The sequence below is a fragment of the Notechis scutatus genome, chromosome 4, assembly GCF_049901735.1.
Source record: "Notechis scutatus isolate UNSWTSFEM ecotype Mainland chromosome 4, rNotScu1.2, whole genome shotgun sequence".
Classification (NCBI taxonomy): domain Eukaryota; kingdom Metazoa; phylum Chordata; class Lepidosauria; order Squamata; family Elapidae; genus Notechis; species Notechis scutatus.
The window spans coordinates 49828647-50071053 of record NC_142012.1 but is presented as its reverse complement, the minus strand read 5'-3'; the positions used below and the strand labels follow the sequence as shown (position 1 = coordinate 50071053).

The 242407-nt window shown below is 40.4% G+C and overlaps 1 protein-coding gene across 21 annotated transcripts; it reads right to left on the bottom strand.

The window, feature by feature from the left end:
* Window positions 1-3994: 3994 nt before the first annotated feature.
* On the bottom strand, window positions 3995-237867 carry SLIT2 (slit guidance ligand 2). 21 transcript variants are annotated; one of them, XM_087963384.1, is made up of 39 exons: window positions 191848-192117; window positions 189578-189649; window positions 188342-188413; window positions 167539-167610; window positions 84758-84829; window positions 76478-76549; window positions 71120-71191; window positions 70040-70203; window positions 68018-68156; window positions 65895-65966; window positions 65642-65713; window positions 62268-62339; window positions 59766-59909; window positions 59483-59646; window positions 58718-58741; window positions 55557-55707; window positions 51313-51387; window positions 47428-47571; window positions 45159-45302; window positions 42197-42363; window positions 39844-39976; window positions 39426-39494; window positions 37925-37996; window positions 36836-36907; window positions 35372-35443; window positions 32012-32175; window positions 30750-30874; window positions 29969-30066; window positions 28485-28624; window positions 21311-21337; window positions 20262-20355; window positions 17754-17891; window positions 17316-17556; window positions 15514-15644; window positions 12092-12246; window positions 10548-10830; window positions 7132-7282; window positions 6601-6689; window positions 3995-5886 (listed from the first exon to the last, which is right to left on the bottom strand). In XM_087963384.1, exons 1-39 carry the CDS (start codon window positions 192009-192011, stop codon window positions 5721-5723), a joined length of 4548 nt encoding a protein of 1515 aa, XP_087819510.1. In that variant the 5' UTR covers window positions 192012-192117; the 3' UTR covers window positions 3995-5720. The 21 variants fall into 21 exon arrangements, with proteins under 21 accessions (XP_087819510.1, XP_087819506.1, XP_087819509.1 ...); XM_087963386.1 differs by having other exon boundaries at window positions 4948-5886; window positions 7132-7343; XM_087963380.1 differs by lacking the exon at window positions 6601-6689 and having other exon boundaries at window positions 7132-7343.
* Between the last annotated feature and the right edge of the window lie 4540 nt (window positions 237868-242407).

Below are 242407 nucleotides of genomic sequence, written 5' to 3'. Positions count from 1 at the left end.
GATTTCAACTCCCAGAATTCCCCAGCCAGCTGGGAGTTGAAGACCTCCAGACTTAAAGCGGCCAAGGTTGGAAACCCCTGCCATAGAGAGAACTTTCCAACGGCTATTTCATAGAACAGAGGCCTCCAAGCTTGACAAACTTTTAAGACTTGTGGACTTCAACTCCCAGAATCCCTGGGGATTCCAACTCTGGAGCTCCCAGAATTCCCATGGCTGGCTCAGGAATTCTGGGAGTTGAAGTCCATAGGTCTTAAAGGGGCCACAGTTAGAAGAGATGTGCAAAATCAAAATAGAATATGGACCCGGATTTTTCTTATTAGGAATTAATGTGGGAAAATACAATAGAGATATCATATTTAATAATCCAGGTAATCATGGCTGCACGATTAGTTTATGCCCAAAAATGGAAATGCAAGGAAGCTCCAGGCGAAATAGAAATAATTAGGAACATTTGGATGTAAGCAGAAATGGATAAACTGACACAAGAACTAAAAAATAAGGATAAATCTAATTATTACAAAATATGGGAGAAGTTTTATCACTGGTTGGAAAAAAGGAAGCATCCAGAATGTAAGAAATGATTAAGGTTTATGAATATATACTATGCAAATAAAATGTAAATATGTACAATTTTTATATGAATTAGCGATGTTAAGACAAGTGTGTTAGGATGATTGCACCACATTCATTGTTTTTAAATGTCTTTCTTTTTTCTGTGTATATGTTCAATAAAAAAATTTAAAAAATAAAAATAAATAAAAAATAAAAAGGGGCCATGGTTTTCTACACACACACACACACACACATACACACACCACTCTGAAAGAATTATCCATCCACCCCTCTGTGTTTTCTGTTGTGTGATGACTTTATCAATGCCTCCTGAACGCCCTGCTCCAAATCATGTTGAAAAATAAGCAACAGAACCCCGAGCGATCACAAGTACTTTATCTAAAACGGGTGGTATAAATATGTGACATTGTGAGTGACATTGTGAGTATTGGGAGAATCACTATTGGGGGGGTAAGGTGGCATCCTGTGGCGCTTACATTACTTTCTTTAGTAAACTGCTTGTCTCTCCAACTTGCAAAGGTGCCTTCAACGTCACCCAGAATTCATCGCTGCATACTGCAAATGTTATATTCATATATAGTAGCTTGTTTATTTGTGTCAGAAGCACAAATTAAAACAATTAAAATAAGGCATGTTACATAAAATTTAAAAAAATAAAAGTATTATGTTAAAAAAAAAAACCTCACACTTAATGCAACAGCTGTCATTTCCTCCATGAATTCTTGTTTCTTATACAATATTTTTTTGTTGAACTTATGTGGATTGCTCCTCTCCATCTTGGAATGGATGCAAACTGTGTTTTGAAGGAAATAATAATAAAGTAACCCCTCATTAATGTCTTTATTACGATTTTTAAATATTTTTTTTGGTTTCTTGGTTGTCAAGTCTGTTTTTTTATGGCAAATCTCTCAGCCCCTTTGCCATCTGCACATGTGTGTCTATAATGTGTCGGGCGCAGTAAAAATAGTTGTATGGACTACTGTAAAGAGGGAGAAGCTGAGAAACTTCATGGATAATTGATTTAAAGTTTCTGGAGAAAGGTGTAAGATCAAAGAGTGGCTTAATGTGTTTATATCAGGGGTCTCCAACCTTGGCCCTTTTAAGACTTTAAGTCCACAAGTCTTAAAGGGGACAAGGTTGGCTGAGGAACTCTGGGAGTTGAAGCCCACAAGTCTTAAAGGGGCCAAGGTTGGAGACCCCTGGTTTATATTGCCCTGGAGAGCAGTAAACCAAGGCATGGAAGAGATTTTGGTCAATTCATTAAGAGGAGATGGTTTCCATGAAGTCCTTCTTTCTCCAGGTTTTGTCTTAGAGAAGTATCTTACATTTCGGAATTGATGGCTTGAAGTAACCCACACTAAGCTCTGGGTTGCTTCTCAGGTGTAACTCAGGCTACAGGTAGTCCTCCACTTATGACTACAATTGAGCCCAGCATTAGTGTTGCTACCATTTCTTTTGTCAAGTGACTGTTACGATTTCCCTTGCTATTGTTGTTAAGTGAATCCCGTCAGCCCTTAAATTAGTCACACGGTTGTTAAGTGAAATCTGTCTTCTCCGTTGACCTTGCTGGTCAGAAAAGTCACAAAAGGGGATTATACGACCCACCCAGGGATGCAAAATATGGTCAGCCAATATGGAAGGCTCAATTGGCAAAGGACCAATGCTGTTGTAACTTTGGTCATTAAACAAACTTAACAAGTGATATACTCTTCCTCAATTATATCATTGCACCCTTCACTCGTCGTGTCATTTGCCTTATAATCCAGTCACTTCCACAGAGTAGTTTCTGACCTGCACAGAATTATCCTGGCCTAGAAACAATAGAATTATTCGATCGGAAACTTCAGATAATTTGACATCTTAACGTTCCAACTTCTAACGTTCAATCTGTTGGCATGATGAATGCTTGCGAATACGAACTCTGCTTTTATAGCAGCCATCAAAGAGATCTCATTTCTTCACATCCCGTCCCCAAAGGATAGAGGGATGTGCTATTATTTTTTAACACACATAAATATGGACTATGAAATCAGGCAGAATTTATTCTCTGGTGAAGCTCCAGCGTGCCTGAGCAGGCAATGCAATCCGGATGAAAAAGAACAGAAAGCTACAGGGTTATTTTCATGTTAGGTTATAAAAAGCAGAGGCCTGATCCTTCTGTTCTTCAAGCTATCAAACTGGCACCAAAGCAGAATTAATCAGAAGTTTGTAGAACTAATGCAGGGCCTTGAAAGGGATTGAATTCTCTCCGCACGGATATTTTGATATCTCATTCTTCATCTTATTTATTGTATCCTTTCTGTTTTGTTCAATTCCACCCTTTGGATCCTTTTGAAAACCTCTCCATTCCACCACACATTTTAATTGTCCAATATTTCTCAAAAAGACTGAAAATGCTGTCCCGCTCAGTATGAGCAGTAGCAATAGCACTTATATTCCGCTTTATATTGCTTTCCAGCCCCCTCTAAGCGGTTTTACAGAGTCAGCCTCTTGCCCCCAACAATCTAGGTCCCCATTTTACCCACCTCAGAAGGACGGAAGGCTGAGTCAATCTCAAACTGGTCAGGATCGAACTGCTGATAGTGGGCAGTTTCCATGCAATGCTCATTCTAACTACTGCGCTCAATATTAAAAAGAGCTAAGATATCTGGGATCACTTCTTAGGAAGCTGAAAATGGGATGTTTCACTCCCAAGTTCCTCAGACTTCTTCTTCTTGCCCATGAGTCTTCCCGGCACCTTGTCCCTTTTACTTACTTACTTACTTACTTCTCCCTCAGCTTATTCTTTCTTGAATGTTTCCATGATGGAGATTCTCCATCATCCGGGCCGTGGCTGTCCCAAAGGTGTTTTTTTGTTCAAGAGGCAACTGGACTTTCTCTGTTTTTCCTTGAAGACGTTTCACTTCTCATCCAAGAAGCTTCTTCAGTTCTGACTGAATGGTGGGGAATAGAAGGTTAACGCTCAGATGACTAACCCCAAACATATGCAGTCCAAACTGAAGAGGCTTCTTGGATGAGAAGCGAAACATCTTCGAGGAAAAACAAAGAAAGTCCAGTTCCTCATGAAAAATGCACTTTTGAGTCCTTCCTTTCTGCTTTTCTTCTATCGGAGCATCTCCACTCTTTACCTCATTAAGCCAGCTACCTACATGGCAACTTTAAGAGATGCAGACTTCAATAAGCTGGCTGGGGAATTCTGGGAGCTGAAGTTGCCAAATCTGAGAAACAAGTTGTGTTTTCTACACACAAAAACTTAAAATATAACAGATTGCAATATGCTATAACAACTGATTGTTGTACATTTGGTATTAGAATATAGCTTTTGCAGTTCTCTCCCAAGAGAAACTCAACTTAATATCCGAAATAAAAGTTGATCTGCCAAAGGACGTTAAACTCCTTTGAGAAATACAAGAAGTGGAACTGAGGTAAAGATCTGTTTAATTTACAAACATCAGTAAAGATACTGATACCGGTCCAAATTAGACAAAGCAACACCATATTACACATGTACAACTATCTTTTCCTTGTATAAAAGAAATTAAACCCCCCTTTTTTACAGGGTACCCCATGATTTACTAAAAAAAGAAGAACAACCCATTATAAAGAATTATTCCAATTCTATATTAAACTTAGCAGCAACATGTTAACAAAGGAAAATATTTGGGCATTTAAAGTAGTTTTAATAATGGGGGAAATGGTAATACAGCCTCTTTTATTCGTTTTAAAGGTATGAAACTCCAAGGGAACATTAGTTTGAAAATATCTATCCTCTAGTGTCATTTTCAACACATAATTTCATTTTCTGAAAAGTAGCGTATACTTGGTGGGAGAGAAGGGGAGAATCACACCTATAACATTTGCCACCTATTTGTAAAGACAATTTCCTCATATATTACAAAGACTCGAGAGATGTCATCTTTCCTTGCTATAATGAAAATAATAATCAGATTGTTTGCAGCTTCTGGTCCTAGGATGGACACCAGCTGGCAGGTGCTACCATAAAAAATATTAACCCAGATCAAATCTATTTATCCCGTGAGAATCTGCTATATTAGTCCTATTGCAAATATCCTGATTTTAAGTTTTCCTCTCTCTCTTTAAAAAAACAACTGAAAATACAAAAATATCAGGACAAATATAAATTAATATATATTAAAGCATTGGGAAATAAAGTAAAAAGATTGGCCTAGATGTTAAGTACAGTGTACTTTGATACAATAAATATTTCTCAATAAACAGAATACTGTATAGAGCTGTTCAAGATTCATAGAAACAAAACTCCGTATTATATCTAATTTTCTCAACAATAATCTATTTTATCAATCTTATCATTTATATTACAAAAAAAATTAATACTGTAAAAGGGTGGGTAAATTCTTTCTTTCTTTCTTTCTTTCTTTCTTTCTTTCTTTCTTTCTTTCTTTCTTTCTTTCTTTCTTTCTTTGTAACTTGATAACATTAAAAAAACGTGTTAGAAGATCTTAGGATAATTGTGAATTAGCAAAAGCTCTCGTTTTCTCAACTTTTTTTTTACACTGTACAAAATGCATCCTTACCCCACCCCCCAGGCCCCATCTTGTAAAAATTGGACTTCTTCCGTCTGACGGTCTCGTGAAGAAAATGAAACCAACCCAAAGTAAAGCACGTTCCCCAGCTATAGTTAAAGTACATAAAAAGAAAAACTTTATATTTCTCTCTTATCATCGATACAAGGATCAAACTGAAAGATAATTGAGCAAAGGGCTTCTTTATCTTCAGAGAGTGTTGAAAAAGGTTGGGCGTTAAAAGTCGTGAATCTTTCCTATCCTGGATGAAATTTTAATCAGGTCTTTTTTTTTTACATATACATATTTCTTTCTTTAAGTCCTTGGGGTTTTTCAAGAGGTCTCTTTGAGCACTCGATTTTGTTTTCTTGTAGTTAAAAGAAACAGGTTCTTTGTTCTCGTAATAAAAATAAGCTTGTTCTATATTTTACAATATATATCCACTACGAAGCCTGACTTTAGTCCGAGAAGTGGCTGATACAGGATTTTCCAGAAAGAAATGAGGGTGGGGGAGAAAAGTGCCTGGTTTAAGAGGGGCATTGGGTGCAGCCGCATCGGACAACTTTTTCAACCTCGCCTATGAAGGAGGAGCCGTCGGTGCATTCAAAAAGGTATTTCCTCTTTTTGCTTCTCAGTGGCCTGCAACACTGCCCGTTCACACAGCCCCCTTGACACGCGAGTCTCAAAACCTTCTCGGTCGTTTGGCACGCGGCGTAACCTTGCTGCTTTTGGAAGTAATCGCGGATGCGTTCCTCTCGGCAAGAGATTTCTGCAAAGGGAAGAAGAAGGAGAGGTGCTGAAGGGGCTTCCACGCAGAGCAGCCCCTCAAGATATCCCTTCCGGTTTGGCTTTCCTTTCAGCTTAGAAAGCAAACAAGCAAACAAAGAAACAAATAATAATGGTGATGATAATAATAATAATAATAAACCAAGGATTCCCCTCTACAGGATTAAAGCCAACATGCACACCCAGAGCAGCCCTCTTTTTGGTGCTGATTTATATCCAAACTCAAAATGCACTGCAATTACTACGACAAGAAAATTGGGAACTTAAATCTTTTTTCTTTATTACAAAAATACATATCCTCTGTTTTTTATTTTATTTTTTAACAACCATCTGGTTTCTTTGACTGTTCGGAAACGTTTGAGACCGCATGCAATCTCATTTATTAGACCTAGAGTTAAATACTCTTCAATCTGTGTTTTTAACAGAGGCTCCAGTCCCCTAGCTCCGTAAATTTTCGAGGCATAAAACCAGTTTTAAGTGGGAGAGCTATTGTATTGTATCCTATTGTAACCCCATGGATGCAAAAGGACAGAATGAATAAATAGCAGCTCTAGAAATGGGAGAGAGAGAGAGAGAGAGAGAGAGAGAGAGAGAGAGAGAGAGAGAGAGAGAGAGAGAGAGAGAGAGAAAGACAGGAGACACAGCACAGAAGTGGAAAGGGGAGAGTTTCACGTCAGCCTGTTTTTATCCATCTCACCTGAATAATTTGATGTGATAAATCAGTCGAAGATGAGAGGTCAAAAGTAGAATTTGGGATAAAACTAGCAGCAGAATCATTGGTTTTGGCTTCAGAGTTGCGGTAGGTAGAGAAACAATAAATACAGAAAGATACAGCAGGTATAAGGTGGCAGTTTAAACAGAGCAAAAGGTCGCTTCTGAAGAAAGAGAAAAGTTTTTATAGCAAAATTTGGAAAGGAGGAGATAAGAAAAACCTTCCTGGTTTTAGGATATATATCTATACCCACTCTCATTATGTTAATCATCAAGCAAAAAGCCGAAAAGGTATTGAAATTGTTGGTCAGGGATGGAGATAAAGAAGAAAATTTAAAAAATAAAAAATAAAGTTTCGGAAAGAAAATGTCACCCTGTGCATGCAGAACGGGGTTGCTTTAAAAAAAAAACAACCTCTCTTTTGTTGCTATTTCCGATCAAAGGAGGGCTTTTCTCTCCCATCCACCCCCACTTTTCTCCTAGGAAACCGAGTCCCGGCGGCCGATCGGAGGCTCACCTTTACTGCAGCCGTCCCCGGAATACCCGCTGTGGCACTCGCAATATGGTTTTCCAAGGCTTGAAAACCTGCATTGACCATGTTTGCATCGGAGGGGCTGGCAGGGGTTAAGCACCTGTCCGTCTTCGTCGCAGAGGACGCCTCCGTATCCCTGCAGACATTCACAACTGTATGAAAAGGCATTGATTGGCAAGCAGGTACCATGTACACATCTACAGGAGAGACAAGCCCAAGAGAAGACGGACACACATTATTCATCCAACCTCCGGCTGAGTGACACGATGAACGGTAAGCGTCTCGGACTGGGGTCCAAAGGGAAAGGGGTCCCAGCATGCTTGGCTTTAGGACACAGCTGGAAGGAACCTTGGAGGCATTCTAGTCCAGCCCCCCTCCTCAAGCAGGAGACCCTATGCTATTCCAGACAAACGGTTGCCCAACCTCTTCTTCAAAACCTCCAGGGATGAAGTGCCTACAAGTTCTGAATGCTCTCCCACTGGTTGATTGTCCTCACAATAGGAAGTTCCTTCTTCATTCCAGGTTGCTTCTCTCCTTGATTGGGGTCCATCCATTGTTTCTTGCCTTCAGGTGCTTTGGAGAATAGCTTGACTGCCTCTTCTTTTGTGGCGGCCCCTCAAATACTAGGATCCTACTATCTTGTCCCAACTAGTCTTTCTTTTCTCTAGACTGACCAAACCCAATTCCTGCAACTGTTCTTCCTAGGTTTTCATCTTTAATCACCCTAGTTGCTCTTCTCTAAACTTTTTACAAAGTCTCAGCATCCTTTTTTGTAATGTGGTGACCAAAACTGGACACAGGTTTCCAGGTGTAGCCTTACTAAGGCTTGATAAAGTGTGCTGGACTGTGCTCCAAAGGGAAATTGCTCAGAGTTTCATTTTAGAACACAGCAATAGATTGGAAGGGACCTTGGAGGTCTTCTAGTCCAACCCCCCACCCAAGCAGGAGATCCTACACTATTTCTGACAGATGGCAGTCCAGTCTCTTCTTGAAAGCCTCCAGTGACGGAGCTCCCACAACTTCTGAAGGCAACTTTTGTTCCACTGGTTGATTGTTCTCCCTGTCAGAAAATTTCTCCTTATTTCCAGGTTGAATCTCTCCTTGTTCAGTTTCCATCCATTATTCCTTGTCTGGCATTCAGGGACTTTGAAAAATAGCTTGACCCCTTCCTCCTCTCTGTGGCAGACCCTCAAATATTGGAAGACTGGTCTCCTGTCTCCCCATGTCCTTCTCTTGACTAGACTAGCCAGGCCCACTTCCTGCAACTGTTCATCGTATGTTTTAGCTTCCAGTCCCCTAATCATCCTGGTTGCTCTTCTCTGCACTCTTTCTAGAGTCTCAACATCTTTTTTATAGTGTGGTGACCAAAACTAGATGCAGTACTCTAGGTGTGGCCTTACTAAGAGGATTTTATAGAGTGGTGTTAGACCCTCCCTTGAACTCAATTGTATCCCCCTGTTAATGCAACGTAGGACTGCATTGGCTTTTTGGCTGCTGCTGCACATGGTTGGCTCCTATTTAAATGGTTGTCCACTAAGACTCCAAGATCCCTTGATGGACTCTTGGAATGAAGATGGAATGAATCACCTTTGGAGCGTCTAACTGATGGGCAAGGATGCAGAAACCCCTGGGGCATGGGGGAAAGAGCCACTGTAGATGTGTAATGGAAGTAGGATATCCTGAGTAGGATATCACAGATCGTAAATTCTGCTTTTCTCAACAACCAGCGACACAGAATCCACAATCACCACAACTGCTGCATGCGTGAGATCACTTGAATTCATATAAATACAGGTAAGCCTTTGACTCACAACATTTTTATGTTGTGTGACCCCCAAAAGTTACAACAGCACTGGAAAAAGTGACTTATGACTGTTTTTCACATTTATGACCAGTTATGACCCATCTGCCATCCTCTTCATAGCTTCTTTCAGCAGCTGTTTCCAAGGATGCATTTCAATCTAATCTGGGTCTAATCCAGAATCACCACACCATGATGATGCTTGTTTAACAAGTTTGTTCAACAAGTTTTAGGATCGTAACATTCGAGGGAATTTTAACCATTTACACCAAGGGTCTTCCAACTTGGCAAGTTTAAGACTTGTGAACTTCAACTCCCAGAATTCCTGAGCTAACATGACTGGAGGAGGAATTCTGGGAGTTGAAGTCCACAAGTCTTCCAGCTGTCAAGTTACACGTTTCCTAATCTTCCTAATTACTGGAAGTGGATGAGTTATAGATTGCTAATGAGAACTTTGAAAATGGGGCTCCTAAAATTAGTCTTGTTTCTTTCAGGGATATCTGGTATGGTTCAGTAGTTTGCCTAGGTACGTGATTTAATCTGTGGCATCCCCTTCTAGGGAATTTGGGCTGGGAAAGTTTTCTTCCTGATTTGAGAAGAATTCCTGGGACAGAATCTCCTAATTCATCAAATATTCTGAAGCCTCCAAAAATAGGGATTAAATTTACATATCCTGATAGTTGATTAGATGTTTATAGGCCACCCCACCCTCCAAAAAAGCCCACCAATATTTGGAACAAAATCATTGTGATAAATTAAACAGCCTGTGAAACATGGGGGCTGCATAATGACCATCAACAGCATATAACCAGGTGTATCTATATTGTTGAGAAGGGTTTGGCCATCCATTCCCTCAACAAAATTCTATCACGAAATATTTTCCTGCTAGGCAGGAACCAGATGAGTTCTGCTCTGAAACTCTCTACATTACAACTTAACCCAATAGGATTAAAAGAAATGACTCTGTCATGTCCCCGTCAGGGTCTGAATCAGAGGAGGAAGACGAATAGCTGACAGGGAGTGGGAGAGTGGCTCCGTTGGCTGTGGAGGAAACTGGGGAAGGGCAAAGTCCAGCTGGGCAGAACAGGGGAGAGGTAGAACAAGGGAGAGAGAGTTCGGAGGAAGACCCAGGCCCATCCTCTCTTCATCCTAGGGCACACAGGGAGGAACGGAGAAGGGAGCAATGTGGGTTGCATGCTTATGGGGAAGGAAAGGGCCCTGATTCCCTTCATTAGCCACACCTGGGAATAAGAGTTTAAAAGAAATGCAAGCTGCATGTGGTGTCTGCTGGGAACAAACATGAGTTTAAATTTGTGTTGATTTGGGTTGTCTGCATTCCAACCATGTTGAATTACTGCCATTCCTTCACATCTGGAATTCCTTCTCTTTAAAGGGACTCCTACTGATTATCTGACCATGTGGCCTTTGGGCCACGCCCCTTTGGGTCATCACAGACTCAGAACAAATGTATAAAGTTGAGTTGTGCCATCAACTTTCTAGGCCGTGAATGCAGGTAGTCTTAAAGGGGTCAAGGTTGGAGACCTCTGCCTTAGGCCAAAGTGTTTCACCATAAAAATAGAGATATGGGTCCCGGACTCACTTGTTCCCCAGACAAGGGCTGTTGGATTCCTGATCGCAGAGGGAGCCGCTCCACCCCTCCTCACACTCGCAGGTAAAGCTGGAGGGGCTCGTCATGTGGCAAGTGCCATGGACGCACACCTTCTTCAGACACGGTTCACAGCCAGGCAAGATCCCCACTTGCAACGGGACGTTCCTGAAATCTTGCAGCTCGCTGTTGATGAAGAGGCTTCGGAGGCAGCCATGGAAACTGGTGGCATTCTGGCCGGGAGGCAACGCAGCCACATTTTCCTTCACCGGCACACCTGAGTGGGGATGGATGGCACAGGTGAGCAGAATGAACGCCTCTGACAGATGGGCTCACTGAGAGGAACTGACTCGCTACAGAAAAGTGTCCCCATTCCCTCATTTCATTTATATATTTAATTTAACACAGGTGAAACCCAGCTCACCAAGAGGTGACTCGAGGCGGCTTGCAATCAGTTTTCTAGATAAATGTTCCGACCACCCAAAGGCGCTATTTTTTTTCTCAAGAGGCAACTGGACTTTCTGGTTTTTTTTTGGTGGTTTTTTCTTTTAGTTTGGGTGGGTGGGGGGTGGGGTCCCTTTTTGTTTGGGGGGGGGTCCCCCCCTTTTGTCTTTTTTTGGTTACCGGGGGTGGTATTCAGCCAGTTTGGACAGGTTCTCATAGAACCGGTAGGGAAAAAATGTGGAATCCCACCACTGCATGTGACTCTGAGGTCACAGACAAAGCTCCAAGTGGCCTCAATGACCTCTAAAAGTATGCAAATGACCAGCTTGTCTGCAAGAAGAATAAATCCTTCCATTCTCCACCATCCAGTTAGAGCTGAAGAAGCTTCTTGGGCGGGAAGTGAAACGTCTTCAAAGAAAAACCAGAAAAATCCAGTTGCCTCTTGAAAAAACCACCTTTGGGACAGCCATGACTTGGATGACTGAGCATCTCCAGAGACATTCAGATCTCCCGTTTGTTCCCACCTTTTCCTCCAACTTATAAAACATTCCTGATTTCCTTAAAGGATTTTTACAGACCGGGTGGACAATGGTGGAGAAATTTAATGATGATATATCACTTCAAAAGATATTGATCATTTATTCGACCAGTGGATGAATTAGATCACTCCACAATAGACTCATAAAAGCTATATTGACAAGGCAAAAAAATAATAATAAAAAAGGATTCCAGACCTTGAGGAATCTACTTTAGTTAATTTTTAGTTTAAAACATTAACTAAATACAAAAAAAAAAACAACCCAAAAGAAACACAAAATTATAAAAAAAAGAAAAACTAAAAAAAAGATCAGAAAAAAAATACGGTATATTTAACAGACTCCATTCTTCATACAGTGCAAGGTATAGCAAATAATTCCACCACCCCCCCATCCAAAAAAAGAAACCTGTCTGGGTTTAGAAAGGTTTAGCCGTTGAGCTGCTGTGACACTTTTAGTTAGTTTGAAAAGTGAGAATTACCATCCTTCTTCCCTTTTGCCCAACTGTGTTTTCCAAGAGACCCGAAGCACTCTGCCCCTGTGGCAGGAAGAACTTACCTCCGACGTAAAACGGGGAGTCAAAATTCAGAGTAGATTGTTTAGACAGGTTGGTGATGGTTTTGGGGTTTCCTCCATCAATAGATAATGACAAAATCTGGTCCATGACTAAGAGTTCCACCATGTGGAATTTCCCATCATTGATGGTCTCGACACTGGAGGAGGGAAAGTGATTTAATTCCATAAATATTAGTCATGGCACCCAGAGTTTAAGAGTATCCCACATGTCCCAACTGCTTATATGAAGCTATCATAGATCTGCCCTAAACCGGGGAGGGGGGGAGGGTCTTCAAACTTGACAGCTTGAAGACTTGTAGGCTTCAACTCCCAGAATTCCTCCTCCTCCAGTTGTTGAAGTCCACAAGTCTCAAACCTGCCAAGTTTGAAGACCCTTGGGATGGATGGATGGATGGATAGAGATGGATGGATGGATGGATAGAGATGGATGGATGGATGGATGGAGATGGATGGATGGATGGATGGACAGAGATGGATGGATGGATGGATAGATAGATAGATATGGATGGATGGATGGATGGATGGATGGATGGATGGATGGATGGATGGGGAGACGATAGACAGACAGATAGATAGATGGTAGAATTCAGAGGTCTTCAAACTCAACAGCTTTAAGACTTGTGGACTTCAGCTCCCAGAATTCCTCTTCCTCCAGTCATGTTAGCTCAGGAATTCTGGGAATTGAAGTCCACAAGTCTTAAACTTGCCAAGTTTGAAGACCCCTGCCCCAAAGTTTAGGCCCTCAGCATGCAAAAAAAAATGGTGAGAAGCAGTGATTTCCTAACTGTGCATAAGAAAAATTTTACCCAAATAACTTCAAACTGCCACCTATTTTTTCCAGGACGGTGCTCCTTTTGTGACTTTGGGAAATCCATATTTAGAGAATTGAAAATTCCCTCACGGATATTCAGGTACAGGTATTCCTCGGCTTATGAGCACAATTGAGCCCAATATTTACGCTGCTAAGTGAAACATTTGTGAAGTGAGCTTTGCCCCCATTTTTACCACTTTTCTTGCAACAGTCGTTAAGTTGTTACATTAGTATCCTGGTCATTAAGTGAATCTGGCTTTTCCCATGGACTTTGCTTGTCAGAACTTTGCTAAATGAATGTTGTAAGGCAAGGATTACCTGTACCAGGTGCTCTATCACCTTGATTGAGAGAAGTTTCCTGGTTTCAATAACCATGGAGAGATCAGCGTGCAAACACCGAAGCATAACAACTATACCTCCTACGACAGGGGTGTCCAACCTTGACAACTTTAAGACTTGTGGACTTCAACTCCCAGAATTCCTCAGCCAGCTGGCTGAGGAATTCTGGGAGTTGAAGTCCACAAGTCTTAAAGTTGCCAAGGTTGGACACCCCTGTCCTACGATTTACATATGACAACCACAGTTTGAGCAATAGATCTCTTCTCTCCTGCCAAACACACTCAGATCATAGATAGCACTTACATCTCACTCTGAAAGTGCTGGGACATAATTACGCATTAATAGTAAATTAATGCTTCACATGAATGGGACAGTCTTAACGTTCCATAATTCCTGTAACCATGTTTCTTTTTCCAGGGACCAAGGGATAAGTACCTCCGCAGAGGGCAATCTTCTCATCCTTCCACCTGTCCCAACTCCACAATTTTGGCAAAAATATAAACGTTTTCATTTTCTTATGAATCAGATTCCTTGATGGGCGTTCAAAAGGTTGCATCTCATTTTTTAAAATACAAAAGATGAAGGGATATTGGTATATGGCCTTGGGACATGTCTACAAGCGATTCCATATTGGGTAGTTTGCTATGTGGCCATCCAGATTCTTCGAAGGAAATTAAAGCAGAAGGTAACAGAATCAGAGAGTTGGAAGGGGCCTTGGAGGTCTTCTAGTCCAGCCCCTTGCTCAAGCAGGAGACCCTATCCCATTCCAGACAAGTGGCTGTCCAGTCTCACCTTAAACATCTCCAGTGATGAAGAACCCACAACTTCTGGAGGCAACTTCTGTCCCATTGGTTAATTGTTTCTCACTGTCAGCAAATTCCTCCTTAGTTCCGGGTTGCTTCTCTCCATGATTAGTTTCCATCCGTTGCTTCTTGTTTTGACTTCAAGTGCTTTGGAAAATAGCTTGACCCCCCCCCCTTCTTTGTGGCACCCCTTGAATATTGGAAGATTACTATCATGTCTCCCTTCTTTTCATTAAACTAGATACGCCCAATTCCTGCAACCGTTCATCGTATGTTTTAGCCTCCAGTCCCCTAATAATCTTTGTGGCTCTTCTCTGCACTCTTTCTGGAGTCGCATAATCCTTTTTATACCATGGCAACCAAAACTACAATATTCCAAGTGTGGCCTTACCAAAGCACTGCCAAGGTGGCAGAGGAAACATGGAAAACAGAAACTTGATTGTGACCCACTGGATTCCCTCATATCATAGTTCAAACCTTCCCGACATTGAAGAGGAAGTCGGAATTATGCTCTCTGTGTTATCTCCTAAACCATGCAGCTGGCGTGGAAGGGAAACTTCCTTCTTCAGAAAATATTTCAAAACATAATTTTAAAAAAATGACACTGGAAAAAATTTTTTTTTTCCAAAAGGCAACTGGACTTTCTTGGGTTTTTTTCTCCCTTTTGGAAATATTTCCTTTCTCATCGAAGTAATTTTTTTGGTTCAGGAATGAACCAAGGAAAGTCCTGATTCCCTTTGAAAAGGCAGCTTTGGAAGAATCATGACCGAGTATATGTGAAAATTTACCTTATACACCTAAGACTATAAAGAACCAGACAGACTCCATATTTGTTCTTAATCTGACTGTCTAGAGATCAGAACATTTATATAGCTTGTTATTTTGCTAAAGTTCTGCAAAGTTGCAAAATTTTATGTCCTTGGCTTGATTTGAGATTCATGCTAGGTTGCCCTACATTAGAAGTTTATTAATGATCTCTTGTGCAATCTTTTAAGTGAAAAACGGGAAATCTGATGATAATGATGAAGATGAGGAGAGTTGGAGGATTTCCATGGAAGGAGTCTGGGAGGAGTTATGGAAAAACACCCAGGACTACTACCCATTTCCTTCTTATGAGAATCTCTACAACTTCTATGTGTGAAAAACAGGAAGTATTATGTAATCTTTTAAATGTGATAATCCTATATAAGGCTGTGATTACTGGAAGGGGGTGTCTCCTTCTCCTAAACTGTTATTGGGAGTTGGGGGCCGGTATTTGCAAATATCCTGAAATAAAGCCTTCTACGGATATTGATTGTCACAGTCTGTTATTTTTATTTTTATCATATTCTCTCATTGAGAGTCTCCAGGGAGGAAGTTTCAGAAGTGGAAGCTGCCACGTCTGAAACACACCTGGGTGAGAAACAAGGCCTATCTTCCCCAAAGCCTGGTTTTCTTATTTATGAGCCCACCTGTAAATGGCAGATACTGGATAGGATCCTGTGTCATAGCTGACTCTGACCCGGCCTCGGTGAAGCTCCATGGCGATGTGGTCATTGTCTCCCTTGTACAGCAGGATTCCACTGTCTTCATCTGTGGAAATCTGACAGCAAACCAGTTTGAATTAGAAATAAAGACACCAAAGTTCTTTTGTTTAAAGGATATTGACAACAACCAATTCTCCCTTAAGTGAACATGATTTTAATAATACGAAGGAGGAGGAGGAGGAGGAGGAGGAGGAGGAGGAGGAGGAGGAGGAGGAGGAGGAGGAGGAGGAGGAGGAAGAAGAGGAATGAAAAAGTCAAGATCTTGTGGGACTTCAGAATTCAGACTGACAGGCATTTGGCCCATAACACACCTGACATAACAATAGTTGAGAAGAAAAAGGTTTGGTTCATTGACATTGCAATACCTGGTGATGCACGAATTGAAGACACGCAGCAAGAAAAAAATCACAAAGTATCAGGACTTACAAATTGAAGTTGAGCAACTTTGGAAAAAGAAATCGTATGTTATCCCAATTGTAATTGGAGCCCTTGGAGCAATACCTAAAGGTCTACCTGGCTATTTGGAAATCCTGAATTTATCGGACTTGGATACCCTGATTCTACAAAAGGCCACCCTACTTGGAACAGCTTATATCCTCCAACGCTACCTGAACTGTTCCTAGGTCCTTGGTTAGGACTCGAGCTGTTGAGCTATCAACCAAAGGCTGTGAATCTCACCAAAGATTAAATAATAATAATAATAATAATAATAATAATAATAATAATAATAATAATAATAATAATAATAATAATAATAATAATATCATTAGTATGATGCTAGTCTTATGCTCTGCTTTAGGGAAATGGGGACAGCTGAAAACTCAAGGTGGCTGGGGGTGGTTTTTTTTGGAATGGCTTCCCCACAGAATCCCAGTTAAGGTGCTTTTTCAAGAAGCAGCTGGACTTTCTGGTTTTTCCTTGAAGACGTTTTGCTCCTCCAGGGCTGAAGAAGCTTCTTGGATGAGAAGTGAAACGTCTTCAAAGAAAACAACAACCGGAAACTCCAGGTGCCTCTTGGAAAAAACACCTTTGGGACAGCTGTGACCTGGAGGATGGGGAATCTCCACAGACTTCCTTCCCCCTAGGGATGCAGTGGGCTCCCATCCTGTGTCCCTCATGGGAGCTGCTCAAAACAGAGCTCTTCCAGGAGGCCTTCAGGTCTTGAGCCCAGTGGTGGGATTCAAACTGGTTTTGCCACCGGTTCGATGGGCGTGGCTTGGTGGGCGTGATTTGCGCATGCGCAGAGAGGCTTTCCTACCAACCGTCTCCTGCAACCCTGCACTCTCCCTGTGTCTTCCACAGCTGACGCGTGGCAATCGGCTCTGTCACAGGATGAAGCTGAGCTTCAAAAGCTGGGAGCTCCACTCCCGCTCCCTGTCAGCTGCTCGTCTTCCTCCTCGGATTCAGACTCCGACAGGGGGCACGACAGCGGGTTTTTCATTCTCTCCTACCAAAAAGATGCCCCTCTTCTCCCAAGAGCATGCCAAACCAACACCACGTTTCCCACACACGTTTGGCGAGAAGCGTTTCCATTTCCCAGGTATGTGGCTTTCCTTTGAGGCCTTCATGTGTGTCAGTCCCTCCTTCACTGACTCTGAATGCTGCTTGTGGTCAGTGGCCTTGAGCAAAAGCTCTGAGTGGCATCAGAGGCCTCAAAGGGCTCAATGAAAGATTCTATTAATTGATATGAATGACTCCCACAACCTCACACTTCAGAGCTAACTTACCTGGAGGGTGATGTTGGTGTGCGAGTGAATCTCTGTGGACGGGATTTGCAGGTACGTTTCTTTGTTGACAAAGTTGATGCTGACCAACTTTTCGCATTTCTCCCCCTGGTAGCCTGGCAGGCACTGGCAGTTGGGCTCGTTGGCCCTCAGGATGCACTGGGCTCCGTTCTGGCACTCGTAGTGGTCGCACGGGCTTGTGCGTGGCAAGACCATGGGGGGTGAAAACTCGCAGAAGAGTCCGCTAGATAACAAGCGAAGACATAGCTTGGGTTGGGTTAACAGAAAAGAGTTGAAAGGGACCTCGGGGGTCCACAGGAAAACAACCAGCTCAGAGGACTTCAAGAACCAAACAATTAACTCTTATATTCTCCACTACTGAGAAGCTTCTTCACACATTCTAACACCCATGTTGGTGTGCTACTTCTTCACAGTCCTTACCTGTACCCTTCAGGGCATACACACGTATAACCATTCACGGCATCTGTGCACTGAGCTCCATTTCTACACTTGTTATCTAGGCAGTCATCGTAGTCAATATCACAATGTTCCCCAACATATCCAGGTGTGCAGCTGCACCTAGAGACAGGGGGGGAAATGGAATAAATGAACAAATGCAATTCATAGTTTTGGGAGCAGGGATGGGGTGTCCATGGAAATTGTTAACATAGGCAGGATTATTATTATTATTGCTAATATTTAGGGTGGGTGGGGGAAACCAAGTTGAAATTTCAAGATGAATCATGGTGCAATTGAAGCAAAATGTTTTAGCATTTGCTTAAGGCCAGTCTATTAACTGCACACCTTGTTTTGCAATTCATTATTTGTACGTTTTGCTGTTGCTCGTCATTCTGTCTTGGTGGATGTGACATTCTATCAGAAGTTCCTATGGGAGATTTTTAGTTATATCATGAATCATTCTGACAGGTCTCTTTGCTGTGGGAGGGGTGTGCATGGTTGTTCAAAAAATGAGCAGACTCGTGAACTTCAGTTGGGGAATGCTACATATATCTTTCAATTTACTACAGAGCTCTCCAAACTTGGCAATTTTAAGACTTGTGGATTTCAAGTCCCAGAATTCTCCAGCCAGAATTTCCAGTTGAAGACTTGTGGACTTCAACTCCAAATTCTGGAAGTTTAAATCCACAAGTCTTAAAGTTGCCAATTTTGGGGACCCCTGGTCTACACCTTTAAAAATAAAGCCAAGAAAAAGCGAAAGGGTTTTCCTCAATATCTTCCCAAGGCTCAAGACAATTTACAGCCATTTCTTCCTGGCTTTTCTCTGTAGAAAAAAAAATCAGCTAGTTTGGGTCCAAAATATCTCCACGATTCTTTTCATTAAGTAGAATTTAATTGCAATTAAGTGCAATTAAGTTAGGTAGGAAAGCTGTTTTGGGGCTCCCTCTGCTGTGATGTCCCAACCAAGGAACAATGATATAACTTCTCATTTTTGGCTTTTAAGAAGACAAATATGGCTCCTTAGGCATTCTCAGGAGCCTAAGATTAATAATATATTTTATATTCATTATATATTCACATCTATGGGTTCTTATGGTTAATTTTCATTGCATTGTGTTTTACGGAACTACTGCCAACTATTTGGAGTTAACTGGGGGGAAAATGATATTTATTTGTAATCATCTCATCAACATAATACCCAAAGAGCCCCAGGGAATTTAAAGGAGAAACTGATGTTTAAATGAAGCAGAAACAATCCACAAATCTAAGTTTGGCCTGAGAGGAGGAAAAAAGTGCTGATCGGACCACCAGGTTTCCAAATCTACTTATCTAAAGCCCATTAAAAGTTGCTTTGCAAATGTGCATGCTAATGAATGATAATGATAATATCACTTAATTAAAGATTACCCTTCCTTGGACCTCCTCCCTGTGTAATCATTTCCAACCTGTCACCCTAATAAACCATTTTGTAATTGCAGCTTCATAATCCAGCCGTTACCTTCATGAATCACACCCTACCATATCGCTGATGTTCCTGAACTGTTGCTGAAGATTAAAAGCTCCCCTTACATCCATCTCAGGGCTTAATTAAGAGCACAGATAGTCCTCAACTTATAACAGTTCTATTAGTGATTGTTCGAAGTTACAACAGCACTGACACAAGTGACTTGTTATGACCAACAACTGTATCTCTTAACAACATAAAACAGAGGTCCCCAAACTTGGCAACTTTAAGTCCTGTGGACTTCAACTCCCAGAATTCCCCAGCCAGCTGGCTGGAGAATTCTGGGAGTTGAAGTCCACAGGTCTTAAAGTTGCCAAGTTTGGGGACCTCTGACATAAATTCTGGTCATTCATTCGAGGACTGACTACACCGTGCTCTACTGTACCCTAATAAGAGTATTTTCAGTTAAGCTCTGTCAAAACCAATGGAAAGGAAAGAGAAGGAAGGAAGGAAGGATTAAATCTGGACTGCAAGATTACTTCTCAACACAACCCCATCAGGGGTGGCCTTCAAAAATTTTAGCAACTGGTTCTGTCCCCAGTTGCTGGGTGGGCGTGGCCTAGTCGGCCTCCTGCACCATGGCAGGAGGCCCGTTTTTTGCCCTCCCCGGACTCCGGAGGCTTTTCTCGAGCCTCTGGGAGGGTGAAAATGCCTTCTCCGGGCTCTGGAGGCTCTCTGGAGGCTGGAGATGGGCCCATTTTTTGCCCTCCCCGAGCCTCCACGCATGCCCTGCATTTACCTGGGATCCAAATTGGGCCGTGTGGGGACTCCTGGGAGGGGTTGGGGTGGGTGGGGCGGGGCGGGGCCAGCCAGGGGTGGGATTTGCCAGTTCACTGAATCGGCCATAAAACGGCCATTGGATTAGCTACTGGTTCGCCGAAACCGTGGCGAACCAGTAGCAGCCCAGCCTGAACCGCATCGATTCAACTCCGCTATTTGAAAGACCGAACCGGGAAGAACAAACATTCAATAAAGGAAAGGCTTACTTGTATCCTTTGGGGGTCAGAATGCACTTTGAATTGTGCTGGCAAGGATTCAGGTCCTGAGCACAGAAATCCGGCTTCTCGTCACACAGTTCCCCTGAAAGAAAGCGCAGAGAGTTAGCCCGGCTGGAACGGCGCAAAACGGAGCAGAAGAATTTCCCTTCCAAATGCCCTATTTCCCCTTCTCAACACCTGGGACAAACAACACTCCCTTTTAATTCATACTTTAAGGACCTTCTCATGTTGGTAACCCACACACAGGTAGTCCTCAACTTACCACAGTTCTCTTAGTGACCATTCAAAGTTACAACGGACCGAAAAACTGTGACTTCCAACCATTTCTCACACTTACAACCATTGCAGCATCCCCAATGGTGACGTGACTTACATTCAGACGCTTGACCATGGAGTCGCGTGGTCCAAATTGGGAAGCTTGGCCACTGGTTCATACTTACGATGTTTGCAAGTCTCCCGGGGTCAAGCAAACTCCATAAGGAAGCCATATTCACTTAACAATTACCAATTTAACAACCACAGCGATTCACTGAACCAAGGCGGCGAGAAAGGTACTAAAATGGGATGAATTTCGCTTAATCCATTTCTCACTTAGCGACGGAAGTTCCAGGCTCAACTGTGGTCACAAGAGGAGAGCTACCTGTACTGTAGCAATGGCATTTCTTTTCAAGAGTGCTTGTTTCCAGGATATACAGGATGTCCCCAAAAGAGTTTTAGGAGACTCTGTAAATTTAAGACCCATCCAAATATCTGATGGTAGATGTGAACATCATAGATCAAAAAGCGCTGAAATCAGGTTTGGCGAGTGGCCTAAATGTCATCCTTTGGATCAGGGGTCTCCAGCCTTGGCCCCTTTAAGACTTGTGGACTTCAACTCCCAGAATTCCTCAGCCAACCTTGGCCACTGGGTGAGCTTCACTGGCTGAGGAATTCTGGGAGTTGAAGTCCACGGGGCCAAGGTTGGAGACCCCTGTTTTGAAAGATGGACCCAAGAGGGAACTGAAACAACAGGGACAAGAGAAACCAGATCCACTGACCTTTCTCCACCTCATTCAGGTTAGCAGCTGGCAGGAACAAAAGGCAGAAAAGAGACATTTACGTTCAACCGAAACAACACAGCGGGAACAAAGCAAGGCACACTTTAATGGCAGCAGAGAGCAATTAAGTCACTGCAGAGAAAGTGACAGTGCATTTCTGTTTTGTTTTTTGTTCTTTTAATTTTCTAGCACGGCAAACACACAAGATGCCCATGTCAGCGCTGGCACAGGAAGAAGGGGTGGAGGCTAAGCAGAAGGCAGGAGGGGACAGAGGATAATGAGTAAGACAAACCATCTAGAAGAGGCACCGAATGATCTTGCCATTCAAATTGGGAGTCGCAATGGCGAATAAAGCAGAGTTTAAACTGCAGGGAATAACATGAGGGGCTTTAGAAACATTTCACTAGAACAACAAAGCAAAGAACGGTTGCAGGAATTGAGACGGTTTAATCTAGAGGAAAGAAAGACCAGGGGTGACATGAGAACACTCTTTCAGTATTTTGGGGTGGTGGGGGTCAACCTGTTATCCAAAGCACCAGAAGGCAAGATGAGAAACAGGGTTGGAAAACCAACCAAGGAGAGAAGCAACCTGGAATGAAGGAGAAACTTTCTAACAGTGAGAGCAATCAACCAATGGAACAGCTTGCCCTCGGAAGTTGTGGGGGCTCCATCACTGGAGGTTTTTAAGAAAAGATTGTGTCAGCGTTCCAGAAAACCTCCACTCCAACCAATAACTCCGAGACAGGCATCTTCTCAAAAGTTCTTTTTATTTTGGAGAGTAAACTGGCACAACTGGGGAATCCCAAATCTGAAAGTTCTGGGCTTCCTTGCAGCAAGTAAAAACTACAAAATCCACCCCCTGCACCCATCATCTCATCACATGCCCCAATCACCATCTGTCCCAACTTGGGACTTCCCTTCACTTATGCGCAACACAACCTGACCTTGAATTAGAAAAAGAATGTTATTATGTCTAACTACATACACTCCAAGGAATTCCCTCCACCCACTTTCCCAGGCTCAAAATGTGGCAGCGTGGGAGCATCTGGTATCAATATGGCTTCCAAAGCTGACAGATTGGACAACTATTTGTATAGGGTCTCCTGCTTGAGCAGAGGATTGGACTAGAAGACCTCACGGGCCCCTTCCAACTCTCTCCTTCTATGTTCTAAAAGTTTCAGCTCTTCTGATTCAATACATTTTTCGCAGCCGAGAACTCACAGAGCTGAAATGCTCTGTTGATATTGTTAATTAAATACTGAATATTTTACGAGTTGGTTATATTTCTATCTTGAAGCAAAGGTTCCTGCTGTTAAAAATGATTTTCTTATCTTCTTTTTAGCCCTATGGTAAGCAGCTTGCAACTAAAAACAACAAGTCATGTAGGAAAAATGTCTATTTAATTATGTGAATTGGAAATTTTAATACTGCTTTACTGCATGTACATCCTATGGCTGTTGGGCTTTCTATCCAATGTATTGACTCAATCATTCACTAAACCTCAAAAGACACTCTCTATATACTAGTTTTATTAGCCTGTGGAGCAAAAACACCTCCAAATAAAACCAAACCAAAGAGTTCTTGTTCTTACCTGTTTTTTCCAAGCTAAAACCAATCAAGCAAGAAATCCAGTATGTATAACCTATGATCATCAACCCTGCCTGTCCTTCAGATGTCCCATATGTTGCTTAAAGACAACCATCCATGTCACCATCAATGCCAGGTTGTACCACAGTAAACTAAACCCTAATTTCAAGCCCTATTGACTCATACTGGTTGCGACCTCACACTATTAGCAATAGCCCTTAGACTTATATACCGCTTCACAATGCTCACAACCCTCTCTAAGCAGATTGCAGAGTCAGCCTCTCACCCCCCAACAGTCTGGGTCCTCATTTTATCCACCTCGGAAGGACGGGAGGCTGAGACAACCTCGAATCCCATCAGGATCGAGCTCCTGGCTTTGGGTAGTTTGCCTGCAATACTGCATTCTAACCACTAGGCTGCCACAACTCTATATAGGACTTCGTATGCCATTACTAACAAATGTTCATACATCTGACCATTTTCTAATGGGGCAATAAGCCATTTATCAGCATCCATTGCTACACTGTACATTAAAGAAGCAGATGCATCTCTATAAAAAGAGAGAGGATCCAAACTAGACTCCAGAAATGGCAATATTCAGAAACTAGAATTTATAGGAAATAGCTAATTTCCCCAGAATTTTTTTCTATTGACTCAAGATGGTCTGACCCTCGAGCTGAAGAATTGCAAAGATTGAATCTTTAAACAGCTCAGTTGAAACAGAATGGGGGATGTGACGCCCTTTGTCACAGCTTACAACAGAGACAAAGATACAAGCATGTGCATTAGGGCAGGCAGCCAATGCAAAGGGTAGCTGTTCTGTGCCCATATCCTACTTGTAGGTGAGGGGGAAATTGGTTTTCAGAGAAACAGGGATGTTTAAATAAATGGAGACAAAAGCAATGTGTCCTTGTAGCTCAGAGTGGCCTGTTTTATCAGAATATTCCCATAGCAACCCCTGCATCTCAAGAGGGAGATGTTTCTTTCAACTAAGACCATTGTTCTCTCTAGATAACAGGAGGGCAGGAAGGAACCTGATATCTATTGTGTTATTATTTATGTATATGCATGCATTATTTCCCCTTAATTTCTATAATATATAAATATGGATGCATTTCTCAGTCTGGAGGGAGGGCTATGTCTCCCACTATTATTTTGGAGGAGGCACTGGTAACAATAAATACTGCAGTGAGCCTTGAATATTTGCTTCGTATTCTGCATTTTGATTTTACGTAGGTGATCACAGATCAACGTCTAGTAATATACATTACTCAGTTCTTAAGTGCCACAAGATTCTGTGTTTATAAACTATTGGTATTCAAGCCAAGTCATCTTACCCAAGATTAGGAAACACTAGAGAGCCTACTAACCAGAACAAAATACAGGGATCAAAAGAATAAATGAATTTTTTCCCTTGCATTTTTAAAATTCAGCTCCAGATGAAGTAGTAACTAATCGGAATGTGTATGTAGATTTTATGATATTCTAAGGATGAGACAGGAAAAATGGATGCATAATGCGGATGAAACAGGACTGGAGAGTGCAGAGAAGAGCAAAAAGACGATTATGGAGGCTGAAACATATGAAGAACAGTTGCTGGGATTGGGTATGCCTAGTCTAGTACAAAGAAGGACTAGGGGTGATATGAGAGCAGTCTTCCAATATTTGAGAGGATGCCCCAAAGAAGAGGGGGTCAAGCTATTCTCCAAAGCCCCAGAAGGCAGGACAAGAAGCAACGGATGGAAACTAATCAAGGAGAGAAGCAACCTAGAAATAAAGAGAAATTTCCAGACATTGAGAACAATTAATCAGTGAAACAGTTTGCCTCCAGAAGTTGTTGGTGCTCCAATTCTGGAGGGCTTTTTTTTTTAGAAGAGATTGGACAGCCACTTGTCTGAAACAGTATAGGGTTTTCTGCTTGAATAGGGGTTGGACTAGAAGACCTCCAACACCCCTTCCAACTCTGTTATTCTTTCTGTTATTCTGAAGACAGTGGGTAGGAATGATTGCTTACCTGGGAATATGCTAAATTGAGGGTGAGATTATTCTCTCCCAAGAAAGGCCTAGATTTTAGATTAGGAATATTACTGGTTTTAACATGGCTCCTTTTGACTGATACCTTTTGGTACCTGTAAGATAGAAATCTGGTTGCTGATTTAATCCGGATAAAAATATGCCATTGACGGCTATCATAAATACGGCCAGAGACTTCAGCTGGTGTAAAATGTAGTATTTAAGCTGCTAACCAGCATGAACATTTGTTATGTAAGAATGTGTTGATTCCTAGAGAAGTGCTTCTCAACTATGGCCACTTGAAGATGGGCGGACTTCAAGTTGGAAGTCCACTCATCTTCAAGCAGCCAAGGTTCAGAAGCACTGTTCTGAGAATTCCTATCCCTAGGTTAATTTCATATTTTGTTACTCCATGATCATTTCTTATTTTTCCTTGAGAGCTTCAGGTGGCATATGCAGGGATCCTCCTCAGTTTATCTCCACAACCTCCTCTGTGTGGAGAGCAGCTACTCAAAGTCCCCCTATGTACTCCATGGCCCTATTAGGCACTTGATCATAGTCTCCTCAAGCTTACATTTACTCACCTTAAATGAAGACTAGATTACTTTACACAAGGCCCAAAGCATCATCAATGGCCACCTTAAATTTTGGAATAACCTCGGCTCCATCACTGTATAAGTTAAAAAAGGATTGCGCCAACTTTTTGACTTTGTATTTGAAACATGTGATTAGGTCACTGTTAAAAAGTTGCCTTTCCTTTAAGAATATGTTTGGAATTATGCAGGCTGCTAAAATTTACAACAGAGATGTGCATTAAGTATTTCAAATAAATAAATAAAATCCATAGTCCTTGTTGTTTTATTAAAAATTCCAAAAGCACCTCAACTATTTTCCTGATTGCTTTTATTCATCTGCAGAAATCTCTGATCAGAAAAGGCTAATCCAGATGCAAAGTGTATCTCAGTGAGTTTATTTTTCCTACTCTTTTCTCTCTCTTTATCTCTGTTGTTTCATTCGTCTCAGTGCAAAATGATATAATAAGAATAATGAAACAAGAAATATTTTCGACATACCACAATGTCACAGCAAGATGGAGAGTTTAATATCAGGTAATTTAGCTTCAGAACCAAGCCTTCATTATAAAACAAATTACTGCTCTCCTTTCATTTTTTTTTTCATTTCCAACCTTAAATTTAATTTTGATAAGTGAAATAATCATAAAGTGTGCAACATCAATATCCAAATCTGTAATTAGTAGTGAGAGAATATCCATTTTACCTTATCTACATTCAACGCTCTAAGGCACCATAATATGTAAAATTGAAGTATTTTACATAAATATCATTGCAGTGAAGTAACACAGTGTACCAAACCTAGATTGAGCAGTAGATTGTCCATATAACCAATAATATGTGAAAGGTGAGTTAATTATACATTAACCCTTGATGGATATAGTTTTACTTTCTACAAATGTTACTCACTGTTCTGTCTATTCTTTTCCAATTTTGTTAGCGTTGTTCTATCTTTGGTTCAATGGTGGTATTCAGCAGGTTCGCAACGGTTCAGGCGATCCGGTAGCAAAGATTTGGTGTCGGTCGCCAAACCGGTAGTAACTTCTGGCTGGTCACGCTCCTGACCCGGTCACCCGGTCGCTGCTCACTCGCTTGCCCCACCTGCCCACCTGATGCTCGCCTACCTAGTCACTCCTTAAAGTATTTCTTTTCCCCTGTCCCGACGATCAGCTGTTCCTATGATCAGCTGTGTCAGAATTCCCCTCACTGTCTTACTGCTTTGCCCAGGAGGCTTCCCTGAGGCCCAGGAAGGCAAAAAATATAGGGGGGCACAGTCCCCCCACCCCCTCCATTTTTTGCCTTTCTGGGCCCCAGGGAGCCCCCAAAATGAAGTGTGGGGGTACTGCATGCCCCTCCTATCTGCCTGACTGAGCCCAAGGGAAGCCTTCTGGGAGCAAAAATGCCTCCCCCCAGGAGGCTTCTCTGAGGCCCAGAAGGCCCAAAAAATGAGAAGGGGGTGTGTGCTGCAAAAAACCCACACCCACCCAGTTACATGGCCAAATCCCCTAGTCACACCCACAGAACCGGTAGTAAAAAAAATATTGAATGCCACCACTGCTTTGGTTGTACTTCATCATCTCTTCTTGTTGTTGTATTCACCCTCCATTTATATTTACGTGAACCCATCTGACATGACTAGAAATTGCAATGCTTAAAACCTATTTTTAGTATAAAATATATATATAGCAAGGTTGGTCCAACCTCTCCTGCTGGAAATGTTGCTCGAGCCGTAGCTGCTTTGAAATGATCATTGCTGGTGGGATCAAGGGAAAATAATCTGGATTCGGTTTTCAATCGCGGTGGATGGGTTTAAAGTGGCTTTTACAACGGCAATGACTTCATAAGGCCAAAAGAGAGCTTTTAAGAGCCTCCAATAAGCAGAAGGGTAAGAGGGGACTAGCGGACTTGCTGCGCTTGGATTTTTGAAATACTTTTGGCAAACAACCTCAGTAGAGAATCCTGAACCCATTTTGGGGCAGGCAGCGGATGAGCGGATTTTAAGAGGCTCAGTTGCTGTCCAAACAACAGGAAATGGACAGCAGGAGCCTTCTATGGGCAGAAAGGTCAGAGGTCAAGCACCAAAGGTGTTTTTCCAAAAGGTACCTGGGCTCTGTTATTCCTTGAAGGCGTTTCGCTTCTCATCCAAGAAGCTTCTTCAGTACTTTATATCTCAGGTGAGATAAAGTCCATACTCATCAAGGAAGAAACAGGTGCCTCTCACATCCCCCCCCAATCTTTTATTAGATCTGCTATTTTACAAATGGCCCAGAATTAGGTGTGAATGTAAAAGGAGGTGAGGTTTGCAGAAGATATAAAAAAAAAATGTATGGTGCATTATTCAGCAACATGATAATTCGGGTCTGATGACATCACCATGCAAAATTTGAAACTATATCTATACAACATCCCCCCTCCCCAAGAAAAAGTCCTATTTAAGTAAGCTATTTAGAATATAGAACAGGGGTCCCCAAACTTGGCAACTTTAAGCAGAGCTGGCTGGAGACTTCTGGGAGTAGAAGTCCACAAATCTTGAAGTTGCCAAGTTTGGAGACCTCTGATATAGAATAACAGAATTGGAAGGGACCTTGGAGGTCTTCTAGTCCAACCCCCCCTGCTCAAGCAGTAGCCCATTCCAAACAAATGGTTGTCCAGTCTTTTCTTTAAAACTTCCAGTGATGGAGCACCTACAACTTCTGTTCCACTGATTAATTGTTCTCACTGTCAGGATAGTCCTCCTTAGTTCTAGATTGCTTCTCTCCTTGAGTTAAGCTGAGGTCTTCAAATTCCACCTTTTTTTCTTTTATAAGGCCTGAGCTTTCTTATCACACAATTTATGTTGCACAGGTATAAAGCTGAGTTCAATGAAATAGCAGAAGAAGGTATGATAAAGGAACACTTTGAAAGCTGAACCAGAAGAAACAGGGATCAAATTTATTAACATACAAGCTGATCATACCAGATTATGGAGCTTGTGATACATTCAAGTAAGACCGTCTTCATACCTGTGTATTCTGGAGGACAAAGGCAAGTGTAGTTGTTTATTCCATCTATACAAGTGGCATTGTTTTCACAATCGTTATCTTCACAATCATCAATGTTCACTTCACAGTTTTCACCTTCAAATCCATCGGCACAGGCACACCTGTAAAAGAAAACACACCAACTCTTCCAACAAACAAAAGAATAGGCCATATGATGTTTGGAATGTGCATGTGCCTAACCATTTTTTTGATGCGATACGCTACAAAATTAAGAGAATTTCAGGTCAGCTAATAGAAAAAGGGAGGAGAGTTGGAACCAAAAGAAAAGTGTTAAAAGTGCTTCAAACAAGCAAGGAAATTCTCTTGTGGAGAAAGAGGGATTATAAGTGCCGTTTTGCTATTTTTATTTTGGGGAATTTCTTTAAGCAATCTTTCCACTATAAAGTATGCTCAAATGAAACTACGCTACAAGTTAATTTCTGAATTACTGAAATTTGTAAGGCAAATAGGGGCATTTTGAGTGCTATGGGTGGAAAGTATTTTGCAAATGTTTGACTCATTTATGAATTTCAAGGGTTTTTGCCTGCTATGAAATAAATGCATGCAGAAGCATGTGTATTACTTAACAAATTTAGTTTCTCTGGGACATAATTTACTGTATTAATTATTGCACAGTAATAATTACTTATTCATGCTTGCTTCAATTGGAAATCAGTGACTATGCATTTATGGCAATCACTATAACTGTTGTTCAGAATATATGTCTTAATTCATCTTGTGGGAGCCTCTCCACCACAAGTATTCTGGAGTGCCACTTATTCATTTTTCCCCTATAAAGTTGTGGTTCAAACAGCCATTTATCATATTAAGTTGTTTCAAATTAATTTCAGAGAGAAATCAATCCAGCCGTTGCTTGTAATTTGTGTGTAAAAAAGAAAGCTAATTGCTTATTAAATAGGGGGAAATCAAAATCGTTTCTAACAAGCCAGCAGAATTTTTATTATGGAATTATGGGACCCATTTATTACCATTCTTAGCTCCATAATTTAAGAGCTACATCTGGAGGGCCTGCATTCTGTGATTAAAAAACCTGTAGATTAAAAATGCTCACAGCATGTTTCACCCAGTAGGGTGCTGGACTGGAAATGCACCGTTAATTTTGTGTTTCCCTGGGATTTGCATCTGATCATTTACAAGCTGCTTGATAGGAGGCAAAGCAAAACCTTGGAACTGTCAGACTTTCAAGAGGAATTTAGCCGGCTGTTAGTTAGGATAACAAGAGGCAAAAATCACGTTATCTTTCCCCATTATCCCCTGACTAAAAATGACATATTGACAGCAAGAAAAGTTTTCTAAGTGCATTAAGCTCATTTATCTGAATGAAAGACTTGGAAATCAATATACAGCACCTACTTTGTTACCGGGAGAAGGAAAGAGTGGGCACAGATTCTGTACTAGGGGTAGATGACTTCCTTTTTGTATGTTATTATTTTTTTCTAACTCACCAAAAACCATTCTTTTCGTCTTCTTTTAAGTGGCAAGTCCCCCCTTCTTTACATGGGCTGCTGATACAGCCGTGGATTGGAACCTCACAGTCTCGACCCTACAAGTAAACAAACGAACATGGTACAGAAAAATAAGGGTGGGGGAATGAGTTTTCTTTTCAGATAACGCACAATCAGAGTTGGAAGGGACCTTGTAGGTCATCTAGTCCAACCCCCTACCCAAGTGGGAGACCCTACATTTCTGACGGATGGGAGTCCAATCTCTTCTTGAAAGCTTCCAGGGATGAAGCTCCCACAACTTCTGAAGGCACCTTCTGTTCTGTTCTCCCTGTCAGAAAATTTCTCCTTATTTCTAGGTTGAATCTCTCCTTGATCAGTTTTCATCCATTATTCCTTGTCTGGCCTTCGGGTGCTTTAGAAAATAGCTTGACCCCCTTTCTCCTCTCTCTGGCAGCCCCTCAAATATTGGAAGGTTGCTCTCTTGTCTCCCCTGGTCCTTCTCTTCCCTAGACTAGCCAGGCCCAGTTCCTGCAACCCTTTTCAAATGGAAACACACTGTAGATTCCACATCCACAACCCATCAGTCCTGCCAATGTATCTTTCTATCTAATGAAACCAGAGCACCTGAAGCCCAGAAGGAGGAACCTGAAGTAAGACTGCACCCCGAAACGAAACCGAACCAGGAGTTAGGAATGAACGGAGTGACTCGCTCGTATAAAAGATACAACTAGCGCATTAATTAAAGGACACAGATTTTTCTTTAAAAGAATATCTTCTATACCTTGAAGCCGTAAGGACAGGAACAACTGTAGAAATCTACGGGGTCATTGTTGCAACTCCCACCGTTTTTGCAAGGGTTAGATAAGCAGGGGCTGCATTTGGCGAGGACAATGACATCCATCGGACCTTCAAAGAAGCACAAAAGAGTTCTTTGCGTTACAAAAACCAGCCCTGTCCTCACTGATCATCATCTCAGCAGGCCTTCTGGTCTTCTTACCAGCTTCTGGGGCCCTCCTGGTGAACCCCAATGCCAGGTGAGCTCTTCTAATGGCCAGACTTACGATGGGATTCAGGCTTGTCTCACAGGGTGAGCTGAGCAGCGTTTCAAGGGGAGGGAGAAAGTTCTGTGGATGGCATAGGGAGTCAAAAGGGTTGAACTAATAAGGTTGCCCCTCGGGTGAATTGCTTAGGGCTGTTAAAAAGTAACCATTTCCCAGATCAATTTCCTTTTCACATCTCTATTTTGGAATTTTACTTTACTCAATTTTACTTTAACGGGTTTCTTTTCCCCCCTATTTATCCCTCATATTGAAATAATGTTCCTTGTAGATCCTTTCATGACAATTGTCACTTAGACTGTAGGAGACGACCAGGCTGAGCCTGAAGGAGGGGTCAAATGTGCTACAAGTCATGAGTCCCTTCACCTCCACAAGAGATCGAAGTCCCACCCTGTCAAGCCCGAAACTGACTTAAGTGTAGCCATTTTAGTTTGTCTTACTATATATTCTTTTTCTTACTTATTCTGTGGAAGTCATGGGGGGAAGGGTTTTGGGCTTGACACACTCCTAAGGGGGGGAGGAGTGGAGAAAAAGATAGTGTTATGACTAGGTGATCTTCTTTCCCGTGGGAAATGAGCTGTCCTTGCTTGGGCCCCTGGAGGTGGAGATTTATGACATCAAGCAACATTGAATTACTTCTATTGGAGAATGTGACTTTTGGGGGGTGTTTTTAACTTCTAATATTGTGGGGTAATTCTGGGTTTGGTCAGATCCGGAATTACCATGGACTTTGCCAATTTGATGCTTTCTTAAATAAAAGAAATCTTTTTGAAAATGGACTTCGTTATTTTTCTTTTAAAATGGATTTCATTACTTGGAAACCTGACATCCCAGCATGAATGCCTTCCTTATCTCCCGCTCATTTCCCTTGGCAGTTAGTTGGCCAGATTCTTGTAGAGAGCTTAAGCTTGCAATGAATCTTTTCACTCCTTTGAACTGCCTGAATAGCACTTGCACTCAGATTATGGAATTGTTTATTCCGTACCTTGACAGGTGAACTTTTTGGAGGGAGTGGTGAGAAGGAGTTTGTCTGCCATTTCTCCTGGGCCGGCACATCGGGCAATGCCCGGCTCCTTGTATTCGGACTTCACCCAGTCCGAGAGCCACTGCATGTGACAGTCACAGTGGAGGGGATTGGCTCCAATCGCTCTGTGGGGAGAAACAGAAGCCAAATATACACCTTGAATTCCAAGCGGGTGAAATGAAAATACAGGTAGTCCTTGACTTACGGCAGTTTGTTTAGTGACCATTCAAAGTTACTGAAAAAAAGGTGACCCATGGCTATTTTTCACACTTACAACCATTACAACACCCCCATGGTCACGTGATCAAGATTCAGAGGCTTGGAAACCGACTCATATTTACTACGGTCACCTGATTCCCCTTTTGCGACCTTCCAACCAGCAAAGTCAATGGGGAAGCCAGATTCGCTGAACAACTGTGTTACTAAATGAACAGCCACAGTGATTCACTTAACAACGGTGGCAAAGAAAGGTTGTCCAATGGGACAAAACTCACTTAACCCATGTCTCACTTAGCAACAGAAATGTTGGGCTCAATTGAGATTATAAGTGGAGGGCCAGCTGCAAAGGAGACACAAAGAATGCCGCTGTCAGGATTCCAGCGATCGCCCTAATTAAACCATGAGGCTCGAGCCAAACTTCAAAAAACTTCAAAAGGTTTATTAGGAGCGACATGCCAGCATGACCTGTATGAAGCCGACTCTGAGACACGTGATTTCCAATCACCTCTGACCCTGTTTTCCCCCCACCCCCTAGGTGTATCATAATTCAGATTGTCCAATGAAACACGTTCGTGGACTGGGTGTCATCAATCACGCTCTCCAATAGAGGATTTTCACGTCCAGAAAACCCAGTTGCCTCAGTTACAATCTTTGTGAGATAAGCTTGGAATGTGCTAAAGATACCGTAGTGACTGATCAGATAGATTCCCAAGGGATGCTTATAATCCAACAGCTTTTTAAATTGGTTTAAATTGTTTAGTTAGGATAGCGTAGCAACAAAGGTTTGGACCATGGAGACCCAGCTTCCTTCTCCAGAACTTTGCTTTCAGCTACAGAAGCTCACATGATGTCTGTGAGCCTCTCCCTGCCTTGTCTACCTTACACAGCTAGTACTGTTGAATATACAGAATGACAGAATTGAATGGGACCCTGAAGGTCTTCTAGTCCAGCCCTCTGCTCAACCAGGGGAACCTATATTCCATTTCAGGCAGGTGACTGCCCAGTCTCTTCTTGAAAACCTCCAGCGATGGGGCACGCACAACCTCTGGAGGGAAACAATTCCACAAAATAGTTATAAGTTTTTAAAAACAACTATCAGGATATTTTCCTTAATTCTTGATTCAATCTCTCTTTGATAAGTTTCCGTCCAACCTTGTAATTATTATTTGATAATCCAACCTATGAATCAAACTATAAATACATGGGCAGAAAGTTGAATTCCTTCAAAAGCTATGGCGGTCTACTGGCGAAGGAATTGGAACCTGGGGAGCTGCAGGTTCTAGTCCAGCCTCAACCTACAGAAGCTTCCAGAGATTTTGGACCTGTCAATCACCCAGTCTTAGCTAAGCCTGCCTCTTGAGATTGCCGATGATAGGAGAGAGCTAGTGGTGGGATTCAATTTTTTTTTTTGCTACCGGTTCTGTGGGCGTGGCTGGCTGGGTATGGCCAGGTGGTCATGTGACTGGGTAGGTGTGGCTATGTGGTCATGTGACGGGGGTCAAAAGTCTTCTTTTCTTTTTTCTTTCACAGCACACACCCCCTCCCCGCAGCCCATTTTTGGCCTACTAGGCCTCAGGTGCTGAGAAAAAAAAACATTTTTGAAGCCTTCCAAGATAAGTGCAACAGCGAGGGAGGGGGAATCAGCTACGTCACGCAATTTAGATTAGCTAGAAAGCAAGAAATTCGATGATTTCCTGTTTTCCAGCTAATCTAAATTGTGCGACACAGTTAATCGTCACCCAGCTGATCATCGGAAATACCGGATCAGCCAAACCGGTAGCATCTTTTTTTTTACTACCGGTTCAGGTGAACCAGTCTGAACTGGCAGCATTTCACCTCTGGTGCTATGTAGATTGCCTTCACCTCTCAGAGAAGAAACTGGAGGGAGGCCTTACAAATGAATCCATGGGCACTGAGGGCAGAAGCACAAATCATCAACAAATGTTTCTGATTTCCTGCACATGCCTGTCTCCCTTTCATGGGTGTTTGCTAATGTGTTGAAGGGTTCAGACATGCTTCCTCTTAGCTAGAAGGCACGACTGGGTGGGTGTCTCTCACTACATAGGTAGTCGAGGTTACCTCGGGTCAGGTCCAAACAGAGTTGCCCTGTTAAAAATTATATTTGGACAGATAAATCCTTATCTGCCTGCTTTCACCAAGGACAAAAGACAACCAGGTAGCTCTCCATGGTCCATTACCCATTAGAACTTTATTATCTCCAGAATGAATCTCTTCCATTTAATGGAGTGTGAATGCTTTGCTCACTGTATTATTTGGGTGTTCAGCTGCAGCCGATTAAATCACTAAATAATTCTCAGGGCAGAGAAATCCATCTCCTGCACAATCACACCGCTAAAAGCATCTTTTATGCATGGTGTTAAGGACACAGCAACCCCCATTTTGCCTGAGCAGTATTTGAGGTTATGGTGGGAATCTCAGTCAATGGTCCAATCTTCTGTATATATAAAAGTAAAATGCCCCTCATGCATCATCACAAAATCTCTAGAACCATCAAGCCTACAAACTTGAAATTGGGCACGTATGTTCCTCTTGGCTTCTAGGGGCTCCCTAAGGAAGGATTTTTCAAAATGACCATCAGAGCATTTAGAGTATTTCCATTATTATTATTATTATTATTATTATTATTATTATTATTATTATTATTATTATTATTATTATTATTATCTGATGCTAAGGAGATCTACTCCCCCTCCCCACCTGAAAAGAAATCTCTTCCAAAGGCAAAACACAAGCAGAGGAATTTCAGTTTCAGTTTTAGTTTCAGAGCACCAAGCAGCTTTAGGACAGAACAGTTGAGCTAAGCCATGCCCAGGCTCCTTGCTGTCTCCTTCTTGCTCACACAGCAAATACTGTTTCAATTTCTAAACAGCCCTCAATTCTCTCACAAACTCACAGGATGCTAGCCAGATGAATACTGATGGAGGCTGGTAGGCAGAGGCAGAATTCCCCCCCCCTTAATTTTCCTCCCCAAAAACTAAGCCCGACCACATAGTTTTGTAGCGAAGCACAGGTATCCAGCTGGTAGCTAATATATGATATTCTAATTCAGAACCTTATTGTAAACAGGAACCAAATACTCACAGATGAGATAATGCGGAAAGATCATTAAAAGCACCTTCAGGAAGAAGAGAGATGTCATTCCCATGTAACGACCTAAACAAGAAATAAATAGGGAAGCAGATTAGAAGAAAGTCCTCCTTCTCTCTATCCAGCAATTCAAAAGAGACTCTCGTTCAAAGAGCTGAAGTCTTCTCAGTTTATTGCGTGCTACTTTCTCCCTTTGTGCGCTATTTGTAGAGACTCCAGAACCCAATTTATTTGTGTTGAATCATATGGATTCTTTTAGTAGGTATTTATGTTTTAATTTTTTGCATTTTAGAATGACTGATCTGAAGCTGCAAAAAAAAAAAAGAAACCCAGATGATGACCATGATAAAGTCCTTGAAGTTTACTGAACTTAGAGTATGCAGCTTCTTCAGAAATGCAGCTGCAAGACTGTAATTTTATTTTGAGCGTACGCATTGTTCCTGACAGAACAATTAACCAATGGAACAACTTGCCTCCAGAAGTTGTGAATTCTCCAACACTTGGAGTTTTTAAAAAGATGTTGGATAACCACTTGTCTGGAGAGGTTTAGGGTTTCCTGCCTAGGCAGGGGGTTGGACTAGAAGACCTCCAAGGTCCCTTCCAACTATCCTATCCTATCCCTATCCTATCCTGTTTTGTTCTATGCAGAGCAATGTGATTCAAAGTGATTCAACTTTAAGAAGTTGTGTTGTAGCATTGTTTAATTTTTTTTTCAAGCATGCCCTCTCCAACTCATCACCCAAAGGCACCACAAGCATTATCCGAATACAGATGGTGGGGCATTCATGACACAATCATGGTTTCTTGTAAGCACACATAAAGTACAAAATAGGAAATGAGTCCAGGGGTTACTAAGCAGTTTTTGTGCAAAGTGAAAGTAAACCTGTTGACTTCATGAACACATCCATGTTGGAAACAACATACAAGTATCTACCCCTGCATTTCTCTGGATATTTTTGACTCTCAGTTGGTCCACCAACCCAGGGACATCCCATCTAAATACTCACAAGGGCCAACGATGCTTAGTTTTTGGAGATCTGCCTGGATGAGCTAGGCTACTACCTATTGTAAGCAGCTACAATGGCAGTAGAAAATAAATACAAATACACATTACCCCAGATTTTGCCATTTATGTTACAAGAGTCTATGGCAGAGGTCTCCAAACTTGGCAACTTTAAGACATGTGGACTTCAATGCCCAGAATTCCTCAGGCAGCCATGCTGGCTGGAGAATTCTGGGAGTACAAGTCCACACGTCTTAAAGTTGCCAAGTTTGGAGACCCCTGGCCTATGGGATAAAAACCAAATTGGAAATTACATCCCAAAGTCACAGAAAGGTTGAGCTTGAAGCAAATTGTACACTAACCAGAGTCCTCCTTTGAGGGAGCTGGGAAGTTCAGACATGTGAAAAAATAAATAAGCTACTACACAGAAAAGCAAGGGCAGGAATATTACTTACAGCAGCCTAAGTGATTTCAAGCCATCAAAAGTCCGTGTTGGAATACATCTGAGCCGATTGTAACTGAGAATTCTGAAAGTATAGAAAATATTGATTTCTAAACAATGTAAGGCAATCAGGCGTTACACAGAATCACACAGAATCCTTGCAAGGGACACTTGGAGGTCTTCTAGTCTAACCCCACTTATCTTGCCTTTGGAAAATAAGTTGACCCCCACCCTTTCTTGTGGCAGCCCCTCAAATACTGGAAGCCTGTGATCATATCCCTCCTAGTCCTTCTTTTCTCTAGGCTGGCCCTAGAGATGGTCAAATCTGTCAAAATCCTTCTGAATCTAAGTTCTAAGTGAGGTCTAAATAGACCCCTCCTCTCAGGACCATTCTTTAGCAGATTAACAAGTTGGGAGGGACCTTGGAGGTCATCTAGTCCAAACCCCCTCCCCCGGTCCAAGCAGGAGACCCTGCCTAGCCCATTTCTGACAGATGGCTCTCCAGTCTCTTCTTGAAAGCTTCCAGGGATGAAGCTCTTCTTCTTCTTTTTAAATACTTTAATCAATTTTCAAAATTTAGAAACATAAAATAAAACTTTATCCATCATTATACCAACATTAAGACATCTTTTACATTCCCTTATCATCTATATGTGTGTGTGTGTGTGTGTGTGTGTGTGTGTGTGTGTACATACTTTACAACTCCATTACCATTACACATTTCTTTCATTATTCAATTTCAAATTGATATACAGATAAATATAAATAGATATGGATATAGGTATAGGTATTTACATAGTTTCTTATTCTTTACCTAATTAACATTTTGATTTCTTTTTATTCTTAAACCATTCATACTAGGTATCCCAGACATTATAATATATCGACTCTTCTTTATCTCTTAATTTCATTGTTAGCCTGTCCATCTCTGCACAGTCTAAGATTTCTTTTTATGACAACACCCTCTGATGGTACATTTTATTGGATGAAGCTCTTCTTTAACTTCTTTTCTCTTTCAGTTGCAATGATAACATAATAAAATCTAAGGAGTAAATTAGTAAAGCTTATTGCTTTATTGAAAGGAGAAAAAAAAACCACTTACACAGTGAGTAGCTGCGTCATGTTGCTGAAACTCTGGTTTGAAAGAGTACTGATTCTGTTGTTGCTTAAATCTCTACAAAAAAGCAACACATCAGATTTAGAAATCTTCTGTGTTATAACATGGATATAAAAAAACCTGAACCGTAACGTTTTTATCGATAAAGGCAAATTATTAGAACCTTATTTTAAATGCCATTTGGTTTACCGTATTGTCTGTAGCAGAAGACCCCATAAGTTTTCGATTTGCAATTATAAACAAGATCATACAAACTGAACAAGAGCACCAATGGAACATAAGAACAAAAATAATTGGAACTTATGTATAATCACATTAAATGAAAAGCGTTTATTTGAATACATACCGCATTCTCTCTATATATTTAAATAAATTCCTGGCTGTGTCTTTGTATTAAAGAAGATATGCAACGTGTGCTTTTTAAAATCGAAACAAGTCATTGCCGTCTTTTAAAGGATGCATACATTCAACTTTATTATTTTTTTTACAAAAATGCAAAGATATACCAATACTTTATGCATACATACTGCCTTGTGAGAGATCTCTTATCAACACAGATTGGCCCTTGCCTTTTTCAATGCAAGCATAGCTATCATGTTGAAACAAACACGCTTAATGTTTAAATCTACTGACTTAAAAAAATATGTTTTAATAATCCTTTGATTTTTCACTACATCACCATCTACTGCTGCAAAAAATCCCATACCAAAGAAACTAAACCAATTTCTTTTCATATCCTTCATTTATGCTACACCTCATCTCACCAATGGCAAACAGGTCTTTTTTGGAGTTACAAGAGATTCTGCTTCTACATTTCCTAAAAAAAAAACCTCAGACATGATGGTTAGATCAAAAAGCAGACCTGTTCCAAAACCCCTCTATATAAAAGTGAAATGCCCCTCACGCTTCATCACAAAATCTCCAGAACCGTAAAGCCTACAAACTTGACATTTGGCACATATGTTCCTCTTGGCTTCTAGGGGCTCACTAAGAAAGGATTTTTCCAAATGACCATCAGAGCATTTAGAGTATTTCCTATATTATTATTATTAACATGCTCTGATGCTAAGGAGTTCTACTCCCCCTCCCCACCTGGAAAGAAATCTCTTCCAAATGAAAAACACAAGCAGAGGAGAGGAGTTTCAGTTTCAGTTCCAGTTTCAGAGCACCAAGCAGCTTTAGTACAGAACAGTTGCGCTAAGCCACGCCCAGGCTCCTTGCTGTCTCCTTCTTGCTCACACAGCAAATACTGCTTCGGTTTCCAAACAGCCCTCAACTCTCTCACACACTCACAGGATGCTAGCCAGATGAATACCCATGGATGCTGGTAGGCAGAGGCACAATTTTTTTTTCCGTATTTTCCTCCCCCCAAACTAAGCCCGAATCACATAGTTTCGTAGCGAAGCACGGGTACAGAGTTAGTACAGCACAAAATGAAAGTTCAGAAATGATACCAGCGTAGAGAAATGCTCTCAAAATTACTTACATCAGAGTTAAGTGCTTGTAGTTTGACAATTCTTTGGGAACGAGGGTGAACTGGTTTCCATCTAAATAGCTATGAAAAGAAAGATGTGTATTATTTAGCTGAAATCATGAAGAGTTTATTTCACCATTCTAAAATCCAAGGGTGAAGCCCAAAGGAGAACCATAATAGGCCAACTGCAGAATACAGTGGCGACAGCAAAGTTTAACCTCTACTTTGCAAGCAATGCTACTCCAGTTCCCTACAGTATTGACCTTGTCAACTCTCAGGGTTCCTCCTTCCACAATGTATTCAAGAGGGATTAATATTTATATGTATTTATATATCAGGGTGTGGTGATGCGATTCACCCGGTGTAACAACCGGTTCAGTGAGCGCACGCTTCGCACAAAACAAGAGGTTGTTTTAAAGGTGTTACTTACAGTTCGCTCACTTCTTTTGGAATGCCTTTAGGTAAGGCTTTCAGGCCCTTATTACTGCAACGAACCACAGTATCTAGGCACGTGCATTCGGCAGGACAGCGGGACAGGGGAGAGCAACTGTTGTCATCATTCCCTAATTAAAATATAAAATAAAATAAGAGTTACCCTGCGGTCAGATGGGCAGCCAATAGAATAATTTAAAAAATGCAATGCAATGCAATGCAACAAGGGGTGACATGATAGCAGTGTTCCATTATCTCAGGGGCTGCCACAAAGAAGAGGGAGTTGAGATTCGCCAAAGTATTTGAAGGCAAGACAAGAAGCAATTGGTGGAAACTAATCATGGAGAGAAGCAACCTGGAATTAAGGAGAAATTCCCAACAGGGAGGACAATTAACCAATGGAGGAGCTTACCTCCAGAAGTTGTGGCTGCTCCATCACTGGAAGTTTTCAAGAAGAGATTGAATAACTATTTGTCTTACTCAAAATAAAACAGCAGCATTCAACCAGAACAGATTTCTTAATGTTTAATATCGGTGTGAATGATACTGTATATTTGTCATCTGTTACTTTTTATTTGTTCACTTTTATATTTTTATCATTAGAGTTTTATGGTTTGTTTCTCCTTTTTTCCTTTACTTTGTATTTCATTTTTGGAAATGAAATTTTTAAAAAACTGTAAAAATAAAATAAATAAGCTTTATTCGACTAAGGGCACCTAATATAGAGGATGAGATGTCTGTTAGTGTGCCACTCCAAAGACATTTTGAAGCCATTATACCTCCGATTGTATCTTCAAGGACATGTTTCTATTATACCTTCAAGAATACATTTCCATTATCCATCTAATAGTTTCTTAGGAAGTGGAAGATGACAACATTTCTGTTGCTAGAGTAACTGGAGTACTGCATAAACATTATAAGCATAATAATCATTCTGTGTTATTACAATAACTCTCTCTCTAAAATGAAACACAGCAGAAGAAGGAAAAGCGCATAAAAAGGGGAAAAAAGGCAGAAAGAAAATACAGTCTGGCCAAAGAGAGTAGAAGTACAAGACCACTGGATCTAAAATTATTATTTTTTCCTGGTTTTTGAATAGCTTGCAGTTCCATTTCTATATCACAAATTGCTCTTGTTCATTTTTGGATCAGGACATCATGCAATATAGCAACAGAAGGGTAACAGCTGAAGAAAAATAAATCTACTTGTAGTTAATTATTCATAGAAAAGGAAACTGTTGTTTTGAGCATTTTTGCTACAAGTGTCATTGTACCACTGCAATTATACAACAAATGTCATGGACAAATCCACATATAAATGCAACACAAGATAGTTGCATTTTTCTATCCTTGATTCTTATCTTCTGAAGGGCTGAAAAAACCAGATTCCTGGGGGGGAAATACTTATGTTAGAAAATGATAAGAAACAAGAGAAATCTCTCTGAAGTCCTAATTAAGTCCACAGGTCATAATTGAGCCGGAGTTGCTTACTTCTGGCCTATATCATGAAGAATTTCTTTACAACTACTAGTAGGAACTTAAGGGTTGTGACAAAATAAAATGGGAACCACCATGATTCACCAATATTTAGTGGCTCTTCTTTTGTATCTGAAGATCTCAAAACAGTTCCATACAGGTAGATTCAGCAGAGTGATCCTAAGTTCCAGGAGGATTTTTGCATTACTTGAGAAAATCAGAGTCCACCTCTGATGGTCTCCTTAATCTGGATGGAAACCAGGTTAGAACTGATTCAAGTCTTGGCATCTCCTGACACATATATCCATTTTACGCTCCGCATGAAATGAAGAAAATTCACCTTTCTTATTTCAGAAGGATCCCTGAAGTACTTTCTCTTGTCTCCCCCTCCCTCTGAATTTAATGGGTTTATATGCAATTAACAGAGAAAACAGGACTGCAGCTGGAGCCCAACATATTGTAAAACAATCTATGGTTATTCGTGACCCAATTTTCCCAGGAAGAAGCCAATTAGTAGAAACTGGAAAAGGGCCAGTTGTTCAGCCTACAGATCTTGTTACTGCCCATTGCTCAACTCGAGGTTAAAGTCATCCAAATGAATGGAGGAAATCCTCAACTTACAACAGTTTGTTTAGTGCAGAAGTCCCCAAACTTGGCAACTTTAAGACTTGGGGACTTCAACTCCCAGAATTCTGTTCTATGACCTGGATGACTGAGAATCTCCGCAGACTTTCACTGAAGTTATTTAGAGTGGAGTAGTAACTCCTTGGAGGAGGCAGCAGGTGGCAGAGCTGCTCACGGATTTTAAGAGACTCTGTAGTAACGGAGGGATGGGATGCCCAGACTTGGCTGAGCCCAGGGAACCGCCTGCCTTACCATCTTCACAGGTGAAATCCTGGATGGCGACATCCTGGATGGGGATCTCCTTGAGGAAGTACGGCTTCTGGCAGCGAGGGTTGCCCGTCACGATGCGTTTCTTCCGCAACCACTCCCCCAACCACGCTAAATGGCAGTTGCAATTGAAGGGGTTGGCCAGGAGGTTTCTGCACGGGCAACACACAACCACACCCAGAGTTAGTTGCCAAGAAAGGAAACCATTAAGACATCCACAACAATGGAAGTTCTTTCATTTTTTTTTTTTTAATGTGGCTGATAGTCTTTGTTTATTTTCGGTAAGAGAAATAAAAATATGATTGCTTTGCTTCTTTGTCCTTTGTACAATTTGGAAAGCTTTCCTCCCCCATCTCCTTTTTTAATATTTATTTATTTATTTAACAAATTGCATATCTTTATTTACACTGGTAACAGAATTGTGTCATTAATAATACATATATTTACATTTATTCCTACACATTAATTCTTATTTCTGTGTTCTACCCATTTATACCATCAATCCCAAACCGCGTAATATTCCGATTCGTCTTTGCCTTTTAATTCCGCTCTGTGAGTTTATCCATCTCCACACAGTCCAGTATTTTTTGTATCAGGTTCTCTTCGGATGGTATCTTTTCTGTTTTCCAGCCCTGTGCAAAAACTATCCTTGACACCATTATTATGTGTAGAATGATGTATTGGATTTGTTTGCTAAATTTTCCCTTAATTATTCCTAATAAATATATTTCAGGTTTAAATTCTATTTGGTGTTCTGTAATTTCTTGTAACCATCTTTATATCTTCATCCAAGATTTTCTAGCTTTTGGGCATTGCCACCACATGTGAAAAAATGTTCCCTCCTTTTGTTTACATTTCCAACATTCTGATTTTGTAATCGGATATATTTTGGCCAATCTCGCTGGGGCTAAAATGCCATCTGTAGAACATTTTGTACTGATTTTCTTTGTATGCTGTTGACAATGTTAATTTGCAGTTTTTGGTCCATGTCCTTTCCCAGTCCTCTGAATTTATATTATGACCTATGTTCCTTGCCCAGGTTCTCATTGGTCCCTTCACTATCTCTTCTTACAATTTGGAAAGTTTTCCATCTATCCAATCAAACTCAAACTTACTCCAAAACGACCACCTCAAAACCTGGGTTGAGGCCTTCTCACTAACAACAGAAAACACCTTCACTCTGGCATCAAAACACCTGTGTCTACCCCAATTCCCCCTTCTCCAAACATTCTGCCCAGGATAGCCAGTTCTGCCTCAGAGCTTAGAAATTATTTAAATACAATTTAAAGATGTCACAGATTGGACTTGCTGTCAGACTGTCTATGCCTGATAATATAGTAATTTAACATAGAGATGAAGGCCGATTGCCTTGTATTATTAAACTTAACCTGACAATTGTTCTTTCATTAATTTGTCTCTTCAAGATTTCCATCCTTTATTTGCGCCAGAGAATGGCTTTCCCATCTAAACTGACAGCTGAGTTGATTACATGTCACTTATAAAATGAATTTGCCTGCAGAAATCTCGGGGCTTCTGGCATGTCCATGTTTCAGGAGAGACCTTTGACAATTTCATTATTTATAAACATGCCATCTTAAATAGGCACGAATTAAGTCTTCAGGTATAACATGTCACGTTTCAAGAGAATTAAATACGTTGGCAATTACGTGTCTCAGGAATTCCTACCCCAGAAACTTGCATTTTTAAATATAGCATTTTCTCCTTCTTCCCCATTTCCCATTAATTTGGCTTTTCTTCCAGTACAAATAAAACAATTTCAAGACCAGGTGCTTCTGGAAAAAGGACATTTCAAATATATCCATATAGAATCCAACCTTTTTTTAAAAAAAACCAGGAGTAAGTTTGACTCATGGTTTAGACCTGCACAGGCTTGGTTATTGAATATGTTTAAAAGACAATAATGATGATTATGGGGGCCTGGAGGCTAAAATATATGAAGAACGGTTGCAGGAATTGGGTATGTCTAGTTTAACAAAAGGAAGAACTAGGGTGACATGATAGCATTCTTACAATATTTGAAGGGCTGCCCCAAAGTGAAGGGGGTCAAGCTATTCTCCAAAGTACCAGAAGGAGGACAAGAAGCAATGGATGGAAGCTCATCAAGGAGAGAAGCAACCTGGAATTAAGGAGAAACTTCCTAATGGTGAGGACAATCAACCAGTGGAACAGAAGTTGCTTCCAGAAGTTGTGGGTGCCCCTGTGGTGGGATTCAAATTTTTTTACTACCAGTTCTGTAAGCATGGCTTGGTGGGCGTGGCTTGGTGGGCGTGGCAGGGGAAGGATACTGCAAAATCTCCATTCTCTCCCCACTCCACTAACCTGCTTTCCAACTCCGTTCTCCTGTGCAGGGCAACCAAAGAAGACCCAGCCGATCAGCTGGGACTCAATGGGAGGCAGAGACTAGATGGGGTTGGCGGGGCCAGTCAGAGGTGGGATTGGCTGGTTTTCTGAACTACTCCAAATTTCTACTACCGGTTCTCTAGAACCGGTCTGAACCGGCTGAATCCCACCTCTGGTGCCCCATCACTGGAGTTTTTTAAGAAGAGATTGGACAACCATTTATCTGAAATGGTATAGAGTTTCCTGCCTGAGCAGCGGGTTAGATTAGATGACCTTCAAGCTCCCTTCCAATTCTGTTCTTATGTTATTCCGCTTCTCTTCTTAAACCAAATAAGATTGATTTTCAGTTGTCCTGTTCTTCATAGACTGCAGGCTGGTTTGTGACTGTTACAGTAGAATTGTTGCAGCTTCCAGCCCCAAAATTCAGCCCTTAAGAGCAACTTTTCAAGTGAAACCCACTGCGACCCTCTCTATGTTCCTATCAGCTATCAATGTTCTGAATGTCATGCTTTCTAATGTGTTATCAATAGGTCCGATTAACTGTAACTTATTGAGCGAATCTTTCTATTAACAGAAACCAACTTACAGCGTGGAGAGAGAATGAAGGGTGTCAAAGGCACCAGGAGCTACGGTGGTGATCTGATTGTCGTATAAGGAGAGCAGTCGGACGGAACTCAAACCGGTAAAGCTGTCATTGCTCACACAGCTAATTTGGTTGCTCCTGAGCATTCTGAAGAAGAGGAAGAAGAAGAAGAAGAAGAAATAGGAATCCTTTACTTCACCCACACAATTCCTTAGATGTTGCTAAATAGACTGAATGTGCAAAACACCATCGTAGAATGCCTTGAAACATTGCATGGGCCAACTCCTAAAACATTTCTATGCTTGTTTTAGGGTTGACACAAACAGAAGGGTATGGGGGGGGGGGGGGAGAAATTTGAAAGAGCATTGCAGCAGTTTGGAACCGAAAATGTATTCCATTCATATCTTGCAAAGATTGCAACTAAGCTACCAGAGTTTCTGCACTGCAAATCTCTAACTGGAGAACGTGATTGATGACTCTTGGCTGTGGATGTGTTTCGTTGGAGAATATGAATTATGATGCACCCAGACGGGTGGGGGGAAACCAGGGCCAAGAGTGACAGTGAATTACATGTCTCAGAATCGGCTTCATACCGATCATGCCGACATGTTCCCTCCTAATAAATTCTTTGAAGTTTTTGAAGCTTGGCTCGAGGCTCATGATTTCATTAGGGCAACTCCCGGAATCCTGACACCATCTCTACTTTGGGCCATACCGATATGGCTGTTCTGGGGAGGGGAGGGGATGGTTTCTGCTAGGTTTCCAGACGCTTTGAACCAGAAATGGCCCATGGTGTTTGGCATGGGGTCCAGACCCAACTGGAAGGATATTTTTGGACCGTCATGGCTTCAAGTCTAGAGAAGACCTTCTCAATAGCCATTGGAATGGCCCGGTCAGTATGCCTCAGAAAAGAAACATTCTGGTCCTGGGACAGGGTATTTCATACTTCCTTAGTAAATGTTTTCCATAACGAAGGCAATAAGAAAGATGGAGAAATGTGAAAGGAGAAATAGGAGGAGGAAAAACAATTGCGGGGAGACATGGAGGCATCTTAAATGAAGAGGGATGGAGGCAGGCTCCTTAAATAATTACATTATTAAACTACCTCCTATTCCATTAGATCAGGGGTGTCAAACTGGATTTCTTCGAGGGCTGGATTAGCATTGTAGTTCTCCTCTGCAGGCCAGGCCGGGGGGCGGGGAGGAGATGGGACGGATGCCTCCTGCAGCACTCTGCCAGGCCCCAGGCCTCGTTTTGGCTGCCAGAGGCACCGTGGGCCGGTCCTTTGCTATCTTCAGGCCAACCCCACAGGCCAAATTTAAGCACTCCAAGGTCCAGCCCCTGGGCCTCGAGTTTGACACCCCTGCATTAGATTATTTCTTTCCTAGCCAACAGTTCAGCTCAAAGAACACCTCCCTCCATCTATGGAGAATGGATGGATTTGATTCTCCCCACCATCCAGTCAGAGCTGAAGAAGCTTCTTGGATCAGAAGCGAAACATCTTCAAATGAAAACAAAGAAAGTTCAGTTGCCTTTTTGAAAAAGCACCTTTGGGACAACCCTGGCCTGGATGATGGAGAATCTCCACTGTCATGCCCCTGTCAGAGTCTGAATCTGAGGAGGAAGATGAACAGCTGACAGGGAGCGGGACTGTGGCTCTGTTGGCTGTGGAGGAAAACCCAGCTGGGCAAAGTCCAGCTGGGCAGAGTATGGGAGAGGGAGAACAAGGGAGAGGGAGTTCAGAGGTAGACCCAGGCCCATCCCCTCTTCATCCTGCAGCATGCAGGGAGGAATGGAGAAGAGAGCAACGTGAGTTGCGTGGCTTATGAGGGAGGAAAGGGCCCTGATTCCCTTCATTAGTCACAGCTGGGAATGAGAGTTTAAAGGAGATGCAAGCTGAGTGTGCCAGCTCCTGGGAGCAAACGTGAGTTTATCCTGTGTTGTCTTTGCTTATCTGGGTTCCTGACGCCCTCCCAACCGTGTTGAGGTATTGCCATGCCTTCATGTCTGGAATTCCTTCTCTTGCCCTGCCGGACTAATGACCTCATTTTGCCTTGATTGGATTTATAGTTACAGTTTGTGTTGACCACGTTTTGGACTTGATTCTCTGCAGCCAAAGGCTGTTCCTGGGAGAGTTTTTCTCCAGCCCAGAAGGTAACCAGGACATTGGGGGCAAAGTTGGTGCTGATTATCTGACTGTGTGGCCTTTGGGTCATCACACTCCACAGACATTTAAGTGCAAAAAATAAGGAGGAAGAGATTGCAGACTTACAAAGTCTTCAGACTTTCCAGGCCTTTCAACATTTTGTGCCGCACATTCTCCAGCCTGTTGCTGGTGAGCAAAAGCTCATTGACCCCAGCAGCTCCTTCAAATACGCCTTCTTCAATATCTGTAATCTTGTTATTGCTCAGATTTCTATTGCGTGTTCATAATGAAGAAAATACAAATATCCTTTAGATCAATCACTTCTAGAACTGATTTTTTTTTTTTTTTTTAAAAAAGACATTGATTTCAAGAGAGCAATAAGGAAGGCTTGGCATTCACATCAACCAGAGGCAGTGATTCCAGAAAAGGGGAAGGAAAAATAATTTCCAAAATACTATCACAGTCTAAATGGCAAGAAACATTTCAAGAACTTTGAAAATGTTAATTTTCAACGCTGGCATCGCGTCTCAAAAGTATCTGACTTACAATAAATCCCATTTTCTGCATGCTTGATTATACTCTAAATTTTTATCGTGCTAAAATAAGGCCAACTAAATACGTGTTGCATTTTTACACAATATTATAAATTTGGTTTCCATGTTCATAACTAGAATGCTTTTTCAGCCTGCTAAAAAATGTAGTTAGCCACCCCAATTTCTATCGCAAGAGAACCACGTAGAAGCAAGCAGGATGGTAGGAAGTTTCTAAAAATACGGCTGTAGGATTTTTAAAAGCTGACCATCATCTGAGTGTATTAAAGTTTGAATATTGGCTTTCGAGATTGATGTCAGTCTTTTGAGGTAGGCCATGTCAGGAAAACAGGCCCCTCAGCAATTCCACTTTATTGTCATGGGGTATGATAACAGAATCTTAAAATCCTGTCCAGGATTTCCTCTGTCCCATCTTAAGCTAAACAAAATCAAAGTTGAATTACCTTGAGCTTATTTCTGACCCTTCCTTCAGTCTTGGAACTGTGTAAATCTTTTTTTTAAAATAATTTTTATTGAAAAAACATTAAAAACAATTGAACATAGTGCGACTTTCTTGGCCATCATTTTGGCCATACAAGCTATAGTATAGAGATACACATAACAGTTAATTTCCTTTTTCCCTTATGTTATTAGTGTAGTACTAGCTGCATATTATTTCTATTTACATCTATATACAATTATATACATATTTACAACCGTCTTTTATACTCATGCATTCGTTTCATCTTGTATTTGTCCATTATATTCCATTCTCTTCGGTTTACAAAACTTTAACTTTCATTCCTATAAAGCGTCAACCCTTCCTTTCCTTTTCCTTGACTCTAAGCCATCGATACATTTTACTCCAGACTTCATAATACTCTGTCTCACTCTTTGATTTCTAAAGTTAGTCTGTCTATCTCTGCACTGACTAATATTTTCCTTATTATTTCACTTTCTGTAGGGAAACTGGAAGAAACTTTCTGTAGGGATATCTTCATTCTTCCAGTTTTGGGCATTCACCAGTCTCGCAGCTGTTCTTATATGTATCATTAAATACACTGCTCAAAAAAATAAAGGGAACACTTAAACAACACAATGTAACTCCAAGTCAATCACACTCCTGTGAAATCAAACTGTCCACTTAGGTAGCAACACTGATTGACAATCAATTTCACATGCTGTTGTGCAAATGGAATAGACAACCGGTGGAAAGCATAGGCAGTTAGCAAGACATCCCCAATAAAGGAGTGGTTCTGCAGATGGTGACCACAGACCACTTCTCAGTTCCTATGCTTTCTGGCTGATGGTTTGGTCACTTTGGAATGCTGGCGGTGCTTTCACTCTAGTGGTAGCATGAGATGGAGTCTACAACCCACACAAGTGGCTCAGGTAGTGCAGTTCATCCAGGATGGCACATCAATACGAGCTGTGGCAAGAAGGTTTGCTGTGTCTGTCAGCGTAGTGTCCAAAGCATTGAGGCGCTACCGGGAGACAGGCCAGTACATCAGGAGATGTGGAGAAGGCCGTAGGAGGGCAACAACCCAGCATCAGGACCGCTACCTCTGCCTTTGTGCAAGGAGGGACAGCAGGAACACTGCCAGAGCCCTGCAAAATGACCTCCAGCGGGCCACAAATGTGCATGTGGCTGCTCAAACGGTCAGAAACAGACTCCATGAGGGTATTATGGGGGCCTGACATCCACAGGTGGGGGTTGTGCTTACAGCCCAACACCATGTAGGACATTTGGCATTTGCCAGAGAACACCAAGACTGGCAAATTCGCCACTGGCGCCCTGTGCTCTTCACAGATGAAAGCAGGTTCACACTGAACACATGTGACAGATGTGACAGGGTCTGGAGACACCATGGAGAATGTTCTGCTGCCTGCAACATCCTCCAGCATGACCAGTTTGGCAGTGGGTCAGTAATGGTATGGGGTGGCATTTCTTTAGGGGGCCACACAGCCCTCCATGTGCTCGCCAGAGGTAGCCTGACTGCCATTAGGTACCGAGATGAGATCCTCAGACCTCTTGTGAGACCATGTGCTGGTGCGGTTGGCCCTGGGTTCCTCCTAATGCAAGACAATGCTAGACCTCATGTGGCTGGAGTGTGCCAGCAGTTCCTGCAAGACAAAGGCATTGATGCTGTGGACTGGCCCGCCCATTCTCCAGGCCTGAATCCAATTGAGCACATCTGGGACACATGTCTTGCTCCATCCACCAATGCCACGTTGCACCACAGACTGTCCAGGAGTTGGGGGATGCTTTAGTCCAGGTATGGGAAGAGATCCCTCAGGAGACCATCCGCCACATCAACTGGAGCATGCCCAGGCATTGTAGGGAGGTCATACAGGCATGTGGAGGCCACACACACTACTGAGCCTCATTTTGACTTGTTTTAAGGACATTACATCAAAGTTGGATCAGCCTATAGTGTTTTTTTTCCACTTTAATTTTGAGTGTAACTCCAAATCCAGACCTCCATGGGTTGCTAAATTTGATTTCCATTGACAATTTTTGTGTGATTTTGTTGTCAGCACATTCAACTATGTAATGAACAACATATTTAATAAGAATATTTCATTCATTCAGATCTAGGATGTCTTATTTTTGTGTTCCCTTTATTTTTTTGAGCAGTGTATATTGTTCCTTTACTGTATTTCTCATTAATAATTCCCAGTAAGAACATTTCTGGTCTGAACTCTACTTTCTGGTTAACTTCTATCTTCTTCTATCCAAACCTTTATTTTCCACCAGCATTTTTAGGGACTGTTCTCCAAATTCAATCCCTTCCTCATTCATAACTTCTCCAAGGTCAACTGTGTCAGAGTATATTCATTAACTGGCAGAGACATGGTTAACAAAGTCAGCAAGAGAGTAAGCATGGCAGCAAACCAGCCAATGGGAGCTGACAGCCTGGGTGTGGTTTGGCTCTGTGTGCTTTGCTGAGAATTGAAACTGAAACTAACTTGCTTGCTTACTGAAACTAATATCTGCTTTGAGCTGCTGCTGCTTGTTTTTGCTTCTGTTACGTTGAAAAAATCTACAAATGGTATTGTAAACTTTACTCATGTTACTATGTTCATAAAGAAGTTATTCAATCCTGCTGAATCAGTCATCTCTATGTTTTCTGGACTTGAATTTATGCTGCAAACTCTAACAAACTGTGTTCCTTTAGAATGAGACACTGAGACTTCTAAACAACATGTATGAACCTTTCGTAGCCTCTTATCCATCAACTTCGATAAGACGCTCTCTCCCATTTCTGCATAGGACCACAATACACTATCTGGAATTTCCATGTATTTGGAGGCATCCAGATGATGATGAATTGATCTTTGAAGATGTTCTGTGATAAATATCACTGGTGGGTCATCTCAACACCCTCACTTTCCCGCTAGGCTGTGTTTTTTTTTACAAAAAGTTAATGATTGCACTTGAGACTGCTTACACCAGGACAGGCTGACAAATTTTACTCACATTTTCCGCAGCTGGGGAAGCTTCTTAAAGATCCCCGTGGCTTCCAGCACTGTAAATTCATTGTTATTGAGCCTCCTGTAAATGGAAACCATAATAAATATGTATGTCTGAGTTCATGTCTTTAGTAAATCTATGCAAAAACAGCAATTAATAGCATGCTGTCAAATTCTGGGACCAAGAAGAAAAAAAAATAAAAGCCTGACCACCTCTTGAAAATAAGCAGACATCGACTGACTGCATATTTTCATATAGCAGCTGGGAGTAATAAGCAACACATTTTTATCTGAAAAGTGAATAGCGTATAAAAATGGCAAACAATAAGATACGCATTCAATATGAGGGATGCAGGAATTGGACACTAAGCAAGTTATATTTATAGTTATTTATGGATTTACTTATCTGGGTTTACATTTGTGCAATAAGCAAAACTTATTGGCCGGATTACAAAAATTCGTAATTTAAACAGACTACAGATGTTACTGAAAAAATCCTGCTCAATTAATCTACCAAATGCAAACAGCCTCCATATGATTTTAATAAGTAGACTGGTATGTATATTCCACCAACCAAACAATATATCTGTTATCAGATCACTAGTTGTTATTAATTTTTCCCAAAATAATTGACCAATCAATTCAATCTGATGTCACACAGAGTTTCTCCTCAAAGTTTTTATGAATATGCATTTTTAAATATATTTTCCAATGCTTCATAAATGATTTCACACCTTCACCACAATTGGTTTCAGAATATAGAATGAAAGCTATGGCGATTGTGTAGTGGCCTTAAAAAGTTGTCTCACATGTAGGTAGCCTATCTGCAGAGATAGTCCTTGACTTATGACAATTAAGCCTAACATTTCTGCTGTTGAGACATTTATTAAGTGAGTGTTGCCCCATTTTACGACCTTTCTTGCCACCGTTGTTAAGTGAATAATTGCAGTTGTTAAATTAGTAACATGGTTGTTGAGTGAATCTGGTTTCCCCATTGCCTTTGTTCGTCAGAAAGTCGCAAAAATAGAGTAGAGTAGAGTAAAGTAGAATACTTTATTGGCCAAGTGTGACCCCAGGACGCTGCAACCATCAAAAATATGAGTCAGTTGCCAAGCATCTGAATTTTGATCACGTGGCCGGGGGGATGCTGCAAAGGTTGCGTGAAAAATGATCGTAAGTCACCTTTTTCACTGCTGTTGTGACTTTGAATGATCACTAAATGAACTGTTGTAATTCGAGGACCAACTGTATTTCACCTGTGGCAAAACTTATTAATTGCAATAAATTTCCCGGAAACAAAATGTGCCTTAATGTCACGCCCCTTGTGGAGACTGACTCTGTGGGAGAGGAGGAACAACAGGGAGTGGAAGTGTAGCTCCAGAGGTTGTGGAGGAAGCTGGGGAAGGGCAGAGGCCGGCTGAGCAGCCAGAGAAAGAACCAGGCCCATCCTCTTTCCATCCTAGGGCATGCAGGGAGGAGAGGATAAGGGAGAGATGTGAATGGTGTGTTCTAGAGGGGAGGAAAGGGCCTTGATCCTCTTCATGGGCTGCAGCTGTGACAACTGGATAAGAGGACGGACATGCGTATGGGCCAGTGCTGGAAACAAAGCGTGGAAATATCTCTAGTCTGTCGTTCCACTCTGAGTTTGGCATCCTTCCCAGTGTGTGTTCTGTTATCTGTGGACGTCCTCTAGCCCTTATCTTGCCTGGTTTGTGTTGCTTTTTTTCCTTCTTCTTGTAACTGTTTGTGTGGAAGTTTTTTTGTCTTCCATCAAGGATATTCAGAGCTTGGAAGCAAAGTGAAGGAATAAAAGGGGCTTCACCTGTTTTCTGTGACTGTGTTTGTTTTGTATCCCAACCCTGGATCATCATACTTAATTTCAAAAGTAATTGTAATAAAGGCAGAGGCAGAAAGCAAATGGGCACAATGGGATTCAGTTCCTGCTTTCTTTTTAAGGACTCTGCTGGGTGAAGTTCTTAATGTGAAAGTCTTGAAGCGGATCATATCCTCAGGGCTTTCCTCTCTGGAAAAACTTCCCTTTTGACCCATGGATTTTGCTATTTGTTTCCCACCTGAAAGCATTGGATGAATTGATGGATGAAAAAATGAATGAATGAACGGATGGATGGATGAATGAATGAATACATTTTATTCTTGCATCCACAAGTCACTAATATAAGGCTTATAACTGGTGCATCCAAATTGTACTTCAACATAGTCTGAGTCTTTCTTATTATTTGACATTTATATTTTTATTATATAAATTACAGGCCAAGAGATGATGTTGCTGGCCTGACAGCTCTGCCCTCCCATTTCCCTTTCAATAACCTGGTTTTGAATCTTATCTGCTACAGCTTGCATCATCCCTAACGCAGTTCAGTACAGATTTTGGCAGCAAACCACGAGCACATGGGTTGAATTAACAAGCAAATACTTAAAGGAAGCCTCCTGAAAAGCCAGTGTCATTATGCCTGTTGCTAAATCAGTTCTCCTCCTCGCTTAGAAAAACCTCCTCTGTTTGCAAGCATTCCCCAGAGTTGTTTCTGTTCTCCGCTCCCTTCCAGCTGTGAAACACAGCAAAGGATATAATTGGAAAGGCTTGGCTTTGTCATTTGTGTCGTAACAAGCACGGTGAACTGCAGCTCACAGATTGATATCGCCCGAAGCACCAAGCTGCTTGCTTCTGACGCAAATGTTAACAATATTGTCCACCATAAAAATGGGGGGGTAGGTCTCATAATAATATTAAAGCATTAATGGATCAAATAATTATAATGATGATGAAGTGCCAAAGGTACTAATAATATACTTGTAATTCTCAGTTAGACAACCCCGTGGCCTGTTGGGTCTTCAGTTCATATTTTTAAATTTCTAGAAACTCATATTTCCAACACCTTACTTGGTCGGTCCACACTATGGCCACTGCAAAGAAGGCCCAACAGCACCTGCACTTTCTGAGGCTGCTGCAAAAGAGTGGTCTGGGTGAGAAGTTGTTGGTTACTTTTTACTGTTCTACCATCGAGAGCATTTTGGCATACTGTGTAACGGTGTGGTATGCTGGATGCTCTGTAATGGATAAGAAGATGCTCCAGAGAGTTATAAACACAGCACAAAAAAATCATCAGTTGTTCTCTTTCTTCTTTGGAAGAGATTGCGAAGACCAGACTCCTCTCTAGAGCACTAAAAATCTCCACAGACCGTTCTCATCCTGGACATTCATATTTTGAACTGTTACCAACAGAGAGGCATTATAGGTGTCGTAAAATGAGGACTAATAGACTGAGAAACAGTTTCTTTTCCAAGGCAATAATTGTCTTGAATCAAACGATGCATATGTGATTTAGCCCTATGTATATAGTGGCATTTTTAAACTATCTAACTTACTATATGTTTTAGATAGGTTTTAGACTAAGTTTTTAATTATTATTTTAATTATTTTAATTTTTAAATACTCTGTAGTGTGATTGTGGTGTGGTGTTTGGGGCACTGTGCTGGAGTAGCTTTCAAATTTCATTGTATTTGTATAATGCAATGACAATAAAGGTATTCTATTCTATTCTATTCTATTCTATTCTATTCTATTCTATTCTATTCTATTCTATTCTATTCTATTCTATTCTATTCTATTATTTCAGAGATAGTGTCTTAATGAAGCAGAGAAAGAGTGGTCCAAAGCAAAAACCAGTGGGACTAGGAATGGCTTCCCAGTTGCTGATGGTTTGACTAGGGCTGGATGCTCTCAGGCAGCTGTCTGGTCAACCCAGATGTTAGAAGCAGTGGTTGCCTGCTGCCAGTTTGGACCGGTTTGGGTGAACTGGTAGTTCTGACCATCAGCTGGCCCCCGTCCTACCCTATCCTTTATTTCCTGCTGATTATCCCACACACACACTGTTCTACTTACCATTGCTGACTTGGAAGGTAAGCAGTTGAGCTTCTAAATGCTCCGTTTTCAGTGCAAATTCTGGTAGATCCCGCCCATCATGGCTCCACCCACCCAGCAACTGGACAGCGAACCGGTTGCTGGGATTTTTGAATCCCACCTCTGGAGAAGCCACAACCATGTGACTAATTTAACCATTTAACAACTGTGATAATTCACTAAACCAACGTGGTGAGAAAAGTCATAAAATGGGGCAAAGCCCACTCAACAAATTTCTCACCTCGCAAGATAAATTCTGGGCTCAGTTGTGGCCGTGCTAACTCAAGGACTGCCTGTCTATTCTCTGCTGATCAGTGCAAGGTGGGACTTACAGTTCTGCCGTGTACTGCGGAAGATGCTCGGGGATTTTGCTGAGCTTCTGATTGGAACAATCCACCGTCGTGCCTTCACAGCGGCATTTTTCAGGGCAAGCTAAGTCCGCAAAGCAATCGCCACTGAGTTTGGATCGGTAATCTTCTGTGCCTAGGGGTGAAACAAAACATAAAACACGTCCTTGAAACCGGTTTTCCAAAATTTGCCAGAAGAAGGAGAAGAAGAAGAAGAAGAAGAAGAAGAGAAAATAAGTCGATCTCGCAACCAAGATGAAAAGGGTTTTGTGATCTTGAAGAAGAGTCAGGCTTAAGCGAGGGTTAAATTTGAGAAAGCTTGAAATTTGCTGGAGGGGGGAACCCCGCACATGGGTTAACATGAACTGGAGCTTTTCACAGCCGCCGTTTCTGCTGATTAAGCTGTCAGCCAATCTATTCCATTTTACAGTGGGAAAAACAGAGAACAACGTCCCTTTTGGCTCAATAGGCTTTTATAAAACCCCAGTTTTAGGGTTAAGTAGATCGTTGCCCCCGTTTTTTTTTTCCACTCCCTGTTTAGACTTCCATTTTGCTGAAGCCTTTTTATGTCATCTCTCAACAATGCAGTTTACAGCGCTGCCTGGCCTCTTCGTTTGATTTGGTTTTTTTTTATTTTAGTTTTTTGGAATATAGAATTCAGATTTAAGCCTCAGCAGCTTGCCATGCTGTAGAAAGCTGCGTGACGTTCCATGGTGCTTGACAAAACCATGTTTAACGCATACCTCACAACCACATGGTTAGATCAAGCACAACAGAAAATCTCGCCCACTTAATCAAACTTCATCCCACCGGGACAAGGAGAGGAAACAAAGGGGAGGGTTGGGAGAAGAGGAAAAGGAACAGGACAGGGTGGCAGGGAGAAACTTCAGAGGGTGGCCGTGGCATTCTTTGGAGCGAGACTTTCCTCCATGACGGTCACATCATTGAATCTGAAAGGAGAGCAACACAGGCGTGCAGGAGGAGATTTCTTTCCCATTCGTCGTATAAGTAAGACACGTACATGTCAAACAGACATCTAGAAAAGATCTGAGGGTTGGTTGGTGGGAGGAGAGAAAACAAAGGAGGGTCGTGAACTCTTCTTGGATCAAAGGTGAGGAGACCGAGACTCAAAAGGGGAAGTGCCTCTGATCTGAGGAGCACGATCCACACACTCCCTTCTGTGCTTACAGCCCCAGTGGTGAACTCCTGGAAAGAGGGAGAAGAAGAAAACACAGACAAAGAGGAAAGAGAGACAGAGTGGTCTCCAATGGAAGCCTCCCAGAAGACAGAGAGTTGATATGCAATGGTGGGATTCAGCCGGTTCACACCGGTTCAGAAGAACTGGTTGTTAACTTTCTGAGCAGTTTGGTGAACTAGTTGTTGGAAGAAATCCTTAGGGCAGAGAACTGGTGGTTAAATGATTTGAATCCCACCACTGCTGATAGGCTTGATCTCACCTAGGGTTTGAGGAACAAGTGGGCTTCAATTTGGGGCTTCCAAATCCAAGAGTTGGGTTTTTGTTTTGACACGTACCTTTAACATAAATTTCTTTGGTTGTGTGGCTTAGCCCAAAAGAGAGCAGACCAATGTTTGTTTGTTTTTGGAAGCAGAGAGGACAGCAAAAACACTGAGCAACAGTGACTTCACCCAACAATTTAATTCCAAGTCAGGGACGTGGTTTGCCCAAGCAAAGTCACCAATGGCCATCATAGAACTAATGGGAAAGGGACACAGCTACAGTAGAACCCCATGGCACTCTGGTCATACATGTTCAAACATGCCATTGGCTGGCTCTTGGAGCTTTCTGGATGTGTTTGAAAGAAGTAGAAGAAAAAGAGCTTGGTCCATAGCTTTAGGGCATATAGCTGGCTAAGCTCCCATCCCAAAACAGGTTGTCATTCTGAAGTTCAAAATAATAAACTCATTTGTACTAAATAAATACTCATTCACAAGTTGGATTCTCCTAACTTTTAGCTTTTTATATATTTATTAATTTTTCTACGGAGCCCATCTCTCCTTAAGATGACCCTGGGTGACTTTTGCAAGACTAAAGTATGGATTTCATAGATCAGCATTTTGTAACCTTAGCAATTCTAAGCTGCATGGACTTCAGCTGCTAGAATTCCCCAGCCAGCTGTGCCAGGTGTTTGATATGATTTTAAAATGAAATAGTAATTTCACTTTTCTGATTTTTTTTTATCAGAAGTCTCGACAATAATCAAAAAGGCCTTTTTCTTTTTGTAGAAGCTTTTCACTCCATCAAAGCAACCAACAGACCTTCTTCAAAGAAAGCAGTTGGTCAGACTTTATTCCTAACAAAGAGGGAGGTTATCATATCAAATAATTCTATTTATTTTTTTGCTGGCAGGTCATGCATTTGTATTTGAGTCAAAAGATTAGTTAAACTTGGAAACCCTCCTGCCAGTCAATTATTTTGTCACCTATCAGGATCCTGCAATGTAAATGAGCAATCCTATAGTTCCTCCCTCAAACCATCAAGAAAATACTGGAATAAAGATCCTCCATACAAAATAAATCATTAAAATGGAAGCATGTGTCAAAGAGGAACAGCCAATGCGTTTGGTGTGGCATGTGCAAAGAGAATTAAAGTGGTATAAAATAGTGGCGATGTTTTAATTATTTTTGATTTTATCAGAGCAATGGTACCCATGGATCCTTATGCAAAGAAAAGAAAAAAAAAACCCACCAATTTTGACCTGGCACTCTGTGATTTTGCAAGCACAGGGAACAAAAGAAAGGAATAGAGCAAGACAAGCAGAAAATCGAGTTCAGGGCATAAAACAGCAAAGAGGGAAAGGGTTCTTTGGGTTTTCTCAGCCCTTTGATCCGAGCAGGATTCTTTCATTTTAAAGCAGCTCAGCAGCTACATTTAAAGAAAAAGGATGTTAAGCAAGACAAAATATCCCAGCAAGTTCCCCCTTCAAGAAACTATGAGCTGGATACCAAGAGCTGCATGCAAAGCTCATGGGTTATGAAAACAAATCTAGGCGACTAGCACTATTCTAAAAGGTGTTTACTAGGGTTAGAAGGCATGCATCACTGTGCTTAGAAGTTAAAACAAAATTGCTTTGTGTGATAGCACAAACTCAAGTCTGCAGCTACTTGCACTGCACAGCCAAACCTACCTGGAATGAAATACTGTTCTTTAGCTACATTAAAAAAGAGACAGAGAGAGAGAGAAAGAGAGAAAATAGGAACCTGAATGTCAGCAAGCAAAGAATTAATTTATTAGACTAAGTAAGGATGACAGATAGGCTAAAGTGACTACCAGGGGGAAAATGTATATTTGCATCCATTGATTTACACACTGTGCCTGGATATAAATTTATTTGCATAAAGGTTAGTTGCGTTATTCTTGAATTTGCCATTAAAAAAACAGAATTAACTGCAGAATAGATGGACACCAGATGCTACAAGTTAGATTTTAGAAGAAAGAAAGGAGGAAATAGAGTAAGATTAGAAAAAAACAAGCATCACAATTTATCATGATAGAACATAAGCTTTTCCTTGAAATATGAAGGACATGCGTTTCAATTTTCTATTGCTGCTGGTTTTCTAAAAAAAGGATTTTGCTAGTACTCCAGGACTGAAAAAGAAACGCTGTGAGGAATATAGCCCAATGGTCTGACTTAGTTCACAATTGAAAAGCATTATGTAGTCGATTTCTGTCTCTATTTTTTGTGTTTAACCAAGGTTGAGATGTGGGCTACTAACCTACATGGATATTACAGATCCAAGTCCAGACTTCCTTTGATTGCTAAATAATTCAGCTAAGAACCAGACAGGATTTCTGTTAAGGATGTCTGCAATTTTCTTTCCCCTCTTTAGAGAGGCTGGGCAAGTTTTCTTTGGAAGGGAAGAAAAAGTAGCAGGCGAGCAAAAGAAATTACCTGAACAACGAAATTTCTTGCTTTTGATCTGCCCAATCCTTTTGTTGGCCAAACGGCGGGGGCTGGAGCAGCGAGCACCGCTGGTCTCAATGGGGTTTACATGGAGATAATCTGCCAGCCACTTCAGATGACAGTCACAAATAAATGGGTTCTGAGCCAAGTGCCTTTGACAAACAGAAAGAAAAGAACATTTAAAAAGGGGGGGGAGAACGATGTCGCGGTAGGTTTTCCGCCAAAGTTTCCTGCTCTACTCAGGGAGTTCACTCGAAATGCTCATACGTACAGTGTTTGAATTGCTCGTAGAGGAGAGAAAGTGCCCTTTGCAATAGTCTGAAGTTTGTTGTCATACAAAGAGAGAAGGTTCAAATTATGTAAGTCTTGGAAAGCGTCCACTCGCAGGCAGTTGATCTTGTTCGCATTCAATAATCTGTAAAGCCAAAGAGAATGGCAACATATAAGGTGTTTAATTAAGCTTCGCTGCTGTAGCTCTTGGACTTATATGCCCCTTCACGGTGCTTTCCAGCCCTCTCTATCTAAGAGGTTTACAGAGTCAGCCTCTGGCCCACAACAATCTGGGTCCTCGTTTTACGCACCTTGGAAGGATAGATGTCTCCAGTCAGGATCGAACTTCTGTTTGTGGAATACTGCATCGTAGTCCCAGTTAGCCTGAAATACTGCATTCTAACCACCGGGAAGGAAGAGAGGGAGGAAGCGAGGGAAGGAAGGAAGGAAGGAAGGAAGGAAGGAAGGAAGGAAGGAAGGAAGGAAGGAAGGAAGGAAGGAAGGAAGGAAGGAAACAAACTTTTCCAGCCCTCTCTAAGCGGTTTACAGAGTCAGCCTCTTGCTCCCAACCATGGGGGCTCTCATTTGACCCACCTCAGAAGCAGTTTTCTTAGAATCCACTTTGAGTTTTCTCAATGTGTAGTGAAGGAGCAGTATGGCATTCCCAAGTTCTAGTTGACTTTCTTCCTCCAGTTCTTAGTTTTATCGTAAACATTAGGCCCTCTTGAGGATTTTCACACAAATATTCTACTAGGGCAGAGGTGTGGAACTGTGGCCATTTGATAACTTATGGACTCCAACTCCCAGAATCCCTGAGCCAGGTGGCACCACTTGAAGTCCACAAGTCATCAAAAGGCCCCAGTCCCCCACTTCTGTGTTAGGATATTGCCTGTCCAGATTTCGCAAGGAGCTGCCCTTGGCTTCGAACAAACTAGAACAATGCAAGCTGAAAAGCGGCACTATTGTTTACTCCAAGGAAATTTACTTCTGCAGGGTACCTGTGTGCATATTTATTTGTGTTTGCCCTGCACTGCACACATGCAGATACATGCATTATACACATATATGCCTATTTTTTTTACAAACCCAAACAATATTTCTTATTTCCTAATCATATATATTTTAAAGTTCACCTCTCAGGTGCAAGTAATTTTAATATGTGTATATAATTATGATTCAATCATTCAACCTTTTCTCCCCCAGATCTGTGGGACCTAGCTAGTTCCCAAAGTAGTATTTAAAAGCATGGAAATACAAAATAAATCAGACATTTCTGTTATTTTTTCCAGCTTATTTTTTTTATATTCTTGGATCTATTCTTTCCTTCCTCCCTCCCTCCCTCCCTTTTCATACATGCAAAGGCTGTTTAGTCTTCTCATTCATGTTTCCTTTGAAATTAGTGTATCTTATGCAGATAAAGAGAATACCACTCATCTATCAGTGTTATTGGAGGTTGTTTGTTGCCCACAAGCAATTCTGCTGCTGTACCCTCAGGATATCGAGTTGTTGGCCCTCACAGTTTTACCCTGTCTTGGGATTAATCAGATGTGGCGAACCACAGAGAAATAAAACTCTCTACTGTGAATTGCATGGGCCATTTTGTGACTATATAGAGGACATTCACTTTAGTGGAGTTGAGTAGATCCCAGCACTCAGCAAAAAAGACATACAGAATCTTTCAGAATGGTATATACAATCCCTCTTACTTTAAGTTCTTAGACTAGAAAGATATGGATGTTACATATCTCATACCCTGTACATGAGGTGTCACATCCCTCATCTTTCTCCCACTTCCTTCAAACTGGTAAAATTCCAAATAAATTATTTAACTTCAATGTCATTATCAAACTTCATGACATCTAGTATAGTATTGGCTGAAAATGTCCATGTCCATGTCTTGGAATGCCAGGAAAAAGAGACAATCAGCAAGGAAACAAAGGCAAGTTTGTATAAAAAGTGGAAAATTGCATTTCTAGGCACAGGAATATTCTCTGCCACTCATCCTCCAAGCAAATAAAAGTTGTATCTACCAGTCGTGGCTGCCTCTTCCCAACTGTCTCCCTTCATATGTAACCATGATTTTAAAATGCAACGTTCATACTAATTTTTAAAAATAATAAATATGAATAAATAACCTTGCTTAAAGAAGAGATAAGACTGACAGACAGGGGGACTAATAGAGATAACTCCAAGAAAACAGCATAAAATGAATGAAAGTGTTCCCTTAAAATCGGTATTCTCAAACCATGTGTTCCAGTGCTTAAAAAGCAAAACAAAAAGGACTGTAGAAAATTAATTGAAGGGGGAAAAATGTTTTATCTTGATGAAGAGTAGGAATAGGAGAGGAGAGCTTGAAAGGATTAGAAGAAGAAAAAACCCTTCAACTTCAAAAGATGGAGATTTCTCCCCTCAAAGCAGGCTTGCTGGTTCAACCCACTTCAACCCCAACCTCCCTTCTCAATAAAGACAAATAAAACTGTGTTTTAATAAAAGAAATACTCACAGTAACTGAAGAGCAAAAAGCCCTTCAAAAAGGCCCTTGGGAAGTTCGGTGATTTTGTTTCCATAGAGAACCCTACAACAACAACCACCACAACAAAAATGGTTAATTAATGCATCTAGACATTTTCGACCACCATATTCCCCCAGCAATAGTAGAACAAAGTTCTCATGAAAATACTTTTGAATAACACAATTTTATCTGCCAAAGTTCCACTATCAGGCTCTTAATAAGGAGTTGGCGTTGGTCTGGTTAGTTTTTCTAAAAGTATTCTAATTATTTTCACAGATGTCTTCTGACCTAAATCACATTATTAGCACAGAGTGTTCTGAGAGTGATGCTTTACAGGAAGAAAATTGGTTTGAATTGTTGTTGTTTTTGTTGTTGTTTTTAAATCTCACCTATTTTTATAAGTAACTCAAGGCGGCAAACATACCTACTACCCCTTCCTTCACCCTATTTTCTCCACAATAATTGCCTTGTGAAGGGAATTGGGCTGAGAGAGAGAGAGTGACTGGCTCAAAATCACCCAACTGGCTTTCATGGCAGGACTAGAAATCAAAGTCTCATGGTGATTAGCCCAAAGTCACCCAGCTCGCTTTAATGCCCAGCTAAAATAAAGCCATCTAAATCAGGATTGCACAACTTGACTAGTGGCATCACATCAAGTGCATATCACACCAGGGATAACAATGTGTGTTGACTTCCTGCAGAGTTTCTGTGCAAATTACACCATTGGCACACAGGAACAGTTGCAGGATTTGGGTTTGGCCAGTCTAGAGAAAAGAAGGACTAGGGGAGACATGATAGCAGTCTTCCAGTATTCAAGGGGCTACCCCAAAGAAGAAGCAGGGGTCAACTTCATTTCCAAAGCACCAGAAGGCAAGACAAGAAACAAAGGATGGAAACTCATCAAGGAGAGAAGCAACCTGGATTAAGGAGAAACTTCCTAACAGTTGGGACAATCAACCAGTGGAAAGTTGTGGGTACTTCATCATTGGAAGAGCCTGGACAACCACTTGTCTGAAATGGCAGAGGGGTCTCCTGCTTGAGCAGGGGGCTGGACTAGAAGACCTCCAAGGTCCCTTCCAACTCTATTCTGATTGGAATGAAGGAATGGACAACAGCTGTATAGTTTCATTTTGTCATGGAATGAATATTTGTGTGGAGCAAACAACCTCTCTACATTTCAGACATGAGGTACAGCTAGAATTTTCAGTAGCTTGAAAACTCCCTAAACATTTCAGGTCTAATCGAGCTTAAGCAGGCAGCATATGGAAGGGTAACTGCGACAGAAGTTGAGACGCATAAAATTTGGGGGAACCAGCTAGCAGAACTACAACAGTGCAATTTTATTTCCTTTTCTAGCCCTCTGGTGAGTACAATGGAGTTTGATAAATAGCTTCTACTATGGTACATTTGCGAAGGGATTCAGAATATGGAGAAGAAGGAAAACATAAGAAGGTGCTTATTTTTATTTAACTCAGGAAAGCAACCGAAGAAGCAGTTAGACATCAGAAAAAGAAAAAAGAAAAGAAAACCCACAGGGAATGAATTTGCAAGTCTTGTTCCCACCAGACTTCCGAGCTGTATTTAGCAGCATAGCCTAAAATCTATAAGCATTTGTCTGCGCACATACCTACCGTCTGGAAAACAAATATGCTATTGAAAATTGAGTGCAAATGGCCTTAGAAATAGTTTTTAAAAGAACTTGCATCAGGGACATGCACTTTAAAAACCTGTTTCGGGATAATGTACATGTCAAGGAGTGAAAACAGCTGATCTGCATTAAAAATAATGCAGACAATTTAGGGTAAGAGTAACATAAAAGAAAGAAAATTCTGCACGTTAAAGAACATTGCAGACTCCAAAGACTAAAGCTGACTACACATATTTCTAAAACATCTGTAGAAAAAAAATATTGAATCCATATATCTTTACATAGCACAGCAGGATTTTTTATATATATAATTTGCCCAAGATGGGGTGAATTCTACCATTACATTACATGAAACCAGTGTATTAATTAAACTAGCTGGATTAAATAGTGAAGCTGAACTTTAAATTAAAGGTCCAACTATCCTTACTTATTAAGTTTACAGTTTCCTAGGAACAGATTTGAAACTGTCTTCACCTCAGACTAGGATTATTTTCACTACATAGGATTATTTTTTAAAACAAATTTACAGTCATTAAAACTTCATATGCAAAATCTGCAGTCAAGATGAGTTAATGTTTCCAAAAAAATCTAGTTGTATTAATATATGATAATATCATTTGAAGCCCAAGTTCAATGGCTTAACTGGTTTAAAGACAAGTTACTGGTAAATTAGGATGACAATACCGTAAGTGTAATAATAGCACAAATGCTGGAAATGAAATATTTTTAGCCCTGACATGCTCCATGGGCATTCTTCAAAACTTAAAAAAAAATGCATGGATAGTTAAACGCTTCCTTAAATATTTGCTCCTCTCACCAGCTGTCTGAGTATGCATATATGCATTGTAGCACATCCTCATTAAGCAGTTGGTTTTAAAAAGTCAAATGCTATCTTGAGTATATTAAGAGGCCCCAGACTCCAAAAGCAACTGTTCCATTCTTCTCTCTCCAAATGGCCAGGCTTCGTTTGGAGAATGGTGTCCAGTTTTCAGCACATAATTGAAAAAGAACAGTGCTGAATAAATTGAGAATTCGGAGCAGAAATACCATGATGGTGAAACATGAGGAAATCAAACCTTATTAACAGTTAAAGGATTTGGTATGTTTAGCTTATGGAAGCTGAGGGAAATCCTCCAATTACACAAAAAGAAGAACTTGCTAATTTTCTATGGCTCCAGAGGGTAGAACCAGACCCCATGGTTGAAGAAGGAGCTTCAGACTAGACACTGGAACTTCTTAACCCTACAAGCTGCTAAAGACTGGAACAAAATTCCATAGGAAGGGATGACTTCTCCTTCACTGAAGACCTCCCAAGAGAGGTCATCTATCTAGATATCTTCTAGCAGATCCAGTATTCAGCAGGGAACTGGACTTCTAAAGACCTTCCAAGGCAACGAGATAACTCAAGACCTCCTAAAAGTTGGACTTCTGATTTCCCATAGGTAGTGCTTACCTATGGGAAATCAGTGCCCGCCTACTCCCAGGAGCGGGCATGTGATGTTTGATAGTATTATGCCCCACTTTGTAAGTGTTGACTTAGCAAGTACCGATACATCTAATGTTTCCAGAAGAAGTTTCCTTAATGGAGAGTTTATGTCAGTGACTGGCCTTCACAATGTCTGGGCCAAGGAAAGCATCCAATGCCATCATCAAAAGCACCTCTCTCAATGTACATGGGATGAACATCGCCTGTATGAGAGGCGGCTGGGATACTTACAGGGAATTAAGTGAGCGGAGTCCCTGGAAAGCATCTGGGGCTACCTCAGAGATTTGATTGTTGCTCAGATCACTAAAACGAGAAAAGATGTCCCAGTAACACAAGCACAGCCTTTAGGACAGCGTCTCTCAGCCTTGGCCACGGTAAGATTTCTTGCTGGCTAGGGAACGCTGGGAGTCGAACAGCAAACCTCTTAAAGTGAGCAAGATAATCACAACTTTCTTATGTAAATTCCAAAGTATTTATCACTTACATTCGCCTGAGCTTTTTATAGGGTGAGAAAGCTCCAGGTGGAATGACCTTGATTGAATTTTGCTCCAGTCGTCTAACAAAAAGAGACAAAAAAAAAACTGGATAGAAAAAAAACACTTCACAGGGAAATAAGATATTATAATTGACACCCACATCCACGAGAAAGAACATGGTATAAAAACATGGGCAAGTTACAGCACAAGAACAGAGAGGGTTCAGTGATTTTTAATTTTAAATGCTGAAAAAAATATTCTGTCAATTTGATATAGATTTAATGATAATGCTAATTTTATTTTGCATTTGTGGCATACTAAGATATCTTATGTTTCATCTGGAACAAGAAAATACAAGGAAATATATTAGATAAATGTTGTTCGATGTTTTGTTAACATAGGATTCATGTTCTCTTCTCCCCATGTAAAATTAGTCAGTAATAGTCAGTCGATGAGAACTAGGGAGGCGGAAAAGATTTTAAAATGCATAGATAAATGTGTTTATAATACAGGTAACCTTCAACTTACACAAGTCCACTCAGCAACCATTCAAAATTACACCCAGTTGATAAAAGGATAGACTTTGGACAGTTTCTATGGTTTTTCCCATAATCATAATAATACTTTTCCCTGCACTGGGAACTAACAAAAGTTTACTGGAAAAGTGAATGGAAAAACAGAAAAACGAAAGGCTGAAAATCTTGCCAGAGACTTGGAAAAACAAAGGCTGGAGTGACCCATTCACAGGAAGAAGCAAATCTTAACTTTCATTGCATTGCAATGCAATGCAGAAAGAGCAGTTCACTAAGGATAGAAGGAAGGCTGCCAGAAATAAATAATTTGTAAATCAGCAGAGCAATTATAAATTATGGTGCTGTTTAATACCGGAATATTTTCTTGATAGACTATTACCGTTAATAGCCACCACTGTTTCTGAGAAGCCTCTTAGGTTCAAATAATAGGGGTCTCTGGATGTACGGGGGACTGACAGTCAAAGAAATTGAGGTGATTGTAGCCAGTGACCTGCATTATGCCTCTCTAAACATTAATATTTTCTGTGCAATGAAACAGTGTAACACAATCATGGTTCCCCCCCCCTCAATATGGAATTATTTGCAAGAATAATGGAATTGGCCATCTTCTACGCTCCACAGATAAGCAAACGTTTCTGCAACATGTCATATGTCAAAGTTGAATAACCATTTGAGATTGGATAACCATTTTTCTGAAATGGTATAGGGCTTCCTGTCTAAGCAGGGGGTTGGACTAGAAGACCTCCAAGGTCCCTTCCAACTCTGCTGTTCTATTCTAAAGTCACTTGGGTACCCTTCTACGTCTGATATAATTAATGAATTAATTGTTCAACAAACCAGCCATTATTTTCATTGGGAATCCCATTGATAGGGTTAAAGTCACAAAATCCTGAGCTGTCAATATCTAACGATCAATATATTGAACTCCTGGAGTTTACCAATTATGTCAATCTGGAATTGCTACTTAAATGTATTTGTCAACTCATAAAATATTTCTATGGTCTTTTTAGAGTTGCCAACCGAAAGGGAGGGGGGAGCAGTGCAGCAGCTTGGAAATTGAAAGTGCATTCCATAAATAGTTTTCAAAGATAGTCACTAGGTGAGTGAAGTTTCTGCCGTGCAAAATTCTAACTGGAGAACATAATTGATGACTCTTGGCTATGGAGGTGTCCCATTGGAGAATATGAATTACGATACACCCAGGGGGTGGAGAGAAAACCAGGGTCAAGGGTGACAATGAATTATGTGTCTCAGAGTCGGCTACACACAGGCAGTGCCGGCATGTTCACTCCCAACGAATCGTTTTGAAGTTCTGAAAGTTTGGCTCAAGACTCATGATTTAATTGGGGTAACTGCCGGAATCCTGACAGTATTTGTGGCAGGGATGAACAGTGCCACCCTCCCCCACCCATTCCCCAACATTGTGTGGGGAGGGACCTAACAGGAATCCACCTCTCTTTATGGACGGAAAGCTTTTGCAAGCAACAATTCAAGTGAGGCAACTACCCAGACGCAAATACAAAGTTGTATCAAACCCACTTTGGTTCATTCACAGGGAAGATAAGTTGCTAGGAAGATATACCTCATTTCTGACTTACATTTCTGTAATGGCTTCCGGAAGATTGGTGGGGATTTCAGTCAGGCCTTTCCCTCGGCAATCCACAATGTTGTTACTACAGGTACACGTAGCGGGGCAGTGCAACACACTACAGGAGGGAGCCATAAAAGACTGGTGACCTGAAAACAGCAACAAATGGCCACTTCTAGAGCTGCAAGACAGGCTACTCAAGAAAAGTGCAACGAAGTCATGGCTGGATCCTGCTTGTTTGATATGCACCCCACTGACCCCCAATCATTACTGTAACAAGTTTTTGTCTGGGGAATTATGGGAGTCAGTCAAGACATCTGGAAGGAATCCAGTTTGGGAAAGATTAGCAAGGTTGCAATATTTCCTTTGCATCCATTTAGACATTATCTGCAGAGCTTCTCATCAAGCATAACCATCAAAAACATTTAGGGGAAGAATAAAAAAAGAACGGTCCACGTGCACAGTTTTATACATCAGCCTTGGACAGCTGGGATGTATTAAGAGTGTCTGACAACTAACCGATGACACAATTGATTTTTTAAATTATTATTATTATTATTACTTAAAGTGAACTTGCCTTCTTCCTCATCTGGAGGTTATGAACAGAGAAAAAGAAACAATGTTAGCAACCTATCACTTGACATTTCATTATTCTTTCATGACAAGCAAACAAGAAACCCACAGATGGTAAAATATGTCATGCGCCCACTGTTTATAGTTCCCATTCAGTCTTTTATTTATTTTTTGTGCAAAAGTAAGTTATTAATTTTGGATGGGGATGTGGAACTCTGCAGAGCCATAATTTCACCTCTTGCACTGAGTTGTTACTATGAAAAAGCAAGAGTTTGTGGCAATTAAATACGTAGCATCTAGTCTTCCTTCTTCTTCTTCTGGCAGATATTGTTGTAGACGTAGGAGTCGATATAACTTCTATCAGGCATAAGCGCACCAACGTGCCTACCGTCCCTGTCCTATTGTTTCTTTTTATTTTTCTTATATGTATCCATTTCATGTACTCATAACTATGTCTATACTTATACCTGTAATCTTATAATCATTTGACAAAATAAATAAACAAACAAACAAACAAACAAATAATTATTGTATGAAGGAACAAGAGACGTAAATAAGGGCCAGAATATCGGTTCCTTTCCCCCCCCTGCCAATTTTTCTAGTTATGCTGACTGCATTTCGACAAGCAAAAAGAGGATGTAACCAAGACCCTTGATCTCTAAGTCCATCTTCTAAGTCAGCTTTTTGAAGTGGATGGGCTTCACTGTACCACTCAGAATCCTGGAAAAGCGGACTCTCAGCGGACTTCCATGCACCATTTATTAGTGAAACTAGCATGGCAAATGTGGTTTTTCAATCTTGTCTTGCATCTAATTAAAGGTTGATTGAAAAATCAGGCTTGTCAGATGCTCCATCTTTTCTACCCTCTCTACGGAGTGGAGAGTTGGTCTCAGAAAGAAAGCTACGTGGAAGAGACCAGAAGAATTTGAAATGTGGATTTACAGGCGGCCATTACATATAAGTTGGGTTGACAAAATCAGAAATGAGGAGGGGATAAGCCACCTGGGAAAGCCAAGGGGAATCATCCAAACCATACAAAAAAAGCAAAAGTTGGAAAATTTTGGACATGTGAGGCGACACCTGGAAAAATACGGCATGCTTTGCTTAATCCTCCAGGGAAAGATGGAAGGCAAATGAGGTCCAAGCGGAAGAAGAACATCATGGCAGTTTGGACAAAACCCAGGAGCACTTTTTCATGCGGCAGTTGATAAAAATAGGATCGCCAATATGATCGCCAACGTTTGATGACGGATAGGGAAGGAGAAGGAGGGAAGAGGAAGAGGAAGAGGAAGAGGAAGAGGAAGAGGAAGAGGAAGAGGAAGAGGAAGAGGAAGAAGAAGAAGAAGAAGAAGAAGAAGAAGAAGAAGAAGAAGAAGAAGAAGAAGAAGAAGAAGAAGAAGAAGAAGAAGAAGAAGAAGAATCTATTAAAGAGATGATGGAAGAACCCGGCTGTTCTTACCGCTGCAGATGAATTCTCGTTTCTGAACCTCAGCTATGTTATGTCCTCGTAAGTGTAGTGGGGACATACACTGAGTGTAAAGGCCGACTCGGGGTCGTTGACGTAGCCAGTCAGATAACCAAGCCAAGTGACAATCACACTGCAGATTGTTGGAGTGAAGGCGGCTGGGGGAAAAAACAAACACACACACACAGAGTTTCAAAAGTCAGTGCACAAGATGGAAAAGTGAACAAAAGAGTACAAGATAAATAAAATGGTTTTATTTATGCCTGCAATGCTGACTCAGATTGAAGGTTAAAATATGACAGTTTCCTGCTCTCCTCATTTGGGAAGCAAAGGCTGTTGCTTAATATTGAAATCCAGGTTGCGGGAGCATCAGCCTTGCCTACTGCATTAAATTAACACGGGTCAGAATTTATTCAAATATATTTAGGCGTATTTCACATTCAAGTTTCAGCTTCAGGAGTGGAAGGCAAATGCTGACGAGATTCAGTTAAAAAACTGTTGAGAGGCCTTATATTTTTTATATTAGGGAGAATCTGGAAAAAATATTTTAATTTAATTAAGCACTGCTGAGGCTTAATTTTTTTTTTTTAAAAAAAAAGTTCAAATATTTCTCATTTCTCACACCTGACAACCAGTCACAGATGGAATTGTGAAATTAAATGAAACACAGCTGATTTATTTCCACAAGATACCACTAATTCTATCAAATATATCTATATTACTTTAAATATCAATCCATCATAGATTCTTCTGGGTGTTATCAAAGAAAGGATTTTTCTATTGGTCTGAATGTCATTAACATGCTACCTCTAAGCATTCTAGAGTGCGAATTTCTTCCGTCTTCAATGAAACCTTATTTCCCTTCAGAGTTCCTAAAATTATACATTTTTTTGACGGTGGCTCTTCTTAAAATCCGTTCTTATCTGCTGATGGGAGCAGGTTTAGAATATCCCAAAACTCTAATCTGGTGCTTCTAAAAAGGAAAACCTCAACCAGATGAGTCCTTTTGAAAAGTCTCTCAAAAGGACTCATCAGACTTCAACACTTTTCCAGGAGGAAATTGTAAATACTTACAAAGTTCTGAGTTTCGGCATATGGTTGAAACTTGCCACTGAGAGTCGTGTGATGTTGTTATTGTTGAGAGTACTGCAAAATATCAACAATATGTGTTTATTTATTTATTTAGGTACAAATTTCTCCAGTTACTCTTATATCTATGAACAATATTGCCTTCCATCATTAAGAAGGAAAGAGAAAAATGAAGAAAAGCAGAATACCTGGCGCCTTTTTTGAAAACCAGAAATGAAGAGCTTATTTCTATCTTTATTTTTTTTATTAAGACCCCTGTGCCTCAACCTTTTCACCTGGTAAACAGAGTACTACTAACGTAAAATAAATGTAAACAAATAAAGTCAAAAAAATACCTGGAACTAGAAATAGCAGCACCTCGAAATTCAGAATGAGAATTTAACAATGTTGAGGTAATCACAAACACTTTGCTGAAGTATTGTTGTAGCATCGTGGTAGCTATAACATTTTTTTGTCATGCAGTAAAAAGTAACACATTTTAATATTTTTATCAATACCTGGCTTAGAAAGAGGCTACCAAAGTTGTGAAATAACCCAACTGAATAAATATTACCAAAAACATAGTATGTATTTACCTGGGGCTGAATTATAACAACCACAGTAGCAATTAAAAATATTTCTTTTTTTTAAAAAAAGTTTTTATTGGTTTTTAAAAACAAACATAAACAAACAAAACATAAAAACATCAAGCAATTAAAAATATTTCTGCTGGACTTCAAAGTAGAAACTTACTATGTGCCAAGCAAATCTTACAGCCGCAATGCCACTGTGATTTTACTCTAATAGTGGATGAGACGGAGAATAGGGAGTGACATTTGGGAAAATAAACAGAAACTGTTTATTTTAAAGCCACTTACTATGTGCAGATATGTGCAGATACCAGGGTTTTAACTTTGTAAATAATATTAAATTTTTGAGATAGATAGATAGATGATAGATAGATAGATAGATAGATAGATAGATAGATAGATAGAGGTAGATAGAGATAGATAGATGATAGCGATAGAGAGAGAGAGAGAGAGAGAGAGAGAGAGAGAGAGAGAGAGAGACAGAGAGAGAGAGAGAGAGAGAGAGAGAGAGATACAAACATGACCAAGAAAATAGGGCTTTATTTGACAACAAGAAACCTACTCATGTCACCCATATACCTAGGTCAGTTAGGGAACTAGCAGGTTTCAGTGGTTTTGTGCATTTAATTTGGGGAAGGTTGTTCTGAGAGAAGCAGTTACTTTAGCAACCAAAGGGGGAAAAATGTTTGCCAACAGCAGCAACCAGCCCTGCAGTAGGCATACTGCAGCTGTGAAGCCCAACAGGCAAATCAAACAGCACAGCTTGACCACTTCAAGGCAGAAAGCACAACTTTTGATGTGGAAGCAGAAAATATGAAAATATATGCAAATGATATGAAAATATAATTTGTGGTATCCTCGAGGTGAGCAGGGGATGATGTCTTCCATCCAACCTGAGTTGGAACAGGTCACTGCGATCCATGTGAATCTGTCTTAAATCTTTCCTTGCTACAAGCATTAAGAAATAATTTTTGAAAGACATTTAACCCTTAATAGCGTGCTGTTTATCAAGACCCTTGAAGTAACCCTTAATAGCGTATTGTTCCAATATTTAAGGGGCTGCCCCAAAGAAGAGGGAGTCAAGCTATTCTCCAAAGCTCTTGAAGGCAGGACAAGAAGCAAAGGATGGAAACTCATCAAGGAGAGAAGCAACCTGGAATGAAGGAGAAATTTCCTGACAGGGAGGACAATCAACCAGTGGTTGTCCAATCTCTAGAAGTTTTTAAGAAGAGATCAGACAACCATTTTTCTGCCACAAGGTTTCCTGCCTGGGCAGGGGGTTGGATTAGAAGACCTCCAAGGTCCCTTCCAACTCTATTATTCTAAGGTGATCTCTGTTATGCTAAAGAGATCAATGAAGAGATGTAAGAATATCCAGTTATGTCAAACATAATTGTAATCCTGTATCAGGACAGAGGAATGGTTCTGATTAGGAATTACTGGTCACTGAGGGTTTTTTTAATCAATACATAAGCTGTGTTAAATATAAAAAAAAAGAATGGCAGTTTTCCTGATACAATTAAGAAGTTCCTCATCGTAAAACCATCCACATAGATCACTTTTGTATACACAGTCACAAATTATGAGACCTGGTTCATAACTGGAAACACTTCTTGAGGTGTTTTTTTTCTAATGCACACTCAACTGAGAATGTGGTAGAAGAGTCTTATTTCAAATGAGTTACCCTTTACAAAGAACAAGTCCACACTTCTCATAGTCAAATATTAATTACTTAAGCAATGTTATCACTAAATCAATCCCAAAGGTGCTTTTTCAAGAGGCAACTGGACTTTCTGGTTTTTCACTGAAGACATTTTGCTTCTCATCCAAGAACTTCACTTCTGAAGAACTGAACAGCTGAAGAAGCTTTTTGGATGAGAAGCGAAATGTCTTCAATGAAAAACCAGAAAGTCCAATTGCCTCTTGAAAAAGCACCTTTGGGACAACACTACCTGCATGATTGAGAATCTCAATCGTCACTAAATCAATGTTTACCAACTTTGACAGCTTTAAAATGTGTGGACTTCAACTACCAGAATTCCCCAGCCAGCACTGAAAAGTTGAAGTTCACACATCTTAATGCAGCCAAAGTTGAAAAACACTGCATTAAATTAAGGGCTGTTTTTTGTAAATTCTCCTTGAAACAAACAATTGCTTTCAGATTAAATGATGAATCTTTATAGGATCTTTAGCAGTGAGGAAGCGGATGTCAAATAATAATAATCACAACATTTACATCACAAACTTCTGCAATGGTGGAATTACCGGAATCAAAAGTTAGTGGCAAAGTAAGAAGCAGGTCACACTGATTTCATAACTGGATGTTTTATAGATATACCAGCATATAGAGATGGTTTCAATAGTTAAATGATTGTTATGATAATAAGCTGTTGGTGAAAAACACAGACCTCTGGAAGAAAGTCTCAAGTTTTGTAAAAGAAACATCACATATTTCTTTACAGATAATGCAAGGGGAATTTCTCTTTCCTATAACTTGTAGATAGGTTGCCCACCATAATGAAGCAGATGCCCAGCCCTTTCTAAAGAGGCTACTAATGGCCAAATTCAAACCATGTACCTGAATACAGGTATATTTCTCTGTCATGAGATATGCTAATATCAGCAGAAATGTCTTAAATTTAATGTTAAAAAATCATTTTTAAAATATACAGAATATTTAAAGTAATACAAAAAGTAGAACGTGTACTTTAAAATGATTTGGATCAGGTGTTTCAGAACAGGTTGAAATTGGAACCCAGAAACTTTTTAAGAGAGAGACATGGCTGCTTTAAAAAGCTGTTGGGCTCATGGTCTCACTTCACTTTTAGAAAGTGGGCCACAGCTCTAGTGAAAAAAAACCTGTAAACTATTTTCATTTTATTTGATTAATCTTATGGTGAAGGACCAAAGCATTCAGGCCAAAAGGAATAGAGAAGGAAACTCCTTGTACAAAGCCAACAAAAGATGATTGAATTCAAAACAATGAAGCCTATTTTCAAAATTTAAAAACAATGAAGTATTGTAGCAATTGCTGAAGTCAACTCACGGCTCTAGCAATTAATTGCAACCATTAACATGGAGATCTATTCTATAATCTCCATGCTAAGAGTAGCCAACTAGCCCTTTCTTCTTAGTTAGCCCAACAATTTATGGAGCAACATTAATATCACTTGAAGTGAAATGGGTTTACCCTCCCAAAGTTAAACAAAAAGCAAGGATTTCCATCTTGCCTTTTCCATGATAAGAATCAAACATCACATCTCAAAAATGCAAGGATGCTATGATTTTAAGAGACAGGTAGAGGAACAATGGTATGGAATAAGGGGGAAATTCTTATGAATTTTTTCATAAGTAAAAATGAAGAATTGTTGGGAAAATTTGGTTTCATGTATTCCAAATGAAAGCTGAAAGAACCAAATTTGTCCCATAAAAGAAGAAAGATTGAATTCTTCCAAAGGCTCGCCCTGAATTACAGTTCCTCCCAATCTTTTGTATCTGTTCATTATTACTAAATTCAAGTTAAAAAGGAGAAGTGAGGAAGAAGAAAACCCAAATTCACCAACTGGGAGAAAAATATCCACCAATTAATTGTTCTGCAGTATTTTCCATACTTTCTGTATTCTTTTTAAACACTTTCCAAATCTTCTGCTTTTTTTTTCAGCACAAAAAAAGCCAAAAGTACTTTTTTCAAGAGGCAACTGGACCTTATTTGTTTTTCCTTGAAGATGTTTTGCTTCTCATCCCAGAAGCTTCTTCAGTTCTTGGGTGGGAAGCAAAATGCCTTCAAGGAAAGACAAAGAAAATCCAGTTGCCTTTTGACAAAAGCCCTTTTGGGACAACCATGATCTTCATCTGACTTCTGGTGCTTTCTATACTTTATTTTTTTTTAATATTTTTTTAAAAGTCTATTTTGAAACGTAATCCTGAAAGATGAAATAAGGTAAGATAAAAACATCTCACCTGGCTTAAGAAAAATCTTGATATCCTAACCAGTTTTTAAGACCTTTTTCTTAAAAAGAACATATACATAGGTTTGTACATATGGCATGGTTTTGTAGTGAAATTTCATATTTAATAAGGAATCGGTAAGCCCTATATTCTTTATCCAAAGAGCATGCAAATCAGACTGGTGGGTTGTTTTATGAACAGCATGCAAATTATTTCACTTTGATGAAAATTAATCAGCTGCTATCATTCATCCTCAATAGTTGGAAAGAAGTTTGCGGGATTAAAAAGTTTATTTGTTCACTGCAGAAAGGTTCTACCATCCTGGCAGGTTTTCCAAGAAATACTTTGGGGTTATCTCCTTAATATCTGATGAAAAAGTCCTACTGACTTCTGTTAAGCTACTCCAGGTCTAGCAGCTTGGGGAAGGATCTTACTCGAGATCCTTCGCCAATAAATAAACACCCATCCTTAATAGGCGGGGAAGCACATCTGTCGGAAAGGAAACACCACTTACCGGGACCAGCTAATAATATCTTGCTGGGACCTGAAGCTGCTTAAGTCCATTCGAGGCTTCCCTTTGCTCAATGCAAAACAATGATATGGATAAAGAACCGGGCGGTGTTGGATCTGAGCAAGGGGGAATGCACTGACTGAAATAAACCTGAGCTATCAAACCCTTTAATCTGCTTTTCAAAGGTGTTTGCTTTGCCTCGCAGAACTGCCCTTTGGACTTAAGCTTTCTGTGACCCTCAGCTGCTCCAGCTACCCAGCAAGCGTCTATAATCTGACTTTCCCGTCTGAGATAAGGAGAGAGGATGCTACTCACAGCACTTCCAGGTCCCGCAGAGCTCGGAACGCCCCATCTTCGATGCAGCTGATCTGGTTGAAATCCAGTTGCCTATTGAAGAGAGGAGGAGACGACAGGTGAAGCAGGGGGAAGGCTGCTGGGTGAAAGGAAAAGGAAGGGCTCCTTAAGGAATGAGGCTGCCCAAACGGAGCTTCATAAAATCTCCCTCTGGCCTCCCAGATGGGATGCGATCACACCACCACCACCCCCCAAAAAAATTCCCTTTTTGTTTTGCATGCCGTGCGCAAAAGAAACCACCCCAGCACTGGGAAAGCTCCAGTAAATAATAACTGCACCTTATATTAAATGCCAAAGGAATGCAATTTCATTACATCAAGCAAAGCTATCCATTAAAAGCTCTCCGCGTCATCCTGCTGAAACAATTTCATTAAGGGAAAGGGCTGTAAATCACTTAATGTCGTGCATCCCCTCGGTGACCCAACAGAATCCATTTATCAGGGAAGCACAGCTGCATGTTAATTTCAGCTTCCTTGGCAGGAGCAGCAGAGGCCGACCTTGCTCGACTCAGGCAGCCCCTTCCCAACATCCTCAGGCACAGACCCTGCCCGGGTGGCCCTCTGAATCCCACCCACCCCCCAAATGTTCATGGAAAGAAACCCCAGGCCAAGGAGGAAGCTGGCATGGGCCACGGGGCCTCTCTAGGCGGATCACGGCAGGTGGGAATCCATGCGCTATTAAATGAAAACATGATGGTAGAAACACCTCAGAACCAGCTTTTTAATTCAAAACATGGACGATGATATTTTTTACGATAGAATCAACAGAGTTGGAAGGGGCATTGGAGGTCTTCTAGTGCAACCCCCTGCTAAGGCAGGAAACCCTACACCCCTTCAGACAAATGGTTTTCCTTTTTAAAAAAAAACAAAAATATTGTATTGATTAAATTATTAAAACATTGGACATGGTGTGATCGTCCTGGCATTCCTTTTTGTGATACATAATATAACATGTGATACATATCATATGTACATGTATACACGTTTGCTCAGTTAATTTATATCCATTGTCTTACCTGTCATATTCCAAATGGTTTTAGAATTGAGAATAGAACAGAATTCTTTTATTGGCCAAGTGTGACTGGACACACAAGGAATTTGTCTTGGTGCAAATGCTCTCAGTGTACATAAAAGAAAAGATACATTCATCAAGAGTCAAGAATCATCAGGTACAACACTTAATAATAGTCATAGGGTACAATAAGCAATCAAATCATACTAGGAAATAGTCAATATAAATCGTAAGGATACAAGTGACAAAGTTACAGTCATACAGTCACAAGTGGGAAGGGATGGGTGATAAGGGGTGATGAGAAGATTAATAGTCATAGTAGTGCAGACTTTGTAATAGTTGAACAGTGTTGAGGGAATTATTTGTTTAGCAGAGTGATGACTTTCGGGAAAAAACTGTTTTTGTGTCTAGTTGTTCTGGTGTGCAGGGCTCTATAGCATCGTTTTGAAGGAAGGCGTTGAAACAGTTTATGTCCGGGATGTGAGGGGTCTGTAGATATTTTCACAGCCCTCTTTTTGACTTGTGCAGTATAAAAGGTCTTCCACGGAAGGCAGGTTGGTAGCCATTGTTTTTTCTGCAATCCTAATTGCTCTCTGGAGTCTGTGTCTGTCCTGTTGGGTTGGGTTGAATTTTCCAATCTCTTCTGAAAAACATCTAGTGTTGGATGCATGTTGCAAAAAAGCAAGCAAACCTCCCTCTTGTTTCTAAGGGGCTCCTTGATTCACCACCACAATTGAGCCCAACGTTGTGAGTTAAGCGAGACAAGGGCTAAGGGAGTTCTGTCCCATTTTACAACTTTGCTTGCCATGCTTGTTAAGTGAGTCGTTGCTGCTGTTAGGTAAGTAAGACAGCTGCAAAGTGAATCTGGTTTTCCCCGTTGACTTTGCTAGTCAGAAGGACGCAAAAAGGGATTGCGCTGTGACCATCATAAGTATGAACCAATGGCCAAGCATCTGAATTTTGATCACATGACCAATGACCCTGGGGATGCGGCAAATGGTCGTAAGTGTGAAAAATGGTCCTAAGTCACTTTTGTCAGTGCCATTGTATAACATGAAACGGTCACTAAATAAACTGTTTTAAGTCAAGGACTATTTGTATCATCCAAAATTTGGATTAATAATCTATCTATCTATCTATCTATCTATCTATCTATCTATCTATCTATCTATCTATCTACCTCTATTTCTATCTATATATCTATCTTTATCTCTCTATCTCTATCATCTCTCTACCTATCTATCTCTATCGCAATCTCTATTTATCTCTATCTCATCTATCTTTATCTCTATCTCTCTATCTATACCTCTATCTCCATCTCTCTATCATCTATCTATCTACCTACCTACCTATCTCTATCTCCATCTCTCTATCTCTATCATGTCTCTATCTCTCGATCTCCATCTCTCGATCTCTATCATCTATCTACCTATCTACCTACCTATCTATCTATCAATCTATCTCCATCTATCTATATCATCTATCTATCTATCTATCTATCTACCTACCTACCTACCTACCTACCTACCTATTTATCTCTATCTCAATCTCTATCTATCTCTAACTCTATCTATCTATATTTGTGTTTATGTGTGCATATGGGTGTATTTGTTATCTCGATCCACACTGTTATTATCTTTGATGAATATATAGACAACCTATACCTAATTTTCATTCTCTACACTATGCTAACAAACTAGATTTTAGTGAGAAGTAAATGTATACAATCTATTTAAATGGTAACTCTGCCAAAAGTTGATGTCTATAAAGCTTGATCTCCAAGTGTGTTTTGACAGGAGCTGGAGTGATTAATCTTTTGCATTTATATCATTAATAAGTAGGGGTACCACCAATGTATGCTTTAGCGATCGAAAAGTTTGGATCTACAACGTTACTAAGGAGCTATGTTTATTTTGCAGAGTTCTTCACTCTAAACCCAAATACACCATCAAGATAAAGTTTTCACTAAGAAAATGAGAAAAGGGTTGGGCCATTGTCACACTAATGGAATACTACTCAAGTCACCCTAAGCATGTTGGAGTGCCTGTGTCATAGTTCAGAACATTTGCTTAGCAAAATGTTTCCTCTGGTGGCGCCTTAGGAATGAATTACAAGCCCATTTAATTCCAAGAATTCCACGAGGCTTGGAGTGTCTGTAATTCTATGTTTAAGCCAGCAATTCCAAGGTCCTGAGCCTTGGACTCTAACCTAAGCAGTCAGGTAGTACACTGGCCTTCAGACACAGATACAGATTAACAGAGTTGGAAGGTACCTTGTAGGTCATCTAGTCCAACTCCCTGCTCAAAACCAGTCTTTTAGTTTTCACAGAATCTAATGGCTATAAGACAAGAAGAAGAAGAAGAAGAAGAAGAAAGAAGAGAAAGAAGAAGAAGAAGAAGAAGAAGAAGAGAAGAAGAAGAAGAAGAAGAAGAGAAGAAGAAGAAGAAGAAGAAGAAGAAGAAGAAGAAGAAGAAGGAAAGAAGAAGAAGAAGAAGAAGAAGAAGAAGAAGAAGAAGAAGAAGAAGAAGAAGAAGAAGAAGAAGAAGAAGAAGAAGAAGAAGAAGAAGAAGAAGAGAAAGAGAAGAAGAAGGAGGAGGGGAGGAAGGAGAGAGAAGAAGAAGAAGAAGAAGAAGAAGAAGAAAGAAGAAGAAGAAGAAGAAGAAGAAGAAGAAGAAGAAGAAGAAGAAGAAGAAGAAGAAGAGAGAAGAAGAAGAACTACTTTATTGTCATTGTACAAGTACAGTGAAACTATGGATGCACCCCAGCAACTGTTCACAATACAGAGACCTTAGAGCTCTTCTAGTCCAACCCCCTGTCCATGACACATGACCTTATATTACCCCAGACAAATAGTGGTCCAATCTTTTCTAGAAAACCTTCAGAAATGGAGCACAAACAACTTCGGGTGACAAGTTGTTCCACTGATCCACTGTTGTCCCTGTCAGGAAATTCCAGATAGGATCACTCTTTAATGAGCTTCTACCCATTGCTTTTTGCCCTGCCTTCAGGTGCTTTGGAGAAGAAGCCTCTACTCTGCGGCAAAATAAAAGAATTGAAAGGGAGCTTGGAGGTCTTCTAGTCCAGCCCCCTGCTCAAGGAGGACACCCTCTACCATTTCAGACAGATGACTGTCCAATCTCTTCTTAAACACCTCAAGCACCCACAAATTCTGGAGGCAAGTAGTTCCACTGGTTGATTGTTCTCACTGTTAGGTTCTAGGTTACTTCTCTCCTTGATGAGTTTCCATCCGTTGCTTCTTGTCCTGCCTTCAGGGGCTTTGGAGAAGAGCTTGACTCCCTCTTCTTTGGGGCATCCCCTGAGATGTTGGAAGATGCTATCATGTTCCCCACCTAGTCCTTCTACTCTCTAGACTGGCCTTACCCAATTCTTGCAACCATCCTTTGTATGTTTTTGTCTCCAGGCCTTTAATCCTCTTAGTTGCTCTTCTCTACCTTTTTTTTCCAAAGTCTCAACATCTTTTTTGTAATGTGGGGACCAAAACTGGGTGCAGTATTCCAGGTATGGCCTTATTAAGGCTTTATAAAGTGGTACTAATACTTCACGTGATTTTGATTCTATGTTTATACAACCAAGGATTGTATTAGTCTTTTGGCTGCCGCTCCACAAGGCTGGCTCCTGTTTAAGTCATCGTCCCCTAGGACTCCAAGGTCCCTCTCGCAGTTCCTGTTGTTGAGCCAGGTTGAAGCAACTTGTTACTAATTCCAATTGTGGAAGAGAAATTATATTTAAATTACGTGGCTTTTCCTTTCCTACATTGTTCCTTCAACATAATACTTATATAACCAAAAATATATAATTTTCCAGACATTGCAGTTAATAATTTTAGTGCAATAATTGTGTTGGAGTTCATTTTAACACACACACACACACACACACACTCAAGAGCTTGCAATTTTCAATAATTAAGAACATTTAACAATTAAGCTAATAGGCCTTTTATTTTAAAGGGCCAAAATAATATAACCAGTCTAGTTCTTTAACCTCTAGAGCCATTTATCAAAGCCATTAAATTAGAATGATGGCACGGAATGTTATCACTTGACACAACACAAAAGAAAAATTGTTATGAGACAAATTGATAAAATCTTTTAATGCTGTCAAATTTGCCTAATGCAGCCTTCAGGTTCATCTATAAAAGGGTAAGCTGAACGTTGGCTCATTTCTTATTATCCTGAGCTATCAATATATAAATCAGCTCTGACACGATTCCTCCTAAATCATCTGTATTATACACAAAGGAAAAGGGTTTAACAGCATAGAGTGCACTCAAGCTAATCTTGTTCTAAAAGAATCGAAAGGCTGGTTTTTTTTTCTTCCCAAACTGGCAGGAATTCAGGTGCATTAGGAAAAAAAAAATATGAGGGAATATTTCTTTTCATGATGCCTTCTAAATGCCACTGTGGAAAAGTTGAAAAATAAGTTTCAAACTTCCTATTTCCTTGCAAAAAGTTATTTTTCTCTTCACTTGGCATCAAGCCCTGGAATAAAACTTGGCACAGTCCATTTTCTTAGCAACAAGACGGTGATTTAAATGTAATGTTTCCTCTTTGTTTTGCATTACTCGAGGGGCAGGGAATAATAGCAAAAGATGGTAAAAAGGCCGTTGAAAATATGTAAGTTAAATCCGGTTGGATCTATCCCAAATTACAAAACAAAACAATTATTTTTGCTTAACTTCATTTAAGAATCAAACTGTTTTCCTCTGACGTAAAACCGATGCCTCTTTTGGAGTATTTTATGTGGTAATGTCCTCCTGTTTTAAATCATCTGAATGACCAAAACATTTCTTAATTTTTTTAAAAAGTGCTAATAGTGCAATGGCTACTAAGGTTTGCTTGCAATGTGCACATAATAAAACAGTCATTTCAGCCTTTCAAAACCTAGAGAGAAGCCAGATTCCCACAGGAAAAAGAGCTCCTTCCAGATTGAAGAAGGCTGCCTGTTCTATTAACCTGAATGGAAACAGAAGGAGAAAAGTGGATTCCAATGGGAAAAGCCATTGGACTGTGAGCCAGGGAGACACATAAAGGGAATAATCAGGAAAAATTACCACCCACTGTTTCTACAATGTGCTGGCCAGCCTATTTTATTGAGGAAATTTCTTCTCCATGAATTGCAATCAGGACGGGAGCAATTTTGTATTTCTTTACTACCCAAAAACCTAAGAAAGCAATCCAAAGGAGCCAAAATACATAGGATGCTTTCAATGTCTGGAATACTCTACCCGACTGTAGTTTCTTCCCCAAACCCCCAAAAACTTTAACCTTAGACTGTCTACTATTGACCTCACCCTTTCCTAAGAGGTCTGTAGGGGGCGTGCATAAGCGCACCAACGTGCCTACCGTCCCTGTCCTATTGTTTCTCTTATTCTTTATTTTTCTTATATGTACCCATTTCATGTATTCACAACTATGTATACATTTATACTTATTATCTTGTAAACAATTGGCAAATCAAATAAATAAATAAATAAATAAATAAATAAATAAATAAATAAATTTCGTATTTACAACAAGAGTTTCTCAACTTACATTTCCTGCTGGCCCTAAACAGGAAATATACAGTATTCCACCCGATCTACACAACTCAGAAATAATATACAGTGCCAACTTATAATTTAAAATGCCGTTTGTTTTGTAGTGAGTTGTTTTAGAATACTATTAAGCTTTTGGTGGCTTTAGTTTAATTTCACATCTTAGCATTATATGGATTCAAGGCTACTCAGGAACTATAATTAACTGCACGTCTATGGAGATTCTCCGTCATCCAAGTCATGGTTGTCCCAAAACAGAGCTTTCTGAGTTTTTTCCCTTAAAACTTCTTGATGAGGAGCAAAATGTTTTCAAAAAAACCCAAGAAAGTTCAGTTGCCTTTTGAAAAATCATATTTGGGGTAACTAACTGCAGTTCATTGGTTTATCAGATGAATTTTCAACTTCCACATAGGAAGAAGATCATAGTAGCTCATTCCTAAATGAAGGTTTAGTAAACTGTCAAAAATATCTGTCTATCTATCTATCTATCTATCTATCTATCTATCTATCTATCTATCTATCTATCTATCTATCTATCTATCTATCTATCTATCTATCTATCTATCTATACAGCTATCTATACAGCTATCTATACAGCTATCTATATATGTTTTCTTAATATATGTTTTCTTATATATGTTTTCTTTCTATCTATATATCCATCCACGCCATCCATTAATACATCTGTCTGTCTGTCTGTCTGTCTGTCTGTCTGTCTGTCTATCTATCTATCTATCTATCTATCTATCTATCTATCTATCTATCTATCTATCTATCTATCTATCTATCTATCTATCTATCTATCTATCTATCTATCTATCTATCTATCTATCTATCTATCTATCTGTTTCTCACAAAATAAGGCCGGGCCTTATTTTTTTTTTGACCCCCGAAAAAACAGCTAGGCTGTCTTTTTGGGGGTGACTTAATTTCCTCCCCCACCTAGAGCACCCCATGCGCACGTACCTTTCCACGAGGCCGTTTCTATCAGCCGACGAAAGCTCCCCAAAGGCAGAGTCACCAGCCGCTTCAGGGCGAGGCGTGGCTGCCCGCGTCCCCTCGCCATGAGGCAGTGTCTTTCGGGCGATGGAAGCTCCCCAAGGGCAGTCACCAGCCACTTCGATCGGCCGGTAGAAGCGGCCTCGCGGTGAGGGGAATATGTGTGCGCCCGGCTGAGGCTGCTGGCCGGGGCTGCTGGACTCGGGAGCCTGATGTTCTATCGGTAGTAGATTGGGGTATTCTAGCCTAGGCTACCTGCAGGGTGTTCCCAAAGGCAAGTTTTCTTCCCACCCCCGCCCTTCCCCCCCTTTCTCTTCACCTCATGTAGTTCTAACGAATGATGTGAGAAATGGCGGGGAAACGCATGGTTTAAATAGGCCTAAATTTTGGGGACAGGGCTTAATTTCACCTCATGCCTAGAAATCATGCTGGAACTTCCTATTGGTGGAGGCTGTATTGTTGGAGAAACATGGTATCTATCTATCTATCTATCTATCTATCTATCTATCTATCTATCATCTACCTACCTACCTACCTACCTATGACCCCAACCCTCATAGCACTACAGGCATGTCTGTTCCCCCATGAATTTGGGTGTTTATTTTACTCTTGTAAGCCACCCAGAGTCTGAGATAGGTGGCTATATAAGATAAATAAAAGAATATATAAATACTTACAGATTTTTAATGTCAACAGCTCCACGGAAAGCCTTCCTTGGGATGGCGTGTATCTGGTTTTCACTGAGGTCCCTAAAAAAAAAGATAATAAATAGCTTCCAAGGATCTTTTTGCTTAAGAACAGTTGTATCAAATCAACCCAAATTTTATCACACACACACACACACACACACACACACAAAATCTACTTAGTGATACCCAATTGTAAGCATAAGGGACATTTTAAAGACTCTTAAATGTTTGTGTTCAACATAAAAGGAAGAAGAAAGCAGCAAATAGTCAGCAATTAGCATTACATAATTTCCCAATGCTTATATTAGAACATAAGGTGGCTCAGTGGCTAAGGACGCTGAGCTTGTTGATCGGAAAGGTCAGCAGTTCGGCGGTTTGAATCCCCGTAATGAAGTGAGTTCCCGTTCTTTGTCCCAGCTTCTGCCAACCTAGCAGAGTTTAAAAGGACGTAGAAAATGCAAGTAGAAAAATAGGGGCCTCTTTGGTGGGAGGGGAACAACGTTCCATGTGCCTTTGAAGGCGTTGAGTCCTGCCAGCCACATGACCACAGAGACATCTTCGGACAGCGCTGGCTCTTCTTTGGCTTTGTAATGGAGATGAGCAACGCCCCCTAGAGCCGGAAACGACTAGCATGGACGTGCAAGGAGTGGAACTTTTACCATTACCTTAAAAAGTATACATACAGGTAGTCTGCTATATGAAACATTTGTTAAGTGAATTTTGCCCCATTTTACTATCTTTCTTGCCACAGCTGTTAAATGAATCACTGCAGTTGTTAAGTTAGTAACGTGGCCATTAAGTGAATCTGGCTTTCTCATTGACTCTTCCTATGTTTTAGCCTCCAGCCCCCTCATCATCTTTGTGGCTCTTCTCTGCAATCTTTAATATGAATATGGCACATTCCTATATGAGTCCTTCCAATTCTCCCAGGTGCAATGAAATGAACGTGTAAGAAAATACTTCTTTGCTTCTTTCCAGTGTTTTCATCATGGGAGTGAATAAATTGCTGCAAATGTACAGTTTGCAGTGGAATTTACGTCACGTTTTTGATTAATTATTGAACCTGCAGCTACACAGACTGCAAAATGTATTTATGAAAGTGTGCATTTACATTTGCACATCAGAGAAATAACTGGAGGATAAACTAGAACAAACAATGGTTTGTACGCACGTTTTAGAAACCTTGGCAAATTTAGAGACTATTTTCAAACAGCAAACTGTATCCAATTCAAAATAGAGGAAGCTAAATTTTGAATTCAATTTTGAATAAAAAGTTCTAAGTGAATAGTCATAATAGATGTTATTGTCCATTTACTGAACAAATCGGGGGCTCTACTAGGGATACCTCTTTGCAAGGAAGTCAGCTCTGCACTGCAGCTATTTTATTGCTCACCATCCAATATCTGAGTTGAATATGCTATTTACTTTACAAAGCACAGGACGCTATTATTTTAATTGTGCTAATGGAAACTGCTGTGTGCAGTGGTGAAATCATGCTCTTCCAAAGTTGGGATAAGGGACCTTTCCTTCCCTGCATAGTTAAATCAACATTACTTTAAGGCAATAAATTTTCTGTAGTAGGCACACCTGCTTCTAAATTTAATTACTGGTAATTCTATTTTCCCTTTATGGCTTAACCTCTCTTAAGAGACTGATCACTAGTACCATAAATCTACAAAAGCATTCAATACTTTGCAGAAACTACCCGGTTGCAGTGGAAGGAGTAAAAGGTACTTATTTTCTGCGGTCACAGTAGTAAGCAAGAAGCACAACTGAGCACCTAAAATCGAGTCCTCCGACAGAACAGGCAATCCTTCACTTATGACCACCACTGAGCCCCCAAATTTAAAACAATTGCAGGCAGCCCCAAATTTCCCACGCTAAGTGAGGCCTTCGCTATGTGAGTTTTGCCCCATTTTGTGATCTTTCTTGCCATCGTTGTTAAGTGAATCACTGCAGTTGTTAAGTTAGTCACACGGTCGTTAAGTGAATCTGGCTTCCCCATAGACTTTGCTGGTCACAGAAGGGGATCATGTGACCCCTGGGAAACACCGCAACCATCGTAAATACAAGTCAGTTGCCAAGCCTGCAAATTTGGATCATGGGACCTTGGGGAGGCTGAAACGGTCGTAAGTCCCTTTTTTCAGTGCCATTTTAAATTTCGAACGGTCACTAAATGAACAGTTGTAAGTCAAGGACTACCAGTGCTATCCTGATAATAGAAATTCTAAATCTAAAAAGAGGACCACAATGAAGTAGGGAGTTTCTCAGCTGAGTATTGTTCCAGTTCAGTGATGGCGAACCTTTTTGTTGTGGTGTGGCAAAAGCGCGCGTGCACGTGCCAGCACCCACAATGCAATGCGCTTTGCCCCCCCTGTGCATGCGCACATACCACAACCCCTCCCCCTTACCTGCACTGAGCATGCGCGCGCCTCTCAGCTGATTTTCGGCCTGTTTGAGGCTGTTTTTGCCCTCCCGGAGGCTCGAGGGAAGCCTCTGCAGCCTCAGGAGGCCGAAAAATGGGCCCGTTTTGGCACTTCCGGTATTTCCAGAAGGACCATTTTTCAGCAGGGCAGGTAAGTTTGGCTGGGGTTCATGTGCCCTCACAAATGGCTCTGTGTGCCACCTGTGGCATGCGTGCCATAGGTATGCCATCACGGTTCTACTTGGTCTATCTATTGAGAAATTAACTAACCACATTTCCCCATTATATAGACCGGTAATGAAATGTCTGCATGAAGGAAACCAAGTTAACAGAATAACAAAGCCCAAGCAGGAGACCCTAGACCAGACTTCAAGAGTTGAAGTCCACAAGTCTTAAAGTTGCCAAGTTTGGAGACCTCTGGCACAGACCATTTCAGGCTAATGGTTGTCCAATCTCTTCTTAAAAACTTCCAGGGTTGGAGAACGTACAACTTCTGGAGGGAAAGGTTTTGGAGAAGAGTTTGAACCCCCCACCCTCTTAATTGCAGCAGCCTCTGAGATATTCGAAGAGTATTAGATATAATAGGAAGAACAAAAATTCGAAAGAAACTTTAGGATCTAAAAATTCAACCCTGTGTCACGTTTATTCTCCACTGGTGGTTCTGTTTTCTGAAGATGTGCTGTTCTACTTAATACTCTAATATCTGAAGGGGTGTGACTTTATTTCATTGCCTCTATCTACAACATTTTTGATACCTAAATTGTAGAGTTACATCTGGTGTTAACTTGGAATTATATCTCTACTTCCACTGTCGAAAGAGAGGCTTATGATATGGCGAGGTGCATATAACATTTTCTCGTAATATATTTTCACAACTTGGGTGAAATAATAGAATTAGTTTGGGAACTAAAATAATTCTAGCATAGACCAGAGCCTTTCTTAACAACTTTGCTGAGATTTAATGCTCTAATTTACTCTAATTCAGAGTTTAAGTTACTGAACTCCAAACCCTTTTCTTAAATTTTGGAGTTTAAATTTTTATTTTGTAGTCCCTGTAATATAACACTGGTGAAATACAAATTCTTTTAAAATCTCCCATTTATTCCTGGAATAAACTGTAGCAGCATACTAGTAATTCTTGAAGTAGATCAATTCCATTCTCTGATGACTCCAGAAATGCACTTAGACTAATTTGCCAAGAATACACAGCATAACCCTGTTTTAAGAAGGCCGTAAATAGTATTCATTATAGAAAATTAAATTCCTAAGCAGATTTATTGTACATATTACAAAAAAGTTGCAATGGTTCAGGAAACCAAATAGTGATTATGATAACAAGAGAAACAAAGCAGTAAACATGATTTTCAGAAAATCACAGTGTGATAAAGACACTGTACTTTATGATGTATTAACCATCCCGTCGGAAAGACTGGTCCTGTGTTCTTTTCTTTTTTAAAAAAAATACAACTATTTAAATATGCTTTCCTTATATATCTTTATCAAGATTCTACCCCGTTGCTTACTTATTACTACATCGTGAACAAATTTCTGTAATGCTAATATATGGAAAATTTTATATATATGTAAGTTTCCCATAAAAAAATGCCGATTAAAAAAAGAGAGAGCCCAGAAGAGCCTTTCACAACTGAAGATCTGCAAGAGGTCATGATTGAAGAGGGGGGAGGAATATTTTTTAAACTTTTTACATGGTGTTTCTCAGCTGCTAGCCTGCTGATTTTCTGTTGTTGGGAATACTGACAAACATGAATGGTGTAAGTTATTTCACTGCATTGTGCAATTTCCACATTTTTTGCTATGTCTATGCAAGACTTCCGTGACACCTGAGTATGACAGGGGGGGGGAAAGGCTTTAACAGATTAACAGAGTTGGAAGGGACCTTGGAGGTCATCTAGTCTAACCCCTCTGCCCAAGCAGGAGACCTAGCCCATTTCTGACAAATGGCAGTCCAGTCTCTTGAAAGCTTCCAGTGATGAAGCTCCCACAACTTCTGAAGGCAACTTCTGTTCCATGGGAAAGTTTCTCCTTATTTCTAGATTGAATTTCTGTCCTTGATCAGTTTCCATCCATTATTCCTTGTCTGGCCTTCAGGTGCCTTGGAGAATAGCTTGACCCCCCCTTCCTCTCTGTGGCAGCCCTCAAATATTGGAAGGCTGCTCTCATGTCTCCCCTGGTTCTTCTCTTCCCTGGACCAGCCAGACCCAGTTCCTGTAACCCTTCTTCATAAGGTCGACAAAAGAATTCATAACTCTGAACCTCCAAAAGTTCCTGCTTTTTTTCCCAGGAACTCCCATCTCTCACTGTGTACACAATTGCTCCAGAGTTGGAACTGCTCTGAATTCAGGGTAGGCTTTTCCTTGCAGGAAGCGATCCAATATCATTCTCACCGCCTGAGAAGTTCTTGCTTCAGCTCCTGCCCACCTAGTAAATGCATGTAGATAAACAGGCAGGGGTGGGATTCTACCAGTTCGGGCGAATCAGTAGCTCCGAGGATCAGCTGTGAGCGAACCAGTTCGCTCCGATGATCAGCTGTTGGAGCCACCCGCCTGCTCTACTCTGTGTTTTATATCCTGGATTCCAAGCTCAAGCTGATTTTCACGTCACAGCGGATTTCCGCGCACCAGCTGTTTAACACACAGAGATTGCTGGAGAAGGTTGGTAACAAATGCTCTGCACGTACGCTCACAGAACCGGTTGTTACACTGGATGAATCGTACCCCTGTAAATAGGAGCCACTTCAGTGGGAAGGTAACAACATTTGTGGGCCTTTGGCAAATAGCCATGATAGCCACATGACCATGGACATCGTCTTCGGACAACGCAAGCACCTTTGGCCAAGAAACAAAGGTCAGTCCTGCCCCCAAGGGGTAGGCACAACTGGACTGGGGAAACCTTTACTTTTTTATACTACAACATGATATATAGAAGGATGTAGTTCCCACATATTTTAGTGTTTGGGGGCGTATTAGTATTGCCATATTGTGCCAAGATCTGATTAAACTTTTGGAGAAAAGATAACTGCAAAGTTACTCTCTGGGAGACAGGATTCAACAATGGGGGGAGTCCAATTGCAGTTGGTATGGAAATGAAGTTGTTCCGAAGAAGTTATAGTTCTGTATCTTCCTACACACGTGTCTTAAGGAATATTAGGCATTGCAAAGCTTACGACAAGTATGCGGGAAAATTTAATTATATAGAAAGCTGGAGCAAACTACTTTCTGACAGACAACTTCTGCCGGTTGGAACGTTTTCAGACTTAATTGATTTTATGGCAAAGCTCAAAGAAAATTAAATTATATATTGGAACATTTTCATTAGAAATGGGGTTGGAAAAAATAAAGCGGGAAAAGATGGAAAGCTTTCTACAATGAGAAGTGACAGCTGCACTGCTTTCCCCGAGCTTTTAAATCACGTCAATAAGTAGGACCTGTCCAAAGAATGAGCAAAATGCATTTGTTAAAACTCTTCTCCATTTATTCAGCCTTCGTGGCACAAGCTACGATCGTATTAGTACATTCATAAAAGTTGCGCCATAAAGCATGCGCCTCCAACGGCATCCTTCCCTAAAGAGCTGAATAAGCAACGTGCCTCAGAAAATGTATGGCTTGTGATAGTTGCGTTCCATCTTTTCACACTTCATTTGTCAGCATAACTTCCTGCTAATGTTTTAACCAGTGCTGCATTTATAAAAATGTTACTTAGGCAGCTGTTTTGTAATGCATCATTTTAAGTAAACACCAGTCATGCCTTAATGCCTATATATTTGTATTTTGGATGAAGATACCAAACACAGCTTTTCCTGAAATTTCAGCAGAAAGTTGACATATTAGGAGTTTACAAGAGTCCATTGAACACAGAATAATAGAGTTGGAAGAGACTCTGCAGGTCTTCTAAGTCCACCCTATACCATTTCAAACAAATGGCTGTCCGTTTTTTGAAAGCCTCCCATAACTTCTGAAGGCAACTTCTGTTCCATTGGTTGATTGCTTCTCCTTAGTTCTCTCCTGGGTTAGTTTCCATCCATTGTTTCTCATCTTGCCTTGTCTTGGCTCCATAATCTTGTAGAGTTTTTCATTACCAGGAAGTGCCACTGTCACGGATGGGAGGGCTTCCATTTTGGAACTCCATAGCCCTGCTGCTGCTGTTAATTGGCTCTTCTCCCCTGCAGATGTCTATCTAAGTTTTAATTTAATTTTATTTCTATTTCATTTGTCACAACAAGTGTCCGTCATAGGCTCTGCCACTATGTGAGGGCTCCGTGGTGCTCTCTGATTTTTCTTGCAGATGTTTCATTGCCCAAACTAGGTGACATCATTAGTGCTAGTCCTGATGACATCACCTAGTTTGGGTTGTAAAACATCTGCAAGAAAACCACCAAGCTCAGAGGACACCAAGGACCCCCTCATGTCAGCCCTGAGCTACAAATATTCTCCTTTATTGGTAATCTGTCACTATGTGTTGGATATCACAAAGGTGCTTTGGGTCCCCCCCCCCCCAAAAAAAATCCAGAAAATCCAGTTGCCTCCTAAAAAAGCACCTTTTGGACAACCATGACTTGGATGATGGAGAATCTCCACAAACACTTATGTGTTGGATAGTCATGATTTGGGGGTGGGTTTTTTGCCCCACTTATAGAGGGCATCTGTGCATCTACCATGTCTGTTCCCACCTGTGACATTCCTTGAGTCCCACGTGGCTCCTGGGTGGTGTTAAAGAGTGGTCAATTTGAGGCAAACCCCTGAAGACTTGAAGACAAGGAAGACAAGTCAACCTTAGTCATCCTAGCAATCTTCTGGCTATATCACATCATACCAACCGATGCTTTCTTTTTGATGACAGCCAACACTTCCAGTTGAGATACCAACTACTATTATTACCTGGGAGTCATGGGGAGTAGAGCTTCATTCCATCTGCCCATAAACTCCTCCTGCCTCGAATTTGCTTCCTTAGAAGCAGATTATAGCAATCATCTTATTTTTTCCCCACACTGTGTGTAACCTTATATGAGCAAGTATAGCTAGGTCTATATTTTTCTAGAAACCAAAAGGCTGAAGACGTTTCACCCTCTCTTCTCCTCCCTGAAGAATGATAATTCTTGACTTGGTAATTTAAATGAAGATTTTCCGTACTTTTGACACCTCTAGAATATTTGTTTTTTAGGTGCAGCCACTGCAATAGCTTATTTATTGTCTCTTAGATCAGACTTTATTTAGAAAAGAAGATTCAACAGAAAAACAATGGAAGAAAAGGTACATAAATACAAAATATCTATGGGATAAAACCTTCTGGAAATACAGCTTAAATTTACCAGTCCAAAAATATCTCTTTTAAGCATTGCTCCAAAAACATCACCACGCACGTTTTCCCTCTCAAAGACTCAGACAGAGCACTTAAATCTGAGCCTTTTTTGTTAGCCTTTAGTTCTCTCTTGCAATTTAATATAAATTAACTTAATTAATGTATATTAATGAATTAAATTAAATTAATAAATTCATATCAATTTTATTTAATTTAGATTTGCCCCGAAGACATTTAGTAACTAAAACTTCTTTTGCTGATTGGAAATAACAAAAAATATTTTGCAATAAAAAACCTCAATTGTAATGCGTACTCTAAACGAAAACAATAGTTATGCGCTACATATGTAACCTATCCTCATACTAAATATTCATTGAATAACTAAAATAGATTTGAATCAATAGAAGATCCAGCCTGGGAGTGGACTTCTCATTTCAGCCCCGGGCTACAAATGTTCTCCTTTATTGAATTGTGAAAATAAAAGAGTAGAAGAAATTGGGCAAGACTTTCTGTTCCACAGGCCATTCTCATTGTGGAATACTTCCCAGGTGAGACGACCGATTATAACAATGTGAAATAATAATACCATTCATGTCATTCATATATAAGTTCTTAATGCAAGGTTTTTTTCCTCCAAGAAATGGGGGTGTTTAATGATGATGCTTGGCTTGTACTAGGGATGGGATCCGACCGATATAAATACCGGTTCTGTTGCTCTGCTTCGCGTGCACATGTGTGAGTCAGACAGAGTCACGCGAGTCACGTGAGTGCAATTTACGACCTGCTGAGCTGCCCGGACAGCTGAGCAGTGCTGCGTGCAAGTGTGCAGCAGTTGGAAAAGCCCTTTTTTCCTGCTTTTTCCACCGCAGCTGTGCCGCGCAAAGCAGCTTCGCTTGAAAAAGCAGGAAATAAAGGACAGGTAAGAGCCCGGGCAGGCAGGTGGGCCAAAACAGCAGCAGACACAGAACCGGTTCTGTGTCTGCTGCTCTTCAGAGCTACCGATTCTGTAGAGCTGGACAGAACCGATAGAATCCCACCCTGGCTTGTACTTCCAGAGTTATTCAAATACAGGCAGCCCTCGACTTACAACCGTTTGCTTAGTGGCCATTCAAAGTTACAATGTCACTGAGAAAAGGGACTTAGTGAAGGAGACAATGATAGCATGGGGGGAGAAATTTGGGTGATGGGATAGAGTTGGATAAATGGCAGAAACTATGGGATGGAAACTATGAACTACAATGTCAACAGCTTACGAAGAAAATTTGTATAAGATGTTTTACAGGTGGCATCTCGTCCTGGCAAGACTGGCAAAGATGTTTAAAGACAAATCAGCAAAATGTTGGAAATGTCACCAGACACCGGGAACATACTGCCATATGTGGTGGACATGCACAGAAGCTAAAAGATATTGGAGTAAAATACATACATGGTTGGAAAAGATGACAAAACAACATACAGATTTAAAACCTGAGATATTTTTATTGGGGATTTTACCCGAAAATTATAGTAAAGAAAAACATATTAAATTATACACATATTAACAGCAGATAGAATTGTATTTGCACAAAACTGGAAAAATGAAAAGATTCCGACAGAGGAAGAAGTGATGATGAAAATATTGGAATGTGCAGAAATGAGTAGATTAACACTGGCAATCAAAGATGTTACTAATTTAACAAATGCACTGATTCACTTAACAACGGTGGCAAGGAAGGTCATACAATGGGGCAAAACTCACCCCACAAATGTCTCACTTAGCAATTGAAGTTGTTTTGGCTCAATTATGGTCGTAAGTTGAGAAGGGGGGGTTGGACTAGATGACCTACAAGGTCCCTTCCAACTCTGTTAATCTGTAATCTGAAACTACCATAGTTCATAAAGATTGGGTGAAATGTGTGCCCTTGACTTAAATTTCACTCCATCTGGATATCAATATAATCGGTAAAGATTATAGAGTACAGAATGCCATCTTTATAAAGACTACTTTCTGGCTTTTTAAACTCCTTTCGTGTTGATCGTGATTTCTTTTTTTAACCCCCATGCTAAAGTTAAGGTTTCCAGACTATCAAATAAAATTAACTACATTATAATTAAATTTCTTCTCTCCAAAGAAAAGTTTGTAGTAGTTTTCAATGCCCAAATAAAATTGAAACAAACAATTTTTGAAATGAAATGCCACAGGTGTGCCAAGCCCATTATTAAGCAGAGCAGGGGTCTCCAACCTTGGCCACTTTAAGCCTGGAGAAATTCAAATAGCAGAAGTCCTCTAGGCTTAAAATGGCCAAGGTTGGAGACCCCTGAAGTAGAAGAATGTTCAGAAAAGCAAATGTCTTTGGTCAAAATGCAGTTTGATTAAGAAAATTCCCATCCTTCCTAGAACTTAATAAATAGATATGACCAAACTTGTGTTTCCATGCCATGGTGCATCCCAGATAAGCAACGGCCAAATTTTGGGTGGATTGCTGTTGGACTTGGATTTGACTGTATATATTTAAAAAGGAAATGGCTCCAGCCTGATTGTCTGCATGTTTCTTCCTTCTATTTCTGCCAAGAATTAGAATGTTGGATTTTTCAGGGGAGTTCAGGCTTGCCAGGTTTTATATAAATAGTTTCATGCAAGGTTTTCATGCAAGGAGACCTGGAGTAATGTTTTTGTGAACAATTGTGTGGGATAGTTGCTACAGCTCAGGAGAAGCATCCTGCAGGGTTTCAAAACAGAAAGAAAGAGGTGTTTTTATGGAGAGAATGGAAGCTTTAACTTTTGAGGAGATAGCCATTTGCACTTTCTTTTTTAAAAAAAAGTTGGGTTTCTTTGTAGGAAAATGGAAATGGCATTTTGCAAAAGAGGCACCTTGCCAAAAGACTTGCAAAATGTCATGACAATGCAGGGAATGATGCTTCTTCTTGAAACAAAAGTCAATTATGAAAGTGTACTGTAGTCAGTTCTTTACATTCTTCGAGCTGATAGGAAAGAATAAAGACTATAGGTGATCTTCGACTTACAAAAATTCATTTAGTGATGGTTTGAAGTTACAATGGGCCATGAACAATGTGACTTACAGTCATTTTTTCACACTTAGGATCATTGCAGCCACCCTGTAGTCATGTGATTAAAACCCAGGTGCAACTGACCCATACTTATGACAGTGGCAGCGTTCTGGGGTCGTGTGTGATCCCATTTTGCAACCTCCTGGCCAGCAAAGTCCGCAGGGAAGCAGATTAGTTTAATCCCCGTGATAGCAATGTAACAACTTACATGAAGGCGAAGAACAATAAAGAGGATCTTTATCAACAGTAGAGACCTTCAAATTTCTAGGTTCCATCATATCACAAGACCTAAAATGGATACCTAACACCAAAAATGTCATCCAAAAAGCACCACAAAGAATGTTCTTTCTGCGCCAACTCAGGAAGCTCAAACTGCCCAAGGAGCTGCTGATCCAGTTCTACAGAGGAATGATTGAGTCTATCACCTGCACCTCTATAACTGTCTGGTTTGGTACTGCAACCCAACAGGACAGACACAGACTTCAAAGGATAATTAGGACTACAGAAAAAAAAATTACTACCCACCTGCCTTCAATTTAGGACCTGTATACTGCACAAGTCAAAAAGAGGGCTGTGGAAATATCTACAGACCCCTCACATCCTGGACATAAACTGTTTCAACTCCTTCCCTCAAAACGATGCTATAGGGCACTGCACACCAGAACAACTAGACACAAAAACAGTTTTTTTCCCGAAAGCCATCACTCTGCTAAACAAATAATTCCCTCAACACTGTTCAACTATTACAAAGTCTGCAATACTATTACTATTAATCTTCTCCTTATCACCCATCCCCTCCCACTTGTGACTGTATGGCAGTAACTTTGTCGCTTGTATCCTTACGATTTATATTGACTGTTTCCTAGTATGATTTGATTGCTTATTGTACCCTATGACTATTATTAAGTGTTGCACCTGACAATTCTTGACTCTTGATGAATGTATCTTTTCTTTTTATGTACACTGAGAGCATTTGCACCAAGACAAATTCCTTGTGTGTCCAATCACACTTGGCCAGTAACGAATTCTACTCTATTCTATTCTATCTATTCCGAAGTCTAGTTTAATGAAATGAAAATAGAATTTGAAAATAGAAGAGTTGAGAGTAATATTCCAGTATCTGTAAGAACAGGGGTCTCCAACCTTGGCAACTTTAGACTTGTGGACTTCAACTCCCAGAGGCTGAGGAATTCTGGGAGTTGGCTGGCTGAGGAATTCTAGGACTTGAAGTCCACAAGTCTTCAAGTTGCCAAGGTTGGACACCCCGTGTTAGAAGGAGTGACTTTATCTCCACAACACCAAGGATAAGACAAGACCCAAAAAAGCTTTTATACTGTGAAGAGCATCTCCCAACTTTGTCCACGTTAAGATATGTAGACTTCAACTACCAGAATTCCCAAACCTGGGGAATGGCTGGGGAATTCTGGGAATTAAAGTTCCTCTATCTTCAAAATTGACAAAATTGAAAAACACAACTGTAGAGGGAGAGTCCCAAACATTAGATTAGATGAAAGTTCACAACTGTGTGATGCATTAAGCAACAGGACAGCTTTCCCCTTGGAGTTGTGGGGAGTCTCATCCCTACTGATTTCCAAGCAAAGGTTGGACCAAGCAAAGGTTAGTATGGGATGCTCATAGGATTTCCTCCAAGCTCCATTCCCAACCCATCATTCTAAGAGGCAACGGTAAATCAGTGTAATTTCACCAAAAGAAATCAAATGAAATGAAACTGTACCAGGGTGAGCTTCCAGGGCTTAACCCAACGCAAAGCAACTCAATGTAACAGTTCAAAGAAGCATCAGACAATCTGCACTTCCAATTTCTATTCTTAAAACCCCGATAAAAATGCTGTGGGGTTTTCACCCGGTCATTTACACATCGGATGAGAGATTGGAAATTGTGTCTAAGTGCCCGATGAGGAGTCTTCATTGGAGCTGCTGCTAAACACTGAAGGGAGTTCTCACTTTCCAGAAACACTTCCCACCTGTTCAATTAAGACACCTTCCTTTATACCTCCAGTTGCCAGGCAAAAATAGGGAAGCATCTGAAATAATGCAACATACTCCAAGATCTTTTCAAAATACTATTGCCAACCGAGGCCAGCTTAAGCAGTTTTATGTAATTCCCACGCATTTTCTGACTTATTTTCCTACGGCTTTTCATTGAACAATTTTGCAGCATTAGGGGGACAAGAGTAAACTAATTATATTGCTTAAATCCCTTTGCAATGCTTCTAATCCTATTAGTTTTAAGAATGTATGAATGGTGATATATAGATATATGCATATGCACTCACATGAAAGGAAATCTCTTATTAACTTGAAGGACTGTTAGTTCCATAAAAATGTAAGATTACCTTCAACCAAACCACCATAAAAAGGTCTGTGTTATTAGTTTTTAAACATTCCCATGCTACCTGAAAATGTATGAGCCAAAAAAACATGTTCTTGGGCTTTGTTACTGATTTAATCTGAATTTCCTTCGCTCCCCATTTTAATGAAGGGGTGATTATAGTACAGTGTTACAGAAAATATGTCCTAAATAGAGGTAATGAAATAATGTTGCGACAGAAATTCCACAGTGTTCTCTCTTTTCAAAAATCCTCACAAGATTTATGAAAATCCCTTCATTGGAGTATCATCCATTGAAACTTCTGGCCAGGACTCCTGCTGACCAAGGCTCAGTGAACTTTAATTCCCTTTTTCTATTTTATTCACATTTTAGTTAGTAATAGTGTGGGGGGGGGGGAAGAGAAGTGCAGTAGTTACAGTTAATGATCAAGAAGGAAAACTTTAATAGGTTTGTCTCTTTAAAACTGCAGCTTTTCTAACGCCACCCGCTCAGGATATCACATCACAGAACTCAGGAGGTTACACCACAAAACCTCAGGATGTTGCAACACAGCCAATGACCCAGGAGATTACAGCACAAGACTCAGGATGTCACAACAATAGAACTCAGAAGGTCATCACACAGCCCATGACCCAGGTCGTTACAACACAGGAGGCTGATAGACACACAGCCCATACCTCAGCCACACATGTTCTTACGAAAAAGCCAGCCAATCTGCAAACATCAACTCCATCAACCAGTCAAGAAATGACAACACAGCCAACCTCCCCACCGGTATATATAGGGAGACAGCAGCTCCGATCACGCTTTGCTCACACAAGCACGAAGCCAAAAGCAACGTTTCAGCAGAATCTCATCTGCCATCATCAGGCTTCTGTATTGTGTTCGTCTGTGAGTCAGACTTTCACAGCCGTTTCAGTTTTAAATTTGGGTTTAGCCTACTGCTGTGCCAGAATGGTTTTTTCTTCATCCTGATTGGTTGGGAGTCTTGGTCTGTGTTTATTGGTCTTGGAGTTTGCTGTGTTCTTCTTGATTGGTGTTTCTCATATCTTCTGTCTGTTTTGTGGCTTTTTTTGTCTTGATTGGCTGGCAACATTGTGTTCCTGTATTGGAGGCTTTTAGTGCAGCTTGGCTCCAAGTAAATGGATGGCTATCATTTATTAGGAAGCTAGGTTTCATCTGGGTGCCTGGTTGGAGTGTGTTTGAGCTGGAGGTATCAGGGGGGATCTGTTTGTGCCCAGGTGTTTGCCTGGCTTGTGGTGTGGATATTTTTTTGTTTGTGAGTGCAGGCTTCCAAATAATTGACAGTCTGGTGGAATCATCTCTTCTGTTCATGCTTTCAGGTCTTTTTTCAATCTCTATGGCTTCTCTGATAATTCTGTGGCTGGGGTTTTCTATAGTGGCTAGGGTTTTGGTGCCATTGAAGTCGATGCTATGACCTGTGGCTTTCATGTGTTAGACTAGTGAGGAAGTGTGTTCCAGCTTTTTTACTGCATTTTTGTGTTCATCCAGGCGGGTACTTATTCTTCTATTGGTCTGTCCAATGTATGTGGCCGGGCATGATGCACAGGGGACTTCATATATGCCTTGGTTTTCCAGGTCAATTTTATCTTTGGGGTTTCTTAGTATGGCTGCTATTTTTCTGTCTGTTTTGAAGGCAGTCTTGATGTGATGCCTCTGTAGTATCTTACTGATTTTGTCTGTAGTACCTCTTATGTAGGGTATATATTTGCGTCAAGTTGTGTCAAGTTGTCTAAAAGAGAATACAGGTAAGCCTCGACCTACAATTCATTTAGTGACCGTTCAAAGTTACGATGACACTGAAAAGAAGAGACTTATGACCGTTTTTCACACTTACGACTACTGTGGCATCCCCAGGGTCATGTGATCAAAATTCAGGTGCTTGGCAACTGGTTCATACTTATGACCATTGCTGCATCCTGTTTTGCAACCTTCCGTCAAGCAAAGTCAGTGGGGAAGCCAGATTCACTCAACCACAGTGTGACTAATTTAATACCTGCAATGGTTCACTTAACAACGGTGGCAAAAAAGTCATAAAATGAGGCAAAACTCAACAAATTCCTCACTTAACAACATAAATTTTGGGCCTCGTTGTGGTCATACGTTGAGGGCTACCTGCACTCCCAAGATGGAAGAAGAGATGAGGCCTTTTAAGCCCCAAAAGCTTAAATTGGATGGGAAAGAAGTAGCAACAATTGTTATTCACCTATTTGGTCTGTGCCAGATGAATAAAACCTGTACGTGGCTGGCAAGGACCTTCTGGTCGCCTTTCTACAGCTGACGTTGATTATTTCAGGGATAATGAGTGCCATTATGTGCCCTCAAGTCACTGTTGACTCTTAGTAACCATCTAGAGAGGGTTTTCTCCCCCCCCCATATCGAGGTAGGATTAATAGATTAACTTTATTCTGCAAGAGCTGAAGTGGGCAGCAGGTGGCTGAAATAATTGAGGTTCTTGCTTGAGGTTCAAGATTAGATATTTGGTTGTTGTTCTTGAAGAGGGAAGGACTGTGAACAACACCTTTGACTTTGCAAATAATTGCAAGAAATTTTGAAGCAATTAAATGTAGAAATTCTTCCTACTGAACTCCAAGAAAACACATTTCTTTATTTTTCAGGACTTATAAAGCCCAGGAACTTTGTTCAGAATACCGTATCAAACAAAAAGGGGAAAAACCTTCACTATAATAATACGCAAAATGACTTGATTGTTATTCAAAATCTATGTTTTCTATCTCAACATCCCTTCCAAACCACAAAGTGATAAAGTTCCTGTTATATGTTGTGGGAAGCACATTTCAGAAACTGAATTGGTTGACATTTGATTGCTTTCCTACTTATTTCTTACTAAATACTCCTTATCACAGAGACAGGGACCATTTCTAAGCTTCTGCAACTATATTTACTTTTATTTTATTTCATCACAAGTAATATTACAATCCTTCGAAACCCAGGTAAATCTTTGGAGATAGAGAAACAAATTACACCAGCCAGTCAAAACAGAGTAAAGTTTGAAAAAAAACCAGCAGGAGGCAGATGGCTTTGCAAACCAAGACCTGAAGAGTCAGATTGAGGCAATGAGAACTAAATTAGAATCCTAGGTGGGATAAGAGAGACCATCACTTTGGAAAGGAACCCATTTCCAGATCAGAATTAATGCAACACAGATGCATTTCCTTTCCATCCATAAAGATGTGCAAGTATCTACAAGACCCCTCACCTCCTAGACACAAACTGGTTCAACTTCTCTCCTCAAGACGATGCTACAGGGCATTGCACACCAGAACAACTAGGCACAAGGGCAGTTCCCCCCCCCCCCATGCCATCACTCTGCTAAACAACTCATTCCCACCACACTCTCTATGCCAGGGTCCCCAAACTTGGCAACTTTAAGACTTGTGGACTTCTGGAGAATTCTGGGAGTTGAAGTCCACAAGTCTTAGAGTTGCCAAGTTTGGAGACCTCTGTTCTATGCTTTAGGACAGAAGTCTCCAACCTTGGCAACTTTAAGACTTGTGGACTTCAATTCCCAGACTTCTTCAGGCAGCCATGCTGGCTGGGGAATTCTGGGAGTTGAAGTCCACTAGTCTCAAAGTTGCCAAGGTTGGAGATCCCTGCCTTAGGATATCAAAACATGTCGTAAGGCTGTATTCCTATTACCCTTCTCATCTTTCCTATTACCTATTCCTTTACCATCTTATGACTATGACTTTGTTGATTGACTCTTACAATTTATGTTGATTGCTGTTATTTAGTATCTTATATCCCTGAGTGTTGTATCTTATGACTTATGACGATTGTATTTTATCATTATGGTCGTGGTTTATGACTTGTTGCTTGTATGTACGCTGAGAATTCCTTGTGTGTCCCATCACACCTGGCCAATAAGAAAGAATTCTCTTGTATGAAATAAATTCATGGGCCTTTGGAGTTGTCTTTCAGCTCAGCAAGGCATAACCAAGGCCAGAAATGCAGCAGGTTCTCTTTTCACCACACAGGGGCGCTCAAGGCTTTAGAAATGCTTTACGACGCCCTACGATCATTTCTCGCTATTTTATTCCTAAAAAAAGAACAAAACACACATTTCCCCACAACCCCATTGTGTGAGGCCCCTTAACAAGGTGTATTGTTTGTTAATCGCACTGTTATTTGCTTCATCATTACTGCCTTTCAACGGCATAGAAAACAGTTGAGATTATTTTTCTCTGGGAATCCGTTCCAAAGACAGATTTCGTAATTTTCTTACGAAAGTTCAAGTGGATGAACTTTTATTCCAAAACACTTTCTCCCCCCCCCCGAATATCCATCTTTAAATAAGATTTGGCCCCAAAGCTTCCTTTCATGCAAAAGGGTCAAGTGAAATTCCTGCCCACAAACATGAGTGAAAAACAAGGGACGAAAGAACAGAAGAGAAGAGAACAGAGGTTGGAAGACAAAAAGCCTGCAATTGGAGGGAACGGGATGAGGGGAACCTCCACGTCTGGATGATAGATTGTAAGACCCCAAGATCCTCTGCACACCAGGAGAACTGCCAGAAGGATTGTGTTATACTGACACAACCTCCATACCTCTCTCCCCCTCTCTCCTTCCCTCCCTCCATCTCTCTCTTCTCTCTCTCTCCCCCTCCATCTCTCTTCTCTCTCCCTCCTTCCATCCATCTCTCTCCCTCCATCTCTCTTCTCTCTCTCTCCCTCCATCTCTCTTCTCTCTCCCTCCCTCCATCTCTCTCCATCTCTCTTCTCTCTCTCTCCCTCCCTCTCTCTCTCCCCCTCCATCTCTCTCTCTCTCTCCCTCCATCTCTCTTCTCTCCCTCCATCTCTCTCTCTCTCTCCATCCCTCCCTCTCTCTCTCTTTTCTCTTTCCATCCCTTCTTCTCTCTCCCCCTCCCACTCTCTCTTCTCTCTCTGTCCCTCCCTCTCTCTCTCTCTCCCCTTCCTCCCTCTATCTCTCCCTCCCTCCATCTTTCTTCTTCTCCCTCCCTCCCTCCCTCTCATCTCTCTCTCTCTCTCTCTTTCTTCCATCCCTTCATCTCTCTCTCTCTCTCTCTCTCTCTCTCTCTCTCTCTCCTCCATCCCCTCTCTCTCTCTCTCTCTCCCTCTCCCCCTCTCTTTTCATCCCTCCCTCCCTCTCTCTTTCTCAGCATCTAAAGAACTCCTGGGTTTATGCTCTAGTGGAATGAAAAACATTTGGGTGTGTGTGTGTTACAATTGTTGGAATTCAGAGATCCTGCACAAACAGGAAGAACTCCTGGGTGAACTTCAGCGTTCGATTTAAATCGAAATGGCTTGAAATATTTAGAAATATAAAGGAAAAGGTTGAGGTTGTAGCTCTTTCTGTATTAATACTGCACTGGAAAAAAACTGGAAGTCGCTACTTATTTTTCCTTCTTCCTTTCCCTCTATATTAATCACATATTGGTTTTAGGAAAAGCATTTGATTTAAAGATTTTGCAACAGAGCTTTGTATTAACTATTTCTATGCCAAATACACTGCTTACTTAAGCAGTATGTAAGAAAATCAATGTATTAATAATAAATCAGGAAAGAAGAGGTTGTGCATGAATATAGAGGATTTGAATAAAAATTAAATCCAGGAGGAGACCAGAGAATATTCTGATTTTAAAGTCTTATCATAAGTCTTTGAGAAAATTATTTCAGAAAGTTAGCACAATACAAAGAATGAAAACAGAAACAGAAAAATGCAGTTACCAGATCTGTGTCTTTGGTGGGGTGGATTTAGATATACTTATCTAAACAAAACTAATTGCATAAATTGTATAATTTGTATTACTAATTCTCTCAGACTTCTATTACTTTTAACTGAAAGAATGAAGTGCCTCCGTGAAGGAACCTACCCATGTTTAATTATGCATCATTTTACAAAGAACAAATAGTTGTCCTTTTCTTTTCAATGTTGATAACCTATCTCAATGTTTGCACAGAACAAAAACAGAGAGTAAAGGAAGAAAAAATGAAACAAAAATTAGGACTCAAGAAAGATTCCTCAGATCAATCAGTTGTGGCCAAGCCTGTTGTAGAAAATTAAAAAGCTGGGGGGGGGTGTTTATCTCAACATTTTTGGAGTTGGGGGAGAGAGCCTGCCATAGATTTGACCAGTTTGATGGCATCTCACCATTCTCTCCCAGGGAGTCCAAGTGGAGACCCTGAACGAACTGCTCCCTTCCCCTGCAATGGGCTGGATGCCCTTCCTCCTCTGGCTGGGGAGGGGGTCGGCCTTAGACCGGCCTTCCAGATTCACTGACAACTGGTCTCCAGATCTTTTTGAACAGCTCAACTGGAATGGAGATAATGATCAAGGCATATTTTATTGAAATCATGGATTGGATTGGATTGGATTGGATTGGATTGGATTGGATTGGATTGGATTGGATCGGGTTGGCTAGGACGGGACAGGACAGAATATTTTGTCTGGAGCAGCAGTTCTACTCTATAGAGTAGAGTAGAGGTAGTGTAGAGTATTGTAGCATAGAGTAGAGGAATGTAGAATAGAATAGAATAGAATAGAATAGAATAGAATAGAATAGAATAGAATAGAATAGAATAGAATAGAATAGAATAGAATAGGAGTAGAGTAGAGTAGAGTAGAGTAGAGTAGAGTAGAGTAGAATAGAGCAGAATAGAATAGAATAGAATAGAATAGAATAGAATAGAATAGAATAGAATAGAATAGAATAGAATTTCTAACACTATTCTAATCCTGATTAAAATCACAATTAAGTCTTTCTTTGGTATGACTCTTCCACGGGTACATGACTATGTGATGGGTGTGTGTATGTGTGTTTGTGCGCGTGAAAGAGAGACCAGCCGACCAACAGACACAGACTGACAGACACTGAGGCCAGGCCAGCAGGAACAATACAGGTTCCTCTCTAGTTTCCATGGTCTCATTAAATTTTCTGACCAAGGGTTTATTATAACTTTGCATAATACAGACGTGTGCATCCTCTTCATTCTTAATATTTGCACCAAATAGCTCCGCCATTCGTGAGGCTGAGACGAAAGGTTTTGAACCAGTGCATCCAACCTCTTTCCCCTTGTCTCCCTTTTCACTCCTGGAAACAACCTACCTTCCTTTCTCCTCTGTCAGAAAAGGAGAAAAGGGGACCCAAAGCTATGGCAAACCATTTTAGCAGGTGCCACCTGGAAGGAGGCCCTCTGGGGACAATGCCCTGGTGTATTAATCTTGCAGAATAGTTCAGAACTTGTGCAGAGGGTCAGAGGAGGGAAGCGGGGAAGCCACTGAACAGGAAAGGCAAAAGGTAAAGAAGCTGCCATAAGCATCTCTTCATGTATGGGCCTGCAGTCTAAGCAAAAGCAGGATATATTTTAGGAATAAATAGATAATACGTGCCAGATCTTTTTGCTGAAACACAGAGAGAAAGTGTATGGGGTGTGTGTCTTCAGCTGAAAGCTATAGATATTATTTTAAAAAAACCAGGGAGGGAAGGAAGGAAGGAGAAGGATGGGAGGGAGGGAGGGAAGGAGAAGGAGGAGAAGGATGGGAGGGAGGGAAGAAAGGAAGGAGAAGGAAAGGATGGGAGGGAGGGAAAGAAGGAGAAGGATGGGAGGGAGGGAGGGAGGAGGGAAGGAGAAGGATGGGAGGGGAAAGGAAGAAAGAAGGAAGGAGAAGGATGAGAGGGAGGGAGGGAGGGAGGGAAGGAAAGAGAAGGAGGATGGGAGGGAGGGAGGAAGAGAAAGAGAGGAGAAGGTGGGAGGGAGGGAGAGAAGAAGGAGAAGGATGGGAGGGAGGGAGGGGAAGGAAGGAGAAGGATGGGGAGGGAGGGGAAGGAGAAGGAAGAGAAGGGAGGAGAAAGAAGGATGGGAGGGAGGGAGGGAAGGAAGGATGGGAGGGAGATGGGAGGGAGGGAAAGAAAGGAAGGAGAAGGATGGGAGGGAGGGAAGGAAGGAAGGAGAAGAAGGAGAAGGATGGGAAGGAGGGAGGGAAAGAAGGAAGGAGGATGGGAGGGAGGGAGGGAGGGAGGGAAGGAGGGAGGGAGGGAGGGAGGGAGGAAGGGAAGGAAGGAAGGAAGGAAGGAAGGAAGGAAGGAAGGAAGGAAGGAAGGAAGGAAGGAAGGGATTCTGCTTTGAGCAGAATTTTTCTGTATGTCTTGGGCTTCTCTCACCGTATTTAAGTTTGTTCTGTTTTGAAAACTGAAAATGTATTTTGCTCGATGAATTGCTGCTGGCAACAGACTTTGGCATCAAGCACAACCGAATGAAATATGAATATATTTAATGTGTGCTCAGTATAATATAAGAGTACATTAATCAGTGAAGCTGTCAACAATGCTTTCTTCTCTTAAAAGAGTTTAGCTTGTTTAAACTCAAAATTATAAAAATATTGTGCTATATTGAATTGTGATTTTTCTTTTAATTTTGAGGTGCCTCTCTGAGTACAAAAAATGTAAGCAAAAACATGCATACTCTCTGATGATAGCTAGTCATAAAATAATAATAATGAATATTTTAAATCAAATGCATATCTTTGCATTTTGTTTCTTACATTGAGGAAATAGGACAGATAAGATGAAGATTAAACTCCTAAAAACTGACAGAGACTGGAAATGGACTGATGCATCCATTCCTAATCTAACACTTTATTATTAAATCTTACATGCTATGAGATTAAAATGTATATTTTTCCATTATATTGCAATGCTTTATAGAAGTTATAAATGTAAACATTTTAATATAAAATGCTTTTCCCTCCCAAAGCCATGAAAAATGTTGATGTAAATCAGGATGGAAGGGAATTAAACACTGACAGTGATGATAAATAAAATATATTTTCTTTTAGAAATAGTTATTTCCTGACTAGTATTATTCTTAATGTTATCTTCTAACATATTAGGAATTGTTTGAAATCCTCCATCGGTATATAAAACGGACAGCAAAAAAAAAAAAAATGGACTAAGATTTCCATATTCTGAAAATAACAATCCTGGTTAGTTTCACAAAAACTTTCTGAGAGTTTCCATCATTAAGCGATGCGGTTGTAAGGTAGGAGGACATCAATTAGCAGTGGCAATCCTGGCTGTTCTCATTCCTGTCGTTAAGTGAGGATAGCCATGGGTTGCTAAGTGAGGATCTAACAAGGCTGAGGTGTGGGAAAATTTGGGGATCCAGGTGTGCTTTCTTACACCACGGAAACCAAACAGAGTGGCCGGAAAGGGAATCCATGCTATAAACTGCAGACAGGCAATTCGTGAAATTAGTGACTTTAAACAGAGCTTAATAGCCAGTTTTGAAGACTTGCTTTGACAAAATAGTGGAAACATTTCAACTAAGGAGAACATTCAAAATAAAGCAAAGATTTTTTTTTTTTTAAATATGCTTTACAGCTCTTCTCTCTTGCTTTTATATATACCCAACCATTCGCTGCTGCATATGGGGAATACACAGTATGTAGCTAAAGTAACAGTAAGCACAGTACACAAATATAACTAGGGCTGTTCTCCATTGTCTGCCTGTTTACTCTCTTGTAATCCCTTTCTCTCCAATGTAATTGTGGTTGCCCAATGAGGACCACCTACAGGGAGAAGGGTAAATTAGACAGGATGCAGCCACAGGAGAACCAGTTCCTCCCTCTCAATCCAAGGGCCTGTGTAAGATAGTAGTAAAGGTAGTAGTAGACTAGGAATGAAGGAGTAGACTAGACATGGAGAACTGAGGCCTGTCCCTCCCTCTCATCCCAGCCTACTGGGTTGCTATTTTAGGGGACATTTGGAAGCAGAAGCTTGTCCCCTGAGTGGGAAAGATGGGCCATAAAACTAACAGAAATAATAAATAAAACAAGGGCCCTGAGAGTCAGTTCTCATAAATGCATACCACCTATTTTCTTTTTTTAGGGAAAAAAAAAAAGAATAAGACACTCGGCTCCAATTAATAATTATAAATTTATGAAAAGGTTTCCCTCTCACTCCCTTCTTATTGAGCAAGTTTGTGGTCATTCATAATGTATGAGATGTTGCTTCGTAGGGTATGGGGGGAAAAGCACTTATTTATTAAGGAGGCAGCTTGGACAGGGATTCTCCCTCCTCCCCCCCACCCCCAATGTTATCATCCCTATTAGAAGATCCATAATAAATCGGCTAAATACTTTTTGAGAGCTTTGATAAAGATTGGCAGATAGATGGGAGAGATGAGGCTCCATCTACGAAGGTTAGAGAGAGGGAGAGTCCTGGTGATATTAGAAGCATCCTGTGCCCTGTTTCAGAGGTGGGATTCAGCTGATTCAGACCGGTTCTTCAGAACCGGTAGCGGAAATTTTGAGTGGTTTGGAGAACTGGCCAATCCCACCTCTGACTGGCCCCACCAACCCCATCTATTCCTTGCCTCCCATTGAGTCCCAGCTGATCGGCTGGCTCTTCTTTGGTTGCCCTGCACAGGAGAACGGAGCTGGAAAGCAGGTTAGTAGGGTGGGGAAGGAATGGGGATTTTGCAGTAACCTTCCCCTGCCATGCCCGCCACACCACGCCTGCCAAGCCACGCCCACAGAACCGGTAGTAAAAAAAGTTTGAATCCCACCACTGCCCCGTTTGGTAAGGCTGCATTTGGATGGCCTGTAGCAAACGAGAGAGGTTTAAGGAATTCTTTTTGCCAAAAAGGATTTGGCTGCCATTGGGCAACCTTCGCTTGGGTGGAGCAGCCGGTCGCCTTTTCTTTTCACACCGAACAACGAAATGATTTGCTCCACTTGAACTGATCGTAAACACAGGAAGCCCCCAACTTACAACCCGCCAATGACTATTTCAGCTTCAACCACAACAATACATGAGCACACAATTGATACAAACTCAATGTTAACCACTCCAAACTCGATTGCAGGAAATATGACTTCAGCAACAGAGTGGTCAACACTCAGAATGTTCTACCTGACTCTGTTGTCACATCCTCTAGTCCCCACTCCTTTAACCTTAAACTATCCACTGTTGACCTCACCCCATTCCTAAGAGGTCTGTAAGGGGTGTGTATAAGCGCACCAATGTGCCTACCGTCCCTGTCCCAATATTCCCGTTTTATTCGTACCCATTTCATGTATTCGTAATCATGTTTATACTTATATCTGTTATCTAATACATGCCTGACAAAACAAACAAACAAACAAATAAATAAATAAATAAAATTTGATTGTCCGGTCCAAGAACTGATGCCTTGAGAAGGAGACGCACTATCACTTCCTTCAGGGCAGTTTCTCAAAGAGGTATGAACCTCTTCCTGAATGCATGCCGCTACCTGTCAAGAGATCCAGAACACCAATGGCTGAACACGCAACCCACAAAGACCCACAAAGACCCTGCCAGTTTTCTCGGGACCAACTGATTTTAATTTCTCCCGGACAATAGAGGTCATAGAGGTCTCGGTCCTTTCCAAAGGATCTCCAAATTTGAGTGAAGTAGAGCAACTTCCTCCAGCAATGGTCCTCACAGCCGCCCAGTTAGAAGTAAAGTTATGAGCGGACATTTCTACTCTAATTTCCCTCTCTGTGCATAACTGTATCCAAGAGTACATGTACAATCCTGTTTTGAATTTTTCTTCTTCTGAACACTCCTTAGCTTGGTACTTCATGTCTTTCTTTGTTGAAACTGTCAGGGATGCTAGACGTTATAAATGTGATGTGTTCACCTTGGGTTTTTTTTACATCTGTGGCCAAATATGAGCTCAGGTTTGCTGGAGGGAACCTTTGTAGAAACCCTACACTGCACAATTTATCATCCATTAAACTCCGAGAGCACAGAATACATATTCGATTTGAGTCCCGCATAAAGGAAAGTCAGAGTTCTTGACACGTTAGCCTGGGACTTCATAATAGACTGGACTCAAAACCCAAACTGTTAACTTCTGAAGGGCCTTTCTGAAGAAAACAAGAAGTGTTCAAGAATTATTTTCCAGCATTTTTCAACCAAACCATAAATCCCACCCAAGCAGCTGGAGTTCAGCCAAAGCCTAAGAAGCTGCCTTAAGTTTCAGTATTATTGAATTGTCTAGCTGAAACTTATCTTTTTCAGTTAGACAACTGTCTAGCTGAAAAAGATAAGTTGAAAAAACCCTTTTCTTCACTTGTACTTATGGGAAAATAAAATATATTTAGGTTGGTTTGGGTAGGTAAAATATGCTGCTGTAGGACTAACTGCCGTAGTTCTACCATTTTTTTCAGGCATTAAAGATAAAATAATATGTGAAAGATAGCATGTATGTTTACGTTACTGCAGAGTTGTGTCCAAAGAATTCTTATACAGTACCTTTAAAATATTTTAGCCCCAAATTATAGTGAAAGCAGTAAAACATAACCAGGGAGAAGCAGTGAAGCACTTAAAATCTTTTTACCTGAAGGACTTGGTCTAACACAGAACCAAAATATTTCAGTAAGAACAAAGCAAGTATTGATAAAAAATATGGTGTGGAAAGGATCCCTATGGGACAATAATCACATGGAGGTTTTGGGGGGGCTGGGGGTGGGGTGGGAATAGGAAGTATTGTTCAGTCATCAACAAAAGGCTGGGATGAACAGCCTTTGAATGGTATGCAGTAGGAACGGATTTCTCCCCCCAGAAATGACAGAATGACCCTGAGGGAAGAGAAAAAGTGGACTCAACAACTCTCAGAGAGAATACTAACGACCAGATGACTGCAAGGAATATAAATCCTTCCATTCTCCACCATTTAGTCAGAACCGAAGAACCTTCTTGGATGAGAAGCAAAACGTTTTCAAAGAAAAAGTCCAGTTGTCTTTTGAAATAAAGCACCTTTGGGACTTCTGACCTCTAGTTTGCAGTTAATCTGGATCTAAAGTCTGGTACTGAAATGCCACCCTTAGAATCAGGTGAGCCCCCCATTACGTCACTTTCTTTCTGGATTACCTTCTACTTATCACTTCTATCATTCACCGAAGAGATCTTAAAAATGCAATAATAGTCATAACTAGCTGGACACCCATCCTTTGCTACAAAAGTATGTGGTCAGGTTTAGTTTTGGGGGAGGAAAATTAAGGTGGGGGGAATTCTGCCTCTGCCTACCAGCATCCATCGGTATTCATCTGGCTAGCATCCTATCAGTGTGTGAGAGAGTTGAGGGCTGTTTGGAAACTGAAGCAGTATTTGCTGTATGAGCAAGAAGGAGACAGCAAGGAGCCTGGGCGTGGCTTTGCTCAACTGTTCTGTACTGAAGCTGCTTGGTGCTGCTGTGAAACTGAAACTCCTTAGCATCAGAGCATGTTAATAATAATAATAACAATATAGGAAATACTCTAAATGCTCTGATGGTTATTTCAAAAGATCCTTTCTTGGTGAGCCCCTAGAAGCCAAGAAGAACATACTGCCCAATTTCAAGATTGTAGGCTTTACAATTCTGGAGATTTTGTGATGATGCGTGAGGGGCATTTCGCTTTAATATATAGATAGATAATTGATAAAACTTGTATGCTTCCTGGTCCTCAACAACTTTGGGCGGCTCGCAAAGATCAAACAAAGAAATTACACTAAACCATAAAAGTACAAAAAATACGAACCAGTTGTCAACTGTCTGCATTCTGATCACGTAATCATGGAGATGCATAAGGCACTTTTTTTCAGGGCTGTTATGACTTCAAATGGTCACTAAATGGACCGTTCTAAGTTAAGGATTACCCGTATGTCATATATGGGTTATAACTTACAACCTTGCTGGTCTGACTTTTGTTTTTGTAAAATTCTTTGTGTAAGGCGAAGAGAAACAAGAGGCCAAGGTTTAAATGGGCCTGATATTCATTTTACTGTGGCTCTGATTATTTATAAGTCATATTTTCAAATGTGTCCTTTGGGGCTACACATGCGCACCCTGAATATAATGTTTTAATGCAGCAACCTTAATCACACACCTGTGATTTTTATCTTAAAACATTTAAGGGGCCTGATGCCATTGCTATGAGTTTACAGCCAGTTCTGTAGTCCATGTTCCAAACATTCCAGAAAGTTTCAACTTTTAAAAATGTAATTCGGCTTTTGATGAAGACACTTTGCACGTAGATCTGATTTCTGTAGTGAATTCCATCAGGAAAGGAAGCAATTCAGCAGCCAGGGCACCTGGTCCATATGGATCCGTCAGGACAGCTATTATTATCTTACTAAGGGAAATTACAAATGATTAGAGGCGAAGTATAATGAATATCACCCATATTTCAGCACAGACTCTGTTATTTACTCTCTCTTCTCACCTGGCACAAAGACATTTTACAAACAGAGAAGTCAGGCCAACCAGTTGTAACATTATCATGTTCCTGGCTGGATTGAGTGGGCTGATTAAAAGTAATGGTTGATTAGTTCTTCCAGAGAGAGGAAATAATGCGGTAAGACAGGACACAGAATGGCAAAAATAGAAGGTAATAATGATAAAACCCTGTTTTCTTTAGGGTAATGAGGAGCAAAACAACGGAAGCAGGAGATAAACACCTTAGAGGCCTAATCGACCCCTGGAGATGCCAAATACAACAATTAACGGGCATGAATAATTGATAAGAGATAATTAGATTCCAGGCTGGGAACACGAGATGAAAAGGGAGGCAAGGAGAAATGTTTCCTTGCAACAGGAGGGTGGGAAAGGGCGGGCTGCATGTTCATTTACAGAAATTAGGTAGAATTCAATCTGTCCTCTGGATATTTTTCCCCCCCCTGTTTTGATGTAAATGCTAACCTTCTGAAGAAGGGCAACTCCCTCATAAATCTAGAATTTGAAATTAGAGAAACAACAATTAAGATAGCCACGAGTAAAACCGATTAAGTAATAAGTCACATACCACTGAGAAATAAAGATTATCATAATAGTTGCAGGGATTACTAAGTTGTTAAACAATTTGTTTGTTCAATTTCTATGTCTACCCATAATGACTTTGGGCCTCTTCACCGAACTGATAACAGATAACAGATAACCAGAGTTGGAAGGGACCTTGTAGGTCATCTAGTCCAACTCCCCCACCCCACCCAAGCAGGAGACATGTACACCATTTCTGACAAATGGCAGCCCAATCTCTTCTTGAGGGTCTCCAGGGATGATGCTTCCACAACTATCAAAGACCTTTCAACCAATCAATCGGGAGAGAGAAGGAAGGGACCCTGGAGGTCTTCTAATCCACCCCCCTCCCTGCTCAAGCAGGAGATCCTACACTACTCCAGGCAATTTCCCATCCTTGCTCTAACTCCTTTGCAGAATTGTTTCATTTTTTGAAAACAATGAAGAACCTTCTAGACACCCTGATGTGGGCGCTGTGATTTGGCTGAGATTTATTCGCGATGCTGCTCCTTTCCTCTCCTTGTTTCCTTGAGACATGAAATTGCTCTGGCAGCTGGTTTGATGGTGTCTGCCAATCGCAGCTCATAAACACGAGCGGCGGCTGACAGACACATGCAGAGATTGGCCTTTGCAACTCCTAATTTAAAGCGAACCAAATGAAAGAGCCAAGTTGCTGGGCAATGGCTGTATCAGCCTCTCAAGGCATGAGCCCACAAGACGGGTAGATGTGCTTATTTAAACGCACTAACAATGAGATATTGTGATATTGACTAGCAGTCATGGTATCGGTACATTAATAACCATCACGGTGTTAATAATGCACCATGGAAGCGGAAACAATGAAGGAGGAACAAGGGAAGAAGAAACAAGTGGATAAGAAATTTTATGCATGACATTAATGGTAATAAATGAAAACCGAAATGCAAATGCAAAACAATAGCAATAATTATCCGATGTGGCCCTTAGCAGAGAGTGGATAAATTTGGAGTCATTTCTCTCAGAAGTAATCATATGTGGTGGCAAAGCCAATTCAACAGCCTGAACATTGCTGCTTGCTAGTAAGTCAGATGTCACACTTTTCACAATCCAGTTTACAGAGCTGCAAATGGAGTGCAGAGAATAGGTTTTAAAAAGCCCACGGTATTTGCCTTCACTGGGGAAGAAAACAAGAAAGGCTAGTTAAAACCCCACAGGTTGGGGACATAATGCAAACATGAAACTTAGAGGTGGAAGAGATTTTATAGATTTGATCCTAAAACTTCACTTGGGAAATGAAGAATAGATTGAAACGGTAAACTACTTGAGATTCCTTTCTATCAACATTGGCAGAGGTGCTGCAGCCCTCAAACAAACTTCCAATTTTGGCATAGGACACAAAAATAAAACCAGGGCCAAATGAAATATTTTTAAACATATTATTTACAAACTTCATACATCCAGGCAAGTATACTTTCCTGTCTGTGCAGAAAGGCTGCTCAGTGATGAATTCTGAAGTGCATTATTAAAATCCTCATTTTATATTGGGATGCACTGACTTTAAATCTCCAAGATTCAACTAATAGATTGTTTCTAGGCTCCTGAGTGTTCCTGCTTAGATACAGCAAAAAGGCAAAATGTGTGAGGCTGTGATTTCCTCTTTCTGTGTGTTAGCATCTCTCGCAGTCAGCAGCCATCTGTAATCCTAATTTTTTAAAAATCTATTAATCTATCTGACTTCATCGTGCCTCTAAACAATCGAAGTAATTCCCACTGCTGTGGTTTATCCATCCTAGTGCAATTGAATCATGAATTTATATAAAGAATGAATGGATAAATGTGAATTTATCAACCTGAATTGTGATAAATCTCACTTGTGGAACATCTCTCCATGCAGAGGTATCTTGAAGTGTCTTATGAGAAGAAGTAATAAAATGCAACCCTAAACATAATATATCCAAACAACATCAAAGAAATATAATGAAATGGAGGGAAGCAAGACCCAAGATCACTAAACCATTTCCCAGAAACAATCTTACAAGTGTTTGCCAGAAACATTTCTGGAGGGACAGCCTAGATATGATTCAGCAGAGTCGACATAAGGGAAACAAAAATATTCAAAAGACCAATATATCCTGAAGTTGAGTTGTGGACATCCACTTGTCAACTTTGGAAACTCTTCCCTTAGATTAACTACAACAAAATCACTTTGCTGGCTGGGGAATTCTGGGAGTTGAAGTCCTCCAGGCTTAAAGTGGCCAAGGTTGGAGATGCCTGTTTTAGACGATTCAATGCAGTGGAAACATTCCTGGATATTTCTATGCAACAAGAAGAAAGTGGGGCTTTGCTGAAGCGCAATTGCACTGTGGGAGGCTTCGCTGACGGCAACAACTTCTTCTACATCAAACGAGTAAGATTTATTCAGTATTGAATTGTTGTGGTGTGCTGGAAGGGGAGGTTAGGGGGGGATGGAGCAGGTTAGAGCAGCTTAAACAAAACAGTACAGAGTAACAAGAGTTGGAAAACACCTTGGAGGCAGGAATTCCTATACCATGCTGGCGAAATGGCTCACTTTTAGGAAATTCCTCCTTAGTTCTAAGTTGCTTCTCTCCTTGATGAGTTTCCATCCATTGCTTCTTGTCCTGCCCTCAGGGGCTTTGGAGAATAGCTTGACTCCCTCTTCTTTGGGGCAGACTCCCCTGAGATATTGGAAGACTGCAATCATGATACAGTTTTTCTTTTCATTAGGCTAGACATACCCCATTCCTGCAACCGTTCTTCATATGTTTTAGAAAAGGTGTGTTTCTCACAAACACACGGGAGCAGCTCTGGAGAATAGGAAGAGCAATTCTGAATGGCATTTCTCTCTGGATCTACCCGACTCAGACTTCTAAATTGTCAGTGAACCAGGAAAAATGAATTGAAAAAATAATAATAATTCAGGGATTAAAAAGTAGTGGGGTGGTTTTTTTTAAATAAAATGATCAAGTAGGAATATTATTCCCCTTGAAATCGTTTAATTATTTATCAGTAAGTTTAAATAAGCACAGAGAGAAGAGGCTGCCTCCTTCTGTTATGTTGACTCTCAGGATTAAAACAAATTCAAAATCAGAAAGCAAAACTCAAGCAAATTAAAAAAAAAAAAAAAAAAAACCAGAGCTCCTACCTACATCCTCAAAGGCTCTAATTCAGAAGTGTTTCTGAGGGGTTTTCCCCCCTTAATTAAGTAGTTTCATTCTTCCTTTATGTTCCTGATTTATTTCCCAGGCTATAACCAAGACTTTTAACCAGCATTAATGTCAGCTATTTATACTTCTCTTGTACAACTTTTAAACATGATTTTCTTTCTTTTTTGGGGCGGTGGGGGTAGCTTTAAAGTGACAATTCTTCTGTGTTGCAAATTGTTTTGAAGCAAATGTACGTGGAACCCAAACAAATGAAGAGAAGATAAAAAGTTTGTTGTTGAACTTCATTCATAAAACAGCTGAATATAGCTATTATTCTGGTTTGTTGTTTTTTGTTTTGCTTTGGAGGGGAACAAAACGTACATATAAGTCCCTTAGTTGCTTATGTTTATTGTAGTTTGACAAAGAGCATTGTGCATTATTTAAAATGTTCCAGTCAATCATATTTTTTCAGCGTTTCATTTTAAATTGGGCCATTCTGGGCCATTTTGCTAGATGTACATTCAACTTAAAACCTGCTATTTGGTTAATGCATACATCTCTAACTCAATATTATAAAGCAATTAAAATTTATCTGGAGAAAGAATAAAAGGAAAGCAGGCCTAGGTGATGTAATTTTCCTCTTGCACAGAACTAGTTAAAATAATTGCAATCCCAGCTCTGTTAAAGGCCAATTTGAAGGATCAGCAGACTGGAAAGAGAGAGTAATCTGTTCTGTTGTTGGTCCAATGGATCATCTCCATGGGATGCAGCTCTGGATATATAACACCATATGCTGGCTAAGTCAAAGTGCATTTTTGGGTCAAAACTTCACATTAATTACTTTGTTAATCAGCACCTGTTCAAAACAGCCTGATCAGTCAAATTTTTCCTACCCCATCTCTTGACTTCTTCAAAATTATTCAGTTGACCTAGCAAAAGTTAGGTTGATTGTAAAATTTTGAATCGCAATAATAGCAGGATAAAAGTATCAAATTCTATCTCAAGTTAAGTCTTACTCTCATTTTTTTTCTTCTTCCTTCTTCCAACATGTTTAATGTTACAGGAATATAGAGCTATAGAGTATTAAACTGTGTTTGGGGTCACGACTTAGTGACTGAAAACAACAACATTTACACTATTTTACACTGTTCCACATCCATAGGAACAGAGAAGGTTTTGAACAACAGAAAGCAATAAAAATGTGCAATTGCTCGTTTGGTAAACAAACATTCCTTCCACCAGTTTATTCATTTTCTGCTACGGTTCCTCAAGTATTTAATGCAGCTTTCTCACTCAAATTCTTCATATTTTTGAACTGATTCTGCATTAATGAATACATCCTGAACCTCCTGCTTGCTTTCTATCTTTTTAAATGCACCAGATATGATCACAGAAATAAAATTTGCAGAGATCACTGGCATAAACTAAAATCTAGCATCAACTGAGCTGCTTATGAAAATTTAAAAGGTAAACAAATCAGAAATCAAGTCTTTGTGAGATAATCTAGTTCAAGGCTTTGTCCTTGGTATACTATAAATAACTCTGTGATCTCACTGTTTTTCTTTCACTCTTACGTTCACATAGTTTTTTCTTTTCATGTAAAATTGTGACCTCTTCCTATAGCAAGAGATAAGAAGCTTACAAATAAATGCAATTATCCCTGTAAACGGCACACACTTATCCTTTTGAAATGATTGGAATATCACTAAATTGTTTTTTCCACATTAACCTTGTAATGTTTTGGAGCAGAGGTGGGATTCAGCCAGTTCTGACCCAGAGGTGGTATTCAGCAGGTTCTGACCAGTTCTGCAGAACTGGTAGTGGAAATTCTGAGTAGTTCAGAGAACCGGCCAATCCCACCTCTGACTGGCCCCACCAACCACATCTCCCATTGAGTCCCAGCTGATCGGCTGGGTCTCCTTTGGTTGCCCTACACAGGAGAACGGAGATGGAAAGCAGGTTAGCAGGGTGGGGAAGGAATGGGGATTTTGCAGTATGTCCTTTCCCTGCCATGCCCACCAAGCCCCACCACGCTCACCAAGCCACGCCCATAGAACCGGTAGTAAAAAATTTTGAATGCCACCGTCTGGGAGCCCTAAACACGATATTTAATGTTAGTAGCAAATGGGGCACAGGCTTTCCAAAGGACTCAAAACAAGCAAAACTAAAATAAGGAAGAGGTGCATCTTTTTTTCAGCTAACCAAGCACACTTCAAGCCAAGAGCCCACTGAAAAGATTTTGAGCAGTAGCCGATGGCACAAATTAATTGCTAGATAAACATATGAATTAAATATGAATTCTGGAGAGAAAGACGTTCCCTAAGAATGGGCTCCAGGATGGATAAGTCCAAAAACTCAGAAGATTATATCTCTGGTCCTGGTAACTGATCCAGATTTCATCCATTAAGTATGAAAGAACAAGAAGTTTTTGGAGAAATTAATCAACTTGAAGGACATGAAATTGAAATAGCCATATATTCATTCAATTATCTTATGGGGGGGTTTTCATGTCTGTTTTTACAAACTCCTTTTAGCTAAATCTGTTATTTGCAAAGTATTGAAAGCCAAAATATATTTCTTACATTTCTTAAAGGAGCCGTGGTTGGTTCAGTGGTTAGGATGAAGCATTGCAGACTAACTCTGCCAACTGCCAGCAGTTTGATTCTCATCAGCTCAAAGTTAACGCCACCTTCCATCCTTCCGAGATTGGTCAAATGAGGACTCAAATTGTTTTAGGCAAGAGGCTGACTCCGTAATACACTTAGAGGGGGCTGTGAGCACTGTAAAGTGGTATATAAGTCTAGGGGCTATTGCTATATTTCCCCCTCCTCCCCTCCCCACCATAAACCAAGGACTAAAGAGCACAATTCGAAGGATAAATTTAAAGTTAAGATTAACTTATTCACTACTAAAACAACAAAAAAAAACACAAAGCACAACGTTCATTCAGTAAGAGGATGAGGCATTCCCACCAATAACCAAGGAAAGATTTCGGGACGAAGGAGGCCTCGGTTGGCCGTCAAAGTTCAAAGCTCCTTCCACTTGAATCTCCTCAGAATCAGCTATAATTATACCCCCTTCCTCTGCTCATTTGCCTTTGTAGCCTCAATCACTGGGTCATCAAAGGAGCTGCCCCTTTGCAAAGTCCAGTTTAATTATCCTTTTTGCTTCCACTTTCTGAACTCTCGTCCATCTGCTGAGGCTGGGAAGCAGATCCATCACTCCCTATTTCAATGCACAAAAAGTAAATTTGAGAGATAAATGATTCATTTGAATTGCCAAAAGAAATGCAATTTCATATGCTTACTTTTGCCCCCACCCAAAATGGAGGAATTGAAAGCACAGGGTAAATTATCTGATTTTGAAAAAGCTGAGGAGGAGGGAAGACGGAGTGGCATCCAAATTTTCATCCCAGAACAAAACAACTTTTTCACTGCTGCCCAGAAAACTCCAGGGACAGATAATTTTGAAGACGCCGAGAACTTTTCATGAAAAATATCTTACTTTTCAAATTAATTTTATTGATTATATTCTTTATGTACACAAATATTCATGGAACACATTTTTCTCCCCCAAAATTGCTTTCCATTTCAGCAGCAGAACTTATGTTGACTAAAAATGTCTCCCTTTAAAATTGCAGTCCTAATTGTTGTAAACCACCCCCAACCCCAACCTACAGGTATGACCACAATTGGGATGAGAATTCTTGATGCTATGCAAGATGGCTTCCCCCAATGACTTCATTGGAAGCCAGGTTGTTGGTTGTTTGAAGCCAGCTGGGAAGGTCACAAATGATGATTGGGTGACCCCCATTGTGAATATTATGTGCCAGTTGCCAAATGTCTGAAGTTTGATCATGTGATGATGGGGAGGTTTCGGATCAGAGAGGGGGGAGAGAGAGAGAGAAGGAGAGAGAGAGGGTGGGGTGGGTGTGACAGAATGATTTGTGGGTGTGCGTGTCAATAAGGAATCAATTAAGGTGTTGCCTCAACTTACAAGCAATTAATGTTAATCGGTGCTTATTAATTCAATTGGTGCTAATTGGCTTTTCTCACTGGCTCTGCCCCTTTTTTGGGGAATGAGGCCTCTGGCAAGGGACACCTGTGTGTTCACAACATGTACAGACATGCACAATGTATAGACCCGCAAAGTCTGTTGCATGCACAGTGAAACAAAATCCTGCAGTAGTTACAGAGCATCGGCACTTCCGGGTGGCCAAATAAGATACGGGGGATTTGTATAGGGTTTCCATGAGTGCTTGAAACTTTTTTTCTGTCTCGATTTTAGTTTGCCAGATAAGGAAAAATGGATGGAAGCTGATCCAGGAGAGATTCAACCTGGAAATTTCTGACAGTGAGAACAATCAACCCATGGAACAGAAGTTGCCTTTGGAAGATGTCGGAGGATCATCACTTGACACTTTCGAGAAGAGATTGGACTGCCATTTGTCAGAAATGATATAGGGTCACTTGCTTGCATGGGGGGTTAGACTAGATGACCTACAAGGTCCCTTCCAACTCTGATTATCTGTTATCTGTTATCTTTGCATCTGAAGTTCTGGGCAAGTGTTGGCTCCGAATGGCATCTGTGGGATTTTACCCTTTAGTGGGCAAGCCGTTAATCTTCTTGCCAGGAAGCATTTAAAGTCTGGAACTTCAAACATGCTTAGGCCTTATATTCTATGGGCTCCTTTGGCTGAACATTAAAAGCAATTACAGGTATCGCCCAAAATTGGAATGCAAGAGAGATTCCAAGTGTCTTGATTGGAAAACTATTACATTGCGCCAAAATGACACTAGAGCTGAGAGAGAGAGCAAGATGAACTAGGATGTTACAAAGCATGGAACAAATTTTATAACTGGAAGGACATGAAAGGGTCTCCATAGAACTTAAATAAGCAGAGAAGGTGACAAAAAGGAACAAAAGAAAAATGGAAAATATGATGCATAAAAAATGTATAAATCCCTCTCTTTTTTTCCTAATTATAAAGGGATTGGACAGAAATGTATGTCAAAGAAGAGGCACCCCCTTCACTCTTTTTAATGTTTATATTTAATAAAATTTATTAAAAAAAAAAATTACAGGCAATTAATTGATTTAGGATCACAATTGAGCCCAAAATTACCGCTGCTAAGGGAGACGGTCGTTAAGTGAGCTTTGCCCCATTTTACAACTTTTTTTGCTACAGTTGTTAAGCGAATCATTGCAATTGTTGAGTTAGCAACCTGGTTGTTAAGTGAATCTGGCTTCCCCATCTGTCTCTGCTGGTCAGAAGGTCACAAAAGGGGATCACAGGACCCCCCTGGGACACTGCGACCATCGTAAATACGAGTCAGTGGCCAAATGCCTGGATTTTGATCACTGACCAAGGGGAGGCTGCAACGGTCTGAAGTGTGAAAAATGGGCATAAGTCACTTCTTTTCAGTGCCGTTCTAACTCTAACAGTTCATTAAATAGGCTGTTGTAAGTCTAGGACCACCTGTATTGCTTATTATATGTTCTACATTTCTACATCAATCTATCAATCTATAATCTATCTCTATCTATCTATCTATCTATCTATCTATCTATCTATCTATCTATCTATCATTCATCTATCTATCTATCTGCAAAATACCGCTCACGCATCATCACAAAATCTCCAGAACCGTAAAGCCTACAAACTTGCAATTTGGCACGTAGGTTCCTCTTGGGTTCTAGGTGCTCACTAAGAAAGGATTTTTCCAAATGACCATCAGAGCATTATTAGTATTTCCTATATTATTATTATTATTATTATTATTATTATTATTATTATTATTATTATTATTATTACGCTCTGATGCTAAGGAGTTCTACTCCCCCTCATCCCCGCCTGAAAAGAAATCTCTTCCAAATGCAAAACACAAGCAGAGGAGAGGAGTTTCAGTTCCAGTTTCATAGCACCAAGCAGCTTTAGTACAGAACAGTTGAGCTAAGCCACGCCCAGGCTCCTTGCTGTCTCTGTCTTGCTCACACAGCAAATACTGTTTCAGTTTCCAAACAGCCCTCAACTCTCTCACACACTGACAGGATGCTAGCCAGATGAATACTGATGGATGCTGATAGGCAGAGGTAGAATTTTCCCCCCTTATTTTCCTCCCCCAAAACCAAGCCCGACCACAGAGTTTCGTAGCGAAGCACAGGTGTCGAGCTCGTCAGAGATAAAGGAACAATATTAGTTACAGTTACTTGTGAAGAGATATTAGGACAATAATACTTCTAAAGTGATTTATCCTAGAAATTGTTGCAGTACAATTTCCAATGACTGCTGCCTGTACAGAAAGCAGTAATTAGAATCTGACAACTGGTATTTTTCTGCTGGAAATCTGCAGCCCATTTTAAAAAACAGAATTAAATTATCAATGGAGCTTTTACCACTACTTTTAAGAGAAATTATTACATTCACACAAACGCAAAGGGCAGCATAGGTCATTACCAGGAGATTAGTCACTGGCATATTTGTCTGTCCTTTAAAAAATTCGCCACTCACGTCTCATATCACTGCACACCAACAGTTCTGCTATTCTTTTTCCGTGCTGAAAGACATACATTGAGCATACGGTGTGATCTCCTGGAATCTTTTGACACTACAGATTGCAACAGAAAAGGCCATGGCTAGGATCCCTGAGCCATGTAATATGTCTTCCCAGGAAATTTCATGAGCGATAAAGATAACAGAAAGAATCTTCCAGAAGTTTGACTGGGGACCCAGCTATCATAACAAGGCTGGTTCAGTTGAAATGCTCTGCAAAATACAGACCTACCCACAATACATAATACACATCTTTCCTCCCCATATTTATTTCAGTATTGGTGAAAATGACATATTGCCATCCAGAGGAAAATGGGACATGTACACATAAAATAAGATGTGTTGAACTCTGAAATTTACCTCTAAAGAATCAAAGGACATTTCATAATAACTCATCTCACGTTTTGATAACTGAGACTGTAGAAACCTGTTTGCTGGGTGCAGGAATTCTTTATTTAAAAGGAAACATGTAAAATGATATTCATTGGGGGTTTCTGAGCTTGGTGGTTGGTCTTCGAACGTTTCATTACTCAGCTAGGTAATGTCATTAGTGCAAGTTACTGATGATGTAACTGAATTGGGCAATGAAACATCTGCAAGGAAGCAACCAAGCTCAGAGGGCATTAATAACTCCACAGTTAAATTCCAAGCTATAGATATTGGCTTCTACTGGTTGCCCATTATGCTTGATGTAACTGACTCTCTACCCTGGACTGAAAGAGATCTGAAGAATTTGTAGAATCTGAAGAAGAATCTGAAGAAAAATCAGAATCAGAAGAAGAATCTGAAGAAGGAGAAGAATCAGAAGAAGAAGAAGAAGAAGAAGAAGAAGAAGAAGAAGAAGAAGAAGAAGAAGAAGAAGAAGAAGAAGAAGAAGAAGAAGAAGAAGAAGAAGAAGAAGAAGAAGAAGAAGAAGAAGAAGAAGAAGAAGAAGAATCAGAGGAGGAGGAGGAGAGGAGAAGGGGAGGAGGAGGAGAGGAGAAGGAGGAGAGGGAGGAGGAGGGAGGAGGAGGAGGAGGAGGAGGAGGAGGAGGAGGAGGAGAGGAGGAGGAGAGAAGGAGAAGGAGAAGGAGAAGGAGAAGGAGAAGAAGAAGAAGAAGAAGAAGAAGAAGAAGAAGAAGAAGAAGAAGAAGAAGAAGAAGAAGAAGAAGAAGAAGAAGAAGAAGAAGAAGAAGAAGAAGAAGAAGAAGAAGAAGAAGAAGAATCTGGTTATGATCTGAGGGAAAAGGAAAACAGACCTTATTTGATATAAATTTGATATAAAAGTATGTTTTTACTATCCATATAGTGCAATTTAAGCAATGTGTATCTCCAAATGGGTCTTTTCAGGAAATCCAGAGAGTACCCAGCTATTTTAGTGTTGGAGGTCTGAGATCACAATAAAAACAGAAATAGAAAACTGGAAGGAAGGAAGACCCCTGATCTGGATATTTTAACAATGATCAACTATCTCCTCCTTTGTCTTTCAGAAGGACCCCAAATAGTCACCCATAACTTGTTCTAGGAATGATAAAACTCTACTGGAGAGGACAGTAGATTAATAATATTAATAATTTTCAGCAAGACAAATCTCTTAGAAGAGGGACGATCTGTATCTCATTTATATGGTAATGTTCAAAAGCAAATCTTTACCCCTTTTTATTTTTATAAGCTAAGTGAAGTTTATGATTTTTCTGTTAGCATTGTTCATACTTATCCTGCAGTTTATAATATTCCCTAAAGAAATATTCTGCCACATAGACATTTCTGTCTTCCTGAAAAGAATTCCAATAACTCCAAAGAAATATCAAAAAGAACATAAAGAAAGGAATGTTTGTGCTTCCTTTGCCGGAAATGACACAGATGGAAACTAATCACTCACTACTCTCCTCCCTGTGTGTAATGTTTCCATTTCAAAGCAGAAATGAAGGCAGAAATAGAAAGGGGAATCTGATAAGAATTCCTGCCATATATATTCAGGACAAAATTCCCTGAGCCATAACCATTTGTGACAGATCTAAATGCCAGAAGTGGAATTTCCTCCATAAACATTAGGAAATATGTCATCCCCTCATAAGAAATCAAGAAACCAAGATTTTAATTTTAGAGTCTGTAGGGTTCTACAGCTGCTAAGGCTACACTTGGCTTTGGTTTTTATTGAATGGTGATCAACCAACAATATCAGGTAACTTACATTAACATATATACAAAGGGCATATAAAGGGAAAAAATGGAGAAAACTCAAAAAAGGAGTATTACAATGTAAACAAAGGTATCATACATGTACAAAGGTACCATTGATGTAAACTATACCATATTCTATTGCTATTGGAAGTAAATCATAAAATAACACACACACCCTCTCTGTGATGTCTCACTTTAACGTTAATCTGCAATTTTTCATTCTAAGATGGCAATTGAGAAACCTTGTCAATGCACACCTCAAATGTTACGTTATCTAAGTGTTTTTCCAATGTTGCACAATTATTATTTTGGCTGCTAAAATTACACAGATTATAAATTCTCTATTTGTAAACTTGGAGTTTTGTCCTGTAAATAAATGAGGTTAAGTCTAACTCTGGAGAATGTTCAATTCTTTGTTTAGTAACGTTACTTATTTCCCCAAAACTTTTACACCAAAAAGGTAAAACTTTGTCACATGAGCACTACAAATGAAAAAAAAATGACTCTTTTTTTGACAACCTCTCCCACATTTGGAAGAATAATTTTGTTATATGTGTGCCAATCTAACAGAAATCAAATGTGAGCCAAGGATGATCCATGCATTTTTGAGATTGACCTTTTGGGTTGTTCTAAACAATGAAGAATTAAATTCTCAAAGTAGGTGTAAAGGGGGGATTCTTGAAGCTCTAATATTTCTATGGTCCAAAAGAGATTTGAGTTGATATCGAAAGAGCCATGGTAATTTTTTGATTGTTACTGCGAGCTTCCCTGAGACTATAAAAATCTTTTTTTTTTTTGGGGGGGGGGGTGTCTGTAAAAGGCTAGACTTGCTAATCTCAAAATGGGTTATTGTTAATGGCTTTTGCCCACCAGTTTGCTCTTCAAATTACAATACCACAAGTTTGGGTCTTCACAAAGAATGTGGTTAACCAGGTTTTTCCAAGGGATCATGACAGCTGGAGGGTTTGGGAAGCCGAGAGCAAATTTATCACCATGTCAATCATCTCCTGGACAAAGAATAGAATCCTGGTCTAATGACACATTTCAGAGCTATTTTATTGTCTTAGTAACTATCTTTGGTTGCTCTTAAGGCAACCCTCTCTATTGAAGTAGCCTGTATCATTACAAACATTACTGTATTTCTGCAAAAAGGACAGTATGAAATGGATCTTTTTTGGTGAAAGGAAAAAAAATTATCAGGCTCTGGAAAAAAGAGACAAGGGACGTTTTTAGAGCATCCTCTTAACAATGAGATTAGTCTGAAGAGCCTGTTTCTCCCTGAAGCTGCAAACGGTTGTGTTCCCTTGCTAAAATGAGGGGGAATAATTTTTACAGGCACAGATGGGATTAAGTTTAGCTGTGATTTTGCTCTGTTGCTGGAGTTTTCTTTACCATAAAATAAGTTGTTTTCGGTCAACCCCATTTCACAGCTTGGACCTCTCGTACCACCCTTAAAGTACAAGGATTCAAGTGGGATTTTGTTTCTAAAGCCCAGATTTAACAGAAATCTAAAATACTAAATTCTGGCAAACTCCAAATCTGAGGTGACTAAATGAGACAGCTGATTGAAAATAGCCTTTTTTTCTTAATGTATAATTCTCGTTTTACCAGCTACATGTTTGAATTGCCTTAAAAATGCCTTAAAAGGACACCAATTAGCATTTGTGAACTGAACATAGGAAATGTACTTTAAACTGACAGTGTAATTTTTCTCATTTTGGACTCCAATTGTTCTTCCATATTAGAAATCTAATGTATCCTTATCATTTATTTCACTTCACAGGAAGATTCACCTGCCTGAGTCCATTTATTCTGAGCTCCTTTAAAAAAAAAAAAAAAACTAAAATGTGTTTCTGACACAATGACATCCCTGGAAACAAGAAAGAATAACTACAAAACTGTAATTATATTTTCTTGATGACTGTCATACCTGGATGAAAGAAAACCAAGAGACCTGAATTCTTTTTGGTGTCTTTTATCCAGATGGATTTTAGCATTAATAAAGCAAAGTTTAAATAATATTTCTTTTATGACACTGTTATAGCTTTTTGCACAACTGGTTCCTGTAATCCCTGGGTTTTTCCTTTCAGAACTTTCTTTGGTAGTTGCAGATTTTTACAGCTGGAATTGACCTTCATTTTGAACCTAACCAGTCTTGTCCCAATTTTGAAGCATCTGTAGAAGAATATAGCCCTGGCCATTAGAAGGAGGTGGGAAAATGGGGGGGGGGGGGAATAAAAATAAAATAAAACGGTTCCCAAGTCCTGGGAAAACACAAATTATGAAAAATAACAGCCACACCTTGATCTTGATGTCCTTAAAAAGTTTTTGGAAAGGCTTTTTGATATGGTTCATATTAGCTACAATAATACACAAGTTTTCTTGGAAACCCAGCAGTGTCTGTTTCTTGAGGGGTCTGCTTCGCAGGGCTGTCATTCTTACCTTGAGAAATGATCTGAGAAGGTTTTTCAAGGCTTCTTTTCCCCTTTGGAATCTGTCTTTTAATGGGACCTAGAAAGAGGATGTGGGATTTTGCGTTGCAATGTTTATGCTGATCACAAAATGGTTGTTTCCTTATTGGGTAATAAGTTCTAATAAACTTAATGCTAACTTTTAGGTCAGCTTTATGGGTAAGCTTTTATCAATGGCCATCAGAACAAGAATATTATTGTTGTTGTTGTTGTTGTTGTTGTTATTATTATTATTATTATTATTATTATTATTATTATTATTATTATTGGGTTGGGTTTCAATGATTTTTATTACATCTGTATTTTATTTATTTATTTGATTTTTAAAATCCCACCTTCATTACTTTATAAGTAGTTGAAGAGTCAATACTATAACATCCATTAGAACTGCTTTGCTTAGAGGTTCAAAGGGTGAATATTGAAAGCACCTTTTCAAAACATCTTTATAAAGCCAGAAGGTTTGCCAAGAACAATTCCTTTAAAACTGTATAATATATAGCAATCATATGATAACAATTGCTGTCAAGGAACACAACATGCCAAGTGCAGGAAATCAGGAATCCAGGCAGTTCAAATGAATATATGGGTTTATTGTATGCTAAAACTCTCTACAAGAATCTGAGCTACTAACAGTCAAAACAAAATGGCCGTAGCAAAATGGACCTAGAAATACTGAGTCAACAGGATTCAAGGTGGGCTGGACTTAGACCTCTTGTCGCCACAAAGGGACTAGAGGCTGATGATGCATTTTACTCTTCCCTTGGCTAAGTTCTAAAAAAGGGGAAAGAAGTGTTTTGCACCTATTGTCCTGATGTAAATGAAAACACAGATAGCAGATAAAAGAAAAGTATCAACCCATAATAACGAGGTAGCGATATAAGTTAAAAACAGGTGTGGTTATATGACACACGTTAAGGTTATGAAAACAAAAGAAGATCTTGCAAACTGTTAAAATAAGAATACTTTTTATCTTGTAACCTCTTTCTTTCTTTCTTCCCCCTTTCTTTTTCTTTCTTTTATCAAAATTCTTTCCCTCTCTTCCTCTTCTCTCTTCTTTCTTTTTCTTTCTTTTGCTTATTTGTGTATGTATTGTGACTGGTTTTAATTGTAAAAATTAATAAACTATATTTATAATGAAAACACAGATAGCAAATAATGGAATTGTGCATGAAAATTCATGTTAAGATAAATTCCTAGCTTTTTCTTCCATATCGGTTTTTTTGCTTCCCATGTCAACGATATCCTCTCATTTTGCTATTTAAAATATTCATATATCACCTATCATGTCATATACTCCCAACCATGTATAAAATAAAAAATACATGAAATGCATTCAAATATGGCAGGACAATACTGAATTTTAAAATCTAATAATATATTAATGCACAAAATAATGCAATCTTGGACATTGCTAGTTCCAATAGCCCTATCAAATGCTAACCTGGGCAAAACCCTCATTTTTTCATTCATGTGGTTAAATTATATAAGAATCAGCGCCTGATTTATTTCTCAAGGGAAGAGGCATAAGGACCGGAACATAAAAAAAGAGGTCATGTCCCATTTGTTGCCAGGTGAATATCTGCAGGATGTGGTAAAAGAAAGTTCTGAAGATCTTTGCTATTGTGCAATTATTTTGGAATTCCTTTTGGAATGATTTGGGATTATTGGAAAATGTTGGAATTATTTTCTAAATCAACCTATCGAATCATTACACTGTTAAGGTAAATGGAAATTAGTCAAATAGAACAAATGAATTACTCAGAATTAAACGTTGTTAACATAAGAACTATTCTTAGAACCAGATGGCTAGAAGGGATTTCGGAGGTCTTCTAGTCCAACCTTGTAAACTTTTATATAATTGTAAAATGTATTTTCAGAAATACAGTGACATAGATGTATTTCAGGAAAGCCTTCCCTTCATTTTTAACTGAGGGAAGTACAGTTGTCTAGTAGGGAAGCTAATTTTCATCTGCCAGGTTTATAAACAGTAGCTTCTTTCTCAGCTTAACGGGAAGTTTTACCTGTTAAAAATCTGCTCTAAAAAAGATGTGAATTTTGCACCCTTGTAAATTGGAAGGTGCTACGTTTTTCGAGGATGGAAATCCCTTAGATAATTCCATGGGGTAACAAGAAGGGATGGAAGGGATGGGCCTGCCAACTTTAGTTGAAGCAATATGCTGAATTACTAAATTTTAAAAAATAGGAGTATGCTTTTCTTTATGTGCTGTGAAGAAAATGTGGGCTCCTAAAGATAGTCTGGACCAGGGCCCCCCAAACTTGGCAACTTTAAGACTCTTTAAGCAGAGCTGGCTGGAGAAATCTGGGAATTGAAGTCCACAAGTCTTAAAGTTGCCAAGTTTGGGGACCCCTGATTTACAATATAACAGAGTACCAGAGTACCTGAAATCTATTAACAGATTCATACAATTACATTTAGTTATATGGAAAATGGCATTATTTGCCAAAACTGAAAAATGGTGATTTGAAAAACGTTTGATGTCTATGCAGGAATCGGCAACCTAAATATCTCAAAATCAAAAGATTTAAGAAATTATTCACAAGACAGTTAAGTCCCTAGAGGTATGTCCAAGGGGTTTTAGATTCTATCAAATGAGATGTTCAAAAGCATAGAGAAGCATGAAATAAAAAACTGGAATGTCTGATTCGCTACATAAACTTAACTGTAAAATCATTTTGGCAACTATTTCTACTGATTTAAAATTATAATTAATTCAACAGCCTTCGGGAGCCTGGAAGGAAGAAATTAGATCCACAAAAGACCCACAGAAGGGTCATTCTATAGCAGAGGAGTTGATTCTACATAGCATTTTTCTTATATTAGAAGTGCTGAGTATGTACCAGCCATTATTAAAATCTGCCATATGATCTCGACACATGTTTATAAAAACATTCACTTTTTGCAAGTAATTCAATCTACATTTTCTGAAAGCTACATTTTTGGTTTCAAGGTGATTCTCAAACACACGTCTGTGTTTAGGAACAAGGGCAGCCTTTCGGGGGGAAAAACAGCCTCAAATGTACAGTTTCAAATTTTTAATTCAGAATCTGCATTATAGCTTTCTACCTGGTTTGATTTTTCAGGTCATTTAGGGAGACAAAAATCCAGGAACTCCTTCTGAGCTAATTTTTGATGAAACTGGGCAAAAACAGAAATTAAACAAATGTGGATTTATATGAATAATCAAAAAGCTTTGGGAATAACTTCTAGATTTTGTAAGTTGAGTGGGAAGCTTCTATTCCCTCAAGGTATATACTTACTTACCTACGTACTTACATCCTACCTGTGTTGTTTTTTTTAATATTAATACTCCTTTCTTCTGTGACTTTTCCACAACCACCATCCTCTGAGGCGAGTTGGGCTGAGAAAGAGCGCCTGGCCCAAAGTCTTTCTGGCTTTCATGCCTAATGTGAGACTAGAACTCATTAGGCCAAAAGTAAAGGGAGCAAAATAAAATCCACACCAGTAGGATGGATCTGCCCTTGTAGAGATGGACAACGCTCATAGCTCCCAGCGGTTGCCCTGTCAACTGACTGGCAATAGTGATCAATTCTCCCGATCCATATGGCCCTGGGAGTGGCGTACAGCGGTTTTCTGACAGTGGGGAATAATTCATCGATGCAATTCCAGAGTTGTGGCTGCCCCATTAATGAAGGGTTTTGAAAAATTAGATTGGGCAACCATTTAACCGAGATGGTCTCCTGAGTTGACCAGACGATTGGGTGAGAAAAGGCCCCTTCCAGTCCTACGAATCCAGCTTCTACACAATTAAAGTAATAATAACCCAGAAATCACAGCCAGCCTGATGATGAACTTAGAAGAAAAGCTGCACTGGGACAGGGTTGCTGTAGTTTCCTGCATGGCTGTTCATCTGTCCAACGCAGGATGTTCCATAAGATGGATGCAAACTCCAAGGAGGCCTGTCACTGGGTCGATATCCCTTGGGTCTCGCAAGGAGTCAACTCTCTTTAGGTTCCCCAAGGTAAGAAAGTGTGGCCTGATATAACCTATGATGCCCACAGAAGAGGTTTCAAGGTACTCTGAAGGAATGGGTTGACTTCAGAACTGGTAGGGCAACACTTCCTCGGAAGTTACGTCTTCCTGGTTCAACTAACTGTTGGAAATGCTTCTAAGTACTCAAATAGTTCCTTTTGTTATTGGTTTGCCACAAGTTTCTGAACTTTGTTACTGAACTGAGAGAGAATGCAAAGTCTACGGCAGGGGTTTCCAAACTGGGCAACTTTAAGACTTGGAGTTAAGTCCACAAATCTTAAAGTTGCCAAGTTTGAAGACCCCTGGTCTATGGCTACATGATAAAACCAGGCACTTTAAAAAATAATAATAAATAAATTTTAAGAAAACAGAAAGAAACTGGACATAAAAGCCTGTGTTTCAAAAGAAAAACCCAACATTCCTCCTGCTTTGTTCTGTTAGTTTCTGTTTCTGTTCAAAACTGGTTCAGGATAATCAGTTTTCAATAATCAAGAAAGAATTTCCTACCAGGTTGTCTTATCTGTAATGGAAGTCTTCCAAAGCTTGCATGCTGCTTACCTTTATTCTAAACACATACATTTCTGTTCCTCATTATTGCAATATTATCTTTCTAAATCAATCATGGGAGTTATTTTTAAAAGGCATCCTGGGCACTGGATGTGGTGTTGGTTTTAATTGGACAAACATGCAAATTGCACGCCTATGTTTAAAGGGTCAATTGCTTAGGATATCAAAGGGCAACCAAAAACAGCCAGGCGCGAATCTCTGTTCTCAGAAGCTGTAAACAGCAAAATACTGCAGGTTGGAGAGGCGAGTGAAAGTGATTGTAAAAGGAAAAAAATGGGTTTCCAAGCAACCTTGTTGAATTAAGCAGCTTCAAACGGCTTAAAGAATAGCTAAAACTAACACTGGCTATTCTCTGTAAAAAGAAATTCTGGACTTTGTAAAAATGGATCAGGAATGAAAACCAAACAAATCAAGACATAAAGAGATTTCCTGATTTTACCATATTATTTTATTCTCCTTTATTCTAGAAACACCGTGTAATTGTTTGATATTAAACAGAGACTTATGTTGGCGTAGTCTTCATTTTTAAAATAAGACCTGGTTCTCCAAATTTAGATCGCACCAACAACAACAAAACCCTCTCAAATGAGCTTCTACTGATCACTAACAATTTACAATAAGCATTAAAAAGGAAGGGTATAAATTTACAGGTTAAATAATAAATGACCACAGAAGGCTATTCTAGTTTAAGTAGATCCACCTGATTGCCTCTGCTTAATGCTATTTCAGGAGAATAAAGTGGCTGTCACTTCATAAAAGATCAAATATATATTACTAGGTTCCGCCTAATTAGTGCAGCACATTTAATATACTTTGAAGTTCGTAGCATAAACAATGCCACATGTATTATAAGACAAAGCCTACAAGGAGTATGGATACTCTGCTGTTCCTTTTGTCTTGGAAGCATAAAAGCATATTTCAGAAGCATTGGACTTGCATTCTTGGTGCTAGATTAAAGTTTGTGCTATTTTTATTTTCCTGCTTTTAGTTAGTTTGTTTTTTTTACTTTTTGGTCATTTTGTTTTTATGTTCACTTGTTCAATTTTTATCATCTTTTATCATAAATTCAGAATACATATTTTAAAAGCACTTGTTGAGAGTAAAATGATAGAAATACTTATTCATTTTTGCAACAAGGATAAGATCTCTGTCAAATATTAGAAAAATCAAACAGCAATGTTCTTGCCTAATTTTGTTTTGCCTTTGTTAAAAAAAAAATCCTTTGGATTTTGTATTTTAATCTTTTGAACAAAATAAAAATTAAAAAAAGACAGCAAGGCAAATATTACTATTATTTTAAGTGAACTAACTTAAGGCTGCTTTACTCTCTATTTTCATTTTTCCTGCAAATCTAATTTTGTAGTAAATATACATCTTATAGAACTTCAAACATATTATTAAGATCGGTAAGAATGAAAGATTATCTTGGCTTGAATAGCAAATACTGAAATTGTTAATTTTTAAGCTTTGCAAACTTACAAAGTTTCACCTCTCCTTTTAAAGAGCCAATTTCCTGAAGCCATTTCAAATCAAACCTTCCCAAGTAAAGATTTAAAATAAAAGATGAGACAGATGATGGAAGCAGAAGAATAATTAAAGACAAAAACAATTCTCTAAGACACAAATGCACAGCAGTCAATTACTGAGTACTAAAAGTAATCTAGAGATAATACAGGTCAATTTTCAGACAGGTTGTAAAATTTTCTCTTCTAGTTGATACGTCGCAGGTTGGTTTTAAGTTCATTTAGAGGAAATGAATGATTTTGAAGACTTGTGTAGCACAATAACTGTCTTAACTTTTGGCACACAGCTTCTGAAGAGCTTGGAAAACTTGGAAAAGTTCCTCCATGTAACGAAAACTTGTATTAAGTCAAAATCCACCTGGATACATACCACTTATCTATTTGTAAAATTCAATGGCCACCCATCTTACTACAAGGTAACTCTTAACTGATTTCACATTTTGTGCCTTAATATCGGGCAGAGATTTTTGAATTTTGATTCTGCCAATGAACTACGATTTGACCTTCCTCCAACTAAATGAAAATAAGAGTTCTGATCCAACATCTTGAAAAGCAACTCATCTTATCGCCCTGCAACAGATGGCGCTGAGGCATAATTACATTAAGTCGACCTGTCTGGTGAGTTTCTATAGTTTCTCCCCTCGTGTGTAACTCTTTAGGCGGGTTTGCACGCTTTGTGGCAGGGGAAAGATGCCGTGTCAAGCTGTGCTCGCTCAACCAAGAGGCTGTAGACAAGTTAAAATTAATGAGCTGAAAACCATGTAAAACATTTCATTTGAATAAGGGGGTTCAATAGCTGTTGCTTGTGTTTTTCCTCCTCTATTCATGAATCAATTCTCTGTATCGTTACCGGCAACAAATTCTACACCGGCTTCTGAAAAACCCACAAGGCTATTGATTCTTGTCCTGCACCCCATCGTCCCGTTAATCAGTCTGTCTCAGGAGTTTCCAGCCAGGGCTGGAAGGGCTTTTAATCCTCCAAGGTTTACTCAAGTGTCACAACCATCTGGAAGGGGAGAGAGGAACCCCACTGAGTCTACTAACCACTGTTGTCTTTGGGTTCAAAAGACAACACAAAGCAAACACTGCCAAAAATGTTATATTTACCATTTTCTATCAAAATGAAATAAGACCTTTTTAAAAAAGCGGGGGGAGGAGGGTTAGAGGGAACAAGAGTGTGAGATCTCAAAGCTATTACAATTTCTTTGGGGGAATTTCATTAATCTACATGATTAAAACCTATTCATCAATTCTTGTCTTTATGACACAACCTGCACGTTTTAAAAAACAGGAACTGTTCTCCGATGTCTAGAAGGGTCAATTGTGGACAAACAAACCAACAAAATGACAGCAGCCGGTTGAAACCCTGACAGAACTCATAAAAGTTTTAAGATCTCTCTCAAAACTAATGAAGATGAATAGGCATAACTTCTCCCGAATGGAGTTTCAGGCATTGATGAAAAATAGCTCAAGCCTTGGCTGATTGAGGAACCTTGGCAGCTGGCTTGGAAACCGGGCCTCTGGAGAAGGCAGGCCGACTGCTACAGAACGGTTCCCCCAAAATGAGACGTTATTTCTTATAGTCCCTGACCAGCAACCCTCCAGAAATCAAAATGTTGAAAATTAATTCCAAAAATGAATGTGTTCCCACCACACGGTTGTGAGGGAGGTTCTTGTACAAGGCAGCATCAGGTATTTCTTAAGATAGTCAACTCAGTCTATTACCATTTTCTATCAGTGTCTCCTAGAAAAACTCCTGCCACTGTGGCAGGAGCCTCTTAACTCAGCTTCAATCTCCGATGTATTTATTTATTTCAAGGTCTGTGCTTGGAGGGGAGGGGGGAGTGGAATCTAGGAATACTCAGAGGAAGCTTTTGGAAACAGTTGTTTGCCCTCTGAGCGCACTGCCCTTCTGGTAATTGGCACTTCTTTTAACTTTATATTCCTTGATTTTGCTTTGTGCTCCTCACAAAGGGGACGAATGTTGGCTGTTGATATATGTGATATGGTTTGCCCTAGCTTGTCGTACAATTCTCATACGCCTCACTCACGTATAGGCATAATGTGACCTAATTGGAGAAGTGCTCTGTCTCCCAAGATAACCAAGTTATTGCTAGACTCCTAAATTTATGCTTGGTATGCATAACCAGTATGGTAACCAGTGCTGGCATTCATAAAAGGCATCACGAATCATTGGCTATCAGCCTTGCCTGTCATATTCTACACCAACTCCAACGCCTGTGATATTTTCACTGAGGGTATAATACGGTAACCCAGACAAGATGTAACCAAGTTCAACTACTGTCAAGAAAGGTGCAGCTATCTACCCTTAGCCAATCTGGGCATCAATATCCTCAATGCAGAGAAGAAAGATGATTAGGGGACTGAAGACTAAAACATATGAAGAACGGTTACAGGAACTGGGCATGGCTAGACTAGTGAAGAGAAGGACGAGGGGAGCAGTCTTCCAATATTTGGGGGGCTGCCCCAAAGAGGAGGGGGGGTCAAGCAATTTTCTAAATCTCCTATAGGCAAGACAAGGAATAATGGATGGAAACTGAACAAGGAGAGATTCAACCTGGAAATAAGGAGGAATTTCCTGACAGTGAGAACAATCAACCCATGGAACAGAATTTACTTTCAGAAGTTTTGAGAGCTTCATGACTGGAAGCTTTCAAGAAGAGACTGGACTGCCATCTGTCAGAAATAGTGTAGGGTCTCCTGCTTGAGCATAAGGTTGGACTAGGTGACCTACAAGGTCCCTTCCAACTCTGTTATTCTGCAATCTGAAATATTTCAAGCAATATACTTCTACCCAGAAACAACAGCATTTCAGCCTACATCTGAAACAAAGCAGCTCAGCTCACTCTATAACTGGAACATGACATGCATATTTCAAGGCAGACAAGAACCTCATCCTGCACAAGTTATTTTGAAGAAGCGTTCTGTCTACATCGTTTCTTATTTACTAGGAAGATTTTCTGCAAGTGAGGTACAGTAACAGATTGTTAACAGAGTGCTTTGAATTTTAATTTTATCTTTGTTGTTATTTCACCTGTTATTTTATTTCACACATACACACACACACACACACACACACACACATTTCCTTCACATATATAATGTATGAAAAGTCAGTTGGGTTGCAAATAGATGTATGTACAAGCTTATAAACTTTGACTCTGCTTTGCAGGGAGGGAATGTTGCAATAGATTTGTCAGTGTTCAACTAGGGGGGGTTAATATGGGTTTTTGTCCATTGGAGGGTTTTTTAATGCAGATTTTTGTTTAGCTTTGTTTTGACTGTTCAATTTTTCTCATTTGGATTTTAATTGTTTTGAATAAAATAAAATTTGCTAAACTAAAAAAAAAAGATGCAGAAGCATTTTGTATTGGCAGCAAACCATTAAGTGATGGTAACATGCTTTTCCATTGCTTTTAAAGGAAGGAGAGAAAAAGTCTGCAAAGCCACTTGAAGATTTAATCCACCTATGTCATTTGTCCCACTCCAAAGTTCACAAAAAGGAAGGCAAAAATTTAGCCTCATTTCCTACACTAAACATTTGGCAGCTTCCTTCCTTGGAAGGAAAGTAAAACTCCCCCAACAAGAAGAAATAGCCTGTCAGAAGAACAGTTTCTTCTGCTTTTAAATTCCAGGTCAGTAGCCTCTGAAACATTACAGCTTGCATGAGATTGTGCATTAAAGCGCTGACTGGTATGTAGCACAGATTCAACTGTAATTATTGAGCAGACAATTTTGTAACCAGATCTCCCCTAGAAGATGGGAAACTGCCATTATAGCCTCTATGAATTGTGCAGGTGGCCCTTGGTCCCAGGCCACCTGCTCACAAACAACAGCTCTGAAGAAGAGAGACTTATGGGCATCCCAGCATCCTTGTGGTCATGTGGGAACAATCCAGGTGCTTGGTCACCAGCTGACACTTGCAACATCCCACAGTTTTGAGATCTCTGTTTGCAGCCTTCCAACAAGCAAAGTCAGGAGGGAAGGTTGTAGGTCACTCTGTCAAGTGGCTCCCACTCAGGGGTGGGCTTCAAATTTTTTAGCAAGGGGCTCTCTGCCCTAATGACTGGCTAGGTGGGCATGGCTAGGTGGTCATTTGACAGGGTGGGTGTGGCCAACTCAACGTCGCTTCTTTGCCCTAATTACCTTAAAAAAAGGATATATACCGGGACTTCCAGTTTGCAAGCTTTCGGCGGCGGCAGGGATTCGCGACCGCGCGATCCCTGCTGCGTTCACCGCCAAGGTTCCCCCGATCCATTTGGATCTGGGGGATATAGCTGCCCCGTAGAGGCAGCTGAAGACAGGGGGGATCCGGCAAGGGGTTTGGGGGTGCCGCAAACCCCCTCCCCAGCCGGCTAAACCCCCTTTTCCCGAAAAAAAGGATATATACCAAAAAGCTGTGTATTATTTCGTGCATTGAATACTTAAATAAAAGATGAAACCAGGCTTAATAGCAGTGACCGTGAGAGGGACCTTGGAGTCTTAGTGGAGTTTCTGGTGAGCTACGTGATTCTTATTATTTGGGAATTAATCCCCTCAGAGGTTAGTGGCTATGCTATCTGATTTTCTCCATGGCTCTCCCTTGCAAGCGCCAAGTGGATTGTTTATCTAACTTGCCACACTATTGCCAGGTGTGAAGTGCTCTTGGCTGAACACCCAGAAGTTCAATTAAGCCTACTAAGAGCTTTCCCTGGCTGCTTGTCTTTCTGGAGTTATTGGGGGCTCTCTGAGCCCCACAGAGTCTTAGCTAGGGGGTCTCCCGAGCCACTGCCAGCCCCCAGAAGCCCACCCCTACTCCTCCTGCTCTTTCTCCCAAGGAGACCCTAGGACCAGGCCAGGTGTGGACACTAGCAGCCCCACTTGCTTGGCTGAACTTGTGCTTCACAGCCCCATCTTTGCTGCACTCACACAATGCCATCACCATCCCCAGCCCAGAAGTAACACTCACCCACCGGAGCCTTCTGGCCAGATTGTGAACCACCCAAGGAAAAGTTTGCAATGAGCAGAACTTGAAACGCCCTGCTGCCTTCCCCATCGACTTTGCTTGGCAAGTGGGCTTAATGACTCATCCTCCTCACTTAATGACTGCGATGGGCACTGCCAGGATTGCTGTCACTATGCAATGGGACCCTGAACTTTATAACCATGTTATTGATGATGAAAACCCTGGTCCCAAATGCTCCTGTTCTGTGAGAACTGTATTTCGCTCACCAAGCGCTCCGTCAACATTCTGCCAATCTCGACGTCCTGTCCCAAAGGTGCTTTTTTTTCCAGGAGGCAACTGGACTTTCTTGTTGTCCTTTGAAGACGTTTCGCTTCTCATCCAAGAAGCTTCTTCAGCTCTGACTGGATGGTGGGGAGTGGAAGGAACGATGCTCCTTGCAGGCAGCTCTCTGTCCAGAATGTGGATTTTGTTGTCTTCAAAAGAGCAGCCTTTTGTCTTTTAAATGCAGATGGACCACTGAATCTTACTCTGATGGGTTCCTTCTTCTATGTTGCGCCTTGCATTTGTGAAGTGGTTGTTTTGTTGAGCAGAGAAGACTACTGGTTTGACAGAGGGGGTCAAAGAGGCCATCTATGTCAAAATTGAGCCGCCCTCCCTCAATAGATGGAGAGGGATACAACATCATCTATCTCCAGTCTACAACACAGTCCTTTCAGCAATTGCAAGAAGGCTCCACACCCATTTGCACTATTCAGGTGACCCTGAGGGCACAGAGGTAAACCTCCAAGTGGCCTCAATGGCTCTCTAAAAGGATGCAAATGACCAGCTGTCTGCAAGGAGTAGAAATCCTTCTTTTCCTCATCATCCAGTCAGAGCTGAAGAAGCTTCTTGGGTTGGAAGCGAAACCTCTTCAAAGAAAAAAACAGAAAGTCCAGTTGCCTCTTGAAAATAAAGCACCCCGAGGAGACAGACAAACCTCCAAGTGGCTTCAATGGCTCTCTCAAAGGATGCAAATGACCAGCTTGCCTGCAAGGAGTACTATAAATCCTTCCCTTCCCCATCATCCAGTCAGAGCTGAAGAAGCTTCTTGGGTTGGAAGCGAAACCTCTTCAAAGAAAAAAACAGAAAGTCCAGTTGCCTCTTGGGAAAAAATGCACCTTTTGGATTAATTGTATAAGTTAAATACTTTATGGGAGCATGGCTTCAGGATTCCCAAAATCCACAACTGGAAAAAAATAGAATAAAAAAAAAAACCAGACAGAGATAGAGAAGGAGAAAAAGAGAAGGGGGGAACAAAAAAAAAACCTGGATGAAATTCTTTGAATTGTTCCCTCTAGGCTTTTATTAAAAAATAAAAAGAAAATAAAAGGCAAAAGAAATGAATATATTGAAAGATTTTGCATTTTTACTTTTATGTTTTTGTGGACAGGCTAAAGGCAATTTCCTTGTTTGCCTGGGGAAACTATATTTGAATTTCAATGCTGCATATTATAAGTGACTTCCTTACATTTAGAACCCTGCAAATTGAAGACAGCCTGCTTGAGAATAAAGGAATGGTAATTTTGTGAAGTGTCCCCAAAGTTTTCTGTTAAATTGAGGCACCTTTGTAGTTTTCTAGAAGGTATTACTATTATTATACATCGCTTAATGGCAGCCTCTGAGAATAGTTTAAAAATTCACATTGCCCACATAGATTACTCTGCATTAGGGACAGGATCTGAAAAAGTAAGCTTACAATAAGCCATTATTTCAAAACAAAGCTTTCATTTTAAACCTTTGGAAACAAGTGTTAACATGGATGACAAATATATTCCTTTTGTCTATTTTATGCCTGCTTGTTCACACACACACATACACAGAGAGAGAGAGAGAGAGAAACCAAAGAACAAGACAGCCAGTTTTATTCATATTTTTATAGAGATGAATATTCCTACAGTTATTTGTAGAATATATTTAAATATATAAATAGACTGCTTCAAATGTTCACCATAAATTTTTGATAAGTAACCTGCAGGAAGAGGAGGAGGTGGAGAAGAAGGAGAAGGAGAAGTAGAAGGAGGAGGTGATAATTGATGTGGCAATACCAGATGACAGAATTGAAGACAAAGAATATGACATCACAAAGTATCAAGATCTGAAAATCAAAGTTGAAAAATCATGCCATAAACCACTGTGGTGTAACCCAGTAGTTATCGGCTCAATGTGTGCCATACAAAAAAAATTGGGCAGACATTTAGAAAATCTGGGCATTGATACAATTTTCATCTGCCAATTCTACAAGGCCAAATTGCTTGAATCAGTACATATACCACACCGATAAATTGCAACACCCTAGAATCTTGGGAAGAACTTGATGTGAAGGAAAGCCAACAAACAGCTAAAGAAGTGGCAGCTGTGATTTCACATAGTTGGGTATATAATAATAATAATAACAATAACAGAAGAGAATGAACCAGAGAAAAGGAGAAAAAACACAAGCTGAGCACAAACATTTTAATGTCGGCAGAGAAAAGGCTCAAATCACAACAGTGTTTTCCAAAAGTTTTCTTCCTAAATAACTTTGGGTAATTATGACTGATCCTTTCAATTATATTTGAACGCAAATATAATTTCAGAATGACTACATCATGTAGGAACCTTGAGAAATATGAAATTAACTTTTAATGACTATGATGTGTTTAATCAGATAATGTTTCCAACATGCTGTTTTAAACAGTGTTACAAGTGTTTGCTGCTGATCTTTCGTTTGTACTCGGTGTCCAATGCATCCCGCTGCACCAATAGTTAGCCAGCATCGATGGATTTCAGTTGCCCTGGTATCCTTTTTCCTTTGTGGCAATATCCTGGGGAAACCTTTTGCCATGTTCATCACTGACTAAACCTAGATTTTCAGAGAAAAGTCCAAGTGGAAGGCATGTCTTTCTCCCAAGCCGCCACTGGCATCTCCAACCAATCTCACAAGGTTTACTGAGAGAGAGATGGTGAAAGTGACCAGGACAGAGGTGACACCAGCTTTGTGGAATACCTTGCTTAAAGGTAAAGGTTCCCCTCCTTGCATATCCATGCTAGTTGTTTCCAACTCTAGGGGGTGCTGCTCATCTCTGTTACAAAGCCAAAGAAGAGTCAGCGCTATCCAAAGATGTCTCCGTGGTCATGTGGCCGGCAAGATTAAATGCCTTCAAAGGCGCATGGAACGTTGTTCCCTTCCCACCAAAGCGGTCCCTATTTTTCTACTTGCATTTTTACATGCTTTCGAACTACTAGGTTGGCAGAAGCTGGGACAAGGAGCGGGAGCTCACTCCATGATGCGGCACTAGGGATTCGAACCGCTGAACTGCCGACCTTTCTGATCGACAAGCTCAGCGTCTTAGCCCCTGAGCCACTGCATCCCTTGTAGGACTATTTTAAAAGAAAACTACAGCTTTGCTTGTAGAGTCAAGGCTTCTAGGAGTCCAACTTTCTAGTTATTTTGAAGTTTTTATACCTATATTGCAACTGTATGCTGTTTTGAAAATGTATGGATTTTTGACTGCCAGTTCGGTATAATAGTTAAGCATCAACTGGGAGTTCTAGTACTATCTCAGGCATGAACCCAGCTGAGTGACCTTGGGTCACTCAACTCCAGGAAGGAGGCAATTGCAAAACACTTATGAATTCTTGCCAAGGAAATGGCAAGGATCCATGTCCAGGCAGTTCCCCAGGACCCAAGACTAACGTGAAAGCACCTACATACTTACGTTTTATATCGTTTGCTTCATTCGATTACTTTCTGAAACTGTAGGGGTTTGTTCTGGCTTTGATGTTGGCTTTTCCAGCCACATGCAGGTTGTAGATACGATAGGAGGGGGGGGGGGGTGGGGGGGGGGGGTGGGGGGGGGGGGGGGTGGGGGGGGTTGTTTTGGTGGGAAATTTTTTTTTGGGGGGGGGGGGGGTTGTTTTTGTTTTGGGGGGGGGGGGGGGTGTGGGGTGGTTTTGTGGTTTTGGGTTTTTTTTTTTTTGGTTGGGTTTTTTTTTTTTTTTTTCTTTTTTTTTTTTTTTTTTTTTTTTTTTTTTATTGGGGGGGGGGGGGGGGGCCCTCGGGGGGGGGTTTTTTTTTTTGTCGGGGGGGGGGGTCGGGGGGGGGGGGGGGGCCTTTTTTATGGAACTAACTTAATAGGTGTAGTACACCTGTAGTACATGAAAACAGAGGGTGAAGTGGGCACTCAAAGATAGAAAGGAAACAGAGACCTTATCAAGAGACCAAAACAGTCGCTGCCAAGAATTTTCATACCGGAATGGGAACACAACGATTTGCAAACCAAACATTATAAGAAAAGAGCCTTTTTATCATTGCTGGAAGGGAAGAAGATGGAAGAGCAAGAGAGACTGTGAGGTACGACAGGAGGGGATGCTCCCTACCAGTCCAGAGAACCAAAAAGACGGCCCACTTAGGTCTCAAACACAATTCAAATGCTAAAGCAAATATATAATCCGATTCTTGAAAACCATGAATATTCTGCAGTGATTCAAGATTTCAGGAATTCTATGCACGCAAGAGTACACATACACAACAGTAGAGAGCATTATTCCCAGGGAAGGAAAATGTAATAGCAAAAGACTGAAAGAGATCATTAATTAGTCTACCTTGATCTTAAAAATCTTCACTGAAGAAGAGAATTCCTCATTGGCCAAGTGTCATCAGACACACAAGGAATTCGTCTCCGGTGCATAAGCTCTCAGTGTACATACAAGCAACAAGTGATAAATCATGATCTTAATGATAAAATACAATCATCATAAGATACAATGTCAGTGATAATCACAGGATACTAAATAAGCAATCAACATAAATCATAATAGGATACCAAATCTACAAAATTTACTTAATAAATAAATAATAAGATACTAAATCTACAAAGCATCAGAAAAAATATTGACATTAATATGTTCAGTGACTATTTGTATTTGTAACATATCTGGTATTAATTCAGTGCTTCGTTGAAAAACGACATTCTTTAAACACTGAAGGGTGATTTGTGTTTACACAAATGTGAGAAGCTGATGCAACGAGGAACTATCTGTTGGCTATTTTTATTTGGCTGATGAACATTTCTTGACTCTGCCCACATGCATGGTGCAAATGCGACCAGGTCACAACCTTTAATCAGTACAATTCTTTTGTCTTTAAAGAGGACGTTGGAAGAGTTCTGGTGAGCCAGTGGTTATATTTGATTATCCTCATTGAATGGATGTCCAATTTACTGCATGGGTGTAATATGAAAGATACAAATCAAGCAGGAATGACATTAGGGAACTAAGGAAAAACTGGATATATTTCACAGAATTAAAGTTTAAATTATTCCAAATAACTTTTAATAAAACAAATGGGTCTATCCAAGAGGGTAAAGATGAGACAAATATAAAGCTAAGTGGCAATGCTCATCTCTGTTTCTTGCTGAGGGAGCTACCATTGTCCAAAGACCCTTCCCTTGGTCTTGACTATACACCGAGGTGCATGAAATGCTGTTACCTCTCCACCAAAGTGGTACCTATTTATCTACTCACATTTGTATGCTTTCAAACTGCTAGGTGGACAGGAACTGGAGCTCACCCTGTTCTGCAGTGCTTGGGTCTTGAACCCCCGCTGTCAGCTTTCCAGCTAATAAGCTGGATGTCTTTAGCCACTGAGCTATTGTGCTGCCCTAAGACAAATATATGTACTACTAGCTCTGTACCCGTGCTTCACTGCAAAACTATGTGGTCGAGCTTAGTTTTGGGGGAGGAAAATAAGGGGGGGGAAATTCTGCCTCTGCCTACCATCATCCATTGGTATTCATCTGGCTAGCGTCCTGTCATTGTGTGAGACAGTTGAGACTGTTTGGAAACCAAAGCAGTATTTGCTGTGTGAGCAAGGAGACAGCAAGGAGCCTGGATGTGGCTTAGCTCAACTGTTAGCTCAACTGTTCTGTACTAAAGCTACTTGGTGCTGCTGTGAAACTACAACTGAAACTCCTCTCCTCTGCTTGTGTTTTGCCTTTGGAAGAGATTTCTTTCCAGGTGGGGAGGGGGAGTAGAACTCCTTAGCATCAGAGCGTGTTAATAATAATAATAATATAGGAAATACTCTAAAAAATGCTCTGAGGGTCATTTGGAAAAATCCTTTCTTAGGGAGCCTCTAGACGCCAAGAGGAACCTACGGGCCAAATTTCAAGTTTGTAGGCTTTATGGTCCTGGAGATTTTGTGATGATGAAGTGATATTTCACTTTTATATATAGAGAGATAAATAAGAAATTGAAAAGAAAGCTAATGCAAATTCAATATTAGCATTTATTTTACTAGCATTTATAATTTTACATCATAACTAATAGCTTCATTAGAAGTTCCCTCTGAGATTAATTAGCCCCTTAGATTCTCTATATTTTTCAGTAAAAAGGAAAAATTACAGAAAATGTTTTTCTAACATTTGCTTAGATTTTTCTATTTTTCTGTGGGGTAGACACAATGATAGAGGACAAGCATCTGTTCTGCGACATATCAGATAGGGCTGGGTATCCAAATGACTAAGCTGTGGTTTATGAAAGCCGGTTTTTTCTCCTGTAAATGAACTATAAACAATCACTTGGAAGTCAAGAATTGCTAAGAGGGACAGAATTTGAGAAGCAAGCAACCATTAGAACTTCCCAAGGAGTTTTGTTAATTATACATTATGTAGTTTTTATTGTTATGCACTGCTCCAATATGAGCACATGAGTACAAAAACATTTTTGGATGCATAAAAGCAAAATTAATATCCATATCAAGCAAAACTTGGTTTCACGTCTCAATGAGCCTCTCTACTAAGAAATCAATGTTAATGGGGAAGCAAAGTGTAGAAAATCAAAGAATGTAGCCCAAATCCACAAACCCGCCAACTGAAATCTGAAAGGTCAAAGAATCATTGGGATAATTGTTGAACTGCCTCAGCTCCTCAAGGACTTCGAGAAAAACTGTCACAGGCAGTTTTCAAAGATCTTGTTTCCGCAGTACTGTTTTCTCAGATGTCCTGGAACTCTTAATATTTTTTAAAGACTCCAGAATTAGCATCTAGCTTTGTAACTGCAGTCACAGAGAACATAACTTGCCCATTTTAGAACGAAGATTTCCTACCAAGCTGAATTCTGGTTGGAGACTTGGGGACAAGTATCTAGAACACAATTTATCATAAAATTTTGGGAAGCGAGTGTCTATGGAGATCCTCAGTCATCCAGGTCATGGTTTTCAAGAGACAACTGGACTTCCTTGCTTTTCTTTGGAGACGTTTCACTTCTCATCCAAGAAGCTTCTTCAGCTCTGACTGGTGGAAGATGGAAGGATTGATATTCCTTGCAGTGTAATTCTTCCATTCCCCACCATCCAATCAGAGCTGAAGAAGCTTCTTGGATGAGAAGCAAAACATCTCCAAAGAAAAACAAAGAAGTCCAGCTGCCTCTTGAAAAAGCATTTTGGGGAGTGTTATTTCTTTTTCAGGGGGCATGATGATTCAGGGGTTAAAGATGCTGAGCTTGTCAGCTGGAGAGCTGTGACAACCCATGTTTGAGACCCAAGTGCTGCTTGATGGGGTGAGTTCCTATTACTTGCTCCAGCTCCAGAAAACTTAACGTCCAGTCTCTTCTTAAAAACCTCCAGTGATGGAGCATCCACAACTTCTGAAGGCAAGCTATTCCACTGGTTAATTGTCCTTGCTGTTAAAAAGTTTCTCCTTAATTCCAGATTGCTTCTCTCCTTGATGGGTTTCCATCCGTTGCTTCTTGTCCTGCCTTCAGGGCTTTGGAGAATAGCTTGACTCCCTCTCTCTTCTTTGTAGCAGCCCTTCAAATACTGGAAGATGCTCTCATGTCATTGTTCCTCCCATCCCCAGTCCTTCTTTTCTCTAGACCAGCCATACCCAAATCCTGCAACCGTTCTTTACATGTTTTAGTCTCCAGGGCCCATTCCATCAATAATGAAATCAGATGAGAGAAATCTATTCTAATAAACCTTGCATTTTAATTCTGCTTCACAAATCTTCATTTGGAGGTAGAGGGGTCTAAATTGAGGTAGAAAAAAGATTTTAACATGGAAATAATCACAATGCAAATCATGTTGCAAAGTTTACATTTGGGAAATGAAATAAATATGTCCTTAGACTGTTTTCATCCTTTAGGAAGAAAATGTGATTAAGTGATAAAAGGGGTGCCTATTGGCTCAGTTTATTCACCAGGGCTGAAAGGAATATTATGATTTCCTTTTTACTGCTTCATAAGAGAAGGAATTATACACCTGCATGGCGGAAAGAAATAAGCAGCATGCCCAAACTTAATATAATGACTTTTCAAAAGAAAATTTCCTTTCTAAATGAAATGAGACGTTGAATACATCCAACAATGACAAATATAATTCATGTCCATCTGCGGATGCCTCCAAAACCACTTTTAAAGCTCTAATTTGGCAACATTTTTCTTTCTTTTTCTTCTTTATCAAATCAAAGTTGACTTTTTAAAATTTGAAGTTCGCCATGGATCCATTTCTGGCCCCCCATGAATGTTCAAGACCTTTGAAATCTCCTGTTTTTGCTACAAAGATAAATGGCGCTCCATTTTCAGACGATGAGCCATCAAGCACCCAAAATAATAGTTCACGTGACAAAGCTCAAAAAGTGTCTTAGGAAATGTTTTATGAAAGGGAAACTGAGCTTGCACCCAGTAGCATTCATCTCAGGTTGGCTTAGTGCTTTCGAACAACAACATGGAGAAGAAATTGATTGTCCATTTCCTATAGACAATCAGGCCAACAGAAAGATGGCAGTAATGCCACCAGAACTTTAATACTGCAGCAATTGCAAAATTAAAGTACAAAGACAGCGACATTTCTCGGGAATTGTGGGACCAATCCCGCTGGATCTTCCTTAATGAAACATTCATCATCATTGATACAAGCAGCTAGAGAGAACTTCCAAAATACCAGGTAAAACATATGCATAATAGATGCAACCAAAAAAATAAAAAATAAATTCTGATTCCTTTATGTTCTGTGTTAAAAGCAAGCTACGAAAAAGAGTAGGGTAAAATAGGACAAATTAAGTCATTCGGACCAGTGCATGGATTGAATTCACACAAGCCAGCAGTTCTAACATGTCTTTTAATAATGTAGCACCATTACTAGTCTCTCTCTCTGTATGAACAAACAACTATGAGGTTAGGAGGCAGCCCTAAACATATCTGAAGAGCATGGTAAATGTGGTTATTTTTGTGCAAATATGCATAAAGTTGCAGTGCAAACTTTCCTGAATTGCAGGCTTCCACTTCAATGTCATGTTTTTGGCTGTTGTATGACTCCTGGACAACTGTAAGTCCTCCTTTCTTGCATTGTTTGAGTCACTTTCAGTCAGACTTATATTGCATTCCTTAATACTGTATCACAAGAAAGAGCCTGGTTGGTTTTATTAGGCACCCTCACAGTAAAGTTGTATGCTCCACAGCAATTACTTAGCATTAGAAAAGAAAACAGGGGTAAACATTGGCAGATCAGGGCCTTTAAAACTCCTACAGCTCCACGTTTAGAGTAATCGGAACTTCTTTTAATAATGTGAGCAAAGAAAGAAGAAAGCAATAACCCCCCTGCCCCTGCCAAGATATGGTTTTTTTTCCCAGAATGCTATTATAATCAACCAAGTCTTCAAAAGCTCAACAAGTCTTCACATTGAATTTGTCTGGATCAGTTCCTGTGAAAATAGTATCCATTTCCACTGTTATACTTGATTTAATTTAGCCTAAAACTGACTAGAGCTGAATAAAAATGTCTTCACGGGTCTTATTTATTAAGTTTGCAAGTTTTTCTGACTATCTTTGTATTATTATACTGTATAACCATTTAGAATTGAGCAAATGTCTGTAGGTTCAAATTCTAAATTGACTGAAATAGTAAATGGTCTCAAAATGGAGCCCCACTTTAGGTTTAAGTTTCAAATTTATTCATTTATGAAGCAGCAGCATTATTTGGATATACTGATATATTGCAGACACCTGTCATTCTGTATACCTGCTTCTGAAGGATGAATCTCATATGGCTTTAAAATTTCAGGTACATTATTAGCAATAAACTAGGAAATGTATTTCCAAAAATGGATTATACACAGGGAAGCCTGGAGGATATATTGCAAAACCGTTACTGAACTGCTTCTAAATTCTTATCAATCCCAAAACACACTCTTATCACACTGTTTATATTGCAATTATTACCAGAACAAGGACAAGCCCTCAGGCCAGTTTGAACCTCTTAAAAGTGAAGGGGAAACAAAACTAATGCCATATCTTTGATAAGAAATATCTTTTAAAATAATCCAAACATCAATTTCAATTATTTAATGTGGCCAAAGAAAACAATTGATTTAATAAATCTTCATTCAAAATTTTCAACAGTTTATGATTGGGATGATCAGGATGGTATTTTCCTTTGCCTGTGAAGAAGACAATTCATATGATAAACCCATTAGAATTATTCAAGGGTGAATACCTTACTTGAGGATTATTACTATTCGTAAAATATATTTGAATATTAGTAGCTCGGGTTGGTAGCTGGGCCGTTGGTTTGAGCTCCAAACTTGGCAATTTGGTTGCAAATGTGTTCCGCTGGTTATTTAGCAATATTTTGTTTATAATAAAATTTATAATTTTAAAAAAATATTTTCTTAAAACAACTCATTCGTTATCACTTCTGGCTAGTAATCTCAATTGCTCCCTGGTGGCTCATCCAAAGGCAACCCTCCCATAGCACAAAGGGTTCTACAGGAAAGTTTCAGTAACTTTTAAGGGTGAGTTATTGTCTCTCTGAAATGTGAATTGATGAACTCGGACAATGGAAAAAACTCATTAACTGGGAGTTGTTGTAAATGGCAACACTCTTTTTTTCTCCCTCCCCCCCTCTCTTTTCCTCTGTTGTGAAGAGAGCAATAATGGCACTAAGTTCAATCTTTTCATTTTGTCTCGGGTACAATGGTTGGCTTGCTACCATTAGCATAATTCTCTCTGGACCAGAAATTGCAGATAGTCAACCCTCCCAAGTCATTATTTCATCTTTCCTATCTTTGCCCTTGATATTAAGAAAATCCCCAGGGTTCAAATATACCAACTCGTCTTTATTTCACAGTATCAATTATGCATAAAACATTAGAGTAAATAGTTATTTATATCTGTATTTCATTTAAGAGTGTTGGTCACATTTCCCTCTCTGCAATTCTCCCTTAATGAAATCAGGTGTTCTTTCCAATATTAAAGGACTTCTAATCAAGATCAGTATCAACGTTATTTAAACTTTTGGAAAGTACTATGATAGAAATTAAGCTAAGAGTATAATGCTACAAGAGCTATGGCAAATCTAGACAGCATACTAAAAAGCAGAGACATCCCCTTGCCAACAAAAGTGCGTAGAGTCAAGGTTATGGTTTTCCCAGTTGCAATGTACAGCTATGGACCATAAGGAAGGCTGCGTGCCAAAGAATGGAGGTCTTTGAACTCTTGTGCTGAAGAAGACTCCTGCGAGTCCCTTGGACTGCAAGGCGATCAAACCGGTCAGTCCTAGAGATCAACCCTGACTGCTCTTTAGAAGGCCAGATCCTGAAGATGAAACTCAACGACTTTGGCCACCTCATGAGAAGGAAGGACTCACTGGAGAAGAGCCTAACGCTGGAATGAAGGAGGGCAAAAGAAGAAGGGGACAGCAGAGAAGGAGGGGGCTGGATGGAGTCACTGAAGCAGTCAGTGTGAGCTTAAATGGACTCCAGGGGATGGTAAAAGACAGGAAGGCCTGAAGAAACATTGTCCATGGGGTCAGGATGGATTGGACACGACTTCCCGACTAACAACATAATGCTGCAAGAGCTATAAAAGTTAGTTTCACATTTAGCTGTGCTATGATCTCTTTAGATAAGCATTAAAGCTATGTTTGAACACTTGTTGGAATGTCATTTTTCAGTTGTCTAGTGTTCTTTGGGTATAATTTGATTTTTTAAATAGGAACTTGGATTTTTACAATTAAATTCTTTTAGTAGAAATGCCTCTCCAACAAAAAAGTTTTTAAACAAGAAAGAGAACTTCTTTCGCTCTAAAATACTTTATGCACTTCTCAACCTTTTTTAAAGACCTGTCTTAAACCAGGCCCTTTTCTACAAAGAGTTTGACTGATTCTGTGTTCCTATATTCATTGATTTTATAATTAAATGTATATTCACTTTCTATAGTACTCAAGCAACAAAGCAAAAATAAAATACAAAATGAAGAACATAATAAAAGTTCACAATATGGTTCAATAAAAAGTGGATTGAAAGTGGATCAAAAGTCTACAGTATGGATCAATAAAAGGAACTAACCCAACTGAATACTTGATTCAACATCAAGTCGGTTTATGAATCAAAGTTCTGAATAAAGAAATGGTAACTGTCAAAAGAAAAACAGATATAACTAGCAAGTTCTCATGGCCAATTCATTCAGGAAAAGCATCTCATAAAAAAGATATATTCCATTAGTCATGGATTCTTAAAATAACCCAGCATTTACATATTATCCAACTCATTTTATAATCTCCCCAGATTTACTTGTGGAAAGCAAGCTACAGATGTGTGAAATAGCATTTAGTGTTTATCTTATATGCAAACTGATTTCCCCTCTTAAGAGTTTATTATCAATAGTTTTCAAAAGTTGAATATTTTGTATCTCTTTGTTTGTAAAAGTTTGCCCACAGCAAAATTCTTTTCATCTCTGACTTTTGTGGCCAATTTATGGAAGGCATCTGGTTTTATATGCCAAAGATTTAAACCCAGCTTTTTATATAATCTAGCCTTGCTTAACAAAACAATTACTTACATCTTTGACAAAATGTAAATATTGCGACAGCCTGCATTTAAAAAACACTAATTATGGTTGGTACGTTAGCATCGTGAAAGAAACGAATGTTGTAATTTTTATTTCTTGTTTATAGTCTCAAAAAATTGTCAGCTTTAATGATTTACTCCACTTTGCTTACACATTATGCAGAAAGCACAGCTAAAATGAACATTACAATTCCATATATACTTTTAAAACAAAATAATCTTTCACCCTCAAAAGGCTTATAAGCTATTATAGCTATGCAAAACTGTAAAAGCAACTTTATCAAATCCCCAGGTGGGTTTTCTTCCGTGGACGGCAATTCAGATCAGACTTACAATTCAGATTGAACCAAATTAGGGACTCTTTCCCCAAATGAAAGCAACCCTTTGCTGCAAACGCTGAATCCGTTCAGTTTTCCAAATATACCACTGACCTGAACCAAACTAAATTAAATTATTTGAAGCCAATTCTAAAACCAAACAATAAGCAAAACCACAGAACTTAGGTACTAAAGCTAAAAGTATGGAGAGTGGGGTTTTTTTCTACTTATTTAGAGGTAACAAGGCTATCTGGCCAATCATTCTAGTGGTGGACACAGTTAACAAAACAACAAAGAGAGAAATGTGGCCCTAGACAAATCACCCCAACGCATTAATCCTCCCACCCACCCAAAAAACAAAACCTGAGAGGGGCCTGACAAACAATCAGGCTGGGAGCAAAGCCAACTTTTTGTGGAAGTTTTGTAGGATGAAGGTCTGGAGGATGCTCCAGAGGAAAGGGGCTACAACACAGAAACAACACAAATAATCGCACCATCTGCCATGAAGAGTTGTATAGGTGATAACCAGTACCTCAAATTGCACCTGGAAGTTGACCAGGAACCAATGTAGCTTGTGGAAGGATAAGGACATAGGGGGTTATTAAACAAAATAGAGCTGAGTGGGACCTTGGAGATCTTCTAGTCCAACCCCCTGCTCGAGCAGGAGACCCTATTCCATTTGAGACAAATGGTTGTCCAGTCTCTTCTTGAAAGCCTCCAGTGATAGAACACTCACAACCTCTGAAGGCAACTTCTGTTCTACTGATTAATTGTTCTCACAGTTAGGAAGTTTCCCCTTAATTCCAGGTTGCTTCCAAGTTTTATAAATAGCTTTTTCAACAGGTGAGTTTGTGAACTATAATTTATGACAGAATGACAGAGTTGGAAGGGACCTTGGAGGTCTTCAACCCTCTGCTCAACCAAGAGAACCTAGACCATTTCAGTCAAGTGGCTGTCCAGTTTCTTCTTAAAAGCCTCCAGTGATGGGAGCACCCACAACTTCTGCTGGAAGTCTATCTCCCCACTCACTATCCCCAGGCTGAAGAGCCTCCAGGCATTGGATCAAGCCACTGGCAGCATCACCTGACAGTCCATGGGTTGAGATGTAAAGTTGGGTATCATCTGCCACCAATGGGCTCTCCAATGGTTTCACACAGGTATTAAACAAACAGGAACAATGAGAACATCAAACGCTAAGGCACTCCACAAAGCAAGGGATCATTTGGGTATGAACTCTACCCCTTCAATGCCAACTGAAGCTGATCACAGCAGAAGGAGTAAAACAGCATGGCCTGGTGCCTCCCACTTCCAAAGCCTTAGTCGGTTTAAAAGGATATAGCAATCAATGGTTATCCACAGATGCCGAGAGATCAAGGAAGAGAATCTTCTTGATTCTGCCAAATGTCCTCAACCAGCATGACCACATCTGTTTCCAGAACTGTAATGGGTACAGATAATCCATTTTTTGAATAAACATCTGCAAGGGTAAGACTAAAAATATTCTCCTTTTCCTTTTACCCTCTGGAAAACTAGGGTGGGTATCTAGTTTCCCATGTCCCTTCCTGTCCTTTCTGTGAAATGTCATTTATATGATGGTGGTCGAATTTGTGGCTCTTCCTTCTGTCTCCCTCACTCAACCACCATTACAACCACCTTCATCAAAAGGTTGGAGACATGACAAGGTTGGGTACTTGTGTCCATCAGGGGTTGGGTCCAGTGATGGCTTCTTGAGGAAGGGGTGTACCATATTAGCTCTTGCTCGTATTTTGTAAGGCTGAATTAAACAAGAGGGAGGAGTGTAATTATACTGGCCTTCATATTATACCAAACAACATGAAGACAATCATCCAATGGTCAGACTAAAACACGAACACAAAGGCAATACAAAACCATTGCAATGGGTGGTAAAAACTCACAAATATCTGATTACACAGAATAAATTATCCTCTAGGTTATTTGGTCATTTGAGATGATCAGAGATCAACCTTCACATATAAGAAACATGTTTTTATCTGAATCAATTACAGAGGTACAAAATGAGCTGAGCCTCTAGTTTGTATATTTATTTATTTATTTATTTATTTATTTATGCCAAAAATCATTGTCTACTATTTAATATTGGATGCAAAAAGAACACCAAGTTGATTTCCCTCCCCAGCACACAGCCTTACAATGCATATAAGCCCTAACAATGGAGAGCAATTTTATCTCTTGGGTAACATTTCATTTATTCAAATCTCACTTCAGTAATTGAACAATCGAAGCAATTCTATTTCAGAAATATCTCCGACAACGCCCCTGGAGGTTTTTTACACTACCTTGCTAACATAAAGTATATTAAAACTAATAGGTACTTTTCAGGGGAACAAGGACCTCTGTAAATTCAGCGTTCTTATAGGTGTTAAGAATTGTGATAATAATAAGGCACTTACTAAAAACCTGCTTTTTGTATGCCACTATCTAAATAGAATTATGGAGGAATAAGAGCTCAGGTTTTCAGCTGCAATGCCTGGAATGAAGGGACATTAGCCATTGGAGAAACAAAATATACAACCACAATATCAATCAGGTTTTGTTTTTGTAGAACAAATGCAAGAAAACACGGACCTTCAACATCTCTGTAGGAATATTGATACCACAAAACATTCTTAAATGCAGACAGAGATTTTGTAATTCAACAAACAGTATCAAAAGAAAATAGTTTAATTACAGCCATGCCAATATGTAGATAATGGACTGTGGTCAGCCACATTTTGTGAACGTCATACTGGTGAAAATGTGCCCAAACTGACTGGAGCTGCCGCTCCAGTCAACATGTAGCAAAAATACAACGAGGTCTATACCATTCTCTATCTTATGGCAAGTGTTGCATAAAAAGCCTTGATGGTACATAACAAGAAGTTAGTAATAGCTGCCTGGGAAGACTTTCCTCATAGCAATGGCACTTAGCCCTTATTTATATTCTGTTTTATAGTGCTTTCCAGACCTCTCTAAGCAGTTTAGAGTCAGCCTCTTGCCCCCAACAATCCGGGTCCTCATTTTACCCACCTCAGAAGGACAGAAGGCTGAGTCAACCTTGAACCGATCAGGATTGAACTGCTGGCAGTCAGCAGAATTAGCCTACAATACTGCATTCTAACCACTGTGCCACCACAGCTCTGAAATAGCGATACTATTATAAATAGTGACACGTATGTGGGGGATTTTAAGAATGAAGGATTGAATGAGAATATGATGAGTACCTGTTTAGAAATACATGGTTTAAGTATAAGTCTATTGGAACCTGCAGTAAATATGATAAAGGAACTGATGCAATGATTTGATTGTTTATGATGATGATGATGAGGTTATCCATTCAGTCGTGTCCGACTCTTGGCGATGCTGGGAGCCAGATGATCCCTCCATATCTTCCAATCTCACTTGGCGTCTTTATGTTGTTCTGTGCTCTGGCTGGTGTCCGTGTTCTTTTGACGGCCTGCTAACTCTTCCCAACACAATTGCTTCTCCCATGAATTCCCCTGCGTGGCATGGCCAATGCAAGTGATTTTGTGGTTTTCCAGTGACACACCGGCTGTTATGCATGCCAATACTTGCCCATCAGTCCCCTCTGCTGTGCAAGGGATACAGGGGAAGCCTCCTCCAGCATCACAGCTCAAATGAGCCGATTTTCTTCCTGTCTTGCTTTTTTGTCTTGCTTCTTTAAGGTCCAGAAAAATGGATAGAATTAATGAAGGATATAAGGATAATTTGAAGAGGGAATCAAGAATGAATCTTCTTGAGGAAAAGTAGATGTAGAAAAACACAATCAAAGAAGGGGGGGGAACTGAATTGAACGAACTGCAGGAAGAGAAAATAAGATCCAGTAAGACAGTTTCTCTCCAAACGGAATAAATGGAAAGTGGATGTAACAAAAGAGGAACCAGAAACTGTTTGGAGGAAGAAGACAAGGACTATGCTAGAGAGTATAGAGTTACACGAATGGAAAGTATGAAAAAAAAGTTGGTATACTGAGAAAGTGTAAGAGTCTGCAAAAGGAAAAATACATATAAAAGCACACAGCCTAAAAAGGTGATGAAAGAAATATAACATGTATCATATGCAAATAAAGCCACAAAGAATGTACTCAGAGAGAAGAAGGAACTGCAAAGATTAAAAGAAGCAGAAAAAAGCAGAGGCCCAATTTTGGTAGAAATTTAAAAAAAATGATTTGGAACTGGATAAAGACTATTAAATAAGAGAGCGGAATAAACAAATGAAAGCGTGAAGGAAACTGAAGGGAAGGAAAACTTGAGAGGCATTTTGGAAATGTGTGTGGGAATGATATGAAGATATGATGGTGGTATGATAGCATCAAACTAAAATAAATACTATATACTGTATATTTAGTGCTTTCCCCTATTTAAAAAAAAGCTGAAAGGGAAAAATATTGGTGGGTGAGAAGACTCAAAAATGGTAAGACCGTGGATGGTTTTATTTGGAAAAAAATTAAAAATATGAATTGGGGTTAACTCTGAAAAGACTCTGTGCGTAATCATATGTATGAGAGGATGGCAACTTTTAGGTGAGAATCCAAGGTTTTCACAAATTTTCAACGTTACTGAATCATTACGTTCCCACACAAAATTGCAAGCAAACTGAGAGAGTGTCAAAATTTAGTCACATGTTTCCTTTCTCTTAGCCAGGAAATCTATTATTTTACTCCACAGTTACTCTAGTCTGCATTTTAATTAATGTTCCCAATTGCCACAATAAAAAACCTCGTTCTATTGTGAACTGAAATTACGTTTGTTTCAAAGATTTATTTAGGAAACTATCAAATACAGTTAAGAGTTAGGGCCAGCTGATCTGCCAAGAATGCCTCTCCATGAAGTTAGCTGCCCACCACAAGAAGTCAACGAGTGTGGCATGTCCCGAATCTCTCCCCACTTCCATCTTATCATCTCGCGGGCCCCCAAAGTCTGGCCTTTTCCATAGCAGACCCTACCCTATCCTGTGGGTCAGTTTTCTCCCCGCTGATGGCCTTCAGCCCCCACTCCTTTCAGAAGGGCATCAAGGCCTGGGATTTTCCTGCCATGGAGTGTCTTCCGTTGGTTAGCCTGGCATCCCAAAACCTTGAGTGAAGTCGCGGGTTTGGCTTCTATATCTCTTTATGGGTTTTATGGTTCTGGGGTTTACTGTTGTTGTGAGAGGCTCAGAGCTGCATTTTAAGATGAGAGACCACATAAAACTTATTAAATTGAGTGAATGAATGAATGAAGGGAGGGAGGGAGGGAGGTTACTCTGAAGCTGCAGATGTTTAATGCAAACTTGAATACCTGAATTGTTGCTACAAGTAAGCATTAAAAGAATAAACAGAATAAATTTTCTACAGCTAGTCCTCCATTTACGACAGTTCATTAGTGACCGTTCAAAGATACTGCGATGACCCAGGGTGGGATACAAAATAAACACAGTCACAAAAAACAGGTGAAGCCCCTTTTATTCCTTCACTTTGCTTCCAAGCTCCAAATATCCTTGACTGGAGACAAAAAACTCCCACATCAGCAGTTACAAGAAAGAGGAAATGCCATTTAAATTATAAAGAGTAAAAAACAACACAAACCAGGCAAGATAAGGGCTTGAAGACATCCACAGATATCAGAACACACACTGGGAAGGATACCAAACTCAGAGAGGAACAATAAACTAGAGATGTTTCCACAATTTGTTTCCAGCACTGGCCGATAGGCATGTCTGTCCTTTTAACAAGTTCTCACAGCTGCAGCCCATGAAGAGGATCAAGGCCTTTTCCTCTCCCATAGACCACGCCATTCATATTTCTCCCTTATCCTCTCCTCCCTGCGTGCCCTAGGATGGAGAGGGGCTGGGCCTGGGTCTTCCTCTGACTGCCCAGCCAGCCTCTGCCCTTCCCCAGCCTCCTCCACAACCTCCGGAGACACACTTCCACTCCCTGTTGGCTGTTCCTCCTCTCCCTTGGAGTCAGTCTCCACAGAGGCATGACAGATGTAAGGGCACTCAGAAAAGTGGCTTATGACTGTTTTTCACACTTCTGACTGACACAGCAGCATTTCCAGGGTCATGTGATCAAAGTTTTATGACTGGCAACTGGCTCCTATTTACAACGGTCACAGAGTCCCAGGGAGGTCACGTCATCCCTTTTTGCGACCTTCCGACAAGCGTGTGACTAACTTAAGGGCAAGTGATTCACTTAACAACCATGCCGAGAAAGGTCATAAAATGGGGCAAAATTCACTTAACAACTGTCTCATGTAGACAACAGAAATTTTGGGCTCAATTGTGGTCGTAAGCCAAGGACTAGCTGTCCTTCACCACCCATAGTAGCTCAATTATTATTCTGCAATAAACCCAAACCTGAAACTTTGCCGAAGCAGAGAATATACCAAAATCAGCTCAGTTCTGACACAAGTCACAACTGAACAATTTCAATGCACTTAGGACCAATTTTGCATCTCCTGCAAGACTGATCTTAAAATCCAAGCCCAATTTTTTTAAAAGAAGAAGAAGTGGGGGTGGGGGAGGACTTGTCTCCTGGTGGGACAATCTACTTTCATTTCATTTTCAGCTTTCATTTTATTGCAATCAAATTTCAGAGGAGCAGATGAAAGAACTGGAGCTGAGTGACCAGCAATTTAACGTCCAGCCATATCGTGTATTTACCCAGGAACAATCATTAGAGAAGGAAAAGTTGGGTCTTAGCCTTTGTCTGGAAACTTCATTTAATCTGGCACAAAACAAATAATATTAAAGGCCTTTTCCTTCTTCTTTTCTTTAAAAAAAAACCTTTTAAGAGCCCAAGTTCAAAATCTCTGCACTCGTTTCCTTGAAGCAGGAGTTGGGTTTCATTCTCCAGAAGCCCCACAGAGCTTTTCTACCATAAACATGAATTATAGCAATTTATGCCTTTTTCCGTGATGTCTGCCTTAAGCACAAAGCCCGTCTTGACTTTGGAACAGTTTCGAATGAATCTGTAAAGTAGATATGCATTTGGGCTCATTTTCCTTCATTCTGTTTGGGATGGTGAAGTGCGAGAATTTAGATCTCATTGTCTCCCCAAACCCTTTTCCCCTGGCACTTATTTTGTTTTAACACAATTCTTAACTCAAAGGGTAGCTTAACAACAAAGCATAAGTGATCCTTCTTAAAACAATTTGTACTGAAAAAAGTAAATCCTTCCATTGAAGCAATAAAAGCTGAAAAGAATTTAAAAGTCGTCGGCCCCCAAAGCCTGTGGAAAAAAACAACAACCCTTAGGTGTTAATTAAATGATCATTTAATTGTGAAATGTAAACATGACATTTTCATCCGAGTGACAGCACATCCCATTATAAATCCAGGAGAATAAAACTCCTGTGTTAATATGCTGAGCCTCATTCCCACAACACCCTTAAGACGCCTTCTGGTGTCTAAGGTTAAGCATCTCGACACAAAACAAAGATTGGTGCACTCAACTTCCAGTTCAATTTTCCCATCACCAGTGACCTAGGTAACACTTCGGAGCAATAAAGAATAAATTTAATTTCTTCAGCATTTTGTGAGGATTAAGAACAATAGTTGGCCAGCAATGACTTCTTATCCCTGGGTTCTTTCAGAGTTTTCCTCCAGTTCTAAAGGAGAATTCTGATAGTTTAAGGCACAGAACAAACAGAAGTCTAAATTAGGGTTTTTTCAATCAGTGTGAACAGTTGGAGGGGAAGCAATCAACTTTCCTTTTGAGACTTTTCTCAGCTATTCAGCTACTGCGAGATTTAATCTCTCACGGCCATCCTTCTCAGCTTGCAGTGGGATGCCCATCTGCATTGTTCTGGTCTCATTTCCTTCTTTTTTAAACAAAAAACAAAAACAAAACTGAACAGAACAAAACAAAACAAAACAAAGTGACGTTGGTACTCGTAAATACTCAGTACAAACTATGAGTTACTTTATTTCTATTCTATCCATTAAAGGCTGTTATTTATTGCCCCTTTTGGCCCTTCAAGGTATACCCTAATTTTTCATGTTGGCAGACAATCAAATTTGTCTTTTCAAACTTTTAACTCCCTTTATCCCACATGCCTTTTATCCCAAAACTTTCTTCCCTCTAGACATAACCCTGCATAATTGGAAATATTTAAATGATTGTTTCAAGCAAATTAAACTCGTCCGTATTAAAGATCACTCAAACAGAAGAAGGATGGATTTAGGACAGGAAGATTTAGTCCTGTCTCATAATTCTAGGATTAGATCCTTACTGGACTAAAAAAATAATACTCCTTTTCAAATGAATAATACAGTTTTCCCCAATGTTCAGTTCGAGAGACATGGATCATAAGTGTAAGAAACATTAATTGAATCTGCCTTCTACATAACACTAGCAATAGCCCTGAGACCTTCCAGCCCTCTCTAAGCAGTTTATAGAGTCAGCCTCTTCACCCCAACAATCTGGGTCCTCGTTTTACACACCTCAGAAGGAAGGATTGAGCTGGTCAGGATTGAACTCCTGGCAGTCGGCAGACTTAGCCTGCAGTGCTGCATGATAACTACTGTGCTACCACAGCTCCTATAAGTACTCCAAGATTTAATTAATACCCATCTTTGCTATATTGTTCTAATGTTACCTTTCAAAATTGTAAGTATTGTTTTTGTGGTTAACATTCATAATAAATTAAGCAAAACGGTCACCGGTGAAATCAAACAATTGATAATAATTAGCCATCATATCTAAGTAAGTCATTAATTTCAACAAATGTTGGTTATGTCAAAATCTAAACGTTATTCATTATTCTAGAAAACCCTTGCTCTTTTAAGAATATGCAATTACAAGAAAATTCTTGTTTTAATTGTTTAATGGGAGAGGAGGAATCACTACAGTTATTTTAGATCTGCAGAAGGTGGCAAACAGATTTTGCCTGTTGCTTCCGAAGTCCAGTAGCCCAGGATCTTCTAAATCAAGAGATTACTATATACTTGTGAAATAAAATAATATCAACCTTGTGAACTCTCAAGTTTTCTGTTTCCAATTGTATGAGCAGGCAACATAATTTCATTTTTAATGTCGGCCAGTGTGCTCATAGTAAAAAAAAATGACAATAAAGCTTATCTTATCTTTGAAAACAATGCATTGGAATACGTAAATAACATCCTGAGGTACAAAATATTTGATGAAAACTTGGTTGTCAATCTATGAAATGAATGAGATGAAATGTTTGAATGTTCCTTTCAGTCTCTTTATCTTGCTGAACATCGCAAATCAGAAGCAGCCTGGACTTCATAAACAAACACCATGTATACACTGGTATTTGGAAATCTGTCACCCTCTAGATCAGGGGTCTCCAACCTTGGCAACTTTAAGCCTGGAGGAATTCAACTCCCAGAACTCCCCAGCCAGCAAAGCTGGCTGGGGAGTTCTGGGAGTTGGAGTCCTCCAGGCTTAAAGTTGCCAAGGTTGGAGACCCCTGATCTAGATATTGCCTCACCACAGCAATGAGAGCCAAACGTCACAAATCCTATGTAGTCCACCATTTAGCTGCCACAGGAAATGAAGAGGGGAATCGACCTATTTCCCAAAGCACCAGAAGGCAAGACAAGAGACAATGGATGGAAACTCATCAAGGAGAGAAGCAACCTGGAATTTCCTGAGAACAATCAACCATTACTTCAGAAGTTGTGGGAGCTCCATCACTGGAGGTTTTTAAGAAGAGCCTGGACGGCCACTTGTCTGAAATGGTAGAGGGTCTCCTGTTTGAGCAGGGAGGGCTGGACTAGAAGACCTTCAAGATCCCTTCCAACTGTTATTCTGACATTCTGTCTATGATTCTGTCATAAATTATAGTTCACAAACTCACCTGCTGAAAAGACTTCTTATAAAACTTTGTTGTTTACTATGTTGGTAAATAAAACTAAAATTAAAATAGTAATTAAAATTTACTATTTTAAAGTATTACTTTGCCCATAAATGTACAGCATTCTATTCAAGCAAGGAGTGTCAATTTCAGGGGAAACTTTAAAAACTTCTCACATGACAAATTGATTTGAGAACCTAGCAAATTGTGTAAGAAATTTTAATGTCTGTTGCTACTAAAATGCCTTCCAAGCATATATCCTTATTAGTATTAAACAGGATTAATGAGTATAGTAGTATATTTCTAAAGTTTAAAAACTATTTTTTAAAAAAATAAAAAACACAATATAGCCAAGTTAAAACATTAAAGACATCTGTAGAGTTCAGACAATTGCATATTATTATGCTGAAATCCACTTCTAATAAATACCATGTGTTGTATAATAAGAAACCAAAGATATCACCAGCCAAAAAATAAGTGGTTATGATGGGGTTTCTAACTTTTGTATCATCTCAAGTGTTATAAAGTGTTACCTTATGCTGGCTTTACAAAAATGTTATGACCTACCCTAGAGGCAGATGTTAGTGCAAAATAATACCATATTACAGATTAAACACTTTAAAGAATACCTTAACCCACAAACAAGCAAAGCTGTACTGTTAATTTTAAGACATCAAGCCATGTGAAAATGGGATGTGGAGAGAAATAATATTTCAGGAGGGTAAATGAAAAACATTCCTAGGACCAAAAAAAAAAAAAAAAAAATCGAGACAGCAAACTTTGGAGAGAGAACTTAGAAATTCATACCACAATACTATGAAAAATATTCAACATTGAAGATAATGGCTAAATCATACATTTTTCTAATTCAGCATCCTGTTCCTGATATTACCAGCCTGCACAGTCCGATACAAAAAGCATTAAAATTCTCCACTGCCAGACCTAAATTGTTGCCATTAAGTAAATACACGGCCATTGGTGTCTCACACTACCAATCTTATCTGCTGAACTGGGGAACAGCCTTCTGTTGCAGTTGTGTTACAAAACAACCAACTAGTTTCATTGCAAAACTGTCTTTTAATTCAAAAAGAAGCAAAATGATACACTTTTGAGCATCTTGTTCACACACCAGGTGGAAAAGTATATTTGCATATAAACATCATGGACTCTCCAGGAAAACACTTCTAATTTAAATTTTGTTGATCAATGTGCAGGGTTTTTTTTTTCTTAAAGCGGTTTTGGAAAATTACAAATCACTGCCAAATCAGTCCATTGGAAAAGAGAAAAAAAAAAATGTTGAAAGGTGAAAATAATATTAAACTGAACAAATGAGGATTTCTTCTTTTTGCACCTCTTAAAATTGAATGACGTTTGGTCTTAAAGCAGCTTAAAAGTAATTAACGATTCTGTTGGAATTATTATCGGGAGTTGCATGACGGAAGGAAAAAACAAACAAAGGCAAACAGAATTGCTTCGGTGTTGTTGGTGTTGGTATTTCGCAGAATCCCACATTTTGCAGGGCTAACAGCCCACAAACTATCTGCAGGCAGATATTTTCATTTTTCCTTCCAAGTCCATTTCATGTTAAAATAAAAATAAGATAACAGGGTGGTGGAATCTAAACAAGTATTAGCATGCAAGAAGCAGAATTGTTCATTTAAAAAAAACGTTAACTCAAAGAACTTTCCCCGCTTCTTCTACTTCGACTATCCTTTGCGTTCCCAGGAAGAGGAATCAGCGGTAGCTATCATGGTAACTCACTAGATGAGTAATAATGTCGATATGACTGGACAACGGTAACCGTGGCAACTGTAACCTGCAATTGCTGCGTAACCATTGTCGGGTTTATTGTGGTAAGGGCCAAAGAGGCCAGGAGTAAAATAAAGCAGGCAGCGATGGTGTCTCACACTTCAACTGCCGGGCACTTTAATCACAGCTGACAGAAATTAACTCGGGAGGAATTTTGCAAGAGCTTTCCACCTATTTTTGTTGCTGAGGAGCTACCAGTGCCAGAGGGCAATCGCATGCAGAAGCCTGATTACAAATAAATAGGTAAAGAATTTACACTTGTAGATCCAAAAAGGAGACAGAAAGCAGCATTAGAATGCAAAATACCCAGAATAAAAACCCTATTCGCAGCGAGAGCTAAGGGCACCTGAGTTGTGTTTCATGGTTTCTGAGCCCCCACTGAGGACATAGCACAAAATTAGCTACTTTCGTAGAAATCTCACAGATTCCATCATTCAGTGGGAAATACACAATTGTTGGTTGTGGAGGTAAACTCCACTTTCTAAGGCTGACAGATAAAAGCATGTCAAGCGTACATGTCCCAGGGCATGTCGAATTTTTCAACTTTCAATTTGCAAACATTAAGGGTGCTCAAAATTGCGAGACGCCCAGAGAATTGTAAAGATATTTTGGCTATTTGAATATAGTTTAGATGTGCTTGGTAAGTAACTACGTAAATACTGTAACTTTTTAACATTTTGTTTGTTTCACCAACCCAGTTCCAATGTCTGACTCTATACGTATTTGTGTGTATTCTGGTTTGGGGCTATTACTGAGACTTCCTGTCAGAGTGTCGAAATGTAGTAGTGTCCAAGCACAAGTATACAATTGAAGTATTTAGTATTTAATCCATGAACCCGCTGTAGAAAGGTATGAGGTTTTAAACCACACCGTCACCTGTCAAAGTCAAATACTATTATCTACTTCTCTTCACTTCAGGCTTGGTCTAAACCTAGCATAGGTAGATATTGGAGCAAGAGCCCACAAGGGGCCAGTCTGAATATTATTTGCTGCTTTGTGACAACTCACACAATAAATTGTTGGATCCGGCATTTAACTGTCAGAGCCTTAGACAAGCTTCAACAGAGACTTATCCAAGCTCTACTAAAAGCCCAATTAAGCTGCTAATATTTTTAGAGGGATTAAAAAGTAAGTCAAGTGAAAGGAAACCCATTAACTCTTAAATCAACTGTTAAACTATCTATTTTCTAGTTGCTGTAATTAGGAATGCAGGATCTACAGATTTTTTTTAAATGTGAATTTTGCTCGCCAAATTTCTTTCCTGCAGCAAAAGGAAATTGATGGACTGGGGCCTAATCCAGGGGTCTCCAACCTTGGCAACTTTAAAACCGGGAGGACTTCAACTCCCAGAATTCCCCAAGCTGGGAGTTGAAGTCCTCCAGGCTTAAAGTGGCCAAGGCTGGAGACCCCTGGTCTAACCAGTCAAATTAAGCAGTCAAAACTTCTTTACCTCAGATAAGCCCTCATGAGGCTATAATGGTTTGCTGAATGAAAGGTTCTTTGCTGATGCATTTGCTGTGGGTTGCCAGAGATAACCCAGGCTATGCCAGCAAAATACTTGTTGAACAAGAGGCAAGAACACAGAAATCATGACGCAGGCAGCTTCAATGCTCTTCAAACAGGCACAGGGTAAAACTGTGAGCCTTCACACAGTACAACCTCATAGCACAATAGCCAGTTAAACATTCCCAACATTCTTGGTAGCAGGGTTGGCCGTTAAGCTGTGTTGTAAATTTTAGTGTCTCATGAAAAGTATTTCCAGAGGAAACCTTCTTAAGGATGGAGTTTTTAAATAAAATGCAAAATGCAATGGCACCCTCCAATGAAGGATATTTGGGGAGGCTGAAATATGAAAACATTGAATTAACCATGTTTTTGTTAACCACTATTGCGTGTAGTTTTATGTTTCTGCTCTGCAGCATTCTATAAATAGAGTTGATGCTATTTTAACAGGTTTTGTTAATGGGATGGACAAATAATAATGCTATTTAAATTGGTCTCCTGGCCCAAAACAAGTTCTGATTGTACTAGAGAAACATTTTGACCTGAGTTCATAGTTTGATCTTAAGTCAGCCAAAGAAAAACTGGGGAAGACAGCAAAGGAACCTATATATACAGGCTGCTAGCAGCATCTAACTATGCCTACTATTCTACTACATAGCGCACTCTCTTAATACTGTGTTTCCACTAAACAACAAGCATAGGAGCCCCTTTCTCTAGCAAATTATTTCTTAATTGCAAATGTCAGATAATTAACCCTGACAGGCTTTAATAACTTCCAAAGGTTTATTGTATGCAAAGTAGCAGAGAAATGCTGATTAGGTGAACACAATTGCTGCCAATTGTGATCTGAAATATAAGCATTCTCAAATCATCTGAGAAAAACAGTCACTAGGAACACGGGTAAATTATTATATTTATTAAGTTGTGCTAACACAAGGCTTAAAGTTGTTTATCCTGGTTGATTGATTTACCGTAAGCCTTAGGCTTAAAGAATCATCATCTTATAATTTCCTACACTTACTAATTTCACATTGGAGATGCTGCTGAATTCATGAAACTATAACACTAAAGCGACTATAGCTTTTGGCTATTTAAAATTATATGATACTACTAAAATATCCCCTTAAAGTTCTATTTCTTTTACAAATACATATTATAAATGAAACTTTCTTTCATAAAAATTATTAGTTTCATAATTTATAATTACATCAATCCTTTTATGGAGTTCTGTTCAAGTAGAAAGAGAATGTATGAATGTGTTCATCAAACAATTTTTTAAAACTTTTACATCCATGGATCTACTCAAATGTCAATTTCTGCTACAGTTAGAACAAAGTATTTTTTTAAAAAGCTTTAATTCATTTAGAAAGACAACAACATTAACACAATATATCTTATAGCAAAAAATAAAAATACTTTGTAGAAACTTACAGATTTAAAATGCTAAATGTGGGATACCAGATTTTAAAAACAAACACTGTTTTAAGGAATGATCTTTACTACTTCAATTTCACTGTATTCGTTTTAGAATTTTTAATGTCATTTCTGGGCAAATCTGGGTAGTAGTAGTAGTAGTATTAATAGTAGTAGTAAATAACTACAACAACAATAATAAAAATAATAACAATAATAACAATAATAATAATAATGACTAATAATAAGTGCCATGTTTGAATTTACTTTCTGATATCATAGATAGCTTAATGAGGAAACAAGCCCTATCATGCATTTTCAATTTTTCCAATAAAATAATAAGATTCTAAGAATATAACAAACAATGAAACATGGTTTAATAGAGAAAAATTAAAACATTGATTCTACTAGTAATCGTTACCCATATGGAGCTATATAACACTAAAGTGAGTAATTCACCACATTTGTTTAGTGAAAATACATCCATTCAATCAAAACGTGTCACCTTTTTTTGATGACAGGTGCCTGTTTCAGCCCAACTTTTTATGAAATTTACCTACCTTGCTTCCTCAGGGAAAATTTGGTAGGTATATCAATGAAGTTTATAGTTTATTCTGTGGGGGTTGGAAAAGGTTTTGGGCCATGCGTGCATGTGTATTTATTTGACCCATATAGGTATATTTATACATAAATTCTGTGGGGTTTTTGTCTCTTCTTTTGTCCTTCCTTCTGAACATCAAACCACCAAAAGTTCTTCAGAGGCATCTCTCTCCCTCTCAAACATGAACTAACACACTGGCGGGAAGTATCAGTTCGACCTCATGGCGAAGAACGGCTGGCCCTGGGAAACGGGCAGGGAACTTTGGGTGCTGGCTGTGCAACTGACAAGATTGTAACCAAAGGCAACACCTTTGAGCAGAGCAAGCCCTGGTGATGCCCGAAAGGATAACCGAGCAATGACAGAACACAAATATCACTAAGTATCTGACACCGGCAGGTAAGACACATCACACATCTGTTTTCTTCTCCCTTCCATGGAACTCTCATTCTTCCAACCTTTTGTGGAGATATATATTGCGTACGTGTGGTCCTCGACTTATGACCGAAACGGAGCCACTATTTCCGTTGCTAAGTGAGACAAGCGGGTTTTGCCCCCATTTTATAACCTTCCTTGCCACGACTGTTAAGTGAATCACTTCGTAAATATGAAAAAGGCTGTAAGTTGCTTTTTCCAGGGTCGTCGTAATTTTGAACGGTTGCTAAATGAATTGTTACAAGTTGAGGACTACCTGTATAGAATATATCGTCCCAAAAGTCAAGAAAAAATAGGATACCAGCGTTCCTCGAACCAGAACCCACCCCCAATGCTTTCTTTAAACTATTCCCTATAAGATAGAAGCCATTCTGACAGGTTCCCATTCCATAACTGCATTAAAAAGCAGGAAATGAGAAAAATCCAATTTTTCTCTCAGTCGGATTCAAAACAGACGCTACTCAGCTACAACAACTTAGAGCAAACACACCCGTCATGAGGGAGGGGGCAAGGCAACCGAGGGGGTTCTTTTAAGGGCAGGGGGTTTTTTTTTAAGCAGTTTATGAAACCAAATTTAATTCATGAGGTGGAAGCGTTAAAGGAATGCCTCAAAGGCCTCCGAAACAGACAAGAAAATAAATCTACTTACAGTCTGTAGAGTTTGGGCGTCCCGAGGAACAGCAGCTCGGAGAGAAGTTGAAGATTATTTCTGTTTAGCCTCCTTGATGGGAGAAAAAAAAAGAAAAGGCAGGGTTACCACTCAAATCATTCTTTCTTCAAACGAAGAACTCTACCAAGAGATGTCAAAATTAGCAGAAGAGCAGAGGACCTTGGAGGTCTTGTAGTCCAACCCTCCCTCAAGCAGGAGGCCCGATCCCATTTCAGACCAATGGTTGTCCAGTCTCTTCTTCAAAATCTCCAGTAATGAAGCACCCATAACTTCTGGAGGCAGGCTGTTCCCCTGGTTAATTGTTCTCAGTGTGAGGAAGTTTCTCCTTAATTCCAGGATGCTTCTCTCTTGGATTAATTTCCAACCATTCTTTCTTGTCCTGCCTTCCAGTGCTTTGAAAAATAAGTTGACCCCCTCTTCTTCTTTGTGGCAACCTCTCAAATACTGGAAGACTGCTATCATGTCACCCCTAGTCCTTCTTTTCTCTAGACTAGATATACCCAATTCCTGCAACCCTTCTTCCTATGCTTTAGTCTCCATGCCTTTAATCATCTTAGCTGCTCTTCTCTGCACTCTTTCTGGAGTCCTTTGTTGTTATTATGATTATTATTACTTCATTGTTTTGCATGTACACTGAGAGCTTATGCACCACCGGAGACAAATTCCTTGTGTCTCTAATCCCACTTGGCCAATGGGATAAACAATTAGCAACCAAAAAGCTTGTATGGTTTTCCTATACAAATGAAACCAGGCTGGCAAGGTAAATACACAGCTGAAGCCTTTCAATGGGCAGTGATGTTCCACTCTGGGTCATGTAGAAAGGCATAAGTAAGTAAATATATGAATAATAAATCTATATATATATATATAAAAGCGAAATACCATTCATGCATCATCACAAAATCTCCAGAACCGTCAAGCCTACAAACTTGAAATTTAGCCCGTAGGTTACTCTTGGCTTCTAGGGGCTCACTAAGAAAGGATTTTTTGAAATGACCATCAGAGCATTAGTATTTACTATATTATTATTATTAACACACTCTGATGCTGAGGAGTTCTATTCCCCCTCCCCACCTGGAAAGAAAACTCTTCCAAATACAAAACACAAGCAGAGGAGAGGAGTTTCAGTTGTAGTTTCAGTTTCAGAGCACCAAGCAGCTTTAGTACAGAAGAGTTGAGCTAAGCCACACTCAGGCTCCTTGCTGTCTCCTTCTTGCTCAGCAAATACTCTTTCAGTTTCCAAACAGCCCTCAACTCTCTCACACACTGACAGGACACTAGCCAGATGAATACCAATGGATGCTGGTAGACAGAGGCAGAATTTTTTCCCCCTTATTTTCCTCCCCAAAAACTAAGCCCGACCACATAATTTCATAGCGAAGCACGGGAATCGAGTTAGTCCTTAATATTTGCCGCAGGCCATATAAACACTGAAAGGCAACCATTTCAAAAATATTTCTGGACAAGCAAAGTCACAATTTGGGGGAAGTCAGATTCACTTAACAACCGATTGTGGCAAGGGAGGTTGTAGAATGGGGCAAAACTCACTTAACAAATGTTTTGCTCAGCTATTTTGGGCTCAATGGTGGTCGTTAAGTCGAAGACTCCCTGCAACCAGTCCTTAAAACAAACCACACCCATATTGGGTTTCTGAGACTATTTTGTAGATATGAGAATTCCAAGCGGGCGGGAGGGTTAATATTTGGAGAAAGCTCAACAAGCAGTAGAAATCCTTTCCCCTTTTAATGCATGATGACATATTTCCTATCAGGAATTAAATGTTCTGTCAAAACCTGTGTGGTTTAAAAGCACAGCAAATAAATAAACAATTCTTTCCATGTTGATTAAAAGCTCTCCTTTCCGTTTGGCTGTGTGTCCGTTTCTGTTGTGGACAGAGGTCTCAAAGAAAATGCAAGAGAAAAACAATGCACGCTCTGATTTTTTTTTCCTTTTAATAAAAGAGATCCAGCTACACTTTTTTTTGGCATTTTGCAACAGTGCCCTCGTTCAAGCAGTTGGGCCCAGAGAGCGAGAGAGAGCGCTGGAGCATCCAGCAAACAGAGCCTCAGAGAATGAGAACAAAACAGATGTGAGAAAAATAAACAGCGTCCCCGTCTTGGAATTTGTAAAAAGGTCTGCAAAGAGCAAACAGGACCTTCTCACTGCAATTTGACTTCTGGACCCATGAGAACGGGGCTCAGATTAATTAAACGCGTTGCTGGAGGGACCCCGGTGAGCAGAAAGTACACAGGGCCTTCAATACCTCACAGCCTGCACTATCTCCTGCCAGGGGTGGCTCCCAGACCCCGGTCCCTTCCCTGCTTTGCATTTCATTTCCCTAGACAGGAGGAGGCAGAGCTGAAGCCCTGGGGAGGAGCTGGGCGCAGGTTTTAGACCAAGAGACTGTAGCAGGTTAAGGAAAAAAGTCAGCCTGATGCCAGGTTTCTCCCAGCCGTTCCTCCCAGGTTTAATTTAGAGTGGCTCTCAGGCCTGTTTAGCTACTGTGACCAATTAAGAGATCCAAAAAACAAAACAGGAATGTTTCAACCTGAATATGCGTAAGAGGAAAAAAAAATACATGTTGCCCAAAGAAAAGTAAATGTAGCTCATCAACAAGAATATATAGGTGGGTGGGTGGGTGGGTGGGTGGATAGATAGATAGATAGATAGATAGATAGATAGATAGATAGATAGAAATATCGATAGATACATGATAGATGGATAGATAGATAGATAGATAGATAGATAGATAGATAGATAGATAGATAGATATAGAAAGATAGATAGAAATATAGGTAGGTAGATGATAGAAATACAGTAGAGATAGATAGATAGATAGATAGATAGATAGATAGATAGATAGATAGATAGAGAGAGAGAGAGAGAGAGAGAGAGAGAGATGTTAGATAGATAGATAGATAGATAGATAGATAGATAGATAGATAGATAGATAGATAGATAGATAGATAGATAGATAGATAGATAGATAGATAGATAGATGAGTAGATGATAGGGATGATAGGAATAGATAGATATAAATAGAAAATAGAGATAGATATAGATAGATGAGATAAATAGATATGATAGACAGAGATACATGGATATAAATATAGATATAGATAAGATATATAGATATATTGATATTATGACATGCAGTAATTTCTTGGAGAACAAGTTTAACTAATGTAGGACTGTATTGAGGCCTCATCAAACATTCTGATTTCTTCCTTCCTGCTTTTTATATTCCACAGGACTTTCCCTTCCATAAGAGCCCGCAAACTATCATTTCGTTTCCAAAGAAGCTGGAGCGTGTTCAGAATCCGAAAGGACTCTGCCACAGACCAAGGCTCTGGCTTCTTTTCTACCCTCTTCCAGACATTTCATGTCCCTTTGAAGTGGATCAGGTGAAGAATTCCCTGCCTTGCAAGGGAAGGCTATTTTATTACAGAGCCCTGCTTCTCAATCTTGGCCCCTTGGAGATGCCTGGGCTTCAATTCCTTGCTGGCTGGGGGATTCTGAGAGTTATAGCCCACCTGTCTTCAAGGGGCCAAGACTGAGAAACACTGTTTGTAGGGGATACCAACGTCGTCTTGAAGGCTGTTCCAGTTTTGAGTTTCTTTCTTCTGTTTCCTTCTTTCTCAGGACTGTGTAATCCCTTCACCCAGGGGTGGGCTTCAAAAATTTTAGCAACCGGTTCTCTGCCCAGTTGCTGGGTGGGCATGGCCATGGTGGATGTAGCCTAGACAGCCTCCTGCACCATGGCGGGGAGGGGGATTTTCGCCTTCCCCGGGCTCCGGAGGCTTTCCTTGAGCCTCCGGGAAGCCGGAAATGGGCCCCTTCCCAAGCCTCTATACGGGCCCTGTACTTACCTAGCATCCAAAACAGGCCACGTGGGGACCTCTGGGAGGGGAAGGGCGGGGTTGGGTGGAACGGGGTGGGGCCTGCCAGGAGAGGGATTTGCCAGTTCGCTGAACTGCGCAGAATCGTCGCTAAAGGATCGCCCAAACCCGTGTGAACCCATAGCAGCCTTCACCTGTTTGTTCCTTAATGGCTTGCCGATACCTTCCCTGGGTCAGCTAGAACTTCCTTTATACTACTATAGCTATCTGCAAACTTAACTGCAAACCTAACATCGGTCACATAAGTAGTAGATAGACATATGGAAATTATGAAGATCATTAAAACCTTTATGTTGTCTCCATTGTCCACTGACCAAACTCAGGAGACGGACTCTTGCTTCCTGTCTTGCAGGGGATGAAAAAATCTTCAGGAAGAGAACCAAATTCAAAGAGGACCGAGAACCCAACAATTCAAATGGGAGCTATACACAGATAATCCTCAACATACAACCACAATGGAGCCCAAAATTGGTTAAGTGAGTTGTGTTCAATTTTACGACTTTTCTTGCCACGTTTGTTAAGTGAATCCGTGCAGTTGTTAAATTAGCAACCCGGTCGTTAAGCGAGTCTGGCTCCTCCATTGATTTTGCTTGTCAGAAGGTTGCAAAAGGGGGGTCAAGTGACCCCAAGACACCACGGCCGTCACAAATATGAACCAGTTGCCAAGCATCCAAATTTTGATCATGCAACCACGGGGATGCTGCGACAGTCATAAGGGTGAAAAACAGTCATACGTCACTTTTTCAGTGCCATTGTAACTTTGGTCACTAAGTGAACTGTTGTAAGTCAAGAACTACCCATATATTCTTTATTGTGAAAACTGAGACTAGATCCACTTGTGGGCAAAGGCATCAGCTCGGGACCTCCCTTGATTAGGTTTCCACAAGAAATAGCGTCTTTTCAACCACTGCAGTGACAGAGGATGCTAGATCAATCATTTCTGGTGGACTTGAGAAATTCCCACTTGCTTGTGTTGCTAAGCCAACATGCCTGGTCTTGGAGAACCTCATCTGTTTCTGCCACGCTTCCTGCTGAACCATTGCTGCTCACTCGTCTTGCCTGGGATCTCAGCCGTTGGCAATCGACATTCTCTAACGCTGGACATGGGGGAGCAGTTATTAACGTCAGCACAATACCACAGTGTCATGGCCCTGTCAGAGACAAACAGCTGACAGGGAGTGGGAGTGTGGCTCCATTGGCTGTGGAGGAGGCTGGGAAAGGGCAAAGTCTGGCTGGGCAGAGCAGGGGAGAGGGAGAACAAGGGAGAGGGAGTTCAGAGGAAGACCCAGGCCCACCCTCTCTTCATCCTAGGGCACGCAGGGAGGAACGGAGAATAGAACAATGTGGGATGCATGTTGGCTTATGAGGAAGGAAAGGGCCCCGATTCCCTTCATTAGCCACACCTGGGAAGGGAGTTTAAAGGAGAGTCAGCTTGGGAGGGACGGTTGTCGAGGGTATCTGCGTTTCTGGCATCCTCCCAACTGGTTTGATTTACTGCTGTGTTACTTCACTTCTGGAACTCTTCCTCTGCCAGATTTAATTATCTTATTTTGCCTAGTTGGATTTATAGTTTAAAGTTTTCAGTTTACAACGTTTGGACTGGAATATCTGCAGCCAAAGGCTGGTGCAGGTTCATGGGAGAGTTTTTCTCCAGACTGGAAAGTAACCGGGTCATTGGCGGCAAAGTTGGAGCTAATAAAGGAACTCATTCTTATTTTCTGGCTGTGTTGCCCTTGTGCCATGCCCTGTGCCATCACACCACAGTGACCTCAAGACCACATGCTTACAGGCACAGTTCCGATCTCTAAGATACAGATGATAATAATTATAATTTTAATAATACTTGAATAATTAATAATTTAATAATTAAAACTGCACGATTCATTTAACAACAGCAATGATTTGCGTAACCACCATGCCGCCGCCCCCAAAAAAGACTTTAAAACCGGCCATGACTCACTTGTTTTGCTTAGTAATGTAAATCCTGATTCCAACTGTGGTCATTGTCAAGTTTAAACTGTAAACTGTTTTGTGTTGCAGTTCTTGGCCTAGTGACCCAGTTGCTCTTTTGAAAACCATTTGACTGGATTTACAGGGGGAGAAAAAAGAGAGATGCAGAACACTGAGAGATGCAACACTCTGCCTCAGTTTCTAAGGGAAATTAGTCTTCTGTCCTCCTTCAGTGTTCAGGCAACGTCCGTCACAATGGTCTGAAATGTGATATTAGTTGCCAATGCAACGGTCGTGACCGGTGACATGAAAAGCCCCTTCGTTAATTTCCCTGGTGCACTGACCTGAATAAGCATCCTATAGAATGGCTTCATAAAAAGGAACAGGAGGAATCGGAGATGCTTGAAGAGATGTGGAAGTAATTTACTCCCATCATTGGGCTTAAAACACACACACACACCAATCCTGACTAAAATCAAAATCAAAGATTTCTATCTCTGTTCTTGTCTATATTCTTACCAACTACTTGTAAACGACTCTTCTTTTTGCTGCCTTCTCATTTTTTCCAGCAAAAGAATCTCATACAACTACTGTTCATACTGTAGCCTGTTCCAGAATATATTACTTAACATAACATAGCAATAAGAGTATTTTAACTAAAACCTATCAACTATTATAAATGCATAGCTTTAGATAGATGATAGATAGATAGATAGATAGATAGATAGATAGATAGATAGATAGATAGATAAATAGATAGATAGATAGATAGATAGATAGATAGATAGATAGATAGATAGATAGTTAGATAGATATATATATATAGAGAGAGAGAGAAGGGAAGAAGTGCTAGCAAACTCAGGCAGCAAATGACCAACCTCCAGCACTTTAATGGTGTATTAATAAATGTGAGGCTTTTACAACTTAATTCATTTTTTTAATTAGAAAACTCTGACAATAAGCTTAGACAGAAGAGAATGCTGCAGGTATCTCTCAGACCTTATAATGCAGAAGCAGCTGCAGTAATTCAGATAACTGCTGAGAGGCAAGGTTAAATAATCCACCTATTTTTCAGTTAGAATTTATATGGATCTTCCCCACCAAGGGCCTGGAGCAGGAACTGCCAAGCTGCAAAGATGTCAGAGTTTCAGTCAGTAAATATTTGAGCACCAGTACAAAACTTTGCTGTGACTTGAATATAAAGATATGGAACTAGCAGCACTTTGAGCCACTGTCTGGAGCCAAAGTTAATACATCATAAGTACAAGCCATCCTCCCTTGTCACTGATCACCTCAACCCTTGGAAAAGTACGTTCTTGTTCATACCTGAACTAAATGTACAACTGCCTGCAAAACCATTCCTGGAACATACAGGAGAGGAAAAAATATAGCATCAACAAAGATAATTGTGTTTTGTGGTTGCTTTGTTACATTTTTGTTTCTTGGAACCTTATTAAAGTCACACACATTCAAGATTTCCCTTCATTGAGAGCTAGACTGTTACAAACAAACCCTCCTTTTGTTCTTTTAAGCAAGAGCCATAATATATAGGAAGCTAAATACTTTCATCAGGGATGTTTTTTTTTTCCTCCAGAAAATCAAAATAAAATGTAAAATAAATTATTAAAATAAATTATTAAAATAATATTAAAATAGAACAATATTAAAATAAAATAAAATAAAAATACCGTCAAGACAATAGACATATGGACACTTCCAGTCAGTAGATTCGCGGCTGGAATAATAGACTGGACTGAAGACGAAGCAGAAGCCCTGGATAACCAGAAAAAACAAGGACAAGGAATCCATGCTCTCCAGCTACCCAGTGATGCTGACAGGGTCTACTTTGCGAGAAAAACCAGGTGGGCATGGCAGGACATGTTGCAAGTACACCAGACAGCTGGAGAACAAAAGGAGGCGTTGGAAGGACATCTACATCAGGGGTCTCCAACCTTGGTGACTTTAAGACTTGTAGACTTCCAACTCTCAGAGCTATGCTGGCTGAGGAATTCTGGGAGTTGAAGTACACAAGTCTTAAAGTCGCCAAGGTTGGAGACCCCCGATCTAAAGGATAGTGGAGAAGATGTACTGAAGGTAGTACATACAGTCCTCAACTTACAACAGTTCATTTAATGACCACATTTACAACGGCACTGGAAAAAGTGACTTAGGACTGTTTTTCAGAGTTATGACCTTTGCCGCATCCCCGTGGTCACGTGATCCAAATTCAGACACTTGGCAACTGGTTCACATTTGCGATGGTCACTGTGTCCCAGGGGTCACGTGGTCCCCCTCTGCCACCTTCAGACAAGCAAAGTCAACGGGGGAAGCCAGGTTCACTTAACAATCAACGTGATCACTGTGCTACTAACTTAATCCCTAAGTCCACTGCAGTGATTCACTTAACAGCTGTGGCAAGGGAGGTGGTAAAATGGGCCAAAACTCACTGAACATGGATCTCACTCAGCAACCAAAATCTTGGACTCAATGGTGGTCATAAGTCAAGAACTGCCTGTATACCATGGAGACTTAATGAGCATCAAGACAGACCAAAGTGGCCTACAAGGAAGACCAAACAAAGAAGAGCAAAGGGACACGACAAAGCAAAATATTCCATGCCTAGCATGCACACACACACACACACAAACCCTAGTAAAGTTTCTAGTATATAACGATGAGACTAGGCAATGTCCAAGAGCAGTCAAGTTGAAGAAAGAGAGAGAGGAGCTTCTTCTGGCTGCAGAAGACCAACGTCAAGGGCATAGAAAGAAGTGGAAGAGACAGTCTGGTTAATCATTGCAAGAAGATCCTTAAAGTTGGCCAAAAGCAACAGCACAACAAACCAGCCACGAGGAGGCCCTGGTCCTCTGGCATAATAGACAAGGAGACACCAGAGAAGATGCAGGAAATCATCAACAACTTCGAAGGAGTCAGGTTCATGAGAAGGACACAACACACACGTCCTTTCCTGTATGTCTTTATCAGCAGAAGAAATGGCAGCAAATGAAAAAAAAAAAAACACAACTCTTACCAGAAACCAACTCACACACTAACCAAGGGCCCCACCCCCAGAGTTACAGCCCAAGGTCCCACAAGAGGAGCCATGTATGAGTTTTGCTTGGGGGAGTCCAGGTCAGAAAAAGGAAACAGACTGCCTAGACCCCTTCCAACTTTATATCCAAAAGAGCCTGGCCACTCAACCCACTGCAGCACAACCAACCCAGGCTATAGACAGGACAACACAGCCATACATCAGAAACAGCTCACAGACTATTACAACCGCAAGGCATCAACTTAGCACTTGTTGTTCTTGTTCTTGTTGTTGTTAGTCTTGAAGTCGTGTCCGACCCATCGCGACCCCATGGACAACGTTCCTCCAGGCCTTTCTGTCCTCTTCCATCTCCCGGTGTCCCCTTAAGCTCAGGCCAACTGCTTCAGGGACTCCATCCAGCCCCCTCCTTCTCTGCCATCCTCCTCCTCCTCCTCTTCTTCTTCTTCTTCTTCTTCTTCTTCTTCTTCTTCTTCTTCTTCTTCTTCTTCTTCTTCTTCTTCTTCTTCTTCTTCTTCTTCTTCTTCTTCTTCTTCTTCTTCTTCCTCCTTCTTCTCCTCCTCCTCCTCCTCCTCCTCCTCCTCCTCCTCCTCCTCCTCCTCCTCCTCCTCCTCCTCCTTCTTCTTCTTCTTCTTCTTCTTCTTTGGCCCTCCATCATTCCCAGCATTCGGCTCTTCTTCTCCAGAGAGTCCTTCCTTCTCATTAGCATACAACCCTCTGAAACATCTTCAAAGCTAAACCTCATCCAAGTCTAACCAAGGAACTGCCAAGGAGAAAGCAACATGCCCCTCCCCCCACCCCATCAACTCAAATAGACCTAACTATGGTGTATAGACAAGAGAATGGATCCCCTCTGGCACTGAAGATGCTACTTAGCCAGGGAATCAAACAGCTGCAAGAAAACAAGCAAGCCCAGAGAACATCAAGGACTTGGCATTGGAATTTAAGACCCCTTTTGATCAATTTGCTTTGACCAGTTAGGACAGCCCGTGGGCCGGATGCATCACACACTAGCCACGCCCTTGCCTGGTTTAGCAAAGGGGGAAAATGCCCCGTTACGTCATGTGACGCCACCATGACGATGTGAGTTTGGCACCCCTAAGTTACGATATCAAAAGTATCTTGAGCAACTTATGCCAAGAAGAACCAAAGTTTTCAGTTCCTGGAGATTGAGCAGATCCAGGTTATTTAACCAAGTTATCTTCAAAAAAAAGCCAAAAACTTGCCTGGATTAGAACTGCACTCCCATGGTTTTGTTCCTACACCATTATAGCCACAGTGCTAGCAAGTGTGCCCCATATGCTGAAGGGTAGAGTAAGTTGATCCCATACTCTGTTCCCATGGGGTTTAGCATCTACTCTACATAAAGTCACAGAGAGCTATACTGCAATGGTTTGCAGTGGCAGGTTAAGTTGACGTTATCCAGAGCTCTTTTTCTCCTTGTCAACTGTCTGGTGAGGCAGGAGACACACTGAACAGGTGTCTGAAGAAAATAGTCAGGTGGGTTGTGGCTAATAAACTGAGCTTCTATCTTAATTATATATCCATTATTGCTTTACTGGATTGGGGTGATGGCTTTCAGCTCCATGTAGTCCAGTTACAACTCCATTATAGACCAAGTTTGGAGTTTGCAGGTGAAATTATTTCTCCCTTTACTGTGCAATGGAGTTCAGGTATGACTTGAACTATTTTTCATTGGCTCAAATTGGTCTGCCAGGAGCAATACTTATTTTATGAAGATAGATAACTATGGAGAAAATGAGTTTCCAAAATATCAAAGCTTGGGTTATTAATAGGGTGCTTCCCCTTGAATATAAAGCAAGTTCAGATGGTTCAACATATGGTGGGTGATCTGATTTCTGGTTGAAGTGGGCAAATGCTGGTTTCACCTTTCCAATATTTAACAGCTTAATTCAAGGTACAAGTTTGCCTGACAGCTCAGAAGCAAAGTGTCTGATGGCCTCTAGTAAAAGCCACAAGATCATCAAAATGATCCTGTGAGCATCATGATACCATCATGCAACTGAGATTCTTGATCATGCAGGTCACAGATGGTCCCAAAGTTGCTTTTCCAAAAGGCACCTAGACTAGCTTCTTCAGTTCTGAAATTTATTAGATCTTCAACACAGTTTCCTTGAAAACATTTCGCTTCTCATCCACGAGGCTGAACTGAAAAAGCTTCCTGGATGAGAAGCGAAACATTTTTAAAGAAAAAAAACCAAGAAAGGCCAGGTGCCTTTTGGAAAAAGCACCTGTGGGACATATATGGCATATAACATCATTTGCCTACTTCCTTCTGGAGGCTCCTATGATCTTCTCTTTAGAGGTCTATTTCACAGTATGTATTTCACACCAAGGAGGGATGACAATGATTACTTGCCACAATTAAACAGCAAATCTAAAATAAATAGATAAATAAAAATGTTAGCAGTTTATGGACAAGTTCTTATAAACAGGTGAAGGTAATCAACCCTAAAGTATTCCTTTTTCTTCTTCACTGCTCCTGAATGAAATGAACGAGGGGATAAAATTGAAATCAATATTTATTTAGCATTTTGAAGTGCAAAGAGGTGTGCGTTGCGTGGGGTCAATCAAAATGACTGACACGATCACGAATCCTGTTCAAGAGCAAATGCCAAATGTCCGTCTGTTTGAAAAGCCAAAGTATTTCACAGCCTCTTCCTCCTTTCACTCTGACTTAGCAACTTCTAACCTATGTGAAGACACAACTTCTTAAAAGCTGAATTAGAGACTATTAGAACATCTTGGAGTGACAAGTTTTGTCTGGTTTGTCATATGCCAGCAGTTATATTAAAACCTCTTAATGAGACACCTGCTAGATATACTGGCCATCCGTTTCCTAGTCCCCAGCAAGCATTTCCATGGCAACAGACCAAACTTAGTTAGAAGTTATAAGGACCAGCACATACGCACCATATCAGATTGGGGGAAAAGTGTTAACAACTATGCTCTGTGGGAAATTTTACCATCTTTCCCCGGTATTTTTAATCGTCATTGTACAGCTTGTCTACTGGCTCTTTATTTCCACTGGAGCCAAAAGGGGCCTTTTTTCACGATGGTCCTGAGTTATGATGCAAATTTCTGGGCTCTATTACAGTTGGTATGTCGAAGACCCCTTATGCTTCAGGGCTGCAAATATCCAGGCAACCACTAGAAGGCAGCAATTGATAAACCTTTTCTGTATCTTTCTGCTGCCATCTAGAGTCCGTGTGGATTTTGTGACCCTAATTTGAGAGCCCTCACTATACACAGGTAGTCCTCGGCTTACGACAAGTGAGTCCAATATTTCTGTTGCTGAGACATTTGCTAAGTGAGTTTTGCCTCATTTATCATCATCTTTCTTGCCACCATTGGTAAGTGAATCACTGCAGTTAAGTTAGTAACAAGGTTGTAAGGCAAATCTGACTTTCTTTGTCAGAGGGTTACAAAAGGTTATTATATGACCCACACAGACCCCTCTGAAACCATCATAAATAGGAGTCAGTGGCCAAGCATCTGGATTTTGGTCACAGGACCACGGGGATGCTGCAATGGTCACCCGTGAACAGTCATTAAATGAAAGGTTGCAAGTCGAGGAGTATATGTATGTGTTAGGACGGATGGATAGGTGGATGGATAGCAATAGCATTTAGACTTATATCCTGCTTCAGGGTGCTTTCCAACCCTCTCTAAGCAGTTTACAGGGCCAGTCTCTTACTCCTCCCAACCATTGGGGTCCTCATTTTACCCACCTCGGAAGGACAGAAGGCTGAGTCAACCTTGAGCTGGTCAGGATCGAACTGCTGGCAGTGGGCAGGTCATCCTGCAATACTGCATTCTAACCACTGAGCCACCAGAGAAGGAAGGGAAGGAGGAATATTAGAGGAAGGGAGGGAGGGAGGGAGAGAGGAAGGAAGAAAGATTAAAGAGAAGGGAGGGAGGGAGGAATATTAAAGGGAGGGAGGGAGGGAGGGAGGGAGGGAGGAGGAGGAGGGAGGGAAGGGAGGAAGGAAGGAAGGAAGGAAGGAAGGAAGGAAGGAAGGAAGGAAGGAAGGAAGGAAGGAAAGAGGGAAGGAGGTGGAGGGAGGGACCCCTAGCAATAGCACTTAGACTTATATTCTGCTTTCCAGCCCTCTCTAAGCAGTTTTCAGAGTCAGCCTCTTGCCCCCCAACCATCTGGGTCCTCATTTTACCCACCTCGGAAGGATGGAAGGCTAAGTCAACCTTGAGCCTGGTGAGATTCGATCTGCCAAATTGCAGGCAGCCAGCAGTCAGCAGAGGGAGCCTGCAGTGCTGCACTCTAACCACAGTGCCACTGAGGCTCATGGATGGATGGACGGACAAACAGACAGACAGATATACTACTTTCATGTTACATTCTCCAGCCACTAAAACACAAGGTTAGGGTGTCTGTAGGCATTTTCTATGTGTTCCATTCTTAATTCAATATAGCAGTTCATGATCTATGCAACGCATTTGCTAGCGTAGCCAATATAGACTGAGCAGTTCTTCCGGTAGGACTACAAAACCCCACTAGACTCACATCAAATCAGCTCCCTTAATAGGACCCCAGGGGAGAGGAGGGCTGATGTAATCCAAGAGCTTGTTCTTCACCTTCTATTTTGCAAACAGAACACTGGCAAACATGACATGACAACACAGCGGTTTTAAGTGCATTTCCTTGGTCAATTCACACGTTACAAGATTATTTAAGTTGATTTACGAAAAGAGAGAATAACCTCTAATACATTCTGATTTTTTTTTAAAAAAAAAAAAAAAAACAAGGTTCATAGAACAGACTTTACATCCAGGAAATGGAATGATTTGGTACCATTGTGAATTTGTGGGGGTGCAACAATGATAACTACCAAAAGCTGATCTAATTCTGCCGATGTTAACTTTAGAAAAACCAAAGAGAATGAGGAGCCAGTGAGGGAGAAGATCAGGATTTAAGCAGAATCTTAGGGGGGTCTTATCAACATTTCTTCCATCATGTCATCCCATAATCCAGCATGAAGAATTGCTGGCAAGGAAAAACTGCTCCGCCTTCCCAGCTTGATCCAGAATCACAAGGACCCAGGAAAGCAAGTGGGGTTTCCTGAAGAGTAAGCCCACTGTCTCAGGTGTGCCACGACGCTTTTTTGGCTCCGCAAATGGGCCAGGCAAGCATTCGAGTATCTATAATTTTTTCACTTCCTACAATTGTGTAATGGCCTCACAATATTCGATTTATGAAGCAGCCGAAGCAGTTGCAATAAAATAAAGGTGCGGGGAAAATAAACGCTTGATTTCATTCACTGCAGTCTTCCTCAACGTTGCTAACCTCCAATTCTATACTTACAAAGAGATCCTGTTTTGTGTAGTGGTTTAACGCAGGGGTCTCCAACCTTGGCCACTTTAAGCCTGGAGGACCTCAACACTGAGAAAGCTGGCTGGGGAGTTCTGGAAGCTAAGGTCCTCCAGGCTTAAAGTGGCCAAGGTTGGAGACTTCTGCTTAGTTTAAAGGCCTCGGTCCAGACACTGAGTGACCACGAGTTCTGATCCTGCCTTAAAACGTGAAGCCTGCTTGGGTGACTTTGGGCCAGTCGCTCTCTCTCAGCCCCAGGAAGAAGCCAACGGTGGGGACGACACTCGAGGAAGAGCCGGCCCACTTATTTCCAGCAACGCCACATCGTAAAGCAAGAAACAGCCTCTCCCTTACCCACACGGGCACGTATGCCAGCTCCAAGACAAACACGACACACATTTAACAGCTGGCACCCTCTCTCCCAAGTACCCAAATGAACCCCCAGACAGCTTTGTGATGCTGAAACTGTTGCCCGCTGTGTATCCCTATGCCTTTTCTCTCCCCATAGCAACCAGCCAGCCATCCAATATTCACAAAGGGATGGGGCTACATCACGCTCACATCCTTGCAAGCAATGGACCCTCTTAAATATGGGGAAAGGGGGGGGGGGAATTCCCACTGCATCCTTTGTTTTATCTTAACGGTAACAATGAGGGTTTGTCTGTTTGTCTGTCTGTCTGTCTCCCTCTCTGTATGTAGGAAAAAAGTTTGAGAAGGGAAGGACAGGAGGTAGCAAAGCCCTCATGGATCAACTATCAACAGGGAATCGACCTACTGAAAATTCAGACACAAGGAAAGACACCAGTCAAACAATCACCTAAATGCAGAGCAATCATGTCAATCCATATCTTACAGTCTCAATTGTATTAGCTGACAAGAGTTCTTCTCTGGAAGGAAGTGGCTGGAGGGTTATTAACCTGACGCATCTTGTATGCCAAACCTTTGTTCTTCTGTTCAGATACAGATTAACGGAGTGGGAACCTTGTAGTCCAACCCCATGCTCAAGCAGGAGACAGTACACCATTTATAACAGATGGCAGTCCAGTCTCTTCTTGAAAGCTTCCAGTCATGAAGCTCCCACAACTTCCGGGGACAACTTCTGTTCCATGAGTTGATTGTTCTCACTGTCAGAAAATTCCTCCTTATTTCCAGATTGAATCCTTGTTCAGTTTCCATCCATTGCTCCTTGTCTGGCCTTCAGGTGCCATGGAGAATAGCTTGACCCCTTCCTCTTGTTCAGTGTGGTCCTTCCTCATGCGGGGCTCTCTAGGACTTGCCCATATTTTCAGGAGAGGCCAGTATTCAGAAGATCAAAATGCCAGGGTTCTGCATTAGCAGGGACAGAGACTATCTCTCCCCCTTCCTCAATATTGCCTTAGAGCTTGGCATCACTCTCGTGGTAGCTGTGAGAAGAGGCAGTCTTCCAATCCCCCATGTCAGTTGATGATGGCCATCTCAGTCACGGTGCACCATGAAGTGGCCTGTTTAGCTGAACTTGGCTGAACTCTGGAGCGAAGAGCATGGAAGGATGGTTGGGAGGCCACCTGGCGAAGTCAAGGATTACTCCTGGCAGAAGGAAGCTGCCAAGTCCTTTTCTGTATCGTTGGCTACTTTTATGAAGTATCCAGAATGGAGAAGTAAACTAGGTTTCCTTTAAATAAAAAGCCACCCCCCCCCAAATAAATGGTTAAACCTGGATATATTTCTCTTTTTCATGAGCGTTTCCTCCTATGCTTGATGGGATTAGATTGAACAAGGACATGTTTGTTCATGGTCTGTTGTATCAGCATTAAAGAGAACGTTACAATAGGAAAATCCATGTTTGAAGTCCTTCATTCAATTTTTCTAGCAAGAACTTTTTCAATATTTTTTGCCTTTTTTCAAGTATGCTAATACTTTTCAAAACGCCTTTAAAGTGAAAAGAAAAACATGTAAAACAATTGCTCTATAACCTAGGGAAAGAATTGAAAATGAAACTGAGCAGGAAATGACACCCAAAGGTGATCTAAGAGCTTGGGTGTAAAGTTCCTCTTACCTTTCTTCTGCTAAATTTAAAATAGAATAAAGAGATAGGAGTTACTCCATTTCCCCAGGAACACCTGATGTTTATTGCCCTGTGAAATAGGCTGAGCAAAGGAGTTACTCATGTCAAAACACTAATAATGCAACAGGCTGCATTTTGGATCTTAATTATCTGGACTTTCAATTAAATTTAATACCAAACTATTAGCCACGTTCCACCACAAAGAAAGAAGGAAATGTATCAAATTAGGCCCTGAGAAAAACCATGTTTTCCTTCCATGGCAAAACAGCTAGTTCCAACCAAAGAGACCAAATTAGCGAAACAACCAAAGCTGCCTGTTCCTTGGGAAAGCTACGTTCCCAACCTCTGAGTAAGAAGCGAACTCTTCATGTGCTTTTCTTCCAGGTAGCTCCTATTATTTCTGGAAAGTTAGTTGTTCATATAAAAAGTTAGTTGTTCATATACATAACCTTACTGTTTTCTTCAAAAGGACACATTTGGTGTATGTCTGTGTGTGTCTGTACACAGAATATTGTGGTATACACTGTATATACAGAAAAACTGACAGGGGGAGATAAACCTTCTGTTCTAATTCTGCATTGATGTTATTAAACTAGCCTGTTACTTTCCTCCCTCTCTCAGAAATGTCTAAAGATGAGAAAGAATTATAAGACTTATCTGATTTCGGTGCGAAAGGCCTGCAAGACCTGTCTTGAATTCATCCAAGTCCCATTAAAAACGTTCCAGCTAATAAACCATAATCAACCTTGTGCACAAGCAGCCTTCACAAGTTCAACTACTGTAGCAACTCCTACACACATTGTTTTTCAACATGGAATGGTTATTGAAAAAGTGGAAATCTGAGATGCACAACTATTGTTAGATTCTTGGCTACATTAAGATAACAAAAAATGTTCACTCCTATGTCATTTCATAGACCAATTATGGGACAACCATTTTTTGCCCTCAAGATAATCTTTTCTTTCAGATTCTTCATGCAATATTTATGTATGTCCATCATAGCATTTCAGCATGTGAGCTGGTCCCTTCCATGTAGTATAAAACCCCCAGCAGTTGCCATATTGATTGATGTAAAAGACAGAATTGGCTGTTTTGTTATGTTGATACGATAGTACACTTTCTTCTAATACTTAAGCCCTTTGCATTAGGAAAACATAATATAAAAACCACAATACAGGCTGTCTTAGAGACACAGGAGCAACCTGCCAGAAACCAAACCTTAAACCAAACCCTCTTCCCTGAAACAAATAGAAAACCCATTGCCAATACTGCAAAACATCCTAGCCAGGTACTTTGTATGCAGTATTAATCAAACGAACGGATCAAAAAAATCTTCAGCTGTACAGTTGGTTTACAAAACACCTTGAATGATTCTTAACATACACAACTACTAAAATGCTTCTTACAACCTTTGAATGCCATACCTTAAAAAGGAGAATCTACTCTGAGAAGCTTCTATTAGATGAACATGGACATTGTCAAAACAACAAAATCTCATTCTACTCTTGCTGTTAGTCAGAAGCTAAGCAGTTTCAAGAATTTTGGCCTTCATGAACTTCCACTCCAAATTATTTTCCCCTTTTGAAACAATTGAGTCTTAGTCCCTTGTACAACAAACATCCATGACTATATCAAAAGAGGGTTAAATAAAATAAAATGTTAAACATCTTAGAACAATATTTTGGAATACATTTCATGACATGCAATTTTAATTTGTTACTTGGCATTATGAGATCAAAATCTTGTAAGAGTTTGAAAGGATTTATTTAATGACATACTAAAGAAAATGTTTGTGTTAAAGTTTTGTATGGATGCCAACCAACAAATAAGAAAGTTATTTGTTTTGAGCATTCAAAATGGAGCTAAACAACCTCTAAGTTGTGGTCACTTCCCTCAGTGTTCATCCAGGTGGTCTGCTGTATCTAATGTTGTGGTGGGGATGTTACATTTTTAAAAACAAATTAAAGATGATTTCCTTGAGAGCGAATTTGGTATAGTGGTTAAGGCATCAAGCTAGGAACTGAGAAACCATGAGTTTTAGCCCTGTTTTAGACACCAGTTTGTGGCTTTGGGCCAGTCCCTCTCTCTCAGCCCTAGAAAGCAGGCAATGCGGAGCCACTTCTGAAATCTTGCAAAGAAAATTATTTGTTAGATAGGAACAAAAGCCTCACTCAAAGATTCTTATGTACGTGTCTGTCTATAAGAGGAAAGCAATAAGTAGAATCTCCATACAATTACAAAGAGAAATTCATCTCTTGGCTTTATTTTTATCCACTCTTATAAAGACATATAATAAATCTTAAAGGACTGATCTCAATACAAATATCCTTTTCTTTCTTTGCAATTAAACACAAAACCAACCTGTTCTTCACTATTTTAACTCTTCCTCAAAGGGCGACCTAATGCACTCTGTCTTTTGAGTAATAACCCCTAAAAGGCCCTTCTAACACGAGAAAAGTGGAACAGAGGGAAAAAACTGCACCCATACACACTATTTTTAAGAAAACAAAAACAAAGACAAAACAATGTTTGCAGAACTAATAAAGTGTTGTTTTAAAAAGGTGGGAATGTAAGCAAAGCACACTGCTATGGACACATATGGAAACACTTTCCCAACTTAAATCCTAAAGCTTAAGTGCTACCAAAATCAATATCCACACCACCAAAGTGCAACTTTCAGCGAAGTTTGCTAAGGAATGTGCAAGTAAACACTTAAAAGGAACAGGATAGATCTCTCAGTGTTTTACCACCAACTAATTACTTAAACTAAACGTCCTCTATTTGGTTTGTATCCAATTCAGTGCAAATATTATTTATTTAAAATTGATCTCTTTTTGGTCTTTACACAATCGTTGCATTTATCACCCCACCTTCAAAAGTTCTTACTTCCAACTCTTCAATTAATAAAGGAGAATATTTGTAGCTCAGGGGTGACATGAGGTGCTCTTGGTGCTCCCTGAATTTGCTCGTTTTCTTGCAGACGTCTCATTACCCAAACCAGGTAACATCATCAGGGCTAGTCCTACTTTTATCCATCACTAGTTCTTTATCCTATCCATCATCCATCCACTAGCACTGATGATGTTACCTAGTTTGGGTAATGAGACGTCTGAAAGAAAATGAGCAAGCTCAGAGAGCAATGAGGACCTCTCAATTCTTCCAATTGTTTACTTGATTTAAGACAAGGAATTTTGAAAGCTACAAAGAACTAACACTTTATGGAACCAAAAGAGAAGCCGGCACCTGGGCCTTGAGAAAGCTGGGCAGTATGGACATTGTTGAATAGATTGTGCACAGATACAACCAGATCCAGAGACGTTCTGAACAATCGGGGCTTCTGCCTTTTGCAATTGTGGTGATAAGCATACAACAACACATATGTTCTGACCAAGGCTTCCTGAGACAGTAACAATCACACGCTTAGTCCCAAAACCTTTTCTTAAAAAAATTATTTCAATGGCTGTGAATTATATGAATTCACAGCCTGTAATGAGTCCCAAACAGTTTGTAAATAGTCCAACAGATGTTCTGCCACATTCCTTCAGGATAAGGCTGATAAGCACCCACCTTTATCTTCCTTGAAAGGCTGCCAATGACTAAGCTGCCCATTAGCTGTACAAGGCCAAACGGAGCACAAAGTCAACACAGAGCTTCAGAGTTTAAATCGACCAGAATGAACAAAGTTGCTTCCTGCAAAGACTCGTGTCCCTTTGCTCCTCCTTTATGTCTTATGGGAGAGGCCAATCATCTCCAAGCCTTACTCCCGAGTTGCCCCTTTGGTCTTAACTGTTCTTGCCTTCTGGCAGCTCTGTGCAAGCGCACACTGGGAACAGGCTCCTCTTGTTCATCTGCCTCGCTGATGCCAGATTCTGGAGGATCCGGAGTCAGCACATAATTCCCAGATGGTCCTGGCCCCATCTCTGTGTCAGACACAGATCCCTCGTTTGAGCCCTCCCCAGACTCCAGGACTGGCCCCTGTTCCTCCCCACTATCTGACTCTGCTGCCAGCTCCGCAGGCTGCTGGTGGACCACAACAACATATGTATACTTGCTCTTTCTGTCCCTATCAGTCTACACTTGGGGACCTCATGGCAGAACACAATTAAGGTTGCTAGTTTCTGGGAAAGATCTGTTCATATTTTAATCTTGTATTTTATGTTCAATGTCATACAGTATGCCATATTTTAATGGTGAGTCTTCTGACCCAAATAAACAAACCAACGGGAGATATCAATATATACTATGGTTAGATGACGCCATTTAACACAAATAATTTCTGCAGAAAAATTGTCTTTGTGCCTTTCGATTGTTTGCAAGTCAAACCCCCAAGTCTCTCATACAAATATATATATTTTTCTTTCAAAGAATGAAATTCACATTTACAGCCCTACTTGCTGGATGTACAAGCAAACATTACACTGCACTGCTTTCTTCAATAAATAACCCATGTGGACTTGCTTTCTATATTTAAAATTAATTAAAAATAAACTTACAGTCTCTCCAACTCTTTTAAGTCTTGAAATGCTCCTCTCTCAATTGTAGTAATCTTGTTTTCCATGAGTTGACTGAAATGCAGAATAAAATGCTTTGAAACTCCAGTAATCAAACAGTGATTAGCACCAATTATTACAATACTTGGCAGTGGATACTCTTACAGTCACCTCTTCTTATTAACTCTGCAGTTCTCACTCTATTCTTAACTTTCCATCCAATTTAATGTGTTAAGCCTGTCACATGATATTGTCACTTAAGAGCAGGGCTCTCCAACCTTAGCAACTTTAAGCCTGAAGGACGTCAACTCCCAGAATTCCCCAGCCAGCTGGGGAATGACTTAGAGAGAAACTAAACTTTCTATTCTTTGAGGGGGTGGGAGAGAGATCTTAAGCCTGTTTAAGAAGCTCAGGGTCAGAAGTGAGGAAAAAATATGCCTTAACGACAAAAAGGCAAATCTACTGTTTAACGACAAAATGTAGAAATATGTACCAAGCCAAATCCATGAAGCTCTTCTTTAATAAAAGTACATTGTAAAAACACAAAGAATGTTTTATTTTACAGCAGGAAGACTCACAGGAACAATGTCTCTTCAAAGTTTGAAACTTTTCATCCACAGAAGGATGGATCAAAATTGGACAGATTAGTTACAGTTAAGCCCTAGCGCAGAACAATTTTCTGTTACTAGTGAGAATTATTCTTCGCTGCAGATCATGTACACAGACACAATCCCAACACATACACAACCCTCCCCCCAAATGTATCACCTAAAGAAGGAGTTGTTCAAGAGCCCAATAACTAGTTTCAAATGTAATTTGAAACAGAAAATAATCTATGGCTACTCTTTGCTGAATTTCATCATGTTAAATTTATTTACTTACTTAAGTTATTCCAAACGCTCAACATATTTTTTTAAAAAAAATACTTTCTGATTCGTTAGTTTTGCAAAATATTCTGTTCCATGTAGATTTCCAAATCACATTCATTTTTGAAATTTCACATATTTTGCAATATTTATAACTACAAGGAGTAATATAAAATCACAAGTGGTTACAATCCAGACTTCTATTATGGCAGCCTTCCAAACATTTAAGTACTCTTATAACTGCTTTTTCTTCTCCAATATAGCTGCTGTTATTTGAGACGTTAATTAATTTTTTTAAAAGAATCCTATTCATTGGAAAAAACGTATTTTGCATAGGACTGAAGTTCAGTAATAAAATTCAAGAAAAACTTACAGAACACGAAGATGCCTCAGACCAGCAAAATCCGTTCTTGTGATCCTTGTGATATTATTTCCATTAAGATCCCTAAGAAAAACATATTAGCAGTAAAATTAGACAACCCATAAACATTAGCCATGCTTCTTAATTTTTCGAATAAGCTAGAAATGGTTTCTGGCAGTATCTGAAGATTAATACTGATGCTAATTTTTGCAAACGTTCATGAAAAGTTTAAGTTGCAATTATCTAAAAAAACAAACCTAAATGTAATAGGATAAATTTTGCTTTGGTCTCATTTACTGAAAAACAGTAATCCCAAGGACTATTCTCATTCATTTGGCTTCTCGTGACATGACTAGTTACAATTATTAACTTTTGTTTATGTTTCTGCAGAGTTGTTTTCTTACATGAATAGTCTGATGATTATGTAACAATTTTTTAAAAAACACACCAAGATGTGTTTCTACTGATAGGATTGGGGGAATTTCAGGATACAGAGAAAGCAGAGGAGTTCTGATCATGTGTCAGGACATCTATCTAGCTGTGATATAGTGAGTTTTCTCCTGTTCGAAACAAGGAGGGAGAATAAGAGGCCAAAGAAGAGGAGAATGGAATAAAGCAGCATAGAAGCTTCCTCCCAACTCAAGGCTTTTTTCAAAACAACTTAAATGTCCCTTTTATGTATATAAAAAATGAACACCTACACTGTTAAACTAATACTTCTACTGATTGAGGTAAAATGACACAGTTTTAATAGCAATGAACTTTTGCTGCCCAAGTTAAGTCTTAGAAAATTTGCTGAAACTGTAATATACAAACAGAATTGAACAATTGTGGAAAAAGTTTTTCTTTTGTGGGCCAAAATTTATCTCAGCCTATGTTGTCGGTAATAAATGAAATGATCCCATCCTTTGGGGGTGCATTATTGACAATTAACTTTATATGGAAAGTAATCTTGAAATTTATGGAATATTGTTTAAGAAAGGGAAACGGGATAATTAACACCCTCCTTTAAGTTGGTAGAAGCCAGAAGTGTTTCTAAAGACCAAATCAGGGACAGGTTGTTGTTTTTTCTCACCAGAGTTTATGAGTCACTTTTAGGTTTTCCTTCTCACTCCCTGAAAAACAATTTTTCACCTATTTCCAATTTTTTCCCCAGCTGCTTAAATAAAAATCTGCAAAAGCAATAGAACTCAACGCCCTTTTCATAATGGAACAGAATTTTTCAGAGCCCACTCCAGATAATCTTTTCTCCATCTTTCCTCTCAATTTGGAATCATAATCTTTGTTCGGAGAGGAACAGGGACGGAGTTAGAGCAGTGACGAATTTAAAATATTAAAAACAATTTAACATTTCAGCTACATCTCTTCTGAAAACAAGCCTTCCTCACTTCAAAGCCAACCTTACTGGCCGACTAAGAAAGAATCTCAACTGGTTTTGAAGAAGCAAATTTTCCATTTCCCCCTTTTTTTATTGGGAGGGGGGGAGCCGCCTCCTTGCCAGATTAAACATCTATCTATCTATCTATCTATCTATCTATCTATCTATCTATCTCCATCCATTCATCCATCTATCCATCCTCTCTTTCTCTCATCTAAATATCTATCTATCTATCTATCTATCTATCTATCTATCTATCTATCTATCTATCTAATCTATCTAATCTATCTAATCTATCTATCTATCTATCGGAAGGTGTCCCTTCAACCAAGGGGAGAAGGGAAGATCCAGAGAAGGATAGAGGACTCTGCGCCTGCTCACCTGACCTGCCATCACAGCAGCATCAACCTGCGGGGCTTCGGTCGGTCGGTCAGACGAGGGGCGACGGAGAGGGCGGGGGGGAACGGGCAAGCAGGGGGGGGGGCGCTGATGCTTCCAGGGCTCCCAACTGGATCCTTCCGGGGAGCCCCGAGAGGCACCGCAGTGGGCAGGAAGGATCTGGTTGAGAGCCCCGGAAGGTTGGCCGAGTCCGGAATTCAGCCCGAGGGAAGCAGCCGCCCAGAGCGCTTCGCTCGCCCAAGGGAAGGGGCAGCGGCGCTTCGGCGGCTGAGGGGACGGGGGGAGTTAAAATAGACCCTGCTCTCTGATGGGAGGGAGAGAGGGAGAAAGAGAGGATGAAAGAGCCGCCCCGAGGGCACCGGCCGGGGGGTGCTTCCACCCCAGCGGCTCCAAGCGCTGAGCGCGGCCGGGCCAGCAGCAGCCCCTTCCCCGCCCGCCCGGCTCCCTCAGAGGAGCGCTCCGGCCCAAACCCCCTTGCCCCTCCCGGGTCCCCGGAGCCACTTACAGCCGCTCGGTGTGGCGGAGCAGGTTCCGGGGGACACCGCGTAGCGCCAGCCCATGCCAGTCCATGCTGGGGCCGGAGCAGGCGCAGGGCGGCGGGCAGGGCTGGGCGCCCGCCTCGCCCGGCCGGAGCAGCAGCAGCAACAGCGCCAGCAGCAGCAACTTCATGGCGTCCGCCCGGCGCCCCTTAGGCGCCCCTCAGACCGAAGCCGCCAATGCCGCCTGCCGCGCGGCCAAGTCCGGCGGTGCTGGCGGGGAGTCCGAGGCCCTTCCTGGGGGGTTCAAGGGATGCGGTGGCGATGCCGCCCGAGAAAAGTCGCCGCGCTCTTCGCTCGTGCGCTCTTCGCTCGTGCCCTCAGCGCTGCCGCCGGTCCGCAGCCTCCCGGCTAGTTGCCGCCGCCGCGGCCGGAGCCCCGCCGTAACGCCGCTCGCAGCAGCCCCGTCTGCCCGCCGCCGCCGCCGCCGCCGCCCGCCCCGCACTGCATTGCGACCCTCCGAGCAGCGGCGCGGCTCCCGGGCGGAGCAGCCTCCCCGCCTCCTCCTCCTCCTCCTCCTCACGCGGCCGGCGCCGGCAGGAGCCGCAGGAGCCGCATCGTGGCGCGGGCTGGGGAGCAGGACGGCACCAGCCCCGGCAGCAGCGAGCCAGGGAGCGAGCGAGCGCCCCGTCCGTGCCCGCCTCGGCAGCCTCTCTGCCCGCCCGCCCAGCGCAGCCCCAGCGCAGCGGCCGCGCCGGTCCCGCCAGGTAAGGCCCCGCCCAGCGCCTCCAAGCCCCGCCCCCGCGGCTCCTCCAGCGGGCGGGGAGGGCCCAGGAGAGGGCAGGCCCCGCCCACCCGCCGCCCCCTCCACCCGCTGCTGACCGCCGGCGCCTCAGGTGAGCGAGCGAGCGGGCGGTTGGGCCGGCAGGTGCGGCGCTCCCTCCAAGCGGCTCCTGGGCGGCAGCGTCCGGCACTCGCCCTCTCCGGCCGCCGGGCTCGGGGCCAGGAGATCCCGCGGCTCGGGCAGCCCGTCTTCTCCGGCCGGGAGACGCGCGGCGGGGGCGGCTAACTTGGCTGCGCGCCGGACGCGAAAGAGGACCCTCCGGAAGGCCGAGGCTGGCGAGAACCTGCGTCCTTCTCGGCGGCGGCCGAGCGGGGAGGCTCAGCCCGGAGGAGCCCGGGTCCTTTGGGGTCGTCCAGCGGGGCTCCCAGGGAAAGGCGAGGCGGCTCGGGCTTGTCGGGGGGCCCCGGAGACCCGCCGCCTACCTAGAGCTGCTCCTGGGTGCCCATCCCGATAGCCGACCCCCCCTCCCCTCCTCCTTTGGGATGCCTGGATTTCCTCTGCCCCGGAATAAGACGGAGAAGCCGCCCTGAGAGAGTGGGGAGGACGAGTCCTGCTTCTTGTGGGGGGTGTCCCACCTTCCACCACCACCCAGCAGAGAAACCCCCCCCCTTCTGCTTAACCAGCCTTGATTTTGGGACAGGCGGTAAAATCCACCGATTAAGGGACCCTCTGAAAATGCCAAGAGCCTCCTAAGAAAACAGAGCGGATTTCTAATTAGATCTGGATTTAAACCATGGGACATATTTTAGGCGCTTTTTGCGCATCTTTTCACCTTTTCTAATAAAAGTGTCGGTTTTGCTGTGACTTCCGCAACCTCTTTCTCCTTCCCTCAACTTCAGAAGATCTACGGCTGCTTTCAAAAACATTTGGGGGCAGAGTCGAGAGGATACAAAAGATGTGTGTCAAATCTCAAAGTACAACCACACACAACTTCAGTGCCCTCGTTTTATGTTTTAATTAGTAAAACATAAGGTCCCAACAAGGCCCCTATTCAGTCACGAAAAAAAATGGATTCCTGTAACAATTTGTGTATCGTTATAAAATTAGTTCATTATACCGGCATCTCTTAATTCACCTCTAGATTCCTCTGATCCATAACCATCTCATTACCCAGGTAGCAATTATTTTAAAACCGCTAAATTATGCTTTTGGAAAATAAACACACTTAAGCCTACCGTTCTGTCTCTAGAGGATTCGGAATTACAGCTCTTGGCTTGTTGAGGTTGATTGGTTGTGGATCTCTGACTGTTGCAACTTTTTATGGATTATTGTTTGAAAGACAAAAATTCTGTAGCTTTTTTAGACGTTGTGCCGTAAAATACACAATGCCTATGTCCTTGTAACAAACTTTTTTTTTAATCTGCGAATCTTAGATATGGAACTAAGAATGTTACCAGGGTAGATCATTCTGTGCCTTTCAGTTTCAATCAGTGTTTCTTTATTAGACTTTGCATTTTAAATGCAGGCAGGATCGTAGTGTTTATCTTACACTTGTTTACTTTGTAACATTTCTGCCATTCTGATCAGAATCACAAATGCCCTCTTTCAGGACTTCATGTGCATGCTACACTTTCCAGCATAAATGAAAAGACCTTAATCGGCAGAAGGGTATGTTTCATTTTATGTATGTACGTATGTATGTATGCATGTATGTATGTATGTATGTATGTATGTATGTATTGTGAGGCTCACAATGGAGATTCTAGTCCTGAGCAATGTGAATAAACAATGACACATATTCAGAGGCCCAATAATTTTATTGCTATAGCTGTAGAAACAGCCTTTAATATGGAAGTTTTCCAGGGAAGGATCCTTGGGAGATGAAGATGGCACAGTCTCCAAATATTTCTCCCCAAATCCCTGTGTTATCTGTCGTTCCCTTTGGTTAACCCTTTCTTTGCAATGATGAGCTCAAATTTCTGAAAAGCCTGTGGATCCAGTGCATTATCGGACAAGAAGGCAGTGCAGGCTTTTTATTCTTCTGAGAACAGACACTGAAATTTCGGCAAATGATTTTTCCAAACACTTCTCATACTGCAGAGGTGGCAAGAGGTCCTGCAAAAAGAGGCACCTTCCAGGTGTTCTGCTTGTTGCACGTCTCAATCATAGTATCAATCATGCAGTTCTCTGTTGGGATCAACAAGACGAAGGTAGAAAGCAGAAAGCAAAAGCAACTCAAGCTGGAAAGTTTGCTCCTTAGATATGAAGTATTTCCCCAGCACTTGACAATTATTATGAAATGAGTTCCATAATAATAAGGGCCGGGGAAATCAGGAGATTCAGGCAGTTCGAATAAGTATAAAAGTGTATTACAAGCTTAAGCTCTCTACAAAAATCTGGCCAACCGAAAAATCAAGGAAAATGAGCGAGAGATAAGGAAGGCATTCAGGGTGGGCTAGACTTAGATCTCTTGCCTGGAGGCACGCAGGGACTCATGAGTGATGACACATTTGACCACTCCCTCGGGCTCAGCCTAGTCATCTCCTACAACGTTACCCATGAAGCCCTGGTTGCGCAGTGGTCAGAATGCAGTATTGCAGGCTGACTCTGCCCACTGCCAGGAGTTCGATTCTGACCAGCTCAGGGTTGACTCCGCTTTCCATCCTTCCGAGGTCGATGAAATGAGGACCCAGATTATTGGGGGCAAGAGACTGGCTCTATGAACCGCTTAGAGAAGGCTGGAAAGCACTGTGAAGTGGTATATAAGTTTAAGTGCTGTTGCTATGAAGCACAATTTACTGAGTACCATAGAAGCCTATGGAATAGTTCTTAACTACAGTATTGTACACCATATACTGTATGGTGTAAAATACTGTATGGAATTCAACAAGCCTGTTCAAATTGTTTTCACAAAGATAATATATGAAATACAGAACTGAAGCTAGAATGTCATTGGTCAAGTGAAACTCTTGTGTATTTCCCCTTCCTGCTGCATGTGTGGTAAGGGAAAACTTACATCTTACAGCATATGGTGTACTGAATGGTTGGATTTTTATATTAGGAAGTCAGAATTATTTAGACCAACTACCTCAAGCCTTTTTAGGCACTGTTTAGAATATAACACTCCCTTAGTTCCTTTTTCAGTTTTTCTGTTGGCAATGCTAGGTGGACAGAATGAATTATAATTTCAAAAATGTATTTTGTAGGAATTTAAATGAATTAAATTAAAAACAGCCAGTGCTCAGCATTTGCTCAAGATTTTAGTTAGCATGACCTTGGGAGGCAGGTCCGACTCATAACTTCCGAACTGGGTTGTGGAGCCAGGTTTGTCTTAAGTAAGTGACCGGTCATAAGTCAGGACTAACTAACCGTATGCATTTGACGCTCAGAGGCAGATCAACTACTAAACTAGAACAAATCATACCAAGAAGTTGTGGATGCAACTTCAAGGCTTTTTTCTAGATAAAATATTTTACCTTTGAAAGCAGAATCATTTAAACCAACAAGGATTTAAACTGAGAACAAAGAGGTCATTCTAAAACAATCATCAGGGACCAGAATTGACAGCGCACACCTCAGCCACTCAGTTGCGTCCAACCCTTGGCCACTTAACAAGCAAAGCAGAGGGCTCCTAACTTAATCCTGTACCAAGCCCAATCTTTAGTGTATCTTTAAGGACTAGGGAGCCAGACAATCACTCAGAATAGAGCTGGAAGGGATCTTGGAGGTCTTCTAGTCCAACCCCTGCTCAAGAAGGACACCCTGTACAATTTCAGACAAGGGGCTATTCTTAAAAGCCTGCAGGGATGAAGCACCCACAACTTCTGAAGGCAACTTCTGTTCCACTGATCAATTGTTCTCACTGTTAGGAAGTTTCCAGGTTGCTTCTCTCCTTGATGAGTTTCCATCCGTTGCTTCTTGTCTTGCCTTCTGGTGCTTTGCAGAGTAGGTTCTCCCCCTACTTCTTTGTGGAAGCCCCTCAAATACTGGAATGCTGCTATCATGTCACCCCCAGTCCTTCTTTTCTCTAGACTAGACATACCCAGTTCCTGCAACTGTTCTTCATATGTTTTCATCTCCAAAGACATAACTGATTCCTGAACTTCAGGACGGTAAGCACTTTTCATAGAAAAAAAAATGCATCTCAAAATGAACGTTCTACACATCACTTAGGATTTTTCCTTTAAAAAAAACAAAAACCAGTAGGAATGTCACAAACAAAAGCAAAGAAGCACCACAGGAAGACTGGAATTATTTCATCAGTCTAATCAAAAGCATCAGGTGCTCCATCAGAGGGAGTTTAGTGACACAATGTTCCCCTGACAAGCTAAGAAGAGCTTTACCGATTTTGAAACTCAACCATCTATCCCCGTTTGAGAAAAAATGTTGCCCATTGATCACAAGCGTGCAATTGAAAGCATGAATCACACTTGTACCCAATCCACTGCAAGGCAGCTGATGCTACCTTCCCAGCTACATTTAAAGAACAGTGGGTTTTCTTCTGTCATAGTCAATCTGATTTTCACTTCTTGAGTGGCTGGAAGATCATTAGTGGGTTTTGCACCTGTCAGGAAGAAAAGAGCAGTTACAGATTCTGGCAGCTGCAGAAAGAGATGGCAGCAAGGGAGAAATTTAAAAGTGAGTGATGGGAGGAGGGGGAGGGGAGGAGAGCCTCACAGTCCAAGGCTGAGTGCCCCTGTTTTAACATATTGAGCAACAACTAAAATATATACCCGTCAGCTCCTGGGAAAATACAGAAATGGTAATTTGACAGGTTTGAATTGGGATACGTTGAAATTGTAGTGCAGAACTGGCTGTTTTTGACAATAATAACTTGCAGACTGTGGTTGCTCTTGCTATTATGTTCTACCCATAAGCCTGGAAACAAAACATTATGAATTCAACGATGTCCTTTTATAATTTGTTCTGTGGTATTTTATTTTTTTAAAAAAATCAAAATATACATGCAACCTGTAGGAATTACAGCACCAGAGAGAGAGAATTGCACTTAAGACCCCCAACAGTTAACAAATCAAATGAGTTAATAAGAGAACATGAAAATGAGAGAATGGAAAGAATGAGTTTTTGTATGTTTTTTGAAAGACGTATACTAAGTGATCATAATTTGTTCTTGTTATAAGAATAGAGGGATAATTGGAAGTGATAAAAGAACCAGTTTTAAAATGTGATCCCATGGTTCTTATGTGGACACAATATGCCTTCAAATGTCATACTTTTTCCATCTTCCTTTTTCAGTCTTTTTTTTTTACACAAAAGTAGAAAGGTGGAATATCATTAGATGTGTGCCATGTACATCTAAATTTCTTAGTTTATCTAGAAATCCTAATTATGAATACTGAGAAGGAAAAGACACTTGACTAAGAAATTATGTAAACTGTAATCTATCCCAGGAGATCCATTCTGCTACTGTTCCACCATACTTTCAAGAACATTTATTCTGGAAACATCTTCAGTGTTTGTTACTACTGTTGTCCAATTTAAGGAGTTATTTTACCTGTTGGTTACAGTGCATTGCTGGGACAGTGGAACAGTGATTATTATTTTGTTAGAAATGCTTTTAACCTATTTTAGTAGTAGTCTTGGACATTAAAAAAACAAGTTGTGAAAACGGAAAGTGAATATGCTTTAATAATATATAGTATCTGGAATTGCTACCAGAGCTCTCTATTTCTTCCTGCCAAAAATACAGTTTCTATCATGGACCTAACTAACCACAGGACATAGGGCTCTGAGCCCCATGCTTTGGATTGGGTCATATCTCAGACAATAAAAGTCTCCTACATTTTCTGTTTTGGGTTTTAATAATGGTGCCAGGGACTGCCATCCACTTTAGCTGAAGGAGGACGATGGAAATAGCAAAGCATTCTCTCTTCTTGAACACAACATAGGCTGAAAGCTGAGACTACTCTGAATAAATAATAAATGGGGGAGGTTGCTCCATTTTATGTGTGCTAAATTTTAACAGGACAAGAATCCAGAATTTACAATGTATGTGCGTGAAGATTACTTGTATTTCAAAAGGAAATGCCAGTAGGAATAATGGATCTGTTTTAATTTTAATTTTAATTTTATTTGGTTTGTCAATTGCTTACAAAATAATAGGTATAAGTAAAAACATAGTTATGAATACATGGATACATAAAAGAAAAATAAAAGAAACAATAGGACATGGACAGTAGCCACGTTGGTACGCTTATGCACACCCCCTACAGATCTCTTAGGAAAGGGGTGAGGTCAATAGTAGAAAGTCTTTAGGTTTTGAGGTTTTGAGGAAGAAACCACAGAGTCAGGTAGAGTATTCCAGACATTGACCACTCTGTTGCTGAAGACATATTTCCTGCAATCTAGTTTGGTGCGATTAACCTTGAGTTGGTATCTATTGTTTGCTCTTGTATTGTTATGGTTGAAGCTGAAGTATTCATTGACAGTGTATGATTTTATATACCATACTTAGATCGGACCGAAGGCAGTGTAGTTCTAGGTTTTCTAGGTCTAGAATTTCAAGTCTGGTGGGATAAGGTATTCTGCAACGAGTAGAGGAGTGGAGAACTCTTCTTGTGAAATATTTCTGGACTTTCTCAACTGTGTTAATATCAGATACGTAATGTGGGTTCCAGACTGATGAGCTGTATTCGAGTATTGGTCTAGCAAATGTTTTGTATGCTCTAGTTATTAGTGTAATATTACAAGAGAAAAAGCTACGTAAGATTAAGTTAACAAATCTTAATGTCTTTTTGGCTATGTAGTTACAGTGGGTTCTAGCACTTAGATCATTAGAGATGAGTACTCCAAGGTCCTTGACAGAGTTTGGATCATCAACAAGGTCTTGACTATCCAACTATCCAGCCTGTATTTTATTTTCTGATTTTTTTTGCCAAGAGCATTTGTTTGTTGAGATTTGAAGTTGCCATTTGTCTGACCACTCTGATACATAATCGAGGTCTTTTTGAAGGGTAGCAGTATTGTCTGTAGTGTTGAAAACTTTACATCGTCAGCGAAGAGGGCGCAGTTGCTCTTAATATGATCACAGAGGTCATTTATGTAGAGTATGAAGAGAGTTGGTAATCCAGATTGTATCACCTTTGGGGTGCATGGAATCACTTGTGAAAAGGGATTTTGGATTAGGGATTATGTAGCCGTGTTATAATCTTCCTGTGCTATATAATCCAGTTACCAGAAGAGAGGCAGGCCAGAGATTTTGTTTTGCAAGAGGAGAAAAGATCTAGTGACAGTAAGCAAATTATGTTATGATGGTATCATTTCTTTTTACTTTGCTTCCCAACTTCTACCCAGCAACGTAGGCAAGACATAGTGAAGACCTTGTAACTCACAACAACAAAAACATCTTCGCCTATGGAAACACGTCTCTCTAGATTAAGGAGGAGAATTGTTGGAGAACATAGGATACAATTGCTCAGCAAAGCAAAATGTCCTGCCCTGCCCAGGAGTCAGAGCAGAAGAGACACAGTGAATTGAACTGAACTGAATTGAATTCTTCATTGTCATTGTACGTATATACACAGTATACACATACAATGAAATTTACATAACACCCAGAGACCAGACCCAACATGCATACACACACACGATAATCCCCAAACACCTCCCCACCCACCAAAATTCCCCACCCCCTAAAAACACACAAGCATCCACACAACAGACCAAGTAATACTGTCTAACAGCTCACTGATGGTGGTCCTTAAGTTCATTGTTAAGTGTCATTATAGCTCTGGGATAAAAGCTGTTAAGAAAATGTGTGGTCTGAGTTTTAATTGTTCTGTATCTTCTGCCAGAAGACAACAGTTCATAAAGATTGTGAGCAGGATGGGAAGAGTCTGTGAGAATGTTGTGCAACTTCTGTCGTCCAGTAGCTGGAGCCCGATGATCTTCTAAGTAGTTTTAATGATTCTCTGTAGAGCATTTTTGTGATATATGAGGTTTAGCAAAAGTGTTGCAATTTCAGGAGATGCCTTGGTGACCTCTGATCATCCAACTTTATTGGAGGGACAATGAAGTCTCTTGCTCGAATTATAAAGATCGAACAGATGGATGTCCATGCAGGTGGAGCCTCCCTTAGTCTAGTGGAGAAGCGAAGCTTGTTGCAGAGCTATTCTCGGGAGACCCTTCAGCCATTACCCAAAGGAAGGGGCCAAGAGAGACCAAAGGCAAACAGTTCCAGCAAGTCAAGTCAGGTTGAATCTTTCCCAGCCCCCTCCAAATCACCTGGAAAAGGCCCATGGTTCTCCCACCAACAACAACCAAAATGTCCACATGCCAAGCGATCATGCACTGGGAGACAAATTCCGATCAGACCCCAAACAAAGGAAAAACGTGCTCTTTCTCTGAGTGTAGCACTGGCCTCTTTTTCTGCATTGAAATACCAATGACAGCTTGTGGTTGGCACCATGAAATAAGTATTGGCAGCAAAGAGACAGCAAGTTGATGCGTGGCCATCTTTTCTCCCAAACAGGCATTTAGTTGGGTGCTCCAGATACTTTCCTGGTTTTTCAAGTCGAGTGCTTATAGTCATGGAAACGACATTCTACCTCTCAGAAGGAACCTCCCATCTCTTCGTCCCCTTACCTAATGGCCCACGAGCAGTGAGCAACTCTTATATTCACATGCACATGAAGATTACATTCTGGAGTTATAAATGCCCTTGCTTTTGAGATGTATGAATCAGGCGCCCATTGAAAAGGTAATAAGCAGAGAGGAAATGCCAGTTAGCACTTAGAGCAGAGGTTAATGTAAGCTTCACAATATACTTAAAATGCCAGAGTTGAGAGGGTTTATTCTTTGAGAATTACCACGTTCGTTCTTTCAGTATGAATGCATATTTTAATGTTAGGATTTTTTAGGAAAACTAGTGGAGTTTGAGTAGTACAGAAAGCTTCTTTTCCATGGGACTGTGGTGCAGTAATTAAGAGGAGTGTATTATTGTAATATCTCTGCTCGTTTCTTCCCTTGATATTGTAATATCTCTGCTCGTTTCTTCCCTTTAATATCTCTGCCTGCTTCTCCTCTGCCTGCTTCTTCCCTATCTCTGCTCGTTTCTTCCAAAGGGTTCCTTTCAACCCTTTGACTAGGTTGCCACACTATAAAAAAGATGTTGAGACTCTAAAAAGAGTGCAGAGAAGAGCAACCAAGATGATTAGGGGGATGGAGGCTAAAAGATATGAAGAACGGTTGCATGAACTGGGTATGTCTAGATTAATGAAGAGAAGGACGAGGGGAGACATAATATCAGTCTTCCAATATCTCAGGGGCTGCCCCAAAGAAGAGGGAGTCAAGCTATTCTCCAAAGCACCTGAAGGCAGGACAAGAAGCAATATGATAAAAACTCATCAAGGAGAGAAGCAACGTAGAACTAAGGAGAAATTTCCTGACAGTTAGAACAATTAATCAGCTCAACAACTTGCCTCCAGAGGTTGTAAATGTTCCAACACTGGAAGTTTTTAAAAAGTTGTTGGAGAACCATTTGTCTGAAGTGGTGTAGAATTTCCTGCCTAGGCAGGGGGTTGGACTAGAAGACCTTCAAGGTCCCTTCCCACTCTGTTATTCTATTCTGTTTGGTTCTATTCCAGGTACTATTGAGGTTCTTCAGGCCACCATAAATAAAACAGCCCAGAAGAAAAATTTTGGGTCTACACCTGAGCTGACTGCCGGGAAGACAAATTACATTCTGTAGCATTTCCCAGTTTGTGATAAAAAGTGTTGCAGAATTGTAATATCGTATATGAATATGAATATCATATTAAGATTGGCTGACTTAGAAATAGGGAGAAACGGGATAAAAAGACACAGGAATGCCATTATATTGTTGTGCATATTTGTGAACAATTGTATAGCTATATTTATTAAACTTTTATTGTAACATCAATTACTTTTTTTCCCTCCCTTCCTGAAAAACATATTTATTTATTTATTACTTTTATATTTCAAATTTCTAAACCACTCCTCTCCCTACCTTTGTATAACATCTCATCCATTATGTTAGGTTTGTTTTTTTTCCCACCCTGCTGCTCCCTGTTTCATCTGTATATTAATTCACCTTAAACGGAACAAGCTATTATTCAACTCCTTAGCTAATTTAACTGTATCAAGCAAAATATTGTGACTGCTTTTATCCCTTTTGGAAAATCTGATATCAGACAGATCAGATCGTTTCCTAGAGGGATAGCAATTGGCAGAGCCTCTTAGATTTCCCCCCTGTAATTAAATCAATTTTTCAATTAATTACAAATTGCTTCTGGTGCAAGCAGCTGATGTTTCTGGTATATAATAGCAGCTTTTGAGTTCGGTGTTGCATTGCTAAATAAGCAGCCCATCCCTGCCTATAAGAAGAGTGCAAGGGATGAATGGTCCTTGGAAACTCAGATGCCTTCGGATTCAACGCTGTGGAAGAACCATCCCCGCCCACCCCAGAACTCAGCAGTGGATCTTCTTCCATCACAAATTGTTCTTGTTCTGATCGTCTATGGAAGTTCTCTGCCATCCAGGTCATGGTTGTCCCAAAGGTGCTTTTTCAAGAGGCAACTGGACTTCCTTATTCTACGTTTCTCTTCTCATCCAAAGAAGCTTCTTCAAGCTCTGATGGTGGATGGTGGGGAATGGAAGGATGTATGCTTCTTGCAGGCAGATGGTCATTTGCATCCTTTTAGAGAGTCCTTGAGGCTGCTTGGGGTTGTTGTTTTATTCTGTGTCCTCAGGGTCACCTGAGTGGTGCAAATGGTGGTGGGGAGCCTTCTTGGAACTGCTGAAAGGACTTTGTTGTGGAGCTTTTTGAAAGGTGTTAACTCTGATCTCGCTCCTTTTGACAGACAGTGAAATGGGAAGACGGGATCTTCCTTTTGAAGGCTGCCTTCCACTGAATTTAGAATCAACCTTCATGTGCAAAGCTGCTTCACAAAATAGGCTACATTTGTGCTGCTATTTTCGTGTGGCCCCGTCCTTGCCTTAAAACAACTTTCCAAGAGTACCCAAAGTCAAACCCAACCTTCATTATTGCTCTCATGCACAAACAGTTACTAGGGATATTATTTCTATTAGGAGGGAAACTCTTAACAGCGCCAACTCCTGAGGTGCTCCAAAGAAGGACGACGTTTAAATGCAGCTAATGAAGGCATGCAAAGAGTTTATAATATGCAGGGGGCAGGTAACCAAAGAAAAGCCAAAGCAAAGGAACAAACAAAAGATTAAATTACTGCTCGTTTTCATTATTTTTCTGGAACGTGTTTAATATTGGGCGGTGAGTTTAGCCACGTAGCGATATCTCATACGCTATATCGAGAAAGAAATGCCTGCTTTATTCTTAATAATAGTGAGTTTTGACTTTATCTTTTCTATCAATCTTCGGTGATTTATTATTTATTGACTTTTCACTACAAAATGAACGTACAGACAGGAAATAAGATTTTCTTCTTCAAAATGTTCATTTCTTTTTTTAAAAAAAAAAATCCCATTCATTAAAATTTTAGATGGACTTACTGCAGGAAAGCATTGCCACCAAAGATCTAATTTACCTTTTTCCATAAAATAACAAGGAAACTGCTGAATCTGTAATTAGATTCCTGCTATGGCTCCCGAGGGGCTGTGGCCATTAGGCTTAATTCAAAGAGAAATGAGGATAACTAGTTATAAAGTTCAATAGATTCTGAATGAAGGTTCACTCTTCTGTATGTACTCAGCTCCGCATGGTGGTATAATTGCCACGGGGGTGGAGGACCCACACGGAGAACTAGAGTTAGAATTATTTCATTGGATTAATGGAAGTCTAACACAACCTTCAGATATTTGAACTCCCTTCCAACTTTTCATTACTCTGGCCAAGAGAAAAATACCCACACGTGTTTCTATTGATATTAATACTAGCTCGATACCTGTGCTTCGCTATGAAACTATGTGGTGGAGCTTAGTTTTGGGAGTGGAAAATAAGTGGGGGGGGGGGGAATTCTGCCTCTGCCTGCCAGCTTCCATGGGTATTCATCTGGCTAGCGTCCTGTCAGTGTGTGAGAGAGTTGAGGGCTGTTTGGAAACTGAAAGAGTATTTGCTGGGTGAGCAAGAAGGAGACAGCAAGGAGCCTGGGTGTGGCTTAGCTCAACTCTTCTGTACTAAAGCTGCTTGGTGCTCTGAAACTGAAACTACAACTGAAACTCCTCTCCTCTGCTTGTGTTTTGCATTTGGAAGAGATTTCTTTTCAGGTGGGGAGTGGGAGTAGAACTCCATAGCATCAGAGCTTCATAATAATAATAATAATAATAATAATAATAATAATAATAATAATAATAATAATAATAATAATAATAATAAATAATAATTAATAATAATATAGGAAATACTAATGCTCCAATGGTCATTTAAAAAAAAAAACCTTCCTTAGTGAGCCCCTAGAAGCCAAGAGGAACATAGGTGCCCAATTTCAAGTTTGTAGGCTTGACGGTTCTGGAGATTTTGTGATGATGCATGAGGGGCATTTCACTTTCGACAGTGTGAAAGGTCTTCGAATCGTCACAGAAAATGGCAAAAGCTGTTTACTGGAAACAATATGTAGAGAATCAGGAAGATTCAGGCCTTGAGAAACTTAGATGAAGCCTGTTACCAAAGCAACAAGGGGAATAGCATCGCTTAAGCCCAAAGCAAGTTGAAAATCTGGGGCAGGGGCTCCAGGCAGACCGCCCACCCACCCCCGTTCACTGGGCTATAAAAAAAAAGAGATGATAAAGCACAATCAGGTTTGCTTGATTCTCTTATTATATCCAGTCTCAATTAAAATGATTTTAGCCTTCTGAAGAGGCGATTTCTTTGGCCTGGTTTACCTGCTGGGGCTAAGACAATTGTTACTTCTTCAGACATCATGAATCAGACCAATACTATCTTTAACAATTTGAAAAATATTTTGGTTTCTGGAACGACAATGCTGAGCATATTATGATTCTGGACAACACAATGCAAATTTTGGGTGAAGAGCGACGTGCTTTTAAATATATTAGAAGTAAATATATTTGCCAAAGGTTATGAAGCTCATCTGGATCTTGTCACTAATAATCATCCGTTGGCCAAAGGACATGACAGATTCCAGTCCACTCAATTAACCTAAGAATACTTCCCTCAAAGAGCCACTCAGTTCCTCCAATTTACAAAGAATTTGAAATACTAATTAGTAAAATTACAGAGCATTTTTACCCCACTCTTAGGTGACATTTCAAAGGAAATCTCTATCCATGTGAAATGATCGTAAGGCTGAGTGCAAACGTCACTCCGTTTTTATTCCTTTTAATGAAATCTTATCAAAATTCTGCAGAAAATTCTCCAAGTGTGAACTAATAACAGATTTCTGTTTACTGAATGTGGGATGGAGAGAAACTTACAGATTTGCCCAGCCAGGCAGATGGCTTTGAGTCCTTAGCTCTTCAAGTCTGGATTTGATTCGAATTGTGATTATTTGCCATTTCTCTTCCTTTGGCAAATAATCACAATTCGAATCAAATCCAGACTTGAAGAGCTAAGGACTCAAAGCCATCTGCCTGGCTGGGCAAATCTATATATATTTCCCCTGCCAGGCTTCTCATCTCTAATGGTTTCACATGTTTCCTTTTCACATTGGAGGAAATGAAAAGGGGTAGGATTTAAAAGAACACGTACAGGAAGCTTGAATTTGCCATGTAGGAGCTCAATCTGGTGCCAAAATTCTACAATCTTGGCAAGTCTAAGATGTTGGACTCTGACTCCCAGAATTCCCCAGCCAGCAAGGGAAACTGGGAGTTGAAGTCTAACTTCTGGCACTTGCCAAAGTTGAGAAACATTTATCTGTAGTATCAATGGCCAATAGTCCTATGACTATGATCACTCTACTGCCTTAGTGCGATTGGTCTGGGAACATCCTTATGTTAAGGAATACTAAAGGCAGAGGATTTATTTCAGTGAGATAAGATCTGTGGTTGGTAATCCTGACTCAGAGGTGGCGAACTCTGATAATGAGATGCATATATAGGTCTTAATACAAGGGATCTTCTGTTCCACAAAAATGCCATTGTAGTCTCCAGAAAAAAAAGAGAGAGAGAATAGTATATAGAATAATAATAAATGTGATAATATGGACCCACCCATCTTAAAAACCTGTTGGGCTGAACCAAAGATAACAATACTATTTTACAGATATTTTTGACAATAAGAATGTGATGCGGGACTTCCGGCTCTGTCGGCTTCATGAGGGCAGGGATTTGCGAAGCTGCGCGATCCCTCGCCGCTTAGCCGTTTGGGGCTCCGACCACACGGTGTAGGAGCCAGGCCACTGCAGGCAGCTGAAGGTAGGGGATCCGGAGAAGGGACTGGGGTGTTGCAGACCCCTCCCTGGCCGGCAGAACCCCTTTTCCCAGGACTGGTGCAGCGGCGAAATGTAATGGCCGCCACAAAGAAGCTGGCAGCCGGTAAGAATGCGCAGGAGGAAGTGGAGAAAGTGATTGAGAGGAGAAAGTTTTTCTTGGCTCCTAGGACTCTAAGACATATTTAATAAAATTCCTGAAAAGTATGACTTTCTGAATAATACCTGCCAGAAGAGGAAAAAGCGGCTGTTTGAAGGTGCTGAAAGGATAGCTTTCCCTCTTTTCCTACGGAATAAATAACTGGATATTAAGAAACCTATTTTTTAGGTGGAAATTGGTTTTAAGCGATGAGTGGGAAGAGAGAGGATTAAAAAGAAAATATTTGTATGCTAAGACTTTGTTGGAGCAGATGCCTTAAGGATTTGGAGACTAGAATATATTGTAATAAGATTTTAAACAGATTTGGACTTTCTTTCTCTTTGATTGATATTACCCCAGAAGGAGAAAGTGAGAACTCTGCCTTGGTTTGGACTGATTGATAACTTTGGGACTGTTTTATCTTTTTATTTTCTTTTGAATATTCTGGTTGTTGTAAGAAGAAAGAAGGAGAAAAGAAAAGAAAAGATTTATAATGGCTCTTTCTGTTGAGGAACTAAGAAAAGAATATGAACAAGCAAAAAAAATGGTAAAGATGGTGTGGAAGAAGCTTTCCTTTTCTTAGAAATGGCGCTTACTAATTATCAACAAACATTACAACAGATGAAGACAGCAGAGGAACAAGAAAGAAAGGAAGGAGCCATCTTTAATGAATCTCAGAATTTGATCCAGAAAGAAGGAAGAGAGAAAGAAAAGAAAAGAAGAGAAAAGAAGAAAACTAAAGGACTTAAGGACTTAAGATCTAAAAACATTTAAGAAAGGGAAAAATAAAGTGCAAAACCAATATGATGATAGTAAACAAAGGGGAAAAGGAATACGACAGAGAAGGGAAGCCGGTAAGGCAGAGGCTAGAAGAAGGGGGTAGAAAGGTTTGTTGGGAGAAGAAAGAAAGGAAAAGGTGGAGAAAAGCTACAATGTTTTGAAATTAAATGAAAAAAAGGAATTTTTATGGATAATGGATAAAGTATAATTTTTAAAAAAAAAAAGATTTTGCAAGGTACATAAGATGAGATGGTAGTATTGTAATGGTTTAAGAGTTGATAAGAGATTAAAATGTTAAAATGTTTAAAAATGATTGGCTTTAAAACTTAATAATAGGAGAGGTTTAGAATATTGTTTTAATTAAAGAGTTTAATAAAATTATGGTATTGATGATATTATAAAATTTTTATTATAGTATTTTTTTTTAATATTTGGATTTATTGTCTAATTATGCACTTAATTGTGTTGGATGTATTAGTTAGATAGAATGTACCAAGCAAAATCTGATTGGGTATTAGATATTATTTTAAAGATTAATTTGATTAACTTAGGGGGAGATAGAAAGGCATCATACTCTGATTAATGATTTCAGGAGAAACTGATTTTCTTTTTTTTCATAAGGAATGAGACAAAGGGATGATAAAAATGGACAAAAGATACAAATATAATGATTCAAACTAAGATGATTAATTAAGGTAGAATTAAGAAGTGTGAAATATGTGGAGAAGTTAATATAGAAGGCTTAGAATGGTAAATAAAATAAGTAATGATATGTAAGATGAGCATGAATATAATTGAAGTCCATGAAGAGAGAGACACCTGGGTCCAAGTTACTTTCCAAAAAGATTTTTTTTATGTTTTGTGTGTTGTGTGTATATGTCTTTTTGGGGAGAATTAGTAAAAACTTGTAGAAATATAGAATGAGAATAATGGTAACTAAGTCAGAAAGAAACAGATGAAATAATAATAATGATATTGAATAAGAGTAAAGAGAAGTAAAGAGAAATTGAATAAGAGGTTTTGGTATGTTATATGGAAATGGTTTAAAACAGAATCATAATTTATCTGACTTGTTAAATTTACAATGGAAAAAGGTTTAAACATGTAATGAATAATGATAATTTGTGTGTTTTAAAAATTAATAAAACTTGTTTAAAAAAAAAAAATAAGAATGTGATGCAAGATTTTAGAGGTTGTTGACAAGAGCTTACATCAGGCAGGGTGGAAGGGGGAAATTACAGTGAGAAATCAACTTCTCTTCCACTGAGAACAACTTCAGTTGGAAACTGTGTAGCTGGGAAGAAATTTAGTTGTCGAAGGATGCCTGCTTGAAAGAGAGAACATGCTTAAAGTAAGGGAAAGAAGGCAAGTACCAAAGAAGAAACAGTGAGTGATAGAAATGTTGATTTAATTCCATCAAGGCAAGAAACATAGAACTTTCCCAATTGTTGTAGATCAGGAGTCCCCAAACTTCACAACTTTAAGACTTGTGGACTTCAACTATGCTGGCTGGAGAATTCTGGGGGTTGAAGTCCACAAGTCTTAAAAGTTGCCAAGTTTGGAGAACTCTACTGTAGATAAAGCATTTGATGGGAAGAGCATTGCAAATGTGGTGTAACCCGTCCACAATGAAGTCTCCACACAAGACTTATTCCCCAAAGAGGCAGAAAATGTTGGCTATCATGCACTGAGGCCATGAAGAATAGGAGAAACTTGATGGTGATAATTGGGGTCTTGGTTTCTGTGAAGCCGAGAAGGGAGTTCGCTTTTGGGCCTGAGTTTCCATCTGAGGAAACAAGTTTCAACACATTAAGCTTCTTTTGCAGTCACTGATTAAACAATGTGCCGGTTTAACTCTTTAAGCCTCTCCAAGTAATATTATTTTATACGATGCTGTCCTGTAAAGTTGGTATGACTTCCAAAGTCATAAATTGCCTGGAAAGCTCTTGAGCCAAAATAGTTGTCAAAATTGGAACCTACAGAGAGAGAAAGAGAGAGAGAGAGAGAGAAGGAGAGAGAGAGAGAAGAGAGAGAGAGAATGAGAGAGGGAGAGAGAAGAGAGAAAGAGAATGAGAAAGAGAGAAATAAAACTCCCCAGTGAAAACCTGTTTCTCATTTTAGACTGACTGTTTTTAAATCCTAGAGTACAAAAATATGCAAATCTACAATGAAAAGGAAATAGATTGCCATACATTTTGTTCAGAAATTAAAAAGGGGGTTCCTCAAGTGACAACCTTTTTTTTCAGAGACTGTTCAGTGCCATGATGGCCTGGAATGGACTTACGAGCTGTCCTAAATTTATGGTTATTCCAATGGTCCCATGGTCATGTGATCAAAATTTGGATGCTACCCTCACTTACAACCCCAGGGGTACTTCAACTCCCCCTATTTGTCAGAAGGAAGAAAAAGGAAGCTCAAATGAATATTAATGTTTACTGCAAGCTTATAATTTTTACAAGAATCTGAACTACTAACTGACACAGCAAACTGGCGGTAGCAAAGAGTCAGCAGAATTCAAGGTGGGCTGGACTTATGGTGTTTTCCCCAAAATAAGACCGGGTCTTATTGTTTTTTTTTATTTTTGGAGGGACCAAAAGACCCATTAGGTCTTATTTTGGGGGGATGTTTTATTTTTTCGGCTGCTGCCCAATCCCTCCCACTCTCTGCTTGCCCACGGCCGCAACGGTTTACAGGGCTTCCCGGGGCAGGCCCACTTTTTGCCCAGATGGAGGAATGACAGGAGACGCTACTCTCTCCCTGTCAAAGCATCCCATTTGCAAGCAGACAAAGCTTCGAGTCTCCTTCATTTCTCCTTCTGGGTGAAAATTATTTGGGCACCTATGGAGTGTTTGGGAACAGAGGCAGTTGGGCTGAAGAGCTATTAACTCAAGTCACCTGCTGGGCTTCCACGGCTGAAGGAAGACTACAACTCCCCAATACCAGTCCAGCATCTTCACTACTACACCTTGTCAGCTCTTGGGCTGAGTGTCAACACATAAAACATTCCTATGCCTGGGGGAGGGAGGAAGGAAATCTGGAAGAGCAGGGCAGCAGTTTAATAGTGACAGTATATTCCAACTCTTACCTTTAAAAGATTGTAACTAAAATACCGGAGCTTTTGCCTGCGAATACATTTAATTGGAGAACATGAATGATGAATGGGCTCAATTGGAGAATCTGGTTGATGAGACGCCCAGTGGGAGGGGGGAAGCAGAGTCACAGGTGACTGTAAATTACATATGCCAGAGTTGGCTTCATCCAGGGCAGTACCACTATATTGCCTCTAATGAGTCTTTTGAAGTTTTTTAAAGTTTGGCTCGAGAATCATGATTTAATTAGAGCGATTGCTGGAATCCTGACACTGAGGGGGAGGGGTTGGCCCAAAATCCCTTACGGACTTTCTATGGTCAGAGGTGGAGCAGAACCTGGGTCTCCTCATCCCTTGCTAATCCAGTACTTTAACCAGCACACCACACTGGCTCTTTCTTTGAAAATTGATTAATGTTATGTAGCGCAGGCAATCCAAGCTGCCTTCCTTCCTTTTAGTTCCATTCCTTCTTTCCTTAACTGAAATTTGATAGCTTTTAACTTTGCTGTAAATTAAACACCAGATCTCAACATGAGCAGGTGTGAATCAAGTGCCTCATTAAAAATAAAATAAAATGAATGTTTTATCTCATGGTTCAACTAATACTCCTCTCTACTCTACTTTCTGGGCTATTTTTAGAGTGATCTTTTGCAAATTTTAAAATAGCTATAGTTAAAAACGACAACAGCCACCCAAAATGGCTCTATTCCTAATTTCTTTACTGGAAGGATACTGATCATGTAATGATTAAGGTGGTCTGTTTTAAATGTTTATAATCATTAAAGTGGAAAATATTGAAGAAAAATATGCACAGAATATTGCTAAAATACAATACTGACTTTTTAAAATTGGTGTCCAATGACCTAAACTAACCATAGTTAAAATGCTGCCATTATAAAGGTTCAGTGTATTCAGTGGCTATAATTCTGCCACTAATTCCTCAAGGTTAATTTTCAGAAATAACACATCAAATACAAATTGCCAATTTGCTTTTAAATTAAAATCACAAAACTCCAGTTGGAGAAGTATCAGTGGATAGTTTGTGTAAGTTCCAGGATCATATATGCAGGATATAATTTGAAAGAGTTCAGATGTCGAGACATAGCATGAGACTGCAGAGATAGCTTTCGGCTTCCATTATTATATCTCCTTTTCCCCCCCAAATAATATAAAATACCGGAAGCTCTATCTACAAATACAATGGGACACGACAATCTGAACCTCCCAGCTGTTATTTATGGAGATTGAAGCTTCAGTGATCTAGATAAACATTTGTAGCATCTCTTTTGATGATCTAAAAGCTCTCCCTATATTTTAGGCACATATTTGGAGGGGTCCCTTAATCACTAAATCACCATTCTCTATCATGGTATCCAATGACAGTTGTTACCTACCATATTGTCTCTCACCCCCATGAAGAATGAGCATTTCCTGGTCTCTGTAATCTTCCTTCCCATTGCCCATTGCAGCTTGTGTGTATATTAAGTCATTTTCTGACAGATTAACAACCTCACTGAGGATAGGAATATTTCCAAAGTGCTTCTGAGTGTAACATTTTAATATCCCGATGAGCAAACTGCTTTCCATGAAGAATTTCATCCTTGCCATGTTCCACTAATCACCCATCAGTTACAGACCAGATTCTAACATTGGCATCGCCTCTCATACTGGCTGGGGTTCATTCTATCCTGCTGATATTTCTGGGAATAAGATATTTGATTCCCCCTCTCCTTTCTATCTTGCTTATTCTATTTTTTTCCCCTTCAATAAACTGTAACTTTGTACATCCATCCAAATCAGCTCTGAGGATGAATTCCCAGAGTGGCAACGCCACCAACATTACGGGCATACATCGTTGAGTGACCTTGATTTTCCCAATTGTGAATACAGACACTCTCTGGTCATGGCAGATGAGCTATAGCCCTTGACAATCAGGTGCGGTGCTGAGCATGAACAAGTGCCTAGCAGGTGGAACAGCTTGCCTGGATTGTGGTCCATCTAAATTGATTGTGGTGGAGGAACGTAACAAATGGTTTCAATTAAATCCAGAGAGGTGTACAGTTGATTGGACACACAGCAGCATGAGCAGTCAAAAGAAGTTTGATGCTACCTGCCTGCTCCCCCCTAAGCCTTTTGATGCTGCTCATTGAGATTAGTGGTTGCTTTACACATAGAAGGGACACGGTGGCTCGGGTGGCCAAGACGCTGAGTTTGTCAGTCAGAAAGGTTGGCAGTTCAGCGGTTCGAATCCCTAGTGCCGCATAACGGAGTGAGTTCCTGTACCTTGTCCCAGCTTCTGCCAACCTAGCAGTTCAAAAGCAGGTAAAAAAAAATGCAAGTAGAAAAATAGGGACCCCTTTGGTGGGACGGGAACAGCGTTCCATGCACCTTTGGCATTTAGTTATGCCGGCCACATGACCACGGAGACGTCTTCGGATAGCATTGGCTCTTCTTCGGCTTTGTAATGGAGAGGAGTACCGCCCCGGAAACTACTAGCAGAGCCGGAAACGACTAGTAGGTAGGTGCAAGGGGAACCTTTACCTTTAACCTTACACATTGAAGATTCTCTGTTAGGCCGGAGGGCTCTTCATTGCATCTGTGGCTGGTTGCAGAGTGTATGTCCTTGCCAAAAAGCACCCATATGCCTACAGAGTGTATCCTCACACTTTGCATAATGGCAAACAGCAGAGTTCTCGTTAAAATACATGGCCTATAGACTAGGGAGGGGCATAAAAGAGACTCCCAATGGACAACATGGGACGTCTGCCCTTGTCACAACTCTGTGTTAACAGAAAACAGGCTTTAAAAGAGCTCCTGGCAGAGAAGCAAAGGTTGCCTCGTGACAATTCGGGGAACTGGTGCTCTCCTCACACTGAAGTAAAGTTAGGAAAACATTCCATTTCAGCAATAGAATTTTTTCTTCTTGGAATCCCGGATAGTTGCCTAAAATAATCTAGAATTAAAATGGCTTCAGTTTTCAGAAGCCATCATGCTAACTGGCAGTTGACAATAAGACAATAAGGCAGACAGCATGAACAATAAGACCCGTTTGGAATCCTGCATCCAGTTGTGGTCACCACATTTCAAAAAAAAAGGTTGTTGAGATTTTGGGGAAAGTGCAAAGAAGAGCAACTAAGATGATTAAAGGCCTAGAGACAAAAATAGACAAGGAATGGCTGCAGGAACTGTGTATGGCTAGTCCAGAGAAAAGAAGGACTAGGGCGGACATGATAGCAGCATTCCAGTCTTTGAGGGGCTGCCCCAAAGAAGGGGGAGTCAAGCTATTCTCCAAAGCACCTGAGGGCAGGAGAAGAAGCAATGGATGGAAACTAACGAAGGAAAGAAGCAACCTGAAACTGAGGAGAAATTTCCTGACCCTGAGAGCAATTAATAGTGGAATGACCTGCCTTCAGAAGTTGTGTATGCTTCATCCCTGGAGGCTTTTAAGAAGAGACTGGACAACCATTGGTCTAAAATTATATTGAGTCTCCTGCCTGAGAAGGGGGTTGGTCTAGAAGACCTCCAAGATCCCTTCCAGTTATTCGGATTGACTGATTTGGTTTCCAGATTTTTATAAAATGTGAACAGGCCAGGTGTCATCCTGTGATCCTTAAGTCTTTAGTTCAGTGTAAAGTGTGAAATGTGGAAAAAATGTCTCCAGGGAAAAAAAATATGTGCCATCGAGACAGCGTGTCTTTTATATGGGTTTAAACACTGATTTTTCTGCAACGTTCTTTGTATGATACTCAAGTGATTTCTTTTTTCCCCATCTTGGCAAACCCCAGCTGGAGAATTCAAGGCTCCAGGTCGGTCTACAGATTAATATCTGATCAAGCTCTACTGGTTAATCGAAAAAGAGAGCATGCATATTCATCAGGCCTGCAAATTAAGCCAGGCTGCGCTGTATTCACCGTTGGAGGCAATCTTCATGAAAAATTAAAGTTTGAACAAAAAGTGCTTGAATGAAAAAAAGTGGCATGCTCTGATTCTATTATGCTCAACCAAAACTAAACCCTGCTGATTTCAATGGGATTTATTCTCATAGAGTTGTTTCGTTAGTATTAGAATAGTAACATGTCATGTCAACAGTGATATGTCAAACTACATCCGATTATTGCTTTCTGAACATGCCACAAAGGAACCAGCTTCAATTTTCCAGTGGACCTCATGTGTTTCAAAGAATGGAAGAGAAGAGCTAACCTAAATCACCGATTAGTTTCCTACCCTCTTCCTCTCCTGGCCCTGGCTGGTGAAAGACAGGAGTTGGAAGTAAGAAAAACTTTGTGAGATCAGTGGCTTTATAAATGGATGGAATGAATTGGCGGAGGACTTTGCTTTTCACAGGCTGCCCATGTAAAATCGGTTGCACAACCAGGGGAAACGAGGCCGAAAGGCAAGATAAGGATAGGTGATGAGGAGAGCAAACTTCACACAAATAGGGTTTTCTTCTGGTTCAATGATGGAGGAAAACCACCTCTAACTCTTGGGGTGGAGAATTCCACGTTCTGGCAGTCTAACATGATTTAAAAAGAGAAAGCACGTGTGAACTGGGCTTTTTCCTCTTCAGTTGTATTGAGCCTGCAGGCACTATTCCAGTGAAAATTAAAATGATAAAATCTGTCTCTAAGAACTTCTATCTTTCTGCATGATTAGACCATGAATTCGGCTGCCACCTGGGCCATGAAAGCTAAACTTTTTAGGGATCTGTCTTGGATTAGAACAGGGGGGAAAAAACCACAAGCTTTTATAATCCTTTTGCTACTAAACATCATGTAACAACATCAAGCTATCTCAAATTATAGTAATTTAGTTTAGACCAGCTTTATGCTACTTTCATTTTTTAAAACAAGTTTCCACATACCTTCAAAACAGATTGCTCAAGAAAGGGAGTTACTTGTTCAAGGTGTCATATATGCCTGGAATCAATAAATCAGGTAGAAAATATTAAACTTTTCCAAATGCTTTCCTTATACTATTTTGCATTACTCAACTATATTGGGGCCAGAGAATATAGATAATTTGAGGCTGAAAGTTGTATATCTTCAAAATAAAACTGTGGAGCTTTAAAAGAGATCTATTCATCTTCTGTTTTTTATTTAAATTGAGGGTGTTCTGCAGCATTTTTTTTTCCTCTGGCATAGTTCATATGAAAAAATATATTTATGTGAAACAAACTGCAAATGACTTAACAAGGACCAAAGAACCTTTTGATTCACTAAGTGGGACACCAAAGATATACCAAGTTTCAGTACATCTTGAAGCTTGAGAGTTTTTTGTTTTGTTTTGATTTATTTTAAAGAAAGATCTCAGAATTAAACAAATGGACTTTAAAGGTTTTTGCAGATATTTGGGGAAATGTGAGGTGTGGCATGATTCCAAAGAACTCAGATATAGCAGAACAAGCAGCCCGATTTGATTCCTGGTAACTGGAAAGACGAGTTCAAACAAAAAATATATTGATTATTGTTCACGCTGTTTATCAACTCTAGCATGGAATGTTAAATGTAACGTAACGGTTTCCCTGTGAACACTACCAATTCTTTTCTTTTCTTTTTTAAACTGGATTTAGTCTCCTTTCAGGTAGCATATGCAGAATAAAACCTTCCAGAATCTTGAAAATGCTAGCTTATATTAGACAGGGCAAAGGAAGGGCACGTAATAAAGGCTTGGGGTCAGTTATCAGATAACACAAACTTCCAAAGGTCTTACTCCAATTTGTTATCTTCTAACAAACGAACCAGATAAGCCCACAATCTCATTTCAATTTCAGCTTCTTTGAAAGAATGGCTTCGATGTGTAGCTTTATCTGACAAAAGGAGAGATGGATTTTTATAGAATATTAGAATATCCAGCAACTCTGTCTTCTTCCTGAATGCTGTTAGATCTTTTATCTCTTATTGGGGCAAAAATCAATGGGAAGAGCTGGCAACTATCTGTTTTTTTTCCCTCCCCCCCCCACCTCTTATTATCAGCCAACCAGCCTTGTGCCAAAGTCTGATCAATGCCCCTTCTTCCCTTCTGAGCGCATTGCAAGCTTTAACATGAACTTCAATAGGAAGAACGCTGATAACGCTAAATAGAAACAGAATAAAGAAAGAAGTAGAATAGTAAATTCCAAGAGAAATTTGTGCCAGATGTGGAAGATAAGTGTAATTTGTTACATTTTGGATTTTAACCTTTTTTAACCATCTGCCCCACATCCAGATAAAAGGTCCCCTTCTTCTCCATTTTATTTCCTTTCTCAGATAACTTCTCCATGCAGAGAGAATCCTCAAGACCAGGACACTAGGAAAGGGGGCTCATGGCCGTTTTTCACACTTAACGACCATTGCATCATCCCCAGGGTCAGTGATCAGAATTTGGATGCTTGGCAACTGCCTCATATTTATAACAGTCACAGTGTCCCAGGATCACATAGTCTGCTTTTTTGGGACCTCCTGACAAAACAAGGTCCACGGGGAAGCCAGGTTCACTCAACGGCCATGTCCCTAACTTAGCAAATGCAGTGATTCACTTAACAACAGTGGCAAGAAAGGTATTGTTGGAAGAAATATCCTTCTGGGTTCAGTTCCAAGTGGGGAAAAAGGCACTGGAAACATGAAGACTATTTGGAAAGATGGTTTAATGGTAGACAGGACCACCTGGCTCGAAGCTCCAAAGAAGGATGATCACATGCTCCAAGGTGAAGGAAAAGAGAAAGAAGGGTGGCCAAGATGCTGAGAGACCCTTATATACCCACTGTTGGGCCCCACCTTAGTGTTTCCTGTTCCTGTGCAAGAAATACATCCCATTGGCTGTCAGACTCCCAGGGGCAGGGGTCTTAGCTAACTTTGTAGGCTTTCCTGAGTTCCAGGCTTGGTTGAGCTTTGCTGGATGAAAGGGCTTTTGGGCAATTGCTATACCTTTACCTGGAGATCTTGGTTATGTAAAGTATTCTGGTCCAGGCCTTAATGGCCCACCCATTAACAAAGGTGGGAGTGAGCTTCTGCTTCTGAGGTGAGTTTCTGCTCTTGAGTTTCTACTCTTTTTAGGGGAAATGTTCTGCCTTTTAAATATTTCCTAGGATATTTCAATTTTCTGGGAGAGGGTTGGGTGCTAACTTCCTACCTACAGTATAAACAAAGCAAAACTCACTTAGCAAAATGTCTCACTTAGGAAAAGTTGTTTTGGGCTCAGTTGTGGTTGTAAGTCAAAGACTACTTAGAATACGGAGATCCTGTGTCAATGGGAAAATGTTACATGCTCCTGTCTTTGGAAAAGAATAGAATACAGAAAATAGAATGTAGAATGTAGAATATAGAATAGAATTCTTTATTGGCCAAGTGTGGTTGGACACACAAGGAATTTGTCTTCGGTGCAGAAGCTCTCAGTGTACATAAAAATTACATTCATCAAGAATCATAAGAACAACACTTAGGGATAGTCATAGGATACTAAATAAGCAATCAAATCATACTAGGAAACTAAATCAAACAATATAGATCGTAAAGATACAAGCAAAGCTCTTTTGCTACTAACGTTTCCTTCATTTGTCATTTTTTAAAAACCTTAGACCTTAATCTACTTTTTGACATTGACAAATGACAGTTCATGCCAAGATTAATCATGACAGCGATTACCCGTTTGGGATCAATCCCGTTCCATCTGAGCAGGGGCCCGGCCTGCCTAACCTTGAACCCGTAATGCCAGGCCTGCTGCGATGTTCTCATTTTTGCAGAAGAGCCGGCCGCCTGATTCTATGAGGTTCGTCGAAGCAGGTGCTGCAGCACTGAATTGAGACACCATAAACTGTCTGCCCGGATTTGACAAACTCTTTTTCAAAATGTTGAACATCAGCACACTTTCCAGTTTATGATTCAGCCAAAGTTATATATAGATCCAGGAGAATAGAACTGGAAAGAATGGAGAAAACAGACATTCGTGGACATCTGTAAACATTTGGGTTTCGCCACAATGTATCTGCAGCATTCTGCGTGCATTTGAAAGGCTTTCCAAATTTCATGTTAAATCTTCCTATTTCATTTATATTAAGTCCAAGTGGTACATCAGCTCTCGAGACAGCATCATGGCATCTGTTTATAAAATAAATCTCTAGGGGTACCAAAGGAAGCAGTGATTCTGTTTACTACAACAGAAAAACAGATGAATAGATTTCTTGATCCCTTAAGGCCTTTAAGTACATATTCATGCAACGTATCAGCTCCAGGTTTAAAAAGAAATTGTCTTAGTCCCTTGCTAACATACTGGCAGTGCAAAGCCTTCTATCTGCCTAATAATATATCTGATTAAATGGCATTCATTTCCAGTGGGGCTTTGTATCTCCACTTCCATTCAAAAAACATTTTGGCTATTTCTTGATGATTTGTAACTCTTTGGGCTTTGGGGGATCAAGCATGATCTATGTCAATGCAGCACTTCACTGCAACTTTGGAGGTGAATTGCCTTATTTATGACACAAATTGGGAAGGTGATATACTGATACGCCCTCTACTAGGAAGTGGTAAAAATATCATTGACTTAAAGTTGATTTCTATGCCCCTCTTGAACCCACTCAGTGTAGTTTGCCACTGCACATAGAACATACAGACTAAAGTTTTTATCTCATGGTACTTCAATCAATTAATCAATCAATTTATAGTTGTGACCACTAGTCATAGCAACATTACCTAGATTGGGAAAAGTGATAATATAAAGGAAAAGAGCAGAAGGAAGAAAAATAAAGGGATGAAGGCAGTTGAGTCAAGAACCAATATTCATATCAGAAGCTAAAGACTTTATTTCTACGCTTAGGAATATTCTTTATTCTTTATTGGCCAAGTGTGACTGGACACATAAGGAATTTGTCTCTGGTGCAGAAGCCCTCAGTGTACATACAAACAACAACAAAGGGGTAAGTCATGAATCATAAGATACAAACAACAAGTGATAAATCATAAGATATCAATAGGAGAAGGTCATGGGAAAGATGAGAAACATGAGAAGATTAGAAAATGTAAAGGATATTAGCAACACAGCCCTACTACAGTACAAAAAATACATGTTCACTGTTCAAACATATATTGTTTAAAATGGCAAAGGAAGGGATCTGATTATTAACTGTTTAAATCCCACCCACAAGGAGGTAGTTCGATCATATGGTGTTTGAGCCCTTAAATCAATTTTATCAGTTTATCATCAGTATTTCCACCCTAGTTTCTGTACCCTGCAGCCTAGATTATCCCCAGCTTGTATGAATTTTGTTTTTAACCTTAAATGGGATGAAGGTTTAACATTCTTTGTTGCATTTCTTCACAACTGTAACTATACAATGCTGAATAAGCATCTTTAGGTGGTTATTAGTACAGCTAGTCCTCAACTTACGGTCACAATTGGAACTAGCATTTCTGTGGCTAAACAAGGTGGATGTTAAATGAGTCAAACCCAATTTTATGACCTTTTTCGTTGTTAAGAAAACCACTAAAGTTTCCCTCTTTGACCTTACTTGTCAGACGTTATCTGAGAAGGCCTGAAATGGGGATCATGTGCACAACACACACACACACACACACACACACACACCAGCAACACTGCAACAATTATAAACAATGGCAGTTGCCAAATGCTGAATTTTGCTCAGGTGGCTGTGGGGATGCTGCAACAGTCGTAATTGTGAGGACCAGTTATAAACCACTTTTCCCAGTGCTGCTGTAACTTTGGTCACTGAACTACTGGTTGTAAGTTAAGGATTACCTGAAATTTGAAATACAAATAAGGCAATTTTAACCTTGGTCCAGATTCTTCCCAGTCCAGGATAATGGCCATGTTTTTTGTCCTGTAAATGTTTGTTATGTTGGGACTTCCGGTTTGTCGGCTTCGCTAGCGGCAGGGATTTGCGATCCTGCACGATCCCTGCCGCGCTAGCCGCTTTGGTGTCTCCGATCCGCGGATCTGGAGGCTGGGGCTGCCACAAAGAGGCAGCCGAAGATAAAGGGGAGCTGGTGAGGGGTTTGGGGGTGCTGCAGACCCCATTCCCAGCCGGCATAACCCCTTTTTCCCAAGACGGTTGAGCGGCGGTCTGCAAGGGCCGCCTCAAAGAAGCCAGCAGCTGGGCAAGATTGAGCAGGAGGAAGAGAGGAGAAAGTTGTCAAGAGAAAGTTTTTTTGGCTGACCCAGGATTTTAAGAGGCGTTTAATCCTGAGAACTATGGTTTTTTGAACAACACTTCGTTTCCAGAGGAGGATTACAAGCGGCAAAATTGAGCGCTGAAAGGGAAAGTTCACTCTCCTTCCTTATGGAATCAACAAATGGCCATTGAGAAACCTGTTGTTTTTTTATAAAAGGTAAAAACTTGGCTTCTTGTTTTAAGTGGGAAGGAAGAGGACAAATATATATATATATATATATATATATATATATATATATATATATATATATATATATATATATATATATATATATATATATATATATGGTATTCGGCTTGGTTCGGGTATTTTCCCACGTCATTGTAGTTGTTCTTTTAAAGTTGTAGCAACGTTTCAGCAGAATCTCATCTGCCATCATCAGGCTTCTGTATTGTGTCCGTCTGTGGGTCAGACTTTTACAGTGGTTTCAGATTTAAATTTGGGGCAGCCTATTGCTGTGCCAGAATGGTTTTTCTTCATCCTGATTGGTTGGGAGTCTTGGTCTGTGTTTATTGGTCTCGGAGTTTGCTGTGTTCTGCTTGATTGGTGTCTCTAATATCTTCTGTCTGTTTTTTGGCTCTTTTTGTATCTTGATTGGCTGGCAGCATTGTGTTACTTTATTGGAGGCCTTTAGTGCAGCTTGGCTTCGGGTAAATGGACGGCTATCATTAGTTAGGAAGCTGGGTTTCATCTGGGTGCCTGGTTGGGGTGTGTTTGAGCTGGAGGTATCAGGGGGATCTGTTTGTGCCCAGGTGTTTGCCTGGCTTGTGGTGTGGAGATTTTTTTGTTTGTGAGTGCAGGCTTCCAAATGATTGACAGCCTGGTGGAATCATCTCTTCTATTCATGCTTTCTGGTCTTTTTCAATCTCTATGGCTTCTCTGATGACTCTGTGGCTAGGGTTTTCCATAGTGGCCAGGGTTTTGGTGCCATTGAAGTTGATGCTATGACCTGTGGCTTCCATGTGTTGGACTAGTGAGGAAGTGTGTTCCAGCTTTTTGACTGCATTTTTGTGTTCATCCAGGCGGGTACTTATTCTTCTATTGGTCTGTCCAATGTATGTGGCTGGGCATGATGCACAGGGGACTTCGTATATGCCTTGGTTTTCCAGGTCAATTTTATCTTTGGGGTTGCTAAGGATGGCTGCTATTTTTCTGTCTGTTTTGAAGGCAGTCCTGATGTGATGTCTTTGTAGTACCTTACTAATTTTGTCTGTAGTACCTCTTATGTAGGGCAGGACAGCTGTTCCATAGGTCTGTTCATCTTCTGGGTTTCTATTAGGTTTCCGTGTGTTTTTGTGGATCAAGCTGGTGATTTTGCTTTTGTGGAAGCCGTTGGCTGTCAGTACTTTAGTCAGGGTGCATAGTTCAGTCTTAATGTGTGTCTTGTCTGCCAGGCGTTTGGTTCTGGTAATTAGTGTTTTAGCCACGGAGTTTATCTGTGCTGAGTGGTGGTGGGATTGGGCGTTGAGGTAGCGGTTAGTGTGTGTTTTCTTCTGGTATACGGTGTATCCTAGTGTGCCATCTGTTTTTTTGTAGATTAGTACGTCTAGGAATGGTAGTTGTTTGTTTGTTTCCGTTTCCATGGTGAACTTGATTTTGGGGTGTGTGCTGTTTAGGTGTGTTAGGAAATTGTTTAGGTTTTCTTTTCCATGGGGCCAAATCACAAATGTGTCATCGATGTATCTTAACCATAGTTTGGGTTTGTGGGTAGCATTGGCCAGGGCTCTGGATTCGAATTCTTCCATGAACAGGTTTGCAATGACGGGTGACAGTGGTGATCCCATGGAAGAATTCGAATCCAGAGCCCTGGCCAATGCATATACGAATGCATATACGAAGTCCCCTGTGCATCATATCCAGCCACATACATTGGACAGACCAATAGAAGAATAAGTACCCGCCTGGATGAACACAAAAATGCAGTCAAAAAGCTGGAACACACTTCCTCACTAGTCCAACACATGGAAGCCACAGGTCATAGCATCAACTTCAATGGCACCAAAACCCTGGCCACTATGGAAAACCCTAGCCACAGAGTCATCAGAGAAGCCATAGAGATTGAAAAAAGACCAGAAAGCATGAATAGAAGAGATGATTCCACCAGCTGTCAATCATTTGGAAACCTGCACTCACAAACAAAAAAATCTCCACACCACAAGCCAGGCAAACACCTGGGCACAAACAGATCCCCCCTGATACCTCCAGCTCAAACACACCCCAACCAGGCACCCAGACAAAACCTAGCTTCCTAACTAATGATAGCCGTCCATTTACCCGAAGCCAAGCTGCACTAAAGGCCTCCATTAAAGTAACACAATGCTGCCAGCCAATCAAGATACAAAAAGAGCCAAAAAACAGACAGAAGATATTAGAGACACCCATCAAGCAGAACACAGCAAACTCCGAGACCAATAAACACAGACCAAGACTCCCAACCAACCAGGATGAAGAAAAAACCATTCTGGCACAGCAATAGGCTGCCCCAAATTTAAATCTGAAACCACTGTAAAAGTCTGACCCACAGACGGACACAATACAGAAGCCTGATGATGGCAGATGAGATTCTGCTGAAACGTTGCTACAACTTTAAAAGAACAACTACAATGACGTGGGAAAATACCCGAATACCATACATGTAAGTACCCGCGAAAACTTAATAAGATTTTGTTGGAGGGGATGCCTTGAAGATTTTGAGACCAGAAATTAATTGCAATAAGGCTTTAAAGTATAGATTGGAGGTTCTTTCCTCTCCCTTTGATACCTCCCCAGGAAGAGAAAGTGAGAACTTTGTGTATTATTTGGACTGATTGACTCTCTCTGGATTTTTGGGGAATTGCTCTAATTTTTGAAACATTTTGGTTGCTTTAAGAAGAAGAATAAAGAATGGCTTTATCTGTTGATGAACTTAGAGAATATGAAGAAAGAAAGGACGCTGTGAAAGAAGCCTTTCTCTTTTTAGAAATGGTGCTTGTTAACTATCAAATACAATAACAGATGAAGGAAATGGAAGGAGAAGAAGAAGAAGATGCCATCTTCAATGAATCTAAAAATTTAGTTAAGAGAGAAAGGAGAAAGAAAGGAAGGAAAATGAAGGACTTAAGACTTAAAAAAATACTTAAGAAAGGAAAAAATAAGATGCAAAACCAACTCAATGTTAATGTTATTGAGCAAAAGGAGAAAGGAATACAACAGAGAGGGGAAGCTAAAGGGGGAGGGGAAAAGGTTAGGTGGGATAAGAAAGGAAGGGAAAAGGGAGGGAAAGCCACAAAGGTATAAAACAAGATGGGGAAAAAGGAATTTTGTTTAGGGATAAAGGGTAATGTATAATTTTTTAAAAAAAGAAGATTCTGCAAGGTACATAAGATGGTATTGTAGTATTCGTATTAGAAATAGAAAACTAGAATGTTATAAGAATTAAGAAAAGATTAAAATGTTGAAATGTTTAGTAATAGATTTTAAAATTTAATAAAAGATTAAAAGGAATGTTTAAAATATTGAGTTTAATTAAAAAGTTTAATTTACTGTTGTTTTGATCTTATTATAAACATTATTGTAGCACTTGTTTCTTGAAATAGATAATTGAAATGTTATAAGATTTAAAATTTAGATTTATTATTTAATTATATTAATTATTATGGATTTATTATTTTCTCTCTTTAGAGGTTAGTAGGTTGAATGTACTAAGCAGAATCAGATTGGGAATTTTAAATATTTTTAGGGGGAGGATAGAAAGGCATCATACCTTGATCAGTGATTTCAGGAGAAATTCTTTTTTTTTTTTTTAATTTGCTCTAGGGAATGAGATAAATGGATAATTTGGAGAATGGACAAAAAATATAAATATAATGATTTAAATTAAAATGAATTAAATAAAATAGAAATAAGGAGAGTGAAAAGCGGGGAGAAGTTATATAGAAGATATAGAATGGTAAATAAGATAGGTAATGGTATATAAGATGAGCACGAATTTAATTGAAGTCCATACAAAGAGAGGTAATCTGGGGCCAAACTACTTTCTTAAAAGAAGTTTTTATGTTTTTGTGTTTTGTGTGTCTATGTTTTCTTTGAGAATTAATAAAACCTCGGAGGAATGTTGAATGGGAATAATGTTAAACAAGACAGAGAGGAATGAAGATGATATTGAAATGGTGAAAAACAGAATGATGTTGTATAAAATAATATTTTATTTGACTTGTAAAGTTAATAATGGAGGTTTTATGTATTTAAAGGTTAACGATGGTTTGTTTGTCTTCAAAATCAATAAAATTTGTTTAAAAAAAAAATGTTTGTTATGTTGCTCATGGATTCCAAACCGAGGGCAGGAGGTGAATGATGAGTTTGGTTTCCTAAAAAAAAACAAAAAAACCTTGAAGTGGTAAATCAGCTGGCCTTGCTTTGCATTCAATGGAGTCCTCAATCCATCCAATTCCATCTGAAAGTTGATAGCAGAGATATATATGCGTCAAGCATTTTCAAAGTAAGTTTGCATTCTTATTCTCTATTTCTTGTCTACCTCTTCTGAATAGAGAGTAGATTTTTTTCAGATGTTGGCCAGAGTGCATTGTATCACACATAGGCTTTCCAATAAATAAACCACAAACTGATTTGAACTTTAAAGATTGGCATGAGCTCCTGGAATCGAGCCTGCTAAGTAATGAAGTTGATTTGCTCTGTGCAGTCAGCCTGATTCAGGGAGTGAGTCCAGCCATTGTCTCTTCTTGCTTAAATGCACCGATCTTGCACCAAATACGTTTGGTTCTGAATACAAGAATCTTTTCCCCCTAATGAAACATCAGAGCATCTTAAAGACTTATCTCAAATGCCTTCATGGATCACAGCCCATTTCATCAGATGCCTTCTTTTGGGGAATAATATTAAATCTCCTTGTGAATTGAAGTTCAGCTGCTTCACTGAGAAATTGCCTTTTCTGAAAGGCAGCCATCTTGAGGCCTCCCCCTGAATCCTTTATTCCTTTCTTATTGAGGATTGTAAATAGCAACATGGATGGGAGAACCTATGGTAGAGGCCCTGGAGAACAAACCTGTAGAAATATTCATTGCCCGGCTCTGAAGGGCGGTTCAAAAACATAAAACAAACAAACAAACAAATAAATAAATTTGACCGGACACAAAGCAAAGTCTGTTATCATCTAGAAATGATGGAAATAAGTCTTATTTCTCTATTGCTCTACATTTCAGGGTTAATTTATGGACATTTCCAAGTGATTTGGCTCCTGGTTCAGTTGAAGAGCTCAGTCAGTCAGAATACAGCTGGAAGGGACTTTGGAGGTCTTCTAGTCCAACCCCCTGCTCAAGCAGGAGACCTTAGACTGTTTCAGACAAGTTGTCAACTCATAACATATTTCTATGGTCTTTTTAGAGTTGCCAACAGAAAGGAAGCGGGGAGCAATGCAGCAGCTTGCAAAACCGAAAGCGCATTCCATAAATGTTTTCAAAGATAGTAACTAGGTGACTGAAGTTTCTGCCGTGCAAAATTCTAACTGGAGAGCATGATTGATGATTATGGGCTATGGACGTGTCCCATTGGAGAATATGAATTATGATACACCCAGGGGGTGGAAGGAAAACCAGGGTCAAGAGTGACAGTGAATGATGTGTCTCAGAGTCGGCTGCACCCAGGCAGTGCCGGACATGTTTACTCCCAATAAATCATTTGTTTGCCTCGAGACTCAGATTTAAATGGGTTTAAGTGCCAGAATCCTGACACAAGTGACTTTCCAGTCTCTTCTTAAAAACCTCCAGGGATGGAGCACCCACAACTTCTGAAGGCAACTTCCACTGGATAATTGTCCTCACCCTTAGAAAGTTTCTCTTTAATTCCAGGTTGCTTCTCTCCTTGATTAGTTTCCATCCATTGTTTCTTGCTTTGGAAAATAAATTGACCCCCTCCTCTTCTTTATGGAGGTAGCTGATAGAACCTTTGGTAGTATGGTGGGACATGCTTGCAAGACACTTCAAGCAAAACATTTTCTGCCCTCTTGTGACTTAAATTTTGCCCCTACCTGAAAGCTTAGGTCATTATTTAAAGATAACTTTCATTTCTAAACTTTGAAACAGTGGGATGATAATTGCTCGGCCTTTCTCCTCTTGTGTTGGTTTTCTTGCCCTTTGGAGCTTTATAATATCCTTCGAGGATGCAATGTCTAGGCAAAAATCTTCCATTAAGCTGAAAGTAGACCAATCTTATTTAAAGGATTTGATAACGACACCCCTTCTCAAAAAACAAAATAAAATAGCAAATACCAAAACTCTAATTAAGACTATTTGTCTGCAAGGCGCTGCAGTGGGTCTTATCTAATCAATTTTGAGCCTTAGGATTCCATTTTAATCAGGGTCAGAGTTAGTTTTCAGCAGCAATACTGCCTTGGATGCCCAATTGAATGACCTTTGCAAAAAAAAGGAAACTGAAGGAGGCTTTTAAGTAGCAGCTCTTTTTCTTTTAATTGTGATCTTAGTGTTGCAACATGGTTGCTAATCAATTTTATAGCTGTTCTTTTAATCTCAGATGCTTAATTGTTTGCTTTTATTTGTTGCTTTATCAAGTTGGAATGGATTTTTTAAACAGTTTTATTGTAAAGTGCTTTATGGCGACTAATTACGTATTAGAAATAACTCAAATGAAAGTGCTCACCGTTCTTTCTGATAAGATTGCAAAATGTTGTCTATCATTTGCTGTCAGCCAAAAATTAATGGTTTCAAATTCCAGAACAAATTTTATTTTAGCCCTTCTTCATGTTGACAAGAGCAATTCAACAGCAGAACTGGTTATTTACAGATTTACCTGTGTTTCCCTGAAAATAAGACCCTGTCTTATAATTTTTTTTGCCACAAAAAAAGGCACCAGGTCTTATTTTCGGGGGATGTCTCCCACTGAATAACCTCACTTGTGTGCGTCGCCCCCCAGCCTCCTTTTCACTGTCCAAAGGCCTTCAGGAACTTCTTCTTCTGCGGCTGGCAAGGCTTTCCTGAAGGCCTCTGCAGCTGATAAGAGAGCTCAGGATCAATCCAGAGCTTTTGTTCTCAGCTCCAGAAGCCTTCAGGAAAGCCTTGCCAGCCTGGCCAGCTGCAGATGAAATGGGCCGGCCAGGCAGGTGTCGGGGTGTGTGAGGCCTGGCTACAACTGTCCAAAGGTAAGTAGTAGGGCAGCTCCAATCCCCCCCAGCTTAATTTTTACCCATCCACCCGGGAGTGGCCAGGGCCTTAATTAGGGCTTGTTTTGGGGGTAGGGCTTATATTGGGCACATGTGTAAAACATCAAGCTAGGACTTACTTTTAGGGTAGGCCATATTTTGGGGGAAACAGAGTAGTTTGAGGTTAGAAATACTCCACCCAAGTTTTTAAAAAGATACAGGGAATCAACCAATAGTTCATTTAGAAACCATTCAAAGTTACAACGGCTTTGAAAAAAGTTATTTTTTTCATTTTTCATACTTATGACCATGTGGGCATGGTCACATGATCAAAATTCAGACATTTGTCATGTGACTCATATTTATGATGTGTCCCGGGATTAAGTTTATGATCTTCTGACAAGCAAACTCAATGGGGAAGCCGGATTCATTTAACAACCAGGTTACTAAACTAACAACTGCAGCAATTCACTTAATGACTGTAGCAAGAAAGATAGTAAAATGGAGCAAAACTCACTTAACAAATGTTTCACTTAGCAACAGAAATTTTGGACTCATCTGGAGGAAGAATATTGCCCCAAACTGAAAGGCATTTTCAAGATGAGTTTGCAGAATCTGTTTCCTCCTTAGAGTTGCAGAATTAGCTGTGCAAACACTGAGAAATCATACAAGGAAGGACGACCGATACGTTAATTAGAATATTGCCACGATTGAGATATTACTCTGTGAGCAGGTAGGCAGAGGTAATGCTCTTCTTGAAGGTGGTGTAACAGGCGAGCTATTAGGAAGCTTCCGTCTCCGCAGTCTTATCTTTTGTTCCCCCGGAGAGACCTTCCAGGCAGAACAGCTGAGCGTCTGATGAGGCTGCCTAAATTGTTCACCTTGCTGTCCCTGCTTATTAAAGGTGTCTTGTGTTAACAACACTCACCCGCTTTCCCCTCAATGTGTGCTTAGTCACAGAGCAACTGTGTTGGGTTTCCTACAGTCTCCGGAGACATGCCTCAACTTTTATCTACAAGGCCGCAGAATCTTCCTTTTGCACTTTTGACAGTTATTTCTCTCGTCCTCTAAATTATTTTATCGTTCAGCTGCCTGGAATCCTCTTTAGTGTTATAATTTCTTCACTGAAATATTTTTCCTGTCTGCTGATAATACAACATTAGCAAATTGTTACAGATTTTCAGGAAAGGACACATTTATCCTTTTCTCAACCAAGGAGATGAACCCCATAGTATTTTTAAAGGGGGAAATGTTAGAAATGTGTTGTCTTGCTTGACAGGCAAGCATCATTTCATTTATATATCAGGAGTAGAAAAATACAAATGTTTGTAATTAAGTTTTAATACCAGTAATTAATTTTCTGAGCGATGCATGCACATTTTTCCTAAGTTGCAGAAAACTTGTATAAGTCTAGCAAAATACATATGGAAGGATTAGTAGGCAGAAGACCAGATTTTGAATTACTTGAAAACTTCAACTGCAAGAATCCTTTAGAATGACTGCAAAATAGCAGTTCTGGAAGGAAGGAGAAATATTGCATATCCAAATTTAAAGGCAAAATAGGGTCATTTTAAACGTATATGAACATGTTGGCTGGGGAATTCTGGGAATTGAAGTCTACCCATCTTAAAGTTATCAAGCCTGAGAAACGCCGATATAATGATGTAGCCTATTCTAATGACTCCGGTGTTATGAGTGACATAGTTTTATAAACAGAATTTAGTTTTTTGATATTTCTAACATTAATACAAATAGGACTGATCTAATACATGTACCAAATTAGGATTTTTAAGAGGAACACAGGTGATATGGTGAGATCTATTGTTAATCTTTCATTTTAGACAATTTCTAAAGTACCTCACAGCCATTTTGCTTCCAATGCCCACAAATCCCAGAAAATAATTAAAATTACAGCAGCTTTCTCACGTCTTGCATTGTCATCTAAACACCAGGCACTTTCTGCTGTTCTTCCATAAAATCCTGAAACGCATTACTATTCGAATCTGATGTTCTGACAATGAATGATTTTGACTGATTAAACTCTAACTGCTTCTAATCTTCATGTAAAGGAAAGAATTGGCATTTTGCAGTTTGATAAAACAGCAGTGGATTTCCCAAACTTAAGACAGGAGTACAATCCTACCTTTAAAAAAAATTATTGAAGCCCTCAATATTTCCACATTTGGCTCAGTTTATTTATTGGAAGAGGGTTAAATATGTGGATGAATGATTGGAAGGAGATTTTACAAGTGTTTACATGAGGAGGTACAGCTGTTGAATGAAGCCCACGGAGTCCGTCTGTGTCTCAAATGCCTGTATATTTATCTACCAACTTTTAGTACATGTGGCGTTGCATAATCTGAATGAACTATGTTACTTTTTACTATATTCATAGTATTAAATATTAGGAAGAAAACATTTAATTTGGCATTATGAAACTTATATCTGTCTCCCCGTGTAATTTTTATAATGGTAGCTATAATTTTATAATTAATCTTATAGCTTAATCCTGCCAACCTAGCCATTTGAAAGCATGCAGATGCAAGTAGATCAATAGGTACCACCTTGGAGGGTAGCAGCCCTCTGTGACATCATGCTGATCACATGACCACAGAAATGTGTTGGGACAATGCTTGCTCAATGGCCTTGAAACAGAGGTGAGCAGCATTCACTAGAGTCAGCAATGGCTAGTGGAGTAAAGTCCCCAGCTCCCCTGTTGGGTCTTTGTAGCTTTCCATAGGTCCACTCTGCTTTCAAATTCTTCAAAGTCTTCCATTGACCTAAGGAAGCTTTCATGGATTATAGTCACTGATAAAGCTGGTTGTAGGCCATAGAGGAGGAGGCGTTGCCTAGATATGGATGATTTGAGTCTCTCTCTATCTCTGTCTCTGTCTCTGTCTCTGTCTCTGTCTCTCTGTCTCTGTCTCTGTCTCTCTCTCTGTCTCTCTCTCTCTCTCTCTCTCTCTCTCTCTCTCTCTCGTTGTAGACCACAGAGGTGTGTTTGGGTCTTTTCTGTGTAAGATTAAAAGTATCTTGGTGACATTTTGGTGAGGTCCCACTCGCCATCCTCAGGCTGGTGCTTTCGGCTTCGTGCCAGTGCAAGCAGTGTGTGATCGGAGCTGCCGTCTCTCTATAAATACTGGTGGGGGGGCGGCTGGTGTGCTGGGCTGGTTGGCTGCGCTGCTGCCTCTTGATTGGTTGATGGAATTGATGTTGGTATAATGGGCTGTGTGATGGCCTTGTGAGTTTTGTTGTGGAGATATCTTGGATCTTGTGCTGTAATCTCCTGGGTCGTTTGTTTTGTAGTGATCTTTTTTCCATTAGCCTCTTGTGTTTTAACGGCTTGGGTAATGGGTTGTGTGATGGGCTTGCGAGTTCTTTTGTTGTGGTATCCTGGGTCCTGCGTTGTAATCTCCTGGGTTGTTTGTGTTTTGATCTCTTTTCCATTAGCCTCCTGTGTAGTAATGGCTTGGGTAATGGGTTGTGTGATGACCTTGTGAGATTTATTACTGTGGTATCCTTGGTCTTGTGCTGTGATATCCTGGGTCATTTGCTCTGTTGCAACTTCTTGAGTTCTTGTGTAATTTCCTCAGTTTTCTGATGTGATATCCTGAGTGGGTGACTGTGATGTAGCATTCTGGGTTTTAGTCTGGCTTCGAGTTTGGGGTCATTATAGTTGTGCTTTTAAAGTTGTAGCAACATTTTGGTAGAATCTCATCTGCCATCATCAGGCTTCTGTATTGTGTTCGTCTGTGAGTCAGACTTTCACAGCCGTTTCTGTTTTAAATTTGGTGCTGTGAAACAGCTGTGAAAGTCTGACTCACAGACGAACACTATACAGAAGCCTGATGATGGCAGATGAGATTCTGCCAAGCGAAATGTTGACTTCAACCTTTAAAAGCAACCATATATAAGGGGGGGGGGAATGTGGGAAAATACCCGAACAAAGCTGAATACCATGCCAGCAAGGTAGAAGAGCTTATCTTATCTAACTGGTGTTGTCTGCAAATCTGTTGAGCTCCCCTTCTATTCCCTCTTCTAGGTCATTGATGACGATGTCAAAGAGCACTGAGTCCAAGATCTTGGGATACCCTAATGAATGCTTCTCTTCTTGTATGATGGATTACACTGGTATCGATTCCAGACTTACATAACGTGCATGTTTTATTATTTTTGCTAAGGAGAGCTATTTGAACAATAATGAAGGACTCTAAGAGGAAAAGATCAATAGGTAGAAAGGTACATCTCTTTTTAACTAATTTGATTTTCTAACTGAAAGGCGTAGTTCAAGAATTCTAGCCCTTCAGCTCCTGCTAACACGATTCTTCCTTATGAAGAATTTTACAGATTGGCGCAATATATTCCATCTCTCAGACTAATTATATGTCAAATCTACCTTTCTACAGGTGGTTTTCTGTGATCCCTTTTCCCTGAATTCTGACGGCAGCATCTAATCTCATTTTTAAAAACTCATTGCCTAAAACTATTTTTGTGCACCTTAAATGCTTTTTTAAAAAATAATGTATTATCTTGTGAGACTCTCTTTTTTCAGAATGGTCTAATTAGAACTGAAAGTTGCTCATATTTTGTGCTCAAGACCTTTCCTTTTTTTTTCTTTTTAATTAGCGTGCTGCTGAACATTGAATGTGTGTAACACACCTACTGAAAGTTTAAGAAAGTTTACCTTGTTTTGTTTTTAATGGCCTTGATATATTTTGTAATAAGAATACAAACCGTAGCGCTGGCTGCCCATTGCTCTACAAGCGTTACCTAAGTTTGGTAAATTATTAAATTTGGGGAATATCTTGTGGTTATTATATTACTCGGCCTTGCAGCCAACTAGAAAATAACTGTGGTCATTGCACACTGGTGATATTGGAAATGTATTTTACAGAGAGGCATCCAGTGTGGCTCCTTGGCTGCAGAAGGCCCATTATGAACACAATGCTGTTTTATGTTACAGAATGCATTTCCATCTGTTTGGCCTTTTTGGCTTTCCTCTTCAAGTCATTTTTTTTTTTTTTAAATGAGGTTAGTAACATTCTGTGGGTTAAACATCTATAGTGACTTTTTTTTCTGCCTCTTTTCCAACTGAAGGCATCCTTGTTCTTTTGGATATATAGTCATGGCTAAATTCTTCATCTGGACATGGTCACTCATGATGAAACAGGCTCAGAAGATGTTTTAATCAGTGGTGGGATTCAATTTTTTTTTACTACTGATTATGTGGGCGTGGCTTGGTGGGCATGGCAGGGGAAGGATACTGCAAAATCCCCCTTCCCTCCCCACCCCACTAACCTGCTTTCCAGCTCCATTCTCCTGTGCAGGGCAACAAAAGCAGACCCAGCCAATCAGCTGGGACTCAATGGGAGGCAGAGAATGGATGGGGTTGGCAGGGCCAGTCAGAGGTGGGATTGGCCGGTTGTCCGAATAACTCAAATTTCTGCTACCGGTTCTCCACAACCGGTCCAAACCGTCTGAATTCCACCTCTGGTTTTAATACTTACAGAGAGGAGAGAATGTATCAATGCAATGTCATCTCTTTGGCATCTGTCTCCTTCACCTTTTATGATTTTAGGACATTTCCAGGTTGGTCCTCACTATCAGCTGAGGCGTTTATATTAAATTACTGGTGAACACAGTTCAACATTAACTGGACAATCTCCAGCTGGGAAATTCAGGTGACATCATGCCATCTTTCTGAAATACCTTCATGAACATCTTTCCTCCCATCAAAAGGGCTAGATAAGCAAACCGAGATAACCCAAAAGCACAAGACTCAGCCTGAACTTACCAGGAACGGCATGCAGCATGTAATTGGGAGATGTCTTATGGTTAACCCCACCCTGCTTTCTTGCTTCTCTTTCTGACTCACACTGGGGGCCACATACGATGTGTCCAAAATGCTTTGGATGAATTTCCGCCACACCCACTTTTACCCCTCTTCTCTAATCCATGTTGGCATCAAGTCAGTCTTTCTTTTCATACAGCCCTTCGTTTCGGCCTGCTGAGATGACTGTGAAGTGAGGCAACTTTTCTGGGGGAAAGTGTCAAATGGCATTTTTGGGGGTGATCGAAGGGGATTGGGAGCCATGTTGCAGGCGTGATCCAGATCTTGCACAATGAAAGGATAATTGGTCTAAGAGCGATAGTTGAGGCTTGGTTTCAGGAATCTCCGAAAATGCTTGTTTGTTAAGAAGATGGACCTGTTGCCACAAACCACACACACACACACACACACACACACACACACACACACACACCATGCCATTGATAGAATTCTGACAGGCAGGCAGAACAAGCCATGCTTTCTGAATGGCCTTTTTCCTCCCTTTCTTCTTCCCTGGGTCTTTCAGGGTGGGCAACCATTAGACTTGCATCCACATGGGACTTTTGGGGGTTAAGTTAACCTTTTGTCGGGCCAGCCCTGTGGCCCCCTTGTTTTCCCATGAGGAAGGTGATTTTGCAGCCTAATTGATCGGCTCAGATGGCCCCCCCACTGGAGGTCTTCCATTGAGCCAAGTGAGAGATTTAGGAATGGTGTTTCACCCCACTTTACGATTTTTCTTGCCACATTTGTTAGGTAAATCCCTGCGGTTGTTAAATTGGTAACACCATTGTTAAGGAATCTGGCTTTCCCATTGACCTTGCTTGACAGAAAGCTGCAATAGGGGATCTTAGCGTGACCTTGGGATGCTGCAAAGGTCATAAATACGAGTCAGTTGTCAAGCGTCTGAATGTGAATCACATGACCACGGGGATGCTGCAACAGTCCTATGCAGGGGGGCTGCTGGGGGCTGGCAGGGGCTCAGGAGAGCCCCTAGCTAAGACTCTGCGGGGCTCTCTGAGACCCCAATAACCCCAGAAAGACAAGCAGCCAAGGAAAGTTCTTAGTAGGCTTAATTGAACTTCTGGGCTTTCAGCCAAGAGCATTTCACATCTGGTAACAGTGTGGCAAACTAGATAAACAATCCACTTGGTGCTTGTGAGGAAGAGCCATGGAGAAAATCAGGTAACATTGCCACTAACCTCTGAGGGGATTAATTCCCAAATAATAAGAATCCCATAACTCACCAGAAACTCCACTAAGACTCCAAAATCCTTCTCACAGTCACTGCTATTAAGCCTGGTTTCACCCAGTCTTTTCTTTAAGTATTAAATGCATGAAATAATAAACAACTTTTTGGTGTATTATCTTTTTTTAGGTAATTAGGGCAAAGAAGCGACGTCAAGTTGGCCACACCCACCCAGTCACATGACCACCCAGCCAGTCATTAGGGCTAAAAAAAAAAATGAAGCCCACCCCTGGTCCTATGTGTGAAAAATGGCCATAAGTCCCCTTTTTGTAGTGCCATTGTAGCTTCAACCAGTCACTAAGTGAACTGCCAAGGACTGCCTGTACACATGGAAGATTTACTGATTTGTATTCTGCCTTTATTACTTTTACAAATAACTCAAGGCAGCAAATGTACCCAAAACATCTTCTTCCTCCTATTTCCCCCACAGCAACAACCCTGCGAGGTGGGTTGGACAGAGAGAGAGAGAGAGAGAGAGGAGAGGGAGGGAGGGAGGGAGGGAGGGAGAGGGAGAGGGAGAGGGAGAGTGTGTGTATGGCTGGCCCAAAGTCACCCAGCCGGCTTTTGTGGCTGAGGCGGGATTTGAACGTGGATTGAAGAGCATTGAATTCAATTCAACTGGAGGCTTGACTGTCCATATTTCCAAGGCACAAGGGCGGAAGCTGCCTCTACTTCTTCCTGCACAAACCCCGAGGCCTTAAGCCCACTTTGTTTCTAGGCCTCCAATTTGTAAATTAAGCCTTATGGCACAATCGCTTTCTCCCCTTTGTGGAAACGTACGGAGGGGGAAAGACAGAGGCTGAACAAGGGCGTCTTTTTTCAGAAGTTTCCTTCCAACTTCTGCTGTATTGTAGCCTTAACCACAGGAAACCTCTTAGCAAGGGAAAGATGGAACCGATCCATGTTTTTAAAATATTGCTAGGAATAGTTGCAGGGGAACCCTCAGTCTGGAAAGAGTTGTCTTGTCTTTGCCGTCAATGGGATTTACTATAGGGGATCCATAGGGCCATTCAAGTTTCAGCAAATATTTGATGGGTTAAAATGTAGCGTGGGTAGAGAAAAGATGACTTGCATGTTTTGGAAAGCTGAATTTAATATTTACCTTGCGTGGTTAGAAAGAAATCCCTAAAACTGTTAAGGGAACAGGGGGGCTTGACTGCCCTGCTAGCTTTTATTTTGATTTTATTTATATATTTTGTCAAACGATTATTAGATAACAGGTATAAGTATAAACATGGTTATAAATACATGAAATGGATACCAATAAGAAAAAAGGAAACAATAGGACAGGGACGGTAGGCACGTTTATGCACTTATGCACGCCCCCTACAGACCTCTTAGGAAAGGGGTGAGGTCAATAGTAGACAGTCTAAGGTTAAAATTTTGGGGGTTTGGGGAAGAAACTACAGAGTCAGGTAGAGTATTCCAGACATTGACCACTCTGTTGCTGAAGTCATATTCCCTGCAATCACGTTTCGTGCGGTTTATCTTCAGTTTGTATCTATTGTGTGCTCTTGTATTGTTTTGGTTGAAGCTGAAGTATTCATTGACAGGTAGGACATTGCAATATATAATTTTATGTACTATACTTAGATCAAACCAATTATTATTATTATTTTGTTTTGTTTTATTTTATTTCCAATAACTATCCAAACTAGAATAAAATGCAGAGCTATTAAAAACTTGCCTAGGTTAAAGCAAAACCTTATTTTCCCTCCTCAAACTTAAGAGTCTGGGCACCTGTGAACATTGGAGCTCTTGCCTCACAATCAGGAGGCTGTGAGTTCAATCCTTGGTAGAGGCTAATATTTGGAATAGACTCTCCTGCTCGATCAGGGGGCTGGACTAGATGACCTCCAAGGTCCCTTCCAACTCTGTTGTCCTATGTTCTATTTGATCTTTTCTTGCAAGAAAAACGGTAGTGCCTTTGTTTATTTAACCTGCATAAACCAATCCCAGGGAAGAGAGCAAACTCTCTAACCTGCCAGACTAATCCATGATGAACTCATTCTCAAGCCTCACCTGTCCCACGTGGTCACCTGGAGGATGCAAGAAAGGACAATCCAGTTCTCCAATCTAACACTCTCAACTGCTGGTGCAAACCTTGATCGCTCTGCCGGGAATTTATTTCTTCCCTCTTTTCAGGTTAACAGGAGAGAGGGAGGAATAAAGATGGCAGAGAGAGCGCGAGCAAAACAGTACCTTAGGAGCAACGCAGAGTTTCTTGGCCTCAGCACCGTCCGTTCATGACTTCTTGAGTGGAGGAATGGAAGCCATCCTGTTCTACTCACTCCAGCCAATTGCAAACACACCTTTCATCCATCTTCTCCCGCTTCAGTTCAGAGTTGCTGTTTTGAAACTAAGGTGTCTTAAGGTATGAGTGAGGATGTTCTCCAGGGCTTTGGTTCTTTCCAGCAGTGAGCCCAGCTTCGATCGTTCAGCCTTCAGCCAGTGGGCAGCATTTTGTTTTCCTCAAGTGGCAGGAAGCCTGTTTCTCTTGTCTCCTCACCTCCTGCCCAAGTTCTACAGAGCTTCCTTTCTTTGCCCTAATGCCTTTCAGTTGCAAATTAGGGGTGTGGCTGGTTTTGTTTCTCTGCCACTGACAAAATCCCCTTCCTTCTTTGCTCCTGTTGATCTTACAGAGGAATGGACTATTGCAGGAACAACCTGCTCCCTGTAGCTTTGATTGCACAACAAAGATGTCATGAGTAAAAAGGAAAAGCTTATTTGTTAGAGGTCTATGGAGATTCGTAGCTCATGGTTGTCCCATAGGTGCTTTTTTCAAGAGACTTTCCTTGCTTTTCCTTGAAGACGTTTTGCTTCTCAACCAAGAAGCTTCTTCAGTTCTGACTGAATGGTGGAAGGTGGGGAGATTTACACTCCTTGCAGTCATCTGGTCGTTAGCGCTCTTTCTGGGAGCCATTGAGGCCACTTGGAGGTGTATCTGTGCCCTCCCAGTCCCTTGAATAGTGCAAATGGATGAGGAGCCTTCTGGGAACTGCTGAAAGGGTTGTGTTGCCATTTCTGTGTTGGTGTCAAAGGAGAGAATGTGGAAGGGGTGGTAGTGCTGGAGGCACCCATGGGTGCAAATATCAGGGAAAGCAAAGGAAAGTCACAGTAAGAAAGGAACGATCTCTGTCAGTACCAGGGAGCACTGATAAACCAGTCCACCCTGGAACCAACCCGGGAGTCTTGCCTTTTCTGCATGCGTGGAAGGAAGAAGCAGCTCAGGAATGACCCAGCCAGGTGACCACAGCCACGGCTGATCCATTGGGATCCAGGCTAGAATTTCAAAGTTGGGTTAATCCAGGAGCAACATGGAAGAGAAGGAGCTGAGGCTGCAGTGAGTAACCATTTTTGATGAACAAGAAGGCAGCCTGGTTGCTTCCGGCTGCAGTTGTGAGTGGTTGGGTCATTCCCTTCATTCACCCCCAACTGAAGAGGTGGCTCAGATCAGTCAGCCAGTCTCAATGGCTTCTTCCTCTTTGTGTGTAAAAAAAAAAGGGAGCCATGAGCATGGAACTGAAAAGCCCCTGCCCTTTTCTAATCTATGCCCCCCCAAGGCTAATATTTTCTGCCGTAGAAAGGAAAATACTTCTATTTTTTTCTTATTTAATATATGTGGTGGTTGTACAAAGTCAGAAGCTTTAGCCTTATTATTAAGCTAATATGTTTCGGTTCTTATTAATCTCCCTCATTGCATTCCTTCTATATTAAATCGTTTCATGCTGCTAAGAGAGGCTGCGAGATCCAAGCAGGTACAGAGGAAAATTCACTTTCCACCTTTGATGCTCTCTGCTTTTTCACAGCTCCTCTGCCATTTAATTTAATTATGTCAATGAAAAGGGGGCGGGGAGGGAAATCAATAAGAAGATGTTTTTATCTTCATGATTGATCCTCAAGTCATGAATATGGAGGTTTTGTAGTTGGTTAATGACAGAGAACTGCTATGCATTGTAAGACCGGGGAGATATAGTTTTAAATGTCTCGTTGACATATAAACTGTGAATAAGAATGAGTTGGTAATGTAGCACCCGAGTTTCATGAATACGTTTTAAAACACTAAAAACTGAACTATTGTTTCGAATGTTGCTTTAATAATAAATTGTACAATTGATTATTTGAAAAAAAAAATCTTAAAAAGAAATATTGCTCAGATATTATTATTCAGTTTGGAGGCCACCAAATAAAAAGCATGTCACACATCTGAATCTATTGAATAAACTTATGAATATGTAGTAAACCAGCTTATACGGTTTAGATTGGTTTAGATCAGGGGTCTCCAAGCTTGGTGGCTTTAAGCCTGGTGGACTTCAACTCCCAGAATTCTTTTAACATATCCAAGAAAAATTCTAAATGTCCCCACTGGCATGAAAACTTTGAAAATCTCTTATCTGGTAGAAAGGAGAGCCATGAGATTAAAATGGTCACTTAAAAAAAAATAGTAATTTTATAAAAAATGACAAATGCAACAAGGACAATTAAGTAGTCCACAATTTCTTCACCAAAAGCCAGAACCTTCCCATCCTAAAGGGAGCCTTAATGCACCAATCCTGCCACATACCATTTCCACATGCCAGAGAGGAGGAAATGTTTTGAGTTCAGCTGTATCAGACAGCTATCATTTCACATTCAATTTACTTTGAACAAGCAACTTGTTTTCGGGTTTACATTCCATAATTGAATTACAGCTTTCACATTTTATCCATATGGAGGATTATCTTCACAGGGTTTTTGTTGTCTTTTTGTTGTCTTTTTACGTTTTGCTTTCCTGCCTTTTAAAAATGAGAACATCCTAGTCCATTAATGAATTTTGTACTGAGGCAAAAACTAGTACAGTTAAACAGATGAATGGCAGGCCTTCAACACCACTAACCAAATGTGTTATTATGGAAGTTGGACTCAGGGGGGTCTCTGGCGCTTTCTGAACTTGGTCGTTTGCTTGCAGATGTTTCATTGCCCAACTAGGAACATCGGTGTGAAGTCTGTTCATAGGGAGTGATTTCCCCTGCCAGTGCTGGTGTCATTAGAGCAGGGATTCACATCAGACAAACAATCCAGCAGAGAAGGCCATCATATTGCCCACTAGGACAAAATAGATATAGGTATTTCTTGACACTCTGATTAGATATGACAGCTTTCATAGGAGCTGTGATGGCGCAGTGGTTAGAAGGCAGTATTGCAGGCAAACTCTGCCCACAGCCTGGAGTTTGATCCTGACCACCTTCAAGGTTGACTCACTCTTCTATCCTTCGGGGGTCAGTAAAATGAGGACACCTAGGTGATCAGGGGCAATATGCTGGCTGTAAACTGCTTAGAGAGGGATGTCAAGCACTGTGAAGTGGTATATAAGTCTTAGTGCTATTGCTATTCCTTCCTTCCTTCCTTCCTTATGTCCCTCCTTCCTTCCTTCCTTCCTTCCTTCCTTCCTTCCTTCCTTCCTTCCTTCCTTCCTTCCTTCCTTCCTTCCTTCCATGGTGGCACAATGGTCTGAATGCAGCATTGCAGGGTGACTCTGCTCACTGCCAGGAGTTCGATCCTGGGTTCAAGGTTGATTCAGTCTTCCATCCTTCCAATGTTGATAAAATGAGGACCCAGATTGTTGGGGGCAAGAGGTTGACTCTGTAAACTGTTTAGAGAGGGCTGGAAAGCACTGTGAAGCAATATGTAAGTCTAAGTGCTATTGCTGTTAGTATATAATCTGAGTGTATAGACACAGGCATACATACATACATATTATACAGTAGACACATAGGTTAAATTTCTCTAGAAGAAGAAGAAATAGTCTATCAGTCTAATGCAACTCTACAGAACTTCATCTTCAAAGACAGTAGACTTCTGAGAATGGCAGTTTGTGTGAAGCAGGAAGGGGCAATTGCTTTTCAGCATGCTTGTAAAACAAGCAGAACATTAAATTTTCTCTAAATTCCTCAAGACTTGTTATGTATTGTTTGGGTTGAAGGGTTATATCATGGTCCTGGATCAAGAAACAAACAGGTTCTTCAAGTCTGTGAAAATGGAATCTTATCAAGTTACAGAAAACTTTCCTGTCCCTCAATTTATCTCCAAATCTCCTCTCTTTCTTTTACCCACTTAATCTCATTATTTAGCCCCATCCCCCAAATCTATTTTATAAAAACCGCTTAAGCTTTCCCAACACTTCTTGCATCGATCTCCCAGTATTTTAAAGTGAAGAAATGAAAAGCTAAAGAAGTAATCAATCTGATTTTACTCTTACAGTAAATGACCTGAGCCAGCTTCAAGGGTGGGCTTCTATGGGAAGCTGATCATAAACAAACCAAGTGAATTTAATCTCTCCTTTTTTTCAGAGGGGATGATGAGGTATCTGTCTGGAGATGTTATTCTCATGAAGTATCATGCCCAATTTGGGGTGGTATGAAGAACGTGGTGGCATTGTGCCTTGATTATATTAGGACACAACAAGGTTTCGAAATGGAAACAATACCCAGATTGTTTCATGAACAGAAAAGTAGGGAGGAGATAAAATTAATATTAATTCATCTAAGCCGCGGGGTTCTGCAGCAGTGCCAGGATATTTCAATGAACAAAGCAATTATAGAAATGAATCACAGAGATACTTTGAGCATGGATTTTATCCTCCGTATACTTGGTACTGAACATAAGTCTTCGATAATCCCATTTCATAATGCCAGATAATCCTGCTGTTTATTTTGATATGCCTATTCTACCCAAGAGAAAGGAGCTATTTTCTGTTCAGATGGAATGTTTGCCTGTTAAGTTAAAGGACTGTAGAATGATTTAAACCATAGCTCTGGGGGCAAGAATCTGCTCAATTGACGTTACAGGCTGTGTCCAGTAACAAACATGGGCATGGATTTTATAAGGAATCATTGCTGGATAGGAAACAGTCCAGGAAACAATCGGGTTATGGATGTCCTGTTGAGAAAGAAATAGTGCAATATATAATTTAAGTGTTGAATTTCTACGGATCCATATCATTATATAACCATATCCTGCAAATATATTGAATAATATGAAATGTCACTAAATTGTAAAAAAAATTCAAAATTAATTATCCAATTGTG

Bases quoted from the DNA above. Each gene is read 5' to 3' on its own strand.
- SLIT2 (XM_087963380.1), bottom strand. From the start codon at position 192,011: ATGAAGTTGCTGCTGCTGGCGCTGTTGCTGCTGCTGCTCCGGCCGGGC. The intron at 70,204-71,119 runs GTAAGTATTTAC...TTTTTCCCCCAG, and splicing joins ATGCCGAAACTCAGAACTTT to CCGCCTTCACTCCAACAATC. The intron at 45,303-47,427 runs GTAAGTCTGCAA...CCTCTTCTTCAG, and splicing joins CTGGAAAGTCTGAAGACTTT to AATGCTCAGGAGCAACCAAA.